General features: G+C 39.3%; 2 protein-coding genes across 3 annotated transcripts; both read right to left on the bottom strand.

Moving 5' to 3' along the window:
* Nucleotides 1–51,473: 51,473 nt before the first annotated feature.
* CAPN5 (calpain 5) lies at nt 51,474–203,310 on the bottom strand. 2 transcript variants are annotated; one of them, XM_074304137.1, is made up of 14 exons: nt 203,082–203,291; nt 173,546–173,609; nt 160,872–161,049; nt 117,919–118,050; nt 78,487–78,695; nt 77,353–77,545; nt 76,576–76,769; nt 71,725–71,802; nt 70,173–70,368; nt 67,867–67,989; nt 64,200–64,396; nt 62,778–62,896; nt 57,669–57,805; nt 51,474–54,024 (listed from the first exon to the last, which is right to left on the bottom strand). In XM_074304137.1, the coding sequence occupies exons 3-14, from the start codon at nt 161,034–161,036 to the stop codon at nt 53,842–53,844; spliced, it is 1,926 nt and encodes a 641-aa protein (XP_074160238.1). In that variant the 5' UTR covers nt 161,037–161,049; nt 173,546–173,609; nt 203,082–203,291; the 3' UTR covers nt 51,474–53,841. The 2 variants fall into 2 exon arrangements, with proteins under 2 accessions (XP_074160238.1, XP_074160237.1); XM_074304136.1 differs by lacking the exon at nt 173,546–173,609 and having other exon boundaries at nt 203,082–203,310.
* Nucleotides 85,879–90,464, bottom strand: OMP (olfactory marker protein). Its single transcript, XM_074304135.1, has one exon. It carries the CDS (start codon nt 90,328–90,330, stop codon nt 89,839–89,841), a length of 492 nt encoding a protein of 163 aa, XP_074160236.1. The 5' UTR covers nt 90,331–90,464; the 3' UTR covers nt 85,879–89,838.
* Nucleotides 203,311–208,162: the final 4,852 nt, after the last annotated feature.

Below are 208,162 nucleotides of genomic sequence, written 5' to 3'. Positions count from 1 at the left end.
ATTCATCTTTCTCTATCTTATGCAAGTAAGAATCTAGAGATATAAAATTTCCTCTTATTACCACTTTGGCTGCAACCCACAAATGTTGGTATGATGTCTCATTATTGTCATTCTCTTGGATGAAATTATTGATTGTGTCTATGATTTGCTGTTTCACCCATTCATTCTTTAGGATGAGATTATTTAGTTTCCAATTACTTTTTGGTCTATTTTCCCCTGACCTTTTATTGAATGTAATATTTATTGCATTGTTATCTGGAAAAAAAATGTATTTACTATTTATGCCTTTCTGCATTTAATTTGAGGTCTTTATGTCCTATTATGGTCAATTTTTGTATAGGTTCCATGAACTGCCAAAAAGAAAGTACTCCTTTCTGTCTCCATTCAATTTTTTCCAAAGATCTATTTTACCTAGCTTTTCTGGTATTCTATTTACGTCTTTAACTTCTTTCTTATTTATTTTGTGATTTTCTTTATCTAGTTCTGAAAGAGCAAGGTTGAGATCTTCCACTATTATAGTTTTGCTATCTATTTCTTCTTGCAACTCTCTTAACTTCTCCTTTAGGAATTTAGATGCTACATCACTTGGTGCATACCTGTGTGATCTTGAAGATGTTACTTAACTTCTGTTTTCTCATCTGTGTGATAAGAGCATTGGATTCGACTTCTAAGGCATCTTCCAGTGCTAAATCTAAGATCTTATAAATCATGGGTTCTTAGCTTGGGCTCCATAGATAAATTTTAAGGGAGTCTATGAACTCAGATGGAAAAAACACCAACTTTATTTTCACGAAGCTCTCACTGAAATTGAGCCTTGCCTTCAGTTATGAACATAAAAAATGACATTGATCTAAGATCCCTGAGACATCAGCAGATCATCAAAGTGCTTTAAAATACAAAACCAAGTGAAAACCCCTGATATAATGAACTTTCTGCAAGTAGGTAGAGGAGGTTCACTCATAACCTGATAAGTATTTACACATACTATCATGTGTCCCTACTCATATCTCCAAAACAAAGATAGAAGTTTTCTCCATGAGGGGCAGAGAAGCCACTGCAAGTGACTATTGCCTTCTCTGGAATGGTGGAGGAATTAGAAACTCTTTTAGTATTCATAATTGCCAAGAGACTCAATGATAGCTTCCAGCACACTCCAGACCTGTCCCATAATATGATAGGAAATCCTCCAAAGCAAAGGTATGGGACCAAAAAGTAAGACTAGATAGAAAGACTTAAAAATTATAAAGGCTTTGCAAACTTCAGGTATCATTAGACTCAAATATTATACATAATGATTTTTTTCAGTGGGCATATTAGTGAAAATAATAATAATTATTATTATTATCTTAGGTAACATTTGCTAAACATCTACTATGTGAAAGACACTGTGTTAAACACTTTAAAATACTGCATTTAAACCTCACAACATCTCTGGGAAGTAGGCTAATCCCCATTTCATTGTTAAGGAAACCAAGACAGACTTACCTAGAATCACATAACTGAAGGCAACATTTGAACTCAATTTCTTGACTCCAAGTCTAACACTTTATCCACATGGTAACTTTGACATTATTTAGCTTCAGTTTCCTTAATTGTATGAGGGAAATAACAAGACCTATACAACCCAACTCAGCAGGTATTTGTAAGGAAAGCACTTTGAAAATCTTAAGAAGCACTAGAAATAGGAGCTATTACTATTAACAATAAAAAGAAGCTTCCATTGTTTCCTAATGCATTTAGAATAGAAATAATAACAGAAATAGTAAACTTTTCTGTTTGGTATTTAAAGTCCTTTACAGAGCTGATTCCAGTCTAACTTTGCAGATCTGATTACCCAATATTCTTCACTTGCTCAATTCTCCAGCAAAAATGGGTCGAATTGCTGTTACTCAAACATAACATTTCATCTCATCTTCTTGTCTTTGAACATGCTTTTTTGCCTGGAACAGGCCAAACACCATCTCTACTTATTAAAATTCCCATTTCCCTTTAAGGATAAAGTCAAATGCTGTCTCCTTCAAAAGACATTTACTACTTTCCCCAATGGTCAGGCGAGCTCACCCTCCTCAAAATTCCTTTGTATTTGGTTTTTAAGCATCATCTATGAACATGTGTGGTGACCTGCAGTAGATGCAGAGATGCAGAAAATATGATCAAACAGAGAAATCTCTCATCTGGACAGGGGTGGGACGAGTGAGAAGAGGGAACAAAGTTCATTTGAAAGCCTTGAGATCCTCAGTCATAGCCACATCAATCCAGCAAATACTCCAAGTCCTGCCCTAAATCCAGGCATCAATTACAAAATAACAACATTTGTTTCTATACAATCCTTTAAATGTTACAAAGTACTTTTTTCCTAACAGTCCTATAAGGTGGGTAATAATGTTATCATCTTCCTGGTTTACAGGGTGTGAAACTGAGGTCCAGAGAAGACGAAATGGCTGACCCATAATTACACATTTGGTATAGGACAGTCTCCTGGATCTTTCTATCACTTGTGTCCCTTCAATAACCCACTCATTGTCCCCGCCCCCAACTCTCGTGCTACTTTTACTGGCCAAATTTTTAAGAGAGCAAAATTATGTGTGTCTAAATATATATACACGTGTAAAACATTTAAAACACACATATATGTACATATGCACACATATAAATACATATATAATCTAATTTAATCTTCACAAAAAGCCTGAGAAGTAGAGGTTATTATTATTTTCATTTTACAAATACTTGCCTAGAATCACAGATCATTAGATCCAGTGTAAGGTATTGCCGGACTCTTCACCCTTCTCCCCCACATCCCCTGAATCCTTCTTTTAATCCTTTCCTCCTCAAATGTTGGTGCTGACAGAGAGACATTCTTTATATCTTCCTTTATTCCTTTCTGCTACAACTTAATTCAGAGTGGATTGATAATCCACAAAACTCTTACATTTGGAATCTATTTTCTCCTTTCTTGGAGAGTTTAGAGGAAGCATTCTCATAATCAGTGTAAGCATAGGCAAGATTTCTCTCTGTGCTGAACCTCAGTTTCCTCCTCTGTAAAATGGGCCTGATGAAACGTACTATTCTGCCTATCATACGACCAGACATCTTGCTAATAAGGAATGGAGATTCAAAGAAAGGCAAAAACAAAGTCCCTGCCTTCAGAGAGATGGAAACAGGACTAGACAGCCTTCACTTAGTTCACAGCTTTCTCAAACAGCCCTTCCTCCCCCCTCCCCATCCAGGGGGCCATTGTAGCCCTTAGCTGGAGGCTGCTCACCGGCAAGAAGGCATGGGCCTTCAACACTTGGTTGATGTTTCGAAGGAGAGCCCACTTGCCCTGCTCCTTTTCCAAGCTCTCCATCTCCTCTGGGTCCCCAGCAGCAGCACCAGCCATGCTTTTAGTTTTCCAGGACATCTTGGAGAGCTCTATCCTTCATGCTCTGTCAGTGAGGAAGGACCTGAGCCTGGGACCTCTTTAAGGCATGTGGATTTGCTGCCACAGATCCAGGAACAGGTAAGGGGGCTCTGCTACTGCTGCACCCAGAGCTCCAAAGGATAAGACATCCTTCCGAGGACAGACTCTACGCTAGTCACAGGCAAGAGCCTCTGCTCAGAGTCCTGTAGCTTCCAAGTTTCCCTTTCTCAGCTTGTCAATGGGTGGCAGAAGAACGCTCTCTTACAATCCTCCAGAGAGCCTTAGAGAAGACACAGCTTCTTTACAAAATGGGAGAGAAGGCTTCCTTTTCCCCCAGGACCCATCAAAGGGTAGATTCCCAGTCCAGAAACTCTTCTGGGAAGACACAGAACAAGCCTGGATACTTATTAAACCTCCAGGAGCCAAGTATTCCCCCACAAAGCACATGGCTTTTAATTAACCTAATACCTTCACCTACGGAATTAGTCAAAGGGCAATGGGAACCCTAAACCCGGAGCCATCTGCTTCTTCTTCACTGTGATCACCCACTTCCATGGCAACTGAATTTTAAATAATGCAGAACAAAGTGTCCCCCCCCCAACTCCCCACCAGTTAGATCCTGGTTAGGTTTTAAGGGATGCAGACTGAAAACAGCAATAATTCTCACCCCCAAACATTCACCCACACAGAAGACTGAGGCCTCAGGACCATAGTGTTCTGAGCCTGCTGTCTGCGGCCCTTATCGTCCAACTTCACTTTGTTAAACTTTAAAAGGTATTATCTCTGTAGTAGAGAGAGAAGAATCTTGGGAGCTGTGAGTTAGTGAGCAGAAAGAGAGCTGAGCTGTATAGCCAGATCTGTCACTAATTCATTCGCTGTGTGGACTTGAGCAAACTCACCCTTGTCTGGACCTAATCATCTTTCAGTTTTTGTTTTTGTTTTCTTTTTTGTTTTGTTTTTCATTTATGTCCTAATCTCCATGACCTCCTTGGCTGTTTTCTTGGCAGAGATAATGGTGTGGTTTGCTATTTCCTTCTCCAAGTGAGGAACCTGAGGCAAACAGGGTGAAGTGACTTGCTCAACTAGTAAGTGCCTAGGTCTAGATTTGAATTTAGGTTTTCATGCACTCCAATCATGGTTCTTTATCTTCATGCAAATGTGAGAATTTGACAGATTAAGAAAACTGAGGCAAAAAAAAAAAGTTAAATAATTAGGCCAGAAGCACAGATTCAAATCCCCAATTTTCTGACTTTTGGACTTGTGTGTGCAGATGCAGAGCTGGAAACAATTCCAGAGGCCAGCTAGTACAATCCCTTCATTATAGAAGGAGAAACAGAGGATTTGGAAAAATTAAGTAATTTCCCCAAATTTACAATGGAGTAATCATCAGGTGGGGAATATGAATTCATCTCTTTAACTCTGGAGTCAGTACTCTGTCCATTGTACCATGCTGCCTGCCTACTTTGTTGGGTTCATCTTTTATCCTGCTACTGCACTAAATTGATTTAGCATTTAAAAAATAATAATCATAGTTAAAACAAACAAACAAACATTAGTGCTAGAAAAGGAACAGAGAAATAGATCTCAGTGTTTACAAAAAAGTTAGTGTTGGATTAACCAATGTCTCAAAAACATTGAGGTATAGAATCCTCCTTCAACAAAATTCTTTGGACATTGTGTGTTCCAGGATTCCTTTAGAGCAATTAGTGTCTAACTTCCCATGTTCTAAGACCCCTCCAATATTAATATTCTGTTTTTTGTTTCTAACATTATACAGTCCCTTCAGGTTCTGACATTAACTGTTCCAATTACAATATCTGTACCATTCTAGGTGTTCCATACCTGACTTCAGAAAGGTTGGGGGTGGGGGTGGAAAGGATCTGGGGGAGGGGAAGAGACAGGAAACATGCAGCATTAAGTTCCAGTAATGAGGTGTGTTCCGCCAGCCCATGACTGGGCTCAAGAGGAAAGAGGAGCTGAGTTTGCAAAATTTATGACCCAGATCACAGCCCACCCCCATGGCAGCTGAACTGCTCTGTGCCCTGGCTATCCCCCAGAGATAGGAGGAGAAGGGCAGGTGTTATATATTGTATGGCTCAGAGAGTAAGTGCTATGAATCAGCTAAGAGGCTCAGGGTCCTAATCTGCGCCACACAATCCAGAGACAGACTGCCTTATTCAGCCTTATTCTGAGAGCTCTCTGAGGCTTGAAACTATTACAATGCCCCACAAAGGATCCTACATGTCTCCTGTGCATTGTAAAAAGAGGTCAGTTGACTGATTGATAATTATAGACTAATCATAAAGGTAAAATACAAAAGGAAAAGCTTTTGAATTCGCTCAGAGGACCTAAATTCAATTCCTGCTTCTGATACTTTAATTTCCTCTGGTGACATTGGAAGAATTACTTAATTCTCTGGATTTCAATTTCCTTATCTGTAAAATGAGGGGGATTGAAGTAGATGATTTTTGAAGTCTCTTGCAGCTCTTGATCTAGGGTATTAAGTCAACAAATCGATCTCCTTTCCCTTAATTCTGCTGCAGGTTTCCTTCCCTCCTTCCCACAGGATGGTGAGGAGACAGGAGAAAGACTTCAGGAATTTAAAGGGCCATCACAAAGCAGAGACTTTAAACTTATGGCTTGATTCCAGAAGGCAGAACTAGGAACTGGGATCTTGGATGATGAGAGTTAATAGCAAGATAACATGGAGGGAAATTAAAGGAGAATTTCAACAGAACTGTCCAAAAGTATGATTATCTGCTTAGGGAGATAGTGAGCTCCCCATTTCTGGATGTTTTCAAGAGGAATCTGAGTGGCTATTTGCCAGGGATATTATAGAGGTTTTTTTTTTATTTTTAAAGCTTTTTTTATTTTCAAAACATATGCATAGATAATTTTCAACATTCACTCTTCCAGAAATGTCCAACAGGATGATTTCAGAAAGGCCTGGAGAGACTTATATGAACTGATGCTGAGTGAAATGAGCAGGACCAGGAGATCGTTGTATACTTCAACAACATACTATATGATGATCAATTCTGATGGACGAGGCCCTCTTCAACAATGAGATGAACCAAATCAGTTCCAAGAGAGCAGTAATGAACTGAACCAGCTACACCCAGCAAAAGAACTCTAGGAGATGATTATGAACCACTACATAGAATTCCAATCCCTCTATTTTTGTCCACCTGCATTTTTTATTTCCTTCACAGGCTAAATGTACACTATTTCAAAGTCCGATTCTGTTTGTACAGCAAAACAACTGTTTGGACATATGTATACATATATTGTATTTAATTTATACTCTAACATATTTAACATATATTGGTCAACCTGTCATCTGGTGTGGGGGGAAGGAGGAGAAAAATTAGAACAAAAGGTTTGGCAATTGTCAATGTTGTAAAATTACCCATGCATATATCTGGTAAATAAAAACTATTAAAATATAAAAAAAATTCACCCTACCAAAACCTTATGTTTCAAATTTTTCCCTCCTCCCCCTCATAGCCAGCAAGTAATCCAATGTCAAACATGTACAATTCTTATATACATATTTCCACAGTTATCATGCTGCATAAGAAAAAATCATATCAAAAAGGAAAAAAAAATGAGAAAAAAACAAAATGTAAGATCAACAATAAAAAGAGTAAAAATACTATGCTGTGATCCACACTCAGGCCCCATAGTCCTTTCTCTCGGTGCAGATGGTTCTCTCCATCATGACTATTGGTACTAGCCTGAATCACCTCATTGTTGAAAAGTCCCATGTCCATCAGAATTGTATAATTTTGCTATTCCTGTGAACAGTGATCTCCTGGTTCTGCTCACTTCACTCAGCATCAGTTCATGTAGATCTCTCCTCTGAAATCATCCTACTGATCGTTGCTTATAGAACAATAATATTCCATAGCATTCATATACCATAACTTATTCAGCCATTCTCCAACTGATGTGCATCCACTCAGTTTCCAGTTTTTTGCCACTACAAAAAGGACTGCCACAAACATTATTGCACATGTGGGTCCTTTTCCCTTTTTTTTTTTTATAATAAGAAGGGATCGTTGAAGAGGTAAAGACTGGAATACATCCATTCAACACTCATTTTTTAGATGAGAAAACAGACTTGGATGTGAAGGGACTTGCCCAAATTCATACCAATAGTAGTTGACAGAGCCAGTATTGGGCCCCAGATCTGCTGGATTTCAGATCCAAGCCTCTCTCCTGCTGCTGACATCCTTTGCTTCCCTTTCTCCCTTCTTCCTTTCCCAGTTTCTCTCCATGTTAAAAGCAGTCAGTCATTTAGTCTCTACATTCAAACTTGGCCCTTGCTGAGAGCTGAGCTCCTATTCCCCTCAGAGCCCTGTCTCACACAATAAGGAATAGCCAAGGGGATCTAAATAATTTAGTGAGCAGCAAAGCCCAGGCTCATCAGATAAAGTGGATCCCCCCAACCCCAGGCAGAGAGAAGAAATCCTGTCTTTGCTTGTCAGAAGGATCCCCAGGGCCCCTTTTTTCCAAGTTCAGAATGCCCTCCCACATCCCTCTAAAGTCTGCTTAAGTCTCCTTCCTCCTGGAAGCCTGCCCTGACTAACACCACTTTCAAGGTATGGTGCTCAGTACCTCCAGCACTAACATACAGCACTTTGCACCTTTGCATCACTCTTCCCACCTTTTTGCTCCTTTTTTTTGCTCCCCAATTTATTTTAGAGAGATAATTGGAAAGCAGACAAAGTGTGACCTCCTCCTTCCCCTTTCTGCCCTTCTGGCACAGTAGAGAGATCACTGACTGAAATCAGAGAATCTGAATTCAAATTCTACCTTTGATTCTTATTTCCTGAGTGACTTAGCTAAATCACTTGACCTCACCCCTTTGTTTCTTTATCTATAAAATGAAAGTGGGACTAGATGGCTCCTAAGGTCCTTCCAATCTATAAATTTGTGATTGTATTAATTAATCTTACCCTTCCTTGCTGCATGTTCCCCAGTTTAATAATTAGCATTTATACACTGCTTTAGAGTTCAAAGCTCTTTCTAGACATCTTGTTTGAGACATTGTTATAGATAACATTGTTCTCACTTTACTAATGAAAGAACTAAGGCTCAGAGTGCTTAAGAGATTTGTCCATTAATCCATTAAGGGACAGAAGCAGGATTTAGAGCCCAAGTTTTTCTAGTTTCAAGCCCAGTACCCTAATTCCTATGCCATGGTGCCTTATGATGCTTCCAGGATTAAAGAATCTAGAGCTGAAAAGGACCTCAGAAATAATGGAGAAAGCAAGGTTGGGAAAGGTGACTTCCCCTAAAGTTGCATAAATAACATCTTGGGGTAAAACAAGGCTTTAATCCTGACTCCAAATCCAATGATTCCTCTGCTGGGCTCCTACACTTTCTCCTTTCCCCATGTAAACCTGCTCCCAGGAAATAGAGCTGCCAGCTTCCTTAGACCTGGTCCTGAGAAACAGCTTAAAGGGTCCCATCTCCCACCTCAGGGCACCTGCCCTTTAAATAAGGACAGAACCTTCAGCCAAGGAGAGCAGGGCAGGGTGGTGGAAGCCCAGTTATCAACAGCCTAGAAGGGCATTCTTCTGTAGCATAATGGCAGAAAGGAGTTGCCTGAAGAGTGTTCAACAAGGAAGCTAGACTTAAAAGAGCTATGATAACTAGGATCTTCAAATGATGAAAGGTCCATTCAAAAAGAGCCTAACTTCTTGAACTGTGATTCGAGACCCCCTATGAGGTCTCATAACTTAATTAGGGGTTATAAAATTATGATTAACTATCAGTAAGTGTCTAATTTGTATACCTATTTTATACACATATACTCAGGGGCATGTAAAATTTTCTCAGGCAAAAAGGGGTTGCAAGTGGGAAAAGTATAAGAAAAAATAGAAGATTCATGCTTGGTTAAAGAGAGCAAAACTGGGGGCATGTGGGAAGGAAGCCTTTGTGCCAAGTCAGATTCAGGCTCCTGAGACAGAAAAGATTAACTGTCAACACTCTCCCAAAAGAAGCTGATCCTTGTGGAGGGGAAAAGAAGGCCGGATCACAGAGCTAGATCAAAGTGGGCTTGAAAGCAGAAGTTCTTCACCTTTTGTGTTTCACAGACCCCTTTAGAAGTCAGGTGAAACCTAAATTGTCCTTCTCAGAAGAATCTTTTTAAATGTATAAAGCAAAATCATAGGATTCAAAGGAAACCAATTACACTGAAATATACTTATCAAAATAAATTCATAAAATCCAAATTAAGAACCTCTTCCCTAGAGGTCACTTCAGTCAAACCCCCTCATTTTATTTATGAAGAAACAGAGGCAGAGAGATTAAGGGGTTGGCCTAGAGTCATGTGACTAATAAGTATCTAAGTTAGAATTTGAACTCAGGATTTTCTGACTTCAAATAGAATTCCCTAATTCAATGATGTCAAACTCAAATAGAAACTGGGGCCACTAATCCCTATATAGACATCCTTGTGAGCCACATATTGACTTAATTTTAAAATATAATGTCATCTAAGGTTTTATTTATTTTCATAATTTTTTCCCTATGTTTTCTTGGCAGTAATACTAGAGTGGTTTCCCATTTCCTTCTCCAGCTCTTTTTACAAATGAGGAAACTGAGGTAGACAAGATCAAATAACTTACCCAGGGTCATATAGCTAGTAAATGTCTGAAGTCAGATTTAAACTGAGGAAGAAGACTCTTCTTCTCCAGGCCCAGCACTCTTGGGGGGGAGAAAGAAAGAAAGAAAGAAGAAAGAAAGAAGAAAGAAAGGAAGAAAGAAAGAAAGAAAGAAAGAAAGAAAGAAAGAAAGAAAGAAAGAAAGAAGAAAGAAAGAAAGAAAGAAAGAAAGAAGAAAGAAAGAAAGAAAGAAAGAAAGAAAGAAAGAAAGAAAGAAAGAAAGAAAGAAAGAAAGAAAGAAAGAAAGAAAGAAGAAGAGAGAGAGAGAGAAAGAAAGAAAGAAAGAAAGAGAGAAAGAAGAGAGAGAGAGAGAGAGAGAAAGAAAGAAAGAAAGAAAGAAAGAAAGAAAGAGAGAGAGAGAGAGAAAGAAAGAAAGAAAGAGAGAGAGAAAGAAAGAAAGAAAGAAAGAAAGAAAGAAAGAAAGAGAGAAAGAAAGAGAGAAAGAAAGAAAGAAAGAAAGAAAGAAAGAGAGAAAGAAAGAGAGAAAGAAAGAGAGAAAGAAAGAGAGAAAGAAAGAAAGAAGAAAGAAAGAAAGAAAGAAAGAAAGAAAGAAAGAAAGAAAGAAAGAAAGAAAGAAAGAAAGAAAGAAAGAAAGAAAGAAAAGAAAGAAAGAAAGGAAGGAAGGAAGTTAGGAAGGAAGGAAGGAAGGAAGGAAGGAAGAAAGAAAGAAAGAAAGAAAGGAAATTAGGAAGGAAGGAAGGAAGGAAGAGAGAGAGAGAGAGAGAAAGAGAGAAAGAAAGAAAGAAAGAAAGAAAGAAAGAAAGAAAGAAAGAAAGAAAGAAAGAAAGAAAGAAAGAAAGAAAGAAAGAGAGAGAGAGAGAGAAAGAAAGAAAGAAAGAAAGAAAGAAAGAAAGAAAGAAAGAAAGAAAGAAAGAAAAAGAAAGAAAGAAAAAAGAAACAAAGAGAAAGAAAAGGATGGAAAAGAGGAAGGAAGGAAGGAGGGAGGGAGAGAGAGAGGGAGGGAGGGAGAGAGAGAGAGAGGGAGAGAGGGAGGGAAGGAAAGAGGAAAGGAAAGAGGGAAGGAAAAATGAAGAAAAGAAAACTGGAGATGCATCCCATATGAAGAGAAAATGGCAGTAACTGGGTCAAGGAAGGCTATATTTGAGCTGAGTCCAGTTTAATGCAGACCCTCATCACTTTTCACTGAATCATTTTGATGGGATTTTCCTTATTCAGTAAACTCCAGCAACTCCCTTTTTGCCTCTAGGTTCAAATAAAAACTTCTGTATTTGATTTTTAAAGCCCTTTACAACCTAGCCCTAACCTACCTTTCCATGCTTATTAGACATGCATGAATCCCCTGCCTACATTCTACTGTCTAATAAAGACCTTCTTTCCTTTCCTCACACAAGGCACTCGATTTCCTATCTCCATGCCTCTGGGGTAGCCCTACATGGAGTATTCTCTTTGTCTTAAACCTTTTGAAATCCCTCTCCTCCTTCAAGGAGCTCAGCCACTGACATCTTTGTGAAGCCTTTTCATACCTTTATACTATTGACCTGACAATAACTGTGTGTTTATTTCCATTTAATTAATTTATATTAATAATTATAATTTATTTCTATATAACATGCATATGTTGTCACCCTTCTTTTCCCACAAGAATGTAAGGACTTTGAGAGAAAGGACTGCTTTATGTTTGTCTTTGCAGCACTGGTGCCCATTGTAACGACAGGCATGTAGTAGGAGCTTAATAAATGCTTGTGGATTAGCCGGCTGAATAAAAAAGCAAGGATTCTGACAGACAAAGATGAGAGAAAACATTCCAGGCAAGAGGAATAGCTTGAGCAAAAATGTAGAAGGCAGGAAATAGAAGTCTTTAGCTAGCTGATGTCAGCTTGGTTGAACACATGGGCATGTGAAAGGAGGGAATATTTAGTATGAAGCAAAGCTGGAAAGGTAGTCGGAACCAGGACTTTAGAAGCGGTGTGTATAGCACAAACTACTATAGAAATGTGAGCTGTGACTAGAACTCTGGAGTGTGAAGCTTGCCCTAGAGTGGGTCCCCAAGCTGGCCGTTAGAAGGCTGTAGAATGGAACCTTCCCTCAGCGCGCCCTCTGGTGTCCATAACAGCAAAGAGTTGGCTTTAGACAAGATTCAAAGAGTTTCAGAACTGGAGAGAATCTTAAGGTCCCACACCTGCATGGAGGCCATCGATGCTATTCCTGACAAATGCTGAATGTTTTCATTTAGACTTCTGTTCTGATCCTGGCAAACTGATGCATTCTCTTGATGAAGAGGTTACCTGGGGGCTTGCAGGCTAAGTTCATAGTAGTTAAGTCATTTCATTTGGGGTTTTCTTGGCAGAGATACTAGAGTGTTTTGCCATTTCCTCCTCCAGTTCATTTTATAGATGAGGAAACTGAAGCAAACAGGATGAAGTGACTTGACCAAGGTCACACATGAGGCAAGATTTAAACCCTAGAGGATGAGACTTTCTGATTCCAAGCCCAGTGTTCTATCTGTCCCGCCTAGCAGGCTGGGTCATCAGGATCCAAACTCTACTCCACTAGAATGGAAAACAGGCCCATTGATGGAATTTCAGCCCTAGGCCCATAGATGGAGCTGGTACCTGGTATGTGAGGATTGGTTTAAGGCTCATCCCCGAAGCATGGCTTTTGTGGGGTGGGATTTGGGGGAAGGAGCACTGTAATAGTGAATACCTCACATCAGAACAGAGCCTTCTTTTCCTAACCTGAAGCCATGGCCTAGGTTTTTAAGCTCCAACTTACTGCTACTGACTCACTTGTTTAAATTACACTGGAAATCTGACCAGGGCACCTCTAAGGTGCTTTCCAGTTGTAATTCTCTTATGTTCAAAGCTCCCTCCCACTCTGGCATTCCGTGTTCCAAGGCTCTTCCTGCTATGACATTCCCATTCTAAGGTCCTTTCTAACTCTGACATTCTCTGTTCTAAAGTTCCTCTGTATCCTAAGGGCCCTCCCAGCTCTGACATTCCAGCTCTTCCCACTTTAATATCAGGTGTTCTGAAGTCTCTTCCAGCTTGAACAGTCTAAGAATTCTTTGTGCCTTCCCAGAGGAATCTGTTCAAAGGGCATTCACTGGGCCAGCTTTAGAGGATTGTGCTGTAATTGCTGGCAAGAGTGTTGTAAATGCTAAGGAGACATTATAAATCTAACACATGATAGTGCGATGGGTGTTTGATGAGACACATGCCAGCCCCCAGGCCTGGAGAGTAATTATGCATCTTCCCCACCAGGCACAATCTGTTCGCTAGAGAGCTGCGGTACAGCTGCTACAAAGGTCATCACTGATTGGGGCACTCCCTGGATTCATCCTTTATGAGTCACAGAATGTCAGAGATGGACAAGATCTCAGAGCTTGAAGGGACTTTAGAGGCCATCTATTCTAGCCCCAGATTTTTATAGATGAGGAAGGAGTGACTTAAGTCTGAAAGCTACACTAGGAGCCAGGAGACTGTCTCTACTCATATTTCTCACCCAAATTTGTTATATATCATATCTTGGTCTGGTCCTTGAATATGTTCCGAACTTAGGGCTACATCATCCACAAAATGGGAAGAAAAGGGAGGAAGCAATGAAGCGCTTTCAGTCGCCAGACACTGTGCCGAGTGTTTCACAAATATCTCATCTGATCCCCACTAACAATCTCGACACAAAGTTGCTATCAATGTATGTTACTGTTGAGGGAAATGAGAATCAAGTAACTATTTCAGGATCACCAGCTAGAAATGTCTGAGGCGAGATTTGAACTCGGGTTTCCTGCTCTATCCAACACTTCACCAGCTGTATCTAGAGAAGAGACATAGAATGTCGTGTGTTTAAGAGTAGCAAGTGGGCCACTTTGACCAGACCATAATGTAGCTATCATGTAAAAGTATTATGGTTATAATAATAGTAATAATAACTAACATCTATTGCTCTGTTTAAAAAGCACTTTACATGCTATTTCATTTGATTCTCACAATAGTTTAATGAAGCTAGTACTATTGTTATCATCCCCATTTTACAGACTACAAAACTGAAGCCAAGCGTGTCCAAGGGCACATAGCTAGTGAATTTCTGAGACAGGGTTCCCCCTTCCATCTCTCAACTCCAAGCCCAGTGTTCTAGCACCCAGATGGCGCTCTTGAGTTGCTGTGGCCAGACAATCCATCCCCTGGGGATCACCCCCCTGCAGATGAGCCTTTCTGCACTAAGTCCAGTGCCGTTCAGACAGCTGGTCCAAGGAGCATCATCAAGACCATCCTTGAAGTCTTTCTAAGTGAGCAGTGCTTGTCAGCACCTTGCCCTCCTCCCCTTGGCATTGCCCCTGAGATAGAGAAGCCCAAACCAGGTTTAGAATCCAGTTTTTGGTCCAAACCAGTGAGATTCCTGCTATATCCTGTAGAAAGAAGGGGGTTTCATGTATTCTCCCTGAAATTCCCTATCTCCTTGGTTGGGGGAGGAAGAAACACATGTCTCTGAATTAGAAGTTACCTCAATATCATGAGAAGAAATGAAAAGTTCTTCATTTTACAGATGAAGAAGCCTCAGAAAAGGTAAAATGTCTTGCCCGGAGTCACATGGAGAATAGGAATCAGAGGCAGGATTTGGACCTGTAGAACTAGGTTTTTACTCTACTGTGCCATTCAATCTCTTTGGAAAGAGAGAATAGAACCAGATATATACATACGTACATACATACACAACACATGCACCTAGACAATATGTGTATCTATACACCTGTGTGCATACATATATATCATATGGTCTCAGAGTCAGACACTCCTCCCCCATGTGATATTCAGGGAACCAAGGCTCTGAAACTTGCTCAAGTTTACACAAGTTTTTCATGGAAGACCTAGGACTGGGGACCAGACTTGCTGACTCCCAGTACAGAATTCTTCCTTGGGGAATAAACCTAATGGAAAGATGATTCTATGCGGAGCTGGAGGGAGGTCCTGTCAAACAATCTTAAGCCAGAGATAAGGAATGGTCTGGTGGCAAGGCAGTGGTGATGTGTTTCAATCTATATGCAAATGTGCCCTCTGTTCAGCTCAGGCTGGACTCTTCCTTACAGCCTCATGGGTCCCCTGGGAGCAGTTCAGTGTAACTGACAGCCCTGCCGGCTCCGGCACACATCAGAAGGGTTTCAAATTATTCAGCAGTGGTAATTGGGGACAATTTATTATGGGAATAGGCCCCAGCTGCTGCTGGGAATGGTCATATAGGTCCCTACATGCCTTCAGTATCAAGGCTGGACAAATCGCTTAAAACCTGATTCTCCCCCATCTGCCTGTGCTTTTTTGTCTGAATGAGGACCCAAGATTGGGGGATGTGGGTGGAAGAACCTCCTGAGGTTCCTCCTAGCCCTAGGAGTTTATGGTTTTAGAAGTAAGGGTCCATATCAGCAAAAGGGATACCTTTACCACATCGTTTGGAAATGTCCAGGAAGTGTCAATTATGAAAGAAAATAGGATTTGGGGCACCTGACTCAATGCATACTTCTAGGTTGTTAACTGAATTTCCTTGAACCTCAAATAAAAAGTTGTATATGTGTGATGTGTGTGTGAAGGAGGGAGAGGGAATACTGAATAATGAAATTCCCCTTTTTGTATCCCTAATATGCTGCACACAGAACCTTGCCCATAGTAGGCATTTAACAGGTGTTTCTTTCAGCAAACATCTCTAACATTTTTTCTAGAACTAACATTCTGGGATTCTGTCAGTCCTAGAAGAGAGTGAAGGCCTATGGGACTGGGACCCATAACAGAAGGGTAAGAGGGTGTTTTCCAATCAGCTCCAGAGAGAATGCCTCCCCTTTCCTTTTTTGATTCTAGGGCTGGAAGGGGGTGGGGGCAGGGGAGCAGGGCTAGCTCAGACCTGGCACAGACTGACACATTCTTTGGCTTGAATCCTGGTGACAAATGAGCTCATTAGTTCCCCAAGCAGCTTTGGCCTGATAGATTTTTTTCCCTACAACCCCCAGGGGGTTGCCATAGTCATTTGGCCAACTGGCAGCAGAAGGGCTATGCTCTTGGGAAGGTAGGAGGTTCCCCCACCATGAAATAGCACTGGTTTGTTGTCTTTTCTTAAGAGGTTTCTAACAGTCAGTGTCACATCCCAAAATTCTGGATAATCTGAGCCCTGTGCCCTTCATTCCATATCTCCCAGAACCATCCAAGTAAAGATGAGGTTCACAAAATAATGTCGCTCAGAGTTGGAAGAATCTAAAAACATCTAAGACTGTTGATGCTAGAAAGGATCTTAGAACATAGATGTTAGTATTGGAAAGAACCTTAGAACACAGAACATCAGAGCTAGAAAACACCTTAGAAATTATTTACAAACTGAGAACTTGAGATCAGAGAGAACTTATTTACTCAAAGGTACACATCAGTGCATGAGCTGAAATGGCAATCTAACTATGTCTGCTGATTCCCAGTTCTCTACAACCTGCTAATCCCTTCTTTTTATTAAGAACATGCTACCTCTCCCTAAATCATCAGATCATCCCCCTCCAGCCAGAAAAGACTTTCAAGATCATCTTGCCCACCTTCCTTATTGTTACAGATGCCACAACTGAGGGCCGGGGAATAGAAATCACTTGCCCCGGGTCACACAGATAGTTATTGTCAGAGGTAGGATGTGAATTCAGATCCCTTAGACTAGAGAGTAAGAGTGCTTTTTCTATATGGCTCTATGACCATATCATTTTTAAGAGACTGAAGTGCAACAGCCACAAATGAGGGGACCACTTTAGTCAGCAGGCAGCTTATAGACAGAAGGGGGACTTTGATCTATCCAGTGAGTTGAGTTCCTTGTCTCCTTCCCTAAAAGGAAGAGAAGAAACCTTTTCCTCTATTCTCCCCATCTCTACACTTCTTAGGCTTGCTGTGAAGATTATATAGAAAAAGAGCAAAAGTCACCTGCCTGGTGCCCTCCATCAGGCTCTTCTCTCTCAAGACAAGAAACCAGAAATAAACACAGCTGCCACATCTGAGACAGGTCTGATCTAGTGACAACTTCCTTCTTCCCCAATTCCCTGGCACTTAGGGTACCTACATCACAGTGATGACCCAAAAGAGGAGACCCAGTTAACTATTAGCTTGCTGCTGCCTCACACAGCCCCATACAGTTATCTCCTTCTGTCTCTATACATATGTCTACGTCTCTCATTTCTACATAAGAACCAGTGTGATTCCTTCCAGACCACCAGCTGCTTTCCCATCATCTAGCTTCCAGAAATACTCTAGTGGATCAGTTCAGGCAATCAGTTGCTACTCGCCTGAGCAGTTTCCAAAAGCTCTAGAATGGGGAATGAAGGGTGATGAAGAAAACATCCCTGGGAAACCACCTGAAAGCTGTGTGGGTGTCTCCATAATTCTTTTTCTGTGAGCTACTGCATGGAGCTTTCAAATACATACTGAGAGAAAGAGCTAGACCATTATATTTTAAATTTGATTACTACTGCTAATAAAATGGCTCATATAGAGACCAATCCCATGACCTTCACTTTATTGGTTTCTAATAGTTTCCAAACTTTTTCAATCATGGATCCTATTAGCCAAAATTTTTTTTTTAAATTTGCAGTTCCAGTATGTACATATTTATTTAAAAGTATATGTATATATAACTTTATTAATAATTTCATACATTATAAAACAGTACCAAAGTAAAAAATTTGAAGAATATGCTAAACATGTTTAATATATATTGGGGAAGGGGAGGGGAAGTGAAGAAGAAAAAAATTAAGAACACAAGGTTTTGCAAGGGTGGACACTGAAAACTATCTATGCATATATTATAAAAATAAAAAGCTTTTTTAAAAAAGGATATGCTAAAGATGAAATAATATTTGATTCTAGTGCTGGGTTCTTAACTTTCTGGTGCCATAAGCTCCTTCAATAGTCTGATGAAGTTCAAAGGATTCTTTCTCATAATCATGTTTTTAGAAATATAAAATAATATAGATATGATTACAAATAACCATTATATTGAAATTTATTTATCAAAATCGTGAACAACTTCAGGACCCCAGACTGAGAATTGCTAGCCAGGGTCCATAAAAAAAAAATTTGTTGAGTAAAGAAGTGACAGTCCTGGGACCCACCTTCCCATGTTCCACTGATTGATCACCCTTGGGATTATGCCATGTCCTCCCACTTTAGATGTTGTTGCTCTAGAAAAGTCAGCAAGCTCATTTTAACCCAAATCTTCCACTTGTATCCCATTCTGGCATTCCTGCATGGAAATGACACTGGGTTCTTAGAGGCTACACCAGCACAGAACAATTTCTGGTCCTACCAAGCTTGAAGCTCTTCCAGGTTGGGCTCAGGGATACATGGAGCATCAATTGGGGGAGGAACATCCCCCAGAGGATCAGAAAGAATCTTCATCAGACGGAGGAACAGGTCCAAGCTTAATGTCAGGCAAAAACTTTCTAACAGTCAATTAACGAACATTTATAAATTGTCTACTACATACCAGGCACTGTGCTAAGCACAAGGGATACAAAAAGAGGCAAAAAAAAAAAAAAAAAAATAGTCCTTCCCTTTAAAGAATTTACAAGATAATGGAAGAGACAATAAGAAAACAAATATGTACAAAGAAGCTATATTCTGATAAACAGGAAATCATTAAGAGAGAATGGGCATTAAGGGGATTAAGAAAGACTTCCTGTTTAAAAAAAAAAAAAGGTTTTGGTTGGAACTCATAGAAAGGAAAAAGAGTTTTCTCAAAATGGAAACAGCCCTTCTAAATAGGTAGTAGGGGGAGCAGTTAGATGGTGCAGTAGATAGAGTACTGCTTGCAAAAAATTAAAATAAAAAAAATAAAATAAAGAGGTAATGAGTTCCTCCTCCCTGAAGGAGTCTTTTCAGGCCAAGACTGGAATTACCAGACACATTAGAAAGATTTGGTCCTGGGGAACTAGGGACAGAGAGGAGGACTCTTCACACTTCAGAATTCTGTGATCCAGGAGGAATTTTTCAACTCCAGAAATTCTCAAAGACCAACAGGGAAGTGGTATAATCAATGATATACAGTCCTGGAAGGGAGAGAGAATGAATTTCAAATTCTGCCTTAGACACTGACTAGCTATGTGACCCTAAGCACTTTAAGCCTCAGTTTTCTCATCTGCAAAACAGAGTTAACAATAGTGCCTACTTCATAGTATTGTTGTTAGGATTAAATTATATAGATATATACATAAACAGTTATAGATACACACATATGTAAAGCATTTTGCAAATATCAAGGCCCTATGTGAAAGTTATGTTATTTTTCATATGAAAGGAGCTAGGATTTTTATTTGAATGAAAAACTACTATTTCAAGAATGTAAAATAACAGGGAAAAATAATGAGGGAACTGAGGGGATTAGAACAATCAGTGGTAGTGAAAATGATATGAACCACAACCACTTCATTTTGTGACCACTCCATTTGGGAACTAGCTCAGTTTTGTCCAATATCTTACTTGTAAGAAAACTTCAATTATGGGAATTTTTTTTCTCCTTTATTAATTGTTTTGATTTTTTTCTGGTTATCCATGTATATTAACTTTTTTTAATACAGTTCTTTATAAATCATGTTGGGAGAGAAAAATCAGAACAAAAGGGAAAAACCACAGAATAGAAAAAAGAAAAAAGAAGTGAACACAGCATGTGTTGATGTATATTTAATCTCCATCGTTCTTTTTCTAGATGCAGATGGTGTTTTCTATTCAAAGTTTATTGGGATTGTCTTGGATATTACAAGTTATAAAGAGGCTGAGATAGTATCACTGATCTTTGAAGGATTAAAGAATAGATCATATTCCTGGAACACTTGATTACTAACTAACCAGGTTCCTTACAAGAACTCTATGAAGTCAGAAATGCAAGTATCATTAGTCCCATTTTACAGAGAAAAAAAAGTTAGACCCAGAGAAAGAACTCATTTGTTCAAGGATACCTGAAGGGATGCAGGACTCAGGGCTTCCTGCTCTTAGACTAGAGCTTCTTCTAGTACTTATCATTACTTTTTGACCTTTATGGATTCCAAAGAATCATACTCCTCTCTCCAACATTTCCACCCTCAGTCCAAAGACCTTACCTGTTGTAGAATCACCATTGTTCTTGTTCAAACTCATCTGCAGGGATCAAAACAGATCTACAAGAGGGGAGAAACAAACAGAGATTTAGCCATTGACTTAGTCTCTAGATCAGACTCTTTACTCCCACCAAGCAAGGGGGACTCAGAGGCTTTATGTGACAGAGTGAACAGAGCATTGACTGAGCCTAGAGTCAGGAAGACCTGAATTCAAATGTAACCTGAGACATTTATTAGCTGTGTGATTTTGGGCAAGTCACTTAAACACTATTTGCCTCGGTTTCTTCTGCTGTAAAATGGGAACCACACCTACCTCCTTGGGTTATTGTGAATATCAAATGAGATTAAATTGTAAAACACAGCACAAAGTCAGGCACACAATATGCACTATTATAAATGTCAGCAGTTATTCTACTATTATTCTAGCTATTGTCATCAATTTAGATCCAGAAAGGATCTTAAAGATCATCAATTCCCCCTCATTTTACAGATTAAGAAATTAAGGTACAAGCAAAATAACATGTATACATATATTGTATTTAATTTATACTTTAATATATTTAACATGTATTGGTCAACCTAGCATCTAGGGGAGGGGGTGGGGGAAAGGAAGGGAAAAGTTGGAACAAAAGGTTTTGCAGTTGTCAATACTGTAAAATTACCCATGTATATAACTTGTAAATAAAAAGCTATAATAAAAAAGAAAGAAAGGAAGAAAGAAAGAAAGAAAGAAAGGAAGGAAGGAAGGAAGGAAGGAAGGAAGGAAGGAAGGAAGGAAGGAAGGAAGGAAGGAAGGAAGGAAGGAAGGAAGGAAGGAAGGAAGGAAGGAAGGAAGGAAGAAAGGAAAAAAGAAAGAAAGAAAGAAAGAAAGAAAGAAAGAAAGAAAGAAAGAAAGAAAGAAAGAAAGAAAGAAAGAAAGAAAGAAAGAAAGAAAGAAAGAAAGAAAGAAAGAAAGAAAGAAAGAAAGAAAGAAAGAAAGAAAGAAAGAAAGAAAGAAAGAAAGAAAGAAAGAAAGAAAGAAAGAAAGAAAGAAAGAAAGAAAGAAAGAAAGAAAGAAAGAAAGAAAGAAAGAAAGAAAGAAAGAAAGAAAGAAAGAAAGAGGCATAATGACTTGTCCAGGATCACAGAACCAGGAAGTCTCTGAGATATTATTAGAACCCAGGACTCTACCTGAGTATCAAGTCCATTTCTCTTTTCCCTAAATGAGGCTGTCTCTGCCTGATTTTACTTCTCCCTCCCAAGTCCCTCAAGCATTCAAAAATTCACTTTTTCAAAGCTACAGCTCCTCCAAGATACCTATTCCTTCTGAGCCCATAAAAGCCTGACCCAACTCCTCTATACTTAATATTAGACCCACATACTGATATTAGCAACACACACATTTTTATGTTTCTGTACCCTGTGTTTTCATGGAAGCAATATTCAGGGGAAATGGCCTGGATGCTAGAGTCAGAGGACCTGGGATCAAATTCAGTACCTGTGTGACCCTTGGACGAATCACTGGACCTCTCCAAATCTCAGTTTCCTCATCTGTAAAATGAACAGGATAGACTAGATGGTCTCCAAAAATCTCTTTCCGCTCAATGATTCTATGTTGCGGTTGTTCAACCATTTCAGTCATATCTGACTTTGTGTGGGGTCACAGATACTGGACTGGTTTGCCATTTCCTTCTCCAACTCATTTTACAGTTGAGGAAACTGAAGCAGACAGGGTTAAGTGATTTGCCCAAGATCACCCAGCTAGCAAGTGTATGAGGTCACATATGAACTTGGGTCCTTCTGACTCCAAGTGAGGCACTTTATCCCCTGGACCACATTGCTGCCCCATGATCCTATGCAATTTTCATATAATTCAACATTCACTAAGCCCCATCTGTGTGTAAGTTCTGAGTAAGAGACAGTTCAGAAAAGACAATTCTGACTTTATGAAGTTTGCAGTCAACTAGGTGATTGACAGTTTCATAGACAACAAAATTACGCATCATGCATGAGATTACTTCCCCCCCCCCAAAAAAAAAAGTGAGAAGGAAAGCCATTAGATTATGTGACATAGTACAAAGAAAGAGAAATGGGTTTGAATTCTGACTCTACCATAAGCAATGTGGCTTTGGGTAAATCACTCTACTTCCTTGGGCTTCAATTTTACCATTCGTAAAATGAGAACTGGGCTTACTGATATCTAAGTCCCTTCTGCAATAATCCTCTAAATGCAGCTACAAAGGGAATCAGGGAAGTTTCCTGGGGAGGCATAAACTTCTTCACATCTTTAAAAGGCAAGTCTAATACCACCCCACCCTGCCTGGACTGTGGGCATCAGAGGAAGGTATCACTCTTTGGTCTCTGGAAGAAAATTTCCAAAACGCTCGGTCCCTGACATACTCAGAGTCTGCCCTTGAAATAGATACCCCTTCTCTCCAATCTCCCTCACATGCTTTTCCTTGAGGCCCATCAGGGAAGTAGCATCAATTTCTTATACTCTCTCATTCAGAAAGGCTATTTAATCCCCCACCTACTGGACTGTAACGGGAGCCCTGACCTTCCTTTCCTTTAATTTACTTCAGCCACCCAGGAATCCAACCCTGGGTCAGTGGAGGCATCAGATCCAGGTGGATGGTGGGGGGAAGACATGCAACATGAGGAGCCCTGGCTGTCTTTGTGCAAAAGCGATGAGAATGGCAGCTAAGAGCTGGGGCTGATGAAAAAACCCTGACCTGGGATGGGGAGTAGGATGAAAGTAACAGACTTCAACTACTGTTTCTATAGTGGGTAAGGGTGAACAAAGTGTTTTTTGCACAACTGCCCTGAGAGGGAATAGTCTATATTAAAGATGAGAAAAGTGGAGCAGAGTATTAGAGATGAATCAATCAGGATTATGAAACAAATATAGGAGTCAGGATTTGAACTGAGATCTCTAGTATCCAGTTTGAGAGAGAGAGAGAGAGAGAGAGAGAGAGAGAGAGAGAGAGAGAGAGAGAGAGAGAGAGAGAGAGAGAGAGAGACAAAGAAACAAAGAAACAAAGAAACAAAGACACAGAGAAAGAAACCAAGTGAAAGAAAGAAAAAGAGGCAGAGAGAAGGAAAAAAAGGAGGATGACAATAGAAAGACACCTATTTTCAAGATTCAATTTATCCTCAATGGCTCCCATTCCCATTCCTTTGATCATATATAGAATGCTTTGTAAACTATTAAAGTGGTACATATCAATTTTAGCTTGTCTGTCTCTGTCTTTGTCTCTCTGTCTCTGTCTCTCTATTTCTCTCTGTCTCTGTCTCCCTCCATTCCTCCTTTTCTCTCTCCCTCCCTCCCCCTCTCTCTGTCTCTCTGTCTCTCTCTCTCTTTCTCTCTCACTCTGTCTCTCTGTGTCTGTCTCTTTCTGTGTCTGTCTCTCTCTCTCTGTGTCTTTATCTGTCTCTGTCTCTATCTCTCTCCATTTCTGTCTGTTTCTCCACCTGTCTCTCTCTTTCTTCCTCTTTTCTCTACTTGTTCTTAGTGTCTTTGCTTCTTTTTTTGTTACTATCTACCTCTCTTTCTCAGCCCCCGATTTTCTCTTATTTCCCTGTGCTACACATTGTGTCTTTCTTTTTCCCTGTCCTGTCTTAATCTTTCTCCCCTCCTCCCTCTGTCTCCTATGCTCTGTGACATGTGACTCTGAAAACCCCATGGGTTCCCATGGAGATGGAATACAGGCTTAGGACTGTCCCTGAAAGCCCTGTGAGGGCCCCAAGGCTCCCTTTTGAAGGGACTTTGGGCCCTCTCCCTGACTAGGCTACAGCCTGTTGTGTCCAAAGACTTCTCGTGGACTTTGAGACCCTGGGGACAGCCCTCTCCCAAGTCAAGGATGCTGGCTTTATTGAGAATAGTCATCACAAAATCAAGAAACATGACAGCAAGGATAAAACACTAGCTCTGGAAAAACAGGATCTGAATTAAAATTCTGATTTTGGCATATACTATCTAGGTGGATTTAGACAAGCTGCTTCATTTTTCTGGGCCTCAGTTTCATGAGGCAATTGGGCTCAATGATATCTACGTCTCCTTTTAACTCTCAGTCTAGGGATCCACATTTTCATTTAGATCATTAACAAAGTTTGTCATTTTATCAATCAGTTCCTCTGTGTTGATCTGATTCAGATCTAGAATAGTTCCCCTGTCTTTGGGATATGTGATTGATTACAATTTTTAAATTTTGATTTTACATTTTTAAACATTTTTGATTTTACATTTTAAAGTTATTTTGGTTTTATATTTTTAATCTATTTTGGTTTTACATTTTTAAATTCTTTGCCTTTTACCTTAGCAATGCACTTCGGGCATACACAGAAAGTGCAGCTAAGTGACAGACTAACTTTTGTCTGACTTTTGATCTTTTTGACAACAACTTTGTTTCCACTGTGATGTGGAAAGGCCTGGATGGCATTTGGAAAGGCCCAAGTTGGGCCCTGGGTACATTCCTTCCTAGGTGCAGATCCAGCAGTAGAGTTCATCCCCACAAGAGACATTTGTAACCTGGGGATCCAAGAGAAGGACCAGACAACAGTCCAGAGAGACCAGCCAGATGTCCGCAGCCCTTCAGACGCTGATGGCAGCGATGCCCCTCCTGACCGTGACACCAGAGACAGCAGACACAGTTCCAGTGTAGCAGCTGAAATGGACTGTTTTGGGTGATACGCAATATAAAGACTGTAAATGGACAATGGGCCTGCTTGCTTCTCCCGTGGCCACTTGCCGTATGGTGGCCTGGGAAGAGGCTTTGCCTTATGCTTTCTATTGAAGGACTATGCTTTTAAATTAGTGGGTGAAAAACCAACACACCCACCTGCCGTTGTTATTGAGACAATGTTACTGGACATGACTTTGCTTATGTGCACCTGTGAATCTAGAATTGTTCTAGAATTGTGAAAAGTGCAATAGGGAATTGTGATAAACTAGAATTGTTCTAGGATTGTGAAAAGTGCAATAGAGAATTGTGATAAGCTAGAATTGTTCTAGAATTGTGAAAAGTGCAATTGAGAATTGTGATAAACTAGAATTGTTCTAGGATTGTGACAAGTGCAATTGAGAATTGTGATAAGCTAGAATTGGTCTAGGAGTGTGAAAAGTGCAACAGAAAATTGTAAGAAACTAGAATTGGTCTAGAACTGTGATAAATGTAACTAGAATTGTGACAACCTACCTCACTGATATTTGTTAACTAGAATTGTGATGTTTTACCTTGTTGACTTCCCACCTCAGTGTTGACATCCTACCTCATTGGCATCCAACCTCTTTGGCTTATTATCTCGAGTATGACTTTGATGAATGGGTTGAACACTTGGGCCACTGTTGAGCCTGGTTCTCATTGTCATACTTCTGTTTACTGATCTGCTGCTTTATACCTCCTTGGGCATAACACTCTGTCATCTCATGGACCAAGTGAACTATAGCTGGTGCTAAAAGTTTAGCTTGGTGAGATGTGCAGTTCCCGCAAAACCAGAGAAAGGGAATTGTAAGGGCCCTTTAAATGGGCAGACACAGTGCATCGGGATTGAGGCCCAGAAGTAATTTCTGTGGATATTAGGACTGCCCTTGGGCGGGATCCTGGCCATATTGAGATAGCTTCGTAATGGGTGACTCTCTCGCTGATTGGCTGTGTGTGTGACCTCACAGGCCCTATATAAGCCCACTGCAGGCAGCAACCGCCCTCTTTAACCTCCTGCTGTTCACCCTGGCTCCTAGCCTGGGTGGCCAAGCCAAGATGGGTAGCCGAAAGAGGTAAGGGTTTTGGTAGTGAACACATGGGTCTTCTGACCAGGTGTTCACCAGGGAACCAACAAGTCAGGGCATCAGTTAGGGCATTATGTGAGTAGGTATAATAAAGGCTTTTAAGATTACACGTGGTTGTTCTTGAGTGCGCTACCGGTTATTAAGCTATAGATTCAAGAGATTGTGGCCAGAGACCTTAGAAGGCCTCAGAGGAGGCGAGCCGGGTAGAGCTCACACTGCAAAGGACAGTGGTCAAAGGTACTCTGGTGGGTCTAGGACAGACTAGTAATTGTAACTGCCAGGAGAGCACGTTACACCTGTCAATTGTCCTAAGAATGAAATTATCATATGTGCAAGCTGAGAGTTTATCTGCTTTTGTGCTTTTCGTAAAGACAGAAAAACAGAGAAGAGAGACAGAAAACAGAGAGACAGACAGAGAGATAGGGAAACATAGAGAAAGGAAAGAAAGTAGCCTATCACCTACTCTATTTTCATCTTAAACCATTGAGATCTGATTTATAATAATACTGGTTTTTAAAAGTAAGCATTTAGAGAAAGCCATCATTCTTTGATTTTAAGTTATGGTTCAGAAATCCAGGACCTGCTTTTAGATACCATTTTCTTTACCAGGTGTTCACTTCCAAAATTTATCTTTATCTGCCAAAGACCCTCCCTTCAACTGGAAGCCATGATGAAGCACTTGAGCCCCTGGAATCTTTTAGTTTCTTGTCTGGGATCCATAATCCTTAATGGTTTTGCTGCATGCCCCAAGAAGACTATAGGCCTTTCCATTGTTGTTTCAGATTAATATTTGGTTCCCCCAGTAGCCCTCGGTAATTATCAGTCGATATTACTGGTCTTTTAGTTAATTCTCTGACCATCACTGCATGAGCTGGTGGCATTTGTAACTCTTTGGTGTATAAGAAGTCTTGCTTACAGAAAAACTCTACCCTCTATGAAAAAGAGCCTCTTGTCTATTGCACAAAAGGAACTGTTCTAATGGCCCTTCTTCCATTATTTTTGTTATGCCATAGTCCTCCATCCTCCAGATAGAGATCCAAATTTCACTCCATCTCTTCAAAATTTGGAATTTCTTTTGTTTTTTCAGTTCCTTCTTCAACATTTTTTTAAAGAATGACTTCATTTCCCCTGAGAAAGTTCCTCCAATTCTTTCATTTCCTCTTTGTGTTTCTTCTAGAGTCAGAAATAACTGAGTTCAAATCAAGCTTCATTTACTAGCTGGATAACCCTAGGCTAGTCATTTAACCTGTCTGCCTCAGTTTGCTTAACTGTACAGTGAACACAATAACTGAATTCATGAGAGCTGATAAAATCACCAGTCAAGATAGTATAAAAGGTAAAAGAGAAGAGGGTCAGTTATATTGAGGAACGCTTTTGTAAGTAGACATGACTTGAATGAAAATCCAGCAGAGGACATTGAGAAATATCTGTCATTTAGGTAGTAGAACCAGGAAAGAGCAATATAATCTCAAGAGAGTATCCAAGAGAAGAGAGAGATTGACCCCGTCAAATGCTGAAAAAAGATTACAAAGGATGAGGACTGAGATGATGTCATAAAAGTTGGCATTTAAAGGATCATTGGCAATTTTGGAAAGGGTCATTTCAATTGATTACTTTCAATAAGGTAATACAATTATTTACCAAATATTCCCTACATCCCAGGGTAGGTGTCCTGGACTGAACCTTCCAGGACTAATTTCTTCAAAATCTCCAGTGACAGAGACTCCAAACTGAACCAGGATATAGTGAATTGAGAGGCTCCATATTTGTGGCAATTACGTAGAGATACAGGAAAAAAATAGATAGGGGAGATGGTTCCCCAAATGATGATTTTTTAATACTTTTTTTATTATAGCGTTTTTTGGTGTTTTTTGGGGGGGGGTTTACAAATCATATACATGGGTAATTTTTCAACATTGACCCTTGGAAAACTTTCTGTTCCAACTTTTCCCCTCTTTCCCCCCCCATCCCATCTCCTAGATGGCAAGTGTTCCAATACATGTTAAATATGTTATAGTATATGTAAAATACAATATGTGTCCCAAATGATGATTTAAAAGCCCTGAGATCATTGATTAATCGATTGCTTGATCAATATGCCTATTTTTATTCTAAAAACATGCAAGGCACCCCCATTTGTACCTAAACAAAGCAAAGGGTTAGGACTGTCCCTCAGTTACTCAGACACAGATAGACAAACATACATACAAGCACATGCACATACTTCCCTACTGACGCATCTGTGAAATTTGGTTATATATGCATCAAACCCTCACTATGGGATCATCCCTTAAAGATTTGCCCAGTGACTATTTACTCTTTATCTCTACCTATAACTCTAAGTGACTTCTAACTCTCATAAGCAGCTAAGTATTAGAAGAGATGCTAGAAACTTGCACAATAACAGTAGGAAGGAGATAAGTGAATAACTAAAAGCAGATGCATAAAGTCACAAAGTATAGCAACCTATACTTTCAGCCATTCAGGAAAGGAACAAAGACAAAGTATAATATGTCCTAAAAGTCTTAGAATGTTTAATCTGTTTCAATATTTTAAAACTGCAGCAAGATGTCTAGAGCACCCTGTATGGAGTAGTGGAAATAATATTAGGCAAAACCAATTATTTCAGTTTCCTCAAGTTTGAATTGAAGGAATTGAGCATATAATAAATAGAACTTAGGACATCTGAGCTTGATGAGAAGAAAAATCTTAGAATATAGAATGTCAGAGATGGAACCATCTCCCCCAATTCTTCAAATTATAGATGAGGAAACTGGAGGACAGAAAGGAGAAAAGATTTAGCCAGTATTTATGTCCCAGATAACAGGTAGGGGCAGATCCTTTCCAGCTTTAATATCCTATGGATCTAAATGACTGATAGGGATCATGAAATGGGAACTCTGCATATTGGAATGAATGGCAGTTAATGTACTCATGAAATATCGTGTTACAGTAAGTTGTGTACTGATCGTTAAATTTTCAGTGACAGCATTTATCCCTTGGGAATTGGCTCAATTGATTGTGTTACTAGTTGTTAAGCCTGGCCTTCTTGATGTCCCTCCTTCACATGACAGGTCTTCCAATACCCTTCTATCCTATGCCTCCATCCCAAGTCTTCTCTGCTTCTCAACTTTTCCAGTCCTTTCAGCTGATCCTTACTTGGACTGCTCACCAGTCCGGGTGAGAGCATCTTCTGGAGTTCAATTCAATCCATTAAACACTTATTGGGACAGCTGGGTGGTGCAGTTATTAGAATGCCAGGCCTGGAGTCAGGAAGATTTATCTTCCTGAGTTCAAATCTGACCTCAGACACTCACTAACTGTGTAACCCTGGGCAAGTCACTTAATCCCGTTTACCTCAGTTTCCTCATCTGTAAAATGAGCTGAGAAGGAAATGGCAAACCTTTCCAGTATCTTTGCCAAGAAAACCCCAAATGGGGTCATGAAGAGTTGAACACCACTGAGAAATGACTGAACAATAAAAACCATTTATTAAATACTTGCTATTTGCTGACCTCAGTACTAATACCAGGGGAGTTTGGATAAGGCATGATACTTTCCTTCAGAAAGCTTAGTCTAGTGGTAGGAATGAGAGATACCAGAGTAGAGACTTTTGTGAGAATAAAAATACTTATTCTGTGAACAGAGGGAGAAGTTATTTCTGATTAGCTGGCTGTCAGAGAAATGAGTGGCTTCCTGATACAACTCTATAATATTCTTTGGACCTCAGAAAATGGCAGGGCAATACTGATAAATCCATTTTACAGAGAGAAAGGAGACCCAAACTGGACAATTGATTTGCCTCAGCTTATACTATGACCTAGAGACAAGGTAGAACCTGTGTAACCTGATTCCTAGCTCCTTTCCAGCTTTGGCCCAGGGCCAGCTGTCAAAAGGACAGGGATAATTTCCCTTTTCCTCTCCCACAAGTCTGAATGGTGTCGGTATTCTTAGATACTTAGAGAACTGAAAGGGCCTTAGAAATAATCTAGTCCAATCCTTTCAATTCAGAGGAGGAAACACAGGGAAGAAAAGTGACTTGTTTAAAGTCACACAGATCCAATCAGTAACAGTGAATCCCAGACCTCTAACTGCATATCTCCTGATCTTTCCAGTACTGCTTTTGTCTATCTCTATCTACACTGCCAGAATTCCCCAGGTAAGAAACTCCCAGAACAAATACAAACAGAGTTGGCAACTTCTCCTTACTGTCTCTCCTCTTCTTCAGAGCCTAAGGGAAGATCCTTAAACTTAGGGAAAGATTATTTGTGATCTGAGAACCTTCAAAGCAAGGCCAGATCTCCAGGAGCATGAGTAAACTGAGCACCTGATCTGCTAGGGTTAGACTCTCCAACCCATCCCCCTGGGTGAGTCAACAACAGGACTGGTATTGAAAATCTCTTACAGTCTTGGGCATCTTTGCCCTCACCTACTCTGTGCACCAGCCGGACCAGAAGCTCATCTATACCCTTTTCCTTTTCTTCCCTTCCACTCTCTATCCCCAAGTGCCTCTTTGTCTTTCCTTAGAGGTTGAGCCAGATTGTCATCCCCACCAAGCACACATCTTAATGAAAATCAAGCTCATCTTCCAAAGCCCAAATGAAGTGCTCTCTCCTCTCAAGAAGCATTGCTTAAAAGCCTACTACATGCCAGGCACTTTACAAAAAAAGCCAACAGTCCCTACTCTCAAGAGCTCACAGTCTAAATGGGAGGCAACCTACATGTAAACATGTAAATAACTAAATACAAGCAAGATTAATATGGACTAAATTGGAGATAATGTCAGAGGGACAGTGTTAACATTATGGGGGACTAGGAAGCCTGCCCTGATCCTCTCCAGACAATAAGATGTTGTCTACTATTGAATTCTCTACTCACGTCTCTTCTTCCATGGCCCCTACTCTTAGCCTGGTGTTATAGGTAGCTCCAACAATGGTGTACTCCCCAAGCCTAAACGGGTGAGACAGGTATCTCTATCTCCCCATTGCTGCTTAGAGCAAGGCTGGATCTACAAATAGTAAGTATTAAACAAAGACTTATTGAATGAATCCCATCTCTTTTCAAAGAAATTCTAGAAAAAGAACGGGGGTGGGGGTTAGGCAGCTAGGTAGTGCAGTAGATAGAGCATCAACCTGAAGGCAAGAGAACCCAAGTTCAAATCTGAACTCAGACTCTTTAACACTTCCTAGATGTGTGACTCTTGGCAAGTCACTTAACCCCAATTGTCTAAGAAAGAAAAAAAGAAAGGAAGAAAGGAAGAAAAAAGAAAGAAAAGAAAAAGAACAAGGAAAATAACTCACATTTCTGAAAGGTTTACAAAATGTGGTTCTCACAATAAACTGGAGATGTAGGTAGAATAAGCATCATTACCTCCATTTTCAAATTAAAACAACTGAGGTCAGAAGCAAGAACACATAGTGAGGGGATAGAATGTAAAGACTTCTAATTCAAATTTAGTCATGGCTCTATCAGTACCATGGTTCCTTTCTATAAATAGCACATCCTGGGCACCCATTACCCTGAGGAGAGGAGGGCAAAGGAATGGACCTGACCTTCAGGAGCTCCCAGGGAGCAAGTCCCAGGAAACAAAACAAGACTTCCAGGAAGGAAAGAATTTGGAGAATAGCCCAGCTCCTTAGCCCTGAAGTTACTCTGTGCCCTCAACAAATGAGGGATGGGGAGAGGACTTAATTCCAAGGTTGTGGTCGAGGAGCAAAATTGAAAAGAGACAGGAGAATGAAAGAAGAGGAGAGGAAAGGAAAGGAAAGGAAGGAGATGGAGACAGAGAAAGACAAAAAGAAAAGAGAGAAGGGGAAAGAGGAAGAAAAGGAGAAGGAGGAGAGAATAGGAGAGGGGAAAAAAGAAAAGGAGAAAAGAAGAGAAAAAGAAAGCAGGACAGAGGGAAAGGTAGGGGCAGAGAGGAAATGTGAAAAGAAGCAAAGAGAGGAAAGGAAAAGAGAAGAGAGGAGAGGGAAAAGGAGGTGGAGACAGAGAAAAACTAAAGGAAATGAGAGAAGAAGGTAGAAAAGGAGAAGAGAAGAGGAGAGAAAAAGAAAAAAGAAGAGAAGGAAAAGGAGAGAAGGAGAAGAAGGAAGGGAAGAAGAGGGGAGGGGCAGGACTGTGGCTCACTTCAATAGGACTTTGTGATTACAATAATGACTCCCCACCCCCGGGTGGCTTTCCCAACAAGCAGATCCAAAAGGAACTGCGCTGCCTCGGGGGCCTTACCTCGGTGGGGGCTGGGGCTCAGATGCCTTCTAGTTTTCCTGGAAACTCTAGTTTCTGGCTCAGAGGAGGACGGGCGCGGACGCAGCGCGGGGCTAAGGAGCCTCCAGCTTTATCTCGGTCTCTGTCGCTCTTTCCGAGTGTCTCCGGAGGGCTCTGCCTCTCGGCTCCACAAGTCCCCCTTAGTTTCTCTCTGCCTTCCCCACTCTCCAGCCCTTTCTGTTTCTTTCTGTCCCTGATTTTGCTCTCGTCTCTATCCCAGCTCGATTCCTTACTAGTTTTGTGACCGTGGATAAGTCACGGCCCCTCTTCTTGACCTCTATATCTTCATCTTACAAATGAATAGGGTTTGACGCGAAGATCCTAAAGTCTCTCCAGATTTGAATTCTCTGATCATCCGATCTTCTGTCTCTCTGAATGTTTGCGTTTCTGTCTTGTCCACCCCTCTCATCGGGTCTCTGTCTGACCTTCTGCCCCTCCCCCTGTCGCTTTGTCAGTCCCTCTCCCCAGTGGTCCTTCTGACTCACTTTCCCTCTTCTTCCTGCTCACTCCCCAATCCCCTGTCTACCTGTCTGTTTCCCTGTCTTCCTGTGTCAGTCTGTCTCCCGTCTCCCTAAGTTCTTCCCTGTGTCTATAGGTCTGTCTGTCAGGCTCGATCCAGGGCTCCTAGCTTCTCCGTGGGGCTGTGCCTTCTGGTCCCATTCCCTGAGCTTCTTAAAGGAGGGGGGAGGAGCCCGCAGTAGGGGGAGGGGGGAACCCACTCCAGGTCTTTGGCCACACTGACAACAGCGGCAGGGAAGGAGGGAGGGGCGAGGGGGACCTGCACTGTGGCCGGCAGAGACACGTGGGCAAGGCTGAAGGCAGCACGTGCCCTGGGGAGATTGTTAGGCGGGTGCTCAGCCCTGGCTTTGGCCCCCTACTTCTCAGTAGATGCAGCCCCCAGAGCAGAGACCAGGAGAAATCATCTGGATATTAGAGATTCAGCTAGAGCATTTGGAGCTTTCAGGGAACTTAATGACCACTGAGTTCTTCTAGTCCTCCCATTTTATAGACGTGGAAACTGAGGCCTATAAAAAAAGCCAGAAGGAAAGTGTGGGGATGCCCATCAATTGAGCTATGGATGAACAAGTTGTGGTAGAAGATTGTGATAGAATACTTAGTGTGCTATAAGAAATGATGAACTTGATCTTAGAAAAGCATGGATAGACTTGCATGAAATAATGAAGAGTGGAATGAGCAGAACCAAGAGTACATCATATACAGTAAGCAATATTATTCTAAGAACAACTTTGAATGGCTAAGTGATTTTTATTATTATAAATGTCCAAACCAACTACAAAGGACTTTTGAAGGAAGATGCTATCTGCATCCAGAGAAAGCACTGATAAATAAATGTATATATAGAATGGTTTCACACACATACCTGTAGATAGATAAAGAAAGTGTATGCGTGTTTGGGGGGGAGAATAAGCCAGCAAAAATTAACCAAAATATGAACCAAGTCCAACAGTCTATATAGTGTTTCACACTCATAGCTCCCCACCTCTGCAAAGAAAAGAAGCAAGTCCTTTTTCCAATTCTTCTTGCCTTCCCTTGACTTGCTGTTTGATCTTGGACAAATTATTCTTCTCCCATTTTTTCTAGTTTCTCTAACTATAAAACAAGGAATCTGAACCAGGTAATTTCTATGATTCCTTCTAGCTCTGGGTCATTCTAACATTTTTCAATTCTATTGAAATAGTTAAACATTTATTAGCACCTCCTGTACTGTACAGTACTGCTTCAAGAAAGACAAAGATGCTGTCACTTTGAAGGAAGATAATCTGAAAGGCAAATGCACAAAGGCTGGAGATAAGTCGAGTTCTGAGAAAAGCTGATAGTTTAATTTGGCTATAAGATAGAGCTCATGAAAGGGAATCACTTAAAATGCCAAGAAGTCCTTCCTGATTTCCTCAGTAGATGGCGCTCACCCTTTCTCCTCTCCTCAAATTTTCTTACAGGGGGTATTCCAAAAACCTTAGTGAGGGGATTTAAAACTACACTAAAGCTTTTGGGACAAACCACGTATATTTATTTGTATATGCAATATTCCCTACAGTAGAATGTAAACTCCTCTGGGGCAGAAACTGGAATTTGTTTTTGTTTTGGTAGGTCCAACAGCAGACTCTGGGTATAATTTGTTGAAATCAACTCAGCCACTGAGTTGCCTTAGGCAATGTACATATCTCTCTCCCACAATTTTCCCATATGTAAGGCCCTCCACCTTTTTTGCAGAGCTGGGAGCCAAGACCACTAACTTGATGCCTTTTTTTTTTTTTTTTTTTTGGATATGTTGATTAGTTTTATTGAACTATTCCTCCCACTGTCCCAATTCTTTCTTTCTTACCAAAATTGGGTCTTTAGGAAGGACAGTAGGGAAAGATGAAACGGAAAGTGTAAGTTAGACTTTAATTTGCATTTCTCTAACAGTTAATGTTCTGGAGCATTTTTTCAAATATTTGTTGATAACATGAATTTCTTCCCTTAAGAAGAAGGCTGATCATATCCTTTGATATGATACGGGCAGTTATGTAGCACTTTGAAGGAAGATCATCTAAAAGGCAAATGCACAGAGGCAGGAGATGACAGGTCAAGTTCTGAGAAGAGCTGATAGCTTGGTTTGGCTGTAGGGTAGAGCTCATGAAAGGGAATTACTTAAAATGCCAAGAAGGAGCCCAACAATGGAGAGCCTCAAATGCCAAGCTCTTCTCCTAGAAGGAAAGAATCACAAAAGATTTCTGGGCAGAAGAGTGATGATGGTCAAAGCTGTTTCATTTTTTGAGTGACTATGTAAAGAAAAGATAGACAGAATGGAGATTAGAGGTAGGGAGACCAACAAGGAGACTCCCGACATAGTTAGTTCAGCCAAGGAGGTGGTGATGAGGACCTCAAGAAGGACACTAATTGTGGTCATGTGACTAGAAAAAAAGGGGATGATTGAGAGATGTTGGAGATATAGCATGGAGAAGACTCTGCAACTGATTAGATGTGGGGCTGCGTAAATGAGAGAAGGGGAAGCGCAAATATGACTGAGGTTAAAAACGAGGTTGACACATGCATGGCAGTATTCTCAATTTCTGAACAATTTTAGCCAGGGAATTTACTAAGATCTAATTTGGACATTTTGAGTCGTAGCTGCAAGGAAGTGGTAATATTCAGCAAAACAACTGGTGATTTGGGACTGGAACTTAGAAGAAAGCCTGGAGCTGGGGATATAGATGTAGGAGACAACTGCATAGAAATAATCATTGAATCTTTGGGAGTTGATGAGGTCAAAGAATGTAGTGAGAGAAGAGAGCTTGGTATGGAGCTTTGGGCAACATCACACCTGGGATGAGGTAGATGGATTATGATGAGACAGCAAAAAAGTTTAAAAAGAGATCAGATAGAAGAATCAAAACAGAAAGATGGTGGAAAGCAGGGGAGGACCATGTCCACAAGAGAGAATTGATCAATGTTATCTTGAGAGATCCAGGGGAAAAGACTAAGGGCTGGCATTTAAGACATCTTGAAGGTGGAAAGTGAATTGAAAGGGCCTCCTGAGAAGTGCTTAGATGGTAAAGGATAGCCTGTAGTGATAATTCTGCATAGGAGTTGGGAGTGTGTGGTACGGAAATGGTGAAGGGTCACCATTTAATAAAAAGCTGGAGAGAGCTCTAGAGAAAAGCAAAGTTTATTGTACATTCTCGCGAGAAGGGCAGGAAGAGAGGAAGCGCCTCCTGTGGGCAGGACAGCACCTTTAATCCCTAATGCAAAACGCCCCCTCCCACCACTGACCCTCATCCTCATTGGCTGAGAGTCTTACATTCTAAACACGAGATCTACCCATGAAATTGAACTTGACCAATAAGTACATAGTTGCCCATATTTGGATGAAATAGGGAGATGTCATAGGAGGGGAAGGCAATGCCCTTCAGAGTCCTTCAGGCCTACTCGAACTCTGAAGTAGATGAAGCCTTACTCGATTTTCACAACTGTCTTGAAAGATCTCACCTCATCTCATTCAGTCCCTCCTCTTATTTTGTACACTGAGATCTCTTCAAAGTTTTGTAACATAATTTCACATTCCCTATGAATTCCTCACTTCCTTCTGATTCCTGTTGGCCTTGGGCCATCGGCTCTACCCTTACCCTTTTAACAGCATCTATTTAACAGACCCTTCAGCTTTCTCTTCCAACCTGATCATTCCAGATGATGAGTTTTGGACAATTCTGGTTATTAATCTGATCAAACAAGGGATGTAGATAGGGAATAATATAACACCACTAAAAGCTATAAGGCCCAACCAAAGGAGCTGCTTCCACCAGCTTCCCAAACCAGGACCATCAAGAAGTATTGAACAGTGAGGTCCAAGTCTGTACAGGAACATGAGCAAGTTTCCTAATGTTCTTAGTGATTTCCTTCACTAGATTACCATTGTTATCAATCTTTATACATGTGGATAAATTTAGTTTAGCACAAACTCTCCCTTCCTCAGCCAACAAATAATCCAGCACAAGTCTATGTTGTAAAATAGCCTCTCTGGTTTGAGTAGCTTCATCAGCCAAAAGATGTAGTGCCTCAGCTGTCTGATTGGTGATAATCTCTACAACTGCCTGAAGCCTAATTATCCTGTTCAACATGTATATTGGAGTTCTATATCCCCAACTTCCATCTTGAGCCCAGGTCGCTGGCCCATACTCTTTGACTATTCTTTCTGGAGGCCAGGCCTCACCCCAACCATTTGCATCTTCAGTCCAAGTGATGGAGTTATCTAAACTCCATTTCTCCCTTCCCAAATTATCATACAACTGAATCCCTAAATATTGGTTTGCCTGTTCGCGAAGAAAGAAAAATTTTGGCTTTATTAGTCCAATATAATAATTCCCTGTCCAATTGAGGCAGGTGAGTATAGGCAGTTGAACCACAGATCCAATAATGACCCTTTAGAGCAGGTTGTTCCCTTGGAAATATGTCTGAGCTATTCCTTGTAAAAGGGTAATATTGTTGGTCTCTTGTCCCTAGGGGGTTTCCCCCACAAAGGGGTCATACTGGCATTTCCATAAACCTTGCTCTTTTCTCCAACTACAATTGGCAACTGGCCACTGGCCTGTTAGATTAGAGGTACTCCAAAATGTGGAAAACAGAGTCCCATGTTGCCCGGGTGTCCCTGGGGTGACATTATACCAACCCCATTGGTAACTGTACCCAATGTATATGTTCCCTTTCCTTATTCTCTTTTATACATCTCAATACATCCCATTCTACTTCATCACACTCAGCAGTAGTGACTTGTTGATAGCAATATCCCTGCTCTCCTATTTCTGAGAGAACATCCAAGGTACAGTCTTTCCAGTCCTTCCCACACTTCAATTGAGGATTCCTCCCCGTATCCCGCCAATATTTAGACATTTTTGTACAATCAATTGTCTTTGGCCTCAGGTCTGTTCTTGAATAGGTCCACTCACATACACTAATTCCCAGCTTCAAATCTTGTCCTATCTGATTTAAGCAGTATTTCCCTTTCCTATCTTTGGTCAATGACCACTGATGTTTCTCTTCTAAATTCCAGAAACCGGTCCCATTATGAATTTGGGATCTGTTGCTAAGGATCCGGCTGGGCTTAAGGGGACAGGTACCCATGGCCATTGGTTCAATTGTTGGGATCCACCACAGATCCAACAATTCGATAAGTTAAATGTCCTCCCTATATTCTGCATGAGCAGGAGAAATTGGTTCTCATCATAAGGAAATAGATAAAACCAAAGCTTAGGGAGAGCCTCATAATGTTCAACTATTATAACACTGTAAAGTTAAGGTGAACTTCCCAAAGGAAAATATATCAAATCACAAACAGGCAAAGAGACCCAAAGTAAGAAAAGAGAAGTCATACAGTTACAATGCACTGGATTCAGAATCAGTGTTCCCATTCAGTGGAGGTCCCCTCCTCTTATGTAATTGGAGGTCTCCCCTGTCTTCAACTATCCACTCTGATAAAGGTGGCGCCACAGGTCCTTTTGTCCTGGTGTGGTGTGTCCAGCCTCGTTCCTGGGTGCAAATCGCAGTATCTGAGGTCAGTATCACTTGGTAGGGTCCGTCCCAGCACGGAGTCAGCTTCTCGTCCTTCCAGGAACGGATCAGCACCCAATCACCAACCTGAATTCTATGAACAGGGAAACCTAGAGGAGGAGTCTGAGCTATTAGCCCTTTTTGTTGAAGTCCTTGCAAATGTTCCAGCAATGATTTAACATATCTCTTAACAAACAAATCCTTAGTTTCTAAAATAGGGTCCCAGTCTCCCTTAGGATAAGCCTGGAAAGGATGACCATACAATAATTCATAAGGTGAAAGCCCAATATCTCTACGCAGCTTGGTCCTGATTCTGACCAGAATGAGAGGAAGGCATGGTAGTTGGGTCTCTAAAGATAACTTAGTCAGCTGCTGTTTTATTTCTTGGTTCACCCTTTCTACTATCCCAGAAGAGGGAGGATGCCAAGGGGTATGGAGATCCCAAGTGATTTCTAAGGCCCTAATCAGATTCTGCAATACCTGGGCAGAAAAATGTGTTCCCTGATCCGAGTCTATCCTCTCCACCATTCCATATCTAGGAATAATTTGTTCTAATAAGACCTTACTTACTGTCGAGGCAGTTGCTCGGCCTGACGGGAATGCCTCCACCCATGAGGTCAGATGGTCCACTATGACCAGCAAGAACTTAAGGCGACCCACTGGTGGCAGCTCAGTAAAGTCCACCTGGATGCTTTGGAATGGTCTGATTCCAGGAGGTCGTCCCCCTTTTGGAAGCTGGCGTTGGGCAGCCCTGTTAGTCCTTCGACAAACAAGACAACCATCCACCAGTTGTCGAGCCATAGTATAGAGGCTGGGGGAAACATACCTTGTCAGTATAGCATCACACAGGTTTTGGACATCCCAATGACTGCCCTGGTGCAATTGCTGAAGGACTTGCCTCATACTTGCTTTGGTCAGTACCTCTCTGCAGTCAGGTAAGAGCCATCGTACTTCTGAGTTCTCAACTGCTCCGAGAGTTGAGGCCTTCTCTTTTCCTTCTGAGTAAAACTGGGAGAGGGTAGACTAGGGGGAAGTACAGGTATCAAAGCCATTATATGAGAGATTTCCTGATCTCCGGCTCCCTTGGCTTCCCGGTCTGCTAATCTATTTCCCCTTACCTCAAAAGAATTTCCCATCTGATGTCGCTTTTCATGTATTACTGCTATATTCCTAGGAGTCAGAATATTTTCTAGTATCTCTCTGACTAGTGTATGATGAACCAGTTCTTTACCTTTACTGTTTACATATCCTCTTTCCTCCCAAATCCTCCCAAATACATGCACCACACCCCAGGCATATTTAGAATCAGTATATATATTCCCATCTTGGTCACGCAATAATTTTAAGCAACAAGTTTGAGCCAACTAATGGGCAGATAGACTGCCCTTGGTAACAGTGGAAGTTCTAACAAACCCATTTCTTTTCCCATTTACCATCCTAGAAGAACCACACATAAATTCTAAACAAATATTTATCATAACCTTGTGTTGATAACAATAAGGAACTTGTCCCAATGAGTTTATATCCAAGTAGATCTTTCATAAGTGAACATTATTCATACAAATCAGTTTGTTTTTAAAAACACCCAATGCAAATACAATCATATACAGAATGTCTAATTCCACACAAGAGAATTCAAGAAGTTTTGATAATAGATTCCCATTAACTTGTAATGGGAGAGACATTCTGCTATTCTGAAACATAAGGTCTTATCAAGTATTCTGATAGAGGCAGGGGGGGGGTTTGCAGAACTAAGAGGCAGGGAAACTGAGGCAGGACTGAGTCAGGACAATAATTCAAAGTTAAAACATAAGCTAGCCAATCATAGTCTAGCAAATTTTCAGCTAGAGTCCCCTGTAAAGGCCTTTTGTCTCTGCAGCCTTCTCCAAACCCCGCATCTGCTAAAATCAGGTGTGTCTAGCTAGTGGACAGGTAAAGAGCTTTTTCAACTTTTTGCAGCCTCTCCCTTATCTGTAGAGACAAGAGAGCGAGACAAAAGGAGACCTTTCGTCAATCGCAGCAATTCTTAAAAGAATTGTGCCGAGCATAGAGCTCTAACAACGATCCAGGCCAGAAGCAGCCTGGATGTCCGCTGCAAAAAAGAAAAAAAATCTTTTACCTTTTCCAGAGTTCCATTCAGTACCCAAATTATGTCTATTTTTCAAGGTCCTTCATCAGGGAACCAAAATGATGAGGTAAGCAAAGAGTAAGTAGTTTCCAATTAGGCCTGAACTGAAATAAGACATCAGTTTTTCCCAATTTTCTGACCAGTTGAAATCTCAGTTTCCTTCCCCCCCCTGTTTATGCAAACAGTTATACCTGAATTCAAAACTCCAATATTAGCTTCAGTCCCAAAAGATTTTATCTAAATGTAGGCTGTTCCTTTAAACAGTAGAAATAATTAATATCTAAATCAGCAAGGAGGTACAGTTATTAAAAACAAACTAACAAACAAAAAAAAAAACCCACTATACTTAATGGGAGGAGGGACCTCTCCACGTGGTCACCCTTCCCCCACACCACCATGCTTCCCGACCCAATATATCATAGCTCCATTTAAACTATTAATTACTTTTACAAATCAATCTTTCCTGTCCCACCTTTAAGTAAATATATATGTATATATTTTTAAACTTTACACTTCAATGTTTGCACGTAACTGACCCAAATTTCATAAAACTTAACGGTTTCTTTCCCCCGGCCCATGTGGCCCTGCTGCAGTCAGGACATGTGGGAGGAAGAGGAAGGAAGCCACCATCTTCACTGGCTCAATCCCACATACTTCCCCGTGTACAGGGTTTCTGATCCCAAATGGGATCTACTAACAGGTATTTCTGGTCAGCTGGAACGACCCCTGCTTCAAAAGACCTAGTTCTCCTCCCCGCCCAAAGGCCCCTGGAAGGGCTAATGGAATTAAATCCTCTCAGGTCCTTCCTTTTGGTACCACCAGTCTGCAACAAAACAACAATACCTTATCCACTTTTTCTTGCTTTTTATTTTTCCTCATATTTTGGCAGTTTGTTCCAATTACTTAATTTATCTCCCAAGGGAATATCTACTGGTATTTTCTGATATTTTTCTCATTTCTCTCCGCGAGGGCTGGCTGGGACTAGGCCACACCCATTGAATTTGGAAGGAGTTTAACAGACTCCTAAACGCCCAAACACGCTAACCGTCACCGGTTAACTCAGTCACCCAGGAAGGCCTAGCTCTCTTCCTGTCTACCGTCTACAGCCCCCTCCAGAACCTATAACTAGACTCAAGGGGCTTCACAGGACGCTTACCTCCACTGCGTTGCTGCGCAGCAAATTTCTTGACTGATCTGTCCTCCACCAACCGGTTGGGATTTTCACCGCGGAGTTTCCGTTGCTTTTCTCCGAGTTTCTCCACTTCGGGTCCACTCTACGTCAGGGAGCAAGGAGAAGCCCCTGGATGCTAGCGGGCTGCCTAAATCAAGGCAGGGCGCCATCCCACTAGCACCCAGGAGTTCACTTACTCACCGAGTAAAGGATCCCGGACGAGCCCCCAAACTGTGTGGTATGGAAATGGTGAGGGGTCACCATTTAATAAAAAAGCTGGAGAGAGCTCTAGAGAAAAGCAAAGTTTATTGTACATTCTTGCGAGAAGGGCGTCCCACTCTTCGAGTAGACTATCGAAGAGAGGAAGCGCCTCCTGTGGGCAGGACAGCACCTTTAATCCCTAACGCAAACGCCCCCTCCCACCACTGACCCTCATCCTCATTGGCTGAGAGTCTTACATTCTAAACTCGAGATCTACCCATGAAATTGAACTTGACCAATAAGTACATAGTTGCCCATATTTGGATGAAATAGGGAGATGTCATAGGAGGGGAAGGCAATGCCCTTCAGAGTCCTTCAGGCCTACTCGAACTCTGAAGTAGATGAAGCCTTACTCGATTTTCACAACTGTCTTGAAAGATCTCACCTCATCTCATTCAGGAGTGACAGGGAGAACATGGTGGGACCAAGTAAAATCTTATTCTTTCTAAAGTAGAGAGACATGAGCATGTTTGGAAGAAGGAGGAAGGAGGCTGCAGAAGGGGAGATATTGAGGAGATCCAGAGGGAAAAATGGTCAATGAGGTAAGCTCCCTCCATAGCAGAGGGAGCTTAACTCATTGACTATTTTCCCCTCTGGATTCCAAAGCAGAGGGGAGAAGATAAGCTAAAGCCATTTCTGTCTCTGATTTTTTATGTCCTAAGTTGTAAAGACTCTTCCAGTTCTGATGTTCTGGGGTCTAAGGTCCCTTCCAGCTCTGACATTGTCTATTCCAAGCTAGCCCCCCACACCAGTCGTTTTCTTGGTAGTAAATAGATATGTCTGTAATACCCACAGGGCCAGTTGCTTGGCAGTAACTCGTAGGGATTGCTTCTCAGAAGGATGGCTCTTGGGCTGAGGGTGTTAAGCTATCTCCAATACAGTGTGAGGCAAGATGGTGGTCAAGGTGGTGATGATGGTTTGACTGACCTGGTCCATGCTTCCTTTTGTCTCTCCTTCAGAGCATTTCCCTGCTTCAGCTAAGCTGATTTGTCTGCCCTATGGGTAACAGTGGCTGGCAGCTAGTAGGGATAGTAAGTAGACCCTTTCTCCACAATAGGTCTACTTCTCTGGGTGATAGCTGTGAGGGCTGGGCTAGAAACAGGACCAGTGATCTAGGAAGGTGCTGCCACTCTCAGGATTCTTGGGCTTATCTGCCTACTGGTGCCGTCTGTTGGTAATCAAGAAGGCAGACTCTTTCTTCACAATGATTTCTTCCCTCAATGATAGCTCCATGGGCTAGGTTAGGAGCAGGTTTGGTGGCTGGGGGGCCACTATCATTCCCAAGGCTCTTGCCTTCAAGATCCTGGGCTGTCTCCATAGGGATCTGAGGGGAGATCATGGTCAAGATGATGCTGATTGTTTGACAGCTTGACATCTGTCTCCTGTCTCTCCCTCAGGGTACCTTGCTGCTATGCTTAGGTGACTTGTGAGTGTCAGAGCTGGAAGGTACCTTAGAACACAGAAGGTTAGAACTAGAAGGTGCCTTAGAACATAGGATGTCAGAATTAAGAAGTACCTTGGAACATAGAATGTCAGAATGGGAAAGGGCCTTAGGACATAGCTGGAATTCTAGAACTAGGATTTTATATTTTTATAAAATTTTCTTTTCTTTTTTTTCTTTTCAAAACATATGTATAAATAATTTTCAATATTCACCCTTGCAAAACCTTGTATTCCAAAAATTTTCCCCTTCTTTCCAACTTGCTACTCCTCCATAGATAGCAAGTAATCCAATATATGTTAAACAATTCTTCTATATATATTTCTACAATTATCATGCTGCACAAGAAAAATCAGATCAGAAAGGGAGAAAATGAGAAAAAATGCAAGCAAACAACAATTTAAAAAGTGACAATGTTATGCTGTGATTCCTATTCAGTTCCCAGTCTTCTCTCTGGGTGCAGATGGCTCTCTTCATCACAAGAGCATTGGAAGTGGTCTGATTCACCTCACATAGAACTGGGATTTTAAAGGCAATCTCAATGAGCTCCCTCACTGGACAGAAATGGAAAGTGCCTTGTCCAAGGCCACACAGTGAGAGAGGATCACAAAATGACTAACTGAAGAGATTCCCATGAGGTAACTAATCCATCCTCCACTTTCTTGGAAGACCATCATCTTCCCAAAGACCTCTGAGAAGACCCCTCTAAAACTCTCCTGTGGCCATCTCCATCCCATGCTCTAACAAGATCAAGGTTCAGAAGATTCTTCCTTGGCTCTGATTTATTCCCCAGGGGAGGCAACCTGCCTTCAATAACAGTAACACAACAGTGCCTCCTCGTGGGTCCTGACAAAGTGCCAACTGCAGCATTCCCCAGGAGTTGTTCTGTTTGGCAAGAAATGGGAAGCTCCTCTGAGTTCAGAGGTGGGGCTGGGGTTTGTGTGGATGGGAGCCAGCTGAGAGCAGAAGAGGAAGGGGTATGAGTAATAGTCAGGATAGTTGATGGCACAGTGAACAGAGTGATGAACCTGGCATTGAGAAGACTTTGAATTCAAATCCTACCTTAGATGCTAATCATGTGAATCTGAGCAAATCACTTCATCTCAGTTTCCTCATTTGTAAAATGGGTGCAATAATAGCAGTTACCTTCCAATATTGTGAAAATCAAATGACATATTATTCATAATTTTTATTGTTCAGTCATTTCTGACTCTCTGGGATCTTGTTTGCTAAGATGCTGGAATGGTTTGCTACTTCTAGGCAAAGATGCTGGAATGGTTTGCCATTTTTCCTCTTCAGCCATTTTATAGAAGAATTGAAGTAAACAGGGCTAAGTGACTTGTCCAGAGTCACACAGCATGTGTCTGAGGTTAGATTTGAACTCAGGAAGATGAGTCTATCTGATTTCAGGTCTGACACTCTATCCACTGAACTACTTAGCTGCCTAGCAGGAAAGAGATGGTAAAGGTTTTAGGGTGGTGGTAGTAAGAATTGAGGGCTGAGATGTATATGGGATTGTAATAGAAAATGGGATATGATTGAAACATTAGAAAATGACATTTGGAATCAAACAGCCTAGATTCAAATCCAACCTGTCATTAATATCTGTGTCATGTGGGGTAAGTCACTTAACCTCAGGAAGGTTCAGTTTCCTCATATGTAAAATGAGAAGAGTATATCAAGTGATCTCTGAGGTGTCTTCTCTTCCTTTGTCCTTTCTTCCTTTCTTTCTTTTTGCAAAACAATTGGAATAAGTGACTTGCCCAGGGTCACACAGCTGGTATTGAGTGTCTGAGGCTGGATCCGAACTCAGGTCCTCATTAGTGTAGGGCCAGTGGTCTAGCCACTGTGTACTTAGTTGCTCCTGAGGTCCCTTCTAATTCAGCATCTATAATCCTATATTTCAGAAGCAGGCCTATTACTCATCTCTCCTTAATTCAAAGGCTAGTTCTCTGTTTAGCCAAAGGGATCAAAAACATAGCCCTTCCTAAGTAGAGCCTGCACCAGATTAAAATGAAATTGGGAAATAGTTAACAAAATAAATAAAATTACAATAGGATGTAGATAATGTTAGTATGTAATTTTCTAAAACAATATGCTACTCATGGGTATTGTCATGTAGGATTTAGTAGCCCCCATTTTTAGAGCTTAACACTTCTGTTAAAAGTGAGTAAAAGTGAAGTAAAGTTAAAAGAGAGAAAGAGTGGCTTTCTCTTTGGATGCTTCACTCTGTTTCTGTTTCTTTCCTTTTTCTCTTTCCCTCCATCTTTTTTTCTATCCTTTCTTCTTCTCCTCCCTTTTTCTGGCTCTCCATCTACTATATACACACACACACACACACACACACACACACACACACACACACATATATACACACATATATAAAACATTCATCTTGTTTGTCATAATCATATATTTGGTAAACATAAAATTCCTGTTGTCTTTATTGATACATTTATCCTGGACAAACTTTGAAGAGGGGCTCTCTGAGCTTCTATCATTCCTCACTCCTCAATTTACTGGGTTCTGCAGAAGCAATAGGTTTCTCTGCTTTAACACAGGGCAACTGTCCTGTGGGAGAAGGCTCTTTTGTATCCCAGTTCTCACTTTAAATATTTTTAGAATTTGAGATAAGGGCCACCTTGGGGATAGGCCAATGAATGTTTTTTCTACATGATAGTTTTAAGTTCTAAAGGGTTCTGATAAAGTTTGGCTAGAACTTAGTGAATGACAGGACTTGTGTGTGTGATTTCCTTTTCTGTTCAAAGGAGGGAGTTGGATTCTCTTGGACTCCAGGTGAGCTGTACCACTAGGTCCTTTCAAGCTCTACATTCCAAAAGACCTGTAAGGTTGGGTAGGGCTGACTTGCGAAGGGCCTTTAGTTCACTCGTTATCACAACCTCTACAAGTTTCTCCTCTGGACATCCCACTTACCTCTGTACACAACTTCTCCTTTGAGACTTAAAACCCATGGGAGGCCTGGCTGGGAATCATTAGTCCCTCAGAAATCATCTGGTGCAGCTTGCCCATTTTATATATGAGGAGACTAAACCTCCCTGAAGTTAAGTGACTTTATCCCACGTGACATACATATTAAAAGACAGTTAGGATTTGAACCTAGGCTGTTTGACTCCAGATGTCAGTAGCAGGTCAGCTTACATCCAGGGCATTGAGCCATACTCTTTTTCAGATAGCTAAGCTGAATTGCAAGATCTTTCCTTCCTTCCTTCCAGGCAATCAGGGTGAAGTGACTTGCCCAAGATGACACAGTTAGTGTCTGAGGTCAGATTTGAGGTCAGGAAAATGAGTCTTCCTAATTCCATGTAAAGCACTCTATGCATATGGTACCTCCCAGATGCCCCTTCCTATTTCTTGCCCACTGTGGTTTCCCCTTTGGCTCCTAGTCCCTAACAATCTCTACCCCAAAGTGTTGAGATGACTTACTCTGCTCAATAAATTCACCCCTCCACTTAAGGGCCATTGCCTCCAACTGGTTCCTCCTTCTCTTCTCTGTCTTTTTGTACTTCCCCCTAAATATTTTTCATCAGTCTAGCTCACTGGTCTTGATGTTCTTCCCACTCACCCCCTCCACATAATGCCCTGTCCCTTCACCTCCACCTCCTGTCTTTCCTGGCCTACTTCAAGATTTGAACTTAAATCCAACTCTTGGTCCCTACACCATTCCACCCCACCCTAGGACCCTCCCTCTGAAATTATCTCCTTTTTATACTGTCCAGATTTTGTACATTCATAGTTGTTTGGAATAGGAGCTCCTTGAGGACAGGCACTGTATTTTTGCTTATATATCCCCAGAGCTTAACACAGATCCTGGCACACAGTAAGTGCTTAATAAATGTTTGTTGACTGACTGCTTCTGTCTTCATCCTCTAGCTCATCATACAACAGAGTAAGTCATATTAGTCCCCCTCCCCCTCAATTCTAACCCTCTCCCACCCAAAACCCAATAGACACAGATTAGGATTCTGATGCAAATGTATTTTGAAGATCTCTTGGGATGTTCTCCATCATCCTCAGTATTAAACCTAGAATTCCAAAGCTGAAAGTGGGAAGAGACTGCAGAAGATGTTAAATCATCCAACTGAATGGAAATTCCTTCTACGATCAGTCATCTCTTTGGATCCTTTCTTTGGACACTTCCAGTGACTGAGGGAGTCCACTGCCTCTTGAGGTAGCCCCTTTCACACCTGGGAAGACCAGGAGACACCTCTAATGGAAGGTGAGTATAATATGTTCTAATCTGGCAACACCTCCCCCCAATAAATAGGAATGGAATTTGGACTGCGAATGCTGAGATTTAAATGGGTTTAACAGTTTTTTCCACAGGAGGCTGTTTGCCTTCCCAAGAAGTCCTGAGGGGCTGAACAAAGATCCTGATCATCATCAGTGCTCATAAATGGCAGGTGAGGTTTCTTCTCCTGGGACTAGTATAGAGGGCTGAATTCAGTAGGTACTTAATAAATGAATTTCTTCAAAACAAAACCAAGCACTTGTCTCATACTATTATGATTATTTGCATGTGCATTCATGTGTTGAGCTCCATATGGGCAGAGAAAGTATATTGGGGTAAACTCAGCATCTCTTCCAGTTTAGCCCAGTGTTATATGTAGTGGTCGTCCTGTGCTCTGGGCCCTATGGTCACCCTGCAAAAATTTTCTCTGCCCTGTCTCTTTTTCTCTTACTCAGCCCTGTAGCCAACAGCTCTCCACAAGGGAAGGATGGGAACAGGAAGCCAGAACAGGAGGGGGACTGTATTAACTCCCTCATTATAAGGCTCAAAAGAGTCTGATGGAAAGGGTCCAGGACAGATAGATTTTGCATTGTATTAAACTGGATGAATTTTTCCCTGGATGAAATAAGATTGACTCTTCCCTCCATGGAATTGGATTGATTCTTACATGAAAATGAAGTCTACCTATTGTTGGAGGAAATTAATTTTTCTTATATGGAACTGCACCATTTATTTATTTATTTTTATCACTGAACTTAAAACATTAAAAGAGAGCCATTTCTATATAGAAAATTATAATTCTTCATTTCATACATTTTGCTTTTTAAAACAGACAGGGAGAAAGGGAGAGAGGGGGAGGGAAGGAGGAAGAAAGGTAATATTTCAAAAATTTCTCTGAACTTCTTTCTATATTTTCATGTTTTCTGTTTGTTTTGAGGCTATGTCTCCCTCCAGTAACTGAGGAGCCAAATCTTCCTGCTGATCATCAGAAGAAAGCTGACCCAATCCATTTCTGAATGGACTGGTTCATCCCTGCCAACTTAGCCAATCTAGTAACTCATTACTCTCAGAGGCTCACTTGGTGCGGAACTTGGTGAATAACCCAATAGCATAGGAAATGTAGCTCAAAACTCCTGGGCTCAAGTGATGTACCAGCCTCAGCCTCCCTAGTAGCAGAGATTACACCTTCACCACACTCACCTCAAAAAGTTTAAAAGTTTATTGGCCCTTTTGGAAGGCATCACTATTGCTAACTTCTCCCTTTCCTTCATTTCTTTCCCTTCCACATAAACATTAAAAAACCAAGTGAACTATACTAGTTCTGTCTTGTTGGAAATGGGTTTACTTAATGTTAGTTGTTTAGTCCTTTTCCAGTCGTATCTGAATTTGTGACCCCATTGGGGTTTTCTTGGTAAAGATCCTGAAGAGGTTTGCCATTTCCCTCTTCAGCTCATTTTACAAATGAGGAAACTAAGGCAAAAGGGTTAAATGACTTGTCCAGGATAATACAGCTAGCTGTCTGAGGTCAGATTTGAAGAAGTTACATCTTCTACCTTCAGGCCCAGCATTCTATTGTCCTTCAATATATATATTTATTAAATGTCTACTACATGCTAGATTATGGAGATAACAGAGGTAAGAGAGTTCCTGCCCTCAGCAAGCTTCCATTTTATTGGGAAGGGAAGAGGAACACATGTACAAAAATGGGTAAAAATGAAGTACATAAAAAGTAAATATAAAGTAAGGGGGTGAGGAGAGCACAATAAAAGAGAGCATCAGAAAAGGCCTATAGTACTAGAGCTGAGCCTTGAATAGAGCTAAGGATTCTACAGGGGCTGGTAGGTGATGTGGTGGATGGAGTGTGAGTCTTACAGTGAAGAAGACCTGAGTTCAAATCCAGCCTCAGATACTTAGTAGCTGTGTGAATTTACCCTGTCTGCCTCAGTTTCCTCATCTGTAAAACAAATTGGAGAAGGAAATGGCAAACCATTGCAACATCTTTGCCAAGAAAACCTCAAATACAGTCATGAAGAGTTGGGCACGACTCGGCAGGAACAAAGATTCACAATAATGCATAAAGTTTGAAAGAACTCCCACTGAGGATGGGAGAATCTTTGGGAAGTTGGGTCATAGGCCCTTGGAAGGGAGGAGTGCCAAATTAGCTCTTCTACACAGGATCCAAGCCCTTGAGAAACATTCTCTGACATTGGTAGTGGGATGGATTAACTGGAATCGGGCAGGAGAGCGTTGGGAGATCAGAGGCAGGGGAAGGGCTTGTTCTTCCCCAAAGTTTGGCGTCCAGCCCACACCAGCAAGGTAAGACCTGTGTCTCCAGGCTTCTCTTCATGGGCCAATTCAAATGGGCAGTGGTCAGAAAAGCACAGAATGCAGAATTTGGGGTTAGAAAACCTCTTGGGTACTCTAGTTCAATCCTCCCGGCCAGAGAAGTTAATTTAGAAGGTGGACGATTAGGGCTGTGAAGTAGGGCCTCTGGATCCAAAGAGAAGGCATTCTCCACCATTCCAGAGACAAATCTGATGTTTTTTCCAGTATGGGTTTACTGTTCCATTATGTCACAGACATTACTTCCCCCACAATCCAGATGAGAGAAATAATAAATAAATGAACAAAGGAAGAAAAAGAATTTATTAAGTATTTATGAGGTGCCAAACACTGTGCTAAGCTGTGAGAATACAAATACAAAAGCAAAAGCAATCACTACCCTCAGAAGCTTATATTCTAAGAGGGAAAAACAACACACAAAGGATGAGAGGGGGTGGGGTGGGGGGGCACTTTGGTCCAGAATATAACAGATGGTGGGGGGAGCAACATACCCCTTTCAAGAACACTGGCAGAGTTGATTTGATTGTGGTTCCAGAATTAGAAGGGGGTGTAGGAAAGCCCTGGTGGCAAGCTTGCTGGCGAGGCTGGTAAGAGAAAAGAGGGCCAAGCAGGGGGAGCGAGTCAAAACACAGTGAAGGTCTGCCTGAGAAACAGTGGGTGAGGGGAAGGAGGCCATCCCCCTTGGGACTGCAGGAACCCAGGCAGGACCCCAGCTCCAAAGAAAAGCTATGATTTCTGACTGGCCAGCTCCTGTCCCAAAGATGAATATAAATCTCATCTGGAATTCTGGGCCTCAGAAATTAGGAGAAAGTTAAGAATCAATTTGAGTCATTGATGTGAGACAACAACCCCAAAAGCAAATACGAATCTGAGCTACATAAAAAGAGGCGTACAATCCCTAGGGAGAAAGGCAAAACCCCCCAGGTCCTTTGCCTTGGTCAGGCCCATCTGAGATATCGTGTCCAGTTCTAGGCACCACATTTTAGGAAGGAAGTTCACAAACTGGAGCACACCCAGAGAAAGGCAACTAGGCTGAGACGGGGTCCTCAGAAAAGAACGAAAAATCTTTAGCTTTAAAGAGGGGTGGAGACTAAAGCTAGGCTGCCATATTCAACTATCTGAAGGATATTCATGTGGAAGGGCTATAAGGATTGCTTTGCTTAGGCTTTGCTGTAAGAACCAGGAAAAATGGGTGTGAGTTATGAAGAGGGCAATTTCTGCTTCATGGAAGGGAAAACTCCCAAACAAAGGGGTGGAATGGACTACCCCCAACAGAAGGTAGATTGGTTATACTGTGGGATGCTATAGGACAGACACCTGCAGGAGATGACCTCTAAGGTCTCTGGTCTAACATTCTGTAACTGAGATACTTACACATATAAGTACTATATATGTAAATATGGTATACTGTGTATTTACATATATGTATATTTGTGTATATACAAAACACACAAAGCATGTGTGTGCGCATATGCTTATATTCTTGTCTTTAGTACTGAACTCATCATGAAAAGCTTGACAAACAATATCTTTGGCCCATCTCAAAAATGGGGAAAATCGAGGCACAGAGAGGTTTAAGTGACTTGCTCATTGTCTAAAACTCATGTGGATCACCTTGGGTCTCACAGCTGAGTTTTAGGATGAGAAAAAAAAAACTGACTTTCCTTTCCTTTCTCTCTCTCTCTCTCTCTTTCTTTCTTTCTTTCTTTCTTTCTTTCTCTCTCTTTCTTTCTCTCTTCCTTCCTTCTCTTTCTTTCTTTCTTTCTTTCTTTCTTTCTTTCTTTCTTTCTTTCTTTCTTTCTCTTCCTTCTCTTTCTCCTTCCCTCTTTCTTCTTCTCTTCTTACTTCCCTCCCTTCTTTTTTCCTTCTTTCCTCTTTGCTTCTTCCTTTCTTCCTTCTTTCCTTTTTCTTTTACATTCTACCCATTCCTGATCTATTGATCTTCCTTCTGCTCCTCATAACTCATGGGCCTAAATAGAAGCATAAACTCCTCAGATTATCTGAACATAGACAACCAGGGAGAGAGGTATCCCATTGCCATATGGCAGAGATAGGAAAAAAGGATGTGAAAAGTCATGGTGAGCAGTCAAGAACTGGACTATGTCTCAGTTCAGTAAACCTTGGTCCCAATGGCAAAAGTCCTAGAGATGAAATTTCCCAGGGTATCTTAAGAATATGAGTGACAGAGAAACAGCACTTCCTTCTTCTCTTGATCCCCAGGCAAAGAAAGGGACTCTACCTTACAGAGCAATTACTCCTTAACTAGACCTAGGTTTGTAAGCTTCAATGAAGATTCTGGCTTTCTAACTACAAGGGGGATGGCTTTCAACCCTCAAGAAATTATGGGATCTTCCTTCCTGATGTTGATCTGGAGAATGAAAGGGCTCAGACACAACTGGGTCATGAGGATCTCTGGGCAGACTTAGGTGTTTCTAACAACTGAAAGGTCTCCTGGAATAACAGATGTTTGGCAGGAAATATTAAACTGTCCATATCTCATGAATGTGCCAGGGAAACCCGATAAAATCCATCAACAATTACATAGAATTCCATGATTTTATCCAATGCCAAATCTCAGTTATGGGGGGAAGGTGCAAAGATGCAAAGGTACAGAGATTCCTATTCATACTATCCCTAATTCCTTCCACCTGGAATCATGTCTTCAAAAGATCCCATAAAATTAGGGTTAAAAAAAGGGATAGGTTCTGTTCCTCTGTTTCTCTTAATCAACTGAAAACCCCTAGCCTCTAAAATGTGAAATAAGAAAAACCACAAGGAAGCGAGGAAGAAAACCATTAAGACACTTTGTCTTAATACTGAGATGACAAGAAGGAACAGTCTGGCTTCTTGGGCCTGTTTTGCTGAAGAAAATCCATTCTGCTTGGAGGAGGAAGGGTGGTCCTTTGGTGTACCCTTTCCCCCTGGGCCCCGGCTTTGGCATGGCTAAGAGTTCTGTCTCTCATTAAGTGCAGGGGCTGCCTTGGCACTGCTCTCTGACACATGATCATCCCATTGCCCACAAGTGCCAGCTGTCATCCAGATGTCCAGCTAGATAGGAACTGGCCCCCTCTGGAAGGAGAACCAGTGATAACAGCTGGTCTGAGCTGGATGAGATGGTCCATGGAATTGGGATCCTTCAACATATGGCAGTTAGTTCAACTTGTGAGAAGAGCTACGGCACTGACGGCCAGTTGAGAGCCTAGCTGCATGCACGTGCCCACGTGAAGTCCTTTCACCTCTAAAATGGGCCCTAATGATCATTAGCTTTCAAAGAAACCTGGCTATGGCTCTCTTAGTGGAAATCCTAACAGAACTGACAAAAGAAAACATTCTGATGTGAAGATGTCCGTCCTTGGCAGGATAAACAATCCTGGAAAGTCCTCCCACTAAGAAAAAGTCTGACTATGGGGTGGGCAGTTTGGGGAGAGCCTCTGGTCTGGCCAAAAACCATCAGATCTTCTAAGTCCCACCTGGCTACTGAATACCTTTACACTGATGGAGTCTTCCCAGCTAATGAAAGCTGAGCCTTTCCAACTCCTGGTTCAGCACGCTCTCCACTACACAAAGGTGTTGCTACTCTCTCTGAACAAAAGGGACCCTAGGAAGGGCAAACTATCATTACAGTGGGTGGTGGGTAACTGAGAACACAGGAAGAGGGGAAGAGCAGTGGGGGGGGGGGGGGAGGAAAGGAACGAGAGGATATTGGCTAACAGAGAATGGGTTAGGGGCAAGAGCAAAAGCCACAGGGCCACTGGCTTATAAACAGATGACTCTGAATGGTGCCCTGTCCTGGAGTGCTCTTGGTCTTATACCCCTTCACTGGCTAAGAGCTGCCGAGGGTCCAGAAGGCCTCTGGTACCCTCAGACACCATATTCCAGGAGGTACATGCATCATTCTTCTACGTAGTGAATCTGTCCTTGGGAAATAAAGAAATCTCATTGTGTGTGTAAAGGGCTCCAAGAGAAAGCTGGAGCCACCCAGGAGCAGGTCCAGCTGTAACCCCCATGGACGATGGGTTCTCTAGGCTGGGGGATGCCCTAGATGTGTGTGAGACTGCCGCTGCTGAAGACCTGGAGGGAGATAGTGCCAGGAAGGTCGTTGGTATTCCCGTTGCCCCTGTCTTGTAGGTGCAGGGCATGGGATGTCTGAAGGTCATCTGGATCACCCTTCAGGGCCACCTGCCCCAGGAACTGATCCAAAAAGAATTTGTGGTTCCAAATCTAGAAAAAAAAATACACACATAGTGAGATGTCATGGGATGGAGGTAACAAATTTGTTCTGTGTAGTTCTAGAGCAGTCATATGGGCACAGGAAGACAGTGCTAGATTTAGTTAGGAAGAAGACCTGAGTTCAAATCTAGTCTCAGACATTTACAAGCTGTGAGACCCTAGACAAATCATTTAACCGCTGAATGCCTCAGTTTTCTCATCTGTAAAATAGGGATGATAAAAGTATCTTTTCCAGCAACGTTGCTACTGAATTTGTATCCCAAAGAGATCTTAAAGAAGGGAAAGGGACCTGTATGTGCCAAAATGTTCGTGGCAGCTCTTTTTGTAGTGGCCAGAAACTGGAAACTGAGTGGATGCCCATCAATTGGAGAATGATTGGGTAAATTATGGTATATGAATGTTATGGAATATTATTGTTCTGTAAGAAATGACCAACAGGATGATTTCAGAAAGGCCTGGAGACATAAATGAACTGATGCTGAGTGAAACGAGCAGGACAGGAGATTGTTGTATACTTCAACAACAATACTGTATGATGATCAATTCTGATGGACGAGAGGTCATCTTCAACAATGAGATGACCCAAATCAGTTCCAATAGAGCAGTAATGAACTGAACCAGCTACACCCAGCAAAAGAATTCTGGGAGATGACTATGAATCACTATATAGAATTCCCAATCCCTCTAATTTTGTCCACCTGCATTTTGGATTTCCTTCACAGGCTAATTATACACTATATCAAAGTCTGATTCTTTTTGTTCAGCAAAACAACTGTTTGGTCATGTATACATATATATTGTATTTAATTTATACTCTAACATATTTAGCATGTATTGGTCGACCTGCCATCTGGGGCGGGGGGGGATTGGAACAAATGGTTTGGCTATTGTCAATGTTGTAAAATTACCCATGTAAATATCTGGTAAATAAAAAAAAACTAATATATATATATATATATATATATATATATAGATAGATAGATAGATAGATACTTTATATAAATATAAATATAAATAATATATATATATATATATATATATATATATATATATATATATATATATAATATAAAATTAAAGCTCTTTATAGCATGGCATCTCCCTATCTTTCCGGTGTTCTACCTCACTACCCTTCATTTACCCTGTGATTCAGTGGACATTGGCCTTATTAAGGAATGGTATCTTTTCCCCAGTTCAAATGAGAAAACATAGTAAAGCACTTTGCAAACCTGAAAGTTCTTTATAAATACCAGCTATTATGATTATCAATACTAAGGCTAGTTCAATTAAAGCAAATAATATGAACATTATTAAGTACCTATTATATTTCAAGATATCAGAGACACAGAGATAATACTTCCTCAAGGACCTTATATTCTACTGGGCAATATGACATATATGTGTGTGTTTGTGTATTGAAAATACAAAGTAATACCAAGTAATTTCAAGAAAGAAGAATACTAGTAACTTGGAGAATCAAGAAAAGAGCTATGAAGAAGGTAGCATCTGAGAGTGCAGCTTCAGGGAAACTGAGATCTTCAAAATTTTTTGCTTACTGTAAGGAATTTAAAATACATAAAGTTAAAAGAAAAGACTAGAGCAGAAACTTATGTTTCAGATGAAACAGAAAGAGCATGGGAAGCAGTAGATCTCAAACAAAGGTAGTATGGCAAAAAACAGAAGATGAAATTGCATTTTGTTAAAAGGTATCATAGACAATCAATATCAATACTAAACATATATGCACCAAATGGCATAGCATCTAAATTCTTAAAAGGAAAAGGAAAATGAGTTACGGGAGGAAATCATAAAAGTATAAAAGTGGGAAACCTCAAATGACTCTTCTCACACTTCAATAAACCTAACCAAAAAATAAAATAGAAAGTGAGGATCTGAAGAGAATTTTTAAAAAGTTAGAAATGGTAAGACCTACGAAGAATATTGACTGGGAATAGAACGGAGTACAATTATTTCTCAAGCATGCCATCATTAAAACTGACCACATTTTAGGGTATAAAAATCTCACAAACAAATATTAAATGTATCTTTTACCAAAATCAATGAAATAAAAATACATTCAAAAAAGCAAAGATTAAAGATAACTGGAAACTAAATAATTCAATATAAAGGAAAAACTTTCAACCAATTAAATCTATGCAAAAATGGAAGGGACTGCCTAGAAATGTTACAGAGTAGATTCTTATTTATGGAAGGGCTGGACTAATTGACATTGATACCCAACCAATCAAAGATTATATGGTTCCTAACAGAAAGTTGGGGGAGAGGTGAGGGAGATTTGAGCCTGGTCTGTATATCTCAAAGGTTCTGAATCTAAAGTAAGGGTCAATTTGAAGCTTCATGGGCCTTCAAGGGGTCTATGGATAGATTTTAGGAAGTCTATGAGCTTGAATGGAAAAAGAAATTATATCTTTATTTTCACTAATCTCTTATTGAAACTCAGCATTTCCTTACATTATGAATTAAAGAAAAAACATTACTCTAAGAAGTGGTCCATTGGTTTTTACCAAACTGCCACAATAGTCAGACTGCCAGAATGCCCCATAAAGCACATTAAGAATTCCTGGTCTAGGACAACAGTTAAATTTTTTGAAGATCAAGATAAATGTCAAAGCTCTAATACTACTCTCTATGAGCTGGGGTTTTATATCAATTAACTAAAGAGTCCTTCTAATTTATTTAGGTCAAGTCCTTCACTCTCTCTACCCTACCTCTAACATGGGAGTAACTGAAGAATTTTGTCACATTTTAGTAAATGAATCAATAAGCTGAAAAGTATGCCAAGGAAGAAAATGAGGCTGGTGAAAAAGATTGAAGAACATTAAAGGCATTAGGAAGATTTAGTCTGGAGAAGAGAAAACTAAGGGGCAACAGTATAGTTAAGTCCAAATATTTCAAGGGCTGCCCTGTGTAAATTGGGTTAGATTTTTTTTTCTGTTTGATCCTAGAGGGCTGAACAAGGAGTAATGAGTGAAAGGTACAAAAAGGCCAGTTTAGGCTTGATGTCAAGAAAAATTCCCCTAATAATTAGAGTCATCCAAAGCGGAAAGAGCTACTTTGGGAAGTGGTGGGTGGTTTCCCTTTTAGTAGAAGTCTAAGTTTTAGAGAGGAATTGTGTTTAAATAGGGGTTGGAACTAAAGGACCACTGCAGTCTCTTCCAACTCTGACATTCTGTGATCAAATGGGAAACTGAGGCGTAGTGAAATAAAAAGGTGCATGAAATATCATGATATGCTTTATACAAATGAAGGAATGCTCAGGTTTGGAGTTAGAGGATGTAACTTCAAGCCTTCAGGCTTATTAACTTTTTAAAAACACTGGTCAAAACTATATCATTTAAAACTGTTCTCTCATTTGTAAAATGGGATAATTCTATTCACAGCAGTTACTCTTAGTTTTCATATGAGGAATGCAATACAAGACTTTTGGACATCCTGTATATGACAGGTGAGTTTTCACTGTTTTGCTAAGATATGGTGAGGCTAGGACAAGGCTAGGATAGAATTTTATCCTATTCTCTGTGTTCTTTTTAACTTGTCAGGCTTCTTCTCTTGGAAGGTAATGTCTAGGGATTAGGTAATTCTAGCCTGTGACCCAAGGGACCAGACAGACTCACCTGGACTATGATGGGCTGCTCCGGCTTCTTACGATAGAAGATGCCTTTCACATCATACTCTGGGGTGCCAGTATGCTTGTGAACATCCGATCGGACTGTCTCCCCTTCACATTTGATGATCACATAGGAGTTAGTTCCTGTAGGAAGAGAAATGGGACATGGAGAGAACTTGGAAGGGAAAGAGGTAGGGAAGAAAGGTTATTGTACATTTAATGAACAAGGCCACCCTGAGAAAATGATATAGGATTATTGAAGAGACAAACCCAGTCTTAGAATCTCCCCTCTTCCTTCCCCCCCCCCCCCCGCCTCCCAGGTCTAGAACTGTTATTTCCAATGCTTCCTTAAAAAAAAAAAAAAAAAAAAGGTAGTTCCATTAGCAGTCCATGGATATCCAAAGTCCACAATATCCTAAACTGATCTGATTCTATTGATGGAACCTTTATTCTTCCAGTCATTTAGGTCTGGAAACTCATTTTGTACTCCCCCCTCTTTATTCCAGCATCATAACATTGTGGCTGGAACATTGGATTTAGAATCAGATCTAATTCCAAGATAAGACTTTTTTCCTATTAGATGAATCCTAGATAGGCAGAACACTTAGCCTCTTTGGGCCTAATCTCTCATCTGTAAAACTGTGGGTTGGATTTGATGGCCCTCAAGGTCCCTTTCTGGGGAGCCATAATCCCAAGAACTCCATGACGCTGTAATAGTTTACAAAACCTTGTCAATCCCACCTTCGCATGTCTCATACCTATTCCTTTCTCTTCACTCACATAACCACCTCTGTAAAGTATCTTTTGCCTTAACTAGTGCAATTTCTACTTTTTTGTATAATTTTTAATACAAGATAGCTAAGTCTTACATAAACAGTGAGCTGATCCTATTAGAAACAAAATATGGCACAGATTCTCAATACAATATCATACCTAACTTTTTTTTTTTTTTATTCACACCCTTTCCACTCTATGCAATGATTACTGATTCACCAAAAACAGTTTGTTAGGTAGAAAATAGTGAAAAACCCTTTACTTCTCTTAAAGAGGTGAAAATAAGTAAATTCTTTTCATTTATAAGCTCTTTAAACTCTTCAAAAGCAGTTTCCTCAAAGCACATACTATCTTTAAAAAATCTCAGAGGCAGCTAGGTGGTACAGTGGATAGAGCACCAGCCCAGAAGTCAGCAGGATCTGAATTCAAATCTGATCTCAGACACTTAACACTTCCTAGCTGTGTGACCCTGGGCAAGTCACTTAATCCCAATTGCCTTGGGGAGGGGAATCAGCAGTGCATATGTGCACTCAAAGTAAGACCTGAAAGTCCATTGCTTTAAAAAAAATTTTGCATAAAAATTCAACTCTATGTAAAATTGTTCCCCTTGTGTTGTTCCAGGACTCCAAACCACAAATAAGCACTCAGTGCAACTCTATCGCTTCTCATTTCTGTAGGAAACACAGAGTAGCCTCTGACCACAACTGTTTCCTGATGATTTTTGTTATTCCTTTTGTTATAAATTTAAATTCATGCATATTCTTTGACCTAACAATTACACAACTGAGCATGAATCCCAAAAGAGCTTTAAAAAAAAAAAAGAAAGAAAGAAAGAAAAGGATTTATATGTACAAAAATATGTATAGCAGCTCTATTTTCAGGGCAAAAATTTGGAAATTCAGGAGATGTTCAGAAAATGGCAATTGGAGAATGGCTGAATAAATTGTGGTATGTGATTATGATGGAATATTATTGTTCTATAGGAAATGATGAGTAGAATGCTTTCAGAAAAAAAAAACTCATGAACTCAAGCAAAGTGAAATGTACTATATACAAAGCAATAAATGTTCTGGGTTGATCGGCTGTAAATTACTTTGCTATTCTCATAAGCAGAATGATCCATGATTATTTTGAAGGACTTCTGCTGAAAAATCCTAATCATACTCAGAGAAGGAACTGATTGTATCTGGATACAGATTAAAGCATACTCTCTCTCTCTCTCAGTGTATATATGTCTGTTTCTGTGTCTCTTAATCTTTATTTTTCTTGAGGGTTTTTTCTTTCTTAGGGTGGGAGATCAATGTTATCTTTAACATGACTTTTATGGAAATGTTTTACATAACTTTACATGTATTTTTTTAAGGCTGTAGATAAAGGAGAAATCTGCAATTCAAAAATTTTAAAAACAAATATAAGAAAATAATTTAAAATATAATGGAAAAAACATTAAATATATTCAAAAGTTGAAAAAATTTAATAAAATACTCCTTTTTCAATCTGTTTCAGTAAAATAAAAACAGAATGTAGTAAAATGTGAGAAAAAAAAAACTAAACCAACATTTAAGTTCTATCCTATGCCATATACTTAAAAAAAATTTAAAAATGTTTTCATGAAGTGAGAATGTTATGTTGTATTCTGTACACCCAGTTTCCACAACCCACTCTCTGAGTGTGGACGGCTCTCTTCATTACAAGATCATTGAAACTGGCCTCAATCATCTCATTGTTGGAGAGGGCCACATCCATCAGAATTAATTATCATATAGTATTGTTGTTGAAGTATACAACAATCTCCTGGTCCTGCTCATTTCACTCAGCATCAGTTCATGTAAATCTCTCCAGGCCTCTCTGAAATCTTCCTGTTGGTCATTTCTTACAGAACAATAATATTTCGTAACATTCATATACCACAATTTATTCAACCATTTCTCCAACTGATGGGCATCCACTCAGTTTCTAGCCACTACGAAGAGGGCTGCCACAAACATTTTTGCACATGTGGGCAAAGAGAGCTTTTGACCTTGTTTTAAGCCGATCCCTCTGGGCTTGAGAAACGTTTCCAGAATCCTTTTTCTGTCACGTGGGACTTTTTCTGCATAGTTCACTTTTACTAGTAGGTGTCCTAAATACGGACTCAATGATATCAGAGGTTAAGCCACAGCTTGGGTCATCACAGCCCTCTGTTTGGCTGCAGAAACGCCCACATCCGCCTAATGACTGGTAGCTGCAGGACCCGCCGCCTCTGTATTCCTGCTTAAAGGACTGGCCCAGAATTCCTCGGCACCATCATCTGACTCAGGACCAGGCCTTTATAAAGCTGAAACAAAAGAGGCCCTCCTCGCAGCTATTCTTCTCTCCCGGTTCTTTACCGGCTCTTCTCTTGAATTTAGAGAGCAATTTCTGAAGATGGTTTGTCACCACATCTGGCTCCTTTACCGCTGTGCTCTCACTGGAGAAATAAGACGCTGCTCCGTCTTCCACATGAAGGACTGGCCTAAGCTGGGTTTTAGCTTTTCCTTCCAGAGGGATTTTCTGGCATTTAACCTCCATATGCACATGGCTGACTGTAAACCCATCTTTGCTGTCGGATGCCCAAACTCTCCTTTCTGCTTGAGACACAGGGCCTCCATCCTGCTTCTTCCATTGCACCTTCTTTACAATCAGTCTAACTTCTGGTGAAGTTGCCAGCCAGGCCAGCTTTGCAGAGGCCCCTGACCAGGGCTCGGAGGGGCGGCGGTGCGAGCTTCTAGAACTGCCATCTCTTTCCAGGGCTTGCTGGGAATATGGGCCAGGGCACATGTCCAGAAGCAACAAGGAGGAAGTGGGAGTGATGGGATGGGAGCAGGGCCGCCATGACACCCCCTTCACTTTCTCCTTTGCTTGACACCTCTCTCCAGTTGCTTAAGATAGAGAGACTTGGGGCTGCCATTGAGGCCCCAGGTGACCACCCCTCCCAAGGCCCATCTCACCGCAGCTGGCTATGGTGGGGAGCATAGTGCAGTCTCAGCCTGAGGAGGAGGGGCGGGGGCTTGGATACCACTTTCCAACTGGGTCAGGGAGACCCAGCTTTTCTCCTTTTGTCATCTGGAAAATGAGGAGGGCTTCAAAGGCCCTTAGGGAGCATCCAACCACTTCTGTACCCACATCCCCGGGCTAACCTTCCAATGAATAACCCAGCCCAAACCCACCGCACCCCACCCCCACCATCTCTTTATCCCTCTTTGGTATTCTAGGAAGAGCAGGGTTTCCCTTTGTAGACCCACAATAATAACGGCTCACATTTACATAGCACTTTATAATTATGAACTCATCTGATCCTCACAACCTTGAGGGCAGTGCTATACCCATTTTACAGATAAGGAAACTGAGGCAGGCAGGCATAGTGACTTGCCCAGAGTTGCACTGCTAATGTGTGTCTAATGCTATATTAGAACTTGTGTCTTCCTGACTTCAGGTCCAGCACTTGGCCCACTGCATCACTAGCTGCCTCATTTAAATATCTTCTCTTCTCCAGCCAAGCTCCATGAAGCATCCTCTGGTCTTCATGGAACTAAAAGGGATCTTCCTCCTCCTAATTTGTATATAGTTATTTATGTACATACCTTATCTCCCTTCTAGATTATCTGGTACCCCTCCCCCAGAGCAGAGAATCATGCACAGCTCCATGATTTCCTGTATTCTGAGACCCTTCCCTGACTGGGATCACAAACCCCTCCCCACCTTGCTTTCAGCTGTCTCCAAGTGCTGCTTTGACCAAAATTTCACTCCTGGTGGCCAGCCTGCCAGGGAGGAAATTCTCTAGATTCCTCTGGGACAGAAACCATTGTCTATTATCAGCCCTATCTTTTCAATCATTCCAGGCTGGCTGAGCCAGCCAGAGGTGAAGGAAGGGCATCAGGGATGTTTCTTCCACTGATATCCTTCTCCCCTATGTCTCCTCCAGGGAACCTGGGGACTGGAAAGATGAGATTTGGGAGTCTTATTCTTAGGTGTACCATCCCTAGTGTCTACCTAGTGTTTTTTGTTTTTGTTTTTAATTTTCCTCATCTTGTCCCAGAGAGTTTGCGCTGTGGTGAGGATGGGGAATTGCTCCTTCTCAGGCAGCCTAGGACATTTTGATCCCAAAGGCTCACCACACTGGGGCACAAGCCAATGTCAGAATGTGATGGGCCATAATGCTATGGCAGCCTAGAAATCCTAAATGCAAGCAATTCATCAGCCTCAGCCTGCCCATACTGTTCTAACTTGGACCAAACTAGAGGCCTTGAACTCAATGGAAATGGCAGAAACTATGACAGTTCAAGGAGAAGATGAAAGGCAATGAGGGAAAAAAACCACCTACCTTCTGAAGGGGGATCCCTCAGCCCCTCCGCTTTGATGATATGGACCTGGGACACAACCTGAGGGTAACCGAATATTCTATTCCACCACCAATGTCGGGGCTGATCCAAGCACAATTCCCTGAGGGGAGGAGAAAAAATAGAAAATGAGAAGAGGGAATAGGAGGTGAAAAGAAGAGGTAAAAGATGAAGAAGGAGAAAAGAATCAATTTGGAAGCTTAAGGGAAGGAAGGCAAGCATAAACTAGGAGAGTAAAGTGTGGATAAAAAGGGAACTTAAATCCTTCCATGAAGAACTCTTCATTGGATAGCTCCATTCTTATATGAATGAACTTTTTGTGAATTACTGGAGAAATAGGTATTTTATATCAAATGTAGTTTTGGCAGATATATACAGGGTACTCTAAAATTCTTAATGTAGTTTTAAGATTTAATATCATAAAACTGCATTAAGATTTTTTGTGACATCATGGGAAACAATAGTAGCATTTATAGAACACTCTACATTCTGCAAAGTACTTTATAAACAGTATCACATATAAGGTACAAAACAAACCAGAAAGGTAGATGCTCTATATCCTCATTTGACAGTTGTATAAATTGAGGCAAACAGGTTAAATGACTTGCCCGGGATCAAAAAGTCACCTTGCCCAGGCAAAAGACAGTCCCTAGTCAAAAGGAACTTACAATCTAATAGGAAATGCAACATGCAAACAATCAAAATAATCTAGGTATAGGAAAAAATAATGAAAAGAGAGAAAAAACTAGAATTAAGAGGAATAAGGGTTTCTTATAAATAGTGGGATTTTAGTTAGGACTTAAAGGAAACAAAGGAAATCAGTAGTTGAAATAGAAGAGGTAAAGCATTCCAAATATGGGGAACAGTCAGAAAAAATGCTGGGGGCGAAGAAATGGAATATTTTGTGGATCCAGCAGGAAGCCAGTGTGACTAGATGGAAGATTATGTATAAGGGAACATACAATATAATGAAAAGGTAGGAAGGGGCTGAATTATGAAGGCCTTTGTATGTAATGAATATTACCATGCTATAAGAAAATGTGTATGATGAATAGAAAAGCATAACAAGGTCTCCATGAACTAAAGCAGAGAAAAGTAAGCTGAACCAAGAAAACAATATAGACAAGATGGCAGCTCCAGGTCTACCATTATCTCATTTTGTGACCCAGGGGAAATACTTTTCCTTTCTTTGGGATTGACTTCCTGATCCATAAAACGGGAATTATTATCTTTCCTATTGTATTTACTAAATAAGACACTTTGGACAAAGTTAAAAATATTATACATTGTACTCAGCCTATGATAACTGGGTAACTGGAAGTTATTGGGCAGGGAATAAACCAAGTTCTATTCTTCTTGATTCTCCCCTTATCCACTTCCCTTTTCTCCCAACCCCAAGAACTTACTGGCAGGAGGCACGCACATCTGTGAAAATCCTGAGGAGGAATTCACTTGTCTGCCCTGGTTCAAAGGTAGTGGGGATGATGACATATCGACCTTCTTTCTGTTCAGTCCTCAGGAAGACACTGCGTGAATTGATGTAGATGGAACCAGCTGCCCTTTCCTGTATAGTATGCATTCGGTACTTTCGGTTCGACTCCACCTGTAGAGACAATTGTGTCTGAAACTCTTTCCAACTCCCAGGTCTCCCCACACCCTAGTTTCTCCACATCATCAACTTCTGCTCCTACCTTCCTCCCTGAAGTAGCCTAATAGAATAGAATTTGGACTTTTATTTCTTTGGAGATCTTAGGATCCTAAAACTTTATAACTGGTAGTAACTTAAGAACATCATCAAAAGTAACAATTTTCTTGGAATGTAAGAGCTGAAAGCAACTGTAAAACATATAATGTCTAAACTAAAATAGGCCTTTAAACATGGAATGTGAAATTCCTTACAACTAGAGGAATGATGGTAAATATTTTAACAACCATTTCTCTGGGGGAAGATGAGTAAAGAGAAAGTATATGAATAATACACTTTTAAGTTTAATTTAATTGTTTAATCTGCATTATTAAGATTTTCCCTATTATTTTCTTAAGTCTAGACAATCAACAAAACAATCAATTAAGCTCTGATTTACAGTTTGCTGATTTTTGAGGTGTAAATATTCCCCTTAAATTTCCCAACTGAATAGACTCAGTATGAACTAGCCCCAGCACATCCCTGTTTACAATATCAAGGATGAGGACTGGAAAGGACTATTTGGACACAGAATACAATATGCCAGAGATAGAAAGGATTTTAGAAATAGAACATTTGATCTAAAAGGGAATTTAACCCACCAAAGATCCAAACTGGAAGGGGCTTCAGAAGGCACTTAATAGAATTCCTTCATTTGACAGATGAGGTAAAAAAAGGCCAGATGGATAGAACATGACACAAACTTATGCTATGCATCCTGATTCTTAGTTCAGGGATCCTGTTCTGACATATCACCTTTTCCTACGCCATGACTCAAGGGTTTTTGGTTGGATGATAAAGATCAGAAGGGATGGGTATAAGAGATACAACTCAAGGAAAACCAGTAGGGTTTGATAATTGATTGGATGAAAGGAATAAGAGACAGGAAATATTTGAAGGTGAGAAAAATATAACAAACCACATTTACATAAAGTTATTTATGTTTAGCAATATGTTTTCCCCACAACAAACCTGTAAGGGAGGCAGGTAGGGCAGTGACTGCCACCTTACAGATGAGGAAACTGCACCTGCTGAAGGCTAAGTAATTAGGCCAGAGGTTCTTAACTTAGGGTCTTTGAGCTTTGTTTTTTAAAAAACATTTTAGTAACTATTGCTTGTTTTTTGGAAGGCCTTTCTTTGTCTACTCAGCATTTAGCACAGTGTGTGACACCTAGTAAGTGCTACATATATATTATTATTGTTGTGATTATTCAAATTTATTAAGCACCTACAAGGCAACTGGCATGACACGAAATAATATAATAAGGGTTATATAAATATTAGTTATTATTTTTATATATTAGAAATTATTAAGTACCCATAAGATATTAGATAATTGTGCTAAATAATAGTAAGTGCTATACAAATGATACTTGTCATTATTATCACAATTTATTAAGCACTCACAATGTACAAAGCACTATACTAAACATTTTATTATTAGTTCATTTGGGTCCTCACAACAATCCTGAAAGTAAGTGCTATTATTATCATTCCCATTTTACAGATGAGGAAACTGAGATACAAAGTTCTCTCTCTCTCTCTCTCTCTCTCTCTATATATCTCTCTATATAGATATAGATAGATAGATATACATATGTATCTATCTATCTATATCTATATATTTACATACAAAGGTATATATCAGAGTCATATACCTAGTGTCTAAAGCCACATTTGCACCCAAGGCTTCCTGACTTTAGATCCTATGTTCTATTCAAGACACTTCCTAACTAGGCAGTTTATGAATTTAAAAACATGTGTCTGAGAAGGGTTCCATGTATTTCACCAGACTGACTATCAAAGGAGCCATTACACAAAGGGAAAGAGTCTCTGGATGTCTAGCTTGTGGTCATGCTATCAGATGGCTTCAGTTCTGAGTGACTGAGAAGTTTTTGGTGCCCTCAATATAAATAAGGAGACTTGGAAAGGATGCAAGTTGGATTGCACAGCTAAGAAAGGTTGTATAAAAAAGTACAAGAGACTTGGTTTCTGGGAAATCATTTTATTAATTATGGCTAACGAATATTTAATAAAAGGACTGATCATTTGGCCCTCTCTCTTGAACCTAAGATGGATCATGTCAGTCTATTGACACTTACATGCCCTTCAAAAAATGGATGTTCAGCGGGCTCCCTTTCTCCAATTCACTAGACTAAAATCTCTTTACCTTTTGATCAGATCTAAACTTTCCCAGTTGGGTGGGGACTGAACAAGATTGAGAAGAAAGTTAATTCAATCTTATCATTTTTTTCAGGGGCTATTTGACCTAATAGCGAATAAGGAAGGGAAAAAATCTTGGTTATCCGTTATTGTAAATGGTTATTAATATAAGAGAAAAATAATAATTTTACTTAGTTGCTTGCAGAATTTGAATACAGGTCTATATTGAGTCCATGAGCAGTGATGTATATACTGCCTAATATGTACTAACAATGATGATGATGACATCTATATAGCACTTTAAGATCTTTAAGGTCTTACTGACATCTCATTTGATCTTTACAACCCTGAGAAGGAGGTAGTAAAAACATTATCTCTTATTTTATAGATAAGCAAAACTGAGGCACTGAGAGATAAAATATGTCTAGTCAGATCTTCTTGTTCTAAGCCAGGGTCTCTTTCCATTTCACCACCCTGAGGCAGTCAGATGAGGAGTCATCAAAAGCAGCTTGACTTGTTAGACCAAGAGACAAGAGATAGAAATCCCTAAAGACAGACCCATATTTGGCTGTGAGTTCTGGGAAATATGGGAACAGCAAGATATTGGGCTTGCATGAGATTTTCTCCCCCAGCCTCCAGGGCTGAGCTCAGTCCCAGGAGCATCCTGATGCTGAAGGCTCAGAAACTTGCATCTCGCCCATTTCCTTGGGGAAGACCAGGAAATTATTATGGAAGTCTCTGTCAAAGCATTTCACAAAGGAGATAGCTGCTAGCTGACAAACTTCTGCTACAGAGAAATAGGGCCTCATTCTTATGATAGGATCATAGGATTCAGAGAAGGAAAATACTAAAACTTATATAGTTCAACCTGCTCATTTTACAAAGAAAGAAATTGAGGATCAGAGAAGTGAAGTTAATTTTGCCCAAGATCACACAGTCAGTCAGTCGCACAGCATGGTTTTAAACCTGGGTCCTCAGAGCCCGAATTCAATGCTCTTACCATTCAAGCCAGCTCAATGCAAACCTAGAAATTAGCCATGGTGGGCACCCCAATAGCCAGGAGTGAGCTGGCATCCCATTCTATGGGATTTAAGCACAGCTCAACAGCTTGAACTTCAGACGGCCCCTGGTCACTATCCTCACCTTCATTAAAAATCTTTATTTACAGGTGAAAGGGGAATCACCCCACTAGGGGAACAGGGCCTGCCTCTGGAGCCTTTGCTTACCTTGTAGATGTCAAAACCAATGGCCAGGTTCTCAGCTTTGCCCTGCCTGCGGGTGGTCCGCCTTATTTTCTGCTGCAGACAGATAAGCACTTCATCCCCTGGTTTCTTCACATTGAATACATACTGTGGATAAAGGGAGGAGAAAGAGGACTTCAGGATCATGGCACCACAGAGATCATCTAGTCCAACTTTAAGAATGGAAGTGAGTTGACTGAGGTATTAGCAGAGCCAGGATTCAATGGGCCATTAAATTCCAAATTCAAGTTTCTTTCCACCACTTTAGTGTCAAAATCATATTATCTGGGGCAAAATGGTATTTCTAGAAGGACAAATAATAAATAGGGGGAGGGAAAAGGTAATGATAATAGTGATAATAATAGCTCAGCACCAGATCTGTGATTTCATTAATGTAGTAAAATCCCAGATCAGAAAACCCCATCCACTAATATCAGTCACTACCTTGTCTGTAACTTATGTTCTTAGAGAACTGGCCAAAACATCTGATTAGAATCATGCAGAATTCATGATGATGATGATGATGATGATGATGATGATGATGATGATGGCAACAATGACAGTAACTGATATTTAACAGCCCTTAAGAAGTTTGCAAGCAATTTCCAAACATCATTTCATTTGATTCTCATAACAACCTTGTAAGGTACGTGCAATTATGAGTAAGTTGAGACTGAGGGACCACAAGGAGTTTGCCCATAATCAGACAGTTGGAAAGGTAAAGTGAGAAATGTCCTGATACCATAGTTCATAGACTCTTAAAATACTGGAGCTGTGAAGTACCTTACAAAATACAAAACTCCAATTTCCTTGTTCCATTACTCAGAGAGAAAGTAGATGACCATTTGTCAAGTACCTTATAGTAGCAATTCCTGCTTAAGTGTAGGTTTGATTAGTTGTTCTTTAGAGAGACTGTGACTTCACATAACTCATGAGATGGAGGAGGAGGGTTGGAGGAAGAGAGGAAAGAGAAGGGAGGGAGGGAAGGAGAGAAGGAGTGAGAAAAAGATGAAGAGAAAGAAAGATATAGAGACAAAAGAGATTGGGGAGAGATAGAGAAACAGAATGAGGGAGAGAGAGATGCAGAAAGATAGAGATGGAGGAAGGAGAGAGAGAAAATATGAGAACATAAGAGTATGTGAGTTCCAGAATAGTAGGGAAAAGTATATGGAAGGATTTGAGTGAGTTAGGGAAGTCAAATTTGGTGGAGGGAAGTAGTAAGTTCTTGTGTAGTAAGAACTGAGCTGTAGGTGTTAAATTATAATTATAATGATATCTACTAGCTCCACCCTCATTTTATAGACAATAATGAATATCCTCCAGGGATTTTGTTGTCTTATACCCCATCAGGAAAAGAAGCTGATCCTGGTGTCTTAAAGTAGGGATGTCATACTACAAATTGACCTAGAAATCCACAAATTAAAATATCTATGTTGTGCTATATTTTTATTGATTTTGTTGAACATTTCCTAATTACATTTAAATCTGGTTCAGCCCTCATCAAGGAACCAGGAAGTGGACCTATCTATCTACAAAGCTGGAAAGGTTTTAAGTATGAGTATGAGGGATGGTTACTGTCCAAGAAAGAGTCTATATTAGTTTAAAGTAGCATATCACCAAATTGATCTGACAGATTTGGGGACTATACTAATTATCAACAATAGTCTATGAAATTATAAAAAGATGTTATTGTTTTTCTCGACTGTTTCAATTTATGAAATTAAATTCCTCAAGTCCTAAAGGAAAGTGATGAGTCTTTTGGAATGCTGAGTATTTTCCTCACTAGAATCTTATGAGATAGATAGTGATAACTACTAGAATTCCCATTTCAGAGATGAAGAAGCAGGCCTGAGATGAGAAAATCACATAGTCAATAAACACTAATGCTGGGACTTCTGACTTATAAATTCTGAATTCTTTGCACTTTGTCACGCTTCCTATATTTCACAAAGGCAGAAAATAGCACAGAGATGTAAGGCAGTTTACCTAAGATCAACAATTCAGATGGTAAACATGGAATCTGAACTCAGATCTCTTCATTCTTCATTGAGAATTGCTTTGCTGATTGTACCATGTTGCCTCTTTACCCTTCCCACCCCCTCTCTCAAGGTATACTTTGGGGGGGTATAATTTATATGCACAGGGTATCCCAAAAATCTGAGCTTAGAACTGCACAAGGTTCTAAGTGCACTAAATCTGGGACAAACCATATATTTGGGACATGAAATAAAAGGTGCTTGGAAAAAGAAGAGGGAGTATAGAGAGGTAGTGGATCCTCACTCTTATCTCACCTGAGGATTCTGGAAGAAAGTCTCCTTGTGGTTGGTACAGCCCCCACTGCGGTTCTTCAAAGGATTCTCATGATACTTCCACTCTCCTTTGATCTTCGCCTCCTCCCAGGTTTTGTGGATGCTCAGGTAGGATGTGTTGATGATGAGACACTTGATGAGGTCCGTGAAATTTCGGCAGAGGTCTTCAAATGTCATCCTGGGCAATGGGGTTAGAGTGAGGGATGTGGCTGCTAGCATGCCCAAGAAGGAGAGGGAAACACCCAATCTGGAAAGATTCTTCTAATCCCATTGTCACTAAAACCAGGGATTTAATGGAATATGGGGGAAGGAATTCTAGCCTGAGATTCATGAGGATTCCAGTTCTGGTAATCCTAGTGCTATCAGGGTGAAACTTAGGATAAGTCACTTTCCTTGCCTGAGTCTCAGTTTTTTTAATTACTTATAACATAAGGAGAGACAAAACTGAGAGAAAAGAAAGCCTCAGTCATTGCCCAGATTGTCACCCATGTCTTCTTAAAGCATACTTCTTGCTCACCATCTCTTGGGAGTCCCGGATTCTCCTTCAAAACCCAATTGAAGAACCATCTCCTCCCTGAGACCTCTTCTGATCTCTGCAGCCATTAGGATTTCTCCCACCATTCCCACCATCTAATGACCTTGTATTTTCTTTATATACATTCTCTACCTATTGATATCTATCTATATATTTACATATCTATTAATATAAGACATATATATATATATATTTATATTTCTGGTCTAATAGAATGGAAGCTCTTTGAGGTCAGGAAATGTTTTGTTTTTATCTCTATATACCCAGAACCTATCTAGCAGGTGGCCTAGCATAGTGCCTGCCATAGAGCATGTATTTAATAAATGTTTGATTGATTGATTTATTGATTGACTGTTTATTTAGCTAATTAATCAAATGGCCTTGGAGTCAGAAAACAGATTTCAATGTGGCTTTGCCACTTACAAGCTGAGTGACCTTGAATAAGGCCTTGTTCAAGTGAGGACAGTACTTCCTGGGGGATCAATCAGCCTAACTATGAATAAGCTGTCACCAGGCAGCACTGTGCTAAGCAGTCCTAGGGATACAAAAAAAGGTAATATATGCAAAGTACTTTATATAAATTTCAAAGTGCTTCAGAAATGGGTATTCTGTTGTAATTATAACTTAATGGATATGGAAACATCCAAGAAAAGTTTTATGAGTAGAAAGATAATTATCCTCTTGAGCGAGACCTCCCATTTATCTAACACTTGAAATACATGAATACCTTGCTAGAGAAACTCCTTCCTAGAGAAGGGAAGGGACACCTGGAAGTTCACACAATGAGCTTGTGGAAGACCCAAATCTACAAGCCACGTCTTCTCTGACCTTCCCCCTCCCATTCCATGGTGTTTCCAGTATCTAGGATCATCTTGACTTTCTATGACTGACATGGCCTTAGAGAAGTTTCTTTCTGTGCTCAGATCTCAACATCAAAGTCTCTCTAGATATCATCTCCCACCCTCTCCCCAGCCATGTCTCCCTATGCATGAGACTTACCAGAATTCTCCATCATCCTTCACGGTCACGCCCAGTTTCTCCCTCTCGCTTTTGCTTACTTTCTGCCATTCCTCTGAACTGTGGGATATGGAGGAAATAGGGATGAGGGGAGAAAATCAATTAGAGAGACATTAGATTTCACACCTCTCCAATTACCTGGTCAGATATTGTGGATATTACCCTCACATGTGGGTGTCCTCTCCCTTTGCTAGATTATCAGCTCTACTGGGAGAAAAGCTGATGCCCTATCTCAATTTAGATATGCTCTAGCTCTTAGCACAGGCTCTGCATACTTATAGACGATGGATGCATGAATGAATGAATTCTATAGGACAAAAGATGATTCTTTGGCTTTGTTTTTTTTAAACTGGACCTAAGATTTCATTGATAGAGAGTGCTCCAGGGACTTCTATCAATGTAGAAGAGTATATTATATGCTCTTCAACTGACAGTCAAGTCAATAAGCATCTGTTAAAGTCTATTAAGCTTTTATTAAGCACCTACTATGTGCCAGCATTGTGTTAAGTGCAGAGGCAACAAAGCTGGGTTAAAAAAAAATCACTGCTCTTGAGAAATTCACAGTCTGATGGTGGAGACAACATGTAAATGGCTATGTACACACAGGAGTGGGCTGTAATCAACTTAAATAAACCCAGATGAGAAAGCTGATTGTTAAATTTTCAGCATAATATTTAAACCTCTGAAATTTGCTATCAAGGCTTGATTTATTTTTGCTGTTTTTTAAAATTATTGTCTAGATCAGTGGTCCTCAAACTTTTTAAATAGGGGCCACTGTCCCTCAGACTGTGGGAGGCCAGACTGTAGTAAAAACAAAAGCTCACACTGTCTCCGCCCCTCAGCCCATTTGCCATGACCCAGAGGGTCAAATAAACGTCCTCAGCAGCCATATCTGGCCCTCGGGCTGTAGTTTGAGAACCCAGGGGTCTAGACTTTAAAGAGTGATGGAGAAAACACTGATAATGCAGATTAGACTTAAAAGTATGCTGTGTGTAAATTCTCCCTCCCAGAGCTAGTTGTAAACATTTCCCAGCACTTCCCTGTACAGAGCCTCTCCTAACAGGAATAGTAAATGCCAATTTCACAGGTAGGGTGTCAAGGCAACAATGTATACAGTAGTAAAAGCAGTATCTGGTACAAATCAGTCTTGCATAATACCACCTGTCTCCTGAGGTAAGATGAGTAATCATTTATTCTTTGCAAGCCAAGAAAAACATTAGCCTAATTATTTTCTCAATTACTGTGACCACTGTTGGAAAGAAGATAGAATAATAATCTAAAATCATAAATTTTAGGATTATAGAACCTCAGGATTTTAGACGTAGAATTACATTTAAATTTAATGTCTTTACATTTGGCTTGACTTTTTTTTTTTATTACCAGAGAGAATTCTACGTGTATTTGGTGGTTTTTATTGGAAAGAATTATTAAAAAAAATTAAATAAAAGATATTTTAAAATTATAAAATCTTAAAAAAGAATATTTAATGATACAATATCATGAATCTATATTATTATGCAATTCTAGAACATCAGTATATAGTTTTAGAATCACAGAATCTTAAAAATTCTGAATTTGCTAGAATTTTGGAATCACAGGACCTAGAATCATAGATTTGTAGAACTTTAGAATCATAGAATTTCAATAGTAGAAGAAACTTCAGAGATCATTTCATCTAAATTCTACCTTTAACATGAATTCACTTGAACCATGTGGTAAGCTGATATGAGCTGGTAGATATAAAAACACATTTGCAAGGCTGAATTAAAAGGGTAGCCATTTTGGGTGAAGAAATTGTAAGAACTTTGAAGGCAAGGTCCAGTCTTTGATTTCTTTTTTTTTTTTTTTTTTTTCCCCTGAGGCTGGGGTTAAGTGACTTGCCCAGGATAACATCTAGGAAGTGTTAAGTGTCTGAGATCACATTTGAACTCGGGTCCTCCTGAATTCAGTGGATAGTGCTCTATCCACTGCACCACCTAGCTGCCCCTGAAAGTCACCTCAAACCTAAGGGAATCATTCCCCAAACTGCAGCCAAGAGGTTTTTTTGTTTGTTTGTTTGTTTGTTTGTTTTTCTGAGGCAACTGGGATTCAGTGACTTGTGCAGGGTCACTTTGATTTCTTTATTATCTCTCATACAGACAGACAGACAGACAGACACACATTTTATTATTGTTGGTCCTTCGTTCTCGAAGAGGACCATGACATCAGGGAAGTGAATTAGATTTAACTGAGGGAGAGTTGTGCAAGGATAACTGCCTTATTTTCCCTTCTAGAATCATCTGGGTCTAGTGGCAAGATATATATTGGATGAGTGGAGATGGTCCTGGATGCAATGGGAGATTGGCCTTTTAAAGAATCAGTTTGACTGAGACAACATCCATTCAGTGATTAAAGCTAGGTGGCATCTGAGGCAATAAATCTCTTATTTCACCTGGTAAAAAAAAAAAATCTAAATAAATAAATCTGGGAAGGGAAGACACTGAGGGTTTCTGGCCAAAGCAGAAATGACAGTCATTTACATTCAATCTGAGTCAATCAGGACCCAAACAAATACCAAGTGGGGCTTGGCCAGGGACCTATTGGTGGCCAATCAATGACTCATTGATAGATACATGTGTGTATATGATATAACACATATGTGTATACATGGATATATATAATATAAAAATTCATATTTGCTACAGGTATAAGAATTACTGAAGCATTCATTCATTAAGCCATTCTTCTTACTGTCCCATTACAGAACTGGCTCTTTCCCACCTTCATGTTTTTGTTCATTTAATTTTGCCACACTGGAATGTTCTCTGATGTCTTTCTTTCTCACCTAAATTCAAACAATCAGTCAACATTTATTAAGAGCCAATTATGTGCCAGGTATTGTGTTAAGCCCTGGAGATACCAAAAAAGGGAAAAGACAGTCCCTGTTCAACCTTTTAGGGCAGTATTGTTTAAATCTTCCCCTCCACTCAGCCAGATCTAATCTCTCTTTCAAGGTCCACCTTCTCCATGAAGTTTTTCCTGATCTACTCCTTCCAGAGTAATTACTTCTGAAGCCATCAAACATTCACTATGTGGTCTCATGTGTAATCCTAATCCTCTGTGTAAACTTAGCTTCATTTTGCACATTTGTAGTTCTATGTATTAATATTTATAGTTTTCTTTAGATCTTAAGCTGCTGAAAAGTTTGAAAAAGTAAGCTTCAGTTTCTTCTTCATAAAATAAGAAAGATGGATTAGAACAGTGGTCCTCAAACTTTTTAAATAGGGGCCAGTTCACTGTCCCTTAGACTGTGGAAGCCTGGACTATAGTAAAAACAAAACCTCTCACTCTGTCTCTGCCCCTCAGCCCATTTGCCATAACCCATCGGGCTGCATAAATGTCCTCAGTGGGCCACATCTGGCTCTCAGGCCGTAGTTTGAGAGCCCCTGGAGCTAGCTAGGTAATGTAGTGGATCGAATACTGAACTTACACTCAGGAGATGCTCCATTCAAATCTGGCCTCAGAAACTTCCTAGCTATATGACACTGAGTAAGTCCCTTAATCCTGTTTGCCTCATTTTCCTCATCTGTAAAGCAAGCTGGAGAAGAAATGGCAAACCATTCCAGTGGCTTTGCCAAGAAAATCCCAGATGGGATCATGGTGAGTTATGACTGAAAAACAACTGAACAAAAACAAGGTCCTTCTCAGTTTTTCTATGTTCCATGTTTCAACTCTATATTCCAAGGTCATTTCTTTTTCTAACACTCATATTCTAAGATCCTTTCCAGCTCTGACATTCCATGGTTGATGTTGTTCACACTCTTCAGCTTCGAACATTCTGAATGCTGAGGTCTCTCCCTCCCTGATCTGTGGGTCCCACAATATATTGACTTACTATGTAGTTGAACATCACATAGTTTATTCATTTACTCATCCAAGTAAATGTAGTGGAAAGAACACTTGTATCTAAAGTAAGAAAGCTGCCTAGGCTCAAGTCTAAGCACCACAAGTTACTAGACATGTGGAGTTGGTCTCTGAGCCTCATTGGTAATACTGGAATAATCATTGTTCTTCTCCACCTCACAAGGACATTGTGAAAAAGTGAAATGTATATCTTTAGATATTATTTAATAATATAATTCATTCATTCATTCATTCAATCAACAAATATTTCCTGAGTACTTAATGAACATATTGCCATCTTAAAAAAGAAGATAGAACAAAAACATCCATTTACCTGAACAGCTCCACTCCAAAGCTTCAGGTCAGACTGACATTGATATACATCTTACACAAATGACTAATTTCCAAAACAAAATCAAGGTAGAAGCATAATTTATATAACATAATTGTCTGTTATTTATCAAACAATAATCTCATTAAAAGATTTTCCCCTACATCAATAGTATAATCTAACATTTGCATTTTATTAAATGGCAATCACCTTAAAATAACCCTTCTTTTTTAAAGTCTAAAGTTTTTAAAACTTAACTGTTTTGTAGAAAGGGATCAAGTTAGGGCCAAGATCAAGGTCATGGCTCTTGAGATCAGTCAGGGTCAAGACCAATCTTGAATTCAAGGCTTATTCTAGGGTTAGGACTCAATTCTAGGGTTAGGATCAAGTTGCTGATGCTGATCTGTCCTTTAGCCTAATAAACACCAACTTAGGATCATGGTCAAACTGGCCCCAATCTAGACTGTGTACATGGATTAAAAGTATTTAGAAAAATCCTCCAATTTCTTTCTTCCAGCAAAAACAACAGTGACCGACCTCAGGAAAAAGCAACAAAGAACTCTTCCATTTCTGGGGTTAATCACTGCCCTTGCAAGCACCATCCAATGTCAAGGACTCACGTGTCACTCCAGGGACCATTCCATTCCTTCTCCCCCCAAGGATTTCGCAACCGGATCATATCTAGCTTCTCTGACTTGAAATAGGCCATCAGGCCATGGCCCAGGCGAATCTTTCTCACATCTGTAATGGCGTAGGCATGACCCTTCACCAGTCCACAATCCAGCCGGGTCTCCATGTCAGATTCTGTCATTGCCTAAATGACATGGAAAGTATCAGAAGGGAGGGAGAAATCATCAGGAGGGCACGCCACTCTCTCCCTTCAACCACCAAAGATGAGGGGGTGGGGGAAGCCCTAAATTTGGAGTCAAGTCACCTGGAATTGAATCTAGGTTCCATTACTTACTATGGACTCTCAGTTTACCCATCTGTAATATTAAAAAGTTGGACTAGATGACCCCTACTTACTTTTAGCTCTGAAGTCTATAATATCCCTCAGTAGTGTCTTGAGCAAAAAATAACAATTGATATTTGGAATCGTCTTTAAGGCTTTCAAAAGCTTTTCATTATTTTATGTGATCCTCATACAAGTTTTATGAGATAGTATTATAGGTATTATTCTCATTTTACAGATAAAAACACTGAGGATCAAAGAGAGGAAGAAATTTTTCCCCCAAGTTCATACAACTAGTAAATGAAAGAGCTGAGAGCATACATCATAAACTCCTCATGAAAACTATGTGGAAGCTGTCCCTGGTGGACACTGACTCAGGACTTAAGGGGTTAGTGGTAGGTTCAGAATTCAGAGCTGGAGTTTAGTTTGGCCCAAGTCCTCTCACCTTAATAGATGCACTGATGAGCCCCCCACGTGAGTGGACCTTCAGTACTCGCTCAAATAGCTGGTTCCGCAACGTTTCATCATTGGCATAATCCTCAATCGTTAGATCAATAGGCTCTGTAATACCCCCTGTGAAATCTACTAGGGCATCCGCAGTATTGCCTCCATCTAAAGCTTCATAACATCCTACCAACCTAAGGGGGAGACAGGAAATAAGGAGAGAAAGGGCCATGATCATTCCTTACAAGGTCTACAAAGTGTGGATCCTTAGTTCTATCATGTTTTACTCTCCTCATCTATAAAATAAGAATATTAATCCCAGCTTCTCTTTCTTACAGATTTTTTGTTTGTTTGGTTAGTTTTTTTCTTTTTCTGAGGGTGGGGTTAAGTGACTTGCCCAGGATCACACAGCTAGGAAGCATTAAGTGTCTGAGATTACAGATGTGTTGTGAGAATTCATTGAAATATCACCTTGTCTTGAAAGACAAGAAAGTTACTTAACCTCCCCAGGGTTCCAGGTGATTCTTTAAGACTATTAAGTTATAGATGAGTTATTGATCTGCCTCTCAGAGGGAGAGAAGGAGGAAAGAAGAATGGAAAAAAGGGAGGGAAGGAATGAAGGAGAGAAGAGGGAAAGAAAGTAAGGGGGAAGGAGTGAGAGAGGGAGGGAGGGAGGGAGGAGGGAGGGAACAAGGAAGGGAGGAAGAAAGTAAGGAAGGAAGGAAAGAAGGAAGATGGAAAACTGGGATATGGACAAACTGGGACATGTCTAGAAGAAAATGTCTAGGATAGGGAGGGGAGATCACATCAACCATCAGTGGGATAAAAGCATTAGGGATATTTCTCTTGGAAAAGTCTGAGCTAGGGGTGATGGTACACATCTTTAATGTCTGCTCTCAGAAGCCAAGGTTAGGGGAGTTGAGTTTCATTTCAATGGAGGGAACAGAATATAATGAAAAGTACAGTAGATTCTGAATGAAAATTGGATTGGATTTTAAGTTTCTGACTTCTTAACTATGTGACTTATCTGACTGACTAATCCATTGAGACCCAAATCCCTCTTCCCTGCTACAATGATTCCTTGCCCACCCCCATTCCCTACAGCTGCCCAATAGTATAAGTAAGCAGAACTTACTTGGCATAAGCCTTCTCAATCAGAGCACACCAAAATTCATTCTTAACATTTGAATGGCAGTATATGAGCTGGTTATAGATCGTAGGCAGTCGGTCATCAATGACCACATCAACCCACTCTCCAAAGCGCCAAAAATGGAAATGGAACATGCCAGTATAACTTGAAGGGTCTTCAGGGTCCCATTCCTGCTCCTTCCAGTTGGGGATGACCTAGGGACAGACAAGAGACAAGCTTCTTAGAAATAATCATTATAAAATAAAAATGTCTATAAAAGTTGGAAATTTACAAAGAACTTTCTACAACACAGTCCTAAGAGGAGCAAGATTGATTACCCATATAAATAATTTGCTCAAAGTCATGAAGTAAGTTAATGACAAAGGTAGGGTCCAAACCCAGGTCCTTTAACTCCATGAGAGGAAAGTTATAAGGAGGCAGATATCAGCAGATTTCAGCTTTAAACAATGAAAGGAATGAGTTGCATAACAAGGCAGTGAATCTCCCATAATTGTTAATCCAATCCAATCTAACATGCATTTTTTAAGTGTCCATCATGTCCAAGATATTGTGCTAAATATCAAGAATACAAAGACAACAGAAAAAAATCACTGCCCTCAAGGAGTTTACATTCTACTAGAAGTCTTCAAGTGGATCCTAGATGATAAAATGGACAAGACTGGCTGTTAAGGTAGGAATTGGACCAGATGATTCACCTTCTACCTCTCAGATTCTATGAATGGATCACACTTTGTACATCAGAGGTTTGTATATCAGAGCTGCCATACTTAACCCCCAAAACTCCTCATGTAAAGTAAATCAGATTAAATGTAATTGGGAACTACTTAACAAAATAAATAAAAATACAATACAATATAATGTTAAGCTGGGATTTTCTAATTCAATATGCAGCCTGCAGGGATACATTTTTATTTGAGTTTGATACCATTGGTCCAGAAGGCCTCTGCTTCCTTTCCTCAAGCCTGGTATCTGGGGTTTCAGGGAGGAGCTGGAATGACTGGGAAGACAGCAATGGGAATCTGGGATATGACTATGCTAGAAGGGAAGGAACCCATTGAAAAGCCAATAGTAATCTTGTCTACCAGTCTATGTGCACAGCAATCCATGACATAGTAGAAAGAGTGTGAGGTTTGAGGTCAAAGAACTTGGTTTGAATCCTGGTTCCACAACTTACTTATGACACTGGGCTTAACTTCTCTAGGTCTCAGGGTTTTCTACTCTAAAATCAGATGGTTAAGCTTACTATATGTTAGACAGCAAGGTGGCTAGGTGCCGAGTCTGGAATCAGGAAGATCCAAGTTCAAATCTGGCCTCAGATACTCAGTAGCTGTGTGACCCTGGGCAAATCACTCAACCTTGTTTGCCTCCATTTCCCCATCTTTAAATCTTAAATCTATGATCCAGGGATCCTCCAGATAATCTCTCAAACTAAAGAGAGAAATTTCTTTAATCATGATAATAAAATCTAGGAGTAGCAAAAAGTTGCAAAGTCAGTGTCTATAAATTAAGTAGCTAAGCAAACTCTTGTATGTGATTAAGTACTGCTGTGCAGAAAGAAATAATGGACACAATGAAACAGAGACTCATGGAAAGATTTACATGACCTGATACAAAGTGAAGCAGACAAGAAAACAATGCCTGCAGCAGGCTATTAGGTGGCTCCATAGTGTGCAGGGCACTGCACTTAGAATCAGGAAGACTTGATTTTAAAGTTGACCTCAGTCTTTTACTAGCTGTGTGATTGATTCTGGGCAAGTTACTTTTGCCTCAATTTCCTTATCTGTAAAATAAGGATAATAGTAGTACCTATCTCCTAGGGTTTTGTAAAGTACTTAGAATAGTGTCTGACACAGAGTAAGTACTATATAAAAGCACACTTCCCTCCCTCACCACACACACATATTATAACCACACAAAGCAAAAGAATACCAAATACAAAACTACCAAAGAGAAATGTGAAATTACAAGAAATAAGTGTGGCCAAAAAGATGCAAGAAGATCCATTCACCTCATTCCTTTGTTGGGATGGAGTCTACAAATATGGATTTCTATTTTTATTTTTACACTTTTTCAATGTATTAATGAATTTTGCTGATTTTTTTTTTGTTATATGAGATATGAATGATACTGGGAGAAATATTGGTGATGTCAGTAAGCAAATAAAAACCAATTAATTTGAGAAAATTACTATGATTGCACATGTATAAGTTATATCAGATTGTTTATTGTCTTGGGAAAGGTAAGGGAGGGAAGGAAGAAGAAAAATTTGGAACTCACAATCTTATTTTAAAATGAACATTGATTACTTAAAAAAAGAAAATATTAGTTATCCCCCCAAAAAGTAACTTTAATTGTAGAGAGTTGAGGAAGGACACGTGAGCTGAATCCTGCTTCAACTCATTACTAGTTATATAAATGATGGAGAATGCCTTCATCTCCTCAGACCTCAGTCTTTCCCTCTGTAGAATGGGTATGAAAGGCAGTATAATGTGTGGTAGATAGAGAAATGTCTCCTTAGACATTTTAGAGATGAAGCCATTCAGTTCCTGGGAAGGCAAATGACTTAAAAGTCACACAGGTAGTGTAGTAGCAGAATTGGGGGATAAACCCAAGTCCTTTATCTATGGCTTTAAGACTGTGCCATGGGCCCATCACTAGGCAGGAGTAGAGCAATGCTTTGGATGCAGGCTCTGACTCCAAATCCTGGGCTTTTCCCAATTGCAAGACAGCCTCAGAGTTACTGCCATTCTCTAGTTCTGAGACCTCCTTCAGGACCAGGTGAGGGTCATTAGTGGCTAACAAGGTTCTGCACAAAGCCTGGTGAGTAGCAAAGAAGCCGATTAATGAGTCCCCAGGGCATCGTGATGAGAGGGGTGAAGAGAGAGCCAGGGGAGTTTTGTTTGTCCCAATCCTCACTTGGGCTCATGATTCTACCAAGAATCACCAAATCAGTACAGAGCAGATCCTAAGGGAAGAGGACTGGAGCTAGGGGGAGGCAGGAGAGAAGAGAATCCTGGCCAAGTTCTCCTCACCAGCTTATTGTTTCCCAGGGAGCTAAATGGAACAGTGGGTCCAGATTCAGAAGACCTGAGTTCAAATATGACCTCAGACATTTTCTAGGAAGTCATTTTACCTCTGTTTAATTCAGTTTCCTCAACTGTGAAATCAGGATAATAATAATACCTAACTTCCAGGGTTGTTGTGAGGATCAAAGAAAATAATATTTGTAAAGGCCTTAGCACAGTATCTGGAACACTGTAGTAATCGTTGTTCAGCCATTTCAGTCGTGTCCAATTCTGTCTCCATTTGAAGTATTCTCGTCAAGGATAACTGGCATGGTTTGTCATTTCCTTCTCTAGCTCATTTGACATATGAGGAAACTGAGGCCACCAAGGTTAGGTGATTTGTCCAGGGTAAATGTCTGAGGCTGGATTTAAATTTTTCCTGACTCCAGTCTGACACTTTATCCTCTGTGCCAACTAGCTGCCTGGCATGTAATAGACTATATAAATCTTAGTTATTTCATTATTAATTACTATTAGACTTCTCAAAGGTACATGGAGGTATCTTCAGGCTCCTTTGAGCTTCATAAACCTTCCCTTTAATCAAGATATAACTAGGAATATGCACTTGGAAGGAAAGGCAATCACAAGAGGTAGTAATTGGTAGGTGACTATGATGTGGAATGTTGCAGACACTATCAGACTTGTGAACTACAGGTTTTTGTTTAAACATTTTTTCCTCTTTGTGATAGGGTAAAACTCAAAGGAGAGTGTCATATTTGAAAATGACTGGGATATAAAAACAAAAAAACAAAAAACAGATCCCAAAAAGGCATCGATATTTTTTTTTTTTTAGTAGCACTGATTGGTGAATATCTATCTGTTTTTGTACTTGTATGTGTCTATGTATGATTACATGCATGTCTGTTTATTCATTCCTGTATATTTAAGGGTTTGTGGTTATAAACTTTGTCCTTAACATACTGGGCTTTTAGAAAAGAACTTTTTTCTTTATCTTACTAAAATCTGGCTTAACCAATCATTTCCCAAATACCATACCAGGGGATATATACTCCCAACCTTCTAATTCTTTATATGATGTATTCCCTTGAGGACAAGAACTGTCTTGCTTGCTTATATTCATGTTCCCAGTATTTCAAAAATGTTTAATGAGTGTTTTTTCTTTTTTCTTTCTGTCTTTTCTTTCCTTCTCTCTCTGTCTCTGTGTGTCTCTATCTCTGTCTCTGTCTCTCTGTCTGTCCCCTTCCTATCTATCTACCTATCTGGCAAGAGACCAGCCTGAAAGGATAATTATGACTGACCAGATCAAATAAGATGCTTTCAGAAATTCCTTCTACCTCTGACAGCCTGACATAGGCTAGAATTCTAAGATTCTGTGCATCTGTGGGTCCCTAACTTCTCGTGGGAAAAGCACGAGACTTGTCATCAGTGGACTTGGGGTTTAGTTATGGTTCTCTTACTTACTAGCTATATGACTTTGGGCAAGTAAATTCCTCTCTCTGAGCCTCAGTTTCCTCATCTATAAGATGTAAGTGATTACACAACCTTCCTTTCTGGGAGCTGTTGAGAAAGCAATTTGTTTAAAATGCTATAAAATGTCATTAAGAATATTATTCACTATAATGTGGGAGTCTAAGAGTTTATGATCCTAAAATTCTAAGATTCTAGCAGTAGGATAGTTTGAGTATAAGATTCTCAGGTTCTCTCCAGCATCTTATGTCCTTAGTGGCATGTGTTTGGGAAATCCAGCTTTTTCTATTCAGCTCTTGGTGAAATGGATATGCCCTGAAAATCTTGACTGTTCTTTAATTCTGGGCAAGAGGGAGTGAGAAGGACCCAGAAGCACAACTAAGGCTGATGCAATCGATAGGAAGAAGCTTTGGGGATTTCTGTTTACTCTGACCTCAGAACCCAGACATGGCCGGATTCCAGAGCCTTCCCAGGCAAATAACAAGAGAGTTTTCAGTTTGGGGTGCCCATCTTTGAACCCTGTTACCATGTTGGAGGGTGGGAGCAAGAAAAGGAAATATGAGTCATCTCTCTTTGAGGAAGCCATACAATACAGGAGACAGATCATTGGAGCATAGTAGCTGGATTCAAATTCCCACCTCTGGTGTTTACTACCTGTGAGAGTTTAAGAAAATCACTTAACTGTCTGTCTAGGCCTCAGTTTCTACATCTGAAAAATAAGGGGATTAAACTAGACAGTCCCCTCCCCCCCTGCCACCAGCCAGGATCCTTTCATTTCTACAGTCTATAATTCCATGGGAAGAGGGTTCTGGACTTTGCACAGCAAAGCCAGGTTCTAATACTGTTTCCATGTACTTGCCATGAGACCTTGAGTCAATCACTTGCCTTAAGTGACTCAATTTCATCTGCCATAAAATTAAAAGGAAGGACTAAATGACTACTAGAATCCCTTCTATATGTTTCATTTTGAAAACTCAAAACTCATTTCCTTAAGAAATCATAATATTTAGAGCTAGAAGCAATGTTGGAATGAATTAGAACCAGTTCCAGAGAGCCAACTATTACATTTTCAGTATAAACATTTACACCTCAGGAAACTGACAAAAGCTACAAATCAAAGGCTGATTTATTGTTTTGTTGATTGCTTAGATTTAAGAAAGTGTTGGAAAAAATGTGAATAATACAGATTAAACTTGAGTGTGTCATGTGTGAATCCCCTCCAAGAGTCAATTATTAAACATTTATCAGCATACCCCTGGTCTGGCTAGAAGGGACCTTAAATTCATTTACTCTTCATTTGTAAAATGAAGTCAAGATTTATTCTACACATCCCATAGGAATATTTGGAAAGCATAGTGTAAACCCTACCTTGCCCTATAACTATGGAGTGAATAAAATAATTTAATTTGGAGTCAGAGAGTCTGGGTCCAAATCTTAACGTCACCAACTTACTACTAATTTACCACTATCTGTGAGATCTGGAGCAAATCACTTTGTCTCTGGCTTCAATTTTCTCAGCTGTAAAATGAGGGGTAATTGTGGAAAATGTTTAGAAATTAGTCATAGGGTTAGTAATTCAATCAGGCTCAGATATAACATCTGGCCTACACACAGATGGGAAAAGGGATACAAACACTTGGAAGGAAGCTATAAGTATCTCCAAAGATAAAGGTCACTTCTTCACAATTCTGCTTTCTGTTTCAATTTCCATTAACATTGTGTTGAACAGGTCTTCAGGGATCTTTTACCTGCTGTGTAGGCTCTTTTTACAGTACACAATAATATAACATGCATTTTATTTTTACAAAGCATTTGGGATTAAGTGACTTACCCAGGGTGACACAGCTGGTAAATGTTTAAAATGTTGAGTGTCTGAGGCCAGATTTGAACTCCAGTTCTCTTGACTTCAGAGCTAGTGCTTTATCTACTATGCCATCTAGTTGCCCTATAACATGCATTTTATAAGGATTGGGGTGGGAGGTTTATAGTGTCCACAAGTAAATAAATTAGATTTCACAGTGTATAGTGTTAGAGTCAAGTAGAACTGAATTTAAATCTTGCCTCAGACAGTTGCCTCAGTTTCCCCCAGTATACCTCAAATACCCTCAATATCTACAAAATGGTAACAATAACAATTTCACTAAGTTGTTTTGTAAGGATTAAATGAGATATGTGAAACTCTTTGCAAATCTTAAATAGTGACATAAATGGTAACTATTATTGTTAATAGTATATATTGATTATGCTTTGTGGACTCACAGAATATATCCAAGAGCCACTGATTCCAACCCATACACGAACAGGAAATCCCTCTTCAACCTTACATAGTATCATTCAGACCACAGAAATAGCAAATTCCCCAAAGCCCAAATCTGAATAATCTTGTTAGGAAGAAGAGCTTGAAGAAATCATCAACTGGAAGAGATGGGATAGGATTCCCCTGGGAAATAGTTCAGAGCTTTCCAGAGTCTCAACACCTCTCCTCCAAAGCCCATGCTTTCTATACCAATATTCTCTTCTGGTATATCCAGAATACTTATATGATATGGGTGAGAATTGTGGATCCCCATAATCTCAGAAAGATCTCAGAATCCCTGATCGTCTTTAAAACTTAACTGAAATGTCATTTACACTGAGCCTCCCTGATCCTTCCCTCAATTACATTTGACAATGACATTTGTCTATGACTTGTTTTATATGTTTATGTTTCCCTAATAAAATATAAGCTCCTTAAAATCCAGGACTACATAATTTTTATCTTTTTATCCTCAGGACAATGCCTGGCACATAAATGCAGATTGATCCATTGATTGCAACTGCAGAATGGAGCAAGAAAATGGCCCTGAAGTAAATACCAGACAGGAAGAAAATGCACACCTTAGAGTACAAGAGAATATAGATTTTTATTGAACACATATACTGAATACAAGTTTGGAGGGACTTCAAACTGAGAGAGATTAGATAGGCAGAAATATAAAGATGAAGTAGCTGTCACCCACAGTGACACCCCACACCAACATCTATACCTTGCTAATCTTAGTGGAGGTTCCAAAACCAAAAGAGTCTTACTTAGATTAGATACACGAAGTTTACAATAATGATAACAATTCATATTTTCGGGTGATTTCTATTTTTAAAAGGCATTACTTATCCCATTGTACAACTCCTCTTGAAGAAAGGTAATTCATTATACAGATGCCAAAAGCGAGGTTCAAGGGCTGAGTGACTTGCCCATTTAGAGAGAACTAATTAGCCTTAGGGCAATTTACTAGAGGGATTGGGAGATGGGGGTTATGGTCCCAATTGTGCCACTAACGTTGTAAGAGTTGGAGCAAATCACTTTCTAAGTAGGGCTCCCATCTGTTTTTCCTCATTTATATTGAGTAGGGGAAAAAAAAATCATTGCCTTTCCCTATCTTACAGGTTTGGAGTGAGGATCAAAAGATAAATAAAGTATTGATTATAAATTCCTGCTGCATGGCAAGCACTGTGATAATAAGACACAATTTGGAAAATAATAGCAGTCTTAACAATGATAGACCTAATGGTTGACATTACTTAGGTCAAAGTAAACCACAGCATAGAAAAACTCTTATTTGTGAATGAACCCTGGAAGTCACAATTGGACCTGGTTTTTTGCTTCTATTGTTGCTGTTTTTATTTTTTAAAATATATCTAAGAAATTAAAATACATTCCCTCTAAGGAAAGGAAGATTTTTATAGTTAGCTTTGAGTTCTAGGTAACAATAATAGTTTACTTTCCATGATGACTCGGAAAAGGAAACATGAAATCAAATGTACCCTAGGTAGATAGAGGTATATAAGTTTTAGTATATTTGCTGCCTAATGACATGGTGTAGTAAAAAAAAAAAAAAAAAAAAAAAAAAAAAAAAAAAAAAAGAGCATTAGACTGGAAGTCAGGGAATGTGGGATTCTAATTGTAGCTCTACCATGCATTTGCTGTGTGACTTAGAGAAAATAAATCTACCTCTCTAAAGCCCAGTTTCCTAATCCTGCAAAATGAAGAGGGTGAACTAGGAGAACCATTTGATTCTAACTTTTGTCTACTAAACTGTAAGCTCCTTAGGGTCAGTAAACATGTCAATTTTTCATTTTTGTCTGCCCAGAGCTAAGGCCAAGATTTACAAAGAAAATACTAAATATTTGGTTCTGTTAAACTGTGATCAGTACTAGCCCACAGACATACAATAAAATAATGGAATCATAAAGTGATGTTAAATTAGAAAAATTCACAGAGACATCTACTCTAACACCCTCATTTTTCAAAAGTGGAAATCAAAATCATGAAAGGGAAAATGACTCTTCCCAAAGTCACACAGTGAGCTTATGGCAAAACTGATGCTATCATTTCAATATCCCCATTCCCTCAGTTCAGGACATTTTCCACACTAAACCATTTGCTGCCTCATATAGATACCTGCAGTTGTGAAACACATATCCTATTAACCAGACAACATTCTAATCCCAGGACAGAAGCTGAACCGATTTGGGAATGTAATGGAATATTACAGCAAATCTGAGAAATTTGGAGAAATATAGAAAAAGTTTTTGCCACAAAGGCAAAGTAAAATAATCAGAACCAAGAAAATAATATTTGTAATGAAGAGATAATGAAAAGAAATTTAAACTCCGAGTAAACAAAAAACCAAAATCCAGATAACAGATAATTAACTATGGCTCTCCCATCCCAGCAAAGACGAAGGGACATAACTAGCAGGAAACATTGAATACATGATCAAATACAGATACAATCATTGTATCAGGTCTTTGTTGCAAGGAAGGGTTCAATCTGAGGGGAAAGGGGAAGCAGGTAGGAAATGAGTATGAGGTAAAGACAAAAGACATCAATAAAACTTTTTTTTTAAAGAAAAAGCCAAATGGATATGCGTGGTGAGCACCCCAGAACGGTCAGTCCAAAGAAGCCATCCTCAAGGACTAGAATCCTGGAAAAAGTCATTTCTACAAAAAATGTTACTTATAGGAAAAGTCCCAAGAATCCACATTGTCTTCTGCTGGAATTCTGCAGCCTTAGCATTAAGCCACAATATCTAGTGTTGCCTCTCTTGCCCCCAAACAACTGGACCCTTCAGTCCTCCCTATTCCCATCTTTGAGTTTTCTTGAGGATGGAAATCTTCTTCAAACACCTTGTCCTCTCCTCCATCTGCTGGAAATGATGAGCAAGTCTTTTTATGTGAACTTTGCAGAATCAGAAATCTACTGAGAATCATCATATTTTGCATCTGGGAAGTAAATTCCTAAAGTTGTCAAGAGAAGTACCTTGTCTCTTAAAAGATCACTCGAGCTATGTATACATTTTTGCTATGCAAAATATATATATATATATGGAGATTCAATATTCTGTAGTATATATAGAGCTATATCTATATGAATATATATGTGCATTTCTTTTTTTAAAAAGAACCTAACGGAACTAGATTGCTGCTTTTCCTTGTAATTCTCTACTCTCGGGTTCACCTCCCACATTAAATGCTCCATGCCTTCTTCCCCTAAGCTACTGTATTTAGCCTGAAAGAGCAAGGTTCTCTCTAAGGGGAATTTTTAGATGAAAGAGACATGTCTCAAGTGAGTATTTTCCTTTAATGCCTTGCTGTCGGGGACAGCCCATGTCAGCTCATATACTGTGAGGCTAGGACCCTTAGAACAGCCCAAAGAGAGGAATTAAGATCCCTTAACAATGCGAAAAGTTGGATATTCCCTAAAAGAAATCTGTCTTCAGATTCACTTTTAGTTTTATGTAAAAACTCTAGATAAAAAATAGAGATTTAAAGGTCTCTTTCTTTGGAATAGCTCTCTCTTACCCTAGATGAAGAGGGAATGGCAAGTCTTTAGCCATCACAATATGCTCAGCATAAGCTGATCTCTCTCATTGTCTCCCCCCAAACCTACCTTTCCAAAGCTCTTGCTGGCCCAACATTTAACTGCATGCATCCCAGCAAACAGTCTGTGTACAATACTATACCCTAGGCTAGCAGAAGGTTGTCCCCACCTTGCATAGTCAAAAATGTCAGTTATGGTTTCTGTTCCAGAATAGAAAAGAAGTCGGAAAGAAAAGTGAATTGTTTCTCCAAAGCTGCTCGACACACCCACAAGCTCAGACCAGGTATAGCAACTGCTGTCATTGCTCCCCTCCCCCGAAACAGGGTATTCAGTAGCCAGCAATATCACTGGGAGGGAAATAGTGGAGAAAAAGGGTAGACACCCAATAACAGAAGGCAGGGTTGAGATACACTGATGCTGCATGAAAAGGGACATGTAGGGGAAGGGAAAGGATGATAGTGGGGAGGGTGATGGAGACAAACACTAGGCAAAAGAAGTGATGGTGTATGTGAGGATAAATAATCTTTTCCCCAAAATTCATCAAAGTGGTACTGAAGGAAAGAGGCCTGATCAGATCAAAAGGGCTGGAGGATTGCTAGATGGGGGAACACTCATATCTAAAATTTCAGGGAGTTGGGTAAGAAAAGGAATGAATGGGAAGAGAAATCAATGCAACAGCTGGAAATGGAATAGTTTTCCTGATAATAGAATAAAATAAATAAAATGGAAAGAAAAATGCATTTTTAAAATTTAGGAGGTACAAAAGTGAGAGGTACAAAGCAAACATTAGGAAAGAAGAATGAAAGTCTAGGGGAGGGAAAGGGGAGATGTGTGGAGTGTTTAGATTTTTTTAAGAGGGAAAAAGGGAAGAGGAGAGAAAAAGCAAGTCCCAGAAGAAAATAATGGAGGGGTAAATAGAGGAAAGACACCCTGATCCTTGATAAGGATGGGGACAAGGGTTGAAGTGGGCAACCAGGTTCAATATCAAAGCTGATTAAAAATCACTGAAGACTTAAGGTTGGCAGGTTCGAGGCCCTCGCCAAAGGTGATTAGGAAGTACATCACTTTTCGGATCTTGGCCAGCTCGGACAGCCTCTCCCCAAACTCCTGGGCATCTGCCTCGTTCCAATCCATAGCATCAGAGTCTTCCTTCCTCCAGAAGATGGCCGCTGGGTCCAGAAGCTGCCGGGTCATGAGGTTGGTGAGATCCGGTGTCCAATGCTGGGATGTGCCCGTGATGGTCACCTTGCCGGCCTTGTCCAGCATAATGTTCCAGCGCTCAAACTGTAGTTTCTGCTGCTGGATGAAATCCAGGCGGTACACATACTCTGCCGGTCGCAGCAGCTTCTCCCCATCCTGGCGCTTCTCGTTATTCTTCTTCAGAGTGTCCACTCGTATCCTCATCTGCTTGGTCAAGTCCTCATCAAGGACTAGTGGCATTTCCAGCTGTGGCTTGTCAGCTTCCTCAGTAGCCATGGCCCCTGCTCAGCTCCTCACACAAGACCTGCTACCTTGATGAGTGCCCTGGAGTTACTGATGCTGTGGAAAGGAAGCATCCAGCCTACACTTCTGCTCCCTCCCTCACCTGTTTTCATCTAACCTACTTGTTCCCGCCCCTTTCCCCAGCTCTAGCTCCTCCTTCCAACTTTCCCTACCAGTACAAGTCAGGGACTCCCAGGGACTGATGCAGAGCCTCCCCAGAGGCCAAAGAAAAGCTTTCTTGGTTCTTATTTGCAGGATGAGCAGGCAGGGTAACCCACAGGGAAGAAGATGCTGATGTCAGTTGCCAGGCAACTGTTCTGACAACCAACATAGAGACAATCAAGATATGGGGCTTGTTTATGTTTAAAACAGGGCAATGTAAACTAGCAAAGTCCTGAACTTGCAGTCTGAAGACCTGAGTTTTAATCCTATTCATGACATTTACCAAGAAGGCAGTCCTGGGCAAATCACATAATCTATCTGACTCTATTTATAAAATAGGAACAATAATAATACTTGATCTAAATGTTGAAAAAACTATCTCCCTCACAAGGTCCTTGGGAGGATCAAGTAAGATTGTATATTTAAAATCATTTGTATAAAAGATATTGTTATCATCATCATAATTATTAAGACAAGTGTCCTAAGGCCCTTCACAACAGCTGGGAAATGGGATGGGGGGGAGAATATTCTAGTGGGGGAAACGTCATATGAAATGTTTTCATAGACTCACAAATTGTGAAATTTAAATTCAACTTCTAATTTTAGGGCCAGTGACTTAGGGTCATAGATTTGGAGTTGCAAGGGACCACAGAGATCACCTAGCCTGGAGATTCTAAGTATTTGGGACATCATAGATCCTTCTAGTAGTCTGATGAAATCTACAGATTCCTTTTAGAATCATAATTTTTTATGATAATAGTTTTTTTCCCAAACACATGCAAATACTCTTTGATCCAACAGTATTTTTACTGGACTTAAATTCCAAAATGATCTTAAAGGAGGGAAAGGGATCCACATGTGCAAAAATGTTTGTGGCAGCCCTTTTTGTAGTGGCAAGGAACTGGAAACTGAGTGAATCCCATCGATTAGAGAATGGTTAAATTAGTTATGGCATATGAATGTCATGGAATATTATTGTTCTATAAGAAATGATCAGCAGGATGACTTGAGAGGTCTGGACAGACCTACACGAACTGATGCTGAGTGAAATGAGTAGAACCAGAAGATCATTGTACACAGCAACATCAGAATTGTACAATGATCTGGGGCAGCTAGATGGTGCAGTGGATAGAGCACCAGCCCTGAAGTCAGGATGACCTGAGTTCAAATCTGGTCTCAGACACTTAACACTTCCTAGCTGTGTGACCCTGGGCAAGTTACTTTAACACCAATTGCTTCAGCAAAAAAAAAAAATAAATAAACAAATAAATAAATAAATAAATAAATTTTATATATATACATACATACACACACACACACACACACACACACACACACACACATCAATTTGATGGGTGCAGCTCTTTCCAATAATGAGATCATTCAGGCCAGTTCCAATGGGTTTTTTTGATGAAGACAGCTGTCTGTACCCAGAAAGAGGACAGTAGGAACTGAGTGTGGTTCCCAACATAGCATTTTAACTCTGTTTGTTGTTGTTTGCTTGAATTTTATTTTCTTTCTCATTTTTTTAATTTTTGATTTGATTTTTCTCATACAACAAGATCAATGTATAAATATGCATGCATATATTGTACTTAATGTGCATTTTACCATGTTTAACATATATTGGATTGCTTGCTATCTAGGGGAGGGAGGGGGGAATTGGAACATGGGATTTTGCAAGGATTAATTTTGAAAAATTATCCATGTATGTCTTTTGAAAATTAAAAAGCTTTAATAAAAATACATGCAAAGATAGTTTTCAACATCCATCCTTGTAAAACTTTGTGTCCCAAATTTTTCTCCTTCCCTCCCCACCCCACCCCCATCCCTTAGACAGCAAGACATTCAGTATAGGTTAAACATATTTCCACATTTATCAGACTGCACAAGAAAGATCGGATCAAAAGGGGGGAAAATAAGGAAGAAAGTAAACAGCAAAAAAGGTGAAAATGCTACGTTGTGATCCTCATAGTTCTCTTTCTGGATGCAGATGGCTCTCTCTATCACAAGTCTATTGGAATCGACCTGAATTACTACACTGGTGAAAAGAGTCAAGGTTATCACAGTTGATCATCACATAATCTTATTATTACTATGTACAATGTTCTCTTGGTTCAGTTCACTTCACTTAGCATCAGGTCATGTAAATCTTTCCAGGGGTTTCTGAAGTCACCCTGCTCATCATTTCTTATAGAACAATAATATTCCATGACATTCATATACTGTAACTTATTCAGCCATCCCTCACTGAAAGGCTTCCACTCAATTTCTAGTTCCTTGTCACTACAAAAAGAACTGCTATAAACATTTTTACACATGTAGGTTCTTTTCTCTTTTTTATGATCTCTTTGCCATACAGACCCAGTAGAGACATGGCTAGATCAAAGGGCTAGAAGCATAATTTTTAAAAAATTCATTATTAAAGGAAAGGCTACATTTAAATTATGATTAATAAAAATAAAGATGTCTTTTTTCCCCTGTTCCCTGAAATCTATCCATGGACTCCTTGGAACTCTATGAAGTCAATGCTAAGAACCTCAGATTTATTCAAATCTTCTCATTTTGAAGATAAGCAAGCTAAGTCCCAGGGAGGGAAATGGACTTGTCCAAAGCCACACATGTAGTAAATCACAGAGGAAGCACTTGAACCTCTGACCTCTGACTACAAAGTCAGTTCTCTTTCCATTGTACTTTTCTGCTTCAGCTTGTCTAAGACCATCAGGGTTGCAGTGCTGAAATTACATCCCAGATCACTTGTACTCTTCTAGTATGCCTTGGTGCCCATCTGAAGACATACCCATTGAAGGAACCATACATAGCTCATGCATGTGAAAAAGGTAGAGGAATTTCAGTCAACCACAAGTCTTTCTAGTTTCAGTAGCTAAAAACAATATAACTTAAAAAAAACTATAATTAAAATGGAAAATTAAAAACATCTCCTTGAGTCACTACAAGTTCCTCCTGCACAAGGGAATTTGTCTTAATTAATTCTTGTATTTTTTTTTCACATCATGAATTACAAAGTTGATTCTAGGACACATTTTAGGCTGCTTGTTCTGGCCAACAAAATGGCTAGTCACTGCTCTGTGCCGGGGATGTTGTAACAGGTTTGTCAGCACTAGACAGAAACTGAATAAAATGACCACATCAGACCCAGTGTATCTAATACACTGTAGCTGGGAGCAAAAGAGGGTCCAAAGAAAGTAATGATACCCCAGATTCAAAGCATTCAGAGGACTCACTATCACTGAGATAAATTCAGCCTTTCAAGGTCATCTCTTCTACTTTTAGACAGATGAAGATCCAACTTACCCAATATTATGCCCAGATCTGTGGTACCACAATGGTAGAGTAACAAAACTATGGGCTATCTGCCTCAGTATCTTTGATGAGCACACCAGCTCACACCGGAACTGCCTGCAATCAACACCTTAATGTTGACAGGGAAGGACCCCAAACAGTTTGAATGACAAGAATATATAGGTAGGGTAAATGAGTGAGTGGATTACAAGAATAGAATCACCATCCATTTAATTCAGTTCAATGAAACTAACTTATTAAATGCCTATTCTGTGCCAGGAACTGTGGTGAACACTAGAGATGGAAAAACAAAAACAAGGAAATTGCCTTCCTCAAGAAACAACACACATAAATATATACAAAATATTTTTTGCCTCTATACTATCCCTGTCAGATCTTCATCATGCTTCTTATCTAAACATCGGAGGAGAATACTCTGCTAATTGGTCTCTGTCTCTTCTCTCTAATTTATTCTCCACTCAAGTGCTTAAAGTTTTTTTCCTAATGGTTTTGAACATGCTGTCCCTCTGCTTAAAAACTCCCCCCCCCCCACCTAAGGCAATTGGGGTTAAGTGACTTGCCCAGGGTCACAAATCTGAGACCAGATTTGAACTCAGATCCTCCTGACTTCAGGGCTGCTGTTCTATCCACTGTGCCACCTAGCTGCCCCTAAAAAACTTCTTACTATATACGAAATAGAATACAGATTCCTCAGCTTAGCATGTCAGTTTAGTGTATAAGATTCACTTCCAGAAACTTATTTCACATTATTTCTTCTATTGTGCTCTATTCTTCAGCAAAACTCTTATGTTTGTTGTTTCTTGATCTTAATATTCCATTTCCAGTGCCCAAAAATTACTCCCTCTTCATCACCACCTTTCAGAATTCTTGTCTTCCTTCAAAGCTCAGTTCTGATAGCACTCCATCTCTGAAGCTTTCACTGACTTTGTTTTTAGCTGTTAATGCTTTCTCCGTCCATAATTTACTTTGGACTATACTTATTTGTGGGGACAGCTAGATGGTGCAGTGGACAGAGCACCAGATCTGAAATCAAGAACATTCAACTTCCTGAATTCAAATGTGACCTCAGCCACTTATTAGCTGTGTGACCCTGGGAAAATCACATCACCCTGTTTGCCTCAATTTCCTCATATGTAAAATGACCTAGAGGAAAAAAACGGCAAACCATTCCTGTATTTCTACCAAGAAAACCCAAATGAGGTCACAAAGAATCGATGCAACTGAAAGGACTGAACAATAACAAAATACTTATTTGTACTGTAGTTCCTTCATAGATTATAAGGTTTTTGAAGGTAAGAACTATTTCATTTCTGTCTCTTTGCCCTCAACTTTTGGCACATTTCCTTGCACATAGTAGGCACTGAAGGAATATTTATTAAATTTAATCAAAAGCAATAAGGAGCAGAACCAGAATTGTGAATCCAGATTCCTCTAAATCCAAATGTCCCATCATCATGCCATTCTTAGCAGGTTGAGAGATGGTTGCTCCATTAATAATTTTGTGCAAAGCTCTTCAAGTCACCTACTGGATTTTTTTTAGAGTGAAGTCATGTGGGGCAAAGCCATCACTTTACCTCAGGCTCTGCTCTAGAATATCTCTCATCAGTGACTACATCCTGAGCTGTTAGGGACATGGGCTTGATCCTGGGAGACATTTAATAATGTTGATAAAATTTTATAACTTTATAATCATGATGATGAAAATATAAACGATGTCCATTTCTATAGCCCTTTAACTTTACAAATTCCTCTCCTAGAAGGCAGATAATATAAGAGGTATTAACACTAATCTCTAAAGGATGTTACTGAAGACCTGAGAAGAATTTTTTTCAGGAAATAGACAATCCAGTTCTTTACCCCAGGCCTTGTGAAATGCAGGCCTCTTTTTCTATTGGCCTGGGCACTGTGGTGAAGCAAGTTCCAGGTTATAGATCTGTTCCTGAATAGAATATAGAACCATAAAATAACAACTATTTGCAAATATTTTAGAGATCATCTCTGGTTGTGCTCATATACAAGTTACTGGCAAAACCAGAGCTCCTGACTTCCTGCCCCCTGAAGTATTACACCTGAGAAAGCTTAGAAGCCATCTTTCCTACTTATACCCAATGGAGATTGAAGGGAAAACTTGATTTTACAGGGTCCTAACTTGTCCTTAATTTTCTTCTTATCTGGCTGGATACATCTCCCTTTCTTCTGTCACTGTGATACACAGATGATTTAGCAAGCATGAGAAAATTATAGTAAAGTATGAGGACTCTAAGAAGGGATGGAGTAGAGGAAATGATAGGAAGGTCTGGGACCATGAGTTTTAGACCTAGTTCTGCTCTCATCTGCTATAAGACATTGGGGAAAATGCTTAAAACTCAGAGCCTTAATTTCCTCCACAGTGTTCCAAACGGTAGATTGTTACTGTCTTCTGTGTTTGATTAAATCCTCAGAGAAAATCTCAATACTAAGAGGAAAGTGTCAGCAAGGGCTATCACCTAGAGATATGAGCTTTGTCCTACACCCCAGGGAGGGAGAGGAGTGTGTGTGTATCTGTGTTGTGTGCTGACAGACAGAACAGAAGGTAGGTCACTTCTGAGCGGAAACCACTTCCCAAACAACATCCTTTCAAGTCATCCCCAGAGAAGAGGAAATAGTAAATAGATGAATAGTGTAGGGAGTTAGGCCAAAGCAAGAAAGGGAGAGGGAAAGAGTGGAAGAGGAAGCAATAAAGGGAAGGAGAAGGAGAAAGAAAGATAGGAGGAAAGGGAGAAAGGAAGAGAGGAAGAGAATAGCAGGATTGAGGGAAAGAGAAAAGAAGGAATGAAGAAAAGGAAAGGAGGGAGCCAAGATAAGAACAGAGAGGGAGGAAGGTGAAAAAAAGGAGGGAAGAAGGTGAAAGAAGGAAAGAAGGAGCAGAGAGAGAAGAAATAAGAGAAAGGAGATGGAGAGTGGGGGAGAAGGAAGAGATAAGAAAAACAGGAGAGAAAAATGAGAGATGAGGAAAGAGGAAGGTAGAAAAAAGAAAGAAGAAAGAAAAGATAGAAAGCGAGAGAAAGAAAGGTGAGAAATGGAGAAGAGACAAGGAGAGAGAAAGACAGAGAGAATCAGAAAGAGAAAGACAGAGAGAGAAGAAAGGATAGAGACAAAGAGAACAGATGATGGGTGGGAATAGGAGAGAGAGAGTGTGTTTTATAGAAAGACTGAACCTAAAACAGAGAGGGTAGGCAACTCTCAATCTCTAGTTAGAAGGAGGAAAGAGAAGAGATAGAAAGATGATAACTGAACAGCATCTCAAACTTCATAATATTCATTTTATGGTTTCCACTGAGGTCCTCTTCATGGAGCTATACCCTTAGGCTCTCTGAAACCATGCCAGGGGAACCACTCTATGAAATTTTACCAAGCTGGAAAGGTTTCAAATACAAATCCAGTGATCAACTGGATGTCTCTTGTCTGAAGACCAACCTGGCTAAGTTGAGAGAGGTTCACCCCAAGGTTGTCCACAGAAGGCTGAAGTTTTTGGCCACGGGAAATCATGAAGACCACATGTACACAGCAGGTTTTCTTAATTTTCCAGACACTTTTTTAAAACATCTGACAACTATATTACAATATAATTGCTTTTCTTTGTAAACCCATGCTGGTTATCATATTCATTTAAAAACATAATCTTGAGCAGGGGATCAGGGACTTTACCAAACTGTCAAAAAGCAATGACACCATAAAGGTTAGGACTCCTTGGACTGTATATACCAAGTTTCTTATTCTTCAATCAACTTATGGTATATATGGGGAAAGAATCCTGACATTTGTAAAGCTGTTAGAGATAAATAATTTCTCTTATCTTGCCTTCAATTTCTTCATCTACAAAGTGAAGGAATGAGAGAATCTTGAAATTGCTTTCCTTCCTGTTCTAACAATGTGTTCTAAGATCCACTTCTGTTTTAAATCCTTCCTGGTTCTACCTTTTGTATTCTATGATCCACTTCTAGCTGAAAGTCTAAATTCTACCATTCCTTATTTTAAGATCTGTTCCGTGTCTAACATTCATGTTCAAAGGTCCCTTCCAGCTCTGGCTGTAATATCTAAATATCTATATACAAACTAGGGCCAGGTAATTTGCTAAACAAGTGATAGAAGCAGGGAGGGCAGTAGGGGTCAAGGAAAAAGAGGATTGATAGATAGGGGAGAGTTGTCAGGGCAGGCTTCCTGGAAGAACTGGTATTTTACTTTGTGTAAGATTTGACAACACACTGAACTCAATGAATCACATTGACCACACAGACACATGTGCTAGAGTAGATGATGATGGTAGGGGCCCCAACTGGCAGGGAAGATGTGTGCTTTGGAACCCACACCCTCTTCTGTGGATAATAAAGGATTTCAAGAGGTTTCCCCAAGGAAGGGAAACAGGTTGGAAAATGTTGGGTGGCAACAAACACCCTCAAGTCATCAGGGGAGAAGAGAGTGAACAGGGCAGGCTGGAGTTGGGGATAATGAGCTCCCTGAAGGTTCCCAAGTTCTGCCAGTCCCCCACTCATCTGGGGTGGGTGTGGTAATAGAGTCTAGGGAGGAACAGAGCAATTAGTCAACTTCATTTTATATCTGTGGGCCTACACAGAAAATCCTAAAAACCCAGTGTGATCAGGGAGCAGAGAACATCAGATCCAGAAGGCATCTTATAGAACACCCAGACTCAGAAACAGAATGCATCTTAAGACAAAAAGACACACTGGCAGAGCTGGAGGACATCCCAGACTACACAGGACATAGGCCATCAAAGTAGGAAAACACAAGACCAGAGGCAGCTGGAGGCCTCCTCAGGCGCTAGATCAGAGAATGTCAGAGCTGGAGCCGCCTCGGACCCTAGGACAGAGAATGTCGGATCTGGAGCTGCCTCAGACCCTAGAGCAGAGAATGTCAGAGCTGGAGGCCTCCTCAGGCCCTAGATCAGAGAATGTCAGAGCTGGAGGCCGCCCTGGACCCTAGGACAGAGAATGTCAGAGCTGGAACCACCTCAGACTCTAGGACAGAGAATGTCAGAGCTGGAGGCCGCCCTGGACCCTAGGACAGAGAATGTCAGAGCTGGAGCCACCTCAGACCCTAGATCAGAGAATGTCAGAGCTGGAGGCTGCCTCAAACTCTAGGACAGAGAATGTCAGAGGTAGAGCCACCTCAGACTCTAGGACAGAGAATGTCAGAGCTAGAGCCGCCTCAGATCCTAGATCAGAGAATGTCAGAGCTGGAGCCGCCTCGGACCCTAGGACAGAGAATGTCGGAGCTGGATATGCCTCAGACTCTAGGACAGAGAATGTCGGAGCTAGAGCCACCTCAGACTCTAGGACAGAGAATGTCAGAGCTGGAGCCGCCTCAGACTCTAGGACAGAGAATGTCAGAGCTGGAGGCCGCCTCAAACTCTAGGACAGAGAATGTCAGAGCTGGAGCCGCCTCAGACTGTCAGAGCTGGAGCCGCCTCGGACCCTAGGACAGAGAATGTCGGAGCTGGAGCCTCCTCAAACTCTAGGACAGAGAATGTCAGAGCTGGATATGCCTCAGATCCTAGAGCAGAGAATGTCAGAGCTAGAGCCACCTCAGACTCTAGGACAGAGAATGTCAGAGCTGGAGCCGCCTCAAACTCTAGGACAGAGAATGTCGGAGCTGGAGCCGCCTCAGACTCTAGGACAGAGAATGTCAGAGCTAGAGCCACCTCAGACTCTAGGACAAAGAATGTCAGAGCTGGAGCCGCCTCAGACCCTAGAGCAGAGAATGTCAGAGCTGGAGCCGCCTCAGACTCTAGGACAGAGAATGTCAGAGCTAGAGCCGCCTCAGATCCTAGATCAGAGAATGTCAGAGCTGGAGCCGCCTCGGACCCTAGGACAGAGAATGTCGGAGCTGGAGCCGCCTTGGACCCTAGGACAGAGAATGTCGGAGCTGGAGGCTGCCTCAAACTCTAGGACAGAGAATGTCAGAGGTAGAGCCACCTCGGACTCTAGGACAGAGAATGTCAGAGCTGGAGCTGCCTCAGACCCTAGAGCAGAGAATGTCAGAGCTGGAGCCACCTCAGACTCTAGGACAGAGAATGTCGGAGCTGGATATGCCTCAGACTCTAGGACAGAGAATGTCAGAGCTGGAGCCACCTCAGACTCTAGGACAAAGAATGTCAGAGCTGGAACCTCCTCAGACTCTAGGACAGAGAATGTCAGAGCTGGAGCCGCCTCGGACCCTAGAGCAGAGAATGTCAGAGCTGGAGCCACCTCAGACTCTAGGACAGAGAATGTCGGAGCTGGATATGCCTCAGACTCTAGGACAGAGAATGTCGGAGCTGGATATGCCTCAGACTCTAGGACAGAGAATGTCGGAGCTGGATATGCCTCAGACTCTAGGACAGAGAATGTCGGAGCTGGATATGCCTCAGACTCTAGGACAGAGAATGTTGGAGCTGGATATGCCTCAGACTCTAGGACAGAGAATGTCGGAGCTGGAGCCGCCTCAGACTCTAGGACAGAGAATGTCGGAGCTGGATATGCCTCAGACTCTAGGACAGAGAATGTCGGAGCTGGATATGCCTCAGACTCTAGGACAGAGAATGTCGGAGCTGGATATGCCTCAGACTCTAGGACAGAGAATGTCGGAGCTGGATATGCCTCAGACTCTAGGACAGAGAATGTCGGAGCTGGATATGCCTCAGACTCTAGGACAGAGAATGTCAGAGCTGGAGCCGCCTCAGACCCTAGGACAGAGAATGTCGGAGCTGGATATGTCTCAGACTCTAGGACAGAGAATGTCGGAGCTGGATATGCCTCAGACCCTAGGACAGAGAATGTCAGAGCTGGAGCTGCCTCAGACCCTAGAGCAGAGAATGTCAGAGCTGGAGCCACCTCAGACTCTAGGACAGAGAATGTCGGAGCTGGATATGCCTCAGACTCTAGGACAGAGAATGTCAGAGCTGGAGCCACCTCAGACTCTAGGACAAAGAATGTCAGAGCTGGAACCTCCTCAGACTCTAGGACAGAGAATGTCAGAGCTGGAGCCGCCTCGGACCCTAGAGCAGAGAATGTCAGAGCTGGAGCCACCTCAGACCCTAGAGCAGAGAATGTCAGAGCTGGAGCCACCTCAAACTCTAGGACAGAGAATGTTGGAGCTGGAGCCGCCTCAGACCCTAGAGCAGAGAATATCAGAGCTGGAGCCGCCTCGGACCCTAGGATAGAGAATGTCGGAGCTGGATATGCCTCAGATCCTAGAGCAGAGAATGTCAGAGCTAGAGCCACCTCAGACTCTAGGACAGAGAATGTCAGAGCTGGAGCCGCCTCAAACTCTAGGACAGAGAATGTCGGAGCTGGAGCCGCCTCAGACTCTAGGACAGAGAATGTCAGAGCTAGAGCCACCTCAGACTCTAGGACAAAGAATGTCAGAGCTGGAGCCGCCTCAGACCCTAGAGCAGAGAATGTCAGAGCTAGAGCCGCCTCAGATCCTAGATCAGAGAATGTCAGAGCTGGAGCCGCCTCGGACCCTAGGACAGAGAATGTCGGAGCTGGAGCCGCCTTGGACCCTAGGACAGAGAATGTCGGAGCTGGATATGCCTCAGATCCTAGAGCAGAGAATGTCAGAGCTGGAGCCGCCTCGGACCCTAGGACAGAGAATGTCGGATCTGGAGCTGCCTCAGACCCTAGAGCAGAGAATGTCAGAGCTGGAGCCACCTCAGACTCTAGGACAGAGAATGTCGGAGCTGGATATGCCTCAGACTCTAGGACAGAGAATGTCGGAGCTGGATATGCCTCAGACTCTAGGACAGAGAATGTCGGAGCTGGATATGCCTCAGACTCTAGGACAGAGAATGTCGGAGCTGGATATGCCTCAGACTCTAGGACAGAGAATGTCGGAGCTGGATATGCCTCAGACTCTAGGACAGAGAATGTCAGAGCTGGATATGCCTCAGACTCTAGGACAGAGAATGTCAGAGCTGGAGCCGCCTCAGACTCTAGGACAGAGAATGTCGGAGCTGGATATGCCTCAGACTCTAGGACAGAGAATGTCGGAGCTGGAGCCGCCTCAGACTCTAGGACAGAGAATGTCGGAGCTGGATATGCCTCAGACTCTAGGACAGAGAATGTCGGAGCTGGATATGCCTCAGACTCTAGGACAGAGAATGTCAGAGCTGGATATGCCTCAGACTCTAGGACAGAGAATGTCGGAGCTGGATATGCCTCAGACTCTAGGACAGAGAATGTCAGAGCTGGATATGCCTCAGACTCTAGGACAGAGAATGTCAGAGCTGGAGCCACCTCAGACTCTAGGACAGAGAATGTCGGAGCTGGATATGCCTCAGACTCTAGGACAGAGAATGTCAGAGCTGGAGCTGCCTCAGACCCTAGGACAGAGAATGTCAGAGCTGGAGCCACCTCAGACTCCTAGGACAAAGAATGTCAGAGCTGGAGCCACCTCCAGACTCTAGGACAAAGAATGTCGGAGCTGGAGCCGCCTCAGACTCTAGGACAGAGAATGTCGGAGCTGGATATGCCTCAGACTCTAGGACAGAGAATGTCGGAGCTGGATATGCCTCAGACTCTAGGACAGAGAATGTCGGAGCTGGATATGCCTCAGACTCTAGGACAGAGAATGTCGGAGCTGGATATGCCTCAGACTCTAGGACAGAGAATGTCAGAGCTGGAGCCACCTCAGACTCTAGGACAGAGAATGTCGGAGCTGGATATGCCTCAGACTCTAGGACAGAGAATGTCAGAGCTGGAGCTGCCTCAGACCCTAGGACAGAGAATGTCAGAGCTGGAGCCGCCTCAGACTCTAGGACAAAGAATGTCAGAGCTGGAGCCACCTCAGACTCTAGGACAAAGAATGTCGGAGCTGGAGCCGCCTCAGACTCTAGGACAGAGAATGTCGGAGCTGGATATGCCTCAGACTCTAGGACAGAGAATGTCGGAGCTGGAGCTGCCTCAGACTCTAGGACAGAGAATGTCAGAGCTGGAGCTGCCTCAGACCCTAGGACAGAGAATGTCAGAGCTGGAGCCACCTCAGATACTAGAGCAGAGAATTTCAGAGCTGGAGCCGCCTCAGATACTAGAGCAGAGAATGTCAGAGCTGGAGGCTCCTTAGAGAGCAATCCAGTCTTCTTACCAATGAGGAAACAGTTCCTCTGATTCAAGTTGACTCAGGACCAGGAGGAAAAGCTACAACTCCCAATCTCAACCTCTTTACTCTTTTGATTAAGCCGAGTGACCCAAAGGTAGGCAGCTGGATAGTGATATGGATAGAGCCTGGAACCAGGAAAACCTGAATTCAGATCTAGCCTTAGACACTACCTGGGTGACACAGAGCAAGTCACTTAATCCAGTTTGCCTCAGTTCCCTCATCTTCAGTGTCTTTGCCAAGAAAACCCCAAACAGGGTCACAAAGAATCAAACATGACTGAAACAACCAAAGAACAAGTCCAAGGCAGAGCAAGGCTGATTAGCTTTATGAAAAGAGTGGAAAGATGAAAGGGGCCCTGAAGATGATGCCATACACATCTGCTTTGGGTCCACCAGGCACCCTGCCTTCCCCCCCCCCCCAGCCCCAATGCTCCCACTCTATGACATCAGCAGCTGCAGAAAGGGAAGCCAAGAATCACTTAGCTTCTGGCAGAAGAGAAACAATCAAATTATGCAGATGGGAACCAAGGGGATACTGACTGCCTGCTTTGAACAGGTTCCTACCAGGCCCCTCTACTTTATCTTCTGCTCTATGCATGCTAATGAGAGTCCAGGGTCACTGTTGTCTGCATCTGGTACCGATGGACTTATGGATTTGTTTTCCTGGAACTGGAATTGGAAGCCCTTAAGAATAGGACCAAGGCAGGGCAGCTAGATGGCACAGTGGGTAGAACACTAGCCTTGAATTCAGGAGGACCCAAGTTCAAATCTGGTCTCAGACACATAACACTTCCTAGCTGTGTGACCCTGGGCAAGTCACTTAACCCCAGCCTCAAAAAAAAAAAAAAAAAAAAGAATAGGGCCAAGGCATCTAGGGGAGAGGGTGAGGGGAAGGAGGGGAAAAGTTGAAACAGAAGTTTTTGCAAGGGTCAATGTTGAAAAAAATTACCCATTCATATGTATATAAAAAGCCATAATAAAAAATAAATATTTATTACAGCTATGAATATTTAAAAAAATCTTCAAAAGGAAAAATAGAAAAATAAAAAAATTTATCACACACACACACACACACACACACACACAAAGAATAGGGCCAAGGTCAAAGAACTGATTTCCATTTTTGGTCATTTAATGCCTCTAGGTTTTTGTTGTCTCATCTATAAAATGGGTATGCTTTGCCTTTCTCTATTATTTTCTTGAAAATATGCCTTTGTAACTTTATTCCTAGACTGAATACGTTCTGAATTCAGACTCAATTTCAGCTCCAAATTTTCTCACACTGAGCCCTGGGACTTTGGTCTCAAACTAGGCTCGATCACAGCTGTATACTGAACTCTGACAATTATCTCAAACAGACAGAATTGTGATACTGGCTACCGATTAAGCATGACCTTGACAGTAGGTTCTGACCTTGACCCCAGATCCTGATGTTGTCTCCAACGGAGACCTGACTTGTCACCATTCTCAGTACAGACCCAAGTGCCTAAGATCCCACATGAAGTTAATATCAACATTACAGGCCCATTAACTCCTAATTAATCTAGGTCTTTGTTCATCTCTCTAATTTGTATTCCTTTCTAGAGTCTTCAGAACCTCTTCACCCTACATACCCTACACAGCCCTAGACTTCACACATTGGAAATGCCCTTTACTCCTCTGGCTTCTCTCTAATTGACTGCTTCCCCCAAGAACCTCTACTTTAACAAAGATGTCCAGGTCAGTCATGTCTTCATTCCTCTCTAAATTATACTCCTGGCTCTCTAAAAGCCCTTTCCCATCTTTTCAAGTTCCTTTATGTGTTGTCTTTCTAGCACCCACCCCAACTTTTTCTTCTCCTCATTTACTTCCAGCAGCTCTGCTTGGTTTGACTCCTCCTCCTCTACCACGACACCATCAACATTGACATCATCATCATTATTATCATCCTCCTTCCACCTCTAGAAAAGCTCATCATCAAGGAAATTGCTTCAGCTTTGGTACTCAAACCTCACCAGTACCCTCAGTTGCTTCTGCTCTTCTGATTGGAGGGCTAGAGGACAATGGGGGAAAAGTCCTCTCAGTCTCAAAATCCTAGCCATCTCTTTATTTGACATCAATTGCTGTGGTTTGGCTTCTGTCCCACCACCATCATCATGTCAGCAAGTTCCCTTTGGTGCTGGTCCCAATCCTTTTCTGCTTCCTTCTGTATACACAGTTTTCCTCCATTAGTCTGTGAGTTCCTTGAGAGGAGAGATCATCTTTCTTTTTCTTGTTTACCACAGTGCCACCATAAAATTGAATGTTAGAGTTGGAAAGGCTCTTAAAACATAAAAACTGGAAGGAATATTAGTTAATAGGATGTCTGTTTATGCCCTCAAGAGACATATATTCCAAAAGAAAGGCCATAATGTAAATAAATATAATGTGTTAGAGATTTACAGAGTAGATGGAAGATCATCTCAAGAGAGGAAGGCACTAGCACCTTTTTGGGGGGTGGGAAAAGGGAAGGTCTCATTTTAAAAATGAATGTGAGCTGCTCCATCTCTTCCATTTCCTTGTGGAGTAATGGAAAGAGCACTGGTCCCAGAGTCAAGAGACAAGTTCAAACCCTATTTCTGTCTCTAACTGTGAAATGACAGATAAATCACTCAAGTTTTCCTTGGGAGATTTTGGTAAATTTTGGATGCCACTCTAGCAATGTGGAAATGAACCTTGACTCACAGCCTCTGGAGAGCTGCCCCCAACCTGGTCCTCTCTCCCATTCCTGAATTCCTACAGTAACTTAGGTTCAAAGATTTGGGAGTATCCTCAGAAGGCATCTAGTTGAAGGATGTTAACCTGAGGCTCGCTCATTGATCTCCAAGGAGTTCATAGGATCAGGAAAATTTCTATCTTTATTTTTACTAACTTCTAATTGAAAATTTAACATTGCCTTTAAATAAGAAAATGGGTAAACACCAGGATTTTCAGAATCAATCTTTCCATAAGCTTCCACAGACTGGCAAGTGGTTTGTGAAAGAAAAGAAAAAAATTCATTTAGTCCAATCTCCCTTCCTACAAAGGAATTTCCCTTCTATAACATTCAGCCTCTGTTTGAACACTTCCAGTGATAGGGAACTCAGCAATTATCAAAGAGGGTCCATTTCTTTATTGGACAGCTTAAGTTGATAGTTCTTTCTTCTATTGAGCCACAATTATTTTCCCTGTGACTTCCCTTTGGTCGTTCCTGATGTAAGCCTTTGGGGCCAGACAAACCAAGTTTAATCCCTCTTCCCCAAGACAGAATTTCGGATGACTTAAAATAACTAACTTGTTCCCTCTAATCTCTTCTCCAAGCTTCTCAAAACCCCTAGTTCCTCCAATTAATCCTCTATGCTACACAATTGAGCAATTAAGCCTAATCAATCTTTTCTTATTCTCCTATTCCTGCAGTCTGATAGCTATAGTTTATAATAGCATGGAAGTGACCTAGGATTCCTTGAAGTTTATGTCGGAGAAGCACATGCTCTGGTAGATCCTGTGAAGGGAATTGTTGTTCATATAGAGAGAAGCCTGCTAATGGATTCTGTGTTTTGTCAAAGGCTAGTCTAGTGATTTTTGGAGAGGCTAAAAATTAGAAAGCAAAATGAGAATAAGTATATTAGAGACAAAGCCACAATAACTCACAGACTACCTATTATATTTTGGAAGAACTATGATCTGCCTCAGTGAAGGGAGCCCCCACAGGAATCATACCATGGATTCATCAGTGTGGTAGTAAATAATTAACAACTTGTGGTGGGGGGGGGGGGGAGAGAAAGAAGGGGATACATATATGACACACTTTTAAGCTTAATCTCCATTATTAACATGTTCACCTTCTTAAGCCCAGACATTCAACAAAGCAATAAATCAATTGCTCTGTTTTGGAGCATTTTATAATTTTCAAGATGTAAATGTTCACATTAAAAATTTAACAGTTGCTTGGTATGAGATGATTTGGATCCCTGGATCCCACCCAGCATGGATCCCTAAAAAGTTGTGGTTTTGCTCTAGGAAGATCGAGCTCCTCTAAGTTAAACAATCAACCAATAAGCAACCATTTATTAAATCCCTACTTAGAGGTAGCCTGCTATATTGACCCTTAGTCTCTTTGGTGGTTTGCAAAATAAAAAGCTTTGCTTCTATAATACACCACTGGAGGGCACCACTTACAAAGGCATTAAAAACCACAGAATCTTGTCTTTTTTCCTGGGACAGTCTTCCTGTCCCCAAAACTTTCCATCCGGTGGAAAAATAGTACCCCTTGTTCATAAAGAGCCCCTTGTTCAAAGAGAGGGAGAGAGGGAGAAAGGAAGAGAGGGAAAGAGGGAGAGAGAGAGAGAGGGAGAGACAGAGAAAGGGAGAGAGAGAGGGAGAGACAGAGAGAGGGAGAATATACAGTTACATTCAAACAAATTATGGAAAAGATAGAACTTCTGATTCAGAGACAAATATTCCTTCTCCCCTTCTACTCTTCTTCTCCAACCCCCATACCTTATCCATCCCAGTCTTTTAAGGATGAATTAGTGATATAGGGAAAGACTTCATGAAAGAGGTAAAACCTGGATGGCTGCCAAAAAGACAGAGGAAATTACCCGGCCAGAAACAGGAAGAGGATGGCTGGAAAATTCAGCTCCATTGAATTTGACAAACAGTTTATGTAGTCTGCAGGGCACTGAGCTGGATTGTAGTTTTAGTTGGAAGGAAGCTTACAGGCCATTGAGTGCAACTCTCTCCCAAAACTTAATGCCCAAAGGCATTCAGTTAGTAAGTGTTTGAGACAAGATTTGAATTCAGATAAAACTGTCAGTGTCTTCAAGGAGCTCTCACATTGCAGTCTAGAGATAGGACATGACACAAACTATATAATGCACATTACCCAAGTACTTTAGAGATGGACAATCAACAGGTTATGTGAGGCATCGGTCTGTTAAAAAGTTTTTCTAATGGAAACTCAGGAAAAGCTTCCCAAAGGGGGTAGGGGTGGAGTGGGAGCATCAGAGCATGAGGATAGGTTAGTGGCCCAGTGGATGAAGTGCCAGGCCTGGTATCAGGAAGATATGAAATCAAATCCAGCCTCAGATATTTACTAGCTGTGTGATCTTGGGCAAGTCATTTCATCCTGTTTGCCTCAGTTTACTCATCTGTGTTATAAGCTGGAAAAGCAAATAGCAAATTGCTCTGGTATCTTTGCCAAGAAAACTCCAAATGGGGCCACAGAGAGATACAATTGAAAGATTAAACAACAATAATAACATCAAAGCATGACCAGGATGTCATTAAAGAAAAAGGAAGAAGTAGGGCATTTCAAACATAGAGAATATTGGGACCAAAAACTATGGAGGCTATTCAGAAGCAAGAAATAAGTCAGTTTAACTGGATCGTGGAACACATGAAAGTTGTATGAGGTGAGATGGAGTAATAACAATTTGGGTGTAATAGTAATTTGTAATGGGCCTTGAATACCAAGCAAAGGAACCTATGCTTTCTTCTGTGGGCAATAGGGCAGCAGTGATGATGACTCCCATCTTTACAATACTTGGTGGTTTACAGAAGTCCATTTTCCAAAGAAAATTCCTATAAGGTTATGCAAGTAGTACTTTCCTCATTTTTAGATGAAAAAACTAATTCAAAGAGAGAGAAGAAACTTGTTCAAAATCACCCAAAAAGTTAATTAGAAAAATTATACTTCTGACTGAGAAAGAAGTCAGTGTTCTCTTTCTTTACATCATTATGCCCTCTTCTGGACACTGGAAAGACAGCAATTTCTTCTACAATGAGCACATATGAAGTCTTCCTTCTCCCATCCCATCCCCAACCTTCTTCTCAAAAGACAGTCTAGGAATTACAGTTTCTCTCTAAAGACCCTCATCCTTTCTGCAGCATAACCCTAATCCTCTAAGATTAGTGTGAAGGCTACAGTGTTTGTTCTATCACTGGATCTCCCTTTCCCACACTTAGACCTAGAGTTTTGGTAAGTGGTTTTAAAAGCTAAAAATCCCCAAGCATCCTGACTCTGGGACATTCCTAATGTTGAAGGGTGAGATACCCTAACAACAATGGGGGCTCCCAGGTCACAGATTTGGGGAAAGAATTCGCAGTCCCAATCTCCAAGTGAGGTGTTTGGCAAAATGGGTTTATTTTCACTGAGAAGTCTCAGTGGGCTAGTTCCTGGTTAGGAAATTATCAAAGGCTGGGATACAGAGCTTTGATTATATTTACGTTTCTATGGCCCAGGTCTAGAGAGTGATCTCCAGATGAATTGAGGAACTAATTTCCAGGTCAATAATGACCAGGTGGGTAATTATGCCCCAGGCCAAGATCTCCAAATGAATTGTAGGTGAGAATTATTGTGGGAGTTTCCCATGGAAATCAAGTAGGAGGGTGGGGATGCTCCCAAAGGCCGGAAGAGGTTGAGATTCAGCCTTTCTCTCAAAAAAAGATCAGGGGGACACAGAGTCCTATTACATCAACAGCAATGCCTCACAACAGGTAAACTGAGGCACAAAGGGAAAACTACTTGCCTAACATCAGTCATAGAGCAAAAAGTAAAGATAGAACTGGATATCCAGAATGTTTAGATCACCAAATAATAATTTATATTTATATAGCACTTTAATGCTGGAACTCTCTTCCCAGAAATCAGCTGGAGTCAGGAGCCCTTTAAGGCTGGCAAAGCATTTTATGTGCCTGATTTCTTATGGCAACTCACAATAATCCTAAAAAGAGCTACCATCAATACTATTATTATTCTATTTCTGGGTTAGTAAATTTAGACTGAATGAGGTCAGGTGAGTTGCCCAAACTCACACAGCTATTATCAGTGGAGAGATTTGAACATAGCTCTCTTCTGGGTCCAAGTTCAGAGTTTTTTCTATTACATCATGCTATTTTGCATAGGAGTCAGACAAGTTTCTCTGGAGCCTCAGAGATATGTATGATGGAGTTGTATAAGGTTTTTAGACAGGACACAAAGGTCCTGGAAGGAGAAGGAAGGAAGGAAGGAAAGAAGAGAGGGAAGAAAAAGAGGGAAGGAGGAAGAGAGGGAGAAAGGGAGGAAAGGAAGGGAGGGGGGAAGGAGAGAAGGGGAGAAGGAAGGAAAAGAAAGAAAGAAAGGAAAAAAAGGAGGGAGGGAAAGAAATAAAGAGAAAAAGAAAGCAAAGAAGGAAGATCTTTCTAAGATTATTGGGCTCAGGAAAGAAGAAAATGTTGCTCTGGGATGCCCTGATCAGATGTGGGTTCTATAAGAGCTGAAAAACCACAGAATATCAGAGTAGGGAAGCACCTCAAAATGCCAGAATGTTAAAACTGGAAGGGACTTTAGAATAGAGAACATAGAAAAAGATGCTTAAAACTGAGGCCCAGAGGGGGAAACTACTTCGTTCAAAACAACTTTCACTAAACTGGACTAGCTGAAATCTGGGCTTATGGCCAATGCTTCTAAAGAAAGTCCACCTAACTCTCCTCCACACACAATTTCTCCTGTGTCCTTACCCCCTGATTACAGCTCCTGTTGGTTATGAAGGCTATAAATATTCCAAACTCCCATACATTCTGGTCAGGCTTCAGAAGAAAAGCATATACAGGAAATGCCTGTTCATTGATCAGTTTTGCCCAATTCTGATGGCAACAATCCAAATCCCTCTCCTAGACCAGCAGTTTTGCAAGAACGAAAGACAAGGCACTCATCAGCTATTTAAAAAAAAAAAAAAAAAAAGTATAGTTGTCACACTCCTCAATGCCTTCTGCACATACCGCAGAATGATCTTCCTGAATTCCTATTCCAATTATATACCCATCTGCTCCTTTAATGGCACTTGACTGCCTGAATGAAAGTCCAAATTCTCCAAATTGGAATTTGAGGCCTAACATTTGGACCCATTTCTTATCTCCCATTACTTCCTTTCATTCATTTTATATCACACCAAATTGCATTAGCCCATATCTATCCCTCATCCTACCTCCCTCACCCCAATGATTTCTTCTCATGGCCTTTGGCATGTACTGTCCGATGTTTAAAACAGCCTTATTCCCCCAATCTTTGGCTGATGGATTTCAAACCCATCCATCAAGGCTAGTTCAGATGATCCCACCAACCCCTCAGCTATAAATAATCTCTCCATCCAGGGTTTTGCTTGTTTTTCTCTAAAGTGCCATAAAACATTCCACCATAGTATTTATATCCATGTCTTATCCTTACAGTATTGTAAGTTCCTTGAGGGGAGACTTATGTTTTTTTCTTTGTGTCACCCTCAGCAACTGACATAATTACTTGTTCATTAAACGATGAAGTAATTAATTCTAATTAATTCTATTTACCCAAAGGCATTTTTATGTGAAAATTGAATAAGCTAATTAATTAATCTCTATTCTACCTCCATCCAGTCTCATTCTGTTAGCAGAAAGAATATTATGCTTGGAGTTGGAAGACATGAGGTCAAATCCCAGCCTTGCCACCTAGTAAAACATGTGACAGGAAACCAGTCATTTGCCTTTTTTATCAATAGTAAAATTAAAGGGTTGAACTAGATAATCTTAAAGGCTTCTTTCAACTCTAACTATAATTCTTTCTCCAAGTATTTAAAAGGCTGTCCTATGGAAGAGAAATTAAATTTACTTCATTTTGCCCCCCAAAGTTACAAGCAATGAATAGATACTGCAGAAGAGTGATTTTAAGGGAGAATGAAGGGAAAAGTTCCTAATTATTAGAGGTACCTTAAAATGGGTTAACCTACAAGATAAGGTTTTTATTAGGGAAAGGGGAAAATTATTTGGGAGACAAAGAGGAGAAAAAAGAAGTTCCAATGGAACATGTTTTTAAAAAACACACAGAAGAAAACAAGGGTGCACGGACAAGCAGAGAAGTAGAGATTTATAGGTTTATGTAAATCCTTTTTATATTCTTTTTTGTATAAGGAAATGTTTATGTTTGTCAAGCTTGTAATATTTTTTAAAGGAAATTTTTTTTAAAAGGGGAATGAAAAGTCATGGGAGATAATGAATTTCCCATAGCTGAACCTTTTCAGAGAGAGAATGGATGACCATGCCGACATATAAAGTAAATTCCCATTCAACTAACAGTTGAAGTCTTTCTATTCTGAGATTCTAAAATGAAATACATCTTACTAATTGTCACCAGATCAATCTCCCTGACATGCAACTTTTTGCATATCACTCCCTTTTCATGACCAATGCTAACACTTTCATCAAACCTTCTTCCAAAGTGCTTTCTTCAAAATCCCTCTTGGAATAGGTTGCACTAATAGTATGACAATCTTTTCAGAAGAGGAAGCTGAGACTGTCAGGATTCAGATAATTTAATGCAGGTTACAGCCAGGATTAAACTCAGATTTCATGACAAAAGCCCTAGTGTCTTTTCACTACTGGACTACTCACACTGAATGGCTACTTGTCCTACCCTTTCCTTCTCCATACCTCTGCACATTCCAATCCCATGCCTGCAACAGACTGAATGTCTACCCATTAAATTCATTTTCCTTCTAGGTCCAATCAGGTGTTAGATCCTTCACAAAGTCCTATCTGTGATTCCTCTCTGCCCAAGGACTTACTGTAAGATCCCTGCATTTAGCCCCTGTATTGCCTATATTCACCATGTGCATACATACATATGTGTATATGTACAAATATATACATATATATGTACTTGTACATCATTAGTGCTAGAGACAGTATTCTGCACTTAGTAGGTGCTTAATAAATACTGAAATGGATTTCCATTTGTAAAGCCACATCTCAAGTGTTATTTCTGATTAGGAATTTTGCTTTTGGTTAAACTCTACTGCCATCAAGTGGACAATGATGCTGCCAGGTGAACAATCAGGTTGGGAAGAGGAGGAGCTGGACATGTTTGACTACTTGCTTGTCTTTTACTAAAAATGCCTGAACCTAAATATTAACCAGCACAACTAATTGCTATAATTTACTGGATTAGTGCATAATTGCAGAGGAAAATTAAAGTTAACATAAAGACCTGGGTACAAATAGATACCATCCTCACTATTCCATAACTGTTATCAATCACCATTTACTTTCACCTTGTTTTTCACACATCTGAAGTGGAATGTTCCCTTCAACTTATTCCAACAATCTCTAAGTAACCTTCTTAGGGAGCAGACATGGCTTCAAGGCAGTGAATGAACTTCTGGTGATCTCTCTCTGCTAGGAGTTAAAATGCTCTCCAACCTTCTCAGTTTCTTGTTCTAGTATCATTCTTTTATGGAATTCTCTGCTCACAATAAATCAAGTACTTAAAGATTCCAGCTCTCTTCTCTGGGGGAAGATCTCTTCCCATAATCATTCTGGGAATAAAGGCTGTAATGTTCTTATCTAAAATATAATGTTCTCTGGGAGCAGGTTTCTTGGGAGGCTTCTGGAGGCAGCCTTCCTTTCAGTTCAGTTTCAATAATCATCTCAAATGCAGCCAGGAGTTAAAGTGCAAAGCCTTTATTGTCTTCAAACTCTTATCTCCTTCACTTGGGGCTCGGCTAGTTTTTCTTACAGGCCTTCTGTAGTCTTGGTTCTTCTGTGGCTTGTGACTATCCCAGACTGAATCCTGGCTTATGAATCTCCCAGAGTCGATCCTGGTTGAGGCTCCTAGCTTATATATGCTCTCTTAAAAGTGTGAATCTTGTGGAACTGTAGTACATCTAGAGAACTGTTAAGCACCCTGCTAAATAACCACTGTCTCTATCAATTCCACTGACTTAGCACCTTGTAAGAATTCTAACAAAAGGCCACAAAGGAAAAAAGAAGAAGAAAAAAGAGAGAGGAGAGAATGTAAGAAACAAAGGGGGAAATGAAATTCTTGATTATCTTTTTTTCCCCATCTTTCAGTCTTAGAAGTCAGACTAAGGAAACAATGCTCTACACAAGCAAACACTTAAATGTTTAACTTAGGATGGTAGGTAGATTGTGATCTCAGAGATCATTTAGTCCACCCCTACTATCACATTACAAATGAGGAACATTGAGATCCAGAGATTTTAAGTCCTTTGCACAAAGTCACACAAGACAGTAAGAAGCAGAGCAGCAGTTTAAAACAAATTCAGGGCTCTTATCATGATAGTACATTGCCTTGGCAAACAAAGGGAAAAGTCCAAATGTTTGGAATAGTCACTCTTCTCACAGAATGATCGATATGTTCCTAAGTCCTTCTCTACATTTTTTCTTCAACCTATATTTCTCCTACGTAAATGAGACTGCAGATAAAGTCAGGCTCATGGAATCCTGAAATGAGTACTTGTGGGCAGAACAGTTCTATCCAAAATTCACATCCTCCAAGTCTTTGAACCCCAAGAGCTTTTGCCATTTTCCAGAAATAGCCTGAAATCCACTTAACACTGGGAGATAATTGACCCTCTGTCATTCTGAATTTCAACTTTCCTCCCCAAATTACAATTATTATGATATTTATGAAGCTTCATTACTTCACTTTTCAACATCTCAGATTTTCCATCTATAAAATGAGAAGCTTGGGCTACATGATCTTGAAAGTCTAAAATCTGTGACAATAATTAATGTTATCTTGTAGTTTCATCACACAACACAAGTGAAATTCCAATTCTCCTCTATTTTGAATAATAATAGCAGCTCGAGGCTCTTTGTTTACAATAACTCTAAGGCAGTTAATTTAACTATTACAACTTTTATGTTCCAGGGGAGGCAACTAAGGTTAAGAAAGTTAAATAAGTTGTTTAGGGTCACAGAGTCAGTATATGCTGGGGACAGGACTTGAACCCACATATTAACTATTCCATGATAGCTCTCATATGCAAGTATTATTATCTTTACTTTATGGAAGATAAAACTGTGATGCAGAAAAAGTAAACTTTGGATTCCATAGCTAAGAAATGCAATGGCCAAGTCCTAAGATTATTTCCTAATTAACTTGTAATAAAGCTTATTTATATATAATTGTTTCCTTATTGTCATTCCCATTAGATTGTAAGCTCCTTGAAAACAAGGAAGGACTATCTTTTGTCTCTTTGGGTATGACCCTGCACTCAGCACAGCACATGGCACATAGCAGGTATTTAATAAATACTTATTGATCAACTGAACCCAATGTTCACTCTATCAAGCTGCTTTTCCTTAGAACATTTCCATACTAATTATTTAACAGGCAGATACATTTTGGTTTAGAAACATGAACTTATTTTATTACTACAAGTCTGGCCCAAATTGCTTAAGAGATTTGTCCTGGCAAAAAAGCCAGGATTAGAACTTTAAAAAAAACAAAAACAAAAACAATATTATTTTATTTTTCCAATTACATGTAAAGACAGTTTTCAACATTTATTTTTGTAAGATTTTTGAATTCCTTTTTTTTTTTTCTCCTTCCACCCCCAGGACAAGCAAGCAATCTGATATGGGTTATGTATATACAATCATTTAAAATGCATTTCCAGACTAGTCACGTTGGGAAAGAAAAATCAGAACAAAAGGGGAAAATTCTGAGAAATAAATATCAAAACTCCCCATCTCCCCAAAAAAGGAAACATTATGCTTTGATCTATATTCAATCTCCATAGTTCTCTCCCTGATGCAGATGGTATTTTCTATCCCAAGTCTATTGAAATTGTCTTGGATCATTGCATTGCTGAGAAGAATGAAGTCTATCAGAGCTGATCATCACACAATCTTACTGTTACTGTGTATAATGTTCATCTCACTCAGCATCAGTGCAGGTAAGTCCAGGCTTTTCTGAAACCAGCCTGCTGGTCATTTCTTATAGAAGAATAATATTCCATTACATTCATATACCACAACTTATTCATCCATTCCCCAGTTAATGGGCATCCATTCAATTTCTAATCTCTTGCCACCACAAAAATTGCTGCTCCAAACATTTTTGTTCATGTACGTCCTTTCTCCTTTTTTATGATCTCTTTGAGATACAGACCTAGTAATGACGCCACTGGATCCAAGGGTATACACAATTCCTTTGGGCCTTGGGCATAGCTCCAAATTGCTCTGCAGAATGACTGAATAAATTCACAACTCCACCAACAATGAATTTCACACATCTCCTCCAACATTTATTGTTATCTTTTCCTGTCAATCAATCTGTGTGAGGTCGTACCTCAGAGTTGCTTCAATTTGTATTTTTCTAATCAATAATGAGTGAGAGCATTTTTTCATATGACTAGAGTTGGCTTTTATTTCTTCACCTAAAAATTGTCTATTCCTATCCTTTGACCATTATCAATTGGGAATGACTTGTATTCTTATATATTTGACTAAGTTCTCTATATATTTTAGAAATGAAGATTTTAACAGAAACACTAGCTGTAAAATTTTTTCCCCAACTTTCTGCTTCCCTTCTAATCTTGACTGCATTGATTTTGTTTGTGCAAAAGCTTTTTAATTTAACATAATCAAAATAATCCATTTTGCATTTCATAATGTTCCCTAGGTCTTCTTTGGTCATAAATTCCTCCCTTCTCCAAAGATCTGACAGGTAAACTATCCCTTGCTCTCATATAGTATGGGATTAGAAGCTTTTCCATTAGAAGCTTCTCCCAAATATCTTATCTCTGCATCCACTCACTCTGTATGGTCATACAAGCAATGAAGGTCAAGCCTAGGCAAGATTTATTGGGCTGCTCACTTTATTTTCTGCTCATTCACTGGTCTACTCTGACTTCATACCAGCTGCCTTTTCCCCTCCTGAGTAACTTTTAATTTTATGATTCATCTACTCCTCTGCCTTCTAATTCCTTCTTTTTGTTTTGTTTTCCTTTATTAATTTGAGAGTAGGAATTGTTTTATTTCCTTGTTTTTGAATCAGCCCTACCTCTTTCCCAAAGCTTGGTTCATAGTAATGGCTCATTAAATGATCTGTCTATCCAGCCATACCAATGGGGTGAAAGCCTGGGGCCCTGATTGGTGAAAGCCATACCAAGAGCTTCAGGGATGGAATAGGATCCCAATTGATGAAACCCATTGCAAGGAAGATGAAAACCATAACAAAAAAGGGTGAAAGTCACAACAATGGGGTACAAGTCATTACAAGAACACAATGTCCAACAAATAACCTTGTGTGTGTCTAGGAACTCAAACTGATCAGCACATAGCCTTGAGCATTTGAACATCCAACACCTGCCTTGACCTTGCAGTCCTGGGAATCAAGCCCAATTCTCAAGCAGTAAATCAAAACATTAGCTTAACCACATTAATATATGTATATATATGACACTCTCTAATTCCTCCTCTCTCTGGCTGATTTCTATAATTGCCATGGGACTTATGGGGGGGAGGGAAGGGCTTGAGAGGAGGCATTGAATAAGTTTGGCTACTGCCACAGATAGACCCCAGGTAAGTAATCCAGATGATTATTAAATTACTTATATAATCACAATAGAGCTCCTGGCCTCTTTCTTCAGTACTGAACTTGTCCCTTGATTAGGGGTTTCCTGAATTGGGGAATTTCAGACCCTATACCATCTTTCTATCTAGTCATCATCTATATATCCATCCTTGTTGATCCATCCATCCAGTCATCATTTATATATCTACATATCCATCTATGCTATAGTGCATAGAACCCTAGGTCTGGAGTCAGGAAAACCTGAGTTCAAATCTGACCTCAGACACTTCTTGGAAGCATGATCTAGGCAAGTCACTTGATCTCTTTCAATTTCTTCAACTGTAGAATGAGAGTAATAAAAACACCTATCTTATAGGGTTAGTATGATCTTCAAATGGGATAACATTATAATATTGTAAATCTGTGCTATATAAATGATAATTCCCTTCTCCCCCTTCCTTCCTCTCTCCCTTCCTTTGCCTTTTCTTCCTTCCTTCGTTCGTTCCTTCGTTCGTTCGTTCGTTCGTTCCTTCCTTCCTTCTTTCCCTCTTTCCTTCACAGCTTAGGTATATGCTAAGATTTCTTCAGGAAATAAGCCCAGGCCCAGTCAGTCTCAGCAAACTACCTTACCTTCTGCCACAAGGACTCCCGTGAAGCCAAAGCTGAGCAGGCAGCCACAAACCAGCAGTTTCCCACCTGGCCCTGGTGCAAGTCATGAGAACTGATGCCATCCACAAAGAGGCGAGGGTTCTCACAGATGTCCTATAAGAAACAAGATAAAAGTAAATAATGTGAGAGAAAGAAAAAGAATTGCTGTGACCAATCTATTAAAAAAAATTGCAAAGCCCCTCTCCAGAATGCTCATGTGAAAAATAGAAGTATGGAAAACAGAATCTGTAACTTCAGCAGCACTGAGGCTAACTCCTCAAAACCTGTTATCTTAGGTCTTGATGTCTCTCCCAAGTTCTAGTTGTTTATTTTTTATTAGTTCTGGCTTAATTCCATCTGCATATTCTGCCACCATCCCACAACTGTCCAAAATTGAAGTCATCTTTCCTTCAAAATATATTCATTGTCCTGAATCTCCATTTGAGTTATGGGTACCATCATTCTTCCAGTCACCCTGGCTTAAAACCTTACAATTATCTTTGACTCTTCTCTTTCCCTTTCACTCAGAGTCAATCGCTAATCTTGTGACTTTTTCTACAATGTCATTCCAGCCTCCTATTTTCTGCTTCTACTTCCCCATGTCAGATCTTCATCATCCCATTCCTAACGTACATCCTTGCCTCCAGTCTCTACATTTTCTTAATCTATCCTTCACATACTGCCTAAATTATCTTCCGAAGAAATCTCACTTCTGTGTTTAAGAAATTTTATTGTCTCCATACTGCTACAGAATGAAATACAAACTTCATAGGCAGGAATTAAAAGATCAGTCACAATAGGATCCAACATAGCTTTCTAGACTTTATCTTCCTTGATTCTCCTTAATGCACACTATGTGGCTGGATTCTTTTTGACCACTCCCCAAACAGTTTAGATACTCTAAACTGACAAGTGACTTAACAATAATTGCAATTAATTATATACTAATGGATTGATTAAATAACTGAAATAATTCACTTCAACAACATAACTTTATTAAGTATCTGCTGTATGTTTATTAAGGGGGAAAATAAAATTTAAATAAGATATACTTCTCATCCTCATTTAACTTATAGCCTAGCTAGAATCAGCAAATCAGGATTCTAATTCTACTATTTTATTGTCCTCTAAAAGCTTGGCATTACTGCAAAAGTCTATGGGTAGACTAGATATTCCTCTGCTAAATAACCACAGAAAATCTTACAATCATTAGGTCAAACTATGGACATTTTATAATCAACTATCTAGTAACACTTTACTAATTTCTCCAAATATTCTATAACCTTCACACAGCTGCTGAGAATCACTGGTTCTACTATCACACCTCCATTATCCTCCCAACTTTGTGTAACTTCATTTATCTTGCCTATTTGGTATTACTCTCATTTAACATTTTTTTTTTGTTTTTTTTTCAAAAGAAAAAGATATATTCAGTCTAATGCAGTTTGAAAAGAAGCTGCCTGGAGCAGTTCAAATTTGGCCTCAGACATTTAACACTTCCTAGTAACCTTGAGCAAGTCACTTAACCCCAACTGCCTCAGGGGAAAAAAAAGAAGAAAAGAAAGAAAAAAGAAAAAGAAAAGAAGCTGTGTAACAGTCATAAGAAATAAAACTATGTCTTGATTAAGGAGAAATGACAGTGCTCTGGGTAAATTCTTCAACACTGGTAACAGGTCTGCTACTTTCACACAGTAAAAGTACAATGCTTCTTGAGTGCATTTATCATAGACTATTTTTTTTTCCCCTGAGGCTGGGTTAAGTGACTTGCCCAGGGTCACACAGCTAGGAAGTGTTAAGTGTCTGAGACCAGATTTGAACTCCTGAATTCAAGGCTGGTGCTCTATCCACTGCGCCAGCTAGCTGCCCCTATCATATACTATTATTAGTTATTCTCTGTGAATAACTTTCAACTACCTTACTAGGAAGAGCTCAGAAGGCAGAGATCAAGTCTTAGCAAAATTTGGTCTCTTTCCAACAATGAATTTATGTAATTAATGCTAATTAATAAAAGTGCTTAAATAATACTAATGAATCAAAAAGCAAAAGATAGCAGTGTGTTATATATAGAAACAACACTCAAATTTAAAGTCGGTAAATCTGCATTCAAATCTCAGCTCTACTTCTTTGGACATCTTTCAGTAACTAGACCACAGGAATTGGTTAATAATAGCTGACATGGAGCAGGTTATACCCATTATCTCATTTGATATTCACATGAAGGCCATAAAGGGGGCTACAAGTCATATCTATTATTTTTTAGAGGGGGAAAGTGAAGATCAGAGTTTAAGTGACTTATCCACAGCATAAAGTTGGCAAAATATTTTAAAAGGAGATTTGAATCCAGGTTTCTCACAACTCCAAGTCAACCTCCCATTAATATCTATAAGGTCTTTGCCAAGCTCTATTTCTGGAGAGGAAAAGGAAAGGAAAAAGTATTTATCAGATGCCTATCCTGTGTCAAGAATTTTGCTAAAAGTGTTTTATAAGTATTAACTCTCTCTCATTGAATCCTCCCAATAACCTGACAAGTTGAATGCTGTTATTACTCTCATTTCAGAGTTAAGGAAACTGAGTTAGTTAGAAGTTAAGTGTGACTTTTCCCAGTATCATTATCTCAACTCAGCTCTTCCTGAGTCTGAATCCAGTATTGAAACTGGAAAACAGTTTTCAGTTTCAGTCTATGAAACTAAAAAGATAGTCAAATCCTTCTCTTATTTTACCAAACGAAGCCAAAAGGGGATACAGAATGAGCCTGTGTATAGAATGGGTATGTGCCTATGTTGATCATGGTTGTGAGTCACGTGAGGAATCATCACGTGAGGAGTCACCACGTGAGGAGTCACCAAGGAGTACTCAAGGAAAAAGAAAATAAAGAATGCCCACCAAGGGTTTCCATTCCATAGAGATCCAAGCATGGTCATGGACTGGGCTGATAAGCAGAGAAGACACAAACTGCTAAACTACACCACATACTTTTGGCTCAGCTTAACCCAGCAGACAAAAAGCCCCCAACAACGCAAAAAAGGACTTTTATTTGCAGAAGGTACATGTACTCTGTGTAAAGTCCAAATGCCCAGATGGGATCCATTGAGCAGGCAAAGCAACAGTTCCATGCCTGTCTGATACTCCCTCCTCTATGTGCAAAGGCTTAGTCTAATTGTGAACAAATGTATGTACTGAGAAAAAGTCATGGAGAGAAGGAGATAAAGAGAAACAGAAGCTGGCAAGAAGATACATACTGAGAACTAAAGAGAGACATAATTTTTGATAAGCGTTTGATCTTTTGAGACATATGGGAAATTAACAAATGTAAAAAGCTTAAAATTTCAATGACTTTTAGGATACTACATATAAGACAAAAAATCATTCCTTCATAGATGAATGGTCGAAGAACAAAAGTAAACAGTTATCAAAAAATGAATAGCAAATAATTAATAACCACATGAAAGACTATTTCAAAACAATAATAAGAGAAAAAAATTAAACTCTCAAGGTTTCTACTCATTCTCAGCAAATTAGAAGAGATCACAAAAGGGAATGCTCAATATCAGGAGGATTCTGGGAAGACAGAAATACTAAAAGTGTTATTAGTGGAAGTATAAATTGATCCAGTAATTCTGGGGAAAGAAATTTGGAATTATGTTAAGTAATTAAAATATCCCACGTCTGTACCATTTGACCTAGAAATATCCAGAAGGTTAAGGATAGAAAGAAAGATCTCATATATACCAAAATATTTACGTGAGAACTTTTTGTGAAATGGAAATAGAAACAAGATAAATACATCTATTAGTTGTGGACTGACTAAATAGAATATCATACTCAAAAATAAGAAATAATGAACATTAAGAACACTGGAAATCATAGCAAGTACAAAATGAAATAATCAAAACTAAGAACACTGTACACAATTACTAAAATAATATAAATGGAAATAACAGCAAGCATGGAAATTCAATGCTGAATAATAAGAATTTCTTTTTTTTTATTAATTTTATAATTATACATTTTTGACAGTATATATGCATGAGTAATTTTTTTATAACATTATCCCTTGTATTCATTTTTCCAGATTTTCCCCTCCCTTCCTCTACTCCCTCCCTTAGATGACAGGCAATCCCATACATTTTACATGTGTTACAGTATAACCTAGATATAATATATGTGTGTAAATACCATTTTCTTGTTGCCCGTTAAGGATTGGATTCCAAAAGTATAAGTAACCTGGGTAGATAGACAGTAGTGCTAATATTTTATTCAATTCCCAGTGTTCCTTCTCTGGGTGTAGTTGTTTCTGTCCATCATTGATCAACTGGAAGTGAGTTGGATCTTCTCTATGTTGAAGATATCCACTTCCATCAGAATACATCTTCATTCAGTATTGTTGTTGAAGTGTATTGTGATCTCCTGGTTTTGCTCATTTCACTCAGCATCAGTTGTAAGTCTCTCCAAGCCTCTCTGTGTTCCTCCTGCTGGTCATTTCTTACAGAGCAATAATATTCCATAACCTTCATATACCATAATTTACCCAACCATTCTCCAATCGATGGACATCCATTCATCTTCCAGTTTCTAGCCACTACGAAAAGAGCTGCTACCAACATTTTGGCACACACAGGTCCCTTTCCCCTCTTTAGTATTTCTTTGGGATATAAACCCAGTAGTAGCACTGCTGGATCAAAGGATATGCACAGTTTGATAACTTTTTGGGCATAGTTCCAGATTGCTCTCCAGAATGGCCGGATTCTTTCACAACTCCACCAACAATGTATTAGTGTCCCAGTTTTCCCACATCCCCTCCAACATTCATCATTATTTGTTCCTGCCATCTTAGCCAATCTGACAGGTGTGTAGTGATATCTCAGAGTTGTCTTAATTTGCATTTCTCTGATCAGTAGTAATTTGGAACACTCTTTCATATGAGTGGAAATAGTTTCAATTTCATTATCTGAAAATTGTCTATTTATATCCTTTGACCATTTATCCATTGGAGAATGGTTTGATTTCTTATAAATTAGGATCAATTCTTTCTATATTTTGGAAATGAGACCTTTATCAGAACCTTTAACTATAAAAATATTTTCCCAATTTGTTACTTCCCTTCTAATCTTGTTTGAATTAGTATTGTTTGTACAGAAACTTTTTAGTTTGATGTAATCAAAATCTTCTATTTTGTGATCGATAATGATCTCTAGTTCTCCTCTGGTCATAAATTCCTTCCTCCTCCACAGGTCTGAGAGGTAGACTATCCTCTGTTCCTCTAATCTATTTATGATCTCATTCTTTATGACTAAATCATGGACCCATTTTGATCTTATCTTGGTATATGGTGTTAAGTGTGGGTCTATATCTAATTTCTGCCATACTAATTTCCAGTTTTCCCAACGTTTTTTTTTTTTTCAAATAATGTATTTTTATCCCTAATGTTGGTATCTTTGGGTTTATCAAACACTCGATTGCTATAGTTGTACCCTTTTTTGTCCTTTGTACCTAATCTGTTCCATTGATCGACGGTCTATTTCTTAGCCAATACCAAATGGTTTTGGTGACTGCTGCTATATAATATAGTTTTAGATCAGGTATACCTAGACCACCTTCATCTGACTTTTTTTTTCATTAATTCCCTTGAAATTCTCGACCTTTTATTCTTCCATATGAACTTTGTTGTTATTTTTTCTAGGTCACTAAAATAGTATCTTGGGAGTCTGATTGGTATAGCACTAAATAAATAGATTAGTTTGGGGAGTATTGTCATCTTTATTATATTCGCTCGGCCTATCTATGAGCACTGGATGTCTTTCCAATTATTTAATCCGACTTTATTTTTGTGGCAAGGGTTTCGTAATTTTACTCATATAATTCCTGACTTTTCTTTGGTAGATGGATTCCCAAATATTTTATACTCTCAACATTTGGTTGGAATGGAATTTCTCTTTGTATCTCTTGCTGTTGCATTTTGTTGGTGATGTATAAAAATGCTGAGGATGTATGTGGATTTATTTTTTACTCAGCAACTTTGCTAAAGTTGTGAATTATTTCTAATAACTTTTTATTAGAATCTCTGGGGTTTTCTAAGTATACCATCATATCATCTGCAAAGAGTGACAGTTTGATTTCCTCATTACCTACTCTTATTCCTTTAATCTCTTTCTCGACTATTGCTGAGACTAACATTTTTCTAATACAATATTGAATAGTAATGGTGATAGTGGGCAACCTTGTTTCACTCCTGATCTTACTGGGAAAGGTTCCAGTTTATCTCCATTGCATAAATAATAAGAATTTCTGAGCTTTGTCCCTAAAGTTGTAAAAATGAATCTCCCTCCCTTTTCTAGGAAGACTTATACAACTTGATACAATGTGAAATGAGCTGAACTTAAAGAACATTGTACATAGCAATATTATAACAATGATCATCTGTGAAAGATCCAGCTACTGTGAGGTATCACTTCATATCCATCAGAGTGGTAAATATGACAAAAAAGCAAAATGTTGGATGCTTAAGGAAATGTGAGAAAACTAGGACATTAATGCATTGTTGGTAAAGTTTTGAACTGATTCAATCACTCTGGAGAGAAATTTGGAATTATGCTCAAAGGGCTATAAAACTGGGCACACTCTTTGATCCAGAAATATCACTGCTTTGTCTATAAGCCCAAAAAAGGGAAAAGGACCTATTTGTACAAAAATATTTATGCCAGCTCTTTTTGTGGTGGCTAAGAAGTGGAAATCAAAGGGATGTCCATCAATTGGGGAATGGCTAAATAAGCTGTGGTATATTATTGTGACAGAATATTATTGTATTGTACAAAATAATAAGCAGGATGATTTCAGAAAAATCTATACTTAAATTAACTGATACAAAGTGAAGTGACCAGAATCAGGAGAATATTATACACAATCACAGCAATATTGTTGGATGAAGACTGTGACTGTCTTAACTATTCTCAGTAGTGTAATGATCTAAGACAATACCAAAAGTCTAAAGATGGAGCATACTACCCATCTCCAGAAAAAGAATTGATTTTGATCAAATACAGACTGAAGTATGTTATTTTTCACTTTCTTTTATTTGAGTCTTCTTGAACAAAACGACTACTATGGAAAAGTTTTACAAAATTTTGTTAATCAATATCTGATTGCTTGCTGTCTCAGGGATAGGGGAAGGGAAGATCAGAGGAAGAGATAAGATCTGGAAATCAAAGCTTTAAATAAAGATATTTTTAAAACTGGAAAAATATGAATTATAAAAGAAAAAAACACTCTCTGGCTGCCTTTAAGTCTCAGTTCAAGTGTTACCTCACAGGAGGCTTTTCTTGGCCTTCCTCTCCAAAGTTACTTTCCTTGTACTCTATATTTATCTTATCTGTTCTGATTCAAAGATGTTTCCCTCATTAGGATGTAAACTCTGATTTTTAACTTGTTTCCCTGGATCTGAGCGATGTTTGGAGTACACTAAGTGCTTAATCAATTCTGGTTGACTATATAAGGAACTGAGAATGTTTAGCTTAGAGATAAGAAAAACTTGAGAGGTCAAGGAAGTTGTCTTCAACTGTTTGAACTGATTTTTTCTGTTCTGATTTATAGGGGTTATCTCCTCCATGAGAATCTAAGCTTATTTTTTTCCTCTATTCTCAGAGTTTAACACAGTGCTTAGCACATAGCAAATGCTTCATAAATTGTGGTTGATTGATTAAAGGGGCTATTTGTGTTTAGTCTGGGATTGAAAAGACTTAGAGAAGTCCAGATACTTTTCATCAAGTATTTGGACCATGATGTAGAAAGAGGATCAGTCTTATTTAGCTCTAAACTAAGATTAGAACTAGAAGCAACAGATGGTAAAAATGCCAAGGAGACAAATTTAGGCTTGATATCAGGGAAAACTTCCTTATAGTTAGAGCTGGCCAAAAGTAGAATGAGCAATTTTGGAGGACAGTGACCCTTCTTAATTTGGGGTCTTTCTTTGAACAAAGACTGGAAAACTACTCATTAGGTAAGATTATAGAGGAAATTCTTGATAAGATCTGGACTGTATGGCCATGATGTCCCTTAGAAATCTGTGTCCTTAAAAAAGAAAAAAAGAAATCTGTGTCCTTCATGTCTGCATGAACATCAAACTACTTCAGGATCTGGTGAAAACCACCTCTTCAACCCCCAAGTAAACTATGATGATAAACTTAATGATAAGGTCATGACGTTTCTTCCATTCTCATCTTCTCTATGTGTTGTTTTATGATCCTGAGATAGAAGCTCAAACTGTAAGCCTCAATTTCCTTCTCTGGAAAATAAGGATAATTATATCTGTTTACCTACCCACATAGTAGTGAGAGAGCATTGTGAACCTCAAAGCACAACAGAAATATTATTATCTTGTTCTTGAATGAATTTTTAAAAGTTTTTATTAAGCATCTATTATGTGCCAAGTAAAATGTAAGTAAAAAAAAAAAAAGTAAAGTAAATAGAAAAATAAGATAATCCCTTTTCTCATGGGGCTTAAATTCTAATGAAAGAGACAATATATATGGAAAGTTTTAATTGCAAGTCAAATGGAAAAGTCCCATGATTCTTTGAGTGTAACAGTAAAGTGGCACTTCAACTAATAAAACCATATCAGTTACTGACGTTGAGCCATTTGACAGTGCCAAGGCAAGAATTTTTTCCCTGGGACTACAGTTTCCTGAGACTGCAGCATCTACAGGAGCAGTTGCAAGGCTACATCTCATAGGGACTGCTATTCAGGCTAATGGCATCAGGTAGTGGGCTTGTGGTATCACTATTCATTCCTGGGTTCTAAGAGCCTCATGAAGCTATTTCCATCAGGGTTTATAGGGAAAAGCAATTGAAGTAGTGGTGATAGTTTGACCTTTCTTACTCACACATGCTGTTTTCTGTCTTTCAACTAGAGTAGCTCAAACTCCCTTAGGGTGGCAGTTGGTTAGGTTGACTGGCTCCTTTTGCATAATAGTTGCTTTTCTGGATGATGGTTGTGAGAACTGGGCTGGAAGGGGACCAGTGATAAGCTACCACTCCCAGAGCTCTTGGGCTTATCTGATTAGAGGTAGCATCTGTAGGTAATCAAGAAGATAGGTCCCTTCTCCGAATGATTTCTCTCCTCATTGATGGTTATAGCAATGGACTAAGAGCAGGTCTGGTACTTTGGGGTACAGTATTCCCAAAGCTCCTGGATTCAGGGTCTTGGATTGTCTCCATCAGGGTTTAAGAAAAGATAGTGGTCTCTCCTCCAACCCTGAACTTCATACATTGGAAATACTATTTGAACCTATGGCATTTCCCTCTGACTAGATAGCTCCTTCCAGAATCTCCATTTAAAAAGGTTGCCCAGCTTATATATCCCAAAGAGATATTAAAGAAGGGAGAGGGACCCACATGTGAAAAAATGTTTGTGGCAGCCCTTTTCATAGTGGCTAGAAACTGGAAATTAAATGGATGCCCATCAATTGGAGAATGGCTGAATAAATTGTGGTATTTGAATAATATGGAATATTATTGTTCTGTAAGAAATAACCAGCAGGATGAATAGAGAGAGGCTTGGAGAGACTTATATGAACTGATGCTGAGTGAAATGAGCAGAACCAGGAGATCATTATACACTTCAACAACAAAACTACATGATGATAAATTCTGATGGCCGTGGCTCTCTTCAACAATGGGAGGATCCAAATCAGTTCCAACTGATCTGTAATGAACAGAACCAGCTACACCCAGAGAAAGAACACTGGGAAATGAGTGTGAACCACAACATAACATTTCCACTCTTTCTGTTATTGTTTGCTTACATTTTTGTTTTTTCTTTTCAGGTTATTTTTACCTTCTTTATAAATCTGATCTTTCTTGTGCAACAAGATAACTGTATAAATTATATACATATATTGTATTTAACATATACTTTAACATATTTAACATATATGGGACTACCTGCCATCTAGGGGAGGGGGTGGAGGGAAGGAGGGGAAAAAGTTGAAACAGAAGTTTTTGCAAGGGTTAATGTTGAAAAATTACCCATGCATATGTTTTATAATTTAAAAAAGAGTCAATTACCAAAAAAAAAAAAAAAAAAAAATTGCCCAAGTCAGCAATGTGAGGATCTGAATAGTGACTGTGTGAAAGGAGGAAAAGAAATGAAAGTAAAAGAACATATGAGTTTTAATGCAAAAAAAGGTAACAACTGATTAGAAATGCAACCCAATAAACATTTATTAAATGCTAATTATGATAAAAGATAGTTTCAGAGAAACCTGGCCAGACTTGTATAAACTGATGCAAATTGAAGTGAGCAGAGCTTAGAAAATAATCTATTCAGTAACAATACAGTAAAATCAAGTAGGTTTGGAAAACTTAGTAACTCTATTCCACAGAATGATCAGCCACAATTCTAGAGATCCTGTGATGAAGCCTGCTACTCCAGTCCTGACAGAGGAATAAACTCAAAGAAGAGAACAAAAGTCTTAACTATTCTCCTGACCTCCAGTCTTGCATGTGCAACTGCCTGCTAGATATATCAAACTAGATATCTTTTCCTACCAAACCGTCTCTTTTTAAAATTTCCCTATAATTGTTGAGGGTACTGCCATTCACCCAGTCACCAGGGCTCAAAATTTAAGTATCATCCTTGACTTCTTACTCTCTTGAAATCCTCATCTCCAATCATTCACCAAGTCCTATTGATTTCTATCTTCCTGACATACCCTTCCTCTTCTCTAATACTGACATCACTGTCATGTAAACCCTCATGTCTAAATTAATGCAGTAGCCTGCTGGTGGGTCTGCCTGCCTCAAGTCTCTCCCCACTCCAATCTATCATCTACTCGGCTGTCAAACTGATTTTGTTGATCTTAGCAAGTTTGACTAAGTCACTGTTCTATTCAATACATTCCAGAATCTCCCTATTTTTTAGAATCTCTAGAATCAAACAGAAAATCCTGTTTGGTTTTTAAAACTCTCCACAAACTGGCCCCTTACACTTTCTAGTCTTCTTACACCTTATCCTTTCCCATGGAGTCTGACCCTAGAAACTCTAGACATTTTCCCTTGTTGCCATCCATGCCCAGAATGCTCTGCCCATGTCAACTCCATCTCTTGGATTCTGTGGCTTGTTTCAAACCCAAATAAAGTTACATCTTGTGCAAGAATCCTTTCACAATCCCCCTTAATGCTAATGTGTTCCCTCAGTAGACTATCTCCAGTTCATCATCCTATATATAATTCATTTGTATATAGGGGGTTTGCATGTTGATTTCCCATAAGATTGTGAGTGCCTTGAGGCCAAGTTCTGTCTTTTGCTTTGGGTTATATTCCCATAAGTCGGCACAGTACCTGCACATCTGTTGTTGAGTCCTTTCTGTCATGTCTGATTCTTTATGACTTCATTTCGAGTTTTCTTGGCAAAAATACTGAAGTGGTTTGCCATTTCCTTCTCTAGTTCATTTTACAGATGAGGAAACTGAGGCAAACAAGATTAAGTGACTTGGCAGGGTCACAGATTTGAGTTCACAGGAATGAGTTTCTGACTCCAGAATTCTAGTCACTGTGCCACCTAACTACCTGGCATATAACAATCCCTTAATTGATGCTAGTGACTAACTGATTAACTAGACCTGGGCCAATGCAAAAGTGTTTTGCTTGTCTATACATATGTACCACAAGGGTTTTCCCTTCCATTAAAGGGAGAAATGGGAAAGAGAATATAAATGTTTATTAGTTAAAAAAAAATAAGTTAAATTTAAAAAAATATTTAAGGATCAACGTTATGTCTGGACAATTATCCACAAGTTATGTGATATAGAATGATCCAGTTACAATCCAGTTTATTTATTGACATCTCAAAGATATTTGGGGATCTATATTTGTGGTTTGGGGATTTGTCATCTGTTAGTTATGAAAGACCACAAGCTCCTGATTTATATTTCTAGCCATCGGGGCCTGTCTCACTAAGTATTTTGTAAATGCTAAACTTTCACAGCTATTTGTGGCGTCCCAGACTCAGCTTTGTTCTATGCCAACCAGAGAGACATACCATACTGGGGGGCTGGGACAGAGGGAAGGAACAAAGAATAAGCATTTACATAGCACTTACTATGTGCCAGGTACTGTGCTAAGTGTTTTTTAAAAATATTATCTAATTCAATCCTCCCAACAACCCAGGGAAATAGGTGCTCTTGTTATCTCAAATCTACAGTTGAGGAAGCTGAGGCAAACAATGGTTAAGTGACTTGCCCAGGATCACACAGCCAGGGAGTGTCTGAGGCTGAATATTAACTCAAGTCTCCCAGGCTCCAGGATCAGCGCTCTACTAGTCTATCCTAACTGCCTCAGAGATGTAGCCCACATCCTTTTATCCCAATTCTAGTGTTCTTTGCATGACCATAGAAAGTAAACAGCACAATATATGAAAGAGGGTGCTATAGTGAAAAGAATTTGATTTGGAGTCAAAAGTTTTAGGTTGTAACTTTTTGCAATACTACCTATTGCCTATGTGACTTTGACATGTCACTCCATTCCCCCCAGTGAGAGGACTAGAACAGAGTATCTCCAGGTTCCTCATCTCTACACCCTATGGTCCTACCTACCAAGAAACATGTATGTGTGTGTATGCATAGGTAGAGACATACATGCATGATTGTTAGATAGAAAGAAAGATGGACACATAGACAGGCAGACTGATGGATGTTTTAGATAGGAAGGTAGATAGACAGAGAGACACTGATTTCACAACTCGGATTTACACCTTCTGGGTGCTAAGGGAGAGGGGAAGAAGTGAAAGAAATAGACAAAGGAAAGAAGAGAGAAACAAAGGGCTCTGAAATAGGCTCATTCCATTCTTCAAAAGACAAACAAGTCAAGAGAGGGAGTGAGGAAAGAAAAGGAGGAAAGAAAAATGAAAAGAAATGGGAAGAGGAAAGTAGTAACAGGGAACAGCTTCTGAACTTCTCCAAATTGAAAGGAGAGGGAGGAACAAAGATAAGAAACAGGAAACTAAGAAAACTTGAGAGTGGACACAGGAGGAAAGGCCTGGCTCTCTTGTGGTGCTCATGGCAGCTCAGGAGAAAGGGGCTGAGAGGGGAAGGTCTAAAAGGGCAGCGAGGCTCCACATGCACACTCTCTGGCCTGGTGACTATTTACAGTAGGCTCCTTATAAGTGAAACTGAGCCGCACAAAGAGAGGCCCGGGCCAGCTGGATGGATGTCGAATTGAATGAGTCACTCTTTCTGCCATAAGAATCTGAGCCAGAGTGGAGGGAAGTCTCCCTTCAGCTTCTCTGCCTCCATCCAGCTGGCCACACCCAGGTCAGCTCAAGCCAACCCTGACAAATGCTTCCATTTCACCCTTATTGAATCGCACCGTGGCCGTGGGAACGGTTTTATGGAGTAACCTAATCTAAGGTTCTCCTTCAACTGCCCAGACTCACTTGGGGTCTGCCCAGATACACTTGGGGGCTGAGTCAGTTTCTAGGAAAGGAATACCTAACAGGGCTGCAAAAACTCTCCTGGAAGTCCAAAAGACATGGGTTCTAGGAGAAACTTTGCCACGGACATGCTGTGTGCCCCAGTCAGGATAGACGTGAACATGTGTGAAAGGGCTTAAATAAAGGATTTGCTGGGTCGCTCTTGGGCAAATCTTGAGATTGGGCAGGAATGGGGGAGGGTGCAGTGTGGAGGGTAGGAAGAAGCCAGAGACACAGAAGAAACCCACTGTGATCTGCCCCAAAACCACAGACGAATTCAAGGAAAACCCATGAATTTTGTTCATCTCCAGCCTCTATGCCTCTAAGTATCCAGCTGGATATATAAAGTACCTCTTTATAGTCAGAGGCCATTTAGTCCAGTTTCCACTTTATAGATGAAGGAACTGAAGCACAGAAGGGGTGAGTGATTTTCCCAATGAGCTCAGATTCTGATCCCAGGCTCTTTTTACTTTGCTCCAGAGCTTTGCACATAGTAGGTGACTGATAAAGATATGATTGAAAGAAATAAGTCCCTTTTGATCCAGCAGAACTGGGGCATGAGGCATTCTGACTAACAGAGTGACCATGTGAACCATCCCAAAGTTAACAGTGCTTTGGCTCATGCCTAGAATGACTAGTCCCCTCTCTACTGAGCAGTATCACCCTCCACCTGTTGAATTCCTGCCAATCTTTTAAAGGTCAATTCAAAATATATTTAGAACTCAAGGAATTCAAGAAAGTCATGTGCTCTCGCCATGTCTGTACCACTCTCTCACTATTCAAATTCTAGCAATCTAACTTCTAATCCCATCCCTCTATTAGGCCCCCAGTGGCCTCTTCACTACTAAATTCAGCAGCCTTCTCTCAGTCATCCTCCTTGGCCTTTTTACAGTATTCAACCCTATCAGAGATTTTAACCTTCTGAATACTCTCTTCTCCCTTGGTATGTTCCCCAAAACTCTGTATTGAGTCCAATTTTCTTCTATTTCCCCATAATCTCTCCCTTGATCATCTCATCAGTTTCCATGCTCCAATTACAGTCTCTATATAGATGACTCTCAATCTCTGTATTCAGCCTCAACCCTTTCCATGAGCCTCAGAATTACATCTGGAATGGAAAGACACTAGTATGTGGTAGACCCAGTGCTTAATCATAAAGTTCTTGAGGGAAGGGACTGTATTGTTTTTCATCTTTATATCTACTATACCAATCACAGAGCATGACACACAGCAGGTATTTTACAAATGATTATGGGAGTTGATTTGGTACTCTAGGCAAATATTTAGAATTTTTAGTTGCAAAGAAATTATCTATCTGCATTGGTTAAGGGAGCTGCCTCCCAATCTAGGAATTCCCAATATCCATGGAATCACAGATCTGATCCCTCAATGTACACCAGCCACCAAAAATAAATAGAGCATAATTTCACAATCCTAGAAATTTGGGGCTTGAAGAAACTTTAAAGGATATTCAATCCTAAACCCCTTTGAATAGAAATCTCCTCTATACCTTCCATAACTGTACCAGTTATGGGAGAACTCCCTTCTTCTTTTTCCCACTAGAATGCCTAGAATACTTGTTTCACGTACAAAGTATACAAAGGCCAGTCATAACTGAAAAAGGCTATGGGGTCTTCATTCTCCATTCTTAATGCCCCTCTGATATTTGTGCATTTCCTCTTCCTTTGTCCTTGCTTCCCCAGCAAACCATATTTTCAGAAAAGTAAAATAAAATTAATATCTCACATTTACATGAAAATTTATAGAATCAGACACTCTTGGGATTAGAGATAATCCAAGGCTTCTTAATTTGGGGTTCATGAATTTATTTTGAGATATTTTTAAAATCACTCCACTATAATTAGTTTTCCTTGTCTTTCTATCACTTATTTTATGCCTTTAAAAACATTCTTCTAAGAAAGGTGTACACAGCAGCATCAGTCTGCTTTTGTTCAGCTCTGGCTATTAAGAAGTTTTCCCTGTTGTAAAGGTAAAATCTGCCCTCTACAACTTCCATCCACTGTTGGGAAATAGCCTGCCTAGATTTTTACAAAGTGCTTTCATAGCCATTACCTCATTTAATGCTGGCAACTCTGATTTGGCAGGATAGAATTAGTCTATGTTACAAACAAGAAAAATGGGGTCCAAAGAAAGGAAGGGTCTTGTGCAGTCACCCAGCTGATAATGCTCAGAGTCAGGGCTTCCAGTCAGGCAACCTGACCCCCAAGTCAGTACATTCTTTTCCCCTATACTAGAGAAGCCTCCAAATCTATTCTTTGGAAAGATTCATCTTTAGGCTAAGAGGAGATAAGCCTTTTGACATTGGGGAGGGGGGAGGATCCTGGTCTGGATCTGATCCAAATTGAATGTTTAGTTTCTGTTGCCAGAAGGAAGTGGCTTCTAAGAATTTGAAAAGAAATTGTTCCCTACACACCCCAGATGGCCATGAGTCATTTACCTGACCATTCTCTCTGCCTGGTCACTTGGCTCAGGCTGACCCTTAGCTTCTTGAAAAGGTTCACTCTTCTCTTTCTTCACAAACAGAACACTTTGCATCTTTTTGCAAGTATATGTGCTCCCCTTCTTGGGTTCCTTCTTCAGCCTTCTCTAAAGTCTACATGGCTCTGCCTCTCCACCCCTATAAACCCTCTGCCTTTGATGATGCTGTTCCCTAAATCCAGAGTGTCCTCTCTACTGTCTATCCAATGAATTCATGCGGTCTTTTAAAGCCCAATTCAATACCAATTCCTCTGTCCTTCCTAACCTCTTGATCCCTCTCCTCTCAAGCAAGTAGGAACAGGATGAGACAGACAGACAGACAGACAGACAGACAGACAGACAGTGAATAAAGGCAAGAAAGCAAGAGAATCCCTGGAATTCCCTTCCCTGGTATGAAGGACCTTATATTTAGCAATACATTGTTGTTGTTATTATTTGTCCTTAAAGAGTTATTATGACATTAGGGAGGTGATGCTATGACATGTGAGTGAATTGGATTAAGGAAGGAAGGGCTGTTCTAGGTCACTTGCCTCACTTATTCCTCCAGAGTCATCTGGGTCCAGTGGCCAGATATAGATCAGGATGACTAGAAATTGCCCTGGAGGCAGTGGAGACTTTGGCCTTTTTAAACTAAGGTCTTCAACAAGTCTCAGTTGGATCAGGTCAAGCCCAACAGATCATTGTTTCAGCCCCATCTGATATATAAATAGCAATTGTTTGGACAATACATAAATGAAATCTAGAAAATTAGGAGGTTACTGCTTCTGGCTTTACTGCTTATGACTTTGAACCAGTTGCTAGATCTCTTATGGCCTTGGTTTTCTCATCTATAGAATGAAAAATTAGATGAAGTGTCTTTTGACACACACCTTGTAGGTTGAAATACTAATTTCTACAACCTCCCTTAACTACTCTAACATAGTGTTCAAAGTTAATAAAGAAAATGAGTAAAAAAGAAGATCAAGTCCCCTTTTTCAGAAAAATAACGTAGTCCTACAGAGCTCCCCCAAGCTAGAGGACTCACCCCAGAGGATTACAGACCAGGAGTTAACTAGAAATCACTCCCTCACCATCAAATAAGAAAGCAAACTGTCCTAGTAGCAAATCCTCTGCAACACATGAGACAGTTGAAAATTTTCCAAGGACAAGCCAAGAGGAGGGTCCAATCAAAATTTTCTTCTCCGACCCTACAAAAGGTACAGCACTTAAAATTTCCCCAATGGATAATTCAAATGGAATTCTAAAACTCACCTCTCACCAGCACAAACAAACAACATTAAAAGAAATCAAACAAACTAAGAAATTTTCTCAAAGAAGCATGAGGCTTCTCAAAAAACAGTAAGAATTTGGATTTGGTTACTTGAGAAAAGTGTAAGTAAATCAGTATACGTAAATCATGTCCTGTGGACCTAAAGAATATAAGGATCTCAAATGGTCTCATGTCACTTTAAGGAAAATAGTCTAGGTCAGTTTAGAAGGGTTTTTGTTTTGTTTTGTTTTGAAATGAACATGAATGAGCTTCCGTAATATACCCTAGGCAAAATGGTAGGCATCAGACCAGGATGCTAAGGATATTAATAGTTAATCATTTAACCAAATAAAACTTAACTCAAAAAAGTTGGCCTGAATCACAAAGGAAAACTGACTATCCAATAACATTCTGTAACAACAGGGAAAAAAAGGCAGATCACTGATTTTTTCCAATTAAAATAGCCTTCTAAGGACAAGTATTGTTAAAATTTCCTGTTTCTTCAATGCACTTAGGCGCTAAATAAATGTTTACTGAATGGAACTGATGAAAGTTTTCTTCTATACTCTAGTTCTCATATGGGAATTTCATAAATCAGCAAACTGTGGAGACTAGTGGGGTGGAGGTAGAAAGTGGAGATCCACACTAAGATGGGCTGCCTCTCCACACTCCCTGGTTATCTCAGATCTAACTAGAAAGGGACAAAGAACATTCAGTCTATGAGGTCTTTCTTCCCCCTCCCTTTATCAGGTCTAGAGTAGACTTTCTGTTCATTACTTCCGTATTAAATGCTTACCCAACCATAGTATCTGGGTCACATTAATAACACAACAATTCTATGGTTCTTTTTCTGGTGGCAGCAGCAAGAAATAATAGCTTTGTGACAACAAGACTTCTCCAGATATGGTTTATACAATGCATCTATATGCGTATGTATATGCAATATGTGCATGTGCCTCTTTACTTGTATGTGAGTGAGCATTTAAGACTCCAAAGTATCAGATACTCCACATGCCCACAGGAGAAGGCACTGGCCTGGAGGATACGGGGATGGTGGAGCAAGGAGTTTTGGTCAGCTTGTAGAACAGCATTGTAGCTTTCCTTACCCCACCTTTCCTCAACAGGGATGAGAGAGATAAACGAAACTGGACAAGGGAGGCAGCTGGTCAAAGCCAGAGGTTCTTGGAGGAGCATTTGAAGACCAGCTTGTTGGGGACTAGTGTGCTGCACTTTGTGCCTGCCCTCATTCTTACCCTCCCCAGTATAAAATAATCTCCTTGAAGTCCAGGGCTGTTTCATTTTTATCTCTACTATTCTGTGTGCCTAACAGTGCCTGGCACAGAACAGATGCTTAATAAAGATTTATTCATAGGATCATCAATTTAAAGATAGAAGAGACTTTAGAGGACCTGAAATGAACTGGGTCAAATTCATTCCTTTAGTACTTTTCAGGGTCTATGATTTTATTTGTACAGTCTAGCCTTTCCCCCTTCATATCTACTGCATAATAAAGACAGGTTTCAAGAAGTGTTGTGGCTAAGTAACTAATCTTTCTATATGTAGACTGGTTTTAAGGAAGCAGACAATAGGCAGCCCTTCCAACTTGGCAGGACCCCATCTTTACCATAATGTGGTAGAGGAGAAAGTGGTATTGCAAAACAAGGTAATTAACATTTCTTTCTAGTTTAGGGTTTACAGAATATTGTCCTCATGACAATTCCCTTCTACACAGGTATACATCTAGTGCGTCTAGTGCTCTTTCCATTCCATCCTTGTGCCCTGATATCTAGGACCCAATACCAACTTCTAGCAGACCTGCTTAAGTCATCTTTACAGCATTTGAGTGTTTACTGGAAGGCCGTGGTTCATTCCATCTCCGCTTTGTTGCTGGGCCCCTGCCAACCAGCACTGGATCTAGCTTTATCTAGAAAAGAATTGAGGGCACTGGCTTCTATCACCTTTCATAAACTTAAGTCTTATATAAGAAGATAAAAAGCAATGTATCTGAGAGGCCCAAATTCTCAGTTGTGGTCTTCTTTCTACCATAATGTATCTCATTTAATGACACTCTGAATTCTGTTTTACACACTCCTACTTCTCTGTGCCAAGATAGGAGGAGAAAGGCAGAAAGAAAACTTTAAAAAAAAAAAAAAAAAGGTCTATTTTGACGTAGGATTCTCTTGCCCTTTTCATATCTGGTTCTTACAGCAGCCTGGTCTATGCAGAAATGAGTGTTTATTAGCTGTGAAGAGTCTTTGAAAGTGGTTGGAGAGTCATCTGGAGAGGAAGCCAGGTGGTCCTCACCACTCCCCAAACAGACCAGCTTCCAGATCCACCCCACTCTCAGCATCATGTTTACAGCTCTCTAAGGAACTTATATACTATTTTATGAAACACATATGGAGCAGCAGTGAGCCTTATTCCAGAGTACTTAACTATCTTTCCTAAAATCTTATAATCAGCTATACTGAACTAGTATTCACTGTTCCCAAAATGGTCTACATGCTATTCCTTCAATCTTGAAGGGTCCTCTCCTATTTCGTGGCCCCACCAAGGGCCATCCCCTATGCCTAGAATATACTCTTTCCCTAACTGCTGGGATGTAATGTGGTCCCAAGAGCAGGAGAAGGAGAAAGGCAGAAAGAAAAGGAAACTAAAAAAAAAAAAAAAAAAAGTCTATTTTGACCTAGGATTCTCTTGCCCTTTTCATATCTGGTTCCTACAGCAGCTTGATCTATGCAGAAATGAGTGTTTATTAGCTGTGAAGAATCTTTGAAAGTGGTTGGAGAGTCATCTGGAGAGGAAGCTCAGGGAGCTGTGGTCAAAATGCCCTGTATATGTGGAATCGGGCAAAAAGGCATATCCTAATATTACTGGCCCAACTTCCCCTAAGGCTGATCTGAGATCAGAAGACAAGGATTCAGCTCTCACTTCTGACCCTTACTATGTCAGGCAAGTTATTTAACCACCTCAGATCAAAGTTTATTCAACTGTAAAATGAATGAATTGGACTTTAAAGCTCCTAAAACCTTTCTAGCTTTAGAGCTAGAATTCTCTTCCTTTAAGACCCAGATCAAATGTTGCCACCTCTAAGAAGTCTTTCCTGCCCTCCAACTCCCTTTTCCATTTCCCTTGGCTAGATCCTTCTTTTACTCTTAAGGTATATTTTCTCTTATAGTATGCATAGATGTTTACATTTCCAGGTAGGCTGAACATTTTCTGGGAGGCAAGGATTAGAGTATTTTGGTTTCTTAGTTTGAGTTTGTGCACATTCTCTCTCTCTCTTTAAAATTCTTGGTCGGGAGGGATAGAAGTAAACATAAGATAAAAGTATTTTTTAAAAGAGGTTAGTATAGGAGTTCTTACCTTTATTTTGGACCCTTTTGGCAGTTTGATAAAAGTTACAGATTCTGTTCTTAAATTTTTTTAAAAATGCATCAAATAAGATATTTAGGATTTTATAAAAATCAATTATATTGAACTATAACTAACAAATTTGGTTATGGTGGCTCATGCCTGTGATCTCTGCTTCTAGAGAGGCTGAGGCTGGAGACAGCTTGAGCTCAAGAATTTTTTTTTTTTTATAAAATGTTTTTTGACAGTACATATGCATGAGTAATTTTTTTTAATAACATTATACCTTGTATTCATTTTTCCAAATTATCCTCTCCCTCCCTCTACTCCCTCCCCTAGATAACAGGCAATCCCATACTTTTTACATGTGTTACAATATAACCTAGATACAATATATGTGTGTAAATCCCATTTCCTTGTTGCACTTTAAGTATTAGATTCCGAAGGTGTAAGTAACCTGGGTAGATAAACAGTAGTGCTAACAGTTTACATTCACTTCCCGGTGTTCCTTCTCTGGGTGTAGTTGTTTCTGTCTATCATTGATCAACTGGAAGTGGAGCTCAAGAATTCTAAGCTTCAGTAGTGGTCTTGAAGTCTGGAATGGCTAGCGGTTCTGAAGTCAGGAAAATCTAACTCAAATCCAGCTTCAGATCAGCCTCAGACACTTACCAACTGCATGATCCTCGACAAATCACTTAACCTATTTGCCTCAATTTCCTCAATTACAAAATGGGCCTATCTCCCAGAGTTGAGGTGAAAATCAAATAAAATATTTATGAAGAGCTGTACAAAAATGTTTATAGCAGCCCTTTTTGTAGTCACAAGAAACTGGAAATTGAGGGGATGCCCATCAACTGGGGAATGGATGAATAAATTATAGTATATGAATGTCAAGAAATATGCTTGTTCTATAAGAAATAATGAGCAGGCTGATTCTTCAGAAAGGCCTGGAGAGACTTACATGAACTGATGCTAAATGAAGTGAGTGGAACCAAGAGAACATTGTACATAGCAGTGATAAGATTATGTGATAATCAATTGTGATAAAATTGGCTCTTTTGAACAATGAAGTGATTGAGGATAATTCCAATAGTCTTGGAATGAAGAGAGACATCTGCACCCAGAGAAAGGACTGTGGGGATTAAGTGTGAATCACACATATAGTACTTTTTATTGTTTGCTTACTTTTTTTCTTTCAATTTTTTTTTTCTTTTTGATCTGATTTTCCTTGTGCAGCCTGACAAATATGGAAATTTTGTAGAATTGCATGTGTTTAACTTATATTGGATTACTTGTTGACTAAGGGAGGGAGTGGAGAAAGAGGGAGAAAAATTTGGAACACAAAGTTTTGCAAGGGTAAAGGTTGAAAACTATCTTTGTATGTGTTTTGAAAATAAAAGGCAATTATTTAAAACAAAACAAGATTTTAAAAAAGCTTAGCACAGTGTCTGACAGGTACTTAATAAATGCTTGTTCCTTTCAAACTCTAGGGAAGGAGAATGCTACTAGGCTGTCTAGGAAGGGTCGAATGGTTTCAGGTTGGAAAGAAAACTGGTCAAAGCTTCCATGTAGAGGAGCAGTGGGACTGGCTGGGGGTGATCATGACACTTCTAACTTGGGTGAGGTCATATAAAAATAAAGAAATCATTTTCAGGGGCCCCTTGTTTAAAAACTTCTGGGTTGGACCTAGAAAAACATAACAACAAAATTCATCTGGAAGAACAAAAGGTCAAGAATTTCAAGGAAATTAATGAAAAAACAAAAGCAAATGAAGGTGACCTAACTGTATCAGATCTAAAACTATATTATAGAGCAGAGGCCATCAAAACCATTGGTACTGACTAAGAAATAGAGAAGATGATCATTGGAATAGGTTAGGTTCACAGAACAAAATAGCCAGTGACTATAGCAATCTAGTATTTGACAAATCCAAAGACCCCAGCTTTTGGGATAAGAATTCATTATTTGACAAATATTTAGGAAAATTGGAAACTAGTATGGCAGAAACTAGGCATTGACCCACACCTAATATCATATACCAAGATAAGGTCGAAATGGGTTCATTATCTAGACATAAAGAATTATATTATAAATTAGAAGAACATAGGATAGTTTATCTCCCAGATCTCTGGAGAAGGAAGAAATTTGTGACCAAAGAACTAGAGATCATTATTGATCACAAAATAGATAATTTTGATTAAATTAAGTTAAAAAGTTTTTGTACAAACAAAAATAATGCAGACAAGATTAAATGGGAAGCAATAAATTGGGAAAACATTTTTACATGGAAAAGTTCTGATAAAGGCCTCATTTTTAAAATATATAGAGAATTGACTCAAATTTATAATAGTTCAAGCCATTCTCCAATTGATAAATGGTCAAAGGAAATGGACAGACAATTTTCATATGAAGAAATTGAAACTATTTGGAGTCATATGAAAAGGTGCTCTAAATCACTATTGATCAGAGAAATGCAAATTAAGACAATTCTGAGATACCACTACACACCTGTCAGATTGACTAAAATGACAGGAAAAGATAATAGCAAATGTTAAAGGGAATGTGAAAAAATTGGGACACTGATACATTGTTGGTGGAGTTGTGAACTGATTTAACCATTCTGGAGAGCAATTTGGAATTCTACCCAAATGGTTATCAAACTGTTTACCCTTTGATCTACTGGGCTTATATCTCAAAGAGATCTTAAAGGAGGGAAAGGGACCCACATGTGCAAAAATGTTTGTGGCAGCCCTCTTTGTAGTGTCAAGAAACTGGAAACTGAATGGATGCCCATTAATTGGAGAATGGCTGAATAAATTCCGGTATATGAATGTTATGGAATATTATTGACCAACAGCATGATTTCAGAGAGGCCTGGAGAGACTTACATGAACTGATGCTAAATTAAATGAGCAGAATCAAGAGGACATTGTACATGGTAACAAAACTATATGACAACCAATTCTGATGGACGTGGCTCTCTTCAACAATGAGATGATTCAAACCAGTTCCATTTGTTCAGTGATGAAGAGAGACATCTATACCCAGACAGAGAAGTGTGGGAACTGAGGGTGGACCATAATATAGCATTCTCGCTTTTTCTGTTGTTTGTTTGCATTTTGTTTCCTTTCTCAGTTTTTTTTCCTTCTTGATCTGATTTCTTGTGCAGCAGGATAACTGTATAAATATGTATACATACATTAGATTTAACATATATTTTAACATATTTAACATGTATTGGACTACTTGCCAGCTAGGGGAGGAGGTGGGGGGAAAGAGGGGAAAATTTGGAACAAAAGTTTTTGCAAAGGTCAATGTTAAAAAATTACCCATGCATATGTTTTGTAAATAAAAAGCTTTCATTAAGAAAAAACAAACAAAAAACAAAAACAAAAACAAAAACAAACAAAAAACTTATGGGTTGGTGCCTTCCAGTATCAGAGAGTTTTGTTATATAATTGTCAGTCCTTAGTCAGAGAACAATTTGACACAATGGCAAGTGGTTTCCCTACACTTTCTAGCCATGAAAACTTCAGCAAATTACTTTATCTCTTTGTTTCCCAATCTAAGAAATGGAGCTAATAATATATGTTCTCTCTACCTAACAGTGAAGATGTGAAGGAAAGGTTTTGTAAACTTTAAAGCACTACACAAATGAAAGCTGTTAACAATTAGCTGAGAAACTTTCTCAGATTCCTTTAGAGTAGCATTAAGAGAAAGAAGAGCTTTAAGCCAGGAATTAAGGAGGCTACCAATGATTTCTCCATTCATATTGGTTTGAACGTGAGGGTCCCCAAACCAGACTTTCTGGTTATGCAAGCAAAGGAAGCTCAGAGGGATGTGAGAAGCTTCCAAGAATCATGTTTCCCAGGGAGATTATGCTTGAGGAATCGTTACTATGATACAATGGTCAGCTCCTACTCCCTAAACATCATATGGGAGGAATGAATGATGGTGGTATTTTCTTCTTAGTCAGGACTTTTAAAAAAATACTTTATTTAACACAAAAAGGTGATTTAAAAAACAAAATGAAACTACTCAATACTATCCTTCCCACCTTTCCTCCCCTGAGAAACACTGGAAGTGAGAGAATAGAAGCATAAAAATATTTTTTTCACTGCTATCAGCCTTGGCAATAGGAAAAATATCATCTATTTTAGATAAGGGGGGGGGAAAGGTATCATTCTGATATCTCTCTTTTGAAAATGCTCATAACAACTTTCCTTTGGTTCACCACCAAAAGTAATGAACTCTTTCTATTTCCACCCTTAACCCTCATTCAACCTAACCCCAGGCAGGGCAATATTTTTACCCATATCCAGAGTATCAGGAGGTCAGACCAGGATATTATCCAGTGGGGAATGATGAGGTTATTATGACTGGTTCATGCTGATGTTTCAGAAAGAGTTATTAAGTGAGGGCTCCTCTATTAGAAGTGGGAGCTTGAACAGGATGGCCCCTAAGTTCCTGAACATGTCTGAAATTTATTTATAGACCATTTATGTAAGGACCAATCACAACTGTTAGTAGGTCCAGGAGACATCTTCCCCCCCAACCCCCCGAGACAATTGGGGTTAAGTGACTTGCTCAGGATCACACAGCTACGAAGTATTAAGTGTCTGAAACCGGATTTGAACTCAGGTCCTCCTATTTCAGGGCTGGTGTTCTATCCATTCCACCAACTATCTGCCTCTCAGTAGACATCTTAAACTCAGGATGTCCAAAACAGAACTCATCTTTCCCCCTAAACCCTTCCCACCTTCTACCTTTACTGTTACTGTCAAGGGCAATTCCACCCTCCCTGTAGCACAGTCACCTGGGTCTTATCCTTGACTTCTCACTCTCTCTCTCACCCCCCATATCGAATCTATTGCTAAGGTCTCTTGATTTCATCTTTGCAGCATCTCTCCCACATACTCCCTTCTCTCCCCTGGCACTGCTACCTCACTGGGGCAGATCCTTATCACCTCACACATAGATTATTAGAATACTTGCATACATAGAATATTAGAATGCTGATGCGTCTGTCTGCCTCAAATCTCTCCTCATTCCAATCTATTCTTCATTGAGTCACTAAGGTGATTTTCCTAAAATGAAGGTCCAAACGTGTCTCACTCATATTCAAACTCCAGTGGCTTCCTAGCATTTCCAAGAGCAAGTACAAAATTTTCTATTTGGCATTCAAAACCCTTCATAATACTCCCCTTCTACCTTTGCAGCCTTCTTAGACCATCCTCCTTGGCATATCTTCAGTTCAATGACATTGGCTTCCTGGATGTTCCATAAAGAAGTCAATCATTGGAATGCTCTCACTCTTCCCCACTAGCCTTCTATAGTTACCTTCAAGTCTCAACTAAAATCCCATCTTCTAAAGGAAGCCTTTCCCAATACCTCTTAATTTGAGTGCTTTCCCTCTCTTGATTATTCCCTATTTATCCTGTATATAGCATTTTTGTACATATATGTTTGCTTTTTGTCTCCCACATCAGACTGTAAGGTGCCAGAGGGCAGATCTTTTGCCTCTTTTTGTATGGCCAGGGCATAGCACTGAGTCCAATAGGCACTTAATAAATGCTTATTGACTAACTCTGGCTTCCTTTAAAGTTCTAGTAAAATTCCACCTTCAACATTTAGTCAACAAGCATTTGTTAAAAGCTTACTCTATGCTAGGTACTGGGCTAAGATACAAAAAAAGGTTTTAAAAATAGTCTCTTGCCTTCAAGAAACTTGAAATCTGGTGGCAAAAAGATATGTGCAAACAAGCACTAAAAATAAGAAAGACTTGCGAAAGGTATATATATATGACAGTGGGTTTTTAGCGGGACTTTAAAGGAGGCCAGGGAGGGCAGCAGATGGAGATAAGATCTAGGCATTAGAGTCAGCCAGAAAAAAATGCTCATAACTCAAGACTGAGTATCTTATTTGTGGAACAGCTAGGACACAAGGGTTACTGGATAATAGTAGATACTTAAATAGAACTAAAAGAACCTCAGAATTCCACTATTTTCTGAACCTTCCATCCCATTTACAACATTCTCTAAGAGGTGTTCACTCAGTCTCCATTCAAACACCTTCAATGAAAACAACTTGTCCTGTTTTGTGATAGTGCTATTTATTGGGATACTTTTTCTGATTTTCATTTAGTCAATAAACATTTATTAAGTATCTATAACATGTTAGGTACTGACATAGTTTTTGTAAAGAGGAGAATCTCAGCAAAAGCAAGAGCAATAGCAGAGAGCACTTAGTTGTTTTCCTGTCTCCAATATCACAAGCAGGAAGATTTTTCTGCTTAAAGTCTTTTAAAAATATTTTTTCTACTTAAAATCCTTCCTTTCTGTCCATTTATACAAATTTCTTCCACATTCCATGCTAGTACAGCCAGCACAGATTCAGCCTGGCTTAGTCTGATCTGCCAATACCTAGTATCTCCATGGCTTTCAGCCACCTCAATGAGTTGTCCTGATATAAAAGGGATTTTAACTAAGTCATCCTACATTAGGAATATTGATAAGACACTACTAATTATTTGTGCTGATTCCTAAGGGAACCTCTAGAGAATACGGTAGCCATCTCTTTCTTTTCCTGCCATACTACCCAAAGCAGCTGACCTGGAGTCCTGGGACCACCCAAGTTGTATGTATCCCTCAGTGCTCTCACCCAAAGTGTACCGTCTATGTAAAGAGGAAGGATTCAAACCCTATTTCTCAGCCTCAAATCCCAGCACTCTTTCCATAGTACCCACTGATTTATTTTCTTTTCTAAAAGAAAGCATGTGAGTGTCAAGGTCCTACAACTTCTGATATAAGTCCACCTGGGAGATTCAGGAAGACTAAAAAACCTCTCAAGGACATAATTCTAACTGATCTTGGAAGAACAAACATCCCTAGCCAGTCCCTTAGTATGCCTCAAGCAGCTCTCTCTGTGTCCTGGCATGGAACCATTCACCCAAAGTGCACAAATACATAAAGTATCTGCTATGTGGACATCTCTCTCTCCACCTGCTGCTACACACAAGAAGGTTTCCCTCAAACAACTCCATCAGAACATAAGGGCCAGTTTAATGACTATCACACCAGAGACTTGACTCTCCCTAATTTTATCCACCACTGCAGGAAGATTCAGAAAAGAAGCAAAGTTGGTATCCTTGGGGGGCCTACCAGCAGGAACTTCTGCCGTTCAACTCCAGAACTCAGTTCTCTAGAACTACACTAGTGGATCACAAGTCTAAGTCAATCCCCAGAAGAAGGACTTAAAAACCAGGAATAAAAGCTCAGCAATTTCTTTGGGTGACCACAGAAACATAAATTTAGAACTGGGAACCTTAGAGATCATCCACATAGTCCAATCCTCTAATCAGATCGGGAGAAATTCACTGGAAAGCAGCCAAAAGCTTGGGGGTTTTTGGGGTTTTTTTTTTTTTTTGGAATGTCCCTGACAGGTGGTCAGTTTTATGACCTATAAATCTAGCCCTTGTGTCTAAAGCCTTGAGTGGGATCAGATGCCAAGCTTGGTGATTGGCAGGTCTCCTCCCACACTGAGAATGTTAAGGTCTCAGGTCACTGCCTTTGGCTGCCAATGGACAAGGGCATCTCCAGAGTCCTTACAAAAGCTGGATTTTTCTGTTACTTAAGGTTTTGTTTTGTTTTTTCCATATGCTTGTGTATATTAACTTTTCCCTGAAGGACTTGGGAAAGATCCTGCCCACAGTGACCAAAATATAAAAATGAATTCTAGAGTCTTCATTTCCCCTCCTTTCATTTCCTAGACCATAGGACTGGGCTTCTTTTTGTTCTTTGTACAAAGCACTCCATCTCCTGATTCTGGATATTTTCACTGGCTATCCCTCATTACTGGAATGCTCTTTTTCCTCAAATCTCTGCCTTCTGGTTTTCTAGGCTTAAAGTCCCAGCTAAAATTCCACCTTCTATAGGAAGCCTTTCCCAATTTCTCCTAACGCTAGTGTATTCCCTTTACTGATTATTTCCAGTTTATCCTGTACATAGCTTATTTGTAAATAATTGCTTGCATGCTGTCTCTACCATTAGACCATAAGCTCCTTTGCCTGTCTTGATATCCCAAGTGCTTGGCATGAAATAGGTACGTAATATTCATTGACTGATTTGTTGGCACAATGCCTAGAACTCAGTTCTAATAAAGACAAATTTGATTGTTTCATCCTTGGGTTGACCAGCGTAGATCTGTTCAGTAGCCATAGACTGAGTCTAAGCCCTGGCCACAGACTGAGACCTGGATCTTAATTCTGACCACAAAATTAGTGTGAACTTTAACTTCAAAATGAGCTCTGACTCCGGCCCTAAACTAATTCCTTATTCATATTAGATAGCCAATTTTTCTTAGTGATAAAGGTGGGGAGAATGAGATGAGTGAGTGTATATGACTCCCCAAAACAACCATACACACTACTCAATGCACACAAAGCTACTAATGGTACATCAGTATGATCATATTACTCATTCATTTATTGATTTTTAAAACTATACTACCTATTAAAAAACCACTCAGCAAGTCCCGTGGAGGACCTGGATAGGGGAGGGAGGAGGAAAATAAATATTTACGTGGCATGTCATATGTGCCACTCACTGTGCTAAATGCTTTATAAATATTGTTTGAATTTCACACCAACCCTGCAAGCTTGGTATGTATTCCTATAGGCTTACTGCTTTTTCACTTCAAATATAAAATGTAAGCTCCCCATATTCAAGGACCCAGAATCCAAAAGGAACAATGAGATGAACACTAGAGACTAAGATAATGGACTAGGAAGAAGCAGTTTGGTGAGCTCCCCTCTGAAAGATTTCTATAGGCACTGGCGCCAAGTCAGTGAGGCTATGTGCAGCATTCCAGTACTGTGCACTCAGGTAAGAGAAGATTCTAATCCCATACCACAGCCCCACTAGACCCATATGGAGGCAATGCAATGAGGACAGATGAGAACTAGCAGTTTTGCTACCCAAGCTTTGGCTCAGTGACCCAGGGAAGACTGAGAAGAGAACTCGTACACAGAAGTAACATTCATAGGTAGGGAGGCCCTGGGCCACATACCAAGAAAGAAAAAAGTTGAAAAGAAAGAAGCAACTATGGTGTGGTTCAGATTTCCAGGAAGAGAGTAGATGGGATCTCAATTCTAGCTTTGGCCACAAATAGTGAAGGATTACCATGGTAGAGATCACAGACACAAGGCAAGTCTATAATTCCATCACTTTGAAACAACAGAGCTTTGTAGATAGCTGATAGGAGTCTTCTAGATCCAAACCCAAGTCAGGAATTAGCAGAATTCAGATAGTGGGTGGAGGTAAGTAATCAAGTGAGCCTGGAATAAGATAACACTCAATACTCCCAAGAAAGTAGCTACAAGGTCAGCCCAATCCTTCCCTGTGGAAGTATAACAAAGCCCAGACCTAACACCAAGACCAAAGTCAAGAAGATGAAAGAATCGGGGCAGCTAGGTGGGGCAGTGGATAGAGCACCAGCCTTGAATTCAGGAGGACCTGAGTTCAAATTTGGTCTCAGAGACTTAACACTTCCTAGCTGTCTGACCCTAGGCAAGTCACTTAACCCCAGCCTCAAAAAAAAAAAAAAAAAAAAAAAAAAACAATAAAACAAACTCTAAGAATGTACAAAAATGGTTTTTGGCTCTTTTTGAGGTGGCAAAGAATGAAACATAGGGGACTCAGAATACAGAATAAGAAAAAAAACTTTTTTTTTTTGCACATGGCCAATGTGGAAATTAGTTTTGATTTATATATATATATATATACACACACATATTTGTGATGGGTTTTATTTCTATATTCCCAATTGTATGCATGGATGGAAGGATGGAGCAAGGTTGAAGAGAGAGGGTGCAAAGACAGATTTCAGCTGATTGAAGTAAAATATTTTTTGAAAAAGAAAGAAAGAATAATAGAGTCAGGATCAAGATACCTGGCTTTGCCACTAGAACTTTGTGACCTTGGATAAGTCATTTGCCCTCTAAGGGAAGTAAAGTCTAATATTTTGAGATTCCATGTGTTATTCTTATTTCTCCCGTAGTCAATGTCACAAAGGACCAAATTTCCAAGTGATTGTTGAAATGAATTACTAATAGGCTTTCAGACAAAAATATTGTTGAAGGTGAACTAAATTCAAAAATTAAAAAAAGAAGAAGAAACACTTGCAAAGAAGGACAAAGGGAGGACTAGCAGTAGCTTGTCATAATGCAGCCTTGATACAGTTCATTTCCTACTTATCCAGGGCATGACATCTGGCGGCAGAAGGGTGGAGAGGTCTGGAAGTAGGTGGCAGAGAGAAGGCATTCATTCTACCTGTTCATGACCCCAGGGAAGGGAGGACAGAGTACAGTCACCTGGTTATAGAAGTGGCCCAATTCTAGCAGCCTGGTTGACTGCTCCAGGCAAAGAGAGAAGAGGTATTAATCTTGTAGGAAGAAGGACTGTAGGCCATGAAAATGGGTATCATCAGGTTCTCATCATTAAATTCCCAGAGTGCTAGATTTCAATTCTACCAGAGATGTTGGGAAAAACAATCAAACACCATCAGATCAGAACTAGAAGGAACCTTACAGTCTAGAATGCAAGATATCAGAGCTGAAAGGGGCTTTACTGTGGAGGAAACAAGTGTTTATTAATGCCTACCAGCACAACTAAGCTCTTTACAAATATACACTGTTTTTTTTTAAAAAGGCATCAATAAAGGGTTTTGCTTTTCTTTAAGCTTGGGCTTCATGATCAGAACTATTTTTGTATACACATTGTAAAATTAATAATCATACTAAGCTGAATAATAGCGTACTTGGTAAATATTTGCAGCTAGCTTTAAGTGTAATAGCTAAGTTAAATGTAGACTGTAAGAGATGAAAAGAATAAGAAAACTGTAGAATATTTAAGGAATAAAATGATCATAAATGGGAAATGATCATAAAACATGTAACTAAGAGCTGGATTAGAACATAAAATGTTAGATTACCAGTCCTGGAAGGATTCCAGGGAATCTTCTACTCTATAGCTCTCTCACTAATCATTATTGACTAGTGATTATTTCAGGATAACTCCTTGGGTCATATTGCATTACTTTTTTAGCTACCCTCCATTCTCTTGGTTCTCTTGCATTGTTCAAAAATTAAAAACATCTCTCATATTGAAGGCTTATATTTGGTTCAAACTCGTCCCCATTTTATAGATGGGAAGACTGAGCTTTATATGATAAATTACTCAATATCCTAAAATATAAAAGGAGATGCTAGGAAGCAGTATAATACAACATGGTTCAAAAAGCTTCAGGGTGGGAGACTACACTTTAGTTTGGTTTCTGCCCCCTATTATCGATGTGAATTTGGGCAAGTCCCTTTCCTTCTCTGAACTTTGCTTTCTCCATCTATAAAATTATAAATTTGCTAGATCAAGGACATCTGAGATTTTTCAAGGATGGGTCACCCAGAGAGGAAGAAGAAGACAACCAGGTAGTATGCTCTATAGATTCTTACATTCAAACACTGTACTGAGCATTTTTGTTGCATCCTTTCCTAGTTACAAGGAACTGTCCATTGTGGAGGGCAGGTGAAGGGATCCTTTCTCCAGAAATGACCACAGTGATAAGTAAAGACATCAATAAAAGGCTGCTGTTGATTTTAAGGTTAGGCCTTAGGACGGTTGTCGAAAAACCTGAGAAGATTCTATGAATGCAAAGTAAAGTGAGCAGAACCAGGAGAACATAGTACACCATAATAGCAATATCATAATAATGGTTCACTTTGAAAGATATAGCTACTTTGACAATACAATGATAAAAGATAATTACAAAGGACTTATAATGAAAAATTCTACTCTATCTACAGAAAGAAAACTGATGGACTCTGATTACAGATTAAAGCTTTTTTTTTTTCACTTTCTTTTTCTTTTTATTCCAACACAACTAATGTAAAAATATGTTTTGGAAGCCTTTCTATGTGTAATTGATATCATGTTGTTTGCCTTCTCAATGAGGGGGAGGAGGGGACATAAGCAAGTAAGAGAACTTCCAGATTCATTCTTTTTTAATTTTTAAATTTTTTTGGTTATAAAAGTAAATTAATTTTTTAAAAACATATTTCCTTATTAATCATATTGGAAGAGAAAAATGAGAACAAAAGAAAAAAACACACACAAAAAAAATAAAACAGAAGAAAAAGAAAAAAAGTGAACAGTGCATGTGTTGATTTACATTCAATCTCCATAGTTCTCCTTCTGGATGCAAATAGAATTGCTTTGGATTACTGAACTGCTGAGAATAACCAAGTCTTTCACAGCAGATCCACAATTTTGCTGTTACTGATGTACCATGTATTCTTGGTTCTGCTTGTTTTGCTCATGATTAGTTCATGTAAATCTTTCTAGGACTTTCTAAAATCAGCTCATTCATCATTTTTTTTCATTTTTTAAAAAATTTTTTTATTAATTTTATAATTATTATTTTTTAACAGTACATATGTATGAGTAATTTTTTTTTAATATAACATTATCCCTTGTATTCATTTTTCCAAATTTTCCCCTCTCTCCCTCTATTCCTTCCCCTAGATGACAGGCAACCCCATACATATTAAATGTGTTACAGTATAACCTAGATACAATATATGTGTGTAAAACCAATTTTCTTGTTGCATGGTAAGAATTGGATTCCTAAGGTATAAGTAACCTGGGTAGAAAGACAGTAGTGCAGATTTCTATGAAACATTTGCATTGGAAAAGAAAAAGAAATCATATGTGAAGTTACACAAAACATTTCCATAAAACTCATGTTGTGAAACAAAACATAGATCTTCCACTCTAATGAAAATTAAAACACTCAAGAAAAATTAAGTTAAAAATAAAGAGAGAGATATATAGAGAAAAAAAAAAAAAAAGAAAGACAATAGTGCAAAGAGTTTACATTCAATTCCCAGTGTTCCTTCTCTGGGTGTAGTTATTTCTGTCCATCATTGATCAACTGGAAGTGAGTTGGATCTTCTTTATGTTGAAGATATCCACTTCCATCAGAATACATCTTCATACAACATTGAAGTGTACAGAGATCTTCTGGTTCTGCTCATTTCACTCAGCATCAGTTGATGTCTCTCCAAGCCTCTCTGTATTCCTCCTGCTGGTCATTTCTTAGAGCAATAATATTCCATAACTTTCATATACCATAATTTACCCAACCATTCTCCAATTGATGGACATCCATTCATTTTCCAGTTCCTAGCCACTACAAAAAGGGCTGCCACAAACATTTTGGCAGCAGTCAAATGCTAGTAATTAGCTAGTGAGTAAGGTCTACTTTCTTAAAGTATGATAACTAAAAGTTCAAATTCTTATTAACTTCAAGGTTAAAAAGCACTTTTCTTGCAATGCCATATGCCCCTCTTTATGAAGCAATCTAATTAATTGTTATTCTTCTTCATAGAAGAGGAAACAGGCTCAGAGAGACAAGTGACTCATCTAAGATCACATAACTAATAAGTCCTGGAGCTGGGATTTGAAGCCAGATCTTATGACTCCAAATCCAACATTTTTCCAAATAAATATACTCTTTTTCTCTTAAAAAAAATTTTTTTTTACTAAAAATATTAAGTAGTTCCCATCTCATGGTCAAACACACTACATTCAGCTTAAACGCTTTCTAACATGCTACAGTCTGTGTTATAAGATTCCTTTTAATCCTAATTATCTATAAACTTCTCCAAGTATTTCCTATCTACTTCCTTATAAACCTATTGTGAGTATATTGATAAGAGATTGAATGTAAAAGGTCTTTGAAAATTTAAATAATTTAACAATGTAAGAAAAAGTAAGGAATTAAAAATTGATTTATCACCAAAGTTGAAGAGGGAGACATGAGTTAAGTGGGCATGTGTGCTAAAGGTAAATGGTTGAACTAGCCAAACACACAATGTTTCCTCTAATTTAGAACCGAGTGAAAAGTTAATGGCAGTGTGTGGTTCAGTGGGAATAACACACTCAAGAATCAGGTGATCTCTTAGATTCTAGTCTTGTTCCTGACTGAGTCTCAGTTTCCTCTCATGTAAAATGAAAGGATTGGACTAAATTATTTTTTAAATCCTTTCTAATTTTTCTATCTCTTAGCATTTTAAGATATGCAATTTTAAGATTATATGTAATTCTGATTTTGTATGTTCTGAGAATCCCCCCAATTCTGTCATTCTATTTCTATGTTCTAAGTTCTCATCTTACTCTTAATCTTCAGTGTTCTGTGTTCTAGTATTCTGTTCTTAGGGTTCCTTCCAGATCTCATATCCTATGATTCTAGGGGTTCTAAAATGTCAACTAGCTTTGAGGCCAAAAATAAGAAAGGGTCATTGTGCAAAGACAATAAAGGAAACTCTATCATCCCAAGAAGACAGATCTTCATCATGGAAATGGGTCATCTAGTCCTCCCCCATAATTCTTCTCTCAGAACAGAAAGAAGGTCTGTGTCGTCAGCAGCCCTCCTCTTAGCATCTGCTCTCACAAAGCCCCCTTTTACATCAGGGCTTCCACTCACTTGAGAGGACACAGGGAGCAGCTTGTAGTGCTGAATGAAGTTGTAGTCCAGGATCCTGTGGCATAAAGTCAGAGATTTGGGCAAAAAGCTACTGCTGCCAAAATTTTTCAAATGACAGACATTTATAGAAACTATTATCAATGAGAAACAAGGAGAATAGTCAATACAATGTTTGACTTGGAGTCAAGAAAACCTGAGTTCTAATAGTGCTCCAATACTTAATTATGATAATTGATATGGGTTTAGAATAATCCATATTAAGTCACTGAACCCATTTGAGTCTCAAGCAACAAAAGCCATTGATAGCTGTGTTTGTGTAATGTGGAAATATGTTTAACATGATTGTGTATATATATATAGCCTATATCAGATTGCTTGCTGCCTTGGGGAGGAGAAGGAAATGAAGAAAAGGAGAAAAATTTGGAGTTCAAAATCTTACACAGATAAATATAAAAAAAAAAAAACTATCTTTACATATAACTGGAAAGAAACAAAACGTGATTAAATTTTTAAAAATAATGATGTCTGCATCAAGAGGAAATTTCCTCATTTTCATCTAGCAAAGACCAGAGTTTCTGGATATATTGATACCATTAATTAGTCAACAGAAGTTAAGATTTTGATTTAAGTATGGTAAAGAAATGAAGTATTATATTACAAAGTTAAATTTTAAAAAATCAAATAAGTATCAGGAAGATAAAATAGATTATAACGATGACTCACTCTTACTAGCCTCTTAAACACATGTCTATATGTGAGAGAGGGCAGCAAGAGACAGAGAAATAATAATGTGGACATTCTGTAGAATCTCAGAAGAGATTTCAAAAAACTAATCGAGTCCAACCTGAACCTATAGAAGGACTCTCTCCACCAAATGGTCAGTTAGCTTTCGCTTAAAGACCTTCAGTGATGGAGAACTCACCACTTACTTGGAGATGGCATATTCCATTCCTAGACAGCTCTAATTCTTAGATATTTATTTCTTCTGTACATTGATCTGAAAGTGATCTCCTTATGGCTTCCACTCACACACACACAAAAATCTTTCCTTCGAACACTAGTGGATGGATATTGTTCTTCAAACACAAAGAGGAGCAAAACGACATCACTATGTTGGGATCAAGGCAAAGTGTATCCAACTGTGGATGATCAGACCAATACTAACTTAAAAGTCCATATGAAAATTTGGAATGAAGACACTGGTAAACACAACTCTTGTGAAGTCCATAGCAAAGTATTATTTTACCTTTTACAGATGAAAAAAGTTGAGACCCAGAGAAAAAAAATCTGCCCAAAGAAATCTTTGTCAGTAAGTGGCTCAGCCAGGACTTGTACCCAGGTTTACTGACTGATTCCAGATCTTTCCGCTATACTACCATGCTGGTGCTAGACAGGAGACCTGAAATGCTTTAGAGGAAGGGAAAATGAGACTTTCTTTAATGGAATTTGAAATGCACATCCCATCTATATTCCTACATTAATTGAAGGTATAGAATTCAATTCTGGGAAAAACAACCCATTCCCTAATGAATTATCCTAAGCTCCTTAAACCTGTCCCCCCAAAAGCAACTGTCTCCTGACTATCATATTGGTCAAAATAAATACTGAATAGTTTCCTCAAAATTAGGTTCCATAAATCCCATGGGCTGTAATAAGAAGTTTTTAGAGATGTAGTGTGATGACATGAAAAGAACACTAGAATTGTAATTAGAAAACTTGGGTCCAAATGCCAGTTCCTAAATTTCTCTGAGCATTCGTTTTCTACTGTGTAAAACTGAGGGAATTCTTGTTCTTTTAACCTCCCTAGTTGGGACAAGGACAGTGTTTTATAAATCTTAAAGTTGCATAGAATTATAAGTTGTTGTTGTTGCAGTTGTTGTATGGTAATTTTTTCCTCCCCAAGAGAATATGTTGGGGATGTTTTATTTGGGAATGATACAAATTTTTAGAGCCTCTTCTGATTTACAAAGCTCTGTCCTCACAACTCAACACCCTATCCTGCTGACTGTAAAGAAGGCGATTGAATTTTAAGACTATCCCATTGAAGATGCTGTGGATACTTCTATTTCTGAGAAAAAAAATCAATTAGGGTCCCAGAAAAAGATTGTGCTTATTTTTCATGCCTTGTCAAGTCTAGGGAGACTGGTCACTAGTAGGCTATCCATCTAGAATTCATTCTTTGACCCTGGAAGCCCATGAAACCAAGAAAATTGAAAAGTTCTTAGTCCTCTGTAGTCAAGTCCCATTCTGCACTCACTTGTAGTGATAGTGCCAGTGGGAGTGTCAGGAAAGAGCCAACAGGTGCTAAGAACCACTTGGCTTGTTAAATGACAGTTAGTAACCTAAATAAGAGATCATTGATGACCAACATATTGCTAGATAAACTCAATCCTATCAGTCTTGATATTCTTGACTTAATATAGAAGCAGCTGTACCTAAGTGGCTCACAAATTCTCTTTGGAAAGGTGAAAAAAGAAATTGGTAGTCGGTTTAGTCTTCTGTCCCAAGAGAGCAAGAGACATCATATCATGGACCACTTAGTCATCTAGTGTTACAGTACTTATGAAGCATCTATAAAAAGGACTGCCAATCTGTTGTAGAAGAAGAGATAGAAAAACTCTACACAACATGATAAAATCCTCAAATCAACATATTCTTTAATATTCAATAACTTCATGTAAAAATAGTTGAGGATCATAAAAAATTTTTTTTAGTTAGAATGTCTTATTCCAAACAAAAACAAAAACATACATCCTGATTACTTTTTAAGAATTGAAAAACATTGAACATAACAAACACATAATAACATTACAAAAAGAAAATTGTTTTTACTTCACCAAAAATGACTCATTGTTAATGTGAGAATTAGTTCTGAATCAGCTATTACAGTGATATCCCCATATTGTTAGAACAAAGATAAAAAATCAGTACACAGCCAAAAGAATAAAAAGAAGAAATTGAAATAATTGTAACTTTATTGTTTAAATTAATTATTGATGTTGGAAAATGAAATATGAATAGGATATCAAGACCAATTTCAGTCATTTCAAATAGAATTTTAATCACTTGAAATCAACTTCATAGCAAGAATATCAAAGAAGCCTAAAAATGTTTTTAGTCAGTAAAAACTTTCTTTACTTGCCAGATGGAAAGCTAAAACAGACAAGGCCACCATAGGTCTGGAATACAATACTCATCTATTACATCCTAGAAAGAAGGAAGGTTGGAGATTATAAGCAGTATCATTTCACAAAACAGAGAGAAATAAGAGAGGTTTTGCTTAAATCACTTTAAAGAAAGCTTGGCAAGAAACCCAGTAAGCAGCTTTTATGAGGACACTAAAGAATGAAGCTGAAAGAGAACAGTGGTTGAAAGATAAAAAAGGTTCAAAAAGATTTTTAAACAAATGTTTTTTGCTCATGAGGATATTAGAGGCTCCACACTTGGAATATAACTTTACTGTAGAAGATTGTGCTTACAGAGGGGGCAGAAATGATACAAAAGGGAGGAAATAGGGCAAAAATAGTAAGACTAGATCAACTATACCGAGAAGAATAGAGTCAAGATGGCAGAGTAATATTGCTAAGGTTCCCTCCACAAAATTTCTCCAAACAAATCTAGCAATTGCACAAACCAAAATCTTAATGGTGAAATTCAGAAAATTCGCTGGGATAGGGTCAGACCAGGAGCACATTAAATAGTGTACTCCAAGCCCCCAGGAAGTTCCAGACACACACTAAAACAACACCAGACCCATATTAGGGCACTACAGCAGGAACAGCAGTTTACTGACAGATTTGTTGCCCACTTCTCTAGAACTGGGTTATAAATTCAGAGAAGACTGAGAGGAGGACCTATTCAGAAGAGTGACATTCACAGCTAAGGAGACTCTAGGCCATACCAAGAAAGAAGGAACTTCAGAAGAAAGCAGAAACATTAGTATGGCTCAGACTTCCCACACATAGATTGGGGTCTCAGTTCTAGCTTCTAGTCCAGATTTCATAGGAATAGCCAGGGCAAGAATCTTAAACAAAGCAAAGTATCTCGATGCCATGCTGAACCAACTTAGTTTTCCAGCTGGTTAATGGGTGAAGAGTCCAGTGGCAATTTATTCTTACACAGATCCAAATATAAGTCAGCAACTTGCAGAGCTCAGACCATGGAAGCAAAAATCAGATTTTACCCAGATCAGACCCCTTTGGGAGTAATAACAGTTGTCAGGTCCCTAGTTTGCCCCTGAGATCCTAGAATAATACAACACTCAGTACCACAAAAAAGATGCAAAAAGACCAGTCCAATTCCTTCCTCCAAAACTGTAGCAGTCTAACCCTAACCCAAAAGTCAAGAAGTGGCCTGGAAAAATGAGAATACCAAAAAAGAATCCCATTAAAAAGTGGCACAGGAACATTCAATACACAAGAAAGAAAAATTATTCCAAAACATCAACAAGCAAAATTTCAGAGGACAACACAGCTTGGGCACAAACTCAACTAGAATTCCTAGAATACATGATGCAAAAGTAAAAAAAAAAATAAAAAAAAATTTGTAAATTAAATGAGAATGCTAGAAGGAAAAAAAAAATCAGAAAAGAAATGAGATATAGAAGAATTAGAAATGAAATTAACAGACTGAGAAGGAAAAATTAAAGAGTAATTAAACATTGGAATGACATAACCTTCCCCCCCAAAAAAGCTTAGAGATCCTCGTTCAAGAAATCTTAAAACTGTTAAGATTCCTGTTACCCGTATTTCTTGTTACCTCCTGAGACAAAAACTCCCATGAAAAGCATAACCAAAATCCAGAGTTTCCAGATCAAAATTTAAAATGCTGTAAGCAATCAGAAAGAAAAAAAGAATTCAAGTACCAAGGAACCACAATCAGGATCACACATAATTTTGCAGCCACCAGGGTAAAGGAAAGGAGAGGTTGGAATATAATATTTTTTTATGGCAAGATATGGGCTCATAGTCAAGAACAATTTATCAAGCCAAACTGAGAATAAAGCTACAAGGGATAGGGGTAAGGAATGAATATTAAAGGAAATACAGGACTTCCAAGTATTCCTAATTAAAAGATCAGAGTTGTATCAAAATTCTGAAATCCAAACACAGGAGTGAAGAAAATCATTAAAAAAATAAATATGAATGAACAACATTAACAGGACTAAAGTACTTAAATTCAAATATAAGGAGATGATACCTATATTCCCTATGAACATTCAAAGGAAAGTCATTCATCTTTGCTTCTCAGTTGACTCACCCATAAACCAAAAAGAATTATACTTGCAAGACCTATCTTCCAAGGGTGTTGTGAAGACTCTCAAACATTCAAATGGAGTTATGATCTCAACAGTGTGGATGTTTCCCCACACAAACGATGCAGATCCTAATATACTTAAGCCCACTTATATCTTACTTTATATTCTGCCAAAAGTTCTGGTATCCTTCCTTGCATTCTCCTAACATCATGATGATAAGATAGAGAATGTAAAGCTATTCGTTTGTCTTTATTCCCTCTTGCCATATAACATTTTACTTCTTTACAAATTCCTCATTTATGATGAATTTTAGCTTACTCATAGTCACCATGCTCTTCTTAATTGCAATATTTATTTTCAGTTAGTATTTAACTAAGGTGTTCTATGTTATGCAGTTATAAAACAGCACTAGTATAATATCGATATAATGGACTTTAGTTTCAAGGAGAAGTCAGGATCCATGAAACAGGAGCATCTGGAAGAGATCACCAATTATAACGAGATTCTTGCTTAGAATCCATGAACTTGATTGGTATATATATATATATATATATATATATATATATATATATATATATATATACATATATATATGTATATATGTATATATATATATATATGTATTACTATATTTCAATATAATTGGTTTCCTTTGTAATCCCATATATTTCACTTTATGAATTTAAAAATATTCTTCTCAGAAGGGGTCCATGGGCTTTACTGGGCTGGATGCCAAAGAGAAGGATCCAGGATATAAAAAAGTCAGGAACCTTGCTTCACATGAAATCTCCTTTCAACCTGGATTCTTCATTCTAGCTCCTCCATGTCCATATCAGCAAGAAACTTCCTGTTTTATGCTTGACTCAAGTTGAATTACTGAACAGTTATCTTACTTATTGCTTTCAAAGAATCTATTTTAATTTTTGTATATGCATAGGAGACATCTTGTTAGGGAAGAACCTTTGAGATGCAGTTTTGCTCTCCTGAAGCAAATTTTTTTGAATAGTCTTCTAAGGATGTAGGGAATGGGGCAGAATCTTGTATTGTTTTCACCTTTCAATATTGGGATGTAAGTTTCTATGGAATATGTATGTTCCCTTATAATAGCATCATCAAAGTTGATCTTAATGTGTGTAGAGTATTCTCATAAAAACTTTATGTAGATGGGAAGGGTACATACATAAATCAATAGTTATTAGTGTTCTTTTTTGTTGTCTTATTAAAAAAAAATATTTTCTCAATTTCATACCTTTGGTAGCTCTCCCTCCTTTTGATAATCTTTAGAATCTATCCTTATATACCTTTAGCAATTCTATCACCTGTAAGACTTAACACTAATCTTTTATATGTAAACTTTTAAAAATTTCATTTAATTACTTTTGGTTTCTATAAACAAAAATCCACTTTTCCATCCTATAACCCCAGTTCTCATCTCCAAATTAAGACCAACAATAATAACAAAATCCATCTCAAACATATATGATGAATCAGAACAAATTTCTACATTAGACATGTCTAAAAACAATGTCTCATTCTGCAATCTGAGTCCTTCATTTTTCAATCTAGAGTGGTTGGAAAGTTTCACATTAGCCCTCTGGAATCACGACTGGTCATTATACAGAGAAGAGTTCTTAAGGTGTAAGTAACATTTTCCTTGTTCTGTTCACTTCATTCTGCTCAGTTCACAAAAATATTCCTGGGTTTCACCTCTTTTACTACATAGTATTTCATCATCTTTATATACAATAACTTGTTCATCAACTTCCTAATTTATGGGTATCCCCTTAGAGCCTCAATTCTTTGTCACCTCAATAAAGAGCTTTTATGCTTAGAATCAGTCCCTTCCATAATCTACTTTTCTTTCAATCCCCCTCCCTATATCCTTCTTATTTCCCTGTTGAATAAAATATATTTCTGTACCTACATGTCTACATGTCTGTCTATATATGTATCTCTCTGCATGTGTTATGTGTATATTCTTCCTCTTTTTGATAAATTCAAATGGTCTCTCTCTCCTCCTTGTTTGAACAGCTTCTATTCAAAGAGTGGCTAAGTGGTGAAACAGTGCTGGGCCTGAGTGCTGGCCTCAGACATTTACTAGCTGTGTGAGTCTGGGCAACTTACCTAATCTTGTTTGCCTCAGTTTCCTCATCTATAAAATGAGCTGGAGAAGGAATGGCAAATCACTCCATTATCTTTGCCAAGAAAATTCCAAATTGACTCATGAAGAGTTAGACATGACTGAAATGACTGAATAACACCTACTTACACATCCTAATTATATTAGATAATTCCTTTTTCCTTGTCTTTCCATTCTTCTCTTAAAGTCATTAGAATGACTCCTGGGCCTTATCTGTGAGATATAAGCATCTCATTTTAAAATTATTAATTAGATTATTTAAATTATTAACTATTCACTTAATTACTAATTATTAATTAGATTAATTTTTAAAATCACAGAAAATAAACAAGCAGCATTCTGACCTCAACAAGGCAGAACAAGGATGGAGTTCAACAAGGGACAGCACCCCTGTATTAGTATGCCCTCTCCACCCTACTCTGGTTCTTCTACCAACCTTAGGCCGTCTCCACTGGACATCTTGCCGCTGGGTACCTGAGTAATACAGGGATTCATCATTGGCTGGGAATGTAGGGTCCTCAAAGAGCACCTTCCTCTTCAGACAATCCTTCTTCAGAGACCAATATTTTTGGTTCTCATAGGGTCTCACAGAAGAAAACATCGTTTAGATCAGCCTTAGGGAAAGATAAGAGAGGGAAAAAAGACTTTGAGATGAGAAAAATAGATGCATTTCTAAAAAGTACAATTAAAAAGGATCTCTCATAGTACCATCCTCCTACAACATTTCTTCTGTAGCTTAACACTAGTTCCCACTGTGTGGACTAGCCTCTATCGATGGGTTATTTCTGGAGTTATGAATATACCCCATGATTCTGGAGCCCAGTTTTCAAATCATAATGGTACTGTGGTAGAGTAGACAGAGTCCAGAATCTAGAATCAAAAGATATAGGTGTTCGAGTATCATCTATCATTTATCTGTGGGACCATGGGCAAATTGTTTTGCTTTTCTGTTCCTCAACTTCCTTCTCTGTAAAATGACATAGTAGAACTATATAACTTCTAAAATGCCCTGAAACTCTAATATTCTGTGATTTTACCTCTCTCAGCTTTTCTCCCATGACTCCCCAACATAGACTCCTCACCACTCCTATTAAGCCTGACTATTCCCTGGAACACTGATGTACCCAGATCATTCTCACATCCAGTCTTGGCTCTCACCAGGATCTCTCTCCCTCCCATAGTATTGGCTATATTATACTGTTCACACAGCATTTAAATTTATTTTTTCTTACATAGCTTGTGATTAAAAATGATAATAATACCAATACACAACTTAAATAGTATAGATACTTCTAATAATAGTGGTTCCAATACCTCCATCCCTTAGCAGACAAGATCATACAGCTTAGAGCTGGAAGAGACCTTAGAAGTCATGTATTCCAATCCTTTTCTTTTATAGATAGGAAAAGTTAAGAGGGATGAAGAGAGGCTGAATGGTCCAACTCCTTCCATTAGCAGGGAAAGCACAATAAGAGGTCTGCAGAGTAGGAACTCTGGCCTGAGGTCATACAAGTTCTAAGATCAGAGTCAGTCTTTGGCCCAAATCCAGAGCTCTTTGTCTTTCATCATGTTGTTCACCATTATACAGATGAGAAAACTGAGACTCATAAAGCTAAGGTCACTTTGCCCATGATCACATAGGTCATAATTAATAGAACTGGGATTGGAGCCCCAGGGATAGGATGATTAAACTTTACAGCTGGAAGGGATCTTAAATGTGCCTTATTCCTCAGATGTCCTGACAATATTGCGTCTGTTCTTTTCTTATTAAATCCTTTTAAGTATTCCAATTATTTAGATAGACCTTGCTTCTCCTTGCTGGACCTTGACGTCCCAAAATGCAAAAAGTCTATGTTATTTATCCTTCTCCCTCTTATTCCCCTCCTCTGCACAACAGAAGTATACTTCTTCAGAACAGATATTCAGTATATGAATCACAGGACAGACTCTATCATAAGCTCAGAGGAAAGTGAGATACCTTACTCAAATGCATATGGAAAGATTTTATAGAGAAGGAAGACCTTGACCTGAACCTGGAAGGTCAGACATGGTTTGGAAAATTGATGAAGAGTACATTCTAAATCAAGTGACTATCACCAAAGCTTCTTCAATAAATGGAATCTGGTGTTTAGATTTTGGCAAAAACTTAGAAAGCATGGAGTCTAACATCTTCATTTTTCAAATGAGGAAACTGAAGTTTGAGGGACTTACCCTAATTCACACAGGTAATAACTGTTGGAGAGGGGATTTTAAGTCAGTTCTGATTATATTACAATCAGTGATACTCTCTGCATTGTACAATATTTCCTTCCTAAACAATCTAAAGGTAGAGACTTCTTATGAACTAAACACTACTATGGGAAACAGGAATGAACTGATATTTTCCACTGCCTTTTTTGGGGGGTGGGGGGAGGGTAGGGGATCTTTTATTAATTTTTTAAAAATTTAACTTACTGTTAATTTATGAAATAAAACAAGCATTTCTATAATACAGTATAATTTTTTTAAATTGTGCAATGAACTTGCAAATCTATTACGTACAACTTGCTATTCCTTTTAAATATAATAAAGTTAGCATGAAAATTTTTCTTTTGGAGGAGTTTTGAGCTGAACCAATTCTCCTTTCAGAATTCATTTAAGTCCAGATTACAGTTAAAAAACCTAAGTCCTGTACTCAGGGTTAAGTGAGAGACAGAAAACAATAAGGCAAAAGGTTTCCTATCATCAAGGAGGTCATAGTTTACAAGAAGATATATAGAGTCCAGGGACACCTATAATATCTACTCATTATCACAACTGAAGAAAAATTTTATGGGTAAAATATGGTGTTTCAAGTGTAATGATTAAAAAGGTTCAAAAGACAGTTTTTACATAATTTAATATTTTATTAATTAAACCAGAAGATTATTAATAAAAGAATAGTTATTTGGCTGTCTCTCTTAGACCAAAGATAATTGTGGAGGTGGGCTCACAGTTTATATACTCTTCAAACCAATGAAGGAATGCTAGTGACATCATGTTACCCTTGAAGAGAAAAATTATTTCTACTCAGACACCTATAGCCTTAGGCATCTAGACCCCAGCTTTTTAAACTATGGGACATGATCTCATATGGAGTTCTGTAACTGAATGTGGGGGGTTGCAAAGTTAAAATTTATTATCAGTAAATATTTCATTTGTAAACCTATTTTATATACATATATATATATATATATATATACACCATATGTATGTGTGTGTGTGTGTGTGTGTGTGTGTGTACACAACACACACATACATATATATATATATATATATCTGGAGTCAGGTAACTATTTCTGAATGAAAAGGAGTTACAACTGGAAAAAGTTTAAGAATCCTTTTTAAAACTTTTTAAAGTATTATCTTGCCAGTTTTGCTGTTTACAGTATTTTTTAAAATACTAATATACATTTTTAATGTTTTGATAAATAATCTATTTCAAACTTCTTTGGCTATGTGTACCATTCTGTTCTTCCGACAAGTGTCATACCTGGAAAGTGCTTTTTGTGAGAACTGCTTCAAATGAATCTGTCTCCACCCAAACTTGAGTGGAACACAATGAGTTTTAGGTAAAGTTTGGGTGGGGCCTGACCAAAGTAAGGAGAGTTAATTCAATCTCATTATCAGTAAGGTCCTTCCAAAAAAAAAAAAAACAAAAAAAACATTCTTTTCTTTTTCCCTTTCTTTTTCCTGAACAACGAATACATTTATAGAGCTCTGAATATCTCGCCAAGACATGGGTTGTTAGTAATACTTTCTTTCATAAGTAGTCACTAAAATTACCTCTCATTCTAACATTTTCTATCCTGAGAATGTCAATATTAAGAGATACCATAAATAGAAGAAAAATTTCTTAGTGACAGTCAAGTCAATCAGTCTTTGTTAAACACAAGGCTGATGATTTTGCACTCACTTAAATCCAATTCATTTGCAACTCAATACATCACCCTCCTGATGTCATTGGTTCTAGAAGGAAGGACAAACAACAAAAATCATGTGCTGGGGAACTAGCAAAGTGCTAGAAATATAAAAAACAGTCCTTGACCCCAAGCAGCTCACCTTCTAATAGGGAAAGAATATGTAAACAACCATGTAATTTAATCAGAGCAGACACAGGATAAACTGGAGCTAATCTCAGAATATTATTGGGTGGTCCTGGTATCTCTTCCAGGAATTTTTCAATTTGGATGATATCAAACTTGACTTCCCCATCATTCAGCTGAATGGGTCAGGTGGGAACCAGGGGCAAAGTCCTTCATCATATCCAAGGACCTCCTTCAGGTCCCTTGGTTGGTGAGAGAATGAGAGACATCCCTGAGTAGCATCATCACGAGGAGATGATGGCAGAAGAGACAGCTCCTCCTCATCTTCATAGCTTTGACAAAGTGTCAGTTTAGAGTTCTCAATCATGGTGTCTGGCAAGAGAGATGTAGCACTTTGTGAGGGGGTGGGGTTACCATAATTTTGCCTCCTCTACATTCTAAACTCTGTAATAAATTTGCTATATGAGCTCCAGTAGGACAATGAGACTTCTTCAGATCCAGCTTCCCAGTCACAGTCCTCTAATTTGGAAAGCATCTTTATCTCTCCCTCTTCCCATCGAACCCCTGCCCATCTCCACCTTGCCTATCCCCAAACCTTAATCTGAAGTGAGGTATCTCAGGTTGTTTGGATACTTCTAGATACAGCATCCTATGTATCACTTCTGGGATTCTTACCCTTTGTTGTCATAGTCCCCTTATACAGACTGGCAGAGCCTATGACCCCCTTTTCAAAATCATGTTTTTAAATGCTTCAAACAAAACACAATCACAAAGAAAACCAACTACTTTGAAATAGTCATTTAAAAAAAAAAAAAAAAAAGTTCTTAGATCCCAAGTTGAGAACTTTATACTATATCATGCTTCATCCCCTAGCAGTTACATGACTACCAAGTATCAAAATGGAGATTTCAACTCAGGTCTCCTGACACCTAACCAAAGCTTTTGTTATTATACTTCACCAAAGTGGTTAATATTCCACTCCATTGTCTATGTTACATATATGCATGCATATGTATATAAGTAGGTATTATATATATATGTATGTAGACACAAATACACACATATATTATATAATATATATATATATGAATATATATAATATATGAATACATGCAGCATGGTGAAAAAAGTAACAAAACCCTATATGTCCCTTGAGATCTCCCTCCAAACTGACATTCATCAACATTAATGGTATAATGATAATAATAATGATAGCATTTATATTGTGCTTTACAAATATTATCTCCTTTGATTTTCACAACAACCCAAGGAGATAAGTGCTATTATTATCCCATTTTACAGGTGAAGAAACTGAGGCATACAGAGGTTAACTGGGTTGCCCAGTATCCCACAGCTAGTAAGTCTCTGAGGCTGAATTTGAACTCAGGTCTTCCTGACTCCTGGCCAAGTTCTCTATCCCCTGTACCACCAACCGCCTCTCTATATGATTGATGTCTTTTGTAATTCGATGTAATGATTGACAAAAGGTCCAGAACACAGAAAATGATTGAGATGCTCTGATCTGATGGAACATATTTGAGGGTCACAGAGCCAGTAAGTCTCTGAAGTGAATTCAGGTCTTCCTGACTAGAGGAATTTGGTTCTGGTGAGTAAGTCAGTTCCAAACCCTCAAAACAATACTACTATCCAGTCTTTTTTCTGGCTACATTATTTTTTTCACTCATATTCTGAAAAGTTTTCCACCAATGCCTCACTTTAATCTCTACTTTCCAGAATCCATTTCCCCCAATGGCTTTTTACAACCACAACATTTTCCTGTAGATCATCTAACCCAACTTCCTGCATTTATACAGGAATCCTAGAGAAGGGAAGCAGCTTAGCCCTTCTGTAAGAACGCTCTCACTCTGGGAAATTACTTGGTACATAGATTGTATTACTATTGGTGTTATTTCCGCCAATCTGTAATTTCCTAAAAGGCAGAAACTGTTTCACATTTGTCTTTGTAGCCCCAACCCCTAACAATGACTTGATACAGAGCAGGAATACATATTCTTTTTTTTTATTTTTTCTGAGGCTGGGGTTAAGTGACTTGCCCAGGGTCACACAGCTAGGAAGTGTTAAGTGTCTGAGACCAGATTTGAACTCGGGTCCTCCTGAATTCAAGGCACCTGGTGCTCTATCCACTGCGCCACTTAGCTGCCCCCAGGAATACATATTCTTGAATTGGACTGAATTGTCCAGTGCTAGACGAGTGCCAACTCAAACTTGATTCTCTATCTGTGTGTGTGTGTGTGTCTGTGCGTGTATGTACATATATAACCCCAAACACCACACATACCACACACAGACACACACACACATATAGGTATATATGTACAAGTAGAATCTAAGTGATACAATAGATAATGCCTGGCCTGGAATTAGGAAGACTCATCTTCCCAAGTTCAAATCTGGCCTCAGACTGTTCCTACCTGTGTGACCCTGGGCAAGTCACTTAACCCTGTTTGCCTCAGTTTCCTCATCTGTAAAATGAACTGGAGAAGGAAATGGCAAAGCACTCTAGTAATCTTGCTATAAAAAACCCAAATGGGGTCAAGAAGAGTCAGAAACAAATGAAAAAGATTGAACAGAAACATATTTTATAACTATATCTATCTATACACACATATATACATATATACATGTATATGTATATTACATGTATGTATGTGTTGTATATGTATATATGGAAGAGTTTTTGCCTAGGGAGTGAGAAAACCTAGGTACAAATCCCCATTCTGATGTTTATTATCTATGTAGTATAGGGGTTCTCAAGGTGGAATCTGTGAGTTTGTTTTTTTAAAAGTTATTTTGATAACTGCTTCAGTATATTGATTTTCTTTGTGATCCTCTGAATTTTATTTGAAGCATTTAAAACCAAGATTCTAAGAAAGGGGCTATAGGCTCCACCAGACCACCAAAGGGCCTTATGACACAACAGAGATTATGTACTCCTGATGGGGCAATGGACTTAGATTGAAATCTAGCCTCCTACATTTACTGGCTGTTTCAGTTTCAACAAGTTATTTTACATCATCATCTATATGTCTATAGATAGATATAGATATATGTCCTCATCTATAAAATGAGGGTATTAAACCTTAAAAAAAAAATTCCTTTTAGCTCTGAATCTATGATCCTCTGATAAGCTGCTTCACTCATTCAAAGCTCACTTTTCATCCTCTGGGGATAATAATAATTTTATATATATAATTATATTGCTATTCAAGTGAAAAAAAAATATCTTATAAGCCTAGTACAGGTCGAGAAAGTTTGGAATACCAAATAGGATATCTGGAAAGGACTTTAAAACTCAGACTGTTAGGACTGGTGAAAAACTTAGAAGATAGAATGTGACACATGAAAGAGACCTTAGAATAAGGAATTACATAAATGGAAGGGGCCTTTGAAAATAGAACTCTCTCTATGTTCTGTGGCAACTTAGGAATATCTTATAGAAATGTGATTAATTCTTCTATTGCAGTCTTATGCTGACTCACATTTGGAAGTCTTTTGCACCACTGCACCTACTGGGATCATGTCTGTAAACAAGCCATACCTTAGCTGCACAAAGGTAAGAAATGATGGATGCCAGTCAGCTTGGGAGGCTGGGGCCTGGAATTTGGCAAGCCATTCTGAAAGTACCAGACCCAGCCCTGATCAGTAACATTTCTGAACTTCAGAATCAACACGGGGAAAGTTCAATGCCTCCCCAGGTAAGGCCTGACCTTTCAGTGGTATCTACCTGAGCAGGGCCCCATTCCTCTTCCCCTGGCCTTCCTCCAACAGAACAAACACTGAGTCATAGATATTTAGGACCCAGGAGGTTCTTAAGGTAAGAGTCACAGCTTTCCAGTCACTGTACTGCAGGCATCTGGTCATCTCTCCCATCACTGATTCAACAAATATTTACTGAACCCCACTGGCAGAGAATTCTCAAACAAGAGCTCAGTGCTCAATGCTAATGGATAGTCAATGCCTACATAGACCTTAAGATGCTGAGTTGTTGTTTTTTCCTTATACTAAGGGTAAGCTGTCATCAAGTTGCTGGTAGGCAGCTACAGGCGTCTTGGTAAAAATGGATACTACATTGAACTTGGAGTCAATCAGACTTGGATTCAGGTCCTCCCCCTGAAATCCAATAGCTATGTGACTTAGAGACACTTATTTTCTAAATCTGAAAAATGAAAACAATAGGAGCACCTATATCATAGAATTGTTGGGGGAATCTGATAAAATAATATATGAAAACCTTTGTGCAATCTTAAAAGAATTTTATCAAGAGGGAGTAAGAACTAGACTCATGATTTCATTGCTATAGGGAACTCATTGAAGAGGAAACTCCCTTCACTAATGCAGATTAGAACCTTCTTTGAAGCTTAAATCTTAGAGATGCCTAGAATACTAAGATATTAAGTAACTTGCCCAGAGCCACAGAACACGAGATACAGAATTTGCACCCAAGTTTTCTTGGCTAACGGGTCATGTCAGCTATTAATAATGAATCTGGCTTCAAATGAACTGGGTTAGATGCTAGCTGTACCAACTAACAATCACCTTGGGAAGTAACTTGGGTCTCTGCTTCCTTCTCTGTAAAATGAGAATTTGGGACCATATGATATCTAAAACCTTGTGCATCTCCAAGTTCTAAAATCCTGGATTTAATCATTCAGCACAATACCAAGCACATAATAGGTGATTTATAAATACTTCTTGTTGATTTAATTTTATAGTTATTTCTTTGAATTCAACAGTTCTACAAATACATATTTAGCACTTATTGTACATATGGCATTATGATGGAGCCTGGGGAAGATTCAATATTTGAAGAAGACATGGTGTTTCCTATTAGGGAGCTCACAGTCTGGAATGGAGATGGAATATAAACATACTGGCACCAGGAAAGCATTGACTAAACTCAAAGGTAGAACTTTGTACAATTTGGCTGGAACAAAGAGTAAATGAAAGATAGTAGAGATAAAAGGAAACTTGGAGATTACAACAATAATAACTAATATATATAAAATATGTTGAGCATCAAGATAGTATTATGGATGGAGCATTAGGCCTCAGACACTAGCTGTATGACCCTGGACAAGTCACTTAACCCTGTTTACCTGTTTCCTCATCTATAAAATGAGCTGAAGAAGGAAATGGCAATCTAGTATCTTTGTCAAGAAAAGCCAATGGGATCATGAACTGAGCAACAACAAAATGTATTATCTACATGATCGCATTTTATTTTCACATCAACCTTGTGGAATACTATAGGCATTATTATTATCCCCATTTTACAGATGCAAGAACTGAGGCTCAAAGAAATGAAGTATCTTGTCCTGAATCACACAGGTGGGTTCTGTGACAGCATTCAAACCTTGATCTTCTTAACTCCAAAGTCCAGCTATTTATCCACTAGACTATCTCCTCCATGTTTCCATGTATTATAATGAAAAGAACATTGAATTTGTAATCAGAGGCCCCAGATTTTGTTTCTTCATCACCATACTAACGAGCTACATGGCTTTGAGTAAGGCATTCAAAGTAGTCTAGCGATGGGGCTCTTAACATGAGATCTACAATGATGAGGCTCATGATGTCTTAATTTCAGTGTAACTGGTTTCTTTTATAAATCTATGTATTTTGTTTCATACATCTAAAAGCAATCTTCTGAGAAGAGTCCATAAGCCTCACACAACTGCCAACTATGTCCATAATTCAAAAAAAGTTAACAATTCTAGATACTATGGTTCCATGACACTTCTCTTAAGAAGGAAACTGAGCCAGAGAGATGACAGATGCCCAGACAAACATAGGATGAGCTGTTCCTAAAAAGGAAAAACAAAGCTTGTCTGGGGAAAAAAAAGGTGGTCACAGAAAGAACAAATATTGACCCCATGACTGAAAACACAGTGAAGAGAAATAAGACCAGAAAGAAGAAAGGCCAGTAGAGGAATAATCCTATTGCATTTAAGTAATAGGGGCTTAATTACTGGTAACTCAGTGCCACTACCTGCCCCAGAGGGCATTTGGATTGATCTCACCAATTGTATCCTACCAGCCTTGCCCCTCCCTTCCTCTACCTCCCTCACATCCTCAGGCAGGCCATAAGGCAGACATCCCAGGCAGGGATGCTTTCCAAGACTATAAATAAGCTTACTAAAGAAAAGGGGGGAAAACCCTTCCCACTGAATCCCTTATTGGACACCTACTGTAATCCTTGCCTTCCTCCCAGCCCCATTTGATTGATAACAGGTGACTATTCCCTATCTCTTAGGTACAAAAAAATCTCAGTTTTGGAAGAAAGGTGAGCAAACATCTGCCTTTTGATGGAGGAGGCAGTGGAGGACAGGTGTTCTCACTTTGAAAGTATGTGTAGGAAGAGGAAAAAGGCTGGTAATAAGAATAAAGAAACTTTCCCTAGTAGATTCCACAAATCAGTGGATTCCTTCTGGCAAGCCATTCTTAGAAATAAAGGGATCCAGGACAGGTTGGAAAGGGGATGGGGTTTTACTTCCACAGCTTTCAGTTCCTATTTATACACCAGCTGATATAGTAGTTTCAAATCTACAAATGCCTCAGTTTTCCTGCTAACTGCCACATGAGTAAGCAGAGTCCACTATTCACTTTTTTCACAAAGGAGGAAAACAGCCCATCAAATGGAAAGAATATGCCCCAAGTCACAGAATATGTTATCTGGGGCAGATCCAAGCCTCTGACATCCTAAGTCTCAAGCCAGTGCTCTTCCCTATACCACAAGTGTCTAGAGATGCTCTGTGACTTCCTGATGATCAACTTTTTCCACTTGCCACCTCTTTTTGCCTGAGAAATTTTTGCACAATTCCCTGGATATAGGTATATAAAACAGTCACACATATCACACATTGTTGATAATAAAATATTAATTTTGTGACCCTCACATTCAGCTATGTGATCCCACATGGGGTTGCAACACAGTTTAAGAAACTTTGAAAGGAGATTCTTTATTCCCTATTCTTTAGTCCACTGTGTACTTGAAAAGATAATAATGGACCTAGAAAAACAGTCAAAAGTTCCTCCCTTCCAAATTTCCTAGCAGAAGAAAAAGTCAACAATAAAAGTAAAAACATTAACCCTTTGGTATGCTCAACAGAACAAATGTGGAACCTCGAATGTTAGTGCTTGAAAGATAGCTCGAAATATAGAATGTTTGAGTGAGGAACAAAAAATGTTGGAGCACTGAAAGTTAGAACAATTAAAGATTCCAAGTATTTGACCTAATGCAGGAATCCCCTTCCTAGAAATCCTGAAAGAGTATCAAACATATCTGAATAACACAAGTGACAGCAAACTCCATACTGAGTACAAGTCACAAATCAGTCTGAAGGTTTGCCTCTTCAAATCCAGAGCTTCCTTTCAAAGCTGAGGTCAAGTGCCATTTCCTAGAGGAAACCTTCCCTTTCCCTTGATTTTACATTGTATTGATTTTGTAACTATATGTATCTATTTATACATGATTTTCCTTATACAGGAGATAAGCTCCCTGAGAGCAGAACTTTTTCCTTTTTCTTTTCAGAGCCTCAGAGTCTACCACAATGCCAGGCAAGTATATTAAGCATTTAATAATTTATTGATTGACTGAAGGTTTCATAGAATTAGAACAGATCATATGATAACAGAAATAGGACAAAGGAGCCACATGTTCCCAGGTATTTTTTTTCCTAGAGAGCACACCAGAACAAATCCTCTTCAGCTTGCATGCTACCAACTACGGAAAAATTACAAGATCTAGATTTCATCTCAATAACCTGGCCTTGTGACTCCAAAAACTTTTAAATATCTTTTCAAGTCAAATCAAAAAAGAAAAAAAAAATTAAACACCTATCCCTCTTGTAAAGAAAGGTATCCAAGTCCTCAATATGTACATTGGTAGCTATAAATGCCAACAGTTAATTAAATTACAAATTTACATAACAGATTAAGCAAAGAAGAAACTTACAGAATCTCATATTTAGAGTTGGAAGAGACTTTTTTTTTTTTTAGAGGTCATCTAATCCAATCTGGATCTAATCAGAAATTTATCCCTTCCTCCCATACATATCTACCCTTTTTTTCCCACACTCTTGACTTTTAGTGATAAAGAATTCACTTCTTCCTGAAATAGCCCACTCTACCTCTAGGTGGATCTATTAGGAATGTTTTTCTTATATAGAGTCAAAATCTCCTTCTCAACAACCTATTGTTTCCCAGTTCTGCCATCTGGGGGCAACAAATAGGTCTAATCTGTTTCTGATATCAGCTCTTAAAATACTTGAAATAAGCTATCTCTTCTCTTTTAGGAGCTAATGATCCTCAGTTTCCTAAATGGATCTTCATGTTCTAGTATCCAGATCTTTTAGAACCTGAATTTATCCTGAAGATATTCTTCCTAAAATGTAGGACCAGAAAACTGAATGGCCTTATCAAGTATGGCCTTATCAGGGCAGCAATCCAGTAGGACTTTCATCCCACAGGATCTGGATTCTTTATTTCTCTTAATACAACACACAGTGTGATTTTCACCTCCCTGGATCTGGGTCCTCTATTTCTCTGAATACAACACAAAATCACATCAGCTTTAGCAGCATCTCCCTGGAATTGAACTCTATACCCTCTTCATACAGACACAAATTACATTAGCTTAGCCATGTCATTTTACTTATTACTACACTCATGGTAGAAAAGACATGAATTAGATGCTAGTACAGTTACAGATTAAGAAATATTTGAAAGAGCTCAGCCAAAAGTGTAGTCATTAATGGTATGACGGCAACTCAAAAGATCTAATGTACCACCCAAATAATCTGTGGTTGGCCCTGTAATCTTTTATACTTTTATCAATGAAATGGATAAATGCATAAATTATATGCTGATCAGTTTTGCTGATAACATAAGGTTAGGAAGCAGAGTTAACCTAATGGCATGCAGAGTTAGCATCCAGAAAATTCTAAAAAGCTAAAGAAACAAGACTAATTTAATAAAATGAAGTTTAATAATAAAATAAGTTTAATAAATAAATATAAAGTATTACCTTTGGGTTAAAAATATCAACTTTACATACAAGATGGAGTAGATGTGGCCAGGAAGCAATTTGTCTGAAAAAGATATGATGATTTCATGAAGTAGAATCTCAATAAAGGTAAACAATGTGATGGGGCAGCCAAAAAAGCATTGCGATCTTAGAATGCATTAGAAGAGACATAGTATCCAGGACTAGGGAGATGAAAGCCCCTCTACACTAAATTCTAATCAATCCAGATCAGTAAAAATGTACTCCATTTTGACTACCATCTTTTAGGAAGGATAATAAAATGAAAAACTTCAAATAAAGAGACTAAAGTGTCAAGTGTATTGGAGACTGTCCTACAATGTTCAGTTGAAAGAACTGAAGATGGAGAAAGAGAAGAGAAAAACTTCAGGGTAAAGAAAAACACCAAGGAGAATTAACATATGAAATTAGGATCGAAATAAATAACTAGCATTTATGTAGTACCTACTATGTCCTACACACTGTGCCAGGCACTACACAATTACAATCTCAGTTGATCCTCACAGCCCTAGGAGGTCTATCTATATTATTATTACTTCCATTTTATAATTAAGGAAACCACAGTTTTAGTCCTATTCTTTCTCTGACTCACTGTGTTACTTTAGGCATAGTATTGGGAGTCTTTAGGTCTCAATTTCACTATTTGTAGAATGAATCAAAATCTCAGTAAAAAATATTGAAGCTATGGATTTTAGAGATTATGTGACTTGTCCAGCTTCACCCAACTACTAAGTGTCTGAGGTCATATTTGAACTCAGGTCTTCCTGACTCCAAAACTGGAATTCTATTCATTGCCTGATATTAGATCTGTTCTGTTTAGCCATAGGGTACATAAGAGACAGATGTTGCTGAAGGGCTATTTTGGGCTCCTTATAAGGAAAAATTTCCTAGCAATTAGAACCATTCAAAAGTAGAATGCCTTGCCTTAGAAAGTAGTGGATTTCCTCTCACTAAAGACCTACAAACGAAAGCTAGATGATGATGTTCAGATGTCACAATAGCCTTTATGGTCCTTCTAATTCAATTTCCTGTGATTCATATGAAGCTTGTAGTTCATGATTTTCTCACATAATGCTTGCCCAGCCTACATTCTCCCATCTTTTACTTGTACAGATGATGTAAGACTTTGTGCAAGCCCTTTCCTTTCACTGGAAACTCTGGGAAATGAGGAAGTTGGACTAGATTTCTAAGATGCCTTCTTACTCTAAAGTACTTTTTTTACTCGCATGAAGAATTTCACATTTTATTTCAATGAAATACTATGTTTATATTCTTCCTCATCCTTCTAGTACAGAATCTAGCCTGCCAAGGGCTGGAAAGAATCTTAGTGATGTTCTAGTACAATTTCCTATAATTACAGAGGAAGAAGTTAAAGTCTAGAGAAAAGGAATTGAGTTGTTCAGTGTTACACACTTAGTTAATGATGAAGTAGGAGACTAGAGTTAGAACTGGTCCTTGAAGAATAGTTCAAATTTGGATAGAATAAGATGAGGTAAAATGATTCAAGGAAGGGAGAAAGTTGTCTTGGGACAGGAGGACAGGAACAGGAAAGAGAAAGGAGAGAATAGAAAAGTGGAGAGACAGTCCTGCTTGGCCAGATTAGAGAAATCTGGGAGAAGAGGTGAGGGGAAGTGAGTTGGGAAAGAGGATGGAGAAAAATTTTCTTTGATGGCCTTGAGGCAAAGGAAGAGATACCTAAGAAAGTTGGACACTGAGACCCTTCTTTATACTGCCCTTCTTACTTTTTCCCATTCTGAGCTCCAGGAGGAGGGGAAAATCTTCCATATATCCCAGAATGGTCCTTTCCCAGAACAATAAACTGGGAAATTATGTGGGTGTTGTTATATGACAGAAGCAAGAGAGAAGAAATACAGGATTTCCTACATTTAGTGCCAGCCTCCAAAATCAACATGACCAGCCTTTATCTCGCTACATTTTAAAATCCAACTTGAGTCACCACAAGCTCCTGAGCCCCACCCACACTCCCTGCTTCAGCTTCCTTTACTGAGCCTTGATTCATTCTACAGATAGTGAAACTGAGTCTCAATGCTATGCCAGAAGTAACACTGTGAGGCAGAGAAAGAACCAGAATTCAACTCTCATGATAACTGATACCAAACTCTCCTATGAATTATACTGCCTCTAAGCTGATCTTCTCCTCATTCCCCACCCTCCAAAAAAAAAAAAAAAAAAGAACAGCATAAAAAACCCACAAAACACTCTAATAACATTTTTCTACACTCATTTTTGGGGGTTCTAAACAGGCTCGGCTTCCTTTCTATGGTTCACAAGATTTAGAGTAAGAAGGCACTTTAGAAATCCAGTCCAACTTGCTCATTTTACAGAGTTTCCAATGAAAGGAAAAAATTTGCCCAAAATCACACATCATATAAGTAGAAAATCCAGAACTAAACATTAAAAACTATTTTTGCAGCAGGTGGTCTGGTTCTCCTTGCCTCCTCACACCCTTGCGGAATCCTTATTTAGCCCTTCTAGAGAGCAGGAATTGTGTCTTTTATTTAAGCTGTGAAGTTCCCAGTGCCTAGCACAGTACATTTTATTATGGGGATGAAAACCAAGACCAGATCTGTAGATTTCTTTGGGTAAGGAAATTCCCTCTACCAATGAACTGATGCAGCTCAGCACCTCCTCTTAGAATTATGGTTTCAGAGTTACTTAGACAGAACTTTGAGAAAGTAGTGATTTGCCCAAGGTTACACAGCTAGCATATGTCATGGTTGTTATTTGAACCCAGGTCCAGGTTGAAGTTAACTTTGCATCAATTACACTAAATAAATGTGTTGTTGAACCAATCTAAATGATACCAATATACCAAGACTCCTGACTCTCAGTCTTGAACACTTTCCACATCACTCATGCTTTCATTGTAACTATCCCAATACCATTAGCTCTCAATTATCTAGAAATGAATTGTTAGGATTGCCAAAGACATCATTTCTCAATGTAATAAAACAGACAAGATAGAGGCTCATATTACAATATAAGCAATAATAAAAACTGTATTTCCATAATATTTTACAATTAATAAAGTACTTTCCTCAAAACAACCCCAAGAAGTGACTAATATAAGTATTATCCCTATTTTACACACAGGAAATCAGGAAAGTATAATTTTTTACCTATTTATTAGAGAAGAACTATTTATTCCCACAGTTGACCAGATTATTCCCCTATAAATCTCTATTTAGCACTGAAAACCCTAAAACATCTACGTTTGACCTCTCTTTTCTGACTTAATGAACTTTCCTTCACATGCTAGATGGCCCATCCAAACTGACTTATTTTTTGCTTATTGGGCCAGTGTACAAGACTCCATCTCTCATGTCCATATCCTTACACAGGCCCAGAACCCCTTCCCATCCTACCCCTTAAAAATTCTAGACCCTTCAAGAGGCAGTTCTAGAGTCATTTACAAGAGACCTTTCCTAATACTACCTTCTGCCAATGTTTCCCATACTGAAATTTGTATGTTTTTAAATATATTTATATGAAATATATTGTTCCCCAAAAGAATGCAAGCTCTTTGAGGAAGAGGATATCTATTCTTTTTTTTTTTCCCCGGGGCAATTGGGATTAAGTGATTTGCCAGGGTCACACAGCTAGGAGGTATTAAGTGTCTGAGACCACATTTGAACTCAAATCCTCCTGATTTCAGGACAGGTGCTCTCTCCACTGAGCCACCTACCTGCCCTGATACCTATTCTTTTAGTAGTATTTTATTTTTGTCTCAGTTACATGTCAAGATAATTTTTAGCATTCAATTTTTCCAGATTATGAATTTTTCTCCCTCCCTTCTTCCTTCCCCTCCTCTCTTCCTAAAATGGCAATTTGATATAGTTTATACATGTGCTATCACATAAAATGATATTTCCATATTAGTCACATCTGTGAAAGAAGAAGTGGATCAAGAAGATAATAACCATGAAAAAGAATAAAGTGAAAAAGATATGCTTTAATCTGCACTCAGAGTGCATCGCTTCTTGATCTGGATATGGATAGCATTTTCCCTCATTAGTACTTTCTACTTGTCTTGGAACACTGTTGCTAAGATGAGCTGAATCATTCGTAGTTGATCATCACACAGTGTTGCTGATATTGTGTATAATATTTTCTTGGTTCTGTTCATTTCATTTTGCATCAGTTAATGCAAATCTTTCCAGTTTTTTTTTTTTTTTTTTTTTCTGCAATCTGGCTGTTTATTTCTTATTGCTCCATTACATTCATATACCACATCTTGTTCAGCCATTCTCCAACTGATGAACATCCCCTCAATCTCCAACGTTTTGCCACCACAGAAAGGGCTGCTATAAAATTTTTGTACATGTAGGTACTTTCCCCTTGTTTAGTATCTCTTTGGGATACACTTAGTCATGGTAATGCTGGATCAAAGAGTAGGCACGGTTTGGTTGCCCTTTGAGTATAGTTCCCAATTGCTCTCCAAGATGATTCGATGCTTTACAAGTCCAAATGGTGGTAATTTTTGTGTTTATTTTGTCCTTCTATCCCTAATGGCTAGCACATAGTAGGCATTCAATGAATGTTGCATGAAAGCCTCAGAACCAGAATTTGAACCTAGTTCTTCCCAACTTTAGTTCTGGCTCTCTTTTCATTCTAAAGGCATCATTGCCTTTTTACTCAAGAATATGAAAGCACAGAGAGAGGTGCCAGATGTGACAAGCGGAGCTCCCTCTGTCTGACGTGGTAGAGCAGGGATCAAGGAAAGCTTCATGGAGGAAGTGGCACTCAAACTGGTCTTGAAAGAGAGGTGGGGTTTTGACAAGCTGTAATGGCAAAAGTATTGGAGATACAGGGGAAAATGTAAACAAAGTCTCCAAAGTTTGAAAGCTGAAGGTCTATTCTGAGAAAGGTGGATAATACAAGATGGAACAGCAGCAGATAACAGGCACACGCTGAAATAGTCAGGGAGCATGAGGTCTCAACAGACCTCTGATAATCACGCTGTGGACTCGGGGAATCATGACCCTTCTCCAGGCCTGTATCCTCGTTTTAAAGTGAAAGGCTGGACTAGATGACCTCAAAGGTCTATCTTACCTCCTGCGAAGGGATTTGATAATCCTCTTTTTAATCTCCAAACTGGCCCTATGAGAAGAGCTGAGAAAATGCACCCCACCTCCTTCCTTTACTGGAGAGATAAAGGTCCCTGGGGGTAAAATACAGCATCTGGTGCTAGATGAAGGCAATGCATTGACTAGTTTTATTTAACTTTTTTCTTTTTCTTTTTTAATCTTTCTTTAAAGGAAATCTTTCTGGATACTGAAAAGGGAAGGGTAGACTTAGAATAGAACAAAATGAATGTCTTTTAAAATTCTATGATTCATTCATTTACTAATTCATTTATTCAACAAATTATTGAGCACAAAAGATTGAGGGGGATATAAAGAAACTAGAAATTAGAATTAGAAACAGAAACAGGAAACTAGCCAAGAGAAGAAAGGATTAAAATTGACTTTGTGGAGTGATTCCTAGGCAGTTCCTATGAAGAGTGTATTGGTGTTTCTACTGGGCCTCTATCCCAAAGAGATCTTAAAGGGGGAAAAAGAACTCACATGTGCAAAAATGTTTGTGGCAGCCTTCTTTGTAGTGGCCAGAAATTGGAAACTGAGTGGATGCCCATCAGTTGGGGAATGGCTGAATAAGTTATGGTATATGAATGTTATGGAATATTATTGCTCTATAAGAAACAACCAGCAGAATGATTTCAGAGGAGAGATCTACATGAACTGATGCTGAGTGAAGTGAGCAGAACCAGGAGATTACACATGGCAACAACAATTTTACACATTGATCAATTCTGATGGATGTGGCTCTTTCCAACAATGAGATGATTCAGGCTAGTTCCAATGATTTTGTGATAAAGCGGTCTACATCCAGAGAGAGGACTGTGGGAACTGAGTGTAGATCATAACATAACATTCTCAATCTTTTAGTTGTTCATTTGCATTTTGTTTTCTTATTCCTTTTCTTTCCTTTTTGATCTCATCTTTCTTGTGCAACAAGATAATTGTATAAATATGTTTACATATATTGGATTTAATATATATATTTAACATGTATAACATATATTGGATTGCTTACCATATAGGGGAAGGGATGGGGAGAAGGAGGGTAAAATTTGGAACACAAGGCTATGCAAGGGTCAATGTTTAAAAATTATCCATGCATATGTTTTGAAAACAAAAAGCTTTAATAATAATTTTTAAAAGAATACCTTGGTATGGTCTTTAGGGTGATTTCAGTCCCTCTCCTAGTGTCCAGATTCCTGTAACAGCTAGTTACAAGCCAGCTAAAAGCATCAGGTCCCTTACAGAGCACAATTTATTCTTGAGGACACTGGTGAGTGGGCTGTGCCCACCTAGTTTACATAGTCTGATGCTATTGGAGGTTTCTCCAAACACAGACATTGATACTCCTCAGTCATTTCATTTCCTACCCACTGCAGCCTATTACCTCATCCTTTTTCCAATTAAAAAAGAATCAGAATCAAATTCTCCCCAAGCGCATTATGAATACTAATGTTATCTCCTGGGACATAAGAAGGCTAGCACAAAGTAGAACCTTGGAACACAGAACAGAGGATGACAGTGCTAGAAGAAACTTTGAGCTAAAGTGCCAGATCCCTCCATCCCTCAGCTCCAGGCATTTGCTCTGACTGATCTCTATGCCTAGGATGTACTCTCTCCTCCGTCATCACCTATTGACTTCCCTGGCTTTTTTTGCATCCATACTAAAATCCCAACTTTTATCAGAAACCTTTCCCAATGCCTCTTAACTCTAGTGCCTTTCCTCAGATAATTATTTCCTTTTTATCCCGTCTTTAACTGGTCTGTACAGATTTGTCTGCTTATCGTCTCTACCTTAGACTTGTGAACTCCATTAAGACAGGGACTGTCTTTTGTACTCATTTTGTGTCCCCAGCAAAGTATCTGCCTATACCAGATACCTAATAAATATCTACTGATGAATTGATTGCCTGAATTGGAATTTCAAAGCTGAAAGGAACCTTGGAACAGAGAACAGAACAGGGAGGCCATAGAACAAAAGTCTTCAGAGCTAGAAGAGACCTTAAAAACACCAAATGTCAGAGCTGGGTGGGATCCCAGAACATAAGAAGGTCAAAGGTGGAAAGGACTTTAGAACATGTAAAAAAAAAAGACATTATTTAGAAGGGTACTTAAGAAATCACGTGATCCAAAACCTTCATTTTCCAGAAGAAACTTTTCAGAGCTCCTGAGAGATGACATTTCCAGTTACAGTTTACATAGCTGGTTATGAACACAGCCAGGGCTGCAAACCTGGTGCTGTGTCTGCCTGCAACTTTGATAATCTGCTTATTCATCAAATATTTATTAAATGCCTACTAAGTTCAGTGAAGACTACAAAACTAGACCAAGTTTCCACAAGAATAAATGACACAGAGGGGAGAAGACAACTACTCCAGGTCACATAGCAAAACAGCTGCAGGGATGGGTCAGCAACCTAAATTGCCTGATTCCCAAAGCAAGAATCATAAACTTTCACAATTGGAATGAAAACCAAAGATCACCTCACCCAATCCCTTTATTTTACAGAGGAGAAAACTGAGATCCAGAGAAGTTAGGTGCCCAGTGCCAACCAGTCTGTCAGTGGCGATCAGAACCAGAACTTGATTTCTGTTTATTCCCCTCTTTACTGTAATAATCTTGGGAAAGATTTCATCTATCCATCTCTGAACTCAGACAATACCCCTCCCCCAATCTTTCTCTTATTACTTGGAAAGCTCCAGACTCACTTTAAAAAAAACCATTTTGTGCAAGTAAATTATGAAGCTAGACCCACGTGGACTGGGAGTTCCTGTAAATGATTGGTGCTTGATAATCACAACCAGAAGTGCTGGCCCCAAAGGAGACAGTGTTGGGAAGATGAAGACCAGAGGAGTAAGACAGGAAAAATGCCCCCTCTGTTCACTCAAAGCTTACAATAAGCTCTTCTACGGCACCTTACGTCTTGAGAGGTTACTTAAACATCCTACCCGCATCAGTACAAAGAGCATGGGGTAGTGCATGCTCCTCTGAAAGGGTGAAAAGAAATGAAGCTCTGAAATAAGAAAACAGAAGTTCAATGTCTCCTGTATATCAGGAGAGCCCAGAATGCCCAATATGAAAAGAAATTCTGAGCTGAAAAGCAGGCAATAAGGCCTCTGGAATAGGGTGCAAAACTTATCCTGGAGTTGAGAATGTTCACTACCCTCTCTCCCTGTGGAACACTGATTATCCTGCCAGACTAAGTTGATGTATTGCTTGTTTTGGCTGAACTAATTTTTTTTCCTTTCCATTCTTTTTTAATTTTTTTTTTTTTTTTGGTTAAAAGAGATAGTTTAATAGGTAGAGGAGGGATATATTCCCAAGTGAGACTAATGCTAAAGGGATATGAATTATTAATATTTTTAAACGTAAGGTACTATGTTGAAAAGGGGAACTCAGGGTACTGAGAATGCCAGAAAACCTTCACATCTTTTTCTCACAAAGATTCTAAAACCAGTGTCCTTTCCACTATATCATATACAGAACTCCATGACAGCAGAGTTTCCAAAGTGACTTCCTTTAAGAAGATATTCAACTATATCATTCCTCTATTTAATAAGCTCCATAAAATGCTTTGTTTAGCTTTTTACACTCCTGGAAACAGTATTGGACCTAGAGTCAGAAAGATCTGAATTCAAATCCTGCCTCAGACACTTATTAACTATGTGACTCTGGGCAAATTACTTAATCGGTTAGCCTCAGTTTCCTCAACTGCAAAATGGGAGTTATAATAGACTACACATAATAGCAACAACCCAAAGTTGTTGTGAGGATCACATATGGTAAAACTGGTGAAGTGTCTGGCACACAGTAGGTACTTCCTACTTTCCTTCCTTCTTCCTAACCTACACTCATGCTATCTTTCCAGATCCCCTGGGCATTAATCCTTCCCCATGCTCTAGGACTGAATCAAACTGTCCTTCTCCCTGCTTCCTTACACACAGCATGATATCTCCAGACCTTTATGCCAGTGGTCTCAGTTGTCTCCATATCCCTCCCTCGACTTCAAAGAGTATATCTCCCTTTCCTTTTAAGATGCAAGCCATCCTCTGCAGGAAACCTTTCCTGATTTCTTCCCCACTTCCACTACTCTCCTCTAACTTCTTTGTCTTTATGTATGCTCCATAGTAATAATGTGTGAATTGATGACACGATGATATAGCCTGTATCAGTCTCATTTTTGCATCCCTCAAAGAACAAGTGCTTCAAAAACATCTGATGAAGGGTCTTCAAAGACCATTAGTTACTCTTTTTTGTCCCCTTCTTTTTGCTCTTCATCTAGGAGCACACCCTAAAGCTTCTCTCCCAGGCACGACCTAATATGGATCTACACCTTCCAGCCTATGAAAATCAGTCCCTGGGACATCCTGCCTAATGGAAAGGATAAAACTCAGCAATGTAGAGAAACCACTTGTGAGGAGGAGGAGGGGATGCACACTCTGTGGGAGGATGAAATCAGGACTGAAATAATGTTTACTCATGCAGCTTGGGCTTGCTAACTAAACCCCTGGGTTTACTCCTGATCCTGATGTTAACCCACAGTGTGGCCACAAACAGGCCAATTTCCTTCTCTGAGATTCATTCTTAAACTGGGATCTATAAATATTTTTAAACTAATATTTTGTAAATTATTTCAATATAATTCTTTTCTTTTTAAATACTCTATATTTATTCTATATATTTAAAAACATGATCTGAGAATAGTGGTGCAGTAGTGAACCTGAAGAAAGATATGAATTCAAATCCTGACTCAGATACTTACTACTTGTGTGATTCTGGACAAGTTATTTTGTCTCTGCCTGTTTCAATTTCTTCATCTGTAAACTGAGGAAATAGTAACACCTACCTCCCAGGGTTGTAATAAGGATAAAATGAAACAATACACAAGGTTTTGCAAAGGTGAATGTTGAAAACTATCTTTGCATGTATTTGAAAAAATAAAAAGCCATAACAAAAAAAGAAAGCAGAAAAAATAAAAAAGCAAAAAGAAATAATGCTTGTAAAATACCCTGCAAACTTTAAATTTTATATATAAAATATGTTAAGTATGTAAATTCTAGCTATTTTTATTATCATGATTATCTGAACTTATGTCTTATTCTCCTAGATCCCAAGATCCATGAAGGCAAGGATTGTTTTAGCTAAACTTTATATCTTATCTTGTTAAAAGGCACTTAATAAATGTTTTGATGGATAAAGCACTAGACTTGAGTCAAGAATCCTAGCAAGTCCTACTTAATAGCTGTATGTCTTTGCACAAGGCACTTAAACTCATGGAGGCCCAGTTTCATCATCTGTGAAATAACCACACAGTTTTGAAAGCACTAGACCAGGAGTTCTTAACTTGGGATCTGTGATTACTTCCACATCCACTTCCATTATTCCTATTCACATGTTGCCAAACAGAGCTGGAGAAAATCAAGACTTCATGTCGACTGGGCTTGCTACAAATTTACATTATCTAATCTCAACTAGGCCCTCATTAAAGCAAGGTAAAAATCACATGCCTCCCTAATTTGTTTCCTAATCTGTTCTCAGCAGCTATTCCAAACCTTCGCTTTTTTCATCAAGGCTCTCACAGGGATAACTCACTCCACTCATCCTCTGAGCTGAAGACCTTATGTCAAAGGAAGACTGAAACCACTGGGGAGAAAAGTCATCTTTCAGTTCTCCTCCCTATTCTGACATCACTCAGACATTTTTCTCCACTACTGCTTTCATTCTAGTCTTAGATGAAGAAGTGATCCTTCTGAATACCAAAGCAAACTCCTCTACATGGGACCTTGATTTTCTCCTCTCCAGACTTCTCTATCATCCCTAAACTTTTATCTTCAATCTCTCCCTAATTAGTGGCTTCTTCCCTGATATTACAAACATGCCCATATAGCCCTCATTCTTATAAAATAATCACTTGATTTTACCATCCCTCTTGACTATCTTCCCATACCTCTACCCTCCACCATGATTAAGCATTACTCTCATTCCTTTGTGTCTGACCATTCCTTCCCATTCTCCTTTACTGGTTTCCCATCCAAATCATGTCTATTCACTATGGATGTCCCCTAGAATCCTGCCCTGGACTATCTTATCTTTCTCCTGTATTTCTCTTGGTGATCTTATTAGCTCCTAAGGATTTTATCATTACTATACAGATAATCCTAGATCTATCTAGCATTAGAGTCTCTCTGGAGCTATAGTTTCACCTGTCCAACTGACACTTGAACATCTCAAACTGTATACCCCACAAGTACACACACCTAAAACAGAACTGATTATCTTCCCCCAAAAAACCTTCCTTCTTTCTGAACTTTCCTATTACTGTTAAGGACTCTAAAAACTTCCCAATCACCCAGGTTTAAAATCTACATCTTATCTTTACTCTCACCCACATATTTAATCTGCTGAAAAATCTGGAAGTGACATCCTTCAGAACAAGCTTACCGTGAGGTGGCTGTCATTGTTCTGCCCCTTTCTGTATTAATTCTCTGCCCCCCTCACCACTGCACCTGATCAGGATATCTGGGTTAAAGACACCAAACCTTTCCCAACAAGGAATTTCAATCAAGAAGATATAAAGAGACTACAGCTTTGGCTGTTCCAAAACGAGAAAATGGAGACAAGCTGTTACTCTAAACAGTTTACCTGCAATTTATTGTCCATAATGTTTTCTTACATGACCTAAAGGTGATTTTAATATGGATGGTTTTAACACTGATGATCCTTGGCATATACAAATTTCATCAATAAGAAACTGCGAAAGGATTGAAGGGAAGTGAGAAGAAATTTAGAAGACAAAAAGGGAAGATTTCCAGTGAATGTTCCTAAAGAGGAGGACAGAGCAGTGTAACATTTGCTTTAGAGATCTGTAAGAAACCTCCTGCTTTTCAAATACAGAAAATCATAAGAGCAAAATCTGTTGTCAATTTTTCAATTAAAAAGCCACAAGGATGCTTTGAACCTGGGTGGGTTTTTTTCCCTCTATTTCAGCATTTCTCACAAAGATTCAATGTGAACAACTAATGTGAATTTGAATATTACAGAACACTTGCAAACCAAGTGTCTTTTCTTTGTAAACAATGTCTCAGCTCCAAAGCAATAGGATTTATGGGATGTCTGCTTTCTGGGACCACTCAGTATGTTGCAATATACTTTGATATGCTGCATGCGTCAAAAAATTCTAGTGATTTCTAATTGTATTGTGAGGATAAAGAACTTGCTTCTTACCAAACAGCAACATTTTGAGCCTCATCTGAACTCCCCATGAAATAATGACTGATTACTCATATAAAGTGTATTAGGAATTGGACATGTTTGGTTTTTTTTAGATATAATTAGTATATGGATTCGAAAGAAAATTGTGTTTTCAAGAAAGACAATGGTGGGCTTAAGTAATGCCGGAAGAGACAAAATTTGGCAAATCTGCTTGCAGGCAGGAATTGTTTTTCCCCTGTGAAATCATCTATGCATTTGGGCTTTTGCTGGTTGAACAACTGTGCAATTGTAATGTGTCTTTTAGGTTTAGTTGAGCCTAGGATGGAATTTTCATACAAGCCCATCTATTTATTTAATTCATGATTTAAAGAGTTCTGTGATGGTGAAAACCTATTTTGTTTCTACAAGGTTAAATGAATTTTTCTTTTTCTTTCTTTAAAATAATATTTTATTTTCTACCAATTACATGTAAAAGAAATTTTAACATGTATGTGAATTTTTCAACATGAATCCTTTACAAGAAGATTTTATTCTATATAACAAGATACATTTTTTCAGTATTTGAAGCTATTTTTACAAGGGAAGCTGTACTGTTTTTTTCTTTCTTTCTTTCTTTTTTCCCCTGAGGCAATTGGGATTAAGTGACTTGCCCAGGGTCACACAGCTAGAAAGTGTTAAGTGTCTGAGGCTAGATTTGAACTCAGGTCCTCTATTCACTGTGCTACCTAGCTACCCCACTATACTTTTTATTGCATTAACAAATTATAGTTATTATTTGGGGGGAAAAGAATAAGAGGACAAAATGAAACAGAAAAAAATTCGCCAGTCACTTCCTGAAAAAAACCCTAAAAAGAAAACTCCTGGGGGGACATTATAGCCAAAATCCAGAATTTCCACGTCAAAGTAAAAATACTACAAGATGCCAAAAAGAAAGAATTCAACTACTGAGAAACCACAAACAGGATCATACAAGATTTAGCAGCCACCACCATAAAGGAGTAGAGAATTTGGATACAATTTTCCATAAGGCAAAGAATTTGGGTCTATAGCCAAGAATAATAACCAGAAATTGTGTATAATGTTACAAGGGAGAAAATGGATCTTCAGTGAAATACCTGACTTCCAGGTACTTACTGATTAAAACAAAAAAAAAAAAAAATCTTTTTTAATCTTCATAACATGGGCCATTTCTACTTTTCCTACCTTCTTTCACTCTACTCCCCTCTACACTAGCTATACTAGCCTACTTGTAGCTCCTCAAATAAGATGCCTTTTTTTACCTTTACATGGGTTCTCTCCTTATGTCATGAATGCTTTGTCTCATAACCTCTGCCTTCTGGCTTTCCCTGGATTCTTTTAAGGCAGAGTTTAAATCTCACTTTTTGCAGGTGGCCTTTCCCATTTACCCAAGCTGCTAGTGCTTTCTCCTTTCAGAGGATTTACAATCTACTATGGAAATGTTGTATATATACAGTTATTTAGCTCCCACATAATACTGATTTGTCTATCTAGTATTGCCACAGGCACTCAGAACAATTCCTTAAGGATTCAGAAATAAAATTTGATGTTTGGATCAGTCAGCATCACTCACTAAAATGAGCTGGCATTCCCAAGTAGTAGACAAAAGCCAAAACTTGCTACCTTAGACAGCCAGAGAAGGTTAGTGAGTGCGGATAACTATCCCTGCAAAGGGAATTGGAGATGGGACATACTAGCTCAGAAACCAGTTGGATTACCTGAGACAGAAAAGCAGACAAACCTGTTTTAGACCTAATGAATCATCATCCCCTGGGAAGAAAAAAAGAAAAAAAAAACACAACAAAACAAAACAAAACAAAACAAAACAAAAAAACAGTTTCTTTCTCCTGTTTCCAGGTTTAAGGGGATTTCCTTCAAAACTGACCAGAGTTGATCTGCTTTTTAGAGTAGCTCTGTTTCTTAATGATGTGGCAGATAATTTACATTTGTAACAACTGCCCATTACTCTATAATTCTCTTAATCTTACAAAGCATTTTTCTCAGAACAGCTCTGGGAGACAAAGAGGGAAAATATTCTTTACACATGAATAAAGTGAAAAGTCTCTTCCCCCCCTTTAATAAGGGCTGGAGTCAGGTCCTCATCCAGCCCTTCTGATTTCAGTTCCATTCAATCCACCCAGCATTTATTAAAGTGATTATCATGTGCCAGGAAGGCACAATGAAAGGCATTGAAAAACAAACAAACAAAAAAATAGTCCTTCATATCAAATAGTTTACATTCTACTGGGAGAAAATATGTACAACATTTAGTAAATACAATTTATGTATATATATTACTATATATATATATACACATATAGTACTATATGTGTATATATATATATATATATATAGTAAAAACAAGGTCATTTTGAGGAGGGTGGAAACATTGATATACTGCAGGGAACTTGGATGGGGGGGGAACCCATTATTTAAATTTATTTCGTTTACTTTATAAACATGTTTATTTTATTTATGTATTTAAGGAAATTATTGAGAGAAGGAGTCCCAAGATTTCATCAGACAACTGACGGGGTTCTTGAGATCCCAAAAGGCAAAGAATCCCTGTTGTAAAAAAACAGTCTGAGTTCAGCCTTCTAGAGAGTCAGGGATTCCAAGATGTGGAGTAGAAAAATATAGAATACCCAAAATATGATCCTAGAACCTCTTCCTTGGCTCCTTACAGAGAATAAGAGTTGGAGAGTATGATCTAGGCAGCATCAGTTCATAATATCACATAATATACACATGTGTGTATATGTATATCTACATATGTATACTATGTGGTTTGCAGTTGTCTATTTTATATATATATATCTGTATATGTGTATGTATATATACATATGTATATTTATATATAAATGTATGTATACTATGTGGTTTGCCATTGTCTACTATGCATACATATATATGTGTGTGTATATGTATATACATACCCCATGTGTTACAGCTATATACATACATATACATACACATACACACCCACATTTACACACCCACACCCATACACCCTCAACAAAACCTCTGTTTTCAAGTCATTCAGAGTAAAGTTATTTGGTACCACTCCATCAACCCCTTGTCTCCAAAGGAAAAGAATGACCAACTTTGTCCCTAGGGACTTTTCCCAGACTAGGAGTACAGTCTTTCCTCCTTCTTAATAGAGAACTGAACCACTGACCCCAAATTCATCTTCTGCTTAGGCCACTAATAACAATAATGGCTTTTAAGGTTTTCAGGTTTACAAAGCACTTTATATATATTGTTTCATTTCATAGTAAGCAATTATATAATGCTGAAAGATTTGCAAAGAGTCTTTATGATGAGATAATAGTTATAGAGAATTTGGCACACTGCCTGGCATATAGTAAGCACCATATACTGTAAATGATAACTATGATGATGATGATATCCCCACAACAACTTCGTGAAGTTTATGGTACTATCAGATGAAGGAAAGAGATAGAGACAGAAAAATAAAATTAAGAAAGGAGGGACAGAGACAGACAGACAGAAACAGAAAAATCATGGAGGGACAGAAAGGGAAAGGGAAAGGAGACTAACAAAAGACAGAAGAGAGGAGAGAAATAGAAAAGACAAGAGATAAAGAGAAAGAAATAGAAGAGTGGAAAGAGGTAGGGAGAGAGAGGAAAAAGATACACAGAAGGAAGAGATCAAGACAAAAGATACAGAGCAAGTAAGCATGATTAGGTTGTTATTTAGGAAAGGTAACAAGGAACCAAAAAGGTTCAGAATTTCAAATACAGCACACTGGGAAGTCACAAGATATCATGAGAGATCACTAGAATATAAATCAGGAAAAGTGGGTTCAAGTGCCAGCTCTGGCCCTAATAGTGAGAAATTATAAGTACCTATTATATGTTAGACCTTGGGCTAAGAGGGTAGATGTGAAAAAATCCCTGCTCTCAATGGACTTATAACTTAATGCAGAGGTTTTAGATCTATGGTTCTCAAGTTCCCAAAGAGCCCAAGGACAGATCTTGTATGCCCCTGAACTTGTATGGGAAAACAGTTAAATTTTTATATCACTCCAAGGAAGTGAGAGAAGGGGATAATATAGTGCCTACTGTGTGCCAAGCACATTGCTAAGCACTTTTTACAAATATTATCTCATTCTATCCTCATAGGGAGATAGGTGCTATTATTAACCCCATTTTACAGTTAAGGAAACAGAGGCAGATAGAGATTAAGTGCTTTACCTATGGTCACATAGCTAGCAAGTATCTGAGGCTGGATTTTAACTTGGGTCTTCCTGACTTCAGGCCCAAGAGCTCTATCCACTGAATTACCAATTTCCTCTATAAATAATTGGTTTCCTTTCTAATCATTGACTGCCAAAAGGGTACAAAAAAATAAAAAAGATCTGATCTGATGGGACATGTTGAAGAATTAAATGACTGGATGAAAAGCTGGGCTGATCATATAGCAAAAGGAAAGGATGGAAAGTTGCCAGAAGGCTCTGCCAGAATTCTCTCAATGTCAGGAGAAACTGAGGGAGACATCCAGCATGGTAGATGAACTCGCCTAAGTCAATCTCATAGGAGGATTTGCATAAAAGTTAGTAGGGATAGGCTGGCATGAATGGGTTTGGCTACAGGAAACTTCCAACTCAAAAACAAATCCATTTCAGTATTTGTGTGTTAATAAAATTAAGAACTGTATTCCCTTTTTTCTCTCTCTGATCTTGGTGCCCTGGGCTGTTTTTGTGATTTGTGAATTGTAGAGCTCTATGGGAATTGTATCTGCAAGATCTGAACACAAGGGATGTCTGAGTTCTGTCTATGTTAAAAAAAAAAAAATGGGGAAAAAAATGAAGCTTAGAGATAGTAGCTTCCCCATGGTCACATAGCTAATAAATGCTAATATATGCCTGTGCTCCAGCTGGATTATATATTATCTTGCACTGTTCACTTATTGTTCCTTTTGAGAATGATTGTCTCTCCAGCTAAAGCATCTATTCCTTGGCTGGCAATACTTCTAGTACTCAATTTGTTGAGAACTTGTTGATGTTCCCTATTTTTAATGTGACTCTTGGCAGAGAATGCACAGCTTAATGGAAAGAGAACTGTTTCTGGGGAATAGGAGATTCAGGTTTAGTTCCAGGATGAGGCTACAATTTCCAGCCCCAAGACTCTGGGCAAGTCACTCTACTTAGCCTCTGGGATATCTACTGAAGAAGGAAGAAGGCAAGACAAAAGGAAGAACTGTGGGGAAGTCTGAAATTTCATTTTGGATAGCAATGGCTAAGAAGGCTGGGGCCAAGATGAAGCCCTGTGAAAAGACAGTTGTCATAAGTTGTCCTTCTTCTTCTGGAAGGACAGGATACTGCTGAAACTCCTTTGCTCAAAAAAGCTGCAGGCTGATGATACTATTACATTGATCAAGATAACTTGTCCATTCTTAACTGCTCTACCATGGCCAGGACAAAATCTAGCTCTAGAAAGGGAGAGAAGATCTGAAACCATCTTAGATGGTGCAGACTTTTTTGTGGTTGTATGTGTTTTTATAAATGTATGCTTTACATGTACACATGTATGTGTATACATGAATATATGTGTGCATGCACAAGTAAATGTTTGCATATATTTAGGTACTGGAGTCTTGTGGGAATGTTTGTCCATGAGTGTAAGGATGCTTAAGTAAGTGCACAAGAATACTTTATATTCCTATATACAGTGAGTCTATGGAGGGAGAGAGAGAGGGAAGAATAGGAGCACTTATAAATTATATGTAGATCTGGGAGAAGGACAATGTCACAGACTCATACATGGAAGGATCATTCTAGGACATCCAGTCAAATCATTTTACAGTTAAAGAAACTAATGAATTAAATGATTTGCCCATTGGAAACTAGACCCTCTCACTCTAAGTGTTCTGTGTTTTTTCTTCTGTACCACACTGCCACTGTGAACATATCTGGAGGCAGTAAATATGGGTGAGTAGGTGTGCATCAATGTAGGAGAAATAGATGTATGAGCATGTAGATATATAGGGAGGCATGGACATAAATAATATGAAAGAGTTTAGGTGTGGGAAAGGTGCTGGAGTGTAGGTTTAGGTAGGGGTGACATTGCACTCCAAGTATATCACTTTCTTGTCTTATCTTATCGCTTCTCAGGATATTAGGACAAGAAGATTTTTTTAAGACCAAAAAAGCTTTCATCATATAGATGTCTGTCATAGAAGTGACAGCAGTAAAAAGCTGGAGTGAGATTTCATGAAACAGAATATCCAACTGATAATAAGAACAGGCTCATACAGAAGAAAAAGGAAAATGATAATAAGCTTAATCCCGTCTTATAAGGATAAATGGAATTACAGGTTACCTTCAGACTTGAAGATGTGTATGTGTATGTGTATGTGTGTGTGTGTGTGAGAGAGAGAGAGGTGGGGGAGGGAGGAGCATATGTCTAAACAGTTGTATCATGATAATTGTGTATGCTCATATGTATATCTCAGGATATGGATGGTGGCTGTACATACTCTTAGTTCAATGGAAAAAGCACAAAAATGCAAGTCAGAATACCTAAGCCAAGAGTTCTTAACCTAGTGTCCATAGATGCCCATCAGTTTTGGGGGGATTGAAAAAAATCATAACTTCACTTTCTTGCATGTTCTCAATGCCTGGAATTCTCTTGCTCATCATCTCCATCTTCTGACTTTCCTGACTAGCTTTAGGTCCCAAGTCAAATCTCATTCCTACAAGAAGCTTTTCCCTATCTTCCTTAATGGTCTCTATTAATTCCCTCTATTGTTTATCTCCAATGTACTTTGAGTATCTGTGTGTATTTATGTACATATATGTGTGAATGTATATATATATATATGTATATGTATATATACATATACACATAAAAATATTATATAGCAGGTAGATTACAGAAAAACTTAGAAAGACCTACATGAACTGATGCTTAGTGAAGTGAGCCTAAAAATTGCATGAAGATTAACTATGACAGAAAGTTTATTTAGCTCTTTATTTTTAGCTCTGTATTTAGCTCTTCTCAGTAATACAGTGATCCAAGACAATTCAAAAAGACTTTCCCCATTCAGAGAAAGAACTGTGGAGTCTAAAGGCAGATCAAAACATACTAGTTTCACTTTTTTCATGGTTTTTTTTTCCTTGCTTTTGTTTTTCTTTCACAACATGACTAATGTGGAAATGTTTTACATGATTGCACATGTATAATCTATATCAGGACTGCTTACTGTCTTGAGGGGGTGGGAAGAAAGGAGGGAGAAAGAAAAATTTAGAATTCAAAAACTTTCCAAAAAATGAATGTTGAAAATTGTTTTTATTTTAATTTAATAGTAAGTGGAGAAAATACTATTAAATTAAAAAATAAATATCTGTAGACTTGATTGACCTTTGATTGCAACATTTCCTTCAAATATTTAAGCACATTATTCTGAGGGTAGCCAGGTGCCACAGAGTATTGGCCCTGAAGTCAGGAGGATCACTTAACCCCAATTGCCTCATTTCCCCCCCCCCAAAAGAAGACAAGTTAGTGTTAAGCTCTCATGTTAATTCCTGCTCTTCTTCTTCTTATTATTATTATTATTATTATTTTTTTTTTTTGCTGACGCTAGGAAGTGTTAAGTGACTTAAGCTGGATTTGAATTCAGGTCCTCCTGACTTCAGGGCTGGTATTCTATCTACTACACCAACTAGTTGCCCCTTGCTCTTCTTATTTCATAGAGCCTTGATGACCAAACACATGTAATGATTTCCCAACATCATTATTCCTATCAGGGTACCAGAACCTGAATAAAGACATAAATTGGAAGGAACACAGCTTTCAGCCTAGAGTCTCACTGGGCTCTCTGAACATCTCTTGAGTTCGTGTGGCATGTGACATTAACTCTCTGAGTCTGTTTCTATATCTATGAAATGGAGCCAATAATCCTCAACCTCTCTGCTTAAAAGGCTACTGTATGGAAAGTCCTGAGTGCTTTTTTTGGGTGGGGAGGGAGGTTAGGGAAGCAGGTTGAACCTATTATTTCATTTCATTAATGTGGAATTCTCTCTATAATTGCAGAAGAACAACTGAATCACTTGCAATCTTAAAGAGATGCTGAAGGTATTGAGAAGTTAAATAACAAACTTGCCCATAGTCTCACAACCAATATGCTTCAGAGGTGAGACTTGAACACAGGTCTTCCTGATTGAAAAGCTAAAACAGTATCCAATCAGCCAGGTTGCCTCACAACAATTTATTACAATTATCTCATTTTTCCCATCATCATCATCAGTTACACCAAGATCATATTTGACTTAGAGGGTGAGAGAAACAAGAAGGGGTTAAACAGGTTTTCTGAGTAAAACCTGACACAGATATTCAGCTCCTGCCTACTACCTGGCCCCAAATATGCCCAGTTCCCTCCTTCCATTTGCTCTCTCTACTCTAGGACACCTGTCCCTCCTTCTCATCCATTCCTACTTTCTTTCCTTCCTCCAGAATTCACCTTTACCTAGCCCCACCTCAAGAGGGTTGCTTCTGTGCTGCTTTTTGCCAGCCACCACTATGGTCACACACTTCACTTATTTATGTATGTCCACAACATGTATGCAGTCCTACAACACTTCTGAGTGACCTAGTCTTAAATAAAGATGCAATTGGAAAATATTTAATGAAATTTACAATAGAATACAGGTATTACAATGTGTTTGAAGCCTGCAGAGATCCTCATGTGTAGTTTGGTGGGCCCTGTTTCTATGTGAATTTTAGTACTGTAAGGCAGTACAGTAGATAGAGTTCCTGTTATCATTTAATTACATTCTCATCACTGGCTGCGTATGGCATTCAAGGCCCTCCACAAAGCATGCAAGTTGAGGTCCCCACCACTGAAGATCTTTTGACAGAAACAGGTTCATTCTTTGGCAGGAATGTCAGAGAGATGTCCTATTCAGGTACAAATTGGAGCAGATGAACTCTGGGGTGCCATCCAATTTTGAGAGTCTGAGATTCTGAGATACTTCTCCAGTGTAGCTATAGGAAGGTAGCTAGATAGTGCAGTGGATAAAACACCAAGCCTGGAGTGAGGAAGACCTGAAATTGAATCTAGCTTCACTTATTAGCTGTGTGACCCTGGGCAAGTCACTTCACCCTGTTTTTCCTCATCTATAAAATGAGCTGGAGAAGGAAATGGGAAATCACGCCACTCTCTGCCAATAAAACCCAATGGGGTCATGAAAAATGAGATACTAATGAAACAAATTAATAAGTATAAGCTATGGCAAAATCACTTGCCAACTGTCTCATCAGTAAAATGGAGATTATCACACTTGTACTATCTACCTCAATTTCAATCTAAAACCACAAAGTATGATGCTTAATAAATGTTCAACTGAACTGCCTTTTTAATAAATGTGTTATCATTATAATATTCGGAAAAGAAGTCATTTCTCCAACATCCTCCCTTTCCCTTCCACTGAATATACATCATCTTTGGCCACATTCCAACAGCTTGAATGAGACAATCATTTTTATAATACAATTCTAGAGGCACCAGTAATCTCTATCATATTCCTTCCTCATTCCCCTAGAATCTACTCCCATCTGATTATTGATGCCTGAAATTCTACCATTAGAGATAAATTATTTTGGCCAAAGAAAAACACAAGTATCCATGGGAAGAATGTTAGGCAGCAAATGGTTCATACCACAGTATCAGGCCCTGGGACCAGAATGGCACAGGAAACAACAGAGTCCTTTGGAAAAGAATAAAAAGGAAGTTTACATGGTACACCCCAGTGGAAAAAGTTGGGAGTCAGAGGATCAAGTTTTGGGTCCCTGCTCTACCATTCACTTAGTATGAAGCCTCCCTGGGCCCTGAGATCATCATCTATCAAATAAGCAGAGGTGGTGAAAATTGGAGGGGAGGATGAAACAGGGAGTTGGCTGAGCTCTGTGACAATAGCTCCTTTCCACTTTGCCAATCTAACATTCTATGGCTCTAGTTGGGAGGGCAGTGTCTGTGAAGCATCAATCTTTATATTTCTAGCCTTGAGAATGAGACTCAGTTGTTAAAGTGAATTAAATTGTGGCCCAGGACAAAGAGATTTTTCTGAGGGAAGAGCTGAATAGCCAGAAAGAATTCAGTCAATGCCAAAGGGGTGAGAAATCATTATTCATTTTAATTCAGTTCAGCTAATACTTATGAAGTGCCTACTGTGCGCCAGGAACTGTCCTTGGTGCTAGAGAGACAAAATCAAAAAATGGATACAGTCTCTGACCTCAAAGAGCTTACTCCCTTCTGTGGGAATACATGGACATAGAGAAGCAGATACAAAATATATACAAGAGAAGTGGATACAAAATATATACAAGAGAAGTGAATACAAAACATATACAAGGTAAGCATAAAAGGATTTGTCCGGGAAGGCCTCATCAGAACAGTCTTATTTATGTTGGAGGCCATGCTTGAGCTGAACTCTGAACTAAGAAAGGATTCTAGAAAAGAGAGGTGAGAAAAAAGACAAATACATGCAAAGGCAAGAGAGGGATAGAATGACAGGTCTAGTAGGGAATATAGTTTGGAGTATAAAGTATGTAAGGAATAATAAATAAGTCTAGGAAGATAGATTGGAACCAGAAGGACAAGGGCTCTCCACATTGGGCCATTTGAGCCATTTATCCTATAGGCAATATGAAAGAGAAAACTGAAGTGAGCAGGAGAATGACAAGGGGTCATAGGATCCTTTTAGAGCTTGATGGATGAAAGGGACTCCTAGGGATCACCTAGTCCAGACAGACAGACAGACAGACACAGACACACAGACACAGACACACACACACACACACACACAGTATCTATCAGAGGGGGAAGTCAATGCTCTTTAGAACTCCGTTGTTTATTGGAAAGGGATTGAAGATAAGTATACTAGTTTTGTGGCCTTAGGCAAGCCTCTTTGCTTTTCTGAGCTTAAGTTTCCTCTTCCATAAAATGAGGAAGCTTGCTTGGATGGTTTTTGAAATCATTTCAGATTTTAAAACTCTGATCCTATGTCACTTTCTAATCAGGAAGTTTCCTCGAGTTCCTTTAATATCATAAGGGAGGCAAAAAAAAAAAAAAAAAATGCAATGAACACTGAACTTGAAATCAAGAGACCTGAATTTAAGTTTTGACCCCAACATTTACCAGCTATGTAACCATGAACAAGCCACTTCACTTTTAGCCTCGGTTTTCTTCAATTGTAAAATGGAATTAATACTTGCAACATCTCTCTTATAGAGTGATTATGAGAATGGTAAGGAACTTGATATAGAAATAAGGCTTTTAATTCTTGTTATTATGAGCAGTATGATACAACAGAAAAAGTACTGGCTCTGAATCAAAGGACCCAGGTTCAAATTCTATCTCTGATGCATACTATCCGTGACTTTAGGTAACTATCTTTGGGCCTCAGTTTCCTCATCTATAAAATGGGGAGAGTTGTCTAGACTTAGATGGCTTGCTAGGCCCCCCTGCCTCTAGCCTTTGTGACTATGTTTCTATATAGAGCTTTATAGTCTTTAACATTCAATGCTCTAAAATCCCTTACAGTTCAGACATTCTGAATCTTCTGTTCTACCATTCTGTGTTCTAAGGTCACTTTGACCTCAAGGATGCTTATATTCATTGAAACTTCTAGGTCAGAAAAAAGACTTAGCCATTCATTTAAGCAGAAGGACTTTTACTTTTGCAAAGGACTCTCCATGCATGCACATGCACATATATATACACATATATGTGTGTGTATATATATATGTATACACACATACAGACAGACCTCAATTTCTCTTTTAAATCAATTGAATTCAACAAATATTATTCAGTGCCTACTAAGTACAAAGTAGAAACAAACTGCAAAACAAACTTTTTTTTTTTCAAGAAAATAATATTCTATTATTTCAGGTCAATTTCCACAAAGAGACTAAAAAAGGACTTAGGCTTCTGCTTCCAATTGAGATGTGTTTCTTCATACAGTCTGAGTAATGTATTTGAAAGAATTAGCATCAAAGAACGCTTTAGTTAGAACAGGCTTTGTTATTGCTACTGTTTAGTCATTTTAGTCATGTCAGACTCTTCATAATCCCATTTGGTATTTTCACCAAATTGTATTGCAGGGATACTGAGTGGTTTTCCATTTCCTTCTCCAACTCATTTTACAGATGACTGAAACTGAGTCAAACAGGATTAAGTAACTTGCCCAGGGTCATACAGCTAATAAGTATGGGAGGCTAGATTCGAATTCAGATTTTTCTGACTCCAAGCCAGAGCATCATCTCCAAGGATCCTTCCAACCTGGAAGGTGATCTAGATTTGCCTTCAGTCACACAGGGAGTTAGTACTTGAACCCAATCTCATTTATATTCCCAAGTTTTCCTACCCATTTCAGATCAGATCCAATGAGGCAAGGATGGGAAGAAAGAGGAAGAAGCATAGATTACAATTCTACTAGGGAGAATTTGAACTAGGGAGTGTGTGTATCTGTTTATACCAAGAATGTGAACCTCCTGAAGGCAATCCAGTCTTTCTTACACTAGTAAGACTCATTACTAATAAAAAGATTAATTGCCATTCTTACCATTTTCTCATTTGACTCATTTGACAATCTGGTGGAGCCCCTTTTCAGAATAATGTTATTAATTGCATAGAAAACAAAGGATTACAAAGGAAATTAATTAATATTGAAAGTTACCAAAATTCTTAAAAATTAAGTAGACATGAACCCCAGGCATAAAGGAATGTTTCCAAATTAACTATCCAATTCAAGATGAGTTCTTAGGGACAGCTGTTCTTTTCCCCAGGTCCATAGAGGATTCCCACTTTGGTATGCCCTAATCCTTTTTCCACTAAAATTGGGTTCCAGTCTCCTCTAGCAAGCATATCTCCCACTATATTTTCCCCTTCCACTTCCATGGACTCTATTTTAGTCAATCTGGATAGGTCACTGCTGTTTCTTCTCATCTTCTCCCCCAACCACAGCCAGTTTCTGTCTGCTCATGTCACCATTACCCCCAAACTTTGTTGCTTGTAAGCTTGCTCCTTATCCTTCAAGGCCAAGAACAAAGGTTCTTTTTTCTGTGAAGCCTTTCCCCTATTCTACCCTGCACCCATCAACATTATTCTTTCCATAGCATTCCATATTCCTCTAAGGCCCTTATCAATTTCTGTCTTGTTTTTCTGTCCTTTCCTTAAAAGTGCTTGACCAATGTCTCACTGTGCCGTGGAGATGATCCTGAGGATCTCAAAGGTTTTGCCCCAGATGAAAAGCTCTGCCAGGTTCTATGAAGCTGGGAAGTCTTCCAGTACAGGCCTAGCAATTTAGTCAGGCTCTCAACAAGTATTTATTAAGCATTTTACATGGGAGGCACTGTGCTAGGTCCCACAGATACCAAAAAAAAAGCAAAAAGACAATCCCTGCCTTCAAGAAAGTCATGTTCCAATGAAGGAGAGAATATGCAAACAAGGTTATACACACACACACACACATATACACATATATATGTACTATATAATGTAAATAATATTTAATTGTAAATATTTCATATATGATAATGGGAAATAATCTGAGGTAGAGATTATACATCTCTTTCATTTGACAACCAGGATAATAAAGCATGGAGAGATATATCATGGGAAAGTTCATCATAAGAACATTGGCCAACATCAGGGGGAATGATTTTTTCTTACTAAAAGCAGTCCATAAAAGCAGCCACTAAGGAGCTGAGATTTCTATCCATACTGATGAAATCACAGTTCTTAGAAGTACTGAAATTCACTACTATTATAAACCATTATAAACCACATGAAGACAAGAATTTAAGTTATACTTGTAATCTCATCCCCTTCATCCCAAGGATCAGAACACAGGGCTTTGTACATAATAGGTACTTTACAAATGTTTGCTAAAACATAGAGAATGTTCATAATCCTCACTAGCTCAAAGCAATATGGAATAGGAATAAGATAAAATCCCAATCATTCTTCAAGGACCCCCTCCTCCATGAAGCCTTCCCATATCTTTTTCTCCTCTCAGTTTCCTAAAGAACTTGAGACTATGTGACACATTTTAGCACACATCAAGCAGCTGCTTGAGTTTCCTCTAGTCATAATTAATGTTAATTTATTACAATATCATTATAATTTATTTAATATAATTTGTTTAATAATAAAATTAACATTAATAATGAAATAACTGTTAATGAAAATTAATTAATTATGATTATAATGATTAATGTTTGTGCAACAGTTTGAAGTTTGCAAGGTATTTTATATGTTATTTCATTTGATCTTCATAACAGTCCTGGAAGGCAGGTCTCATTTTACAGAGGAGAAAACAAGCACACAGCTACTAAGTGTCTGTCTCAGAATTTGAACTGACACCTTCCTAACTACTGGTCCAAAACCATGTAGGACCAGATGCATAAACTTTTTGAAGTCAGGACCACATACAGCTTAGTACCATATTTTATTCTTCTTTTTCTTCCCTATTTCATACCTACTTATAGTTGATAGAAACTTTAAGGAGTGACTCTGGCTGGAAGTGGAAGTGATTCAAACATAAGAGCATGCAGGGGAACAGGTGAAGAGAGGCAAATTTAGCAGAGTTAAGATTATCCCGACCTTTAAAAAAAAAAAAATTTCTCAGAGTTGTTCAGAGATAGTTTATTGCTTAAGAATTATAAGTTTCAGAGCTAGAAAGGATCACAGAACTGAATGACTGAATGATAGCACTAAAATATAAGAACATAGAGTGTCATAGCTGAAATGAAATCTCAGAACATAAAATGTCATAGCAGGAACACAGAATTACAGAGAGAAATGATCTTGGTCATAAGATATTAGAAGCTGGAAGAAACCTGCAAGACTCTAGTCCAACTCCTTCCTCTACCGGGGCACAGAGAAAGTCAATGATTTGGCCAATATCATACAAGTTGTAGGATTTGAAACTAGACTCCCTGATTCAAATCCAGTATTCCCAGATTGCCAGTATAGCCTAAGTTATTGGAGATTCTCTTTCCTAATATTCCCCTCAACTCTTCTCCTCCTTATCCCAGTCATTGGATGGAAATGATCACAGAGTATAGCAGTTACCCAGTACTTTATAAATGACTTCATGTTAGCTATTTGTGAGCTAGATGCTCACTCACAACTATCCTCTGAGGTAGCTATTATAGATACTGGCATTATCCCCATTTACAAATGAAGAAGAAACAAGACTATAGCGAGGACAGACTTTTTGCTGGAGATTTAATTCTTTTCCCTCTAGTATTAGGGACTTTTAGACTTGGCTTCTAGCCAAAGAAGGGAAAGAAGTTTTGCTCTTCCTTTGGGGATCAAATCCCTAAAGATGAGGAACCAGGAGCATGTGGGGCAAAGGAAATTAAGTCTTTTTAAAGGTATTTTTAAAAGTTTATTATTACATCTTACTTTGGCATACAAATCACTCCTTCATGGCTTCCCTCTTGCCAAGATAGCCTTAATATTTTCTTAAAAAAATAAAAAATAAAAAACCCTCCATCTAAACAAAACTGACTGATGGACCAAGCTTGACTGTCAGTCCTATTTTGCATCCAAAGGTCACCAGGAAATGAAGTCTTTAGAAAGGGGAGGCAACAATACTGCAGGACCCTTGACAAATGATTTAACTTCTCTCAGCTACGATCATGAAATGAGGAGTACAACAGAAAATATTTCACAGGGTTGTTGTAAGGATCAAAGGAGAAAATATTTGGAAAAAGTGCTCAGCAAAGGGTCTGGACACAGTAAGAAGGTGTTTCATTAGTGAAGCCTCATTCACAGTAACCCAGGGATACTGCAAAGTACTATTTTTACCTCTACTTTATACAGAACTAGCGACAGAAGCTCAGGAATTTACTTTCCCAGGTTATGAAGCTTCAGGGCAGGTATCTGATCCCAGGACTCTAGCGAACAATGCAACAAGCCTTCCACTAAATCCATACAAGTGACTTTAATTCAGTGGGACTTTCTTACAGGCTCCATAAAGTGAGGGGGCTGGGCTCCAGGATCTGAGGCTCCTTCCAGCTGCAAATCGTCAGTGCATGGAAGGAGGAGGGGGCAGGGAGGTGGGACTTTTCCTCCATAACTCAAAACGAGGTCAGAGAAAGGAAACACACACACACACACACACACACACACACACACACACACACGGGGAAGTGGGGAGGGAAGAAAAGGAATACCACCATCAAGGCTCTGCTCACAGAACTCCCTGGGGTCTCTGCAGAGGCAGAGAAGGGGGGAGGAGGGGGATTGCGGTCACGGTCACGTAGTTCATAACCAAACAAATAGATTCCTTCCTTCGGCCTCCCTCCCCCACACCAGGCAAGGAGGCCCCCTAGCAGGGGGGGACACATCCCGGACTCAGAAGCCGAGATTTTTGGTTTCCGTCTCTGAAGGATACACTGTCGCTCCATCTCTACAATCTCAGTTACACTTTCACAATCTCACCTCGCCATCCATAATTAGCCACACATCGCACACTCTCACACTAAGTAATCCCTCAGTGTCACCTCGGACCACACACTCACGCACCTCGGTCTCACCGACCACACACACTCCTCCACGCCCCCCCCCCCAGCCGCACCCAGCACAACTTCACAGTCACACCCACTCTCCGCACATCCCTTCCCCACCGCTCTCGTGCTCCACACACACACACACACACACACACACACACACACACACACACACACACACACACCAGACACACACCGCACACTTTGGAGAAAGCTGTTCCTTTTAACTTAAGCATACAGTAGGTGCTTAATAAACACCACCCACCCCTCCTCCAGCAGCCCCTCTCACACACAAGCTCTCTGTCTCTCTCAGACACCCCCCCCACACACACTCCCATTACGGGGCGCACAGACTATATATAAACCCCTCACAAGGCACCCCACTGTTTCTCAGACACACCCCCGAATGTGTGCATTCCTGATGCAGACCACAACCTCTCTCCGACGCTTAGGCGAGACACGCCCCTGTATATACATCCCTCTACGGTCCCGCTACAAACCCAGCCCTTGTGTAAATCATGCACAACGGCACCGTGCACACAGGTAGACTCCCCACGCCACACACAACCCCACACAGCACTGGCACCGCGCGCGCACACATACAACCCCACAAGCCCGCTGCACGCCCGCGGAGCCTACCTGAGGCGGGCAAGCCGGGCACCGCAGGAGGCAGGATCCGGGCAGGAAGGAGCCGAAGGTGGGGCTGTCGCCAGACTGGGGCTCGCGCCCGGGCAGTGGCAGTGGTGGAGACGGCAGTGCGCGGTGCAGGGGGAGGTGGCTCCGCCAGCCAGGTGCTCCCGCCGCGGAGGCAGAGAGGATAGGAGGCAGCAGAGCCAACTCCTCCCGCTCACGAGCCCCGCAGGGTTCTGGCTCTCCGGGCCCAGCCCTCCAGTCCAATCAGCACGAGGGGCGGGGCCTCAGAGGGAACGAAAGAGGGGAGGAGAAGGGGGAAGCCGCGCATGCGGACTGTTCCAAAAGAGAGGCTTTTAGGGGACTGAAGGGCCTCCCGGTTTGAGCTAGCGAAGTAGGAAAGGGGCGGGAAGGGTCAGGGAATGAGTTAGAAAGGGAAACTTTGCGATCGACGCTCTTCTCCCCTCTCTGCCCCCTTTTCTCTCCCCATTTCGTGCTTTCACGTTTTCCGTCCTCCTCGGGGCTCCGTCCTTCCTCTCCCTTCTCCCACCTTTTTACGCCCATTCTCTTTTTGCTCTCTCATCCTCACTTCCTACATCCCTTCCACTTCTCAGATCATCCTCCATCTCAGCCTCTCCTCTTCAAGTCCCCTTCACTCATCTCCCTCTCTTTTTTATCACTTTCTGGGGCTTCCTGTCCCTCTCCGTCCCCTCTATTTACCTTTGCTCTGCTTTCTTCCCCACCTCCGTCTCCTCTCCCTCACCTCACTCCCATGATCCCTAACACCTTCTCTCCTTGCCTTTCTCTTCCCACCGCTCCCTATTTTGGATTCCCCATTTCCCAGGCTTTCTTACCCCACTTGCACGTCTTTCTCCCCAAATATCCACCACCACTTTGAAAGCAAAGGGGGGAATCACAGGCAGGAACATTTGAGTCAAAGATCCATAGTTTTACAGTTAGAAGATGACCCGTCAGAGAGATTTAGTCTACCATTACCACAAAAAGAAAACCCACTCTGCAATATGCCTCATCTAGTCATTGCCTAAAGATCTCTAGTGTGGGCAGAACAGCATCATCTTTTGCAACAAGTACTGGGCTGGGAATCAGAGGGTCTGGGTTCAAACTTGAGTCCTGCCCCATCTACCTGTGTGACTTTAGGCAGTCTTCATCTTTTTGGCCCCGGGCTTCCAGAAAGAAAATAAGGGAGCTGGACAAAATGATTTATAGACACCTTAGAGGTACCTCAGTGGATAGAGTGCTAGGCCTAAAGACAGAAAGACCAGAGTTCAAATCTGCCCCCAGACACTTCCTTTCTGCCTGTGTGACCTTGGGAAAGTCCCTTTACCTAGGTTAGATTCAGTTTCCTCAGCTATAAAGTGGACAAAACAATAGCACCCATGTCCTAGGATTATTGTGAGTATAAATGAGATAACGTACCTGGCACTTAGTAAATGCTTAGGTCATGAAAGGCTTTGAATGCAAACTAGGAATTTTTTTAAAATTTTTTTTATTTTTTTATTTTTGAGGCTGGGGTTAAGTGACTTGCCCAGGGTCATACAGCTAGGAAGAGTTAAGTGTATGAGATCCAGAATTTGAACTCTGGTCCTCCTGAATTCAGGGCTGGTGCTCTATTCCCTGCACCACCTAGCTGCCCCCACCAGGGATTTATATTTGATCCTAAAGGTAATAGAAATCCATCGGACCTTATAGAGTAAGGGAGTAGGAGGAGGACCTTTGTTTTTAAAAAAAATTACATTAGAAGCTGATTGAAAGATGGATCGGAGTGAGGAAAATCTTAAGATAAACATACCAGGCTATTAGCCTTTTCAGGGCATGAGGTGATGAGGGCCCAGTACTAGAGTGGGGGCAGTAGAGAGATGTTGCAAAAGTGAAAATAATGGACATGGCAGCAGATGGGACATAGGGGTGAGAGGTAGTGAGGAGTCAAGGATGATCCCTTGGTTGGGAGCCTGGGGGAGATCTGTCTGACAAAGTCTAAAGCATCACCACAGTCTTAGTTCCAGAAGCTCCAATAAACAACTTTATCTTGGACAATAAAAATAGTTCATTGTTTTCCTATGCATATATTCTATTCTTTGGGCCAGGGACCCTGTGGGGATGAGGAAGATGTTGATTTACTAAGAAATCTCAGTTTCATCCTTCTCCCTTTGTGAATATCCTTATTATTATTGACAAGAAAATTGAGTCTCAGAGACCCAGTGGTCCCAATATGCATCAAAAACAGCCTTCTGGTCTCTAGGACCAGAAGTCTCCCTTTGAAAGCCCACACTGTGGCTGAAGGAGACAGCCAGTATGACTGAGAAGACAGACACTTCTCTAGAAGTTCCTTTCTTCTCTAGATCTGGTCCTTGCTGGTTCTCTTCCTCAGCCTCAAGGCATCATTGTCTTGTCAGCTGACCTGGATATGGAGTCCTCCTTCTGACACTTGCCAATTAGCCTTATGATTTCAGACAAGTGACTTCCCTTTCCTGGGTCTTCTCTTTCCCTAGTCATAGACCACAGTTAATAATATCTTCCCTTTAAGGTTATTATTTAAAAAAAAAAAGAAAAGACATATATATAAACTATCCTTATTGCAGGGGCAGCTAGTTGGAGCATGGATAGATCACCAGACCTGGAGGCAAGAGGATCTGAGTTCAAATTTGAATTTAGATACTTATTAGTTATGTGACCCTGGGCAAGTCATTTAACCTTGTTTGCCTCAGCTTCTTCATCTATAAAATGAGCTGGAGAAGAAAATTACACACTACTGCAGTATCTCTACAAAGAAAATTCCAAACAGGGTTACAAAAGACAGACACAACTAATTGATGAAAACAACAACAAATCGTTATTAGATTGTAGCTCCTGGGACAAGCAGACACAAGGTTGCTCTCCCTTTAGCCAATTCTATTGTGTTTGATAGAGAAGCCTGCCAGGAAGTGGTGGACAAGAGCAAGGCTCTGCTCCTTATCACTGGGTGACCTTGTCCAAGTTGCTACCCAGTTAGACCATTGATTTCTTCCTCTATAAAATCAGCATATTTGCTCTTCCTCCTTTGGAGAGTTATTTTGAGGACAAGAAGATATAATTTGTGTAAAATGTTTTTAAAGTATTAGGTCAAGCAATAATAGTAACAATAATAATTGTTGGTCGAGGAAGGGGCTTATCTGGGGTAGAGAATACAAATGAAAGGGGAACCAACTATATCTTACAAAGTCTAATTGAAGAAGCCATCAATATTTACCCTGATGAGGAAGAAACTTAAAGGGGCCCATGATACCAATTCAGTACATTTCATTGTCAAATGGTAGTAGAAAAGAAGATGAATTTGGAGTCACTGAACTTAGATTTGAATTTCCTATTGAAAGAGCTCACATTTCTATGAAGCTCTAAAGTTTGTAAAACATTTTCTTTAAAATTATCCTGTGAAGACCTGATTTCCCTCAGAGTATCAAGAAAGGAAATTAATTATTGGAGGGTCTATAATAGGAGTACAAAATGGTAGAATAGGGAACTGATTCAATCATTAAAAAAAGTAATTTAAAACTATGTGCAAAAAATTTACTAAACTCTCTCTGTGTATGTAGCTTTTGACCCAGCAATACTACTAAGCCAATACCTCCCAAAGAAATCAAAGAGTGAGGGAATGACCCATAAATATGCAAAATATTTATAATAGCTCTTTTTTTGATCATAGCAAAGAATTAGAGACCAAGAAGATAACCATCAGGTGGGGAATGGCTGAGTTCATTTCCCACAGGATTGAAAAGTCTTCTCATGACTTCAAATCAAGAATCTTTTTCCTCTGCTCCCCTTCCCTAATACCACCCCCCACAGTGTACTAAGCTGAATGGAACTGAACAAAATTAAGTGGAAATGAGTAGAGATAAGTACTAAGAAAGATCAGATCTAGTTCCACACATATTCCTATACAGACCAGGGAAGACACCAAGTTATAAAGACTTCTTGAAATTTGTAACTTTCCCACCTTTGTTGATGTTCCCCCTTCCTGTCTGTTTCTCTGTATTTGCTAGCAATGAAATGCCTCACAAAACCCTGTATGGAGCTGTGTAGTCAGTGGAAAATAGATCAGACACACAGGCCAGTGGAACTGTTTTAGGAGGAGTGAGGAGGGCCTCTCCCAGAAGCTCAGAGGTCTCTGCTCGAATGCCAGCTCTGCAATCAACTGTCTATTTCTGCTTTGACAAATAAGGACATCGCACCTGACCAGTTCTGACAGGCTATGTTCTAGGAATTTAAGGAGACAAAATAAGGATAGAAGATGAGGTAGCGGCAATAGAACAAATAACAACTAAAACGCATTTATTGGACAAAGCACTTCACATGCCTAATATAGAACAGTGTCATGGGATATTAATGTCATGCACCTGTGTGACATATGGACCTGGCAACAGACTAGATAACACAGTCCTGCTAGGCTCACTTGTGAGAGGCCACAGACTCCCTGGGTGGCCTATGCTTCAGGGATTTATTTAGATATCTTCGATCTAGCCCACCCTGAAGCCAAAAAGACTGATTTCCATTTTTGTGGGGAATAGGAATTCCATGGCTAGACATAGACTCTTTCAAACTCCCAATTTCCAAAAGGAGTATTAGATAACAATTGTATCCTTCTTCTATATATCAGATATTTGCAAACTAGGATGCTTTATTGAAGAGTAGAAATGGTTCAAAATAATATCTACTTTCCTGGACATTCATGATAGGAAATAGTCCTATCCCAAGTCAGAAGGGTTACTTAGTCTCAGCCCAAACAGATATTACACAAAATACAATCATGAATAAAAGAGCAAACATATTTATCAAGTAATAAAACAGTAATGAGTAAATTATGCCAATTAGATTAGGTAATAGGTCATAAAGAGTTAAGGGACTATGCAACATGGGAACAAGATGAAATCTTAGCTGAATCAACAAGAAAATTATTTCATCTGAGAAGTTCTGTCTTAGAGATTTATGGGGGATGAAGATACTGCTGGGATTCAAGGGATAAATTGGATTGCCTGTTTCCTCCATATGCTTGTGACAGTAAAAGTCAGGTCTTTCCCTCCTTCTCTCTGTCACCT

The sequence above is a fragment of the Sminthopsis crassicaudata genome, chromosome 3 (genome assembly GCF_048593235.1).
Source record: "Sminthopsis crassicaudata isolate SCR6 chromosome 3, ASM4859323v1, whole genome shotgun sequence".
Lineage (NCBI taxonomy): Eukaryota > Metazoa > Chordata > Mammalia > Dasyuromorphia > Dasyuridae > Sminthopsis > Sminthopsis crassicaudata.
Note: the sequence above shows the minus strand (reverse complement) of the source record. Positions and strands in the feature narration are given on the sequence as shown.

Excerpts from the sequence above, each read along its gene's own strand:
- OMP (XM_074304135.1), bottom strand. The coding sequence starts at position 90,330 with ATGGCTACTGAGGAAGCTGACAAGCCACAGCTGGAAATGCCACTAGTC.
- CAPN5 (XM_074304136.1), bottom strand. The coding sequence starts at position 161,036 with ATGTTTTCTTCTGTGAGACCCTATGAGAACCAAAAATATTGGTCTCTG. Across the intron at positions 70,369-71,724 it reads AAGGATGATGGAGAATTCTG|GATGACATTTGAAGACCTCT; the intron begins GTAAGTCTCATG and ends CCCATTGCCCAG. Across the intron at positions 54,025-57,668 it reads AGCAGCCCATCATAGTCCAG|ATTTGGAACCACAAATTCTT; the intron begins GTGAGTCTGTCT and ends TTTTTTTTCTAG.